The sequence below is a fragment of the Camelus ferus genome, chromosome 7 (assembly GCF_009834535.1).
Source record: "Camelus ferus isolate YT-003-E chromosome 7, BCGSAC_Cfer_1.0, whole genome shotgun sequence".
NCBI classification, from domain to species: domain Eukaryota; kingdom Metazoa; phylum Chordata; class Mammalia; order Artiodactyla; family Camelidae; genus Camelus; species Camelus ferus.
In genome coordinates this window covers 60,160,458-60,383,866 of record NC_045702.1, presented here as the reverse complement: position 1 = coordinate 60,383,866, position 223,409 = coordinate 60,160,458, and the positions used below count along the sequence as shown (strand labels likewise).

Here is a 223,409-nt window from a genome sequence, read left to right as displayed (position 1 = left end):
AGAAGGCAGGGCAAGGCAAATTCTCAGGGATCTGCCAGCATCTAAATACCCTTAAGTTTCCCATCTCTGGCTCTCTGTGTTCTTCTGAGTCTGGTAAACTTTATCTAATCTGTGTTGTAATGATTAGGGACAGAAAAAAAGACTCGTTTTTCAAAACTGACTGTATTTATGCTCTTAGTTATTTTTTTCTCTGTCCCACTAATGGATAGGCTTTTGAAATTTAAAATCTGAGAACTGACTATAACATTATGCTGAGTCATTCCTCCCCAAAGCAGTGAAAACTACAATCTTATTGTCTAAATCAGAAAAGGGTCAGATGGGCTAAATAGTAGAAACGTACCTGGCTACAAAACTTTTCAACAAAACTTACATCCAACTGAGCAAAATTCTTTAGGAAATAAAGAGGCCATGCCAACACCCCATCCCCAGAAAAGAGGAAAAAAAATCAACCAACCACTTCCCAGTAAAAGTCACAAAAAGGGAAGGGGGTCGGGGACTTGGGTATACTGTCTCGCTAATGATTTGCTAAAGGTTGACCTGGTTTTTGACCAAGATAGAGACACTTCTATTCATTCTTATCAAATTAATGTTGAGTTGGTCCTTAAGACAAGACTACAAGTCAGAACTGTGTTATTTGTTTCTGATTCTTTAGGGCCTATGGAATGTTGCTTAATAAGCATTTATTGAATTAATCAGGAGAGCAAGGTTAAAGCATCCAAAGATAATGACCCTGTCTTTGGGTTCAGAGCCAAGTTGATTACAAAATTTCAGATACAGATTTCACTACAAATAAAAACCTATCACAAAGGATCAGATCAGCCCTGTCCTGCCTTAAAGTAGCTGATGTGGTCTGTCTTTATCAGATTTTCCAGAATAGGATTTCCTGTGTTTTCTGCACTGGGAGAATGCACGTTTAAGGAGGGCTCTGGGCAGTCTCAGGATGCCAATTCTTGCTTTTATCCATGAGCTGGGCACTTGATTGTCAGTTTGTGCCTCATGTAACTGCAGGAAGAGAAGGGGAATTGTAAATATTTGAATGTTAGCTTTTCTCCTGGTCTGGACTGCAGAAGGCTCAGAACATCACATTTGTAGGAAGTTATTTACTAAGGAGCCCTAGGTGAGCTGGACACCTCAGTCATCACAGCTCACACATCTTATTGTAGCAAGAATACTAGGGGTCGTATATTAAAAGAACTGAGCGGTTTGGCTTCTTGTTGGACTGTCATTAACTTGACTTGCAATTAGTTAGACGTTATATAATCTCTCTGCTTCTTTATGTCTACCAATGAGAAAAGCCAGACACATTTTTGTCATTGTCATTTACTTACAGTTCCACTTATCATATAATTAGGGGTTTACTTTTACCAAATGTGTAGATTTTTCAAAATAATGGGTGTCTAGAGTACGCAGTACAGAGCTTTGTGAAATACGGTGCCTATGAGAAGTTTCCCTTGGTACACAGAAGCCACGGAGGAGCCCTGGAGCACAGAGCCATTGTTGGCATACTCCGTGCTTATCTCGGGCTTTTCAGACAAAATATTCCGGATGCGAAGTACCTGTCAAGAAAGGTTATTCATTAGTAGATTATGTGAGCAAACAGCCATCACAGACATTTTCCTTCCCAAGTACTCTAGGACTAATACATTTCTCAGAAGTCAATGAAGCTAAAATCTGTACATCTCCAATCATTTTTTTCTTCTTCTGATGAAAGTGTTAATGTCCTAATGATGCCTAGTCAGTCTAGTGGACTAGTGATCTGACATTAGACAAATTTCTCAACAGCTGGTTTACACAAGTGTGACAGGTGTCTCTGCAGAGAGAGGTAAGACCTGTGGATGCTGTTACCTACCTCTTGACGAAACACTGTTCCTCTCCCTGACCCTTTGACGAGGAGTACAGCGTGGGGAGGGAAACAGGGGACAAAATGATGAGGGTACACCCAGTTAGCCAGCCAACCCAACCCGTAACCAGTAGGACGGTAGCCGTCACAGCTGGAGCCCTCCTTCCCCTTCACATTAGAGAAGCGGCTAGGAAGCCTAAAGAATGCCTACTTTGGAATTCAGTCTGACACATCACTGCCTGGTACTGTTATTGATCCCAGGATTAACACACTTTAGTTTGCTAATCAGTAAACATATAAGCGTTCAGGTTTCCAAACAGCCTGGACAAAGTTCACTCAAACAGGACATGGTAGGAATGAAAGAAAACCAATTAGAAATCCATGAGTCATGAGGTTATACTGACATCTCTTACTAAAATGGAGTTTAGCTGAGTTTTGTTTTTTTTATCTTAAGGAAGATCCTACAACTTTATCTCAGGTTTGTTACATGAAAATACTCAAGCTTGGAACTCATGGAAAAAACATTCGCCTCCACCAACAGTAAAGGGTGTTGGTGATTGTGATGAAAGAAGTCTTATCTGAAATAAATGATTAAATTTGAAAATGGAGACATGAAAAAGAGCCTAAACAATTTTCAAATCATCCTATAGGTCATATGTTCATTCTCTTAAAGCAGATGATGTTATTGGGCATTTGTAGAAAAGTTGTATGTGTCATTTTTGGGGGCACATATCTGAGACAAGAGTACCTTGCTAGCTTAGGGTAACAATTCTTCAGGCTTTAGGCTTGGGTAGGACTTTTATTTCTGTTTATATCTTTTGATTTTTTTTTTTTAACTGAAGAACAGTAATCTTAGAAGCAGAATAACTATATGTTCTACTTTACCCACTGGGCCAATTACCAGGGTAGGATTTGAATCTCAATTTCCCAACTCCTCAAACCTACATTCAAACATTCCATCTTTATTCATACCTGACCTTCTCAATGAAATATCCTGATCTCTGGGTTTACCAAGACCTGCCATCTCCCTGTTCACAGCAATCCTGATCCCTTTTCACTGTTATGCTTTTACTTCCCATAGCACTTCCCACCTTCAAACTTACTTCATAATTTACTTATTTCTTATATGTAATGTTTATTGTCTGTCCCCTACCCTAAGAGCAGGGATCTTTGTATGTTTTGTTTTCTGATATATCCTAAGCATTAGAACAAAGTCTGGCACATTATAAGTGCTCAATAAATATTTGTAAATAAATCTCTCAGAGTATGTGTGCCAAGAATTTATATCTGTATTTAAATTCACTAGAGATTTTTTTATTCTTAAACTTGAAGTGCTGTAGAAATTGCAATGCTTTCCGTCTTTAATGCCATAGAAAACTCAACGGCATATGCTATTGTTTTTAGAAGAGATTTTAAATAACACAAATAACATCTTAAAAATGATACATCCTTCAACACTATCATATATATTAGAACCTGCTGGCAAAAACTAATTTTATTTCGAGATTTCAGTCTTTGAAACCCTTTCATTTGAGCTTCCTATTGGGCAGTGTGAAAGATGGTTAGGGCTCCCCCTTTGCCTAAGGGCCTGCTCAGAGCCTACATCCTTATTGGAAATATCATATGGTAATCTGGGTCAACAGGAATAATCAAGCTCATATTTTCCTATTATTCCCAATAACAAGTATAGCCTTTGCAAGGATGGGATGTGTTGTTTAGCACTGATGTTAAACTGGCACCTGGTGACTTGAAAGGGTCATGGGCTGTTTCTCCCCATCCTGCCCCAAATCTCTACTCTTTCCATTTGTAGAGTTGTTCAGTTCTGGAACATCATATATGACCTGCTAAATTCTCCCAAGTCACCTCAACAATGTTTGTTCTTGTAGCTTTTCCTGTGAGCTCAGAGAATTATAAGAACTTACTTCTGACCCTGGAGGATCCTCAGGGTTATAGCTCAGCAGCTTGTTGGCATTAGGATGGCATCCTGCCAAAATGTCTCCCGTGTCAGGATCAACAGTTAAGTTATCCACTAAGGTGCTCAACTGTATGACCTTCCAACAAAGAGGAAGTAATGAAGACATTGTTTTGACTTTTTTCCCTACCTCCTCCCTCCCACCACCTACTTCTGACTCCTGAAGGTATTTTTAAGGGGCTTTGCTACTGAATTTTAGAAGTGCAAACATAATCTCACCAACATTCTTTTAAAATGGTCATGTTTCCTTCGTTTAAGAAGCACATAGCCAGGCCAAGTTTAGGAGCTAAGATAATAGAACAGGTTGTGTGGGAAGCCAGGGTTCTTTTACCTTCAATTGAGTTAAATCCCAGTTGTCATGTTTTTCCATTACATGAATGTTCTTAGCCAATACATCAGCTACATAGATATACCTTTGAAGTAAATAACATTTACATTTAAGCAAGTAGTTATGAGAGATGACACAAACTTTCATTTTGGAGAAGAGGTATAAAAATTCACGGATAAGTCAAAGTGCCACTGAAATGTTTTTCTAAACCACAGTAAAGGAAGATAATGGAATGGTATTTTTAATACGCTTGAAGTGCTTTAAATAAGCTTTGACTATGAGATATCACCATAAAGTAATGGAATTGGTATTTCTAGATGACATATAAACTCAGTCTCATTACTTAGGAGTCACACTTTATTCTTTAAATTGAATGGAGGCCAGTGGGTAAGTGGACCTCTTATATGGCCAAAAGAGTCTATTCTTCCAAAAACTAGTATCAGATGACCATAAAGCTGAATCACAATCATTTTTAAAAAGAAGAACACTTAGAGTCATTTTCTACAGGAATCATCTCTGTTTATTATCTCCCATTTCCATGTCAATATTCATGGTACTTTTATTTTTAAAAAACCTTTCATTTTAAAACACTGTAAAGAATGTTTCTCATAAAATTTCATGCTGCATAAAATAGTGTTTTCTCATAGAACAGTCTGCTGTACTTACACAATCACAATGCCCAATCTAAGTTGGGTCTCCCCATCTAATGAGAACTTTTGAGTCATTGTATAAGTAAAGTAGTTAAAGACCTTCTAGCCTCATAAGGGGAGATGTACTGTGCATTTTTTCTCCTTTTTAGTCACATAAGGATTTGGAACAAGAACCTCATATCCTTGAGTCCAAATCCGTCATTTCACTGGGGCAGCCTGAAGCGCGAGAGGGCAATGGTTGGCTTAAGATCACATGTTTAGTGTGAACCCTGGCCACATGGGCTCCCTCCACACATCTGTTGATTATTTAAGCCTCAAGAAGTAACCAGTTCTTTAGGGAGTCCAGTAAAATGTCAAGGGAAAAGGGTTGAAAATTTATAAAATAGCTTACTTCTTGTCTGGTGAGACTGTGATCCCATTGGCAGAACTAAATCCTTTGGCCACCACTTTAACCTCTCTTGGACTGTAGAAAAGAACAGAAGTCCAGCAAAGGTCCAGGAACATCTCTAGCTGTGCCAAGAAGAAGTTGGTAAAATAGTGGTCTCTGGTAGCATAGAACTGCTCTGCTCCAAGAACCACAATGTCATTCACACTAAAATGAAAAAAGAGAGAGAGAGAGAAACTTCATAGACTATTAAAAAATCATTAAATCTCAAAGATCAATAAGTTCATCAGTTTGAAACAGTATACACAAATTAGTATGGATTAAAATTTCCGTAGAAAATACATGATTTTTCATTGTCCTGATGGATTTTCTTTTAGTCATTTATTTTCTCACTCCTCCCTTCCACAGAAGTCAGCGAAAATGAACAAATATACAAATAAGCCTCAAATCTAAGTCTGTTGGCTCATAAATGTTAATGATAGTTGTCATGTTGGCCATAGTGCAGCTCACCAACAGTTCTGCATCTCTTCCTTCTTGACTAGGCTTCTCTGTGCCCCTTGAGTTAGGTACAGCCATGTGACTTGCATTGGCCAAGGAAATGAAGTAATGTGTGTGGCTTCCCAGATGGGAGACTTTAAGAGCCAGTACAAGATCCACCATCCTTCCCTCAGCTTTCCACAGTAACCAGCAACTTTTCTGATAATAGATTGTCATCCTTTTAGAGCCCTACATGAGGACAACATAACATTGAGTGCCTGAATCACCTACACTGGATATGCAGCATGAGTGAGAAAATGAAACAAAACTTTGTGGTTTTGAGCCATTAACAATGTGAGGGTTTTTCTTTTCTGTTATTGTAGCATGACCCAGTTCAGCCTGACCTTTATGTTTTCTCTGTGTAGGTGGGACAATGAGTGTTATTCTTTCTTATTTACGTTCTTCAGTACCATTAGAATTTTTAAATGAAGCAAATCTTACTCTGACAACAATTAAAACAGTCATTTCCATTTTGGAAAAGAAAAAAATGGTGACTTGACAAAAAATATTTAAAAAGATTGAACTTTTAAAATTTAACTTAGGAAAGAAAAATTTGGATGAATTAGGAAATACTTTGAGGTTTTGATGTACAATGCCTTTTCCAAGGTCATTAGGCTACTTTTCTTTGCCTAAGGTTCAGCTTAGGCATTCCTCCTTCCAAAAATTATTGCCTGGCGGCATAGATTAAATTAAATTCCCTTATAATTTGTTCCATAGTACCTTGTTCTACCCTCTTGAAATGCCTGGTCAATGTGTATAATCAAGGTACCTCTCAGGGTCCTCTTTAGATCCTCAAAGCCACACCTGCCCTGTTCCAGTGTGCATGGGATCTGGCAGACTTTCCACAATGCAACCTTATAGCACATTAGCTCATGTCTGTTATGGGCCTGTTGCTCCCACTTCCAGGCTTCCATGTCGACATCATAGCACAGGATATCACCAGTTTACCTTGCATCACCAGTTTACTCTGCAGCCAGGTATGTGCAGGAGTTCACACACCTTGAGGCAAACCTTTGACTAATGGGAAATGGGGCTGAGAGATAAACTCTTCTCCCTTTCTTATCTGGGCCAGATTGTCCTGAAATGAGGTTTCTGTTTCTTGTTGGAGGACAATCCCATGATTTCAAGTAGTCAGTTGCACTTAACAATGGCTGGCTTCCTAATGCATTTGCTATAGACTCTCTCCCGTATGAGTTTCCAAGGGCTGCTGTAACAAGCACCACAAACTGGGTGGCTGAAGACAATAGAAATTTATTGTCTCATAGTCCTGGAGGCCAGAAGTCTGAAATCAAATTGTTGATAGAGCCATGCTCCCTCTAGAGGTTCTACGGGTGGATCTGTCCTTGCCTCTTCCAGCTTCTGGTAGCCCCAGGCGTTCTTGGTTTGTAGATGCATCACTCCAGTCTCACTCTCTGTCTTCACATGCGTTCTCTCTGTGTGTCTTCTTACAAGGACAACAGGCCCACCCTGCTCCAATATAACCCCATCTTAACTAATTATATCTGCAATGATCCTATTTCCAAAGAAGGGGTTAAAAGTTCAACTTATCTTTTTGAGGGGACACCATTTAACCCATAACACCCCCAATCCCTGCCTCAAGCTGGTCTCTGCCTTCTGCTTCCTGGGCTGGTGCTCCCTAAGAAGGTAGTTGTGTCTCACTTTTCCCTGGGGCTGTGCTTTCTGAGGAACTCTTCCCATGGGGTCGTGTTACTGCATTTGATCCTCACATCATCAGGCCAGTGAGAGAATCCCCATTTTGCTAAGGAACACTGAAGCACAGGTTAAGTGACTTGTCACCAGTTTCTCAGTCACCCCGTAGCAGTCCTGGTCCCCACTGTGCCTCAGAGCCCAGCACACTGCCTCATGTGGAAAGTCAACAACTTCCACTTCTCCAACTTCTACCTCTGCTTTTGTTGCCCCCAAATTCTGCAGGGAGAAATTCATACGGGTTGTTGAGAAAGACAGCAAAGGAGAGAAGATGGACTTCCTTTCTTTTCTTTCCCTGCTCTTCTCATGGAAAGGTTAACTTCCACTGTTTTAGAACCGGTCTTTCAGCATCAAGTCCATTTTATAAAAGATTCTTTATTGCTTATTATAGGCTTGAAATAGACAACCTAGCCAGTAAACTTAGTTTTCCTCAATACAGTAAGAATGATGTTCATCTCAGTGATTAAGAGCCCAGCTTTGAATTCAGAGGGATCTAGGTTTACACCTTGGTTCTGCCACTTACAAATTATGTAACTTGGCAAGTCACTTAACCCCAAACTGCTCTAAGTCTCTGTTTACTCCGGCCTATTACTACAGGCAGTTGTGAGAATGGAATGGAATTAGGTATTTTGGCACAGTGCCTAGCACATGGTCAGTGCTTAATAAATGTGAATTTTTATATGTGCCTACAGGCCTTTTTTTCAAATTCTACTTTAAAACTTTGATTGAACAAAGGAATGGCCTGCCTGGAGGATGGTTATAACAGCCAGTGGGTATGGCTTTCAGAACACGACCTACCAGGACAACTAAAGGGTGTAGGTGTTTAAAGAACCCAAGAGCAGGAACTGCATTGTTGTGGTAGAGAGGATGGAATTAGAGCTGGGAATCTAATTGAGCACCTTTATGGGATTAAAATGCTTTCAAAAAGTTGGAGACTATAAAGCTATTCAATACCAAATACAGCAATTTCTAGTGAGATGCTGGGCAGTGTCACAATGGGAACCTTTAGAAAGCCTTTGAAAAAAATGCTACAAAACAAAAGTTTAAGAAAGCCTGCTGAACTAAAGAAAACAAAGCTCACCACAGAGGCGTAAAATAAACAGAAGTGCAAAATATTTTAATTCCATACCTTTTCAAAAGTTTGTGTTTTATAGTTTTCAGGTGTACCAGAGAATGCTGCTGTTCCTCAAATTTAAATATCTCCACTGTGGAATCCATGTGGGGATGATTCACAACATAGAGATACACAGTTTGGTCTAAAGTGGAAAAAAGGCATAATTTCCAAGAAGTTTGCTTCTGTTGCAATTATTATTAGACTTAGTGTAGAACTTGGTCATGTCCAAGGATTTTCCTTATACATCTTGCATTTGATCCCCACAACCCATCTGATAAGTAAGTCAGACCAATGCCAGAATCCCCATTTTCTTGAAGAAACTGACACTCAGAAGGTTAATGACTTGTCAGCAATTTCATCACCACCCAGTGGCAGAGCCAAGCCCAGAGGTTTCTGCAATGCCCTCTTCAGTCTCACCTGCACACCCTCGCTAACAGGAAGAAACAGAGCTACAATGGTGCATAAACACGGATGTGGTTTCTCAGGGTGGCCCTTCAGCAAGAGAAGTAGGTACAAGCAAGCAAAGCTTTGCTGAGAATTCTTTTCTGTGGGAATTGCCTACATTGCAACACATGTTCAAGAGTCAGGCCTATGTAAATTCTTCAAAGAACATTTCCCAGCTAGAGTATGAACCCCTGATACAAGTCGACTACCTGAGGTTGCAGTAAAGATATTTAGTTTTTTGTGAACCCAACAGACATGGAATGTAAATATGAATGTAGGAGAAAATAGATTAGCTGATTCTAGGTTTGACCAACCTAAGGAATGCTCACCTCTCTGCTTTCATTCTGGAATGTGAACTGCTGTAAACAGGATTGGGGATAGTACTCTGGCATCTCAGAATACTGTTTCCTGACCTAGTAGGAGCGCTAGGTCAGATGAGCTCTGGAGTTTGAAAGACCCTGACCCCATGCTCCCACTGCAAGGCTTGATCTGCATTTGCCTCCCCGGATGCCCTTCTTGATTGGGTTTCCAGTCATACAATGGTGCAAGCTGGAGCTCTGAGATGTGGGACTCATACGTAGGGCCCCTGAAAACATGCAGGCACCTTTACCCAAACTAAGGAAAAGGACACCCTCACCAACGAATCTGTCTTTTGATCTGACCCAATTCTGTTCCAGGAACTGTCAACTCTTTTCCAGGGACCTGGCAAGCAGAACTGGAGTAGGATTTAGCTCCCAAATGGCCCTTCAACCAGACATTCATGCTGGACACAGCATGAAAAATATACATGCTGCCCTGGCTTTACGCTCTTCTTAAGACCTCTTTTCATGTAAGAGATGCTTGCGGAGAAGACTTGTTCTGTGCCTTCTCATTCATGCCAATTTATGTGTAATGTTTTGGCCTTATGAATTAAATATATAATTAATGGAGATCACTAACAATAAGATGTCAATCATAATATACTCAACTTCTGAAAGCCTGATTATATGCCTGAGGGTTAATTTGTAAACAGATCCCATCTCAAAACCAAAAACAAACAAACAAAAACCCCAAAACAATCCTCAACGCCTCTATCCCCTTCTCCCCAACAGACTCTACCTCTAACACCATCCCATGCAATAAAATAGCTCCAGGTTAATCTGATCACTCATTACACTCTCTCCAATAGAGCATGATAAGTCTAGTTGGATGTCAGGCAAAAAGGTGGTGACTAAAATTATTTAAACAGAGCCAGGAGCACAAATTTCACCTGAGTAAAGGACGTAGGATTAGAAGTAAGACAACTTGGGTTCTATTTCTAGTGCCATTTCCTAATGATAGAAATGAAGTCACATTGCACCACATTTCTCTGAACTCCATTTCACCATCTATAAAACTGAGTATTAATATCTGCCCTGCCTGTCTTGTAGCGTTCATTCATTCATTTATTTAACACATGTTCATAGAGCCCCTAATTTGCAGCAAATACTGTTCCAGACTCTTAGAATCCAACAATAAACAAGTCACATTGTTCTAGAGAATAAAACAGAGAGAAAATAATTAGTAAATAAGAGTAAATGGTAGTGGGGAGACATGCCTTCTTCATGGAGTTGCATGCACTTGAAAAGTGACAGTTAAGCTTGGATCTAGAGATGAGAAGGAGTTCTCTATAGGGCAACAGTGGGAGAGGGAAAGAAGGTTGTTATCTTTTGACATTAATAAAAAGCATTAATTACCATTTTGATGAGTGCTGAAAGAAAAGTATATTGGAAGAAATATAACAAGGTTCACATCCTGAAATGAGATGGTGGGAAGACTTCTCTGAGAGGTGACATTTAAGCTGAGGTCTGAATGATAAGGAAGAAGAAGCCAGAAGTTCCAGGCAGAGGGAACACAGATGCAAAGGCCCTGAGGCATGTAGCATTATATAAGGCCAAAGGAAATCCAGTGTGGCTGGTTCAGAGAGTCAGGCAGACAATGGTGTCCAGTGAGGCTGGTGAGAGTACCCAGATGCCAGAAGGTGTGGGGAGGGTAGCGCCTAGGAAGTCAGGCCACTCTGGAGATTTAGGGTTTATCTTCAGAGTAATAGGAACAATACGGATAATTTTTAGAAGGGAGTGACATGATCAGATTTACATAAAAAAATCAGGCTTGCTTATTAAAATGGATTGGTGGTGTAAGAGGGAAAGAGCACTGTAGAATCCAGGAAAGACACACTGGGGACTTGGAGTGGATGGTACAGTGAGGATGGAGCAAGATGATGAGCTTAGAGATATATTTGAGGGGTAAATTGGACAGAACATTGTAACTAGTTGACTGAATGGGGCGAGGAGAGAGGGAGAGTCAAGGCTGGGCCCAGGGTTTTATTCTGAGGAATAAATAAATTACATATGAAAATGCTTTGTAAATTGTAAAGCAATACAAAACTGTTAGGTACTATTATCTTTTAAAGAAGGGCTTGCTAAGCAAATAAACAGCATATATTAGATTCCAGGAGAATATTTAACCTACTTAGTAAAATAGTATTCAAGCATTTTGAAAAGTATCCACTTATTTAAAAGTAAAGAAGCCTGTGTTGGTGCAGACCAAAGGAATTAAACACAGATTGACTGGATAAGTAGATTGAAATAATTATTAATCATTCCTTTTTTCATTGAAATCACTCTGCAAATTTATACTCAACAATGCATGGTAACTTTGCTGTGTATTTGGAAGAATTAAAACACCATTTCTTTAAAAATTCTTTAAAAATTTCTTTAAAAATTTCTTTAACAATTCTAAATTGCAACACTTCCATTTGGCCTTCCCTTCATGGAGCTACTATTAGTGAGGTTTCACTGTTCTTATTTCTGCATGATCTATGGACCCACGAATATTTAAAAATTAAGTTTAGCCTGAAATGATAAACTATAAAGTAAAAAATAATATTGGAAAAAATGTAAAGCATATACAATGTATTAATAACTGTTTTTGTTTTTTATAACAGCTTTTTTGAGATATTTCACTTGCCATTAAACTCACACTTTAAAAATGTACAATTTAGGGGGTTTTAGTGTATTCACAGAGCTGTGCAACCATAACCACTATCTAGTTCCAGAACATTTCCACCACCCCGAAAAGAAACCCCATATCCATCAGCCACCACTCCCCATTCCCCACTCCCCAAGTCCCTGCCAACCACTAATCTACTTTTTGTCTCTATAAATTTGCCTAATCTAGACACTAAACAAAAATGTAATCATACAAAATGTGGCCATAGTGACTGAATTCTTTCACTTAGGATAATGTTTTCAAGGTTCACCCATGTTCATCCGTCTAGCACACATCAGTACTTCATTTCTTTTTATTGCTGAACAACGTTCCACTGTATAAACTTACCACCTTTTGTTTATGCGTTCATCATTTCATGGGAGTCTGGATTATTTTCACCTTTTGGTTATTAGGAGCGCTGCTATGAACACTGGTGTGTAAGTTTTTGCATGGACCTATAGTTTCAGTTCTCTTGGATACACACCAAGGAGTAGAATTTCTGCATCATACAGTAACTCTATATTTAACATTTGGAGGAACTACCATACTGCTTTCAAAAGTGTCTGCACCCAATCCTACCAGCAAAGTGTGAGAATGCCAATTTCTCTACATCTTTGCCAACATTTTTTATTGTCTGTTTTTTTTTTTATTACAGCTACCCTAGTGTGTGTGAAGTAGTAACTTGTGATGGTTTTTATTTGCATTTCCCTAATCAAACCAAAGATATTCAGTATCTTTTCATGTATTTATAGGCAATTTGCATATCTCTTTGGAAAGATGTCTACTAGGATCCTTTGTCCATTTTTTAATTGGGTTATTGGTATTTTTGTTGTTCAGCTGTAAGAATTATTTATATATTCTGGATACAAGCCTCTTATCAGATATCGGATTTGCAAATATTGTCTCTTATTGTTTGGGTTTTTTCACATTCTTGATGGTGTCTTTTGAAGTTTTTAATTTTGATGGATGTTTATCTATTGCTTTCTTTTATGTTGTTTTTTAATGTCACATGATTATTTTCAAAGAGCCTTTAGTTCATATGTTAGATTTCTGAGAACAATATTTAAACTGGTTTTGATGGTCAAATGAGAAGAAAGGTGGGTAGGAGAAAAAGGGTGTGACCACAGTCTAGTCTCCTTTCTTTAAATGTGATTTTAAAAAATGTTTTGATACACATTTATTATCTTACAAATATACATCCTTAGGGTAAAATAGCATCTTCCCTCATTTCACATACATGTTGAGTAGTTGAGGATGAGTCATTTGTATTTCTGTCATTTCCCCCTTATTCTTAAGCATTCAAGCTTTACCTTTGTCGATGAAAGTACTGATTCCATGTGGATTAAATGATGCTCTGTCAAACCCATCACTGATGTTTAGTGACTGGACCCTTGGGTTTTGCTCATTGAGATCCATCAAGAAGATTTGTCCTGGCTCATCTGGTGCAAAGTCTGGCATACCTGGATATTTTAATCCCTTTTAAAAATAGAGAATAAGGATGCACATATATAATATCAAAACAAAGTTTCATATGAAAGCTAAAATCTCAAGGCCTAACAGAAATGTTTAAAGCTCTAAATTTCTTTTGGATTTGGGGGATTTTTCACTCTATTGGGTTCTGTCAGGAGGGATTACCAATGCGATCTGAGCCATTGGAATGAGAATGGGAATACGGGATGATCCTATATTCAACTTTTAATATAGAGAGAAGGGGCTAAGCCAAAAAAAAGACTAAGCTGTGTGACTTTGTTGGCGTCCCTTGGCCTGCCTGTGCTTCCAGTTCCTCATTTATAAAATGAGGAAGTTAAAATATGTGATTGCTCAGATTCTTTCTAGTCCTGATATTCTATAAGTAACCTTCCTCAAAGCAGAGAGAGGGGTACATAGTTCCATTGCATTCTCCCACTCTTACATCCATTATATTATGTAGTGACAAAGAGCAGAATCAGCTAAGAATTAACATAGTGGAACCAGTTTCATAGAGTTGACTATTTCTGACCTATTTTGTTTCTATAGATATGTCTGAAGATTTGGATGTGAATCCTTTTCTCCAAATATTGCAAAAAGTTCATTCCAGTATAACTTGGAGAGTGGCTCTTTCTATTGCAAGGACCAAGTGTTTATCAACCAATAACAGGCATGCTGCACGTACTGGGTCTTGGCTGCATCCCAGGTCACTGTGTCAAAACTTGGGGTCGGTTTACTTTACACCAGTTACAAAACTCAGCCCACTTCCTCTCTGTATCCATTTCCCATCACTCAGTATCAACAACCTTGCGTCTTTTCTTATATCCCCATTTCCATTTATAATCAATTTAAATTCTCTCTTTATCTTCCTCCGTCTTCCTTCTTCCTACTCTACCTTCTCCCTGTCTCCCCCCTCCCCTTTCTTTCTTATAAACACACACATACACACTTATAATTATACTATCCTTGGCCCTTCCACTGCCTACCCCTGAGGGAGTCAATTTTCAGTTTCAAACAACCCCACCTATATCGGCAAGCTTTTCTTAGAACAGTTCTTCTATGCCTAAATCTTATGGGAAAACTCACTTTCCCATAGACAGCAGGGGCACCGATGAAACTCATCCAAGGAAGAGCTATTCCCTTTTCTTGAGCCACCACAGCTAGAGGAGAGACCCTCATGCCCTGAGACACAAACATCTGCCAGACCTTGAATCTGCCATCATAAGTCAAGAGCCCGTCTTCTAAGGACACTGAACTCTTCACTTACTGCTTCCTTATCAAATTCCCTGGAAAGTCCCTTAGGCCTGTTCTAGCTCTTATGTAGGGCTAGTCTAAAATCAGTTTGAAAAACACTGCAAAGTTATCCTCCCAACTTCAACAACTCAATACCATTTGTCAATATCTGTGTTCATTCTAACAGGTAATCTATTGCATATCTCCAAGTATCTATTCTAAATTTATTTCATTATCTGCCAGAGCCCACACCATCGTCCTCTATTCTCAATGGATAACTTCACCTCCTGTTTCTCTGGAGAAAAACCCCACACCATTCAACATGAATTTCCTCTTATTGATTCTTCAGTTTTATCAATGCTCTTCCTTTCTCCATCTTTTCTTAAGGGAAGGGTATCCTTCTTCTGTTCTTAAGTTGACTCCAACACTAGTTTATTTGGTTCCCTGTTCCCTAGGGCCTATCTTTAGAAATCATATCCTCTTTCACTTGCTTTACCACTCATTCTTCATAAATGCCCTCTTCTTTTGCCTGAAAAAGTGCTCATTTCTCCTTCCTTGCTACAAATCTTCTCCAACTTTACTACTTCTTCAACCAGGCATTTTTCTCACCTTCCCTTAACTGTCAAATTTCTTAGAAACATCACTTGACCCGTTGTCTGATTTGAATTGCTCCAACTCTTAATTCCCTGGAGCCAGTATTCTACCAGTTTATAGAAATGCCTCCATTAAAGGTCATATCATTGGCCTCCAAAATGTCTCACTTGATAACCCTTCTACATTTCCTTATTTGTATCTGTGTGGCATTTGACACTACGATAGAAGATTTTTTCTTGTCAAAAAGTTAGAAAGTAGGATTTCCAGAAAGAATTCCTGCTTCTCTTCATGAGTTTTCCTCCTTTTGTCCTCATCCATCCTTCTTTCCTTCTCATTCTATACTCTTTCCTTATACATCTTATTCATAAAGTTTCAGGTATTTCTTCAATACCAGTAATTTTCAAATCTGCACATTTTCCTGGAACCTCTCTCTGGAGCCCTAGCTTGCATCTCGGGTTCTTCCTAAGGGCAGCTCACAACCAAATGGTCAAAACTGAAATCAACATTCTCTCCTCAAATCTTTGCTTCTTCTCAGTTAAGGGAATCCTGCTCTCCATAATATCAGGCCATAAAATTCACTCTCCAAGTCTACCCTTTCCTCTACAGTCAATCTGTCATCAAGCCTTGTGGCACAGATAATGGCAGCACAGGTTAAAAAAAAAAGTCAGAGACATCTAATCCTTCTCTTTTTCATCTGAGGAAAATCTCCCCTTTTCACGTGAGGAAAATTAGGCTCAGAGAAGCGAATTGTCTAAATAACTCAGACCACTAATTGTACAGCCTCTTTCTGCCACACCATAAAGACAGACTTCACAGTAGAGAATATTGCTCAGGAAGGCAGCTCAAGGCAGGACCCCACAGCAAGTACCTCGGGGGCTTGGGGGAATGTGAGGGCAGGTGATGTAGAAATGGAAATGATTTGATAGGGAACTCAGGGTGGGGCATGGCAGACAAACCTGGCCTACATTATGTGTCATGATGAATGAAATTCTTCTAAGGAATGGCTTCATACTCACCTGGTTTTCTGTTTAAGGTAGTGAGTAAAAATCTGGGGCAAGTGATTGCAAGCAATTCTTTTGATACCATTCACCACTGAAAATCACCCAGAAGTGCAGGCATCTCATTTCCACCAATAGACTACAAGTATGTGTGGACAGGCTCTGAATTCCCCCCACTGCCCTCATTCACCAGTACATACACTCAGTAAATAGTCAAGCACCTGTGTATGTCAGGTAGTGTGTTAGGTGCTAAGTGTGGCAACAAACACGCCAAAGTCCTAGTCTCAAAAGGACTGAAATCCAGGGAGGCAGCAAGCGCATCAGACATAGTGTGGCATCTAAGAGCCTAAGCACAGGGAATGTAAGGGACCAGAGAAGAGCCACCTCGCCCAGAAAGAGAATGTTAGAGATTTTCCTGAGGAATTTGAGTGCCACCACAGCGAGCTCTCATAGAGAACTAGGAGTTACATGTGAAGAGTAATCTTGCAGCAAAGAGCATGCCAAGTTCCAAAGTAAGGACGCAAATAGCCTGCTTGCACCACTAAATAGACTAAAAATATCTCTTGCACAGAATTACTTTCTAAATCAGCAGCTTCCAAACATGTTCTAGGATGGCAAGAACCAAGAACAAGGACTTGAATTTATCACAGTACAGAAAGATTAAAAACAAGCAAAGAATATTATCCTTATTCTATAAGGATGAGTTGTTTATTATTTTACAAGAAGAGCTAACATTTCTCATGGAATTATTTGTGATAAAAATCTCTACTTTCTGTATAGCAAGACTTCAGAACATTTAGTTCTAGTGAAAATAGAAAAGAAACATATAGTAGGAACTACAAATATTATTTCCTAATGGCAAAGAAATCTCCTAGCTATAAGTAATTCTTTTTAAAGGTCTATTTGGCATAACATTGAAAATCTAAATTGACAATAGATAATTTAAGCCAATGAAGAAAAAGGTTTCTAGACAGCTTTGTTTTACTTTTGGTTTTGGAGGAAAACTAAAGAAATAAAATTCCTCCCACCCACCCCCACATATACCACCACCAGCAGCAATTTAAGATCCAAATGAGACCCTGATTATACTTAAGAATTTAGAAATGAGGGCTATTAAGGATTATTTTATGTGCCCCCTTTTTGGCCAAAAAGATACAGATTTTTGAAATTTATGTTATTTGGTAGTATTTTATTGGCCAAAATGGAATATTAAAATACTCAACTCCAGTGATCAGAATTCACATTGGAAATGCAGTCAATCTAGTTTTTTTCAAAATCCTAGGTTCCATTCCAAACTGCAGTTCATTTAATAAGTACACGATAATTTTCAACATCTTCACAACATATACATTTTAATTTATTGACATTCAGTCCTTGCCTAGCTTCCTGATCATCTCAAACCTGTGAAGGTGGTATTGGTAATAAAATGTCAGTTTCCCCCTACTTCTCTTTGAAAGAGCTTCTCTTTGAACAGCAAGGAACCCAAGATGGAAAATGCTCATGGTTCTGAATTGAGTACCATGGTTAACATTTCAATCCACAAACATTTACTGAGCCCCAAACACAGGCAGGCCTGAAGAGAGGAATGCTAGTTAGTGAGAAGATGAAGGCCCAGCCAGTAGGGCAGTGATGAGGGCAGCCAACAGCAGAGCAGATCTGGAGCCTAGTCTAGGAATCGAATGGAATTCAATATCCATTTATTGAGACCCTACTGGGCATGTAACTGCTGACAGGGAGCTAGCTGCCCACCATGGGGCAGGCAAGCCTGGGCATTCCTGTGGTGTCCTAATTAGCCCTCCGGAGTTCTTTTTGGCTTTTTCAGTTGACTGGTTTACCCATGGGTGGGATGAGTGTTTAGGGGTCCATCTGGCAGCTCTAGTTGGCAGCATTAATGTGCAGTCTATACAGCTATTGATGTGAGCATCTGAGGGGCATGGAAAATACTCACAGTGGAGATAAAAGCCAGCCCACTAGGAAGAATGTCAATATCTTCAGCACCATTTTCTGCAAAAGAAGTGAAGGATCAGAAAGATGCATGTATGAAGGCTTAAAAAAAGTAAATCTCACACACAGTCAAGATTTTGAACTTCTTTTGGAAACTACCTTAACTTTTTCAACTATTTACTTGGGAAACTATATTAACTGTCAGGAATCCCACAGGCATGCTACTCTACAGTAAAACCTGAGCCAGACACCTGAAATACTAAATTCTCTTTTTAGAAGTCCATTTTCAGGAGACAAAGGCAAATGACTATAAAATAACGTCATATACTAGATTTATTCTTTAAATAACAACCCCTAGGGCACGTCCTGAGGGATTCAGCCTTACTTCCCACAGAAGATTGATATACAGACCAAGTGATAACATTTGTAAAGTCATCATTGTGAAGGTCTCTTAAAGGCCTGTCTGCCAAGCATTTCTCTCCTCCAACTTGTTCAGGCCTACAAAAATCTATTATTCTTCAATCAAATTGGGAAATTACTAATTGTTCTCTGTTATAAAAGCAGTAGGTCTTAGGATGAACTATTGAATATAAATGAATTTGAAAGATTTTAGTCAGATCTCTTTCTCATTGAGGGCTGGCTGTGAGCATTTTTCTATGGAAAGAAGCATATCAGAAAGGACTGAGAACAGGATGAAACAGGGGATCGCATGGTTCCCAGTAGAGAGATAGACCCACATGTGGTGTGGTCCCAAGCAGGCAGCACTGAGGGTGAAGGCAACTGTGGCCAACTGTAATTTACAAATATGGTAGGAACATTATGGATCAAAGCCACATGCTTTTGTTAAAATGTGATGTTCATACTTTTCCATCAAGAGTTGAGGTCTGTATTCTCTCCTCCTGAACCTGGCTGGACATTTGTGACTGCGTTGACAAAGAGAATGAAGTGGAAGTGATAACACCTGACATACAAAGTAAAGTCATAACCAAATCTCCCATTGCTCTCTCCTCTCTCTCTCAAGACATGTACCTTGGGATCCCTGAACCTAAATGCAAGAAGTCTGGCTACTTTGAAGCTGCAGAGGAGAAACTATGGAGATACAAGGTAGAGAACGATCGTGGAAGAGTCTCAGACGACTTCAGTTCCCAGCCTTTTAAGTCACCTTAGTGGATGCAAATGGAACAGAGATGAGCTGCCTGTGTCCACAGAGTCCTGCCAGAACTGCAAACTCATTGGCAAAATAACTGTTGTCATTTTAAGTTACTAAGTTTTGAGGTGGCTTGTTGCAGAGCTACAGTAAATGGAACACATGGAAAATGGTTACCTGGGGTGATGGGTTACTAGTATGTCAAAGGCAATCAAGGGAGGATAGAGAAGAACAGGTGAAAGAACAGTAGAACAAAGCCAAAGAAAAGACAAATTTGAGTCAATGGAATAATAAGCAACAGGCACTGAAAACAGGACAGAGGACAGAGAAAGATTTAATCACATTCACTACACTGAAATTTGAAACGAATCCCTAACTAGTTACCTGAAAATTAAATTAATCAGAGCTTTCTATTTTCTAAGCATTCCAGCTAATCAAGATTTACCTATATATGGTATTTTGATGGCCTGAAAGATTTAGTGCTTTTTCTACCATAGACATTGGGAGAATCCAGCAAATTGAATAAAGCAATTTAAAAAATCATATTGAATATGGGTGGTTAAGTTTTTTGAAAAAATTTTTTCTCTCACTTTTTTCTCTGAACACCCTTTCTTGGTTTCCTTTTGCCCTAATCTCCTTCCCACCTCTATCCTGGATGTGGCTACTCCCCAGGCTCCACCTGACCTTGGCTGTTTCTCATGGCAAAGAACCCATTCTCCCTGCATAATCCACACTAGTGCCATGCCTTCAGCTTCCACCCACATGCCCTTGACTCTCCCATCTCTAAATCAAGCCCAAATTTTTCTCCCAATTTCTAGACCCCTGTATTCACCTGTATATGGGACACTTCTACCTGGCTTTTTCATTTCTCATGTTTGACATGTCTCAAACTGATCTGGAAATTTCTCTCTTAAATCTCCATTTTCTACATTTCTATTTCAATGGATGGCACTTCCATCCCCCAAGTACCCAAAGTAGGAACCTTGGAGTTATCTTTGATGCTTTTCTTTTCCTTACTCCTCAAATCCAATTGATCCTGAGTCTTTCAAACTCTAGAACTCTCTCCTGGATTTCTAGAATAGCTTCCTAATAGGTCAACTTTGTTCCACTACATTCTCTGCACTGCTGACAGTCATCTTTTTAAAATGGAAAGTTGACCTTATTATGCCCCTGCTTATCACCCTTGAAAGGTCCTCTAGGGCTGGCAGTATAAATCCCAAGCTCCTTGGCCTAGATCCCAAATTCTCCACATCTTGGCTCCAGCCTCAATTCAAGTCTTATGGCTCCCACTCTTCACTCTTCATTCCAGGTGTGCAGCAGTTCCTGAAATGTGCCAGACTTATTCACCTGCATGCCGGAGCACATGCTGTTACCCAGCTTCTTGGCAACCCACGACTTTCCCACACCACCCTCACCTCCGCTTGGCTGAGTATCATGGGCTCTTAGAGGTGACTTGGGTGCTACCCTCTCACTCTTCTCAATCTCTCTTGGTTCCAGTACCCATTTTATGTACTAATATGGTCACCTGTGACTCCCTCCACTGTGATGTTTTCCACACTTGGACTGCAACCTTCTGTTCATTTGTTCATTTCCTACTAGAAAGTAAAGTTCCTGGGAACAAGGATCAGGTTTTATTCAGTATAGTATCCTTGCACACAATATATTACCTGCCTTTTCACTGTAGAATCTTTCAATAAAAGCTGGTTGGCTGACTAAAAAAGATAAACTGCTTTAGTTTCTGGAAGTTTGTCTTGTCTTGAGGTTATAGTATTAACAAGTGACTGTTATCTTTTCTTTTCTTTCTTTCTTTCTCTCTCTCTATCTCTTTGGACTGAAGTATATAGTCAGTTATAACATGTCAATTTCTGGTGTACAGCATAAAGTCCCAGTCACGCATATCCATACACATATTCATTTTCCTATTCTTTTTCATTAAAGGTCATTACAAGATATTGAATATAGTTCCCTGTGCTATATAGAAGAAATATGTTTTTTAATCTATTTTTATATATGTGGTGCAAATCTCAAACTCCTAAATTTATCCCTTCCCACCTCCTTTCCCCTGGTAACTATAAGATTGTTTACTATGTCTGCGAGTCTGTTTCTATTTTGTAGATGAGTTCATTAGTGTCCTCTTTTTTTTCTTTTATTAGATTCTACCTATGACTGATATCATATGGTATTTTTCTTTCTCTTTCTGGCTTACGTCACTTAGAATGATGATCTCTAGGTCCATTCATATTGCTGCAAATGGCATTGTTTTATTCTTTGTTATGGCTGAGTAGTATTCCATTGTATAAATATACCACATCTTCTTTATCCAGTCATCTGTTGATGGGCATTTAGGTTGCTTCCATGTCTTGGGTATTATATACAGTGCTGCTATGAACATTGGGGTGCATGTATCTTTTCGAAATAGAGTTCCCTCTAGATATATGCCCAGGAGTGAGATTGAGTGTTAATTTCTGAGTAGAAGATATCCTGAGTTGTATGCTCTCTGGTTTGGTTCTCTTATCTTCCAAAAACCATCTCACATATCTCCTATGACAGCATTAACCTACTTCAGCAGTTCACCTGCAACAGGAATGGGCACTTTCCAGAGATGCTATGCTTGTCTTTATTAACTTGCTTCATCTAGAGCATAGGGAAGCTGGGGTTTTGCACTCAGATGTGGAAGAGAATTACCAGCTGATATACATTATTCCTGACCCTCCTTTCCCTCCCCTCCCCCACCTACACTGCATCTGCATGATAACCCAGTGCATCTCAGCAACAATGGCACTAGTGGGAATAAGAGTCCCCAGGACACTGTCCCCTGAGTCCTCTCACATACTCATTAACCTGTGCACAGCTAACAGTAAAACCCCACTGCTAAGTCTAAAATCAGTCTTACAAATAGGTAGCTACTGCCTTTTAGTCTCTCAACCCTATTACTTGTCATAACTTCATTTCTTTGGCCTCCGATCATTGTTTACAGACATCCTGAGAAAGGGTCACACCAAAACATTACTAACAATTAATATTATCTTCATTTCACATCTTGGAGAGTAGGTTCTGACAGCCAGCTAAAAGCCAAATGGAAACTACCATGGAACAGAAACATATCCTGGAGACACGGGAAGCTACTGGAGGGGAAAAGGGATGCATGGGAAAATAGGAAGAATCCCATACAATGGCTATCTGTATACTTGATAATCCTGCCAAGGGCAAGCTAACAAAGCTATTCATATTTCAAGTGCATCTTTGATTAGCCAAATACTTCCTGGTTAAGACAATCACTGACCCTCAATGCCTTGGAAAAAAGATAAACTTCACACAAAAAGGTCTTGGAAATACGATTTCTGAAGGTTAGAATTATTTCACTTTTCAACCTTTCTTCCCAGAAAGAATACTAGGGAAGGAAAACAACAAGAGGAAGAGTCTGTTTTGCCAACAAAATTAACCACAAAATTCTAGGTCTTGAAGGAAGCGCAAATCAGATTTTTTTCCCCAGCTCTATTACTGCCTACCATAGCCTGCCTACAATCCTTTAGTGTTGTCCATTCCTTCCTGAAGCTGTTCACTCTTGAATAGTTAAGTTTGGAGAGTATTATCACATTAGTGAGCTTTATTTAAATATCCAGCCTGCCTTATCTTGGTCAACCTTATTTATTAATATTTCATGTTTTTCGCATCTCAGATTTTCTGTTTTCTGCTGCCATCACACTTTCCTGAAGTTGTGTAATCAAAATGTGCTGTCAGTAGATAAACAAGGCCATGTTACGTAACACAGAGTACAAAGGCGTGGAAGAAAACCACCCTGACTCATAATCTAGGCACATCACCGTCTAGTTCTGGACCACTGGGCAGGTAACTTCACTCTTTTGAGTATCAGTTTCTTAATCTTCAACGACAGATGGCTGCACCCACCTTACAGGGCGGCTGTGTGGTTGACATAAATGTTTGCAGAGGACTCAGCAGAATGCTCATAGATGCTAGGCCCTTGATAAGGCAGTATTATTATTTTTAGATGTAAATCAATATTGTTTTATTGACAAATGAGCCATGATCATTCCATTTGTTTAGTTCTGTCTATATAAAATGTGCATATGCCAATAGACGTGGTGGTTTTTTTTTTCTGCTCTGGTTTTAACTTCTTGAGTCTAATTATCCATCTAAATTACTTGGCAGGCTCTTATCTTTTGAAAGAGGTAGGTGTGTTCAACATGAATATTACTCCACAAGAGGGTAAATAAATGAGTGAATGTCATACTTCCTTATTTTCTAAAACAAATTAAATCTGACCCTGAGTCTACATTCCACTAAACTAGAGGGAAATTCAATCTGAATCCTTATGGGGGTCTCTCTGTCAGGGTTCTGCAAAGATCATAGGTGGTGGATTTCAAAACTAAGCAGAATATTTGGGGAAGCCCATCTGGCCTTTATTCTGCACTAGTCACCACTGAACTACTCACTGCCAAGCCCACATGGTCCCTTAATTTAGAACATTCTGCCTCTTCCATGCCCTGCGTGCGTGCACATGACCTTTGCTCAGGCTGTGACACACACACACCAAGGATCCAGCCTCCCAAAAGATACCTTGTCGCACTCCTTTGTGGGTCTTGCTCCTCCCCCAGAATGGGGCAAGGGTCCCTGTTATTCAAAAAAATCCACATATTCTTCTCCCATCCCCATCAGAATCCCTTGAAGGAGCTCAGGTTTTTGAAACCCAGAGTCAGGAAGGAGTCTGTCCTCAGTTCCTTTTGCTTCCTAGCCCCCAGCATTGACCTTGTCTAAGACTGGGGAGCACAGGGCTGGGCTACTTCTCTTTCCTTTTTTTGAAACTGAGAGGGAAAAAAAGAAAAAAACTACAATCAAAAGGGCTCTTATTTTTTTCTGATATATATATATACATATATATGTGTAACAGAATATATACACATATATACGTATCACATATATATATACATTATCAGGAAAATACATATATTAGTAACATATCTTAGTTATATATTATATATCATTTATATCACAATGAACTATGCTGCCATCCTGTCACAAACTGAAATAAATCACAGTCTTTGACCCTAGGAGGTTTACAATCTGACTGTGAGAGAAAGTGAGAATATTGCATGTGGTAGGTGTCACAAGTGAATCAGAGTGTCACGCGAGTTCAGAGGTCGGAGAGGAATTTCCAGCTGATATCAGCAAGTAGAGATGAAGAAATCAGTGGAGGTGATTTCATGAGCAAAGGTGAGAAAATGAAAGAACAAGTTTCCAGAACAGTGAACAGAATCTAGCTAGAATCTTTTTTTCTAGTACTATCGTCAGGGAGAGTGGAAGGTTTGGTGCCAGAATAAGCAGTCTCGGAAGTAAGAGGTCAGACGGGATCAGCCCCATGTTGGGGGCCTGGGGAGGCCAACACGTCTCACCTGAAACAGTGAGGGACAAGGGGAAAGCAAATGGTTCCTACATTTTGAACTGAGTCTCTTTGAGAATGTGGGTACCATGCTTAGGAAAAGTCTAGAAGAAGAGCTGGTTATGGGTGGGGATCTAAGGGAAGTGTAAAGAAGATTTCAGACTGGAAAAGAAGGCCTGCAGTTTGAGAGATTAGAGATCCAGCTATGGATTTTCGATTAACTAAAAAAAATACATCCCAGGAGGTTGTGAGAGTCTTGAGAATAAGAGCCAAGTCATAGTCCTCTTAGTGTTTGCAGATCAATTTTGAAGGAAGTGACAGTTGTGTAAAGCTGATGAGGCTGAAGCCCCAGTCAGAGGGTATAAGGAGTAGAAATGAATTAAATTAGCTGTCAGCCCCAGTCAGGGGGATGCTGACCAAGAAACTGTACTGTCACATACATACCAAGTCCCTCAATAAGGTGGCAGTTCTGGGGTTCTACTGGCTCCACTTCTCGATATGCATTAATTCTTTGTCTGTAGAAGACAAAAACACTGGAGGTCAACACACAACATCCAAAACCAAAGTCTAAATGTGGTCTTTAATCACCTTCATATTCATTAATTCTGTTTCTCATCATTTATGGATGATATGATAAATAAGTAGGGATCCCATTTTACTTACATTTATTTATATAATGTGGACATTGTGGGCAATGTGCCTATTTTATTTATTTAATAATAAATATCATTAATTTAAATGCACAAAATAATATTATTTAATATGCTAAAGTATTGTCTATTATAAATCTGCACTTCCCCTTAACCCCCTATAGTCTTGCCTTTTGACCCCCGCCCACAACTGCTTTCCTCAAATTTAACAGGGTCTCCTATTAGGTAAATGCTGTAGCTTTTACTTTAACTTTATTATTTTAAAAAAATTGTACGCTAATTTACTTTGTAAGTATGTAAATTCATTAAACTGACCACAATTTAAACAATTTGCCAAATTATTTTTGAATATAGTGTTCTTGTTTCCACAGTGAAACATACTACTAAATACCAGGGGCAATTTTACATTTTTATTAAACTATATTCAGGAAGACTCTACACTTAGAGTTATCTTATTGTCACTTTAAAAAAAAATACTCCTTAGATCTGGTTTATAGTTATTATTGTTTTATGATTCTGTCATTTGGGTGCACTGGGAGAAAGTGTAGCAATAAACTTTGTCAAGCTGAACTAGAAAGTATTATCAAAAGGCACCAGGATCATGCGTAGATTCTAGACGTGAACTCGGGGGAGATCAGCTTCTGCTTAGAGAAATAAATAAAAACTCAGACAACTGAAGGGCAAGCAGGGACCAATAGATCCACTCAGAAATGCATACCATCACCTAACATGTCTTCTTACCAGCCCAGTATTGACTTTTCCCGAGATTATTTCTGGGATGGCTATTACCCCCAGATCTTCCACTTCAAAAGGTCAGGTCAGGTACCTACAAAATGCCAGCTACCCCCTGCAGGTTTCAGCTCCTTTCCCTGCTGTTCGGCTAACTCTTTTAATGTGCCGAGTTCCGTCCGTAACCCAGTACTCCTCAACGTTGAACTGACTGACCTTGGGCAGCCTCTGGGTCAGCAATAAACATCCAGCCCGGTAGCCTGGTCCCCTCCCCCAAGTCCAGGGCTTCCAACAGAGTTAGTTTGTTCAGGAGCAGAATGCTGAGGGCGACCTGGGGGAAGTGGGTGGGGGGCAAGACTTTCAGAAAATAAACCATTTCTGCCCCACCATCTTAGGCAAGGCAAGAAGTCAGCTCACCTTCCACATCCCTTTGCTTCTTTAAAGATAGTTTGCTAGGTGGAGCTGAGGAGAGGGGTCCCCAGACTGCTCGCTCCCACCGGGCTAGGAAGGCGGCGCGGGACAGCCCTTAACCCAACTTGGAAGAAGAGAGAAAGAGCCGAGGACGCTCCCCAAAAGATGCCAACTCACCTAAACGCCACTAACCTCTCCCCTATTAGTGCCAGGCCGGCGCCCAGCAGGGTCAGCACCACCAGCTTCCCCATGGTCTCCGGCCCTGTGGCGAAAGCGGGTGCGGAGCGCTGAGGCGGCGCGGCGGCCAGGCGGCCAGCCCCGCCCCTGACAGAGCTCGCCCCGCCCCCGCCTGCCCCGGGCCGAGCTGAGGTGGCGCTCGCGCCGTCCCGCGCCGTCCCGCCCCGCCCCGCCCCGCCGCCGCCCCCGGCTCGAAGCCACCTGGACGCGGAAGATTCAAGGTACCTATACGCGCGACGTTCAGGGAAACCACTACTTGCGGGGTTCCTTTTTATCTTCAAGGCTCAAAGTATAGAGGGAGGACTCGGAGGCGTCGGTTAACGTCTGGTGTTCTCTCGGTCGCTGTGGCAAGATTCCCACCCGTGGGTGGGACGTAGCAGGGAGTTTGCTGACGGAAGCTGCGGAATTCTACCTCAGCGCCTCAGGTGGAATGAAGGGGAAACTGGAGGGGCGGGGGAGCGCGGGGAGCCCGAGTGCAGAGCCCAGAACTTTGCGTTTGCGGAAGGGGAGGCGTCCTGTGAGGCGGAGAATTGATCCCTAGACACCGGGAGGTGTGAAGAGCATTAACTCACCCTCTCTCCAAGAATGCGAGCGCGGGACCTTATCTCCTGGCTTCCTGTCCTGCCTCTGGATGCCGGCTATGGTGGGTGCCCAGTTCGAATTGCTGACTGCGCGGATTTCTGAGTATCAGTCTCTGACCCCAAGGCTTGGGATAGAGAAAAATCGGGAGAAGTGAAGGAAAAGAAATATACAGAATAGGTAACAAGAAAATGAGCAGAATGAGGGGAAGGGAAAAATAGTTTCTTTGGAAGATTAGACTTTCAAAAGACTCCTTGATCCTTCTCTCTTCTGGGTCTTCAGATTCCGCCAGGCAAAGAATACACCTTCCCCTCCCCTGATGACAACCAGGTTGGAGGGAGGAAGGCTGAAAGTGGGGAAGAACTTGAGGAGCTTGGGCTGAGCAAGCACTGTATGGTTTTCTTTACCAACAGAAAGAAATAGTACTAGTTCTCTTGAGTTCAGCTGAGTAAATATGTGTTAAGAGAACACAGACCTGGAGAGATTCAGAAAAGAAACGGAGGTTCTTGACCTATGGGATACGTAATTACGGTATGAATAGCAAAACCTACCATTTATGCAGTGTCTACCATGTGCCTTGGGTTGTACTTAGAACTTTGCCTATGTTAACTCTTTTAATTCTCAGTAATTCTCTGAGGTGGGTAACATTATCCCAATTTTATAGGTGAGAAAACCAAGGCACAGAGTAGCTGTGTAAATTGCCCTAGGTCACACAGCCAGTGAGTGGCAGAGTGAAGTAGTCTGGCTCCAGAGCCTGTATTCTTCCTTAACTGTGCTGCCTCTGTTAAAGCTGTAGAAGAAGGGCTACTAACGAACATTGTTACATCTGTAGTTGTATTGATAAGATACTTATTTTTAAGATGATTAATTTTAAAAGAGTTCAAGTGGAGAAGGAATTGAATGCTGTTTTTATGAGTATGGAGGAAGAGAGACATGAAGAAGAGAAGGTGCTCCAAAGCTGAGGAGCCAAGAGGTGTGATGCAGACACGCATGCAGGGTTTGGGGCTCAAGCTGCCTGCTTTGGATCCAGCTTGGATAAGATGCTCCATTTTCCTACCCTGCAGGATTCCTCTCCTGTAAAAAAAAATCAGCCTCACAGGTGGCTTGAAGTCAAATGTTATTACGAGTGTAAAGTGCTCACCACTGTGCTTGGTACATTGTAAGAAGCCAATAAACATTAGCCATCATTTAAATCTTAACCTTCATGTGAGAATGTAGGCTAATTGTGGGGAGAGACTCCCACCCCACTGATCACTGGGTCTTCCAGTGCCAGCCACAGAACTTTGCACCTACTAGTTGCTCTCTAATAATTGATTAGATGGATGGATGCAAGAAGTGGACTTAGGAGAAGGAAAAATTGGAAGAATAAAAGAAATGGAGTGGATGATGAAATAGTAATAATTGTCCTGTGTGCTAACCATTTTGCATGCTTTATCATGTTACTTCTTATTAATCTCACTTTACAGATAAGGAAAGTGAGGCTTAGAGGAGTTAAGTAATAACTTGTGTAAAGCTACATAACTAAGAAGCATCAGAGATTCCATTTAAATTCAGGTTGTCACCCTGAAATAGGTGTTCCTATATTGCTGTTTGCTGCTTCCCAGCATAGCACGAAGAAGTGGGTAAGAAAAGAGGTGTATTCTTGGGTAATTGATCACAGATGCTGCATCATCTATAATTGGTTTTAAATTTCTTCATATTAGGCAGAGGAGTGTGTGTGTATGTACATTAACTTTAAGCCTTAGAGGTGGTTAGTTATCACTTGAATACCATAGACTAGTTTATTCAAATCCTCCCCTGGTTAGTCAGCATTAAAGAATTCCAGACTATGGAGACCACTGTATCAAGTGTCACCATCTAAATCTGCACCCGGAGAGTTCATTTATTAGCTCAAGAGATATTAGAGATAATTATTCATGGTAATGCCAGTTTTGTCCAAAGTATGTGGATTTAGAAGGACATATTGTATATGCAGCTCCAACTCTGTCTAGGGTATTAACTAGAACAAGGAAACCAGTATTCTCAAACCAGTGGAGTGAGTTCTTGGCTATCTTAGTTCATTCAGTCTGCTGTAACAAAAAAAAAAAAAAAAAAAACAAAACCATAAACAGAGTGGCTTATAAGCAACAAACACTTATTTCTCACGTTCTGGAGGCTAGGCAGTCCAAGATCAAGTCGCTAGCAGATTCGGTGTCAGGTGAGAACTGTTTCCTAGACTGCTGGGTTTCTGCCATGTCCTAATAGAGGGGAAGCGCCAAGGTAGTTCTGTAGGGTCTCTTCTAAGAGCACTAGTTCCACTCAAGAGGTCTCTACCCTCATAACCTAATCACCTCCCATAGACCTCACCTCCTCACACCACAGCCTTGGGGGCTTAGGATTTCAACATATGGATTTGGGGTGGAGGGGATGTTCGGACCGTAGCTCTGACTCTAGAACACTATCGTGTTCTGTGTCTACTCTACTGGCCAAGGAAGATTCTGCTCTCTGATCTGAAGTGAGCTGAATCTTCCCTTCAGAGCTTTGTCTCAGACTGAAACTTTTTGTCACATGCTTGTTGAAATACAGAGGACATAGCTGGGATTTCACTGAGTTTACAGAACAATGGATCACAGGATGATTTTCATGTCCCCCTTGGTAACAAACATCTGTGTGTAACAGATTTGGGTTTGAGCTTTGTGTTCATTGAAACATACCACCTGGCAGTGAGACTGTGGGGAAAGGGACTGATCACCCCTTGTCCACATCTAATCTTTGAAGGCTACTAGTGGTCACTCAGACCCTGTCAAGAGGCCAAAATGGCTTGGACAAGAGACCACTGAGTACTTCAGTGTCATAAAAAGGAATTATTGTCATTGAAAGAGCAGGACAAATGAATTCCAAAGTCCTGAGGTCAAGTTCCAGTTCTGTGTATAACCGACTCTTTAATCTTTAGAAATCACCTATTCCCTCTAGGCGTTTCTTTTCTCATATGTACAGTAGGATTTCTCGAAGAGTTAACAGGACCAAATGGAAGAGCATATGACTAAACAATAACTTCACTATATAGATCTAGTTAATCCAACACTTGGGGTAATCAATGCACCTTTCAGGGCGTTGCAGAATGTACGTATGTTATAATCCTATGGTAGAAAAAGTATGGCAATTAATATGTTTTGCATGTGTATGATACACATAGAAACAATCTAGACACAAACTGAGGAGTAGATACATGAGTGGGACATTGGGATCATGGAGACTGGGGAGGTCAGTGACTTTGGAAGGAGGCTTTGCTTTTATTGTGTGACCTTTTATGCTGTCTGAACATTTTAAACCATGTATCTTTGTTACATTTATGTCATAATTTTTAGTTTAAAAAGATCATTCATATCAGTGAATCTTGCCCAGGAGTGATACAGGGAGAGAGCACCAAATCAAAAAAGAATTTGTGATTATATCTCAATAAAGCTGTTTTTAAAGAAAAAAAATAGAGATTTTATTTATTATTTGTTGAAGCATAGTTGATTTACAGTGTTGTGTTAGTTTCTGGCATACAGCATATTGATTCAGTTATACATATATATCATTTTTCATATTCTTCATCATTATGGATTATTATAAGATATTGACTATAGTTCCCTGTGCTAAACAGTACAACTGTGTTGTTTGTCTATTTTATTTATAATAGTTAGTACCTGAAAATTCCAAACTCCTAATTTATCTCTCCCCTCCTTTCCCTCTGGTAACCATAAATTTGTTTTCTATGTCTGAGACTGTTTTTGTTTTGTAAATAGTTTCACTTGTGCCATTTTTTGATTCCAGCTAAAGTGACATCATATGATATTTGTCTTTCTCTATCTGACTTCACTTAGTATGAAAATCTCTAGGTCCATCCATGTTGCTACAAATGGAATGATTTCATTCTTTTTTATGGCTGAGTAGTTTTCCACTGTATAAATATACCACATCTTCTTTATCCATTCATTTGTTGATGGACATTTAGGTTGCTTCTATGTCTTGGCTATTGTAAATAGTGCTGCTCTGAACATTGAGGTGCATGTATCTTTTTGAATTAGAGTTTCCTCCAGATATATGCCCAGGAGTGGGATTTCTGGATCATGTGATAAGTCTATTTTTAGTTTTTAAATGAGTATCTATGCTGTTTTCCATAATGGCTACACCAAACTACATTTCCACTAACAGTTTAGGAGGGATTCCTATTCTCCGCACCCTCTCCAGCATTTATTGTTTGTTGACTTTTTAATGATGGCCAGTACTAACTGGTGTGAGATGATACCTCATTGTAGTTTTGATTTGCATTTCTCTGATGATTAGTAATATTGAGCATCTTTTCATGTGCCTCTTGGCTATCTATACATCTTCATTGGAGAAATGTCTGTTTAGGTCTTCTGTTCTTTTTTTGATTGGGTTGTTTGTTTTTTGGTTATTGAGTTATATGAGCTGTTTGTATATTCTGTAAATTAAGTCTTTGTCAGTTGCACCATTTGCAAATACTTCCCCCCATTCCATAGGTTGTTTTGTTTATCGTTTCCTTTGCTGTGCAAAAGCTTGTAAGTTTAATTAGGTCCCATTTGTTTCTTTTTGCTTTTATTTCTATTGCCTTGGTAGACTGGCCTAGGAGAACATTGCTATGATTTATGTCAGAAAATGTTTTGCCTATGTTCTCTTCTAGGAGATTTATGGTGTCCTGTCTTATGTTTAAGTCTTTAAGCCATTTTGAGTTTACTTTTGTGTATGGTGTGAGAGAGTGTTCTAACTTTTACATGTGGCTGTCCAGTTTTCCCAACACCACTTGCTAAAGAGACTGTCTTTTCTTCATTGTATGTTCTTGCCTCCTTTGTTGAAGATTAATTGACCTTAGATGTGTGGGTTTATTTCTGGGCCCTCTATTCTGTTCCATTGATCCATATATCTTTTTTTTTAATTGAAGTATAGTCAGTTACAATGTGTCAATTTCTGATGCACAGTGCAATGTCCCAGTCATGCAAATATATACATATATTTCTTTCCATATTTGTTTTCATTAAAGGTTATTGCAAGATATTGAATATAGTTCCCTGTGCTATACAGAAGAAATTTGTTTTTTATTTATTTTTATATATAGTGGTTAACTTTTGCAAATCTCATACTCCCAAATTTATCCCTTCCCAGTAACCATAAGATTGTTTACTATGTCTGTTTTTGTGCCAATACCATGTTGTTTTGATTACTGTCACTTTATAGTGTTGTCTGAAGTTAGGGAGGGTTATGCCTCCAGCTTCATTCCTTTTCTTCAGTGTTGCTTTGACAATTCTGGATCTTTTGAAATTTTATATAAATTTTAGGATGATTTGTTCTATTTCTGTGAAAAATGTCCTGGGTAATTTGATAGGGATTGCAAGAATATGGATTTTAGAATATTGGGACATACTAGTCAGCTATAAAAAAGAATTAGAAAAGTTCTCTTTGCAATGACAGGAAAACATGTCCAAAAATTTAATTGAAAAAATGGAATATGTAGAACGGTATATGGTCTGCTACCTCTTGCGGAGTAAAGAGGAAAAATAAGAGTATGTATTTATATCTGCTTGTATTTATATGAAAATATTGGAAGGATACACAAGAAACTAATACATTGGTTTCCTGTAAATGGGGCAGATGGGATGGGAAGGAGAGTTTTCAATATACCTTTTTATATCATTTTGATCTTTGAAAAGTGAAAAGAAATGCCTGGGAGAACAATGACCCGTATTTGAAAAGAACATGAGTAAATGCATGCCTGTATACACACACACACACACACACACACACACACACACACACACACACACTACCCACAAGGTGTGGATATTCTGCCAGTGCTATTGCTTCACATTTTTTTAACTCAGTCAACACTGTGCACATTTGTTTCAAAGAATAGCAGACCACACGATCTGGTGATGTGTGGTGATGATTTGCCAGCTATGTTCATGTCCATTGAAGTTAAATTGTTCTCTGGAGTGGTGTCTGGGTGAGGCTGTGGGAGCTTGAGAGGTGGGGAAGGGATATTCTGGTCATTCCCGTTTAACATTATTTGGTAAACACTTACAGCTACTTTCTCAGCACTGAAGACATGGTGCAAACAAGATTCCCTCACCTTCAAGGAGATTACATTCTGGAGGGGAAATATATTTCAAGGAAGGAAGGAAGAAAGGGAGTGAGGATATAAAAGAAGGAAAGAAGCAGGAGGGAAGGGGAAGCAAAAAAAAGAAAGATGAAGTAAAAAAAAAAGTTGTTTCATATTCTTTTATGAAATAATTGGTCATGTGTGGCCATAAGAGGAGAGAGGCTCAGGAAAAAACAGTTTATTATACTTACAAGTCCTAGAGATAGGAGGCGTGGAACGCCATGCAGGGCCACATGGGACAGACACCAGGGTGGGCAGGAGGCAGAAGACAGGAGGGAGAGTTTAGGCTGCTGCCTTTATTGGAGTTTCTGCAGTAAAGGCAATGTAGGCAGGCTGAACTGTTTAGAATAGGCTAATTGGAATAATTTTGGCAGGTTTTGGGCTCTCAGGGTGGTCACTAGTTGCCTGCCACCTGGCCCCAGGATGATTACAGCAGAGGAATACTGTCTCCTGCGCTGTATGGGCCAGAGAGTGTGGATGGCTCTGGACTGGTCTGTTTGTGAATCAAAGACCTGCTCCTGGTGGAACCCTTTGCTGTCTCTAAAAATTGGAAAGGCCTCTTTCAAGAGGTGACATTAAAGCTAAGACCTAAAGTAAAAGAAGAAACCAAGTTTGTAAAGAATGGGAGGAGGAGATTTCAGGTGCGGGAAAGAGCTTAGTGTTTGCTGGGACTGCAACATCAGGTGGCTCAAGACATTGCAGGGAGGAGAGTGGTGCCAGATGAAGCTGGAGAGGGAAGCCATGCCCACATGCCACAGCACCTTGCAGGCCCTGGCAAAGAGGCTGGTAACACAGAAAGGTTTTCGTGGGAGATGCTGTGATTTGAGTACCTTGCTGCTGAGTAGGAAATGGATCGGAAAGGAGAAATACTGACAGAGAGGAGCCCACTTGGAAAACTGTCTTGGGTAAGAGAGATTAGAGGCCTCAACCACAGAGATGGCAGTAGAGATAGGATGAGCACAGATCTGAGATAGCACTTGGAGACAGAAACAGGTAGAGTTTCTGATGGTTATCGACAAAGATGAAGTCCACGATGACTGCAAGGTTCAAGATGGTAGTGTTAAATTTTGGAGTAATCAGCATACAGGCAGTATGTAAACCCACTGGAATGAATAAGAGGGACAAACACCCAATTCTAGCCCTAAAAAACCATTACATTTCTATTTGGATGAGGGAACCAGCAAAGGAGACAAAAGGGATAATGAGTGAAGTAAGAGAATAGTGTTGTGAAAGCCAAGAAGAGTGTTTCAAGAAGGAAAAAAAAAAACTACAGAATGCCAAATGCTGCTGAGAAGTCAAGTGAAATGAGATCAGAGATAGAGGTCACTGGATTTGGCAACACAAAGATCTTTGATGCCCTTGGCAAGAATAGTCTGTGTGGTGAGAACAGAAGCCAGACTGTAGTTGGTTGAGAAGTGAATGGGAGTAAAGGGAGACAATATGTATCTCAGAGAATTTACTTATGATGGGTCTATTAGTTGTGTATCATGATGCACTAAATTATCCTCAAATGTAGTAGCTTAAAATGTATTATCTCAGCATTGTTGTAGGTCAGAAATTGGAAGCAGCTTAGTGAGGTGGTTCTGGCTCATGGTCATTCATGAGGCTCCAGTCATCTGAAGGCCTTTGCACTGTGATTCACTTGCATGGCTGTTGGCAGGAGGCCTCCGTTTGTGGCCATGTGGACCTCTCCATGGGGCTGTCTGAGAGATGTCCTCACGTTAAGGCAGCTGGCTTTTCTCCCCCAGAGTGAGAGATCTTAGTGAGGGAGTAAGGAGGAAGCCCTGATGCCCTTTATGAGTGAGTCTGAAAACTCACATGTCGTCACTCTGCCTTATTCTGTTGGTTAGACATCAGTCACTAAATCCAACCCACTCTTAAGGAGCGGTGCATTAGGCTCACTTTTGGGGAGGAATGTCAGATTCGTGGACGTATTTTAAGCTGACACATTCAGAGAAGTGATGTGGTGGTTAGAAATGTGGGGCCAAGGGAGTATTATTTCTAAAATAGGAGATGCAGTTAGTATGTCTTTCTACTGATGAAAATGAATGAGTGCAGGAAGAGTTTATGAAGCAGAAGAGAGAAGGGATCATAGAAAGTGAATCCTAAGGACCGTGGGAGGGGTTGGACTTTCATAGCAAAGACGCCTTCTCCACTTTAACAGCAGAGTCTCCACTTTAACTAGAGTGAGAGGTACAGATTTGAGGGGTGGGGGAGATGTGAGGGACCGTATGTCTGGCTGCTTTCCTTTTCTCAAAATGAGTTAATTATAAGGCAAGGCTTTCAGGCCAAAGTGTGAGTAGATGAGAGAGTGTGGACAGTTTGAGAGAAAGGAGGAGGTATAAAATTATTAACTCAAGGAGTAGAAAATCTAATCTGCTAAAGAAACTGAGGATTGCTCTGCATTTTGAGAACCAGATCTGAGCTTTCATGTTCATTTAAGAGAAACCATTCAGTTGTTTGGTGATATTTTCTCAAAAAACGGATAGCTGCTCAGGTGCACATGTGAAGTAAAGAAATGATTTGACTTTTGCCACAGAAGACAGTAGGAGAGAAGTACAGAGGGGCTGAGAGTGTATTCAAAGAAGTGATCAAAGGATGGAAGCTAGACTGGAGGAGGAGAGATGTTACGCAGAGATGGGGCTGTGGGAAGGGGAGAAATTTCTGGGGCAGAGGTTGGTAGTGGATTTGAGGCTGGAATAATTTCAAATATTTTAAAACAATAGCACTACCTGAGCAAGGGACTTGGAAATGCAGGATGTGGTTGCTGGAGAGTCTGAGACTTGAAATAAAGGTTTTAGGGATGAGAAAGTTTCTGATACAGAATATGGCTGTGGGAATGGATGGCTAAGGTAGGGAAAGAAAAGGGTATTGAAAATGAAGAATCTAGGCACACAGAAGCTATATGTTAGTGGATTTATCCATGAAGAGTTTTAAATCACTGGGAAAGAAAATGGGATAGAGATTTTCAATTTTATTAGATCATTTTTACTAATTTCCTACAAAATATCCTGATTTTGGAGGTAGAAATTAAGGTAGAAATCTGTTAAAAGGAGTAAGGAATATCTCTCAATGATCTGATAGAAAATAATTTCCAGGAAAAAAAAAAGAGAGAAAATGTAGAAGAGGGAGAAGGTGAGATAAAGAACAAATAATTTTTTAAAATATAGAACGCTGCCCACCAATATTATTACTAGAAATAATAGACGAAAAATCCACCACTTTGCAACTCCAATAATCATAATTTAGGCAAGAATCAATAATGGATCCTAAAACCAAATAAAGGAAAGGTTGTAGGGAACAGAATGTTCACTTAGATTTATAAATAGAAAGGAAAAGTTAACTTAACCCTGTTGATCTGGTGGTCATCGCCTTAATCAATTACTCAGCTTTACATCACAAATAGTGGAACAACCTGTCATTATATTCTGATGCAATGCAATGTGGAAGTACTTGTCATTTATTAGTATTCTTGTCAAAATTGTTTAACCTGAATCTAATCAAGCCTCAAGTAACTTCTAATTTAACAAGACATATAAGTGCTACTGAATTATGTTCTCCAGGAAGAAAATCAAATAAATTCAGAATGTAAGTCATTCCAGAAGGCATCTTGTTTGTATGAAAAAAAGTGCCATGAAAAACAGAAGATGATAGAGCTATTTGTTCAGATTTAAAACGATTGAAGAGACATAGGCAAATGTGAATTGTGATCCTTGACTAGATCCTGGATTGTAGGGTCATTGGGGGTAAACGATGAGGGAGTTAGCAGCTATTAAAGGCATTTGGAGACCACTGAGAAACTTTGAATTTGGATCAGGTATCAGATAGCACAATAGAAGCATTGCTAATACTCATAGGTTTAATAACATTGTGGTTATGTAGGAGAATGTCCTCATATATAGAAGATGCAAGCTGAAGTATGCAGAGGTGAAGTTTTATGATATCTCCAACTTGCTTTCAAATGGTTCAGAAAAAATAAAAACATCTATACTTGGAAAGGTAAAGCAAAAGTGGCAAAATGATCTTTGGGATTAGTGCATGTAGGTGAAGGGAATATGGGTAGTCACTGAACTACCCTTTCCATTTTTCTTTAGGTTTAAACATTTAAAAAGTTGTGGAGGTGGAGAAATAAGGTTTCTCCAAATTATTCTCTAATCACATTTCTTTGTGTAGTTCTTCTAATCACTCCATTTATCCATCTCGTGCACTCTCAGTAATTCAACCATCATCTATTTTGTCATTTGTTGAATCTTTTGCTAGAATATAGGCATTATATCTGGTTCACTATTGTAGCCTAATGCCTTACTCAGGCCTGATTACAGAAAAGCCATTCAATATATCAAAAAAAAAATTCAAAACTGAACTGAAAGTTATTCTCTTTGCAATTATAAAAATTAGACTAGGCTCTATTTTCTTCTCTGCCTTCTGCTTTATGGAATAAAAATCTTGAAAACTAGGAGGAGAAAGCTTTGAAAGAGCTACTGGGATTCCCCCAGTCCTCCTTCTCTCACACCCAGAAATCCTTTTGTGGAAAACTGAGTGAGTAATGAAAACTACAGGTAGCAAAACAAAAGTGGACCTGGGTGGTGTGACTGTGGGTGCTGTTAATTCTTACTTATTTTGCCGAGTGAACCTTCACCAGCCTAGGTGAGCTGTGTCTCCACGAGAGGATTCAAAGTGAGCAATCAGGTCTAGATAAGGATCAACCTTACATTAGTTGTCACTGATACTTATTCCATACACAAAATGAGAAAAAAAATACTATAGTATAGTTTATATTTAATTTTTCTTGCTCCCTGTATTAGGTATCCATGTTTATATTTAGCTGTTGTAAAAGGGTTGAGGTTTTGTTAAAAAAAAAAAAAGAAAAAGAAAAAAAGGATATTTATTGTCACTGGACAGGATCTCAGATGAAAAAGAATTAAAACATAACACACTGAGACACACACCCCTATGAGACCTAAACCCACCTAGTGGTGGCATATCCCAATTGCAGTTCTTTTGAATGACTTGACCTCTTAATAACCAAATTGTTAAACTCAATACATCATCCCAGTAAGATCACCATAAATAAATGCACAATATACTTATGAATTCCTCATGGCCCACAGAGGCCGAAAACCAGAATTTATTTTTAAAAATTCTTTTTTTATTCTAAGATAAATAATACATATGCTTATTAACTTGTATTCACTTTTGTCCAAATAAAATTTCTAATAAGTACAATAGAAAACAAATCTGTTTTATGACTACTGTATTCTGGTACTTTTTTTTTAAATGAATGTAGCTTTTTAGATAGTCATTGCTATAGTCTAAAATCTAAAACAGATGCTTCTTGGTTTTGGATCCCTAGTGAACAATATTTAATCTTGCTTTATTCATCTGTGACTTAATGCTTTTTCCCCACAGATAATGAAAACAGCAAAAAATAGTATTATTTTAGCATGAAATATATCCAGCATACATTAGTAACAGACTATTTTAAAATGTAAATAAAAACACAGGCCAAGATTAATCTTGGACAGTGGCCAAGATTAAGAATACTTCTTTACATTTAAAAGTCTTGAAATGATTCATCTCAAAGCAGAACTCAAACTGATACCTATAAACACAAAAAAAACTGTATATTAGGAAAAAGAGTAAATAATGACACCCTCATTAGTTCCACGGCAGAAGCTTCATCCAGTGGGTAATGGTAGAGCCTCTGACATCAGAAATAGATTGAGAGCCGCCCTTACTAGGTGTATGACCTTGAACATCTGTGAAATGTTAACAGTGACATAATATCAATACCTACTCCCTCAGGGCTGTAATTAGGATTAAATGAGATAGTGAATGTGCCATTTTTAGTACATTGTCTTTCACATTATAACTGACAAATATTCTGATGATAGTGAGGCCAAAGATGGGAAAAAGTATGAGAAGTGAAGTGTTTTGATAAGTTACAATGGAAAGAAACCCGTGACAGTCTCCCTCCAGGGCTTAAGGAGAATTTACAGGAGGAATAGCAAGTGGAAAGAGTGCTCCCCTATGAGGCAGACACCATTGGTACTGATCCTAGCATTGCTAGCTCTGATTAACCGTGTGGCCCTGCACAGCTGACTTCATCTCACTTGATGAATTCACAATTGTATTCAATGAGGAGGTGGCATGACTGACCTTCCAGCTCCAACCTGTTATCTCCTCTTTGTATGCAAGGTGGGCGCCCATAAAGGAAGAGAGTGGGTGGAATACTCCATATTAACTGAGAATTCCAGTTGCCATATTTAGTTGATTCTTTGTTTTATTTTATTCAAATAAAGAGCTTATTTTTTCCAGCTTTCAATGAGAAAAGTTAACACTGCCATGCCTGCCCATCCCAAGGAAACCCCACGAGGAAGTGGCCACTTTCCCATTCTCCCCCTGAGGCTATGCCTTGAGAATTAAACACAGACAAAGCTTGGATTTTAGTTAGTCTTTAATATAACTCCAACTCTTTAAAAGTAAACAAAGATGTAAATACAAAACATCAACACCTGTTATCTATCAGTAGTTCTGAGTCACAGTGGTCACACTGGTGGAGCTGAGGTCACTCACATTTTAAGGACATATAATCTACCCTGTTTCAGTGGAATTCATGCTCTGGCAATTGAAAGACAGACATGAGGCTTATTTTGTGTAAAGTATATTCACTTTATGGAAAGCAGCTTTCTTCTCTCTCCTTTACTTGGCATTAAAAAAAAAACTGTTCATTTTCCTTTTATGTTAAAAGCGCTATGTGAACTGAAGGGGGCCTTTCCTTACTGAAATAAAATTAACTATACATGTTATGCATGCTGCTGGTTAAATTCCCTCGGAATTAGCAATTCATAGAAAATTAATTGTTAAGAGAAGTCAGAGCACTTACAGACCAAAAGGACAATTTAGAGTTCACAATACAGGGCTCTGTGATATAAAGTGCCTATGAGCAGCTTCCTATCATACACTGAGGCCACAGAACTTCCTTGGAGCACAGATCCGTTGTTGGCATAAACTGTAGTCACTGTAGGCTTCTCAGATAGAATATTCTGGATGCGGAGAACCTATTCAGGAGATACAAAGGATTAATATAGAACCACCATCCACCCAAGACACTCAATCGCCAATAATCCCTGTCTTCCACAAAGACACAATGATTCAGAGGACATGCTGTTGAAAATAGCAGTTACCAATTTTTTTAATGTTTAAATTACTTTCTTAAGCCTTCAAAGAAAGTGCTTTCTTAAACCATGTAGTTATTGCATGCCAACACAGGATTGAGTGTTATTACAGTAATTGAGCATTAACAGTAATACTTCCACAGTAATGTGCCTACTTTCTCGCTACTTTTGCATGAGCAAAAGTCATGTGGTGAGCTGACAATAAGCCAGGTATTTAAAAAATTGCCACTATACCACACAGCACATATCTTTATAAAAAGGTCTTTTGACTAGTTTCCACCATAATTTAATACATCGAAAGATTACCTTTCTAAGAGTATTTGAACAAAGTAAAATTCTGCCAATTATTGGCTTAACACAATTACAAAACCAGCCACCACATAAGTATATTGTATTATTGGTTTAAAAGGACTAAACAAACCATCTCTGGGACAGTTTCCTGTATTATTAGTTCAAAAGGACTTGAATAAATAAGGTTGAAAAACTGAAAAATATAAAAACCTCTGATGAGGGAGGGTTGTTCGGGTCATAAACGAAGAGCTTCTGGCCATTAGGATGACAGCCTACCAAGATGTCCCCCGAGGAAGGATCAATAGATAAATTATCCACCAATGTATCCAACTTGAGTACCTTCCAAATGAAAAAATGTCAATATCTAAATGACATGAGAAACTTGATTAAATAATTTAGAGCTAACCTTTCCTGCCACTATGAATATGGGGAAATAATACCCATTTCCTGCTCCTACCCCATTAACACCAAAATTGCTTAAAATAAATTTAATACACTGGTAAAGAGTCACTTTTCATTTTTCCTGAAATTAAGAAAGTTAGGGTGATAATCAATCTCTCTGAAACATGAACTCCTTTTCCCTTAAAAGATGCACAAGGATCAGTTAGCTCAAGGAACTCATTCAAAGCAAAATAGGAAATTGTTAATCAATCTAAAATATGTGTTGTCAAGCAGGAAGAAAATAATAATGGTGTGGAACCCAATTTCTACCTTCATTTATTATTGAAAGAACTGACAACTTGCATAAATCTTCATTTCAGAATTCATCTATCAGTCTTTTCAATTGTGCAGATTCTTATTGGAATTCATAGGGTGCCATCGGTACTTCATGGAGTGGGCTGTAAGTCTGATGCAAATATCCCTTGCAACCCACTGCTGATTACAGAATCAGTCAGTCCTTGTGATTAATAGGAAACAGGAGGTATAGGGAAGTAACAGTGAAAACCCAGAACAGCAACACTGGCAACCATATTCTGTCCTAAGTGAGGTATGGTTATAATATAGTATAACTATGCAATTTCAAGATTAATGTCTACTTTATATATAGAAAAAAATATTTTACCTTCAACTGAGTTAAATTCATATTAGGGTGTTTTTCCAAAACATGAACTTCATGAGCCAGTATATCAGCTACATAAATGTACCTTTGCAGGAAGGACACACTGGTTAGAGCCCCAAGCCAATACAAAGCTTCATGAACAAAGTATGAAAAATAAGTCTTAATAACTTGCCAAGGAACTAATCAATGATGCACCCTAAAGGAATGCTTGATAAAGGTCAATTTTTATTTAAAAAGTAAATTTTCAAAATCAATTCAGTGTTGCTACAACAATCATAGAACTGTTAAATTATTTTTCAAGAAGTTTGTAAGGAAAAATAATATAGGACATCATTTAAAATATAGTCAGTGATCTCTGCCATGGAAAGGACACTGAAACAAATGTTTGCTTCAGAAAAAAAGCCTTTACATTTCACAATATAATTTGATATTTCAAGGGATCATTTACATGTAGAAATATGTGGTATAGAACAGAATGCATTTTATCAGAATTTTAATACTCATTAATATTTAATAAAATATTAACATATTGAGAAATTTAAGAGTTAGAGATAAATATCTATTCAGAACAATCTGTGTACATCTAAGGAGTGTGAATTAATGGACTACTCTACAGTCATTTTCCTCATTGAATTGACTGTTCCATGGCAACTATTCTATTAAGCAATTATAGTGTGTAAAGCCATGAACTCAGTATTGTGACAGATATAAACATGAAGAAGACACAGCCTTTTCTCCTGAAAAGTTTATAGTGTACTGCAGTGATCAGATGGTTTGTACACTTTAAACAAATAATACAGTATGATTGGTACCATGAGAAATATTTCAGGTCTAGAGACTGAAGAAATATCTAACTCCTGAGAAGACAGAAGGAAGGGGCATCTGCAGTGGACTTGGACGGAGAGACTGGATTTGAGGATAGGAGGACAAAGCACCTTCTAGGTAGAAAAGAAAAAAAAAAAAACTTGTAAGCAAAGGCACAGGGCAAGAATGAGAGAAACATGCTTGTAAAATAAGGAGTTTTTGTCTAAAGCATGGTAAGTATGGAAACAGTAGAAGAGGGAGGTTGGAACTAGCCTATTAGAGAAAGTCCAGCAGTTTAGCCTGCCTTGGTTTGATAAGCAATTGGGGTCCACTGAATTTTCAGAATAACAGAGTGGCATAATAACAAATGGTCGGCTCTGTTCAACAGTTACTGAGTCTGTGCCTTGTGCCTGGCCATGCTCAGTGTGAGGAGTCAAAGATGAAGCAGACAGAGGTCTCTCTTTAGGCCTTGAAAGGGCAGTGGAATTTAGAAAGACAAAATTAGCAATGGTGCAAAAAAATTGAAGTGGACTAAAAACAAGTGGGAAGAAAGGTGATACTCCAGCCAGAGACGGTGAGAACCCGGACCAGGCAGGTGTCAGTGGGAAGGAAGAGGGGGTGAGGGTTGGGGACGGAAGCATAGGCAGTACTAATGTGACTCGCTCAACAGCTGGATAGGAATGGTGAAAGAGAAGGAGGTAAAGCTGGATCTCTTATTGTTATTATTTTTAGCTTGGGTGACTGGAAAGTTTTCTCCCCAACTCTCATAATTGCAAGATGAGAGTCGGGGAGAAAAACAGATTTGGTGGGAGAGGTTGAACTGGGTCAGTTGTAGACAATTTAAAATTAAGTGATTCTACATTCATTTTCTGTGATCAACAAGAAAGAAGAAATTGTGTCATGCAAATAAAGACATTTAGTTGTCAAGGAGTGCCAGATTTATTTCATATTATTTTTGTAGTAGTTTAAATTGTTCAGTGTGCTAAGATAATAAAAGGCAACGTTAATAAAGAATTTAATATCCTTTCTATAGGCTATAGTTTGACATATTAAAAATACATAATTTTGGGGGGCAATTTGGCATTATCTATTTAAGTTAACATTTAAAAGGATCACTCTTTGAGTGAGTAGTACTGTTTTGAGGGGTTTGTCCTACAGAAACACTTGTACAAATGTGCAAAGAGGAGGGGCTTATAGCACCACATTTAGCCAGTGCCCAGTGGGCAATGGAACCCAGGTCTATATGACTCCAGAATCTGAAGATTTAACCATTATGCTGTAATCCTCCCTTAGGGGGTTTTTCCTTAAAAATATTTGGATAAGTTTCAATAGTAAATGAGAAATAAAAAATGATTTTTATACAGAAAAAAAAAACCCCTACATTTCCATCAACAGAGAATTGGTTAGTTTAAGATCATCCTTATAATAGAATAATATGCACCCAATAAAACAAAATATATTTAAAAGGGAAACACCTATCTGATACTTTAATATGTATATGTAAACATAAATCCATTGTATAAAAATTTACATTTATAAATTAAATTTTACAATGATATACATATCAAATTTAAATATTATATACAAATATATATTTATATATTATATGTAAATATATGGTACATATAATTTTATATTGTATATAAACATATATATTTTAAAATATATCACATATAACATGTATTATATACTATAGTATTATACTAATATCCATAAATATTATGTGTATTATATTGACTAGGCCAAAAATACCAAGTAAGCTATATCTACAGTGATTAAAAAAAAGCAAAGTGAAAAATCTGGGCCAGCACTATGAGAGAAATGAAGATACTTCTATAAGAGGTCATACTTTTTATCAGGTGAAATATTGATTCCATTTGCTGAATCAAATCCTTCTGCTACCACTTTAACTTCATTTGGACTGTAGTAAACAACATTTGTCCAGTGTAAGTTCAAGTATGTTTCCAAATACTTTAAGAAAGGATCAGAGAAATAGTGGTCATTGGTAGCATAGAAATGTGCTGGTCCAACAGCTACGATATCATTCACACTGAAAGAGAAAAATAACATGTGAGAGAAAATAAAAAGCCAGTTGGTCTCCACATTAAAGATGAAGGATCCAGGAGGTTTTACACAGTATGTGCTTTAAACTTTTCGTAAGAGGTTTCCCGGGAAAAGCTCAGCTAAAATCACATGGCTAGAGTCATATGTAATCTACTATAATATCATTTGCTGGAGAACAATTTTGTATGGTACCAGGTAATTTGAAGACAGGTCACTTAGTAATTATGGTGAGATTATTATAAAAGAAGAACAAACTTGGTGCCAACGGGATATGTTTTTGACAGCAAGAAATGTAGGGTTTAACCACAATATGAAAGGACACAGCTGTCCATACTGTGGAGCTCCGTGGAGCCTCATTGGCTGGTGAGCTAGTTGGGCTGTCAGTAACATTTACCTAGCTTCCACTTTCTCACTTGCTGGATTTTCCAGAGTTCCTTTGCTTAGTTATTAGTGAGACTAATGTTGACTGGTTTCTACCTGATTCACAAAGCCGACCTGCTGAGAATGAACAGGCACTTAATAAACACTTGTGGAGAGATGGATGATGAAATTGCCATAGTACAATGCTTCAGGTGAGAGATTTATATGCTAAAAACAATTACATTTTCAAAACCAGTTAGGCAAGGGTGTTATTAAATTTAAATTCCAGTTACCCTATGCAAAAACTTCTGAAAGAGCTACTTTCTCCTTTGTTAAATGAAAACCAGAGCTCCAGGGAAGGTGGACTCCCTCTTTCTGAAAGAGTTCCTGAATGCAGAGACTGCCTGGATGGTACTTAATGCTCCTACTTACTATGAAGTGAATTTTTGGAAGAATGATTGGAAGTTACATGCTTCCTAGATAGAGAAGTAGAAATTTAAAATATTCATCAAGTCCAAACATATAAGAAGCAGCTGAGCTGGGGAGGGGTGCATCATTCTCTTTTAGCCACATTATCAACCAGCTTTATGTTCTTGAAGTGTTAGTGACCCACTTCCAATTCTGTAGAGTCATTAGCCCATAGCTACCCTGTGAAAACACTTGGTGTTAGTCCCATACTAAGCATACAAACTCCATAAAAGGCAGGCTACTCTTCTTTGGCAGGACAGGTATTATTATTATTTGGATGATGGGTCATCTGAAATGGAAGGTGACAGAAGGAAAAATGGTGAGGTGTGTCTTCTACTCTCCAGATGGCCCTGAAGAGCAACTCCCCTGCACCCGGCATTTCAACATTTCTCAAGGGAACCCACAGAGAACACTGACTATTAAAATGAGTGACATTGACTTTCCCTGCTCTATAAGGACACTATACACATATAAGTACATGTACTTGTTTGTGTGTGTGTGTGTGTGTGTGTGTGTGTGTGTGTGTGTGTGTGTGTGTGTATGTATTTTAGCCCTCTTATAAAAGATGAGAGACCATCAGAGGGAATATTTGAAAATGCTAGAGATAAATTAGAGAATGAAAAAAGAACTTATTACCTTGGAAGGAGCTCATGTTTGATTGTTTTTAGATGCAAAAGAGAATTTTCTTCCTCTTCAAATTTAAAAATTTCCACTGTATTTTTGAATTCTGGGTGGTTTACAACAAAGAGATAAACTGTGTCATCTAAAGAATTGAAAGAACAGAGTTAATTTACAAGACATAACCATAGGACCTCTCTGGGCAGACAGTGACATTTAAATACCACGGGCAAGGAAAGGTTGAATGTTATAAGCTGTTAGAAGACCTAACAGATCATTCTTCTTCCCCGTCTTTCCCTTCGCTGTCTGGCTGGTGTTATTTCTGATCATTGGTCCCCTGACCTTTAAGAAAGAGTGTTTCCTACTCCATATACAGAATTCATGAATAATCTGTTTATAGTTTAATTCAGAAATATAGCTCTTTTTTCAATGCAATGATAATAGATATGTGAAAAGGTTATAAAAATCTAAACATTCTTTCAGGTGTTAACTGTTAGAAATTTCAAAATGTAATATAACTCACTGCCAGCTGAAGAGGCAAATGATCAACTTATTTGTATGAAGAATACAGAAATAATTAATGAGTTAATTGTTCTCTTACTACAGATATGACCCAAATCTATTTTCCACAGTTATTTGCAAGTCATTATAAGTTTTTTAACATTGGTACCTCATCGGTTCTTACCACTGTCTATGAAAGTGCTGATACCATGTGGATTAAACAAAGCCAAATTAAATCCACGGCTGATTCTTAATTCCAGTGCCCTTGGGTTTTCTTCTTTTAGATCCATCATTAGTATTCCTCCAGGCTTATCTGGTGCAAAACTGTGGAGTCCTGGATATTTTAGACCCTTTTTAAACAGAGGAAAAGTTAAATATGAAAGTTTAAGTATTTTTGTGGACTGAAGTGGCAACTATAAATAAATGATAGAGACTTTGGCTAATGGTGGTGGCATAAAGCTACAAACACAAAGCAGGGAGGAAATGATAGAAAAAATAATTGGGAGCTGGTAGGCTGAAAGAGGAACAATAACTGGTATTTTTTAGTTGAGGCAGAAAACTAGGGGTTTAGTCTCTTCAGAGGGTAACCAGAAGGTTGGTGAACTGGGAGAGGGCAGGCAGAGTCAAGAGTAGAGATAAGCCTCTATCTGACACACATTCATTCTCTCCCCATTGGGATGGGAGATGGACTTTGTCTCATCTGTTCACTGCTAGACCCCAGGACCTCGATCAGTGCTGGCATGTAGTCAGTCTGTCATTTTCCCACTGATCCCTCATGTCCCTTATATCGTGTACTAAATCCCTGTTTATATATTGGCCTGTTGGAGGACTCATGCCTATTCCTGTGTCAATTTGCTACTTTTTAATTACTATAGCTTTTTAAAAGATATGGTGTGTGTGTGTGTTGTGTATGACAGTTCCTCATATCCCACACCACATTGCTTTACCGTTTACAAATACATAGTTTTAAATATTTCTCCTCATTTATTTTTCTGTATAAATTTCAGAAACTAAGTTGCTGTTCTGAATGGAACCTTATTATTATTACTAGTAGTAGTAGTGTATTTTCGATTTGGTATTTCCTAGAACACAGTAAAGTGATTGAGTTTTATATGTTCGTTCATTTTGAGTCCAGCCATTTCACTGAACTCTCCTATTTGTCTAAGAGTCTGTTAGTTGAATCTCTTGGACTGTTTAAAAAGCAGGTAATTGCACTGTTGAAAATAATAGCATTTTTTTTCTACTTCATATTTCTTTTTCTTACTTTATTGGGTTATTAAGAACTCTAGTAGCTTGCTGATGGTTATAGTGTTTTGGGGCATTTTCTTCCTTTCCTGAACATTAATAGGAAGGCAGCTAATGTGTCACCACTAAGAATGATGTTGCTGTAGGTATCTGGAAGTTTTTTTCTATGTCTAGTTTTCTTGGAGCATTTAATCAGGAATGGCTGTTGAATTTTATTTAATGCTTTTTTTGGCACTCACTGAAATAACCAAGGCCTTTTCTCTCTTAAATCTTTTAAGTCATATTTTATGCAAACTTAAAAGAGTACCAAACAAAATAAAATCTCACTTTATGCACAAATCATACATAGTAGAAATTTTCTCCAATTAAAAAAAATCTATCAAAATTACATAATTTCAAGACCCAGCAAGCAGAATAAATTGGAATTATGCTATTGTTACATGGTAGTGCCAATTCAGTGGTTAATAATCTCTGTTCTTTATCAATATCCCATAAACAATTGGGCTTCAATGTTTCATTCAGGGATGGTAGTAACTCTTCACAGTTATTTCAATACTCCCTATCATTTAAATCTGTTTTTTTTCTTTTAAAAAACTTTATTTCCACTTGTAGTAAAATACACATAATGTAAAGCTTACCATTTTCACTATTTTAAAGTGTACAGTTCAGTAGTGTTAAGTATAATCACACTGTCGTTTAAATTTTTTCTATTCTATTCTATGTCATTCAGTTCCTCATTAAGTGTGACGTTAGTTTTGAGGTGACCCTCAAGTCTTTACTTATGGAGTAGGATAGGTTAATGGGCTAAAATGCGTGGAAAAAGATCAAACAACTGCCATGATGTAGGGGTTGTTCATTTAGAAAGGAGCTCATTCTGGCAGACATTAGAGTCAATGCTGAGTAAATTTAAAAACATCAGTAAAATAGAATTGTTTCTAAATTTGGAAAAAGATAAGAAAAGCCATGTAACCAAGGAAGGATAAGAGAAGAACAAGCAGAAGAAACTCTGTTGACATGGCTACAAGATCATTGAGACTGTGTTAAGTCCCTCAGCTAAAATGGCTATATATCTGTGTGCTTGGAGACCTCACCCCAGCTAATTGATTTATTTCTGGGGGTAAAATCTTGAAATAGGTGAGTTTTGGATTACACAAATCTCTGAGAATAGCTTCTTTGCAAAAAAAAAAAAAAATCAACTGCATTCTACTTTACTCTGGATTTTTGCATCCTTAGTTATGAATAATGTTGACTAGGAGTCCCAGTGTTTTTTCCTAAGACTATAAGACATATGAGCAAGCATGTGCTTCTGAACAAACACACAGTCCTACTAGAAATACTGTTTTACTCATGGTGTGTAGATAACTAAATAAAACTTTTCTTTTAAAACTTTAATATAAATGCTGGCGTTTCGGCCAAAGCCCACAGTATTTCTCTTCTCCCTCTGTGGTAGCAACCAGCTGCTCACAGTCTTTCGTATAAAAACCATCAGGAACCTGAAGAGTGTTCTAACCCTCATTCTCATCTAAGCTGAGTTCTCTCACCTTTCTCATAAGTCTGACAACTATTTTATTAGTGTTGCGACTCCCTTCTAAAGCATCTCCAAGTTTTTAACATCTTTCCTGAGTCTCCGAGCTTAAAAATAACAGCTGCTGAGAGGGAAAAGAATAATTACAGGCCACCTTCAATGTTGGATACTTCTTCCTCCAGGAAACCAGAACTGATGATGATGCCAAGGACCCTCACCTCGGCCCACACTTAGGGAAGAGGTGGCAGAAGCTGCTCATCAACTCACACATACAGTCTTCTAATTAGAATGCGTACTGGTGTAGGCTAGCATCACACAGGCCTATCAGTTGTAAAGTCTTTTCTACTGTTTGCTTAGAATGGTTATTGTTTTTCAGCTTATAAAAATAAGGCCAAAGTCATAAATAAATAATCTCAGTCAGTGACTTTCCACTTATGATAGGCTATTCAGGGATAAAAAGAAAGACATTTCTCTCATTAACAGAGGTAAAACACTCAGGATTATATATTCCCTCCTTAAAAAAACAATGCCTGCTTGTTCTCATAAGCAAAGAAAGCTTTCTGTTTAATCTTTAAATTTGGGCTTTAAATTATAGGGAGAAAAAAAAAACCTAGCGAAAGAAAATGAATGAAAAATACTGTGCCAGCCTTGATCTGGGAAAGTTGGTATATTGTTTCAAAATAAACAATAATGACAAGAACACTAGCTTCAAATTGAATATCTAATAGGAAGCAAGATAGATGTTGTATTTAAAACAGCATGATGTAGTATCAAATATCCACAATAATGCCCCAAATATCCTTTTTAATAATGAACTTTTAAAACATAGGTTGCATTGGAATATTTTAATGCAAGGCTTGAGGAAGATTTCCAAGATCCTGTTTGACCTGTCTTTTTTTTTTTTTTTCCCCAGAACATGTTTTTGAAAGTGAGGGACTTTAAAAACAAGTCACTACTCTGCAGGCCTCATCAAACTTCCTTGTACCTCCTCCACTGTGACTAGGGAAGGAAAATACTTACCACACTAAAGAAAGCCAGACCATTGGGAAGTATGTCAATATCTTCAGAGCCAGCTTCTGTTAAGTTCGAGAAATAGATAAATGTCATGTTCAAATTCTGTGATTTGCTGGGTAGAGCTTTGTTTACTTTATCAGTGTCTGTATCTTTTGGAATGCTTTGGATTTTTTTTTCAAGGAACCACTCTCTTTAATAAACGTCAGTCTAAATCCCTTCCTGCAGTGAACTTCTGACTTTAAATGTTAGATATTTTATGTTTACTCAAATCAAAGTCAAGTAATCACCACATTTCCAGCTGTAACACAGGAAAAGTTGACATCTGTACACTCTTATGATAAATATCCAGATGTCTGTACAAAAGTAATTGACATCAGGGGAATATTACTTTCAGAATGAAGGGCTTATAGTCACTTAACCATGCAAATATCTTTGTCCCTTTCTCAGCTCATTCAATTTGAAACAAACGCAGACATTTCTCTCATTAACAGAGGTAAAACACCTGGGATTATATATTTCCTCCTTAAAAAAATAATGCCTGTTTGTTCTCATAAGCAAAGAAAGTTTTCTGTTTAATCTTTAAATTTAGGCTTTAAATTACAGGGGAAAAAAACCTAGCAAAAGAAAATGAATGAAAAATACTGTGCACCTAAGCCAGCTGAAGCTTCAAACATGGTCTCTGAGACAGGCTACAATTACTATTGATTGTTTATTGATTGTCTGCAGTACACTCAACACAACACAGCAAATAATTAGACATAAGATCTTCCCAGTGGTCTCACTGTGTAAATTCCACAGACAGATAATAGACCCAACATAAGAAAAGAGGAATAAAAATGGCTTAGATTAAGCCAAATCATGACGCATTCTTTGAGTCCACAAAATCCAATCTTCCCCTTTAAGCCCTCTCCAAAGGATTTCTCCAAGATTATTTCTAGGTTGTCAAAAACAAATAGCACCTATCCAGCTATTTAGGTTTTGATTCACAAGTTTGTATTTGGCTGGTTGCCTCCAGTGTAACCAGCTCTGTCATAATGGAGAAAAGCAAAAGCAAAAAAAAGCCAAGAAGTTCACTTTGTAATGCCATCTGCCTGTTCCTCAACAAGAAGAGATACACAATCTTAAGCATAGTATGGTGGAGGAGCTCTTAACCTGGGGTCTGTGGATCCCCAAGGAGCCACAAGTGGGTTTCAAAGAGCCTATGAACCCTCTGAAATTCTATGCAATGCAAAATATATTCTCTATGTACAGATAAGAAATTTTCTGTGAGAAGGGTTTTTGGCTTTCAGCGGATTCAAAAATGGATCTGTGATACCCTAAAAGAGTTAAGAACCACTAGACTTTAGTCCCATGGTGGTTCTCAACTGGTAAAGAGCAAGGTCCAAGGAACCCTGTACCACATATATATATACACAAACACAACACACAAACACACATATACATGTGCACACAGAATTCTAGTCCAAGTTTTGCTTTCTGGATCCATTTAGTAGGAGCTCAATTAATTAAAATTTATTGTTTCTGAAAAATTATTTAAGACAATTTAATTTCATTGTGTACGTACTTACATAGAAAAAGAAAAAGATACATAGAATAAAACAGTTTCTTTGGGTGGTAGGATTATGACTGATTTTCATTTTCTTCTTAATACTTTACTTTGTTTTAAAATTTTCTACAAATAATGTTGTTTTAATAATCAAGAAAAGAATGATATTTTAAAAAGATATTTTCATTGCAATTACATTATAACTTCTTTCTGTTTAATCCCATTGCCTAATTCTAATGGAAAAAAAGTCATATCTATAGCTTTCTTTAGAATATTTTTCAGATCTACTCCCCCACCTTCATTTCTATAGCATTACTACAATAGGCTTTTATCATCTCATAAGACCTCTTTGGTGTGATTACTACAAGAGTAGTCAAAGCTGGAGAAATTTTTTTCTCCTCTAATTCAATAATAGAAATAGTAGTAGTATTAGTGATAACAATAATAGTTACTAGCATATATTAAGTGTTTACCAAGTACCAGGCTCCTTGTAAGTACTTTATATATGTTAATTCATATAATTTTCATAACCCTGAGAAGCAATATTATTATCTTTTATTTTAGAGTAGAGAATATGGAGCCTTTAAAAGATTAGGTAAATTGTTCAAGGTCACAGACTGGGAAGCTGGGACTTAAGTCTTTTGTTCTGACTTAAAAGCACACAGAAAAAATACAACCTAACATTTAATGAATTTTCTTTGTCAGAACTATCCCCTGGTTCCTCTCGGAAGACACTTTTCTTTGTAAATCCGTCTGTGGTCAATTCCGTATGTTGGTTTTCCCCCTAGAACTTTTGCTTCCATACCTCTCACCAAGATCTTTTCTTTAAAATCTCTTTCAAACTGTCTTTCTCGAGAAAGTCTTCTAGCTCAGCACAATTTGATTCTGATCTCTTCTTATTCCTTCAGCAATTATCTGTGTCAGAGATGGCCAACGGCTCTCCAGGATCCGGACGCCCCCTCCTTCCCTTTCAACTGCAGGTACGTGGCAGTATTTCCTACCCTTTCTTGCTGAGAGATGTGGCCATTTGTCTGAGTTCAGGTTAATGGGATGTGAGAGTACAAGATGGATGCAATCACTGAGTAAAATAAAGGGGAAATCATATCCATGTAGATTTTCTTTCTACCCCTTCCTGCTGGGAAATGGCAACAACTGGAGTTTTAGTCTTGGACCAAGATGGAAGCAGTATGTTGATGATAGCTGTGTTTCTTCATCAGCCTTTGCTCCAGAATGACCACATGAAGCACAGCCACCTAATCACCCTGGGCCATTTGCTTGTCTTTGGACTGTCACATAAAAGAAAATACTTTTCTCTCTCCTCTAAGTTCCTTACTGTGACTTTATGACAGAAGATCAGTCCTTGCCATACCCAACAGACTATCCAAAATGCACCTGTCATTCTCCACTTTTTTGGTTCTTTAATCAGGTATGTGTGTTAATCACTCTGGGAGAAGACACTATATTGAAATTTTTTTTCAAAAGTTATTTAACATTTCTGAGCCTTGGGTCGTTATCTGCTATTTAAAAAAAGAAAGAAAAAAATATGTCTGTATCTCACATAGTGGGTTTTCTGTTTTCCTTCTCATAGGTAGATTATAAAGGACTTGATGACAAGGGCTACAAACTGTAATGCTTTTTAAAAACTCTCTCAAGCAGCAGTTATTATAAATATCTTGATTGCCACAAATATAAAACCATATATTAACTAAAGAGAAAATAATCCATTCAAAATTTTGTTTTAGTCCAGGACTCTGAATACCAGCATTTTCAGACATTAAGCAAATGTTTTACACTTTTAAGCCTCAAGTAGAGTTAACAAGCTCTTTAGTTATCATTTTTATTATTGAGATGTTGATATTATAGCAAATCTTGGTTCCTGTCTGTAAGATACAGTGGGCAAGAGTACAAAAAATGGAATAAATAGAGCTTACTTTCTGACCCCCAGAAGGCACACATCCTGAATGATATATAGTAGATAATTATTTATTAAGACAGAAAGATATGAGATGATATATATAAAGCACCTAAGAAATGCATAGAGTTCATTTCCTGGTGAATGTAGCCTTGGGGGGTGTGTGTGTGTGTGTGTGTGTGTGTGTGTGTGTATGTGTATGTGTGTGTGTGTGCACATTGATGGGGATGGAGAGGAAAGGGGATGTAGTCTTACCTCTTGGAGGGATTAGTTGGCCTCAAGTGCATGGGTGTTACTGTTTCTAAAGTTGAAACTGAAAAACAGAACCCTCCTACTCTTGCTGCCTACCATGAGAAGTTGCTTTTGCCTATATGGGAAAAGCGTATGCCCCATACACTGATATTCCTTTGTAGTCAAAGACCACTGAATAAGCAACTGCTGTTAAAAACATAAAACCACAAGCTATTATTAGCCATTATGCATCACTGATATAGCATTCAACAAATGTTCATATAGTGTATGCTAACCACAGAGCAAAAGCAAAGAAGAAAGAAAAAAAAAAAGCACAATTCTAATTAGATCTAAAAATGTATCCCAAATGGGCTTCTAATCACTCATCGTCTTCGCTCTGTTGCCTTTTGAAGTGCCTCAGAGGCATTAAACACTTCACAAGAGAGGCCATAGGTGACATATTTCCTCATTCTTCCCAATTCTAGACAGCAGCTCACACACATCACAACATAAAGGTCACAAACACAGACAGATGCCTGTTCAGAATACAAAAGTTGTTGGACTTGTTTTTCTCCGAGGAGCCCTCTATCCCAGTGAGTTGTAACAGCAATACGGTTGGCAGTTTGTCCTGTAATGTGTCTGGCAGTGCCCTATTGTCTACTCTGAGATTTGAATTCACATAAGGTGGGCTTCACAGGACCAAGGACTGTTTAATAATTTCACAATTAACTCAGTAGCAAAAGTAGCCTTTGAGATCACCGACTCAGCCTCCCAATTTGTACCACGTCCCTCACAGATGCCATCTGGCTTGTGCTTGAGTGACTGGTTCCTAGGGGGCTCTTTGTGTTTGCAGCCAGAAGGCAGGAGGCAGTTGCTGAGTTCCTTGGAACTCCAGACAACCTGAACTCTAGAACTGTCTGCATTAGCTAGCATGGATAATCTGGTCAATCTGGACAGTTTGGTACTTGACACCGAGTTTGTATCTTCCTGCTAAGTGTCTGGGCAACTGAAACTAAGTGAGGACACCCCAGGAGAGAGAAGTCAGGGAGTCTGGTGAAGGGGGACAGGACTGGGAGAAAGCACAAAAGCAGCAATGGAAAGAGAAGACGAGAACACAGAGGAGACAGATGTATGGAGAGAGAGAGGTGAGTAACAGAACCAGAAAGACGCTCTGATGTAAAAAAGGCTGCTCTGAAAACTGATAGGTTCCAGGAAAATGAAGTCTTCTTGTGGGTGATCCAGAAAAGGCCCACTTTGTTTTTGCTAAAAGAGCACTGTGAACTGGAGTGAGTGTGGTTTTAAATATAAGCTGTTGAGTTTATTAGTGTTGACAACTAAAGGGCAACTTAGCAGTGACTATCAAAACTTTAAACATGTGTGCTAACTAAACAACAATCCCACTGTTAAAGATTTATCCTTCAGATAAATAAATGCAGAGCTCTATGTACGATGACGTTCACTGATTTGCTTGGAGTTGCAAAAACTGCAACCACTCAAATGTGCATTAAGAAGGAACTGGTTAAATAATCATGGTACGTGCGAATATTTAAAAGAATGAAGTAGATCTACATGTGCTGGTGTGGAAAGTGGTTTGCACTGCATTCAGAATAAAGCAGGTTGCAGAATATAATCTTATACTAAGATGCGATTTGTGAAAAATGTAGATAGAAATGTATGTGCATATATTTGTTTGCATTTGCACTGGAAATATCAGAAAGGATGAAAAAAAAGAAACTCTATCTCTAGAGTTATTTTTGTCGGGGGTGGAGATTTTGTTGGGAGATTTTAATTTTCCATTTTATAACTTCTCTTCCTTCTGACTTACCTTCACCAGCTGATTGCTGGGGTAATGGAACACAGAATTCACTGGCCACACATGACAAAGAATACAGACTTGACAAAAATAGTTCAGCAAAGTCACTAAACAAACAACAAATCTAACAATAAACATAGGATTGTACAAATAATTAATAAATCACAGTGAGAGTAAGAAAGAAGAAGAAATACAGGGTGCATGAAATCAAAAGAGACTGACTGAAAATGTTTTTTGCTGATCTAATGTGATTTTTTCCCTCCAATAAACTGTAATTGTGTGCCAAAGTAGCGTTAAGGGGTTTTTCAGCATTGGCCAAACAACCGAAGGTGTATAATGAGCATTTTCTCAGACTTACCAATTCCTTTAATCAGGTGGCAGTTTGGAAGATCTACGGATTCTACTTCTCTGGAGGCTTTAAGTCGATTCCTGTTTAAAAAAAAAAATCTATCTGTTTATGTATTCCCTGCTTTGTAGCAGAAAGGGTTTAAAGAGGCTTACAGCAATACATAAAACTACAGCATAAATCTAAAGCAGATAAAAGAGAGAAGATGGAAAAGCAAGGATAGGAACATAAAATAGCACCAGAAAGTTAAAATAAAAATGCATATCACAAAGTTTTATATGTGAACACGAGTCCTAACAGGAAGCCAATAACTCAGAAAATACAACGTGGAATGCAAGTTCCTAGGCAAATGTACACATGGCACCAGGTCCCATTTCACAGCTCTTGTGTTGTGGGAAGAGTTTCAGATGTAGAACCAGAAGCCCTGTCTTCTTTTTCAGGACCCAGAGGAGCTGAAAAATGCTCAGAGCTTCAGCAGAATGACATGGTGACTGAAAGGAGGCTAAGAGAAAATGGCAAAGTTCAGAACCCAGCTCACAGAAGACACCCCATAAAAAGTTATTAAGAAATCAGTGGAGAAGGTCCCATCCCCATCACTATTTATTGGGGTGAGAAGGCTGGAGAGCAACAACTACTCTAGCAAAACTACTTGCTGTTGCTGTCTCAAAAAAATGAAAGTGAAGAAATAATGAGAAAAATGCTGAACTCTAATAAATCATCTTCCCATCTCCTTCCCACCCTGGAGTAGAGGGCCACCAAGCAAGGTGGGCAAACACATCTGGGTTCTGTTGTTCTGAAGGCTTTCCCTCCTCTCATTGTCTCACCTTCTCTTTCTGTTCTCTACATCCATAAATTATGACAGTTGTGCTTGCGGGGTAGTTTACATTTTTTGAAGTGGTTCACACATACCACATATTTAAAAGACAAAATGACAATTTGCCACTTGGCCCTCTCCTATACATATCCTTGCCAGCTTCTGACTTCTAGATACTGAATATGGGGAGGGCTACTGGTTTCTCTGCAAAACGGAAGAAGCCTAGGCCTAGATTACCCAGAATTACCAACAGGTGGTGGCAACTATATATTTTGGCAATTCGTATGTATATATGAAAGTTTCTAATTAAAGTGTTAGTCATTATGTATTTGGAATCATATAAATCAAAGTGTTAAATTTCTTAAAACGATAAAGGAATAAAGCAATAAAACAAAAACAAATGAATAAATACATAGATATAAAATATCTATCTAGATATCTAGGTTAAAATATCTACATAAATATATAAACATAAATATATAAACTATATAGCTATAACAGAAAATTAAAAATTAAAATTAAAAACAAAACAATAAAAAATACAATAAATCTTACATCTATGAGCCCTCAGGGTGATTTAAAGGGAAAAACAAGTATAATTAGCCTAACATAAGTCGGATCAGTAATACTAGAGATGAGGATGCTGCTGCTGATACTCATGGGTGGTGAAAGGAAACCAGTAATAAGAAGAGCTAAAACTGTTGAGCCTGCACTGTACTATGTGATTTACCTGAATGAATTCATCTAATTATTAGAACAACTCTAAGAAGTGGGTATCGTTCTCCCTATTTGAGAGATGAGGAAAACGACTCTCCTGAAGTCCAGCACCCGGCTAGCAAGTCCCACTCTGGCATTTACTGACATTGTATGATTTTAGAAACAGATGTAAATTTAAGTCAGTAGGTCACAGCTACGTTTCATCAACTTTCTGTATCATGTGTTGGTTTGGGTGTCAGTTCTATTCAGCTTACTATGATGCCCATTTGGCAAAACAAAGTAGGCGTAATGAGGACTACCATCTATCTTTTTCAAAGGTAAACTGTATGGATGAAATAAAGTTCAGGTGTGTTTGAACACTTTGATATGGAGTGTTTTTCAGAGTCAACTTAGGTTTGCATCAATGACTGATGATTACACTTTGTTAATAGAGCAATCTTCATCAGCTAGTTTAGTTGCACAGTATCATCTCTAGATATGCAGACTGCCTACTATTAAAACTGAAGAGGAACACAAGGACTGTGCATAACTTTCAGTTAATCAAATCATTTTTTCTTGTCTTTCCTTTATGATAAAAGAAAGAGAGGATTTTGCTTCCGTCCTTTATGGCCCATCAAGACTTTCAGAGTCTTTTGTTAGAAAACTACTAGGCTTTTTGCCTGGCAGAGCTATCAGTTCTCCACTCATTAGCGGACTTCTGTGTTCCAGAGTGGCAGACCCTATTAGCTAACAAACCTCAAGCCATTCTCACCCCTTTCATTCTTACTCCTTTCCACTGCAGAGATGGGCAAGCCAAATATTTGCTTCCAGCCTCCTCTGTATTTAAGGGGTAATCATATGACCCAGCCTTTTGGGAAAGATAAATTTATTCCTGATAGAAAAGGCAGACACAAGAAGAGAGCTAACTGGCATCACTCCTCCCTTCTTCATGATTTTTTTAAATTGAAGTATAGCTGGTTTACAATGTTGTGTTAATTTCTGGTGAATAGCATATTGATTCAGTTATACAAATATATATTCTTCATCATTTTAGGTTATTACAAGATTGAATATAGTTCCCTGTGCTAAACAGTAGGACCTTGTTGTTCACCTATTTTATATATAGTAGTTAGTATCTGCAAATCCTAAACTCCTAATTTATCCCTTCCCACAACACGTTTCCCCTCTAGTAGCCATAAATTTTTCTGTCTGTGAGTCTGTCTCTGTTTTGTAAATAACTTCATTTCTGCCATTTTTTTAGATTCCACATATAAATGATATCATATGGTATGTCTTTCTCTGTCTGACTTCACTTAGTGTGATAATCTCTAGGTCCATCCATGTTGCTGCTAAGGGCATTATTTTACTCTTTTATATGGCTGAGTAATATTATATATGTATATAAAACATATATAATATATATATATATCTCACACCTTATTTATCCAATCCATCTGTTGATGGACATTTAGGTTGCTTTCATGTCTTGGCTATTATAAATAGTGCTGCTATGAACATTGGGGTGCACGTATCCTTTTCAGTTGGAGTTTTCCCCAGATACATGCCCAGAAATGGGCCTGCTGGATCAAATGGTAAGTCTATTTTTAGTTTTTAAAGGAATCTCCATACTGTTTTCCATAGTGGCTGCACCATATTACATTCCCACCAACAGTGTAGGAGGGTTCCCTTTTCTCCACACCCTCTCCAGCATTTATCATTTGGAGACTTTGTAATGATGGCTATTCTGACTGTATGAGATGACCCCTCATTGTACTTTTGATTTGTGTTTCTCTGATAATTAGGGATATTGAGTATCTTTTCATGTGCTTCTCAGCCATCTTTATGTCTTCATTGGAGAAACGCCTGTTTACATATCCTCATTTTTTGATTGGGTGTTTGTTTTCCCTTCTTTATGATTTGACCATACATGTACTTAGGACTACAGTAACCATTCAGCATCCTTAACGCAACAAGTATGAGGACATAAAGCCAAGACTGGAAGATAAGGAACAATATATCAGAACTTAGTTCCTTGATATGATCACTGACTCAATGGAAAAGCTCTAGAGCGACTCACCTGCAGATTGTGTATCACGTGAAAAAAGCAAGCTCCTATAAGTATAAGCTACCATTAACTTGATGTATGTTACTTGCAGCTGAAAGCACTCCTAATTGATAACAGATTTTTAGAAGTTTGGAGAATATACAAGAAAAAGTTATACAAACAAACTCTTTGTAGTAGCAGATCAATAAGCCTAAATACATTCATGCCAGAAACAGACAAATAAAGAAATGGTAAAAGCACAAATAAATGATATTTTTGCTGCAGCCTATTTGCTCCCTAAGACTAAGTCCACAGTATACTTATGAACATACTAGATCAGAGATGGCATGGCTGTTGCCACTCTGCTGTCACACAGACATTGCTAATCAATTACAGCACTCTCTTCCTTTAACCCAGGGCCAGCTCAGACACAATGTTCCAGGCCACCAATATCAGTCTATTAAAATGGACCCTCAGAACGAAAGCTATTTGCCTTCTCTGTTCTAGATTCCTTTTGCTTTTCTCACTTTCCTTTTCTTTTTCATTGGACTTTGGTTATTTTCCTTTTAGTTACAAGTATATCATATGATAGATATAATACAGGAAAAAATGTACACTGTCTTCCTTCAATTCAAAAAGCCAGAAATCATTCCTCCAATGACCCCCACCAGAAATATGTACATCAAGGCTCTTAGTCTGGGGTCCAGTAACCTTCATGGAATCCATGGGTAAAATTCAGGGATCTATGAACTCAGATGGGGAAATAAATACATCTTTACTTAAATGTCTAACTGAAACTGACTATTTCTTTTGATGATAAGTGTAGGCAACAAACCACAGAGCTTTCTACTGGCAGCACTTGTGACTGTCACTAACAGAAATCACAGATATCGTTTCACTACATTTTAGTTGTTGTAGATATCTCAAAATACCATTTATACTCATCCTTGCTTCACAGTTTCTACTGTGAGGTATTCAACTACTGCTAGATCTATTTAAGGCTTTAATAAAGAAGGTCGTGTTATTATATCCTATATTAGATTTTTTAAAATAGTTTGGCAAAAGAATTTAAGTATTAAAATTAGTATTAACTTGAATAGTATTTAAGTTTGGTTTGTAATCCTATTTATTTTATTTTATGCATTTAAAAACATGATGCTGAGGAGTCAAAGCTTCACCAGACTGCCAAAGGAATCTATAGCACAAAAGTCCAAGAACCTCTGCTCCAACATCATTGTCATCACAGGTAAGTTTTATTGAGCACACTGTTCTAGCACTTTACAGGAATGAATTCATTTAGTTTTTACAGCCCTGCTATGGAGCATATAGTATTATTATCCCCATTCTATAGATTAGGACGCTGTGGCACAAAAAGGTGAAATAAAAAGTCAAGGTCTCAGGTAAATAATGGAGCAATTCAGGCTATCTGGCCACAAAGCATGAACCCTTAACCAACACTCATTACCATGAAATGAGTAATTTCTATTACTTTCATTCTGGAAAAGGCATTACCCATCCAGAGCAGAATGAGACAGGGGTGGTTAGTTATTATTGCCTTACTGTGTGGTAACAGTAAGGACGCACCAGTTTGGAGTGCAAACATGCCTTGAGCAAACTGGGAACACAGTGTTACTGTCAGGTTTGTTCAATATCTCACTGCCTTTGAATTTACATACCACTGACTGGGCTTTATCTTTCCCATACAGACTTGTAAAACCCCTTGGAATTCACTCCTTGGGCCCCTGTAATGCTCTTAGTTAGCTAAGAATTTGTGCCTAGGCTTGTAAAGCTGAGGAAGATTTGCTCCAATGGCAGAGAAGCGAGGAGGCTGTGGGGAAGCTGGAGCAAACTGCATGGGGAGTCAGAAGAACAGGCTTAGAGGACAGGCTCAGTACTACCTATTGAACTAGTTAACCGCTCCAAGTCTCAGTTTACTATGTATAATATAGGCAGGAAGACATATATGAAGACTGAATGAAGGCAGAAACATAAAAGGGCTTTCATTCCAAATGTCAGCAAATGTACGTTTTAGTTTAATATAAAGATATATATATATAAATATATATATAAATATATGTAACACTTTGAACATGAAGACTAACACACAGTAGTCACACAATAAATGAGGAGGATGGTGGTTGAAAAAAGAGGCTGCCCCTTCAGAGATGCTCAAAAGCAGACTGTCTAGGTTCTTGATGGAGCAGTCATAAAAGGTGTTAGGCAATAAGCAGAAAGCTCAGAGGCTTGTTTTTGGGGTTCCTGCCCAGACACAGGTCTCTGAAGTACTTAAGCCTCATGATTCATTCAAGGGTGTGTGCTTTGTAACTGGGAGCACTGGCCTGGGGATATTTGTATATTTCTATTTTCCCCTTTATTGTTTAACTAGGGAGGAGTGGGAAAGCTGGATGTGATTCTCCTCCGGGAACCTTAGCCAGTTGCAGTTCAGAAGGAAAGAGACAACTTTGATTCCATTTATCCATCCAGGACGTGCTTATACTAAAAAATTATTCATCGTTCACCTGAAATCCAAGTTGCAGTTTAAGTGGGCACCCTGGGGGAGAGAAGTATCTTCAGTGCCAAAATGCCATCTCTAAAAATAGAATAATGAAATAGCAGGCACCAGATGAGAGCAAAAAACAAACTAAAAACCTGTTTTTGAAGAGCCTTTCCTTAAGTAGAGGTGAGAACATGCTGCTTTTCAAAATATTCTATGGGTCTGAAAGGAGAAATGCTATGCATTTGAGCACTCCACCAAACTCCGTAGACAGCAGGCACTTGATATTCTGCAATCATAGGGTTGCCAGATAAAATGCAAGACGCCCCATTAAATTTGAATTTCAGATAACTAATAAATGATATTTTAGTATAATTATGTCCCAAATATTGCACAGGATATGCTTATAATAAAAATGATTTGTTGTTTATATGAAATTCAAATTTAACTGGGTTATCCTACAATTTTTGTGCTAATCTACCCACCCATCATTCATTCCAACATTCTCACATTAGCCAATAAAGGATTTCAACTGCCCGATGAGGTTACCACCCTATGAAGTCACTGCTCAATAAAGCTTATTATAGTCAAGACATTATAAAGAAAAGATGCATTAAATTATAAGTTACCTATCAGATGCGTTCTGTGTAAATAAACTTTATTTACTTTTTCTTAGGTTTGCAACTACATTTATCATTTAAAGGGACTTAAATTTAAAACCTTAAGATTAGTAAGAAGAAAAAGTTGATGGTTAATAGAGAAAACTTCAACTTATGGAAACACTGTGGTCTGAACTTTAGGGACAACTTAATAAGCTTGAGAACTTCAGTGGTCTTACCTTTGAAACTGAGAGCTGGACAAATCATACAGTATCATCCAACTCAGGCATGTTCCACAGAGAAGGATGGAAAATATATACATGAAAATTAAGCTCAACATTACGTTTCTTACCGGTAAATGTTCCTCCTCCAACTCTAACCCTTCCTGCCACACAGACACTGTTCCTCCTCTTGGCATCCCTTTGTCAGCCGATGAAGCTACTGCTAAGACAACAGAGCTAGAAATGCTAGTGTCACTTTTGACTTACCCTCATCTCTAGGGATCCAGAGTTTGGGCCCCAGTTCATCTCTCCCAACCACTGCAATACTTTAGTTTCCCCAGGTCTGTTTGCTGTCTATCCTGGTACTTGTCAACTCTAACTGCATATTACAATTATCAGGAGAATTTTTAAAAATAAAAATTACTCATGCCTGGGCCCCACCCAGACCAACGGAATCAGAATTACTAGGGGGTACAGCCCAGACGGCAGCCCTCCAGGATACCTTAAGGTATAGCCAGGACTGAGAACCACTGCTCTACCCTAATCTAGCCTCCCAGGTCATCTCCACACAGCCCAACTGACTTAGATGGTTTCAACAGATTACTGTTTAAAAATTAAAACACACACGACAAACATCAGTGGTTCCCCTTTGCCTACCAAAGCAGGCCCCAATTTTTCAACTTAACCTTTAACCATCTCAAAACCTATCCTTCCCCCATCCCTACTGTTCTCATCCCCTAACTTTATGCTCCCCCGAATCCAACTATCGCTAGGAGCCAGACCTCCCCGTCCTCATTCTCTTTTTTCACCAATGCACTATCCATCTGGGATGGTCTCCTTCACCCCACACGTGTTTCACGCATCCTTCAAGGCCAATGTCAATGTCTCTTCCTCCTAAACTCCACCTTCCGTAGTTGTAATTTTTCCTCCTTAAGCCTACAGGGGTTCGTTTGTACCTCTCCTGATCATCCTGATTTGTTGGATTTCACTCCTTCCTTGCAATAGAGTAAACTTCTTAAGGGTTAGACTGGTGCCTTACTCTTATTACAGGAGGCTAAGAGAGCACATTTCTGGAATTCTTTTGCGTAAGGCTTACAAAATTTGAGTTGATATAGACTATGCCGTCTGCCTACCCGCGTTTTTTCATTATAACTAAAATGTGATATGGAGTAGGCTTGTCCTGTTTGGTATTCTGGCTTCAGGGTTCCCGGGCAGAGAGAGAAATAAAGAAGTGATGTAAAAACAGTAGCTGAACATCTCAAGTATCTTTGATCTACCGCGCCAAGATTGGGGAGCAGCGGAAGTTTCTCAAACTCTGCAGGGGGAGAGATGGAGAACAACTTTATTAAAGACAGAGGCAGGTTTGGGCAACAAAGAGCAGCAGCACTAATGACCTGAAATAAATCTTTATAATTAGTTTCAGTGCATGAGTAATAGTTTTGTTTTTAAGTTAAAGTACTAGGTTTGCCCTTGATTAAATTACCAAGCACTCTCGCCTGTCAAAATAGGTAGAAAAGAACTCTGAGCACTAAAGGTTTATAAACTTTCTAGTAAGTCTCGCGATTCAGTCCAAACTGTGCGGGGTTTGCTGGAAGCTGGGGGTGGGGGTGGAGGCGCTCCGTCGGCCGGGCAGAGCAATGCCGGATTCCTGCCCAGCTGCGGCCCGGGGCGCGAGAGTCCCCGCTGGGCCGGAGCCCTCGCCCGCAGCCCCGGCCGCCCGGATCCTGGGGACCCGAGAGGGCCCCCTACCTACCTGAGCGCCAGGAACCTCTCGCCCAGGAGCGCCACGGCTATCCCCAGCAAGCTCAGAGCCAGCAGTCGCCCCATCGCGCGGGATCCCCGCCGCCTCTCTCGGCCGGGCCGGGGAGCAGTGTAGGCGGCGCCCGCGGTCCCGCTCGGTCTCGCGGGCAGCGCTCCGCCCCGAGGCCGGCGAGCCGGGCTCCAGCTCCCGGCCGCGGCGGCTCCGCCCTCGGCCCGGGCCTTGGCCTTTGTCACCACAAACCTACCCCTTCTGACACCTTGCCTGGACGGGGAGCTGACCTCTCACGCCACATTACGCTCAGGGTGTGACACTTTGAATTCCTTCACTTCCTTTTGCAAGCAGACAACCCCACAGGCATCTCCAGCAGCCCGCATGCCTTTCTCAGTTCTCTAAACGTCAGAGACATTCCTTACGCCGCCGTAGTCTGGTATGAAATTTCGGGAGGACAGTTTTTAAGTGTTTTTTGTTTTTAAATTACAAGAAAAAATACTGGGTCATGTCTTGTACAAGTCATGTTGGAATCACTGCTTTTTATAACAGGATGTAGATAGGAGGAAGGAAACATCCTGTTTCTAAGTAATGCTTCATCTAGACTAGAGACCTAAAAGCCTGGACGCTGTTTTTAATTTAAATTCAGTTTATGGGGATAAGAGCAAAAAACAAACAACAAACAAACAAACAAATCTCTTTAAATTTAACAACCATGATATGAATAAAGAGAGAACTGTGAAAGAGAAACTTCCCCATTAAGATTGAGACAATTATAATAAATGAGTATGGCTGAAATAAGCTTCTGATAGTTGCCAGTACTTAATTGCCACTCTACAGTATGTAGGCAGAAATGGTCACAATTGCAGTTTTCAACAAACATCAGTTTATAAACAAACAGTAAATAAAAGTAGATACCAGTTTCTTACCTGCTCTGCACCCAGAAAAGGGGGAGAAAAAAAAAAAAAAAAAGACCACTCTGCTTCTTTATGTGTGTCTCTCTGATCTGGTCCTAAGGGATATTAGGTTATATTGCATGGTAGACAGAGAGCAAAATAGTTGTCCTTTGAAAGCCCAGGAGGCTTACCTTCTTCTGTGTCATGGACCCTCTGGCAGTAGTGAACCTACAGATACCGTCTCAGAATAGCATTTATAACTGCATAGAATAAAAGGCATAGGATTGCAAAGGAGACCAATTATATTCAAAATCAATCATCAAAATACTCTTTTAAAAGTTTGTAGTATAGTAATGTAGTAGTTTAATATATGCTACATTATTAACACATTAAATAACAATTTCTAGCACCATTCTTTCAAATAGTGATGATCCTAAATGTTATTTCAAGGAATCTGCAAGACTGTAATGAAATAATGAAAATAACTGTTATTTCCATTAGTAACAAAGTCACAAGTGTTGCTAATGCTTCTGAGGTTTGTTTTCTACTTTCATAATTGAAGGAAATGCTAAATTTCATTGGAAATCAAGTTTTTTTTTTCCTCGTTCAAGGTCATCAAGGTCATGAACCTTCTGGAGTTCTATCCATGGACCACTTCAGTTAAGAATTTCACCAGTTACCCTATGACTTGGTACATATGGATGAGATCTCTTCTCTAGGAATTTTTTTAATGTCAATCTTTGGGGAAAAGAAGAATCTCACATGTGAAACCAGAATTTATAATGAGCACCTAAAAGAAAGGTCTTGGGACTATCACCAGGGCTTCTGTCTTAGACCTGAGAGTCTTGTCCCAAGACTTCTGGATAGTGACCAGTACATAAAACTATGCCTTGTGGACTCTAGGTCAGAAACTAGGCTCCAATGTGTTCCACATGTGTCACAACATGAGGAAACCATAAATTGTAAATAAGATTACCTTATTGTGTCCTGTTTCCCTTTTGCTATTCCTAGACTTCTTAAAAAGTCATGTTCTTAAAAATTCAGCCTGGTTTCAGCTGAAATTAAAGGGTTAAAGGTCTGTTTCTTTCAGGATGTACTCAGGATAGCAAAACACAGCTCTTCTGCTGACTCTCCCTTCTTCCCTGGCCTGTGGCAGACGTCACTAATTGACTCTACCAATGTTTCTCACTAAACCTAGGCTTGTCCTCAAATCTTTTCAGAAAACAGCAGAAGAAAAATTAAAGTCCCTGAGGTAGCCATGACAGATCTCAATTGAGGATGAAGCCTACTCACCATCTTGGGCGCCAAGGAGACCAATACCTGGGGCTTGGGATGGAGGCATTTGTGGTAAAAAGCAGGCATTCAAGTCTGGTAAAACCTTCCAAATCTCAGTCTCAGAAAAAACACTTAGAGATGAATTAAACCTCAGTTTAATTTTATTAACTTGATCAGTGAGTTTATCAAACTTGATCTTCTAATTCCCCCATACTCTGTGAAGCGTACTATAGCTCCATTACTCGTTCTCTGAGTGTTGCCCTGGAAGCAACTTCTGCAAAGGTAGCCCCATTCTCATCCCCATCTCTACTGCCATGCCTGGGCTAGGAAGCACCTTTACTGACAGATAGGTGGGGAAGAGAGACATTTTCTGATTTGGAAATCAGAACCCTAATTTCTCCATTGTAGGAGGATGGAGAAGACTGGCCATGACATTTTATAGTATATATGGGTGATTGTATTTTATAGTACAGTTTAGCAATCTTTTGAGATAACTGGGATTTATAACCTACACCAAGAACCTAACCCCACACTTATGTTATTTCATGGGAGAAACAAATAGCCAAGTTACCCAATACAAACAGATTTGTTTTGGAACTTGTTTGTAGACTGGCAACTCCTTACACTTGGTATGAAACAATATTTCTCAAATAATAACATATAACTAGTTTATAATTAGAAATTAATGGTTGTTAAGCAAAATTTCAGAAATAATAATAGCTTTTATCCATGCTTCTCGAACTACATGTGAAGGACAGTTTTCTTTGCCTTTCTAAAGTACAATGAAAATGAATTACTAGAAAATGAAGTAAAAAATGAGACATGAAAAAAACAAGCCCGAATTTTTTATTATTTGATTCAACAGATATAAAATTATGTTGTCAAATTTCAATAACAGTTGCTAAATGCTTACTTTCAAATTTTCATAGTTATCTCACCATGGACCAGAGACAAAGCATTCACTGACCAAAAATGCTCTTTGGAGTACATAAGTGGACTGCCTTTCATAATTGTACATTTAACTCTTTAAACTTCTTTGCAGTATATTATGTGTTATATTCTCAGTAATTTGTGAAATAGGGTTTTCATGATTATTGTCATTTTATGTAATATATGCTGGGGAGTTGGTCCCTCCACATCCTTTTTATTTCCCTCCTCTCCTTACCTCTTTTTTTAAAAAAAGGAAGCAGATTCTTAGATCTTTTAACACAAAACTACATGGAGAGATGTTATAAAAGATGACTGTTATCAGTAAGCAAAAGAAAGATTTGCTTTGTAGATGGTTCACTCTAAGGGTTCTTGGAGGGTAAAGGAGACCTCCCCATAACCAAGCCACTTCCTGACAATTCCAATACGTAAAAAAGTGAAGAAATGCCATAAAATAACAGAAAAATGGTTGTATATATTTTAAATTATTTATAGTCAACAAATTAACATTCTTCAAGAAGTAGGTTAAACAACATGAACTTGCTGTTTGTAGAGGTCAAAAACAACAAATGTAAAATAGTGTTGTAATGTGTTAGTCACAAAATAATTACACATTTTGTAAAAAATATTTATTCCTGGTTTATTACAGGAGGAGTGGTCCAGTAATGGAATTCAAATTTAAAATGAATGAGTTTTTTAAATTCTAGGTAAGAACAAGAAAGAGGAAGAAGTGAAACCTGTGTTTGCATTCTAATGTTCTTGTCTGTGAAGAAAGCAGAGATATTGGATAACTTTAAATTTTCTTAAGGTAAGATGCTAAAAGAAAAACAACACTGGATAAGTTTAAAAAAAAAAACGAGTAAGTTTTTTCAGTTGTGTGGATGTATCTCTAGGACATTCGAAAAAGCAGTTTTGTTGGAGATAATGTTGGAAGTCAACCAGGTCGCCCACTAGACCCAAGCCTCTTTCTACAGAGAGTTGTAGCATTTACTACCTCTTTTCCAAGAGCAGTTGGTCCCTGGTTGGAGAGGACAGAGGGGTAGCAAATCCTGGGAGAGAGAAAAGCTGGGGAGACCAGCAACAAAACTCCCAATCTCCTTCAGAGGCTGTGTATGGTCTGGACTCTATGGAGGAAATAAAGATATGTTCTGCCCATTCTAGAAAATGCTCACATGTTTTCCATTGTCTAATAGCAATAATGTTTCTGGTTATCTATAAATAAATCATAGTGAAACCTCTTTCAGAGTAACTACCTCAGCTATTATTTATTGAACATTTCCTATTCCAACACACTTTTCATACACGACCTCATTGAATTTCCATAATAGGCATTTAAATTAGTTACTGGTATTATCTCCAATTTATAAGTGATGAAACTGAGGCCAGAAGTTAATAACTCATGCAGGGTTACATACCTGGAAAATGGTGAAACCAGGGTCCAAAATAAGAAAAATTCGTATTAAGACCCCATTGCCACCCCTGATATATCTTTTAATTGTCAAGTTAAAACTTTTTTTGTTCATTTGCTATTTATGGTAAGAGCAGAGATGAGTGAGATGTAGCAAGAGTTGTAGAAAATGATCTCATGTCAGCTTTCCTGAAAGAATGTCTTTAAAATTGGGTTACCTTTTATACTTTTCCTCTGCCTGCTAGCATTACTTCACTTCACATTTATTGAGTATGTTCTCCATCTCCAGGCAATTACTGGGAATTCAAAATAAAGGAGGCATACAGTCCTGCCTTGGTGGCAGTCATAGTCTAATGGGAGAAGGAGGCACCTGAACAAACGTGCGCAATGTTACGTTTCAAGGGCTAACACCTTAAAGCCTTTTAAGGAAGGGAGAAACAGTCATGTTTCACAAAGGTCACTGATGGCTGTGGGAGAGAGATTTGGGTGGAGCCTACTTCTCAAGTGTCCTTGAGAGAAGCTGTGAACAAGGCTGAGGCAGTGGGGAAGGAGGACAAGGAGCAGATTTAAGGAATTTCAGAGACTAAGCAGGTGGGATTGAGTGACTGATAAGATGTGGGGGGAAGGAGGAGTTGAGGATGACTTGGGTGAATGGAGATAAACTAACTGGAATGGGAGAGGCACAGATTAGGGTGGCATGGACAGGGGAAGATTGATGAGCACATCTGATGTGCTCCAATCTCAGAAGGCAATTGCAGACTAGTTTCTAGTGCTCGGGAGCGAGGTCTTATCTGGACACAGACTTGACGTTCACTAGCAGAAGAGCACAGCAGGCTGCCAAGAGGACCCTCCGGAAGATTTGAAGTTGCAGCCTGAAGTGCAGTGATGTATGTAAAAGTCCTAAGTGGCTAGGAAGCAGGTTGACAAGTGGGAAGTGGGATGGAGAGCCAGGAATTGAACTGAGCTTTGGGATCACGTTAAAATAGGGAAAGCAGGTACTGGCATAGAGGTGGCCATTTCCTTTTCTCCTGAATCTGAATGTGGCCTTGAAGTTCTGCATATCCTCTTGCTCCAGGCAGTCATTCCCTGACCAAAGAAAATGAAACCTGTTTGCTATCCCTTTATAGGGACTGGGAACAATGGATGGTGGAGGTGGTGGAGGATTAGAAAGAAATCTCCAGAGTTATCTGTGCTTGGCATAAGACAGCTTTCTCCTGGCCTCTGTACTTCCACTGGCAAGAGTGACAAGGGAGCCCTGGAGAAACCCACTGCCTCACCTCTAATATCTGTACAATCTCATTAGGCATTTGATCCCTATGTTATGTGGTCACTGTGAGAAGCCCAGGCTCCCTAGTCAACCTTCATCCTCCAGATTCTTCCCATAGGGCTGGGTCCCTTCTCCCATCTCCCTATCTTCCCCCACCCCCAAATAACAAAACACTTGTTTTGTCCTCTGAAACTCATAGTCAATCATTAACAAAACCCCCTATATTCTCAAATATCTTCTTTAAATATTCTCTTCAACTTCCTTTGTGATCTATAGTCCTCCAACTGCAGGACACTTCCCATCTGTAGCTTCTGGCTTCTAGCTCCTGGCTCACAATCATTCCCTTTTACGCTACACCGCCAAAATGCTTGGTGATTTTAACATCCTCGTGTGTAACCTTTCCAGACTCACCTTTTCAGCTTCTCCATCACCTTTCCTCCAGTGACCCTGTCTCCACCCTACTTTGCCGCCTACTCCTATGACTATACTTTGAGATTTTGCCATTACCAGTAATCACATCGACTTCTAAAATCTCAGTTTTAAGATTTTATTTTCCTGCCACCATCTCTGATCTTTTAGTTCATACCTTTTGGTGCTCCACTTTTTGACAATTCTTTGACCTGGTTTGAGGTCTGACACCTTTTTAAAACGGTTGCCTTTCACCCCACACTCTATTTAATTCCACTTTGCATAGTGCTGATTCTCAGTTTTACTGAAATTGCATATATATAAATCCAGCTTTAGTAGATATGTTTTTGCTAAGTTCTGAGGGCGACCATATACTCTTATCTAGTAAGAACTATTGAAAACAATTTTGGTAATTTCTTCAAATCGGTGAGTTTTCTGAAAAATGCATGATTTCTTCCTTTGAGTGCCCTTTCCTGCCATTTATTCTTTGTTCTGGTGAACAGCTTTGACTCATGCAGGCTGACAAAAAGGAGTGCAAGTGATAGAACTGGGCCTGCCACAGGAAACAAAGCAAGAGTCTCATGGTGGATTTCGGTTTCAGACGAGAGACTCAAAGCCCATTCAAAGAAACATCTGAGGAACAGAAGTAAAGATTAGCAGATAATCAGATTCTGAGGCTAGTCCTTGACATTGTTGGGGACATCATGAACCTGACTGCAGCATTTTAACAAGTGGAAGCTGAAAGCAACCGCTGCTAGGGTCAGAGACGGACAGTGATGGGCGGTGGGAGAGGTCAAGAAATTTCTTCACAGGGGTAACGTTATAAGGACCAGGAAACTTCTCACTCAGTTGATGCTTCTGTTTCCAGGGACTCCATCCCCTTTGCTAATGAACTATGTGTGTACAGCACAGACAAGCAGGAATAATTTAGGTTTTATTTGATATATTTTATTTTAGGAGAATAGACATGAGAGTCTTAAGGAATTGCTTTTGGAGACCTGTTTCATTTTCTGCCTTTAATTTATTTTTGCTGCAAGTGGTGTTTTATTATTATTATCATTATTTCTTTTTAAGCCTGTGCATTTTCTTTTCATTATTTTATATTTCACAGAAGCTCTGGAGCTTTAATTTACCTGGGTGCCTTAGGGGAAAGATGAGCTCACTTTTGGTGTGGGAGTTATGGGCAGGTCTATTGCTTATTTCACGTTCAGATAGTGCTTATCATCTATGTTTACTTAATATTTTATGACTTTAAAACATAATGACTGTTTACATGAAATATGATTAATTGCAGAGATGGAAAGGGGGATGCTAAATTAAGTCCTCAGTGTTCTTTGTAGCCTTATATTTAATTTCCAAATACCTCTTTTACATTCCAAAATTTAAAAATAAATCTTGTGACTCTTCTAAGTGAGAAGAAATTGAAGTTACTTGAGTATCTTAAAAGTATAAAATGAAGCCAATTCTTGCAACATGAGGCACTGCATAGAGGCCCGTAAGTCATGAGAAATCACAAGAGTTTGTCTGGCAGGCCACTGGAATAATCAAAAATTCCTGGTGGAGGAAATTAGAATTGACATTGAGGAGCACACAGGAGGAAGAGATGAATGGGGACACTGGGCTTGTGGGGCCAGAGCCTCTGTTCAGACTCCAGATTGGTTGATTGTCCATGAGTGCTGACAGCTGAACTCCTCCAAACCCAAGGGCAGCTCTGGAGCTGACCTGGGATGGCAGTTGTCCTCATCACCCCAAGGGTTACAGAAGAACTCACATAGGCTATCTCCTAAACCTTTGGTAAGCAATTTCTTTCTACCACCAAAGAGGGAAACAGCAGTTTCCCTGCTTACATGAAATTTGTGTGTTTTGTTGGTTTTAGGTTGGTGTGGCCACATACTGCGTTAGTGTTTGCTAATTCTACACCTGTTATTAACTAGAAAAGAAATCCTCTTCAACATTGAGGAAACCATTCAAAGTTTAAAGGAATTAGAGAGTGATACTGAGGAAAATTGGGAGTGAACAACTTAGATAAAATCAGTGGTAGATAGACGGATAGAGAGATGCATGTTTAAAGAGGTAGATAATGAATCTCAGAGTCCACTGGAAGACATAGAAACATCCTTAGAGGTCTTCATTTCTTCTTCATGCCTGGTGTCAATAGTGTGTAATGCACATGATGGCCTCCTGGGTGTCCCCAGACCTCCAAATTTTGGGGTTATCTTTCTCTTTAATATGTTTTTTAACTTCCTCAAACCCCGTCTCATATGATCTACTGCTCCAAATCTTTCCAAAGATTCCTTGGCATGAAGTTCAGGGGCTTGGATCAGCCTTCTTTCTTGCTTACTTGGAATTCTCCACCTCTGCTCTGTGTCTTATTTCCTGTGTCTCTTCCCTTCCCTCCACCCTATATTATGCAACTCTCTTCCCTTTCCTTTAATGATCTACAAAGAACCATTAAGGCAATTAACACACGTGCCACTGAAGATTCTGGTAGATGGGGGATGGAGGAGAGCCAATCACAGCACAGTCAAATAAACAGTATAAAAGGAAGTATTAAGTATCTTTGTTCTCCCTCTCCTTGTTCTAGCTCCCAGTCATCTTCATCACTGGATTTCTTTCTAGTCCTTCTTCCTCCTTGTGCGCAGTTGTCTCACCATTTTGCTGGGCCATCGATCCATTTCGCCAGCATCTCTTTCCCTCTGGGGTTTCCAAGGGCAAAACCAGAATTCTCCATGTTTTCTTATTGTTCCTGGAGATCATCAGAGGATGTTTCTCTGTAAATAATCCCAACTGGCCTTTCAATAATTAATTGTACCTAACATCCTAACTGTGTGGAAACAAGTGGTCTTTATTGCCACCATCCCTAGATACTGCCCTCTGGTGGTGTGGCAGGAGAGAGCCACTGCTCACCTGGGGAATCCTGCGTAGTTCAGTTATGCCCAGCCGTTGGGCATCTCACCTGAACAGCCTGAGACTCTCTTTCTTCTGAGGCTTAACATGTAGGAGCAAAGGAGAGTTGGATCATATCATTCAGCTCCTGGTTCTGGTTTCCAGGTCTCCTGGGCTTGGCATGAAGTTTTTACATGTCATTTTAGCAAGGAGTTTTGTAATTCTATCAGATATTACTAAAGCCTTCACTAGGGGAGACAATATACATTACTGACCTATTTCTTAAGAAAAATAGTAAGAAATAAAATTTAAAACCATGTAATTTTACAGGCTAATAAACTTTTCTAAGCATAAGTTTTTAATAGATAGCAATAGTTTAAATTAAATATCTCATCTTCCAAAAACCTTTGTATACAAGCTCCAGTGATGCCACTTTATTTTGCCTATTGTTCTTCAAGATAGGATGATAATTTTGAAAGGACTTTGATCCAAGGACACTCCACTTCAATATTAGAATCCTCCCAGTTTTGCTCTAGCATGAAATCTTTATGCTAAGGATTTTAGCTTTCTCTCTATTCTGCCTTCTCTTCCAGGCCATGACTCAATGTCTTGTCATTTCACACCCAACCTGGCTGCAGGTTCTTTTCTAGCAAACAAGAGTCTTAACTACTCAGGAGGAATTCTACCTTTTGCTCTTTGAAAATAGCAGGTTTTTTTCTCTAGGTTATACTTGGAAAATATGGCCTTGTATGTCAGTAACTCCCCACCCCAGAGCCCTTTTTTCAAGCATGCTTTCCTACTTTCATTGATATTCCCTAAACCATTATAGGATGTTTTACCCCTTGCCTTCGTAATATTGACAAATACAACAAAACTCTCAACATGAGTACCAAAATTATATTCTGAGTCTTGTTTGTATTTTTTTAGTTTTACCTTTTGTTTATATAAAGCCTCTCAAGTAAGAACGTGGTTGGAAACAGTAGTGCTAGGAAAATGACTCTGTGTTAGTATGAAAGGGACAAGATTAACTCCTTCTGACAGACTCCTTTTGAGACACAATATAGAGTCAAAAGTATGTCAACCCTTGATTATTGAACCCAAATGCGTACATATGACCTGACAAAGGATTTTCTTTAATTCATTTTTACTTATACAAGCGACACATGAATGCTCTCACACACAAAATATTTAACAGTTACTGATAAAATTTTCCTGCCCTTTTCCAAGGGAAAACACTTTTCTTAGTTTTGTATATATTCTTTTTGTTGTCTATTATTTCCTTATATGAGAACCTATAGAAAATTATGGGATTATTGTGTGAGTATGTGTTTACTAAACAATATTGTCAACTGGGTTTTTTCTTTTTTCACTTTAATTTTTTTTTTACTGAAGTATAGTCAATTTATAATGTGTCAGTTTCTGGTGTACACCATAATTTTGTCATATGTGAACATACATATATTGATTTTCATATTATTTTTCATTATAGTTTACTACAAGATATTGAATATATCCCCTGTGCTATACAGAAGAAACTTATTTATCTATTTTATATATAATAGTATCTTAAATCTCAAAATCCTAATTTATCCCTCCCCACTGCCTCTTCCCCCTGGTAACCATAAGTTTGTTTCTATGTCTAGGAGTCTGTTTTGTAAATAAGTTCACTTGTGCCTTTTTTTTTTTTTTTTTAAGATTCCACATATGATTGATATCATATGGTATTTGTCTTTCTCCTTCTGGCTTACTTCATTTAGAATGACAATTTCCAGGTCCATCTATGTTGCTGCAAATGGCATTATTTTATTCTTTTTATGGCTGAGTAGTATTCCATTGTATAAATATACCACAGCTTCTTTAGCCAGTCATCTGTTAATGGGCATTTAGGTTGCTTCTATGTCTTAACTATTGTAAATAGTGCTGCTATGAACATTGGGGTGCATGTGTCTTTTGTAATTGGAGTTTCCTCTGGATATATGCCCAAGAGTGAGATTGCTGGATCATATGGTAAGTCTATTTTTAGTCTTTTGAGGAATCTCCATACTGTTTTCCATAATGGCTGCACCAAACTGCATTCCCACCAACAGTGTAGGAGGGTTCCCTTTTCTCTACACCCTCTCCAGCATTTATTGTTTGTGGACTTTTTAATGATGGCCATTCTGACTGGTGTGAGGTGATAACTCATTGTAACTTTGATTTTCATTTCTCTGATCATTAGTGATATTGAGCATTTTTTCATGTGCCTATTGGCCATTTGTATGCCTTCATTGGAGAATTGCTTGTTTAGGTCTTCTGCCCATTTTTGTATTGCATTGTTTTGTTGTTGTTGTTGTTGTTGTTGTTAAGTTTCATGAATTGTTTATATATTCTGGAAACTAAGACCTTGACAGTCTCATCTTTTGCAAATATTTTCTCCCATTCTGTAGGTTTTCTTTTTATTTTGCTTATGATTTCTTTTATTTTGCAGAAGCATGTAAGTTAATTAGGTCCTATTTGTTTACTTTTGCTTTTATTTCTATTGCCTGGGTGGACAGCCCTAGGAGAACATTGCTAAGATGTATATCAGAAGGTGTTTTGTCTATGTTTTCTTCTAAAAGTTTTATAGTGTTTTGTCTTATGTTTAAGTCTTTAAGCCATTTTGAGTTTATTTTTGTGTGAGGGAGTGTTCTAACTTCACTGATTTATGTGTGGCTGTCCAGTTTTCCCAACACCACTTGCTGAAGAGACTCTTTTCTCCATTGTATATTCTTGCCTCCTTTTTTGAAGATTAATTGACCGTATGTATGTGGGTTTATTTCTGAGCTCTCTAGTCCATACCATTGATTCATATGTCTGTTTTTGTGCCAATACCATGCTGTTTTGAATACTGTAGCGCTGTAGTATTGTATGAAGTCTGAGAGGGTTATTCCTCCAACTTCATTCTTTTTCTTCAATATTGCTTTTACAATTCTAGGTCTTTTGTGATTCCATATAAATTTTAGGATTATTTGTCCTAGTTCTGTGAAAAATGTCTTGGGTAATTTCATAGGGATCACATTAAATCTATAGATTGCTTTGGATAGTATGGCCATTTTAGCAATATTAATTCTTCCAATCCAAGAGCGTGGGATATCTTTCCATTTCTTTAAGTCATCTTTAATTTCCTTAATCAATGTTTTGTAGTTTTCTGGGTATAAGTCTTTCACCTCCTTGGTTAGATTTATTCCTAAGTATTTTATTTTGGGGGGTGAGATTTTAAATGGAATTGTTTGTTTACTTTCCTTTTCAGAAATTTCATTGTTAGTGTAAAGAAATGTAACTGATTTCTGTATGTTAGTCTTGTATCCTACTACCTTGCCGAATTCTTTTATCAGCTCTAGTAGTTTTTGTGTGGAGCCTTTAGAGTTTTCTATGTACAGTACCATGTCATCTGCATATAGTTACAATTTTACCTCTTTTCTTCCAATTTGGATCCTTTTAATTTTTTTTTCTTGTCTGATTTCTGTGACTAGGACTTCCAACACTATGTTGAATAAAAGTGGTGAGAGTGGGTGTCTTGTGCTAGATTTTAGCAGGAAGGCTTTCAACTTTTCACTGTTGAGTATTATGTTGACTGTGGATTTGCCATAAATAGCTTTTATTATGTTAAAATACGTTCCCTCTATACCCACTTAAGTAAGATTTTTTATCATAAATCGGTGTTGAATTTTTTCAAATGCTTTTTCTGCATCTATTGAGATGATCATGTCATTTTTGTCCTTTCATTTTTTAATGTGGTATATCACATTGATTGATTTGCATGTCATCCTTGTTTCCCTGGGATGAATCCAACTTGATCATAGTGTATGATCTTTTTTATGTGTTGTTGGATCCTGTTTGCTAATATTTTGTTAAGGACTTTTCCATGAATGTTCATCAATGATACTGGCCTGTAATTTTCTTTTTTGGTAGTATCTTTGTCTGGTTTTGGTATCAGGATGATGGTGGCTTCATAGAAGGAGTTTGGGAATATTCCTTCCTCTTCAATCTTTTGGAAGAGTTTGATAAGGATTGGTGTGAGTTCTTTATATGTTTAGTAGAACTCCCCAGTGAAACCATGTGGTCCTGGACTTTTGTTTTTAGGGAGGTTATTTTTTTTTAATTGCTGATTCTATTTCACTTCTGAGTGAGCTATCTGTTTAAATTACTTATTTTTTCTTGATTCAGTTTTGGTGGACTGTATGTTTCTAGAAACTTGTTCATTTCTTCTAGGTTGTCCAGTTTGTTGCCATATAGTTGTTCATAGTATTCTCTTATTTTTTTTGTATTTCTGTGGTGTTGGTTATAATTTCTCCATTTCCTTTTTTATTTTATTTATTTGTGTCCTCTCCGTTTTCTTCTTGGTGAGCCTGGACAGAGCTTTGTCAATTTTGTTTACTCTTTCAAAAAACCAGCTCTTAGTTTGGTTGATTTTTTTCTATTGTTTTTAAATCTCTTTTTTATTTATTTCCTCTCTGATCTTTACGATTTCTTTCCTTCTGCTGACTTTAGGTTTTGTTTGTTCTTCTTTTTCTAATTCTTTTAGTTGGTAGATTAGGTTGTTTGAGATTGTTCTTGTTTTTTGAGGAAGGCCTGTATTGTTATGAACTTCCCTCTTAGGACTGCTTTTGCTGCATCCCATAGATTTTTGTGTGGTTGTATTTTCATTGTCATTTGTCTCAAGGTATTTTTAAAAATTTATTCTCTTATTTCATTGTTGACCCATTGCTTTTTTAGTAGCATGTTGTTTAGTCTCCATGCAGTTGTTTGTTTGTTTGTTTGTTTTTCCTGTGGTTGATTTCTGGTTTCATGCTATTGTGTTCAAAAAAGATGCCTGAAATAATTTCTATCCTCTTAAATGTGATAACTCATGAATTACAAATAAAGTAAACATGAAATTATAAAAGAAGACATACAAATCACTGAGAGTGGGAGAGGGAGGCAGGGAAATATAGAATATTTTTTTCTTTCTTTTTTAAATTTTTTTAACAGTAGGATGGGTTTGAGATCATGTTACTATCAGTTTAATAAAAACAGTTATAGTAATGGGTTGATAGATTTACAAAAAAGGGTAACCACAAGCCAAAAATTTACAAAGGAGTCACAAAAATTAAATAAAATCCATGATAATACAAAGGCAAAATTACCAAACCACAAAAGGAAGAAGAAAGGAACAAAGAGGATATACCAATTCAACTGCAAAGATAAGTTCAAAATAGCAATAAACACACATCTATCATTAATTACTGTAAATGTTAATGGACTAAATGGTCCAGTCAAAAGACACAGAGTGGCAGACTGGATAATAAAGCAAGAACCTTCAATATGCTGCATACAAGAGACCCACTTTAGGGAGAAGGACACATATAGATTGAGAGTGAAAGGATGGAAAAGGATATTCCATGCAAATGGAAAAGCCAAAAAAGCAGGTGTTGCAGTACTGATTTCAGACAAAATAGACTTTAAAACAAAGGCCATAAAGAAAGATAAAGAAGGACATTTTATAATGATTAAAGGAGTGATACAAGATGAGGATATTACATTCGTTAATATATATGCACCCAATATAGGAGCACCTAAGTACATACAAGAATTACTAACAGAGATAAAGGGGGATATTGATGGGAATACAATCATAGTTGGAGACTTTAACACTGCATTAACATCACTAGACAGATCTTCCAGACAGAAAATAAACAAGGCAACAGAGAAATTAAATACTACAATAGAAAAACTAGATTTGGTGGATATTTTCAGAGCATTACACCCCCCAAAATGGGATATACATTCTTTTCAAGTGCACATGGAACATTTTCCAGGATTGATCATGTACTTGGGCACAAAAGAAACCTCAATAATTTTAAGAAGATAGAAATTATCTCAAGCATCTTTACTGACCACAATGCCATGAAACTGGAAATCAACAACAGAGAAACAAAGGAGAAAAAAAGGAAAGCATGGAGATTAAACAATATGTTATTGAAAAAACAATGGATCAATGAGGAAATCAAAGCTGAAATTAAAAAATACCTTGAGACAAATGATAATGAAAGCACAACCACTCAAAACCTATGGGACACAGCAAAGGCAGTGCTAAGAGGGAAGTTTATAGCGATACAGGCCTTCCTCAAAAAAGAAGAACAATCTCAAATAAACAATTTAGCCCACCACCTGAATGAATTAGAAAAAGAAGAACAAAAAGCCCCAAAAAGCAGCAGAAGGAAGGAAATAATAAAGATCAGAGGGGAATTAAATACAATAGAGATTAACAAGACCATAGAAAAAAATCAACCAAACCAAAAGCTGGTTTTTTGAAAAAGTAAATAAAATCGACAAACCTCTGGCCAAACTCACAAAGAAGAAAAAAGAGAGAGAACAAATTAGCAAAATAAGAAAGGAAAATGGAGAAATTACAACAAACAAAATAGAAATACAGAATATCATACGAGAATATTATGAAAAACTATATGGAACCAAACTGGATAACCTAGAGGAGATGGACAAGTTTCTGGAAACATACTGTCCACCAAAACTGAATCAAGAAGAATCTGAACGCTTGAACAATCCGATCACTAGAAATGAAATAGAAATAGCAATTAAAAACCTCCCTACAAATAAAAGTCCAGGACCAGACGGCTTCACCGGGGAATTCTACCAAACATACAAAGAAGAACTCATACCAGTCCTTCTCAAACTCTCCCAGACGATTGAAAAGGAGGGAATACTCCCAAACTCATTCTATGAAGCCACCATCACCCTGATACCAAAACCAGGCAAAGACACTACAAAAAAAGAGAATTATAGGCCAATATCACTGATGAACATAGACACCTAAATCCTCACCAAAATTTTAGCAAATAGAATCCAACAACACATAAAAAAGATTATACATCATGACCAAGTGGGGTTCATCCCAGGGACACAAGGCTGGTTCAACATACGCAAATCAATCAGTGTAATACATCACATCAACAAGAGAAAGGACGAAAACCACATGATCATCTCAATCGATGCAGAAAAAGCATTTGATAAAATTCAACACCCATTTATGATAAAAACTCTCGCCAAAGTGGGTATAGAGGGCACATATCTCAACATAATAAAAGCTATATATGACAAACCTACAGCCAGCATAGTACTCAACGGTGAAAAACTCAAAAGCTTCCCACTAAAATCTGGGACAAGACAAGGATGCCCACTATCACCACTCCTATTCAACATAGTCCTGGAAGTCCTAGCCACAGCAGTCAGGCAAGAGAAAGAAATAAAAGGGATCCAAATTGGAAAAGAAGAGGTAAAAGTGTCATTATATGCTGATGACATGTTACTATATATAGAAAACCCTAAAAGGTCCACACAAAAGCTACTAGAGCTGATTGAAGAATTCAGCAAGGTAGCAGGTTACAAAATTAACGTTCAAAAATCAGTTGCATTTCTTTACACTAACGATAAATCAACAGAAGAAGAAAGTAAAGAAACAATCCCCTTTAAAATAGCACCCAAAGTAATAAAATATCTGGGAATAAATCTAACCAAGGAGGTGAAAGAATTATACACAGAAAACTATAAACCACTGATGAAGGAAATTAAAGAAGACTTTAAAAAATGGAAAGATATTCCATGCTCTTGGATTGGAAGAATCAATATTGTTAAAATGGTCACACTGCCCAAGGCAATCTACAGATTTAATGCAATCCCTATCCAATTACCCAGGACATATTTCACAGAACTAGAACAAATCATAATAAAATTCATATGGAACCATCAAAGACCTAGAATTGCCAAAGCATTACTGAAGAGAAAGAAAGAGGCTGGAGGAATAACTCTCCCAGACTTCAGACAATACTATAGAGCTACAGTCATCAAGACAGCATGGTATTGGTACCAAAACAGACATATAGACCAATGGAACAGAATAGAGAGCCCAGAAATGGACCCACAAACTTTTGGTCTACTCATCTTTGACAAAGGAGGCAAGAATATACATTGGAATAAAGACAGTCTCTTCAGCAAATGGTGTTGGGAAAACTGGACAGCAGCATGTAAAACAATGAAACTAGAACACTCCCTTACACCATATACAAAAATCAACTCAAAATGGATTAAAGACTTAAACATAAGACAAGATACAATAAACCTCCTAGAGGAAAACATAGGCAAAACATTATCTGACATACATCTAAAAAATTTTCTCCTAGAAGAAATAAAAGCAAGAATAAACAAATGGGACCTAATGAAACTTACAAGCTTCTGCACAGCAAAGGAAACCAGAAATAAAACAAGAAGAAAACCTACGGAATGGGAGAAAATTTTTGCAAGTGAAACCGACAAAGGCTTGATCTCCAGAATATATAAGCAGCTCATACGACTCAATAAGAAAAAAATAAACAACCCAATCCAAAAATGGGCAAAGACCTAAACAAGCAATTCTCCAAGGAAGACATGCAAATGATCAAAAAGCACATGAAAAAATGCTCAATATCACTAATTATCAGAGAAATGCAAATCAAAACTACAATGAGGTATCACCTCACACCAGTCAGAATGGCCGTCATTCAAAAATCCACAAATGACAAATGCTGGAGAGGCTGTGGAGAAAGGGGAACCCTCCTACACTGCTGGTGGGAATGCAGTTTGGTGCAGCCACTATGAAAAACAGTATGGAGATTCCTCAAAAGACTAGGAATAGACTTACCGTATGACCCAGGAATCCCACTCCTGGGCCTGTATCCAGAAGGAAATCTACTTCAGGATGACACCTGCACCCCAATGTTCATAGCAGCACTATTTACAATAGCTAAAATATGGAAACAGCCTAAATGTCCATCAACAGGTGACTGGATAAAGAAGAACTGGTATATTTATACAATGGAATACTACTCAGCCATAAAAACCGACAACATAATGCCATTTGCAGCAACATGGATGCTCCTGGAGAATGTCATTCTAAGTGAAGTAAGCCAGAAAGAGAAAGAAAAATACCATATGAGATCGCTCATATGTGTAATCTAAAAAACAAAAACAAAAACAAACAAACAAACAAACAAAAACAAAGCGTAAATAAAGGACAGAAATAGACTCACAGACAGAGAATACAGACTTGTGGTTACCAGGGGGGTGGAGGGTGGGAAGGGATAGACTGGGATTTCAAAATTGTAGAATAGACTACACTGTATAGCACAGGGAAATATACACAAAATGTTATGATAACTCGCAGAGAAAAAAATGTGACAATGAGTGTGTATATGTCCATGAATAACTGAAAAATTGTGCTGAACACTGGAATTTGACACAACATTGTAAAATGATTATAAATCAATAAAAAATGTTAAAAAAAAAAAAAAAAAAAAGAATGTCCTGGATGATCAGGCTTCTGTGAATTCTCTGAACTTTTACCCCCTGCCCAGTCTGCTCCAAACATTTTGGTTTTCCTGCTGTTGTCAATGTGTCAAACCCTCCAAACACAAACACCTGTTCCTCCCCTGCTTGCCCTATTTCCCACTGGATGTTATGACTTCCTCCCACTCATCATTTAGATCTCTGCTCAGAGGTTACTGCCTTATCAGAGAGATCATTCCTGACTACCTTGTCCATGGCAGCACTTAATGCCATCACACCACATTCTCTCTCTCCCTTACCTACTCTGCTTTATTTTTGTCCAAAACATATTTTGTTCTCTGATACTTTCTTTTGTTTATTGTTTCATTGTTTGTCTCCATCAGTAAAAATGGAATGTCCATCCTTGCCTGTTGTGTTTCCTGTAGTATCTCTAGAAGTTAAAAGAGTACCTGGTACATATCAGAGAAGCTCAAGAAATATGTGTAAAGTAATGATGGTGTCTAACATCCAGTGCTGCCTGCTCTATTAAGTATTTCTTTCATGCTTGGTGCCTCTCTGTCATGTTGCTGGCTTATCTCAACTGATCAGTGGTTGTGTGTAGATCTTTGTGCTTGTGATGCCCTGTTAGGCCATCCTGGGAAAGCTCCATCAATGTACTTCCACCTGCTTATGGGGGAGATTGATGAAGCGATGCTGTGAGTGGACTGGCAGACTGCCTCCCGTCCCTTAGAGGGAGAGGCAGAATAGAACTATTTATTGGGATGTACCTATAGCTGCAGGAGAGATAGGACACTCCTCATTCCTCCTGACTGTGACCATTATTCTAAAGCCCTAATCCTTCCTTTCCAATAGAGGCCTCTACACATGTTGTTGCTGCCTAAAGGCAGGCACCACTCTCGCTTGTTTCTTTACACAGGGAGAAGTGTAGACTAGTTGACCTACTTGGCTGTACCCACTGTAGTGTAACCCTATTATCTTTCTGTCAGTTGCCCCAGGATTCCCTCCTACTTCAAAAGTCTTTCAACCAAGTTCATGGAGCAGCATCCTTTTCTTAAAAATATCTTTTTTTTATTTTGAAATAATGTAAGACTCACAAGAAGTTGCCAGATAGTACAAAGAATGCCCATGTATCCTTCACTTAATACATTGCACATAATACATTGTCAAAGGCAGGAAGTTCATGTTGGTACAGTACTATTAATTCAGGTACTGACTTCATTCAAACTCCACTAGTTTTTACATGCACTTTTTTTGTTAACAGTTTTATGGGTATTATGATTCGTAAACCATATGCCAAACAATTCATATGCCACAAAATGTACCCATTTAAATTGTACAATTACTGATTTTTTTTGTAAATTCACAGAGTTGTGCAACCATCAACACAACCTAATTTTAGAATATTTTCATTACCTCTGAAGAGAAAAACCAATATGCATTAGCAGTCACTCTTTATTCTCCATCCTCCAGTGCTAGGCAATCACGAATTTTCCTTCTTTCTCTGTAGATGTGGCCAATGTTTTCATCCATTTTGTAGCACATGTCAGTACTTTATTCCTTTTTTACTGCCAAATAACATTTCATTGTATTGCTATACCACATTTTGTGTGTCCATTTATCAGTTGTTGGATATTTGGGTTGTTTCCACTTTTTGGCTATTATAAATGATGCTGCTATATACTGTTTTTTTGGGGGGGAGGTAGTTCCATAAAATTTTATCATATAAATTCAAATAGCTAAATAACTATCATCACAACCAGGATACAGAAATGTTCCTTCGTTGCACACAAAGTCCTTCATGTTACTCCTTAATAGTCACACACTTGCCCCAACCCTAACTCCTGGCTATCACCCATCTGTTCTCTATCACTATAGTTTGTCACTTTGAGAATGTTATGCAAATAGAATCATACCTATTCAACCCCTTGAGATTGACTTTTTTCCCCTCAAAACAATGCTCTTGAGATCCATCCAAGTTGTTGCATGTGTCAGTAGTTTGTTTCTATTTATTGCTGAAAATTATTTCATAGTATGGGTATACCACTGTTTCTTTATTCATCCACTGAAGGATATTTGGATTGTTTCCTGTTTTGAGCTATTGGAAATGACACATTGTTTTGCAGGTTTTTGTGTAAGTGTTAGTTTTCATTTCTCTGGGATAAATGCCCTGGAGTACAATTGTTGGCTCATGTGATAGTTGCATGTTTTGGTTTTTAGGAAACTTCCAAACTGCTTCCCAGAGTAGCTGTATCATTTTACATTCCCCCCAGCAATTTCTGAGAGATTGTTTCTCTGCATCCTCTCCAGTGTTTGCTACTGTCACTTATTTTTATTTTAGCTGTTTTAATGGGCCTGTAGTGGTATCTAATGGTTTTAATTTGCCATTTCTGTAATGACTGATTGTATTAGTTTTCCACTGCTGCTATAACAAACTACCACCACTTGAGCAGCTTAAAACAACCCGAGTTTATTGTTTTGTGGTTCTGTAGGTCAGAAGTCTGGCACAAGTCTCACAAGGCTAAAATCATGGTGTGGGCAGAGCTTCATTCTTTTTCTAGTTTCTAGAGGCCACCAGCTTTTTTTGGCTCCTGACAATTCTTCCATCTTCAAAGACTGCAACATCACATTTCTTTGTCCTTTCTTCTGTTGTTACATATCTCTGACTGTAGCCCAGAAAAGATTCTCACTTTTAAGGACTCATATGACAAGACTGAGCCCATTGGGATAACCCAGGATAATCTCCCTACATCAAAGTCCTTAACCTTAATCACATCTGTGAAGTCCCTTCTGCCAAGTGAGATCATATATTCACAGGTTCCAGGGGTTAGGAGGTGGATATCTTTTGGAGGTCATTATTCTGCCTACCATATTAATGGCATTAAACATTTTTAAATGAATACATTTTCCATTCATATACTTTCTTTGGTAAAGTGTCTGTTCGAATCTTTTACCCATTTATAAATGGGTTGTTTGTTTCACTGTAGAGTTTAGAATGTTCTTTCCGTATTCTGGATATGAATGTTTTATTAAATACATGGTTTGTAAATATTTTCTCCCAATCTTTGTCTTGTCTTTTCATCTGCTTAATGAGGTATTTTGCAGAGTAAGCATTAAAATTTTGATAAACTCCAATCCAGTGATTATTTTTTTTTTATGAATCACACTTTTGGAGTCACATCTAAGAATTCTTCATCTAACTCTAAGTCACAGAGATTTTCTTCTAAAAATTTTATAGTATTACATTTTACATTTAAATCTATGATGTATTTGTCCAAAAGCAACTAATATTTTTGTCTTTATGCACCATGAGGGCTTTCTGAGCAAAAATGACTGGTAACATGGGCTAAAGATTAAATATTTCATTCCCATAAATTTTCCTGTAGCACCACTTTAGCTACATACCACATATATTTTTAATTGAATTTTTTATTGAGATAATTGTAGATTCACATGCAGTGGTAAGAAATAATATAGAGAGATCCTTATATACTTTACCCAGTTTCCCTCAATGATAATATTTTGAAAAATTATAGTATAATATCACAACTAGGATGTTGATATTGATAAAATTCATTGATTTTATTCAGATTTCCCCAGTTTTACATGTACTCATTTGTATGTGTGTATATTAAGTAGTATACAATTTTATGACCTTTGTAGGTTCGTGTATCCTCTACCAAGTCAAGACCCTGAACAGTTCCAACACCACCTCCACAAGGGTCCCTTATGTTGCCCTTTTACATCCATACCTCCTTCCTTCTCATCCTTTCTTTTCCCAGCCCTTGGCAATCACTAGTCTCTCTTCTTTTTCTAAAACTGTCATTTTGAAAATGTCATATAAGTGGAGTCATGCAGTATGCATTTTGGGGAGGACTGGCTTTTTTTAGCATAATTCCCCAGAGATTCATCCAAGTTGTTTCATGTATCAATAGTTCATTTTTAAATGATTGCTGAGTAGTTTTGCATGGTTAGTATAACCATAACAGTGTAACAGTTTGTTAAACCATTTACCAACTGAAGGACATCTGGACTGATACCAGTTTTTGATCATAATGGAAAAGCTTCCATGAACACTCATCTATAGGTTTCTTTGTGAGCATAACTTTTCATTTCTTTAAGATAAATGCTCAGGAGTGCAATTGCTGGCTCATGTGATAGTTGTATGTTTAGTTTTTTAGGAAACTGCCAAACTGCTTTCCAGAGTAGCTATAGCATTTTACATTCCCACCAGAAACGTATGAAAAACCTAGTTTCTCCAAATTCTCAACAGAATTTTGTGTTGTCACTGTTTTGTTTTGTTTTGTTTTTTTAATTTAGACATTCTGTTGATATCTCACTGTGGTTTTCTACAGTTCTGTCGTATTTTCACTTTAATTCAGTTGATTTAAAAACTTTTTTCGAGACATCTTACTTGACACATGGACTATTTAGAAGCAGATTGTTTAATTTCTAAGTGGTGATTTTTTTCCTTTTATTTCTGTTATTGAATTCTAGTTTGATTCCATTTTGATCAAAAAACATACTTTATATGATTTCAATTCTTTTAAATTTGTTAAAGTTCATCCTATGATCTAAGAAATCATTTTTTGGTGAATATTCTCCAAGCACACTTAGAGAGAATGTGTATTCTACTGCTGTTGGATAGAATGTTCTTATAAATATCAATTGGATTTCCTTGGTTGATGGTATTGTTTAATTTTCTTAAATCCTTGCTGACTTTTTTTTTTTTTTTACTATTTCTACTAATTTCTAACAAAGGGGTGATGAGGTCCCCAACTATGATTGTATGATTGTGGTTTTCTCTATTTCTCTTTTCATTTCTGTAAGTTTTTGTCTCATGTATTTTGCAGCTCCCTTTTTGATATGTTTAGGCCATTTAAACTTAAGGTTATTATTGATATTTCAGAATTTATGCCTGCCATTTTATTAATTACTTCATTTATTCTATTTTTCAACTTCTCTTTCTCCTCTCCTGTCTTTCTCTGAGCTGCTTGAGCTTTTTTTTTTCTTTCTTTTTTTTTTTTTTTTTTGTATTCCATTTTGATTTAGCTATAGTGTTATCTCTTGAGTCTGTCTCTTCATTCAGTTATTTTTTAAGTGGTTGTTTTAGGGGTTACAATAAGTATATGTAGCATATTATAGTCTACCATTATCAATATTTTACCACTACTGCTTTTAAAAGTTCTTACCAATATTTTACCACTACTACTTTCAAAAGTTCTCTTGTCTTAAGTTTTCAGAATTTTGACTGTGATGTATTTAAGTATGGATTTCTTTGGGTTTACTCTGTTTGTGGTTTGCTCAGCTTCTTGACTCTGTAGATTTATATCTTTCATCAAATTTGGGCAATTTTTAGCCATTATTTCTTCAGAATTTTTTTCAGTCCTGCATTTTTTTTTCTTCCTGGGACTCTGATGACATGAATCTTAGATCTTTTGTTATTATCCTTTAGATCTCTAGGGCTCAATTTTTTCAGAAATTTTTTTTATGTATTTTTGATTAAATAATTTCTGTTAACCTACCTAAAGTTCACTGATTCTTATCTTGTCATTTCCATTCTGTTATTGAGTCTGTCAAGTGAGGTTTTTATTTAGGTTATTGTATTTTTCAGTTCTAGAATTTCTGTTTAACTCTTCTTTACATCTTCTATTTCTTTGCAATATTTTCTATTTTTAAAAAAATTTCAAAAGTGTTCACAGTTGCTTGCTAAAGCACTTTAGACAGCTTTCTGAAAATCCTGTTCAGACAATTCCAACATTTGTGTCATATAGATATTGTTACCTGTTGATTGTCTTTTCTTGTTTGAGCTTAGGCTTTCCTGGTTCTTGGTATGACAGTTTCATACTGTATCCTGGATATTTTGAGTATTGTGTTGCGAGACCTTGGTTTCTATTGTCTTCTTCTTTAGCAACCTATTTAAGTGCAGAACGCATATCATGTTACTCTTTTTGTATACTGTAGTTCAAATGTCAGTTTAGTTTATCAAACCTCTGCCATGTTACTCTGATCTGCTTGGCTTATGTGTTATCCAGATGACTGTACTGCATCCTATAGACTCTCAGCACTGTTTGGGTAGTTGGAGAGTTACCATCTCTTTATTGCATGGCAGAGTTTGGAAGATAAGGTCTCACCTTCAGACTCATGTGATGAGTGTTACCTCCTTGTTACTATAGTGGGAAGGGTGAAAAACAGAGCTCCACCTCCTTTGTCTGCCACTGCACTGCCCATTGTGGTAGGAGAGGGCAGTGGTGTTTTTAATTAATGTTCATTCCCAAGAACAGGCAGGTATGGTTAAGGAGTTTGTGTCCTGTTGGATCACCTTTTCCTGGTCCTTTGGCTAGAGAAAGCAGACTTTTCTTGGGGCTATTTGCTGTCTGTGACTGTTGATGTTTCTGGGTTCTCTAGCATTCAGGCTGAGGTGTTTATGAGGCAAGAAAAAACTCAGGAAACTTATTGCCAGGTTGTTCCTCAAGTTCCAAGGTCCGTAGCTATTTCACTTTATTTTCTCCTCCCTTCAGAGTCTTTATCCAAGATTTTTCTGTTGTGGTTAGTGGGAAGAATAGAATGGAATGTGTTTACTCCATTTTATCTGGAACCAGCAGTCCCCAGAGCAGCATCCTTTGTAGTACCTTGTTCTTATTTATGGTTTAGCAGTTTTTTTCCTCATATTTAATTTGATTAAAAAAAAATCTAGGATGCCTCCAAAATTACCCATACATGTTTTTTCCTGTGGTAATAGATTTTAAAATCACACATCTTTTCTGTTATTTCTAGTTAATCATTGTGAAAGGGAGAACTTCCACATGGGATCAGTCTGTCATCCAAAACCAGAGTATAAAGACTATTTATTTCTGTGAATTTATTTCATGTAAAGGGCTTACAAAATAAAAAATTTAAATCATTTGAAACTCACTTAACAAATCCTGCTTATTGAGAATAACAAAATTACATGCAAAGAAATACTAATTTTAGCAAAAATATATGCATTGATTAATAAAGCATTTGAATGTTTAAAACTGAGATTTATTCTGCTTTTAAATATATAAAGAAATATCACAGAGACAAACTGAGCTATTGGATTGAGCTGCTTTTGAGAAATCAGTCAGCTATTGATCGGGGGGAATCGTTGCTATGGTTGACTCCATGGCAACAGTTGAGATGAAAAGTGAATAAGAAGGGGGAAGAGAAAGGACTTAGGTGAGAATCCCAAGGGAAACCCAGAGAAAAGAGAAAGAAGAGCCTCATGGGGACTTCTAAAAAGATTTGTCAGAGGTTTAAAAGGAGACTGGAGGATCAGTGAGCTCTGTTTAGCTACTGAGATAGAAAAAAATTGTACCATTTTGTAAAACCGCCATGGATTGGTACTTGTCTTCAACTTAATCATCCATTATAATAATTATTATTACTTACCATTTACCAATGAAATTTACATGGACAGTTTGAGAAACAAAAGTAAATTATGACAGTTGTGGGCATGTGATGATTTTAATTAAAGAGGAAAAATATCCTATTGCATTAGAGAGCTTAAATTATTTTATCCTGATGAGTGTGAGTTTAAGACAGATGGATAAAATTTTTGTAGCTTAGTTTAAAAAAACACATTGACAGGTTTCAACATGCTTGTAAGAATGTTTTATTTATTTACTTCTTCATAGCAGTTTGATCCTTCTCAACTATACAGTTGAGAGTATGAATTTAGAGGTTGTCTGTTAAATCTTTTTTGAGTAAATTAAAAGCTAACACATAGCCTATACCAGAAAATGAAGTTTAATTACCTTAAAAATTCTGAATTATATTATTGGAACATGAACGCATTTATATAATTTTTAAGTAATTACAATAACATTAGTAAAAGATTACCAAAGATTCTGTTGGATCTAGATTAATAAATGAATTAAAATTATAATTAGCAGCTTGTGAGCAAATGGTGCTTGAAAACAGCAAATGCAAATAGTGCTTGAAAACAATGCCTTAAACATCTCCCATATTTTGTAATTATTAATTAGCAAACTACTCTTTTACAGATTGGATCAAGGAAAGCTTCAATGCAGCTAATGAAATTATCATAGATTTAAAATTAGTCTGGCCTGAATTATATTCTGTTCTAAAGCTAAAAGCTTGATTTACATTTTAAATTTTTAATGCTTTTCATTTTCTTTCTTTGGAACCTTTTCTCAAGTCTGACTATTTTGATAATAGTCAACCTTTCTCTCCATGAGACACATCAATAGTAAATTGAATGAAATCAGGATTCTTTTCAACTCTTTGAGAACTCATTTAAATGACTGTACAGGAGTTCTGTGCACCATCTTTGAAGACATTTTATGTAATCAATCTTGACTTAAAATGATCTTAATTTACACAAACTAGGGAAAGGTAAGAAGTTATATGTTTATTGTCAACGATAAGTTATTTTTCTCAATATTAAATTCTAACTTAAATCCTATAAAGGACATCCAACAAAATCTTTAGTTCCCTTGAAGCCTGGATGTGTGTAACCTTTAAAAATATTGCTATATTCTGTTTTTTGTTATAGTAAAAAAAATTATAAGACACCTGAAAAGAATCAGAAAAAAGAATAATATGTATATGTCAATTATATATCAGTAAAACGCGAAAATACTAAGTAGTAAAATACAATGTTGCATTCTTTTCTGTTCCATTTCAAATATTATTTCATGACTAGTAGTCCTGCACACAGAATCATTATTATTATAGACATATATTATTCTGGCCATACCCAGGTCACAGCAACTGACAACTGCGGTGGGGGAGAGGGGCATCATTTACAATGAATACAATATGAATAGAGTCCCCTGGAGCTCCTGGCCTAAGTGCTCGCTCCTGTGCTAGATACTGAGATGTCAAAGATCAGTATGATGCTGTCAGTTTAGTTATGGAAAACAGATATGTGAAAACATAATTTTTATGGAATCCAAAAAGTAACAATGAAACATGTTCAAAATACTATGGTAGTGCAAAGGAAGAATTTATAAGCCTAGAGAAGTCACAGAAGACCCCCAGACCTACGATGTTGTTCTTGTTTAAAGAAGTATCAACTGAGTTCAAGTCTTCACAATTAGAAGAGCACAGCTTAATTATAACAATCAGCTGCCATTTATTGAACTCTTATGTACAAGGTCCTATGCCAAGTAATTAATGTGCCCTGCTTTTGATATAATTTACACAACAATCTCATGTCATAGGTATTTTGATCATCCATATTTTATTGGTCAGAAATCTGAAGTTTGGAGATGTGAAATAACCAGTCAAGGCCACAGACTTCTTCTAAGAGGTGGGGATGGCATTGTAGGGACCTGGGTCTAACAGGTAATGGCACGCAGCAGGGGCCTCATTTAACATGTCAGCGTGTGAATGGTGACAGATCTCTGTATGGGGATTGGGTACATTATGACCAGATTCAGGGATGTGGATTACTAAAAGGTGGTTTTAGGAAACTAAGGAAGATAAAAGGAATAAAATTCAATCCTGAGGATAATGCAGTGGCTTTTGTGAAACAGTATAGCTTACTGCTACCCCATGTGTGTCTAGATTCAAATCCTGCCTCCATCAGTAAGGCTTGTGTGACCTTGAGAAAGTTATTTAATCTCTCAACCCTTACTCCTCTTCATAAAAAAATACATGAATTATTCTTTGTTAAACTCAGTAGTAACTGCTTTATGAAAGTTAAATTTCTTTTTATTGACCTCAGAGATTGGAGTAGTTTGAATTGGAGGATGAAGGTCACAAATCCTCGGAAATAAGATTTGTGTAAAATTGTGTATAGGTACATAGAATTATAAAGAGGATGGGAACTTATGTCTACATACAAGTGTACAAAAACATCACATTATACAATAAACACGAAATCAAGTTAAACTTGACCTCAGGCCCCATTCTGCCTTAGACGACAGGAAATCCAAGCTTGGTCATTACTGATATTCTCCCAGCCCCATCTTTGGGTAATACAAAGATTCCCGAACTTTCAGGGAGGCCTCCCATGAATGGATTGGCAGGTTGTGCTCTGCACAACCTCAGGGGCACAATTCACATCTCAAGAGGCTTGACCACATTCTTAGAACAGGAAGGAGGAAAAAATAGAGCATGAAACGACCTACCAATTAACATTTCAATAAATTATCCAGCCACATGCATTTTTTTTTTTTTTTTTTGAGGGAAGAAGAGAGTCCATACCTTTCATTAGATTCTCAAAGCAAAGAGGGAGGCTGATTTGATCCAGCAAAAGAGATGGGTGTCAAACCTCTGTGCTCCACAAAGCAGGAAAACATCACATTTGCATTGATTATAGACCCTTTTCATAGTGCTGACACATCTATGAGCTTTGAGTGGCCTCATTATTTTTTTATTAAATTGGGTCAGGGTGGGGGCCCCCCATTCAACCTGAATGCAGATGGGGTCATTGTGACTGAGCCGCAATATACACAATAGGTAATAAATTCTGGGAAATGAAATCTGTCATCAGACCACTCTTTCACACAACAAAAACGAGATGGGGTATAACATTGGGACTTGAGGCAAAAAAAAGTCTCCAAGATAAAGAGCCAGAATTGCATTCACTGCGTTATAAAGCATTGGGGGGGCCTCTTCTTTGGACGGAACAGGAAAGGACCAGTATTGATTCAGTAAAAGGTATGTAAAACTACTGAACAGAAGACCAAGTACATAATGGAGGGAGCTTGTGGAATACACAATGATTTTGCAAATAAATGTGGACACCTGAACGGCTGCTTCATTATCAGCCTCATCTTCAAATACAGGGAGAGAGAAAGTGCTTTCTGAAGAGCAGTGGAAAAAAACACTCAGGTTAATGAAGAAAGCCCGAACTATGTCTTATCTGTCATTTTAAGTGCTCATTACAATGATTATTTTTACTGGCATTTAACTTTTATAAAATTCAATTGATCAGACCTAGATCCATGATTAATCACTTGGGTATCATTAGTATGATTAGGACCACAAGCGGGTCCTAAGAAGCAGTAAGAACATAGTCTAAGTCCCATTTTTAGCATTATTCTTGCACTCAGTACTGTCCACTTTCTACATCCTATTGCTTTCAGAAGAATCTGGAAGTCTCTATTTCATGACAGTTTGATTTAGTCTTTTGTCACATTAATTTCAGAGTTCTTTATTAAAAAAAAACAAAACAGTGCTTTCAGATTTCCGACTTGTCATACAATCGTAACTTCCATTTTTTTATCATCACAAAAAAATCATCCATCCATCCAGAGGGCTGAAGATTCTTCTCTAGTGTGCATGGTGTAACACAAAGTACAAGAAATTTGAGTTAGGTGGATTCAAATTACACACCCTGTTTCTTCATTTGTTAAGTGGGAATGCAGGACCTACCTTACAGTGCCACAGGAAGTTTAAGCAAAATATCAAACACAGTGTCACATCCAGTGTCAGGAAAGGGTCAGTACTAGTAGTCTCCTTATTTCGAAGTAAAATTACTAAGCAACTCGTATACAGACTATTTTATCTTGTGAGTTCTGGAACTATGGAATCTTTGAGCTGGAAAGGCCCTCAGTACAAACTTTTATTTTACAGATGAGGAAACTTGAAGACCTGAGGAGATGAAAAGACGTGTTTAAGGTAAAATATCTAGTTTTCTCATTAAGTAACTGTTGAATGAAGGGATAACATTACATCATCACCAGATGTGTCAAGTAACGATCGATTGTCTAGAAGCAAGGCCTGTCACCATGTGTGACGATGTGAAATGTAAAATGTGAAAAACTATGTGAAGATTTGTATGTCTTCCTCTTTTTAAATATATTTTTCATTGAAATTATTGACACATGTATTAATTGCACTTCATATTTAACCAATTTAACTTGTTTTGTTTTAGGTTAAAATGGCATTGGTTTATTGTTCTAATCAGTTACTACTTATACCTTTTATAATTATTATATATTATATATTAAAGGAAAGGACTAAGTCACACATGACATTATGAGAAACAGTAAGTCATTTAATTGCTGGTTCCTTGTCTAGTCATAAAAATAGCGTTATTGGAAATAAATTCATTAGTATATAATACAGTTCACTTGGCATATTTCTGATGAATTTTATTAGTATTTATTAGAATTTAGTAAATTTTATTTTCTGCTCTATCAGCCTTACCAGATTTATATACAAAAAATACAAAGCGGTAGATTTCCATATAAAAGAAGAAGGCATTATGATGTATGAATTTTAAAATAGTGGTTTCCTAGAAATGGCTCTGTGGCAGTCCTGCCTTCCTGGGGTTGTTCGGCAGCATTTCAGCTTATGTCATTACCACACCAGCCTCCCTTACAGGGCCCACAAGGCACCCGGGTCTGTCACTATAGCAACAGATTCTGACTCAGATTAGCCCATCCTCATAGTGCACAGAGCCTCTTCTTGGAAGAAGTTTTGTGTGTGTGTGTGTGTGTGTTTAATTTTAAATACATTTTCTCAAATTATAGGTATACAGTTTCTGAATATTTTTTCTAATTTTCTTATAAGTGTAATCTGACCATTGAGCATCTGGGCACACATAATTTCTTGAATAGCGAAGGAAATATAATGTGAACATTTAAATGTAGATTGCTTTTTCATTCTGGGTACCATTTTGAAAAGAAGAAGAGGAAAATAACATTTCAGAATAAAAAACACCTGAAGAAATAGCTGAGGAAGGAAATCAACTCTCTTTGATCTTTATGCTGCAATAAAAGCTCTTTTATGCTGATTTTTAAGACGCAAAATGCATAGATCTGAACGAACAAGCAAATTTTTTCCATTAAAATTTAAAAAAATGAAAATGTTGCAAGGGCCACAGTTATAAACCTTGCACAATAAAATTATCTTTTTATCTATCAAGCAGAGAGTTCACAGGTTTGCTCAAGATGCCATGTCTATCCCTTCCCCTCCAGGAGGACAGTAAAGCCCTGTAGAGGCTGCAGTGGCAGCTGCTTTCTCATTTCCTTTTGGCTGTTTGGACAGACCTTGCAGCTGTGGTGACTGACTGTAAGAAGAAAGGCTGATAATTTTCACCTTACATGATAGGATTTCTCAAGTACTGCCCCATCCATTAACTCATTTGAAACTAAAGTACGGTTTTCTCCCCTCCACCTCCCAATTAGGAAAGATATTTATGTTTTATTTAAAATTCCTTTCTGATCTATTACCAAACAAGAAAAAGAAATTTACACAATAACTCACAGTACGGTACTCTGTTTACAAAGTAAGCTTGACTTTCTGTTTGTTTTCTTCTAGAGCCTTAAATTCAACTCCTATTTTATGCCGTATTTCCATATTCAGCCATACTTGATACCAGAGTGACTTGGTTCTTGATGACTTCTTTGAAACGTCTCCCTTTTTCCTTTCCCCTTTGGCTCTGTTCTTACTATGTTTTCTAAAATATCTATCCTGCCCGAATGCCAGCAGCCATGTGACTTAGGGAGAAGGTACATTCAATCCATTCTACGGAAAAACAGATGCTCCCTTCAGCGGATGTGGCTGGCGCCACAGAAGACAGGGCTGGAGTTTGAGTCAGTTTTGATCCCCAGAGCTCCTGCTCCAGGGCCCATGTTATTTTCTCACCTCTTTCCCCTGGGCTTCCTCATTTGCAAAACAATGTGGATTCCCGTTCCTGCCTTTCTAACTAATGGAAAGAGGAGGAAGTTCAGGAGCCACTGTGCTGAGGAGGACCTCCTCCATTTCTTCAGGCTCCCGTATTATACTTAACAATGAAAAAATGCCAAAGTAGGGTTGCACTAAACTTAAAATATTTACACTTAGCAATTACTTTTGTAAGAGGAACAGAGGCCCTCCAATGCTGTCAGTGTATCTCTGTGAATGTATGTATCTAGCTTCATTTGGAAATTTTTAGAAAAATATCTAAAATTTTGGCCCTTAATGACTTTGAAATCCTGGCCCAATGCCCTCTGTCTCAATAGAGGAATGCCCCAACATGAACTTGAGGGGTCCAGAGAACAGTGGTAGTAGCAACAGAAGAATTGATGCAATTCGGACAAAGGTGGCAGGTTAATAACAGCTAATACCTGTAAAGCATTTACTGTGTACCAGGGACAATTCTAAATATTTGTAATGTGCTTACATATTATGCTTTTTTTAGACAGAGAACTCTTGTTATCCACATATTTATACATGAAGAAACCAAAGCACACAACTATAAAATAACTTGCCCGAGGTTACACGACCAGGAGTGGTACTGAGTCTGTGCTTTTAAGCGCTGTGCCACTTGATCTGTTACTGAATGCAAAGCAAAACTACAAGGACCAGAAGGGGAGAGTGAGTGTCCTCAGACTCACAGCAAAGGATGGTGTATGGGGGTGTGGTGGTGGGAAGGGGTACTTACAATATCAGTAGTTGAACTATTCGGGGCTCGGCAGCATGTGCCATTTTGATTCTGTCTCCATCCTATGGGATAGTTGTTCCCAGGGCTGCAGGAGTTGGGAAAACAAGGCTTGATATCTGCAAGCATATTCTCTCCCCATAGGCCCGATGATGTATTCAAATCACAGTTTAAAGTGCCATTTTTCAGTGGCACCTGGAATCGGATCTAGCTTCATGGGCATGTGACTTAGGCAGGCAGTCAGAGCCCTGTGCTCTGAGAGATCCAGCACTTGGATTAATGCTCTGTTGTCACCATCTTGAAAGTGTTAATAATTTTTGAACAAGAGAGCCCACATTTTCATTTTACACTGGGCCTTGCAAATTATGTAGCCAGTCCTGTAAGGAATCCTGAGGAATATCTGGAGACGTTTGTAGCTCTGATCTACCAGGGGAGATAAGATTCTATTTCCATGTGATTCCGCTGGAACTGCAGTGCTATAAATCTGCAATTGCCTGTTAGTGGATTTGCATTTTACTGCAATGTAATACTTGTCCTCACAGGGGAAAGCAGTCAGCTCTCACTAATAGGGGCTTTAAGGATGTTCTGCCAAGTTCCACGTGCATAGCCTTGAGCAAAAAAGGCTCAAGACAGGCTCCAAATTCAACTACAGGGTTAACTACAAGGGAGCCTCTTTGCAGAATGATAAAACACAGTTAACCTCCACTAGATTTGCAGCCTCAAGGAGTGCTCCTGCAGAGTCACACAGGTCCAAGTATAAAATTCTAGCTTGGGTCCTCCTGGAAATTTCTATTTCCCATTTCACAGTGTTTGAAGAATTTAGGCATGCTATAGTTAAGTCAAGATTTGCCAGAACTTACAGAGAAGATCAAACTGCCTCAGTACAGGGAAGCCAATCTGCTAAGTCCTCCATTTCCTCTCTCAATCCTCTAGCAGTCTGGCACTAGAGTAAACGATTGCTCACCAGTGATGAGTTTCCATGGAGTCAGTTGCTCCTGAGGCCTTTTCTGAAGTGAAGGGTAGTGAGCTGATTCTCTCTACCAGAGCAGTAATGATAGCAGTGAGCAGAAACTATGAGGGGAAAAAAAGCTAACTTCTCAAAAAAGACAGAAAGGGAATTTCACGCCTGTATTGTTTAGAGGAGCCAGACCCCTCATATTCAAGGAGATCTGGGGGCTAGCCTGAATTAATAATGACGGCGAACATCTAGCATCTACTAATGTCCCAAACACCCTTGTAAGAGCTGTACACACATCAGCCTAGTTAATCCTCACAACAGGCCAATGAGGGAAGTATTAGGATGATCTCTGTTTTAAAGGTGGAGGACCCGAGGCACAGAGAGGGTAAGCAAGCGGTGAAGTCAGGAGAGCAGCTGCGCAGTAGGAGCTACAGGTTCATCCAGGACAATAAGAGGCAGTGAGGAGTCCCCGGTGGGGCTGGCTGTGTGTGCAGCTGCTCAGTCTGCGTCCTGTTTGTCCTCACAATAAACCCCCCATTAATGAGGGAAGCACGATTGGTCTCCATTGCTCCTGCAACCTGAAAGAGCCTATAGAATACAGATCCTATTGTGAATGCTTTTGTAATTTGGAGTTTCCTTTTTTTTTATAAACGGGAATAATCAGCCTCTTAATGTATCCATAGGGAATTCAGGAGAGGGATGAAGAAGCGGCTCCTGTTTTTGAGGCGTTTGCAATCATTGTTGGAAAGACAGAGCCAGCAGATGGGGAACAATAGTGAGGGACGCAAAGGCCGGTGTAAGCAAATGCCTCACTGTGGTCTTCTCCCGTGAATGGTGTGGGAAATCAGGGAAGGGAAGGGGTGCTTACTCTCTGGCTATCTAGTCAGGTGGCATGGGGGATGGAAAGAAGAAACTGGATGGCTTTGGGCACATTTCCTCTTTAGACTTCACCTCAGCAACTGTAAAATAAAGCCATACATTATCTCAAAGTCTTCTTACAGCTTTAACATTCAGTGAATCCTGACCTTGTCTGTGAAGCTGGGTTTTTTGTGTGTTACTTGCTAAAAGCCGAGGCACGCCCATAACTGATATGGCCCAGACTGGATATCATATGGTTAGGTTGATAGTTTCCGGCTCTCACGTTAGCTCCCAAGAGCATAAGCGTCCTGCACTGTAGTCCATTAGCTTTTCTTGTCTATTCAATTGAGTGATTACCCCAGCCATTTTCATATATATATATATATTTTTTTTTCTTGGCTATTTGTATTTTTCTCTATTTTTTGGCCAAAATATAAAAATAGGATATACATAGACTGTAGCACTTAATAATAACTTCTATGTTTTAATATTTTAAAGAAATAAAATTTATCAAATGGGATAATCAGTCATCTCACTCATGATTTAAATTTCTTTTCTTGGGTCTTCGTTTTTGTATATTTCTTTGGTCTTTGTTTTTATTTCTTTCCACATTCTAAGTTATTCTAGCCCCCAATAACTAGTTATGATTGTTTAACCTGCAATTTCAAATTGATAAGGTCTGTGATGGAGATTAAACACATCTTAAAAATTCATTTTTATATCATTATGCAAACCATGTTTTAAACAGCAAAATGGCTTTAAAAGAAAAATCCTCAACAGGCATGTGGTTAAGATAAAAAATTATCTTAGAGTCCTGATCATTGAAATATAGAAACAGTAATGAAGGAAGAAGGACTTAGGAAGCATTTTTGTGGTATGATCCTTGGGGTGAGGTGGCTTTCTCTAACCTGGCAAATATTCCGGAGTCCATTAATGAATTGTCCTTTAAGTGTGGTCCCCAGACCAGCAGCACTGGCATTGAACACATTCTCAGGATTCACCCAAACTTAATCAGAACTTTGAGAGGTGGGGCCCATCTGTCTGTGATGTAACAAGCCTCCCAGATGATTCTGAAGTATGCTGAAGTTTGAGAACCACAATGATCATTCAGGCTGCCAGTGGAATAGAGTAGGTCACCAATTGTGTTTAATGACTATCTTTTTTCACATAGTTCCTCCCCATGCCCAGCTAGATATAGAATTTATAAGTAAAATCACAGCCTGGAGTATTGGCCTTTTTCAGTGATTCCCATTACTGGTGGAGTTTAACATGAACTGTTCTGTTTGCATTCAAGGTCTCCTATAGTTATCAACCCAAATCAGATTTCCGATGTTAGCTTCTATTTCTGTTCATATTCTTTTTATATTAGTAAAATTGAATTACCATTCTCTTCCCGATGCCCTCCCTCCCTGCCATGAGGGACAGCTGACATAGGATAAGACTGGGAAGGGTCTTTGGTAAGTGGAGTTCAGGGGAGGGCATATTCCTAGAGGGTGCAGCAGTGTAACCAAACACATCATCACTCCATGTTTTTGGTTTCTGTCAAAATCGTATGTCAAATATCATTTCCTCTTTGAAATCTTTCTTGATCCTTCAGCCAGAAAGTGTGAGCTCCCCCTTCCATAATGTACAGGCCCTCACCTCCTGTGTTTTGTATTTCTCTCACAGGGTATTCTCTTCTGCTGTGTTGTGTAGTCAGTATTGTCTCATTTCTTTGATTAGACTGTAAGTTCTTGAGATTGGGGACTGCCTCCTACTCATCTTGCTGCCACGCCTACCAGAGTGCCAGACACATAAATCATAACTCTGCCGATCGCTGTTGAATTGTGATCTGCAGCGGCAGGGCTGCCAGGCAAGCCTTGGGAGTCATTGGTAGCTTTTGGCCAAAACTGTTAGCTGTATGAGTTAAGAGTACCCTGCGTGCCTGTCCCGAAATACTCCCCTGCAGGTGACTGACATTCATTCTTGTAAGATTTATAGAAAGTTCACAACCTGTGTTTAAAATACAAAATTCATCTAGGAGGGATCAGGAAAGAGAAGGAAGATCTAGAGGACAGGACTAGCTCCTTTACCCCCTGGCGCTATCAAGGGGGCAGCGTAAGAGACACTAGAAAGGACCAGGGCTGGGAAACGGGAACAAATCTTTGATTTCACAGTCTTGCCTGGGGCCTTGACTGACAGTAGCTGCTGCTTTAACCTCCATCTGTGGTTTCACGCCTTTTTAGAAGAGACTCAGGAAATCTCACTCTGGTCTTATAGGGAATATTTTCAGCCTAAGAGGAAAATTGTGAGCATGAGAAGCAAGCTTGCCTTGCTTTCCCACAGCCAAGGACAGAGACTCGTAAGACAATAATGGTCTGGAAAGAATCTAAAGACATGCAGTACAAAACATATTTAGTTTATTATTTTAAGTACTCTTCTTAATACCATTGGAGGGAAAACCAGCAGTAAACTGACAATTTCTCTCCCCCTCTAAACAACGTTTAATTTATATTTATGTCTTTGTTAGCCACTCACATCTTGAAATTAATTCTATAACATCACAGACTCATGGCAAATTCTGAACAAAGAAATTCATTGTAGGAAAATATCATAAAAGATATGGTTTAGGTGGATAAAGCCCCCAACATTTTAGCCCATATTTGTGATTTAATCTAGATCATGTTTTTATCTGCACTGGCTCAGATTTTTTCCCCCACAAGGGGCTACTGCAGCTGCTTTTTTCCAGGTTCATTTACCGAGGAACATTGCCATCATGTGGCCTGATGTGTTAATGACAGCTCATGAAAGACTACATGACTTTAATTTTGGTTCTCTCCCGAAAAAATGTTTGCAGCTTTTAAATACGCTTTACTGTTTGAAGCTGTATTTGTTGATTCCTTTCTAAAAGAGCATTCTTAAAATATTTGCCAAAGGGTGAACTCTGTGTCAGCTTTTGAATTTCCCGTGTGTCTAGTGACCACAATATATCACATGGATAAAATAATAATTGAACACTGTTTGTTTTACAAACTTGTTATGTTTTCATAACATTATCCACTTTAAAGAGAGTAGGACAACTTTCTCGTGAGCACTAAAGTGGCTGCCTATTTTTTCTCCACACCGACAAGTCCATTCAGGGAGAGGGGATGTAAAACGAGAACTGTGGAGAGGCAGAATTACATAGTCAAAAACCAAAGTATGAGGCTTGACACTGCGTTAGAGTCTCCACTTTGCCACTTGCCACTAATTAACTGTGTAATCTTGAGCAAGTCATCAAGCTATCTGGTCTCAGTATTTTTTTTTTTTCTTAAGTGAGTAAGTTTGATACACTGAAGTCAAAACCATTTTCCAGTTTAAAATTCTGTGATTCTACTTGCCAAGTAAACAAGTTTTTAAAAAAGCAAGAATGTTGTTTTACTTTAGGTAGATTGTTTTCCTACGGTTTTCCTGTAACTGAAGCTTTGTCTGCATGACTCATCATGCAAAATTTTCTCTGTAAAAACTCAGAGATTATGTGTTATGCTCAGCAGCACTCCGGCACAAACAGCTTTCATGCATTTTGTGGACATTCACAGCTTATTATCTCCACAAACATAAAATAAAGTTGAGGAATCTTTGCAGTTGGTAAACAGCTCACTGGCTTCAGAGAGCTGTAGGTCTTAAAGGACGTTTCAGAATGTTAGAAAAGACAATTCAGAACAGTCTGATGTCTTTAACATCTGAAAGGGAAGGGCAGCTTCCTTCCCTAACTACACCTCTTGCTTTATAAATTTGTCAAAAGTAAAAAGAGGATGCAAATGCTGCTTGGAGTACAATCGTGAGATTAATGTTCTGACGAGACAAAATTACGATGAATGATTTTCTCGAGTTGATTTTGTGAAGTGTGTAACAGGATGAGGGATGGAAATACAGCTGGTGTTGATGTTTGAACCATGCTGGAAGGGCATGTAAATGCAGGCCAGTTGCTAGGAGACCTGGAGCACAGAGCCAGTGCCCCTCTGTGTACTCAGGGGTGTTTTATCTCAAGAAACCTTGTCTTTCACAGTCAGCGATGGCATTAAATATATAGTCTGTCAAAATTCAGGTGGATAAGAGTTTGGTTATTGCTTGTGTCAATCCAGACACTCTGTCATCTCCCACCCATTAAGGGAACAAACAAAAAAGAACAATGTAACACGGTGCTAGCGACCAAGAAGCTCTGGAAAAGCTCAGAGTGATGCACTACAAATTCAGTCTAAATACTCTCACATGAAAGATAGCTGATTTGTTCGCTAATGTAAATTCCAAGTGTGCAATAGTAGCTAAACAATGACTTCAGCATTCCAAAGAGAAGGATGCCAGGCCACAAATAGAATTCCAAGAGAAGATGTGCTTGAGAAGGACTTGGGGCCCTATTGTTTACAAAGCAATCATTTCAGCCATTGGTGAGATTTTTTAAAAACAGATTTTATGCTAAACACAGACAGGAAAGTTTGTAATTACCACCAGAAGTATAGATGTGCAGAACTTTAGAACTAAAAAGGTTTTATGAGTTCTTCCAGCGCCCCCAACTGGTTAAAGACGGAACCTGAGCCTGTCTGGGCAAGGGCGGTGGGCAGCCCAATAAGAGAATGGTGGCAAGGATTTCTGTCCCTGTAAAATACTATCGAGCTTTGTCAGTATCCAGGAGACACTATATTCAATGAGAGAAAAAAGGAAAACCGAAGGCTGAGGAGTGGGTCTAGTAGGTCTCATTTTGATTTAGAGGAAACTGAGTCACTGAGAGGCATTTTGAATGACTCAAAACACACACAGCTAATTACCGTCAGAGCTGGGAGCATGACCCTGGTTTCCCAGTCCAGACTCTTTTACAGTCACACTAGGAGTTACTCAGGAGAGTTTTCTTTCTCAGGAGAGTTGTGATGTTCTGTTGGCTCTCACTGATAGGAATAGCAACAACAGTAATCCCGTAAGCTTCCCAATATACAAACCACGTTTGTATACGTTGTTTGTTCTTAGGAAATAGTACCCTTAGTACACAGACTTGATCTGTTGTTACAAAAGTAGAGCTGTACTTGTACTAGTTTGCTAGGTCTCTGTTCTAATCCAGCAGTCCTCAGGGGTGACATGGGGGCCTTGGAGAATAGAGAATTGAAACCCTAATATGATTTGAAAATTTTCTGTGCTTGCTCAACTAGAATATTGACTATCTACAGATAAAATGAAGTGTGTACTTTTCTGCTTATCTATGGGAAACCCAAAACTATCATTAATGATAAGCCATTTTTGAGAACCTGCTATGTATGTATCAGACCAGATACACCACAAATATGAAAATGCTGTTCTAGGCCTAACTTTGAGAGACTTGGACTTGGGTTCAAGAAGTAGAAGAAATGGAATAAATGGATATCCATCAGTTCCACTGTTAAGCTTTATTGAGCTTCAAACATATCTGAAAAGGGGTGGAGGCATCTGAATGAGGGTGGCCTTTTCGGGTGACCTCTTTTCCTTATCTCAGGGCCTTCACATCTCCTGCTCCTGTGGCTTAGAAAGCTCTCCCCCTCATGCCCAGCTCTCACACCTCCCTCAAGTTTTTGCTCAGGGAAAGTGAGGACTTCTCTGACTATATGTTTGAAATTTCAGTGCTTTCCAGGGCCATAACACCTCCCCAGGACCAGCCTGGAAGTGGAGGATGCTTTTTAAAAATTTATTAGCCTAGAGGAGCATACCTTTTTCTTTCTTTCTTTCTTTCTTTCTTTTTTTTAATTGAAGTATAGTTGATTTACAATGTTGTGTTAGTCTCTGGTGTACAGCAAAGTGATTCAGTTCTATACACACACACACACACATGTGTTCATTTTCATATTCTTCTCCACTATGGTTTATTACAGGATATTGAATATAGTTCCCTGTGCTATACAGTAGGGCCTTGTTGTTTATGTATTTTATATATAATAGTTTGTATCTGCTAATCCCGAAGTCATAATTTATCCCCCCCAACCCCCTTTCCCCTTTGGTAACCATAAGTTTGTTTTTTATATCTGTGATTCTGTTTCTGATTCGTAAGTAAGTTCCTTTGTATTATATTTGAGATTCCACATGTAAGTGATATCATATGGTATTTTTCTTTCTCTTTCTGATTTAATTCACTTAGTATGGTCCATCCATGTTGTTGCAAATGGCATTATTTCATCATTTTTTATGGCTAAGTAGTATTCCATCATGTATATATGCCACATCGTTTTTGTTTTTTTTTTTTCTCATTGAAGTATATTTGATTTACAATGTGTTAATTTCTGGCATATAGCATAGTGATTCAGTTATGCATACATACATATATATTCCTTTTCATATTCTTTTTCATTATTGGCTATTGCAAGGTTGAGTATAGTTCCCTGTGTAGATAGGTGTGTAGGACCTTGTTTATCTATTTTATATATAGTAGTTAGTATCTGAAAATCCCAAACTCCCTATTTATCCTCCCCATCCCCTTTCCTCCTAGTAACTATAAGTTTCTTTTCTTTGTCTATGAGTCTGTCTCTGTTTTGTAAATAAGTTCATTTGTGACCTTTTTTTTAGATTCCACGTATAAGTGATACCGTATATTTATCTTTCTTTGTCTGACTTACTTCACTTAATATGATAATCTCTAGGTCCATCCATGTTGCTTCAAATGGCGTTATTTATTTCTTTTTTATGGCTGAGTAGTAGTAGAAGATATATATATATAGTATACCTGTCAGTGGACATTAAGATTGCCTCCATGTCTTGGCTATTGTAAATAGTGCTGCTATGAACATTAGTGTGCATATATCTTTTCGAATTAGAGTTTTTTTCTGGATATATGCTCAGGAGTGGGATTGCTGGATCATATGGTAAGTTTATTTTTAGTTTTTTAAGGAATCTCTATACTGTTTTCCATAATGGCTGCACCATATTACATTCCCACCAACAGTTTAGGAGGGTTCTCTTTTCTCCACATCCTCTTCAGCATTTGTTATTTGTAGACTTTTTAATAATGGCCATTCTGACTGGTATGAGGTGATACTTCATTGTAGTTTTGATTTGCATGTCTCTGATAATTAGCGATGTTGAGCATCTTTTCATGTGCCTGTTGGCCATCTGGGAACATACCTTTTTCTGATCTGTAAAGGGTGACTTATGGGCTAGCTGGGACCCTGGACTTTCCCTAGTTTATTAATCTCTGTGGCATATATTACCATCTGACAAACTATGTGTTTTACTGTCCATTTTTAAAATTCTCTGATTCCTCCACTGTCCCTCCACTAGTATACAGGCTCCATAAAGGTACAGATTTTCTTCATGTATTTACAGTGCTTAGGAAGAGCACCAGTAGCTAAGATGGACTCCAATGATTCTCATTTCCTGGTACTCATGCCTTTCTTTTATCCTTATCTCACGTCAAATCAGGGCGGCTCAGTGTGACCAAGAGAATATGATGTATGACTTCCTATGTTAGGTAGTAAAAGGCATTGCAGCTTCCAACTTTCTCTCATGAATTTTTCATTCTGGGGGAATCCAGTTACTGTATCATGAGGACATTCAAGCAGCCCCACTGAGTACACGCACAGGAACCAAAGTGCCAGCACAAATTTGTTAGCCAGTGACCAAGTCCTTTTGAAAGAGGATCTTCTAATGCCTAGCCTTTGAGTCTTTCAACGAAGGCCTCAAATATCGTGTAGCAAAGGCAAGTCTTTCCCACTGTGTCCTGTCTAAATTCCTGACCCACAGAAACCATGAGAGAGAATAAGTGATTATTATTGCTTTCAGGTAATATATTTTGGGGTTATTTGTTCTGTAGCAAAAACCACTAATACAGTGCCTAGCCCATAAGTTCCCAATAAATATTTATTGAATGAAGGGATAAATACAAGTAGATTTTTTTCTAGGTTCCTCAATGATCACAATACAATGACTGTTAATAACCGAAATGAAACTGTACACAAAGCCTTTTGCTCCAACAGCAACATTGGTTTGGAGTCTCACGATGTAGGCTTGAATCTTGGATTTGTTCCTCTTTTGTCATTTGACCTTACATAATTCACTCATAGTATTTGGTCCTTAGGTTTTCCTAATCTGTAAACTAGAAATAATGACAGCAATTATACTACTAACCTGGAAGAGCTCTGTTGACTTTATAGACCCCTGGATCAGGGCTCTCCTGAAACCTTGGCTATAACTGGAATTGTCCATTCTATAAACCAATAAATTCTTTTTTATTGTTTAAGTCAGTTCCAGCTGTTGGTGTTACCTATAACCAAAAGCATCTTTATACAAGGCATTGACACTAACATATATGAAACAATAGCAAACAAAACAAGATAATGCATAATGAGTAAGATGCTACATAGTAGACTTAAGTATAACAGCTAAGAAGAAGGGGATGTCAGACCACATTATCAAAAATTTCTGTAAGCTAATAGCAAGAACATCCTAATTTATCTGCCTAGGAAAGCCAGGGAGGCACAAGGGGTTCTGTTTTCACAGAAATTTGGGTTTCTGTAGATATATTTTAGAAGCTTTAGCTTCTGATTTCTTCTCTATGGTTGCATTTGCTAGGTAGCTGCTGGCTTGGTAGCATCAAATTCATGTTTAAATGCCTCCAGGGACCAAGAGCTCTTTGTGTTTCAGAAAAGATACTCCAAGTGGCCAGATTATGCTGTATACAGACATCAAGAAAACAAGCAGCTGGGCTTCTGTGCTTTCTGCCTCCCCCATAGGTCCCCAGAGAGGGTCTTACAGGCCACTTGCCACAATACTCACCTTGTCAGAAGGTTCTTCATTTTGCTCCAAGAGCAGAGGACACTGTCCTAGGCATGTCATGAAACACTAATAAAAAAACTCTTCTTATGGGATGAAGAGTTTTTATTTTTAAGAGCAGAGGAGACAGGAATCTAACAGGCTGAATAGACAGCGTGAAATATAGTCACTGTGTAATTTGGCCTCCTGAGGACTAGAGAGATGGTAGCTTGAGGCAATGGTCTAGATAATATAGACAGGTCTCAAATCTGTTTTATTAGCATCGGTCGTATTACTTCCTATATCTTAGAATGACCTTGATGGACATTTTAATTAAGCTTCTATTTGTTTTTTAAGTACAGATAATAATCCCTTAGTTTTATCCTCTGCTGCTTAGATAAATTGGGCAATAATTGATCTTTTAACACTATAGTCTAGATGACTTTCTCAATTTTTTGCATTTCTTCATGGAAATTTGCTTTGTTTTCTCAAATTAATCTACAAAGTTTACATTTATTTATTCTGACAGCCATGAGATGGGACTGAAATCCAAAACTGGATCCTTCTAGCTAGGAGGATTGGAAGGATTATGAGAGGAAGTATAGGTTGCTTGAGGTGTTAGATGCCATGTTCTCATCCCTTCTTTCAGGGTTGAACTTTGGTGGAGCAGTGGAGAGGGGAGGGGACTTCGAAACAACCAGATATGCCGGAGGAAGTCTGAGAACACTGAGGCTAGTGGCCCAGCATCAGGGAGAATGTAAACCCCTTGGAGAACTCCAGCCGTCAGCTTAGGTCCATGTTCCTCTGGCCCTAAAGAGATGGCAAGAAAGTGGCTGTAGAAAGCTGCTGGTTCTTCATGGCCTCTGTGTGAAGTGTGAGAGACTGGAAGAGTGCCTGGAGAGAGGACACAGGGTTTCAGGTCATATATTGCACTGACATAGCTAAGAAGCTTCAGTGTTTGAGGACATCAGGATTGGAGGCAAATGACCAGGATCCCCTGCTCCAGTGGTAAGAGCCAGAAACCTGACTACAGCCAGACAGGACCAATTTCAAGGAGCCACTCTGCCATGGAGATCAGGGAGAGTCCAGAGGACAGTAAGTCAATCTGGGGATCCCCTCTCCCCTCCTGAGGTCATATAGACTGCATTCCTACCCCTGACTGATACTCACCTGCTATACACTGGTCTAACCATACTTGTGATTTATGGCCAATGTCTCTTCTAATTGATACTGGATATTAAATATTAGTATTTTGAATATTTCTTCTATACATATCCCATATTTCCAGAGGGAAATTCATGTTAGAAATATCCGAATTAGAGGGAAATTCAGAATTCTCAAAGATAGAGGATTTTATCCAAAGAGACTGGGAATTTACCTAAAGAGACTGCTAAATACTTGGATCAGCCTAAACATACCAGGTTGGACCAAAATTAAGTTTTCTTTCCCTTTACCACTATGTAAAATAAATAACCCATAAGCGGGACCAGATCAATTAACTGGATATAGACAAATTACATTATTTCTGTATGGAATTCAGTGAATTACAACTTTGTGACAGTTTCTAGAGTACAGGAGATTGGAAAGACCTGGGGACTTCCATTACTACTTATATCCATTAGCTTAATTCCACATGGACAGGGATTTTTGCCTGCTTTTGTTCACTGCAGTGTCTCCAATGCTCAGTATAAGTGTCTAGCAAATTGTGGGGGCTCAGTAGGCATTTTTGAAGGAATTACAACTATAACATGAGGCAGACTAGCAAAGTGCCCTCTAAGAATCCCAATACAGTTTCAAAAAATGCAGTGTCCCTGAAAACTAAGAATTCTTAGTTTTCAGCTCCCTCTAGGAATATTACGTTCCGTGTTAGGCACCAAAATTTAAGAGGGACATTCATCAGTTAACTAGAGAGGATCCAGAAGAGAACAGGCAGGACAAGAGAATTCTGAAAATCACCCCAAATAAGAACTTGAGGAAAAATAGATGATTAATGAAAGATAATGCTCTTTTCAAATGTTTAGAAAGAGTCTGGAATAACTGTATGACTACATGTTCATAATTAGACCTAATGGGAAGAAATTATGAATAGGTGAGTTTCAGTTCAACATAATAAAGAAACTTCTGACTCTAATTTTCCAATAATGGAATGACTTGCTTTGTGAACCGAGATGTGAGATTTAATTTGATATTATATTGTATTTTTTCCCAATATCCATTGGTATTTGCCTTCTTCCTTTCAACTTATTTGTATATTTTTGAAAGCAAAAAAATTAAAATTGGGAACAGTAATGAATTTTAGACTTTATTATCATTAAGAATTATTGAGTCTGTTAATTGATTATCCATTGTCTCAGTCCCTAAGGTCTCAAGATGGCAAACTCAAACACAAGAACATATTCTTGCCTTTTGAGTCTGTATCTCACTCTGATTATCCCATGCCCATCACAAAGTGAAACTGCAAATTTTGCAAATCAGCTAAGATTTCACGAAGTTGATAAAAATGTTGGAGACTGCCCAGATCACGCACAAAACCATTTACTAATGGTGATTTTCAGGGTTGTTTCTGTTAATAATTGAATTAGAAAAGTTTGAAAGCATGAGAGTTTCAGTAGGAACTCCAGCCATTGAGTTTGAGTGTCATTGGACTATCAAAGGATGAAGAGAGGCCCTTGGCAAAACTGCTGAAGTTCTTGAATAAGCTTGTAAATATGATTCTTTTTATATTAGTTTGACAACAGTCATTCAGAAGGTAAAATGTATTGTTTCATTTTATTATGAACTTGGGTCAGAAAAATTATCTTTCTTAGAAAATAGAAAACATTATATTTTATGATTCTATAAATTATATATAATTGCTGTCACCCTAAATGTTGTTGAATATTAGATTAAAATGTTCCCCATAATTTTTGCTCTTCTTTTTCTTTTTTTAATTTTTAAAAATTTTTTATTGAGTTATAGTCATTTTACAATGTTGTGTCAAATTCCAGTGTAGAGCTCAATTTTTCAGTTATACATGAACATACATACATTCATTGTCACATTCTCTTTCGCTGTGAGCCACCACAAGATCCTGTATATATTTCCCTGTGCTACACAGCACAATCTTATTTATCTATTCTACATTTTGAAATCTCAGTCTGTCCCTTCCCACCCTCTGACTCCCTGGCAACCACAAGTTTGTATTCTATGTCTATGAGTCTGTTTCTGTTTTGTATTTATGTTTTTTTTTTTTTATTAGATTCTGCATATGAGCGATCTCATATGGTATTTTTCTTTCTCTTTCTGGCTTACTTCACTTAGAATGACATTCTCCAGTAACATCCATGTTGCTGCAAATGGCATTATGTTGTCGGTTTTTATGGCTGAATAGTATTCTGTTGTATAAATATACCACATCTTCTTTATCCAGTCATCTGTTGATGGATATTTAGGCTATTTCCATGTCTTGGCTATTGTAAATAGTGCTGCTATGAACATTAGGGTGCAGGTGTCATTTTGAAGTAGGGTTCCTTCTGGATATATGCCCAGGAGCGGGATTCCTGGGTCATATGGTAAGTCTATTCCTAGTCTTTTGAGGAATATCCATACTGTTTTCCACAGTGGCTGCACCAAACTGCATTCCCATCAGCAATGTAGGAGGGTTCTCTTTTCTCCACAGCCTCTCCAGCATTTGTCATTTGTGGACTTTTGAATGATGACCAATCTGACTGGTGTGAGGTGATACCTCATCTTAGTTTTGATTTGCATTTCTCTGATAATTAGTGATATTGAGCATTTTTTCATGTACCTATTGATCATTTGTATTTCTTCCGTGGAGAATTGCTTGTTTAGATCTTCTGCCCATTTTTGGATTGGGTTGTTTGTTTTTTTTCTTATTAAGTCGTATGAGCTGCTTATATATTCTGGAGATCAAGCCTTTGTCGGTTTCATCTGCAAAAATTTTCTCCCATTCTGTAGGTTGTTGTTTTGTTTTACTTATGATTTCCTTTGCTGTGCAGAAGCTTGTAAGTTTCATTAGGTCCCATTTGTTTATTCTTGCTTTTATTTCTATTGCTTGGGTGGACTGCCCTAGGAGAATATTTTTGAGATGTATGTCAGATAATGTTTTGCCTATATTTTCTTCCAGGAGGTTTATTGTATCTTGTCTTATGTTTAAGTCTTTGATCCATTTTGAGTTTATTTCTGTGTATGGTGTAAGGGAGTGTATTTTTCAAGATGAATTAACACCCCCTCATTTTGTGAAATTCAGTCTTAATTTTAAGTAGAATCAATTTTGGTGACCTTTTCTAGCACTAATTATCCTCCAACGATGTAAAACTCCTGTACCTCTCTGTTTCCTCTACTGGATATGCTTTTTTCCCCTCAGTTTTGTCAAAAAGGGACAAAACACATCAGTAATTGCTATACTTCTACTTTTCTCACCCATGTGGGCATAAAAGAAAGTGCCATATTTGCCACCAAGCACCATGCTAAGGATATTGTAAATAATCAATGAATAATTCTTTATTCATTCATTATTCATTTATTCATTCATGCTGGGCACTGCGGGTATGAAAACGGTATAGTTCCTTACTTCATGGAATCTACAGTGCTGTAGTTATTCTGCATTACCAAGTTATCATTGTAACATGTTCGATAGAGAAACACATGTTTAGCACAAATGTCAGTTATGCTCATTGTGGATGAGTTCAGAAAATAGGAAAGAGATAAAGAAGAAATCAGATGTAATCTTAACACTAGGAGATAAAAGCTGATGATATTTGAGAATCGATGCTTGCTTGCACATTTTTCTTCCTATGTGTGCATACAATACGTATATTTATATGTTACATAAATATATCCAAATTATATAAGTATATACAAACATATTTGTATATTATATAAGTATAGATATTATAAAAATTTATTTACACTACACATACTATTTTATAAATTGCTTATCTCATCAATATTTTAAAATAAATATATATCTACCTAGTCATAATTACGGAGGGGTATTCCACTATATGGATATGCCATAATTTGTTATCAGATTTTCCACTGTTGGTCACTTAGATTGCTTCTGTATTTTTTACTATTATTAACAATATAATTAGCTATATATACATTTTTATTCATTTATCTATCCTTCTTTAGGACAAATATTTTATACTATGTTAAGCTTGAAATTTTATCTTCTTCAAGAATTAAAAATTAAGAATATTAAGAAAAATTTTAGACATTAAGAAACCCACAGCTACTCTACTGTATTAGAAGTCAAGATAATGGTTATCATTGGGGGTCTGGTGAGTGTTTGGATAGGAAGGTGATATAAAGGGGATTTCAGTTGTACCTGAACTATTCTGTGGTTCGACCTGGTGTTGGTTAGCTGAGCATGTTAACTTTGTAAAAATTCAACAGGCTGTATACTTATGATTTGTCACTTTCTGCTTTCTAGTGTTTATGTTATATATCAATGAAATAAGGTAAAAAATTATGTTATGCTTTGCATCCATGTTTACATCCTTAGGTAAATTCTAAGGATCAAATACTACTATTATTTGAAGTTTTTTAAAATTGACATTGCTAAGTATTCTGTGAAAGTTGGCACCAGTTTTGATTCGCACTAGCAATATATAAAATGTGATTTCTTTGCTTTCAAATTGACACTTACTACCATAATTTTTCTAATTTATAATGATTTATTTATAAGTTTAAATTTGAGTATTTTTCTAATTTTTCATTTGGAAAATTTTCAAACTTAAAGACAAGCTGAAAAAAACTAATATCGGACACCCATGAATCCCTTGTTATACTTTCTAGCCTTTACCTTTTTGCAACATTGGCTTTTTCTCTCTGTCTCTATTTACACGCACACTCACATATCTATACGTGTGTGTGTGTGTGTGTGTGTGTGTATTATACACATTTATTTTTATATTTCTGAGTTATTTGAAAAGAAGTTTTAATCATGACAGTTTATTCTCATAATCAAACTATTTCAACATTAAAAAAGAATATTCTCCTAGATAACTATAGTACATTTATCACACCTTAAAAAATTTACAGTAATTGTGTATTATCAAGTAATATGTAGTCCATATTTATATTTCCACAATTGCACCAATATAGTCTTTTCTAACAGATTTTTTTGGCAGGGGGTAGGCAATTAGATTTATTTAATTATGTTTTTAATAGAGGTACTGGGGATTGAACCTAAATGTGGTGCGTGCTAAGTTCTACTGCTTGATCTATAACCTCCCTACCGACTGATTTTTCAAAACGCAAGATTAAGTAAAGTTTCATTGCATTTAGCTGTTTTGTCTCTTTAGTCTCTTTTTACCCCAAATAGTCCCCTGCCACCATACCACACCCTGCTTTCTTTCATGACATTAAAATTTTTTAAGTCTAGGTCACTTGATAACCTGTTTGTTTTCAAGCGTGTACTACCATGCTTACTTTTGCAGGCTCCTATTACAAAATTATTACATGTTTTTAGAAGCACATGTATTAGCAACTGTAACAAATTATCATTTGTGGCTATTGGTTAATCAGTGCAAGACACTGGATTTCCAGTGGGGCACCAGATGTTTTTACCGAGGCAGTGGGGGAAGCATTAAGAGCTTTTAAATCTTACATTATTACTTTGATCATATAAAAAATAACAGTGACATTTCATTCTCTGAAATGTATTGCAAGGGTTTTCCTTCATATTGACACAATATTTTATTCAATGAATTAGTCAGTATAGAACCAGTTTAAAAGAAAGTGCAGTGACAGCCAAGAAGGATATTTTGAAGTTTGAAATGATCCCTATATAAATAGAACGGATCAGCATAACTTTGGGATAAAATTAGCTGACAGTTTGTGGGCTCTCCAGCATGTGCCTGTTTGCTTGGTGCTGCTCTTCTGATAAATCACAACAAAGCTTCCAGAGGGAGAGGAAGGATGGACAGCACGGCTGCCCCTGTCACTAAATCTGCAGCTGCCAAGTTAGTTAAGAGAAATTTCCTTGAGGCTCTAAAGTCAAATGACTTCGGAAAATTGAAGGCCATTTTAATCCAAAGGCAAATAGATGTGGACACAGTTTTTGAAGTTGAAGATGAGAATATGGTTTTGGCATCTTATAAACAAGGTAAAAATTGTAGGTGTAATTGTAAAATCGATAGAAAATGGATTTTTTGTTTAATGCACAGCATTAGTCACCCAATCTGAACTGGTAACTCTTATTATTTAAGTATGTATTTTAAAAATATTTCTAACTTAATCATTTTTTCTTTTTAAACTAGACTAAATCATGGACTGATATACATATATATAAATATATTCCTTTTCTTTTCTTTACTTTCAGTATCCCTGTGCCTGAAATTTGAAATCCTGGATAATTATATTTAGAAATTTAATTTTCTCCTATTTCTAACTTTTCTTCTGCCTGTAAGGACATAGAATAAGGGAAACATCCCTAGATTATGGCTAAATAGACTGCTGAGATCTAATCTAGACAGTATGACTGGCTTCGGAACAGGCTGCTCTGTGAACATGGCCACTTAAAGATATATCATCTCTGTGTCCATATGCATGAAAAAGAGGATTTTTGCTCCTATTTGGCAGTTAATAAATGGTAAGGCTGTACCTTGATGCACCTTGATGATCCTTGTCATTTTAATGAGTTTTCAGTTCAGGCAGAAAAGCTGAAACCAGAAACCTTTTTCCTTGACTACAATGTCAGATCAAAATTAACTTAACTCAGAGTATCTGCCTTATGAAGAATTAAGGATACCAAAAATTAGAACCAATTTTTTTTTTATCAAGGGATTTTCTGGAATCCATGCTTAATAAATCAGAAATAAATTAGAAGCGAGCAGATTCTGATTTCCCAAATCAGCTAGTTAATGGGGGAATTTGAGTAGCGAGGCCATCTGGTGAGCGGACTGCAAACAAACACCATGTTCAACATCACTTCTGTTTAAACAAAATAGATGATAAGGTCTTGTGTACAGCATTTAGAGAGAGATAGCGATTCTTCTGTCATGTTTAAAATACTTTCCATTTTAAATCATCAGTACCATTAGTTTTCAGAAATGAATGCTAATGATATATATTTCTACATTAATTTTATACTCTGTCAATTCTGAAGGAAGGATAGAATAGTTGAGGTCAGTTACTGTGTTTATGATTTTTACTTGAGTGTTTTATTACAGATTGGTGTTGCTTTTTTGACTGGAAGATAAAGAAGAGGTCTGTTTTTAAAAAGTAGTTGGTGGAGGCTCTGTTAAAAAGAAAGTGTGTATACCATATGATTAGATTACTTTCATCTTACAGGCTTGTTCAGTAAAAGACTGTCTGAATGCTAAATATATTTTTAAGGTATTTTTTTTAAACTTCTTTTAGTGCCCGGCATAAAATAACTTAGGTCCAAGTCAGCAGATAATTTATTTGACCCTGAAGTTGTGAAGACTGACTTTTGTCATCTCCTTAGCATGCCAAATTGTGTAGATCATGTGAAGTTTCTGAGGTTGTGAGAAAGGAAGTTTTAGGGGCAGTTTCCGGAAAAGAAGGGTACTGTTTCTCTTGCTTCTAATGGTGTCTTCATCCCTGAATGAGAAAAAAAAAATGCATTTTAAAATCTTTCTGTCAATATGAGCCCACTGCCTGTGGTCTTTTAGAGCTAAATTTTTATCCATACTAATGAGTGTTTTCATTGTGTTTGGTCTGTGGATTGTGGCTTTCAATTACGGAGACAACAAATTACACCCTCTGGGGGAAAAAAAGAACAGTTTCATTCTTATCCATGCCAGGTGGATGAATGCAAGAAATGATAGGATTTCTGGTCATATCTTCAGGTTTTATGCAGGAAATCTTGTGTATGTCCATGCACACATGTGCATATAGAAAGAAATTCACTTACAATCTGTTCGGTATGAATATGGGTATAAGAATCTGTCTCTTCAGACTTAATCCCAGGTTAAAGCCTCATCTTTCTTCAAAGTTTCTTCGGATATTTTCACATGTTTTCCAGCCTAACTATCAAACTTTTTATTTCAGATAGATATGGAAGTAATATATAGAATCCTACTTGCTAGCCAAGCAAAAGAGAAATAAGTGGTTTTTATCAATTTCTAAGTCACAGAGGAATTCCCAGGGAACAGTTTAGAGCTGAGCAGGCTACACTGGTTATTTAGTTAGTTAGTTAGTTAGTTAGTTAGTTAGGAATAGTTCCTTTCTGAATAATTCTAAGGAATGAGATTCCTTTCTGTGTGGCCTTGAAAGGTATGTGACTGGATTAAACTGTGTAGAATTTATTAATATCAACAGACTTCTTGGATGCTGAATGCTGTTGAATTGCTATGTGTTAGTTTTTGATTTGTTTTAAAGCGCTTTTGAAAAGCTCTACAACAGAAAAGTGCACAAATCGTAAGTGTGCAATTTGATTAATTTTTGCAAAATAAACAAACCTATGTAACCAATGTTCAGATGAAGAAGTAAAACATCACCTATTGACTTTTAAAGTGTGGAAATCTTCAGGTTTTAGTTTTTGGATTTAATAAGCAAGACAGTGTGTAAAATCTGTAACATGCTATGCTGTCTTTAAATTGCTTGTGTAATTAATAATATATTCTATATTCAACATTTGTTGGAAGATCAGCTGTGGTACAATTAATCCCAAATCATTTTTGTTTCTTTTAGGACATACCATAGCACTTTATATAGAAATTTTTAAAGTGACCACATTTTTTCCCTAATCATGGAATGTTTAAGTGAGCATGAAAGTTAGCTTATACTTTTTTTCTGTCAGTGAAGAAATCAATTTGGAATCTATGCATTGCAACCGCAGACCCACAATGTAAATGGTACACTAATAATCAAAAGTTGACCTGCTAAGCAAATATAAACTTGGATTTTGTGAGGAAGGTAGAACAAAGTGTCTGGAAATTCACTTCTACTCCCCTATCTCATTGAGTAGCTTCTCTCACCTGTGAGACAGAACAGATTTAGAAGCTGGATTCCAGGGCTCGGGTTCAGAGGGCAGGTCTTGCCCCCTCCCCAGCACCTAATAATGATTCTTAAAGTTAGAGAGATCTCATTCTATTTTTGCAGGTTGTTTTAAACTTCATAATCAGATCTTCAGATAAAATCATGTTTTATCAATTAAAAGCATTTCTCTCACATTCTGTCAAGCAAACATTAGAAACATTCTGGTTGGTATTTGCCGTTATCTCTTAGAGAATAGCAGAGATAATGGGTCTTAAAAGCAAAAACAGGCAAACATAATTATATCTACCAGCCAACCACTTTAAAATGGGAATGATATGACGAGAAGTTAAACATATGAACAAGTTTGTAACTGCCAAGTAGAGTAAGCAGTTGGATAGTAAGGGGATGTCAATGACAGGAAGTTCCCTGTGAGCCAAGCACACATTTACAGTGAAAGTGGGTCTCTGAGAAAACTCAGAGCTACTCATATTAGTTCTCACTATGCGATCTCCATACTGGAAACGTGACTATCCAAAGAACAGTTTCTAAAGGTTTTTCTATCCACACATTCTGATTCTCTTTCAGATATATGAACCTTGGCTCGTTAATGTTATGGGCAGAATATCACACTTATCTCTTTGGTAAGAAATTCCCTAGTCAGCAAGGTTAATCAGAGTCTTTTATTAATCAGTGTAATGCACATTAAGTACTTTGTTTATGGCCCACAGCCGCAGGTTCTTTGGTTGACAGTCATATTTTTAATTAAAATGAATGATTTCTCTGAAAAACTCTATCTACTTTACTAAGTAGCAACTGCTTTCCAAATATCTTGAAGCTCTTATTTTCACTCTTTTAATGAATAATCTTTTAATCACCTAATTCTCCTCTCTGCCAGAAATTCACTCTCCTGCTTCCCTATGGCCAGCCCGGGGTTCTTTTCCTTTCCTAGATGGTCAGACTTTTTTCTTTTAAATTTTACATTTCAAGCTTACTTTTTTCCCCCTCCTCTCCTGGGAGGACTCTGAGATTTATCCTGAAAATATTAGCTGTTAAAAAAATACGCAAGAATTGTGCTTCACTCTGTAATCCTTCAGGACTGTGTAAATACTGTGGACACAGCAGAGCAAATGTCTGCTAATCCAGCACGAGCAGCGTGTGTAACCTTTGGCTGTAATAACAGAGGCTTCTCGTGTGTGGGGTTCTTTGGACTCAGATAACATTATAGCTGATAACTGTGGCAGAGCCCAGGCTTAGCTGAAGGTTTACCAGTAATGTGTACATCCCCCCAAACACTGAATGGGAATCAACCCCCTCTTCCAAAATGTGGCCCAAACACTTTGCTTCTTACTGTATTTCCTGAGCCAGGGGGCTTTCTAGCCAGCTACTCAGACATGTCTCTGGTTTCAGATTTAAATTAAACACACACACAGACACACACACACTTAGGATTGGTCTGCGTATTTTTGTAGGGACATTACTTCTAAAATTCCTTGAGAACTTTTACCTACAAGAGATAATTGGCTTAGAGGTGGAGATCATGTAGCTTTCAGATCATTGATGGCTATTTAGAGATTTTGGGGGAGACTAGAGTTTGAGTTAACCTATATCAGTCCTAGTTATACAAACATGGGCACTTCCTGTACTTAATCTCTAAAAGATATTTATCCTCATTTGTAAGATGGAGGCTTTGTCAAGACCCTCTCTAAATCCCCTGCATTCTGATAACTATGATAACATGAAGGATAAATTATATAAACAGATTATATGTCATGGTCTGGGGAAGGTAGAAAGTAACTGTAGATGCTATAAATCCACGTGAGCATGGCCTGCATTTGAGAGTTCTCTGTGGGATTTTTGCCTAGGAGAAAGAGTCTGTATTTCCTCCTCTTTTCCTCTCAGTTAAGCTCATCGCTCAAGCAGAGCTCAAGCAGAAGCCATCACTGCACATAGACTGTAGACCTGGATGAGAGCCGAGGAGTTTACATTAGGGGAGCCAGTGCCTTCCTCACCTCTGGCCCCATCAACTGGCTTAGTTCCTGGGATTTACTTCCCCTATCCCGTCCTTTGTGCAATCTGAGCACAGTCAAAGGGCAAACTGGCCTCTGCAGAGGTGAGCAGAGGGTGCCCCTTTGAAAGACAAAGGCTAAGAATAAGTCACATTCTGAGTTTGGAAGCCCTGGCACAATTCTGCTGTGGAAATAAGCGAGAGTGTGAAAAATGAATCTGCCTGAATAGTTAACTGTATTTCTGTTATGCTGTGGCCATTGGTGGTTACCTTTTGGAGGACAGATTCTGATCTGCTGACAGACCAGCATTGACACAAGTGTGTTAATAGGCACCATATCACTGTGGGTTTTGATGGTGGCTTTACCTCCAGTTTGGTCCTCAGTGATGATAGGTGTGTTGGAAAGGACACTCCTGCTTGTTTCCACACTTGGTACACAGTGACCTGTGGCTGCAGCCTCATTTTAAGGGCTTGAATTATTCAGAAACAGCTTTCTGCAACCCCCTACCAAAGTTCTTCAGTGCAGCTTCAAAATAAACTGCAACAGACCCTGATCTGTATCCAACAATCTGCCCTATTCCTATCTCTCCACTCAGCTCACAAGGGGCACCAGCTAAGGGGTCTTGTTGCCACCCACTATACACGTTCTCTGAGAAGTATGCCATAGGCACAATTCCATTCAAGGGGGTCTGCTGAATTCCAGGACTTGGCTGTCTCTGAGCCCCCATTTACCAGTTAATGATTATAAGAGATGCAGATAAAACTGACTGAAAGGCCAAGGATGACTGATTCATGTAATAAACAGGCAAGATGGATTCTCTAGGTGCTACTGGGAATTTAGGAAGAAGAAAAAAAAAAAAAAACCCAAGCAAATGTATTTCCATATCAGAGATGTGACATACTATAGATGAATTCAGGGTCTTCTTTCCTTCCTCTTGATTTGTGAAGCAGGCTTGGCGCTAAACCTATTCTGCTTCCACAAAGACAAAGACAGATGGAAACCCGGCATTGCAGATATCCTGAGTCCATTAGCTTGGACTGAGGCAGAGGACTTCTGGCTCTAGCAGGCTGAACAAGTGGCAGTTTTCTCATCTGGAAAATGAAAGGCTTGCACTGGATAATCTTCCCTCCAGCACTAACATTCTGTGTTTCTTTGATTTTACATCAAAATGGTGTTTTCTTAATCAGTCCTCTGCTGCTTCCTTTCTGAGATCATTTTTCTTCCCACTGAAGAAGCAGACATGAGTTTCCAATCAGTTGCTGCATAGAGCTGCCTAATCTTTGCCGCTAATCAGCAGGCAAAACACACTCCGGTTTTTAGATCTGGAACCAGCTTCTTTGCAAGAGAGTAGAAGATGCTATCTATGCAAATAGCTTGTAGAGGAAATTTAAGTATTAAGATGACTAAGTGATTCATTCCTCATCAAAAGCAGGTTATATACCATATAGCTTAAACACTATGCTTAGCTAAATAGAAATGTATTTATGGACATATACACATATATTGTGTGTGCATATCTATTTATGCATACACACACAGAGGCACAGAGTTGATACTCCCCAGCCCAGACTGTGAAACTATTTTTGTCTTTCCGGGAAAACCCACATCACCAAATACCTTCCCTTTTTTGTGTCTAAAATCTGGAATTAGTATCTTAGAACTTAATTCTGTTATATTGATACAGATTTCTACATAAATTCAGATAATCCTAAGAGGGTCACACTTTAAACAATTCTCAGTCTATTGGACTTTAGTGTAAATTAACTTTGGATTTCTTTTTAAGGAGCAACTTTGGGTAAGGTGATAGTTGGGAGTAAGAGAAGGCAAAATGGCCCTAGAATTCTGAATGAGATGAAAAAGATTAAAATGTGTGTGTGTGTGTGTATGTGTGTGTGTGTCTGTCTGTCTAGGTTGGAGTTCGGGCTGCAAAAAACCAAACTTCAAGTTGGGAGCTTTCTTTTTCTCAAGATTAATCAATATTGTGCATGACTCTATAAATGGCTTCTTTAAACTAAATTGTTTCCCCCTCTGGGCAGGGGCATAACAGTTAATTTTAATTTTTATTTGTTTTTATAAATAGTAGTACATGCACAAGGTACTATAAAAGCTCAATGGGAACATTCAAGGACAAGTAAATTTATGTCCTTGTCCCCCAGCCTTCAGTTCTTAGAGGCAACCAGTGCAACCAGTTTCTTGTTTTAGATGTTTACAGATATTTTATCCTGTGCTAGCTAGTGTGCACACTCTTCATCTCCCTGCTTCTTTCACTCAATAATGTATCTTGAGATTTTTCCATGTTGCTATACACAGAATTGCCCCCTTCTTTATAGTGACTGTATTGTGCTTTGTTTAAACAGTCTCTACTGTTGAAAATTGAAGTTGTTTCCAGTCACTAGGCATTAAGAAGAATGCTGTAGTGCAGTGTATGCTGTTGTCCGTGGGCCAGGTTGCCAGGATTCATAACTCCCTGGAACTTCATACTCTTCACAAAGAGTTCAATGCAAGTGGCGTTCCTGGGAGTGGTGTATTACAGTGGCCCTTATATGACTCTTCACCCATGAGTGATTATACGTGTAGGAGGAACACCCAGAACTACATGGGTAGTGTTTTTCACTTAAACAAGAGAATTTTAATACCTGATCACCAGGCCCATCTTTAATGTGGCCATCATCTTCTGAGAGCCCTCCAGATGCTCGTTTTTGGTCCCCAGTAGTTGTCACAGTAGTTTAGACTTATTCTGACTTCATCTAATCAGTGAAGAACACAACTTGTACTTTCCTCTTGTTCTGAGCACTATACTTTTATTTATGTAGCTTAAAATTGTACCAGTTTTTGGGTAGCTTCATCCCACTGTTGGCTCATTTTGAGATTACTATCAACTCAAATCCCTAGGTTTTTTCCTCAAATAAATTACCATTTAACCATAATCTGCTTACCTACTTCTTGTACAGTGGAATTCTTACAACCTAAAAGCAAACTTCAGATTTATCTGTGTTTAAATTTATTTTGTTGTTTCAGTCCTAGAATCTCTTTTAAGCTGCTGAGCTATGTCTCCATCTTCATCTTGCCATTAAATATTTCATCTTTATGTACCTTTTTTCTAGTCCCCACTCTTAGTAGGCTTAATGCCTAGGCTCTGGATATTGACATTGAAAAAAAGTCTTATAAAGTTATTTTTTGTAGCTTGTCAAATGTAGAAATTGTTGAATACTTGGGAAAAAAGAGCTAGCTTAGTAGTTAGAAGTCAGAAATAAGAGGGGAAAAGAAAAGAGAGAGAGACAGACAGAGAATATTTCTATCAACAAATGGAAAAATGAATTTAAGATCTCAGTTCTAGGAACAACTATGTTCTCCTGACTAATTAATTTGTGTATAGCTTGTAGGCATAGTTAATTGTGCAACACATCACGTTTTCCTGTTTATTGGCTACTAGGACGTTCAAAGGCATATTTGCAATGTGTTTCTAGTGTACAGAACACGGTTTTATATTTTGGGTGTCTGTCTAACCCTAGACCTCTTTTTATTTTCCTACCTTATTTTTTCTTTGCCCTTATTTTCTAGATCATTTGAAAAATCTTGTGTAAAATTTGTGACTTGCTATAAATTCTTCTTTGATTCTTCTTCAGAAAGAGATATTGTATAAACTGATAGGCAAATAAAATTTTGGTGTGACAATTTTCCAAAGACATCAAATACATTCACACCTTAGCTTGACAACAGCAACAACTATAGGGAAAAAGAATGGTGATGGCATTAAAATTATTAGCTTGTAACAGCTTTGGAATCATTCAATACCAGGATTGGTAATTTAAAAAATTCTTTAATAAGAACTTCAAGAATTTAACTCACTGTGTAAAATAAAATACAATCACTTAAATGTCTCAAACTTAAGTGCCTTGGATAGCCAGGAAGGTAAAGTAAATGAAGGAACAATGCAAGAGGGAATAGTAGAGACAGTGAGAATCTAGAGCCTCAGTCCCATTTAAGTACATCCAGATACACCATTGAACTAAAATTTGTAGATCCATCAGCCACTAGTTTACAACTTCCGAATCATCTCCCAATTTTATAAATGTGACCAGAAGTAAAATACTTTGTAAAAATCCTCACTAAACAGGAAGAAATCCTAGGCCAAGGAGTTAAACTTTCTTTCCCTTTGTTTTTCAGGTTATTGGTTGCCTAGTTACAAATTAAAGTCTTCCTGGGCCACAGGCCTGCATCTTTCTGTCTTGTTTGGTCATGTGGAATGTCTTCTGGTGCTGCTGGACCATGATGCTACGATCAACTGTAGACCCAATGGGAAAACCCCTCTTCATGTGGCTTGTGAAATGGCCAACTTGGATTGTGTTAAGATCCTCTGTGACCGTGGAGCAAAGCTCAACTGCTACTCCTTAAGTGGACACACAGCTTTACACTTCTGTACAACTCCAAGTTCCATTCTCTGTGCCAAGCAACTGGTTTGGAGAGGTAAGCCTTTTCTGGATAGCTGACATTGGCATCTACTTGCACCATCATGGTTTTGAAAATTGGTGATCATTACTTACCTCAGGCAATGTAGTACATATCTCTATGCATTAAGCCTAATTCAGGGGACCCTAAAAATACATAGATAGATACATAGTTATATTGGTCCAGATCATTCAGTGATGATTACATTGGAATCATATTATTTTTTTAATTGTAGGAAACTCATTAATTTGCAATTATTGATTAGCTCCTATGATGTCAGGTAATGTGCTAAGTAAGTAAAAAAGAAAAGATAGCTTCTGTCCTCTAGGAGCTTATATTCTAGTAGGGGAGATGAATACTGACAAAATAAATTCGTAAATATATAATTGTAAATTGAGAAAGCAAAACAAGGCACTATGAAAGAGAATGTCGGGGGGAGGGTACAGCTCAGTGGTTTTTAGCAAGTGTGTGTTTTTAGCAAGAGTCCTGGGTTCAACCCCCAGTATCTCCAGTTAAATAAATAAATAAACCTAATTTCCACCCCCCCCCAAAAGAGACTGTCAGGAGTAAACTATTAAAAAATGTGTAAAGACTTCTCTAAAGATATGATATGTAAGCTGAAACTTTATGAGAAGGAGCTGGCCATTAAAAACAGGAGCCAAGAAGAAAAGTGTAAGTACAGGGAACAGCATATGCAGAGTTGCTAGGAGAGCAAAAAACCTTGCAATATTCAACAGCAGGAAGAGGCCAGTATAGCTAGAGTATCATGGGTGGGTGGTGGGGTGAGAGGGACAAGAGGGTGGAGGGGAGTCCACAGGGTGACATTGGATGTGTTAAATCATATGTGGCCTGCTGGGGGCTAGGGTATGAGGTTTAGAAATGGAGCTACTGAAAAGTTTTAAGCAAGGCAGTGACACACTTTAATTGTCACTTAAAATCATCAGTCTGGAGCTCTGCAGAAGTTGAGTTGGATGAGACCAAGAGTGGAAGCAGGGAGACCAGCAGGGAAGCTAGCAATGGTGTGTAGGTGAGTGGGGACGGTGATGGGCACTAAGGGGCAGGCTTGGGTAGGAAGATTAGAAAGTGGGTTTGCGATATGTTTTAGAAGCAGAATTGGTGGGATTTGGAGATGGGTTAGATATAGGTTGGAGGGGGATGTGACAGAAAATGAAGTTTCAAGAATCATTGCCAGGTTTCCTGCTTTAGAAAATGGGTGGTTGGTGATGCCATTGTTTACAACGGGGAAACCTGGGCAAGAAGCACGATCTGGGGAAGACCGTTACAACGTTTTTAAAATCCACGTTGACAGAGGTATTATTTACACACTGTAGATTCACTGATTTTGGAAAAACAGATAGTCGTGAAACCATTCACCACAATCATCTCAAAAAATTCCCTGATGCCCTTGGTAGTTACTTCTCTCACTTCACCCTCATCCCTGGCAACTGGTGGTTTGTTTTCTGTCCGTATAGTTTCATCTTTTTCAGAATGTCGTATAAATTAAACTATACAACTTATAACCTTTAAAAAAATTTTCATAGTTGAAGTATAGTTGATTTACAATGTTATGTTAGTTTCACTTATACAGCAAAGTGATTCAGTTATACATATATATACACACATATATAGATATTATTTTTCAGATTCTTTTCCATTATAGGTATTACAGGATATTGAATATAGTTCCCTGTGCTCTACAATAGGTCCTTGCTGTTTATCTATTTTATGTATAATAGTATGTATATGTTAATCTCAAACTCCTAATCTATCCCTCCCTCCCCCCTTTCCCCTTTGGTAGCCATAGTTTGTTTTCTATGTCTGTGAGTCTACTTCTGGTTTGTAAATAAGTTCATTTTACCATTTTTTTTTTTAGATTCTACAAATAAGTGATATCATATGGTATTTGTCTTTCTCTGTCTGACTTACTTCACTTAGTATGATAATCTCTAGGTCCATCCTTGTTGCTGCAAATGGCATTATTTCATTCTTATTTTATGGCTGAGTGATATTCATTATATATATATATATATACCATATCTTCTTTATCCAGTCATTGGTTTATGGACATTTAGGTTACAACCTGTAACCTTTTGAGTCTGGTTATCCAGCTTAGCATAATGAATTTGAGATTCATTAATGTGCTTGCACTCACTAGTAGACCTTTTCATTGCTGAATAGTGTTTCTTGTATAGATGTAACACAGTTTATTCACTCCCTAGTAGAGGGGCTTTTGGAAAGCTTCTGGTTTGGGGCAGTTTTGAAAAATAGCTGATATAAACATTTGCAAACAGGTTCTTTTGTAGACATGTTTCATTTCACTGGGATAAGCACCTAAGAGTGTGAAGATGAGTTGTATGGAAAGTTTATAAGAAACTGACAAACTGTTTTCCAAAGTGGTTGTTTTTGCATTCCCACCAGCAATATATACGAGATCCAGTTGCTCTCCATTCTTGTCAGAACTTTGTAATGTCAGATTTTAAAAATATTTTATCCATTCTAATAAGTATATAATAGCAACTCATTATGATTTTAATTTTAATTCCCCTTATGACGAAAGACATTGAGTATGTTTTCATGTATTTATCTTCCTGCTATGTATTCACTTTGGTGAAATATCTGTTCATATCTTTTTCTTCTTTTTTTAACAGGCTGTTTGTTTTCTTATTGATTTGTGGGAGTTCTTTATATATTTTGGATCCTAGCTCTCTATCAAATATATGTTTTAAAAATATTTTAATTCATTCTTTGGCTTTTCAATTTTCTAATGGTGCCTTTAAAAGAGCAGAAGTATTTAATATTGATGAATTCAGTTTGTCAATTTTTATGGTTTGTGCTTTTTGTATTCTAGCTAAGAAATGTTTGACTAACCCAAGTAACAAAGATCCCAAGTAACAAAGATCTTCTCCTATGTTTTATTTTAGAAGTTTTATTATTTCAGGCTTTACTTTTAGGTCTTTGATTCATTTTGAGGGTTTTGGGGTTTTTTTTTTTGCATATGGTGTGAGGTATGGGTTGAGGTTAATCTTTTTTTTATGTGTATAGATGGCCAATTGTTTCAACATCATTTGTTGAAAAGACTATTCTTTCACCATTCAATTATTTTGATATTTTTTGTCAAAAATCAATTGGCCAAGGGGGAGGGTATAGCTCAGTAGTAGAGAGCATGCTTAGCATACATGAGGTCCTGGATTCAATCCCCAGTACCTCCATTAAAAATAAATAAATAAAACTAATTACCTCCCCCACCCCCCAAAAATCAATTGGCCAAATATGTATGAATTCATTGATCTATATATCTATTATTGTGCTTATCCTCCACTGACCTGATTGCTGTAGCTTTATATCAAGTCTCAAAAGCACATAGAGCGAGTCCTTCTAGGTTAGTTTTAAACATGAGAGGTTTCAGACCTTTTTGAGACGTCCAAGTGAATATGTCAAGGATGAACTTGACATAAAAGTATAGATTTCAGAAAACATTTCTGGACTAAAGCAGTAAGATTAGGGATCTTTGACTTAGAGGTTGTATTTGAAGCCAAGGAAATCAATGAAAACACCTGGATAAACAGTGTGGAGAGAGAAAAGAGAACTTACAACTAAGATCTGACAAATTCTTACATTTAGATGTTGGCAGGATGGAGAGGAGCCAATAAAAAAGAGTGAAATGGATTGATAAATAAAGTGGGAGAAAACCCAAGAGCATTTTTGGCATCAGAGAAACTAAGAAAAAGACAGGTTCAAGAATTGGGGAGTGGTCAGCTGTATTGATAGCTACTGAGAGGTTTATTTAGATGTTCATTAGATTAAGTGACAGAGTTAACAATGACAAAAATAGTTTTAGTTAAATGGTGAGTGCAGAGCCAGGTTAGGTGTGAATGGGAAGTTAGAAACTCAAAATGCCCTATGCTGACAAAATCGTTAAAAGAAGTTTGGCTGTAAATATGAGCGTAAGAATGGTATGATTGCTGAAGTGGGTGGAGGAGTGTCATAGAGAGTATTATCGATAGCTGAAGATAAAAGGAAATATTTGTACGCTGAAAGAAATGATTTATAGAAAGCAAACAGCTGAAGACGCATGAGTTAGGATCATTGAAGATCCAAATCTTAGAGAACTTGAGATGGGATGAAATTCAGAGACCATGAAACACATCCTCATTTTAAATAACTGGGCCAAAGCAAAAGATGGCCTTAAGGCCAGAGCATTTGTAGATTTCGTTGTGGTAAGATGGGGGAGTCCGTATCTGATGATTTTCCCCCTTCAGTAACATGAGGCAAAGTCATCAGCCAAAACAAAAGTGGGAAGGGTAGAAATTGGTTGAGAGAGAGGGGAAGATATGGAAAGGTCCTGGGGAAAGAATGGGAGAATCTGCTTGAAAATGCCATAGCCTTTTCAACCTGTGAGAATGAAGGGGGAGGGAAAGATCAGCCTGGCTTATTCTCTTCACCTGCCCTGAGAGGAAGGGTCTGGTGCAGAGACACAGGAAGAAGGATGGGCATCTTCGCTTGTCCACCTACCTTTCCATGTGTGGCCACCACCGCCTTTCACACTTACTTATACATTTATTTTCAGATTTAATTTTTATTTGTATATATATTTTAATTAGGTAATTTAAACTTTTAATCTATTTTTAAAATTTTTAAAAATTTAAGAAATGATATATTTGTTTCATTATTGACTTTTTATATCACTGCCTTTCCATGTGACTTTGTCAACCACAGACAGACAGTGAGCTGCCAGCCCTGTCTCTCCTGAGAGGTGTTACCAAATGGCTTTCCCAGAGGACACGGTTATTCCCCAGGTCCTTTATTCCCATCAGAGGATGGAGGGAGATCTGTCTGGAGATGGAAGGAGTAATGAGGTAGGGGAGATGGAGCAAGGCTCCCTGTGGGCTGACACAAAGAACTAGACTGATAACAATCAAGAAAAAAGAGTGGAAGGATGTCCATTAAAGATAACTTCCTTTTCAGTACTATGGCATCAAAGGCTGAAGCCATAACAAGAAAGATAAATCAGGGAAAACAAAAATGTTCAACGTCTGTGTGGCAAACAGATCATAAAATTAAAAGGCACTCATAAAACTGGGAAAAATATTTGTGACTATATGACAGGGGGCTCATACCCTTAAATATAGACAGAAATTTTAAAAATTTAAGTTAGGGAAACTAAGAAAAAAAAAATGAAAGGACCAAGAACAGGAATAGGTAGTTCAGAAAAAAACAAGCATATCGATGACAAATAAAGGTAACATAATGGTCATCTGTATTGGTATCAGTAAAATGTCAATTAAAATAAGAATTAGATGCTTTTGTTGTATTTATTACTTTAACAAAGGTACAAAAGATGATAACACCTATGTTGACAAACACATGGGGCAGTGGTCTCACACACGCATTACAGACTGTAAATGGGTACAGTAAAGGGCAATATCAAAAGCTTAAAACCTATTTTTCTTTAATTTTATTTAACTTTTTTGGGGGAGGAGGTAATTGAGTTTATTTATTTTATTATTATTATTTTTTAACAGGAATTACTGGGGATTAAACCCAGGACCTTGTGCGTGCTAAGCATGCATTTTACCACTAAGCTATACCCTCCTCATAAAACCTTTTTAATTCAGAAATTCTGCATCTAGAATTAGGGACTAATTCAGCACCTTTTGGCTCAAGACTTTCATTAACGTAGGGTCTTAAATTCAGAGTTCGGTTATATCGCCAAACAAGGTTATACATTGAGTTGGAGATAACTGATGAGAAAAAAGGCATTTACCATGTAGCAGAATTGTGCTTGGTCACGTGATTTGCAGTTTACTAGAAAGTAAGAGACTTTCTCCTTATTCTATAAGAGTCTTCAAAATAGTGTAGTTATAATGTGTTTTATTTTATATTTTTGCAATAGATGTTTTGATTGGTTAAGGAATACATTTAAAGTAAACCATAATTTAAAAAATATATATTGGCATTTTTCATTTTTTAATGTGCTTAGAGTCTCAAAAAAAGTTCCCTGATTTCCTTCTGCCCTCAGAGAGTCATTTGTATTACTGAAAAAGTTAAAAATATTTTCATATATAATAGAAAAAATTTAAGCTGTGTTACCTCCATACCATACAGACATTAAAAATCATGTTGTAAAAGAATGTTATTGACATAGAAAGTTTTTTTTTAAACTAGTTTTTTTTTAAAAACTGTAGCTAAGCAACTTCAAAAAAGCAAACTTATTATTACAGATCCTTACTCCTAGAATGCTAAGTGCTTTTTTATAAGTGTCGTACCTGGAAGATACATCAAAACAAAATAAAACTGAGAATCAGATAACTGGGGAACATTTCACCCATTTTATGAATGAAGAAACAGAGAAGAGGAGAAAAGAAGTGTTTGAAGGGAAATCTTCTAGTCTGGAAATTGTAGAAGACTGCCAGCATTTTGCAGCCTTTTGGGGGGCATTTTTATGTCTATAGTCTCTTGGACAGAGCTTGGCACGTAGGATGTACTCAATAAATGGTCCCTGACTGATCTGGGAATGGCTCCAGGAGCCTGAGTGCTCGGAAGGGAACTACTGCCATCTAGTAAATGGAAACTGTTATGTTCATGGTTAATGAAATGCTGCTGTTGGTCAGTTTTAGCCTCTCAGTCTCTGGGGAGACAGCTGAGGGATGAATTTTCTCTCTCTCGGATTATGTGGTAGGCACTTTGAGAAGTTACATGCATCACTTTGTAGCTGGACAGAGGGAATTGAGACAGCACACAGACAAGGAAAATAAGTCAGGCTAACATTAAACTCGGGACCGGAGAAGTCCATTAGAGGAAAACCAATGCCATGGCAACTGAAGACCGATGTAATTTCATTTGCTATTTAATGGGCTCTTTGTGGAAAAGTGCTCTTTGTGGAAAAGGCTAATTGAGGCCAAAAAATTGCATGCAATTTTCTCTTAAAGGATTTTCCCCTATTTTTCCAATGTTGCAGAGCCTGCTTTGTCCCTAAGCTGGATTTTGTCTGCTATTTTTCTGTTTGCCTTTCTACTTAATGCCCCCCATCTTCTGGCCTTTGTTTCCTTTGGTATTAGTATAATAGTGTTCATCAGTTGAGAGGGCTTATTTACCTCAGTGAAAATGTCCTCTCCGTGAATCCTGCATTTCCCTACGAATAAAGAGAGTCGGGTCAGGTTTAGCTGGCTGAAAAGCAGCATATTATTTCTTCCTATTCCCTTTCGTAAGAAGAAAATAAAATCTTGTTTTACTCTGCATGAAGCAAATCCTGACAGTTGAAGGAAAATTTGTTACTGTAGGAAAGCCATACAAATTCAAATATTTCCTAGCAAAATGTAGCATGAGGGCAATGTAAAGGAAACCATGCCTTTTAAAAGACTGTCCCCTGCTACTTGGTATGACAGTGACACAAGATACCTGTGCGTTAGGAAATTCCCTATTCAATGATGCATACACAGTTAAGACAAGACGTCATTGGACTTCACTTTAGTTGAGAAATAGACAATGCCTGCTTGATAGACACCTCTCTCACGTCCATCATCTTCCGTCTTTCCATCTCTTATGTTATACTTAGTAATAGCACAAATCTAATCCTTCTAGTCACTTGCAAACAACCTTGGGGATTTTTGCCCCATCTGCTATGTGGTTAGGACCACCTGTACAACATGAATTTAATATTTTCTTCAAATTGACATTACTTACTAAATTTAATTTTGAAGGAAACTTTATATCACTATAAAAATTTGATTCATCACTATAAAAAATGTGGCAAAATCCCTTGCAAGACACAGAAGGTAATAGTAACAGTAAATAATGGGCAATCCAATTCTTGACCTCTGTCTATCCAAAGACCTTCTTCTCTCAGATAGCAGAGAATGACTTTTAAAAGCCTCATTTACTGGTTGCTGCTTTTTCTAGAAGCATTGTTTCCAATCCTTTGCTCTGAATAAGTGAACTTGAAATTTGTTTGCAGGCCATCTCTCACACCCAGTCAAGCCACGAGTACTCTGGCCCAGTGAAGAATGTTCCCTGTAAAATCATAGCACACTTAGGGAGGCACTGTCTTACGCAGGGCTTTATAAAGTTGACTGGTCTATTTAGTGGTGAATTTTAGAAGCATCCCTTTAGAATCGGGAGTGAAACAAGTTTGCTAGTCTCACGTCTCACACCTCCATCCTGGAGGTCCTAGACAACATAAAGAGAAAAAAAATAACAAATAAGATGTAAGAAGATTGGAAAGCAGAAAGCAAAACTGGCATTATTTCACACAATGTGTTTGTCTAGATTAAAAAGCCCAAGAGAATTTAAAGTTAAATGGTTAGAATTCTTAGTTGGGTTCAGCAGAGGGACTGCATTTTGAGATCAATATACAAAAATCAATTGTATTTCTATATACCAGAAACAAGTGGTGAGAAATTATAATTTTAAAAAGGATGTATTTATAAAATCACAAGAAATTTAAGGGACCTAGAAAATACAGTCAACAAAAGGGTGGAAGAAATATAAAAATTGATTAAAAGACATTAAGAAGATACCACCACATTCAAGGTTTATTATGAAAAATGTAGTTCTTGATTACTCCCTCGTCAGAGGCAACCACTTTCACTTCTTTAAGCTGATTAGTTTGATATTTATCTCCATATTGCTAGATAAATACCATTTATCTGTGCCTTAAATTGCAAAGAATAAGTCACAATATAGTTTTCTGAAAATCTATTGACTTAGCATAATGGAAGATGAAGAGCTGGGCTCCTTTTTCCTCCCTTCCCTCCCCATCCAGGTACCTTTCCCATCCCCCATCCTCACAATATAATTCATCATAACTATGAGGCTTGTAGTAAACTAGGATAACTTTCCCTTCTTTGTACAAGATTTTGTTTTCTCTGGAGTTACTGCCTTATTTTTTTCATTTGCTTGTTTGTTTGTTTTTTTTTCCCCAATGGATCATCATTAGTTTAACCACAAACCATTTGCCAGTCGTTTTAATCTTTTCTGAAAATCTTTCAATTCGACAGGTACTTTTTCAGTTTCATTTCTTGAAGAAAGTTCCTTCTGGAGACTTCAGACCTATTCCAACCACCATCGTCCTGGGATCTCCATTCCCCATCATCCTGGCGATTCCCTTTGCCTCTCCCTATGTTGTATTTCCTGTTTCCTGGATTCTTGCTTTGTTGCTTGTTTGAATTGAGTACCTCCTTTAGTAGATTGCTGAGAAAAGGTGCTGGAAACTATTCATGCATTTATTTCACCCTGACTTGACACATAATTCTAGACTGATAATCATTTTTCTTTAGATGGTGCAGGCATTCCTCCATTGCCCTCTAGTTTCCAGTACTACTGGTGGAAAGTCAGAAGCTGTTTTATTTCCTCATGGTTTATGTGTGACCTATTATCTTCTTCTCTGAGAGGCCTGGGATTTTCTTTCCGTTTTTGGTGCTCTGGGATTCCATGGTGATGTGCGTTGGGGGGTTGATTTTCACCCTCTGTACTGGGTTTTTTCAATCTCAAAATGTTCATGTCTATCAGTTCAGAGAAATGTTTCCTAATTATTTCCTGAATGAATTATTTTCTTCTGTTTCCTGTATGGTCTCTTCCTTGAATTGCTGTTATTTGAATATTGTACCTTCTTGACTGTCCTTTTAATTATCTCATATTGTCTCTCCTTTTTTTACATTTCTTCATCTTAATGCTCTGCTTTCTGGGAGATTTACATTGTTTTCCTCAGTTTCTTACTGTCTCTATCTTCCATATTAAAGGCTTTCCTTAGGTGTTTTATAATCCTTAGCTGTCTGCTGATATTTAAAATTGAGTGACTAAACACTGATACGGAGTCTGCGTCTATGAGTGGGTTTAGTTGACTGTCGGCTTCAATATAGGGGATCTAGACAGACCCTTAATTTGAGGAATTGCTGACATAATATCTCTAGAACTTTTTTCCTAGGCTGGTCAGATTCTCCAAAGAAATCTTTCTGACTTCTTCCTGGAGGGCTAAGTCCTGACTGCCAGTATTCTAGGTGCCCAGGTGGGGAAAAGGGCTTGGAATGCAAATGTAGTATACATGCCTTCTAGAATGCTCTGCCCTTTCCTCTTGACTGAGCTAACTTCTACTTCTACCTAATGTGTTAGTTCAGACATCAATTCCAAAGATCATTCCCGAAAACTAAGTTAGGTTCCTATGTAATTCTGTATTCCCATGGCACTTTTTAGTTTTCCTTCATGGTACCTATGTTTTATTTAATTCTTTGATTAGTGTTACACCCCTCACTAACCTCTAAAGTTTCATAAGAACAGAGTTTTGCTCAGCATAGACCATGCATAGTAAATATTGGTCGTTGATTGTTGCTTGAATTGGTTATTAATTGAGTATTCAAGAAAGAACAAGTATTAGAACTAGGGAGGGCAATGCGTTTGAATCAGAGTGACTCCATGACTATTACTGTCGGAATGACTCTGGGTTTGTGGTCTAATGCACTCATTACTTCTTTTCCTATGTGAAGAGAGAACGAGTCAGGATGGAGGGAGAAATCAGAAGTGTCAGATACCACTGAGAAATCTAGTAAATTGAGGGATTAAAAGTTTCCATTTGGAGATGAAAAGTTTCCATTGGATTCAGTGACATGGATGGACTTGGAGATTGTAGCAGTCAATTGAGTGATGGATGCAGAAATCAGAATGAAGGGGACTAATAATGAAAATAGGTAGTCTATGAGTGTGAACAAGACTTTTTAAGAGAGTTTGTGAAGAAGAAGCACGAAGGCAGATAAAGAAGAAAATGCCTTTGAGAAATTTTTCCTTCTAGATGACAGAAACCCAAGCATTTAAAAAACTGGTGACAAAATCCACTAGTGAGGCAGACATTGAAGAATACAGAGGTAAGAGGAGGGATCAATTATGGTGTGAGGATTCTGATGACTTTGGGGAACGAGATCTAGAACCAGGTGGAAGGATTGACTCTGGAGAGTAGAACACCTATTCTATTGTAACCGGAGGCAAAAAAAAAAAAAAAAAAAAAGAGAGAGAGAGAGAGAGAGAGGATGGGAGTTGACTTGTGGGTAGTCAGAGACTTTTCCCCTTGAAAGGTATTTTCTATGTAAAGTAAGAGGTAAGGAGATCTGGGAGTGAAAGAGAGGGGAAAGGGTTAATGGATTGAAGAAGCGAAAAATTTTGAAACAATTATTATGGAGAAAAGGGGAAGAAGTTGAGCAGAGAAGCATTGGCTTGCTGAGCAGTCTTACGGATGCAGTGGAGTTTTTATGTTTGACTTTATGGTGTTACCAGTCTTGTACAGGTGGCACTACATCTGTAGTGTGATTTTTGTCTCACAGCACACAGCTGCTTGGGTGCAGGTGCTGAGACAGTAGATAATTGGATTTGCTCAGGATTAGGTTCATTCATAGCACCAGGCAAGTGCTATGAAGAGTTGGAGGTAGTTTAACGTCTTGGTAAAAGAGTGATTGAAGTGATGACGTATGGAACTAAGCTGGACAGGGAGGGGAGGGGAGGGGAGGAAAGTAAGGAACATCTAATGGACAAAGAGAACACAGAGAGGGGTTCTAATGAAACCAAAATGCGAAGGTAGGCAGTTATGATGCAGAAATTTGTGATTTCTGGAGACTGATCAATTTCAGGTAATGACTCAGTCCGGGATGACTGAGTCACCAGATCAGAAAGGAGTGGGTGGGTGTCACCAGATCAGAAAGGAGGAGAAAGTCACAGGTAAGAATGAGTTCCAGAAACAGACAGAATATTAAGTGGTCATCTGAGTGATTGTTAAAGTCACCCAGAATTTTTACAAAGAGGGATAATGTGAGTCAGGTGCCAAAATCTTCAGAAACTGATGGGGAGATAAATATATTCAGGAAGGAAGGTAGGTGGTATAAAAAAGCAGAGCTCCAAAGAAGCAGTGATGTTCTTTTTATTTTTATTTTTAATTTTCAAGAGAATTAGGGAGTAATTGGAAGCAGGAATAGGGAGTCAAATATATTAAAACAAAAACAAAAACAAAAACAAAAACCACCCAGCTATATACTGCAGGCCAGAGTTAAGCATCCCACATACATTCTTTGAGCTTGGAGCAGGGCAAAGCTAGGTTGGTTGCCATGGTGACCAGCGCTGTGTCTCCGGGCTCATTAATCCTGTGTTCCAAACTAAGCACTTAGCGATAGCTTCTGAATAAATGCAACAAAGCTCTGCATACTGAAAAGGGCACATTCATGTTAAGCAGGGGAAAAGGTTTTCAATTTCATTCATTAAACTAGAGTAAATAATTTAATATCTTTGTGCGTCAGTCCTCCTAGCTAATGAATAAGGATAAATGCTTAATGGAAAATCTAGCCTAATAAAGTTAACAGCATTGGCTCTACATATAAAGGAAATTGATGTTGCCAGTATATATGCATATGAAGAGGAAAATGGAAAGGGAAAAAAACATACATTAAGCGTCTAAGATGTGGAATGTCAGGTACTTTAAAATAAAATGTCTCATTTAATCCTCACAACCACCATGTGAGATTGTTCTTATTATTCATATTACTCTCTTCATTTTATAGATGAGGAATCCAAAACTCAGAGAGGTTAAATAAGGCCCCAGCTCACACAATTGGTAAGATTTAACCAGGCTTAATTCTGTCTGCTTTGGGTCCATGATGGTCCTACGATGCTTTGCTGAAAATTGCAAACTGCTTATCCTTCTGGGACATTTGGCTAATTAAAAAATTAAGAGAGAAGTTTGTGCTAAGGTGACACTAAGTGCTATGAAGAGTTGGAGGTTATAAAAGAGAAGTTTAAATGCTGTATTAGAATTCCATTAGCTTAAAAAATTTTCAGTATCATAAGATGTTTTTAAAGGCTTTTCTTGAAAAAAAATGAGAAGATAGCTGGGTATATTTAACTGCATTTAATTAAAAGATGTGAAGAACTGTCCAGGCTTCTTCCAAAATGAGTCCTCCCAAAGCAATCATTTATTCCCCACTTCACCACTTGCTAGTAAATAGAATGTGCATATACATATATGTGTTTATATATATACTAAAAAACAAATTTAAAAAAAATAAGGTTTAGGGGGAACGTATACCTCAAGTGGTAAAGCACATGCTTAGCATACACAAGGTCCTGAGTTCAATTCCCAGTACTTCCACTAAAAGAAATGAATTAATAAACCTAATTACCACCCTCCCAAATCAAAAATTTAAAAAAAAAAAGATTTGGAGCTGCAAAGCAGATTCTCAATACAGAGGCTAATTTTTTTTCTAAGTATAATGCCTTTATTTGGGTTTTCTGGATTTGCTTCAACAAAGATAGAGATAAGTGATTTAAAAAGATATATTAAAAATCCATTAATTCATTTTCTTTAAATTAAATTCTTTAATTAAAAGTAACACTTTGATCAATGTCCAATTCCTGCCTCTAACAAGGTTAACATAGCAAGGTTTAAACTAATAGAAACAACTAGTGCAAGTTAAATATCCCTGTCACTAAATTTGGCTGTTAGCATTTTTTTTTAATTCAAATACTCATTGTCTTGGTCTCAGCTATATGACTGTCCCAGGTCTATTTTCTTAAATTTGGATTGCTTACTACGACCCCAGATCATTCCCAAGTGCTTCTTCAGAAGCAAAGTGTTAATTCCAGCGCTGTCTCTCCGTTAGTATTATAGTTTCCTTCTCCAGCTGGCTCTCGCTACTTTAAATTCTCCTATCAAAGGCCATATGTGACCTGTGTTGTAAGTTTTCAGCCTGGATGTTTTGTCTTTGTTTCATAACTAGATGCATTTGAAACCAGAAATTGAAGAATGAAATTTCCTTGGTCCTGCACTGCTTTATTTTTATTTATTTTTTCCTATCAGCACTTCTCTAATTTGTTTCTTACTTAGAGAAGGCTGGATTTTATTATCTTCTGAACATTTTAAACACCATTTAGCAAAAGATATCAGCTTTGTAAACAGAAATGCAAGTGTTTACTTTGTAATCTACATAAGCAATAATTTATGGAAGATAATCTAAACAATTTTAGAAGGAGAATCAAGGGGCCAGATTTGGAGGTAAAATGGTTAAGTGAGACAAGAGCCTGGCGCTCCCATCTCAGCTTTCCATTAAAGCCAACCAAGAAAACACCCAAAAAAGAGAAAGTAGCAAAAGCATTGGAATTAGAGCTAAGAATCAAGCATATGCCAGCTTCCTGAAGAAGTTCCTGCTAATTAGAAAGCTAATGGGAACAGAATAAGAGTGGACTCTCTCTTTTCTGAGATAAAACATCTCCCTGGCAGTTAGAAGAGGTATTAGCCAACTCCCACCGAGAGCCACCTGAGGGCTGAATACTTCCGGGGAGGCCTCTAGAGCATCCTTTGCCTTTGTTTCCTTGTGCCTTAGAAGTCCCGGCAGCCCTCAAACTCTTCAATTAAGAGAGCCAAGCAAAGAACCAAGTGGTAAAGGCAGGAAGTAAATCCACTTCTTGTAAGCAGAGTTGGATTAACTTGGGCTGTGGCAGGGGGAAAAGATTGAATAAGACCCCTGGTGAAAGGTCAGCTGGACTTAATAATAATAACAACTGGATATGGCATTTCTGTTGCATGCCTGGCACTTCATCCATATTCTCATTTAATCCTCACAACTATCCTATGAGAGTACTATTATTATCTCCATTTGCAGATTAAAATACTGAGCTTTAGAAGAGTTGCTTAGTACTAAGACTAATTCTTTAAATTAATTTATTTTTTATTGAAGTATAGTTGATTTACAGTGTTGTGTTAGTTTCTGGTGGTGATTCAGTCATATATGTATAATACATACACATACTATTTTTCATTATAAATGTTCATTTCAGCATTCAAGATGTTGAATATAGTTCCCTGTGATATACCATAGACCTTGTTTATTTACTTTATATATAGTAATTTGTGTCTGCTAATCCTGAACTCTTAATTTATCCCTCCCCTATTCCTTTCCCCTTTGGTAACCATAAATTTGTTTTCTATGTCTGTGAGTCTATTTCTGTTTTGTGAATAAGTTTATATGTCTCATTTTTTAGATTCCACATATAAGTAATATCATATGATACTTGTCTTTCTCTGTCTGGTTTACTTCACTTAGTATGATTATCTCCAAGTCCGTTTATGGCTGAGTGGTATATCTATATCTATATCTATATCTATATCTATATCTATATCTATATCTATATCTATATCTATATATCTACCTATCTCACAACTTCTTTATCCAGTCATCTGTTGATGGACATTTAGGGTGCTTCCATGTCTTGGCTATTGTAAATAGTGCTGCTGTGAACATTGAGTGCACGTATCTTTCTGAATTGGGATTTTCCCAGACATTCGCCCAGCAGTGAGATTGCTGGATCATATAGTAAGTCTGTTTTTAGTTTTTTAAGGAACCTCCATACTGTTCTCCATAGTGGTTGCACCAAACTATATTCCTATCAAAATTGTGGGAGGGTTCCCTTTTCTGCACACCCTCTCCAGCATTTATCCTTTGAATGCAGGTTGACCTCAATATGATTTTTCCACTAGGTGGCGCTGCCCCTCCTTTGCTGCTCAGAACCCTGACAATAATGTAGCTTAGTCTTGGGACTGCCCAGTTGCCCTGTTCTGTGAATCTCCAGTAAGCCTGCTGCTTCCTCGGCTCCTTCTAGAACTGCCTTGCTCACAATCTCTGGTGAAGGGAGAGCTTAGATTGTTACAGGATTTCGGTTCCACAATAGATTGATTACCAGATCTAAACTCAGCCTCAACTCTTAGACTCCCTCAACTATCTCTCCAGTTCAACCATCCACTCACATTATCGCATCCTGGCTCTTAATATTGCTCCATTATTTTCACTTCTTATTTTTCAACCATCATTCCCTCAGTTACACTTTACCAGTTCTTCAGTGACATAGTGACTTCAGTTCTTTGCACCTCTTTTAATCCAGGTCTCCCAACCCATACCAGCTTTATCTCTTCCCCTGCTTAGCCTGGGCTTCCTGGTTGATGACTTGAACTATTCTTTCACTAACATTATGACTTCTTTGCACGGCAGGGTTCTTCTGGGCTAACACAGACCTGGGTTAATACACTTAATCCCTGCTTGCTGTTAACTGTTTAAATGTATGTAAAAATACATTTAAAGTTAAAAAAAAATTAGTTATGTAAACTAAATACACCAGCAAACTATAAACCAAAGAAAGAATGAAATTTCTACTAATTACATCATCAAAAGGAATGGACTGGGGTGTACATAATAGATGAGATTCCATGTGCTGTATCCGCTTAGACAAAATAGGATAGGTGGCCCTCCTTGAGAGAAAGAGGTTGACTCCAGTCTTCAATATCTGGCTTCAGATTCCTCCTCCTCTTAACTTCATCAGTCTGTGTCCATTGAGAATACAACTCACAGCATGCAATATGTCAGGAATTAGAGAAGATCTTGTATTCTCAGATGATTAGTCACCACCTGTTTGACAGAGCTCTGAAGTGTGAAGATGGTAAAAAGAAGTCCAACTGGGAGTCTATGAAAATTACACTGGCCCACAGGGAAGGAACGTTACCCTGACAACTCAGGAGAAGATCATTCTGAAACTGCTCTCCTGCAAGAAACAGACAAAAATTTTGAAGCCCTCTGCTCTGTTCCATCCAAAGTTTGAAGGGGACATGGCTTATGAAACCTAAACAGGTAACGGTCTGAGATAAAGGCAGAGATGCAGAGGGAGACGGGGGTGATGAGGTCCCTCATTCATCAACCTCAGGGGCTGTCCCAAACCTTTATGTAGTCGTACTTCTAGTATCACGCATACGTACTCCGGGGTAAAACAACTCTAACCCTCTACAGACTGCATTAGCAGGACATCTTTCCCCCGACTCACCTCTCCTGGTATGAATTCCTAGCAGTGACTTACCTCTGTTCAAACAATTGTTCTTCTCATAAGCCACTGGATATAAAAAGGTGTTCCCAGCTGGACTAAAGGAATCCTCACTCTTGGTCCAGGGTGCTGGCTGGTCCAGAGAGGGCTTTGTCACCATTGCCTTGCTGCACTGCAGCCACTGAAAAGGGAAGCCCCATTGTTCCTGACTAATTCCTTCTCGTGCAGTTGGTTTCTGCCAGCTTAATACACCACTTGCTGCCTCCTCATTCTGCCCGGGCAGTGGGAGTGGGGTACCACTCCCACTGACATCTTACCATCTCCCTGTCTCATTTCAGTCCTGACTCTACGCAGCCAGGGCCATTCACCTCCACCCCTGAGGCTGATCTAAGCCTCCCCATGTTCTGAGTCCAGAACAAGCAGAGTTTTGTCCCTGGACAGAGGAAGAAGTCACTATTCACCTTCTCCAAATTCGTGGCCTTACAAAAAACACAAAAACCCCAGAAGTCTTCCCCAGGTTGAACCTCTTAGTTGAATGACAGTGGCATTTCCTTCAGTGAAAACATCATCGCAGGCACAAGACAGGGTCTGGTTTCATGAGCCCAGCAAGACTAGAGCACAGTAGTGTGATACCAGCACATTCACCCAAGTCTGAGTTACCCAATCTTATCTGTGGCGACTTTGCTATATTTTAATCGCTTTTTGTGGGATTAAAAAGGTGAAGAATTAAATAGAAGGTGAGTTCAGTGCTTGCATCTGGATCTTACACATCTAGAAAGGTATCTTTTCCTTAAGGCTGATTAAATTAAAAATAAACAGAAGAATAAATAAACATGGGCTCTATGAGAAGAAGTCTGCCTCCCAAGGGATGAGAAGCAGTAATCCAAGGGGCTGGTAGATAAGCTTTGATATGAAAAAGTTTCACTTCAGGAGACAGAGGGAAATAGTTTGTGATATTTGCTTCTTGTCTTCTGTATGTTTTTAAAATATACAGGTAGCTGTTAAAGAAGAAGAAACTTGTTATGAGAACAGATCATGTGATAAACGGTGTGGTTTAATACCATTTATAAAGTCAGGCTCGTTCTCTACTCCTTCACTGGTACTTTTTCAGCCTTGTTTCCTGGATTTGTTTCTCTTTTCCATGTTTAAACGTTGCGGGGAGGGGGGCTCAGGGCTCAGTCAGACACACTTTTCCCATCTAAAATCACTTCGGTGGTCTTATCTAGTCTCAGGACTTCAAATACCATTAAGTGGTGTTCACTTCCAAATTTGTATCTCCCAGCCTGACTCTGTCTCTGAACACCAGCTTATCTGTCCAACTACGCATAACCCATCTCCACAGGGTATTGAACAAGCATCTCGAGCTTACCGTGTCCAGACTGCAACTGTGTTTCTGGTTCCTGCTTCCATGTCTCCATCTTAATAAATGACAGTTCTGTTCTGTCCATTGTTTCCTCACTTTCCCTCACACTTCACACCCCACAAGACCTCTCTCCGGTCTGACCACTTCAAACCACGCATACTGGGACCACCTTAACCCAAGCCACGTTATTTCTTCTTGGACCTCAAGAGCAAACTCCCAATAATTTCCCTGCTTTTATGCTTTCCTTTCTTACAGTCTACCCTCCAGACAGTCGGCCTGATTAATCTTTACAAAAGGTAAATCAGACCCTTTCACTCCCCAGTGCTTCCTCCCGCATTTAGAATATAATTCAGTGTCTTTCCCGTGACCTTCTGTGCCTGACATCGTCTGATCCCTGCTAGCCTCGCCAATGCTCTTTCCCTTTGTTACTCACCTCTTTTGATACTTGTCTTCTTTGCATTTTCTGAGCACAACAAGTTTGTTCCTACCTACCTACTTCACAGCTTTTACCCTTGCTGTTTTTCCTTTGCCAGGAAAACCTTTCCTTGTGACCTACAGGGGGTTTATTTCCTTGCTGCAAAAAAGTCATGTCCTCCAAGAGCCTTTACGTGAAGAACTTCATCTTCATCATTCTCCATCACTTTACCCAGCTTTGTTTTTCTTTGTAACACATTACTATCTATATAGTTTTATCATATATATATTATATATACCCATATATATTAACTTTTTTGTCTATCTTCTTCACTAGCATAAAAATTCCATGAAGTTTGGGACTGTCTTATAGCTATGGTTTTCCCAGAGTCTAGAACAGTGACTGGTACATAGTAGGGTCTCAACAAATATTTATTGAGCAAATTAATGTACCAAGCACTAGAGACATAAAGACAAATGGAACTAGAATCTGCTCTCAAGGATCCTAAAGTGAGGAGCAGGACACCCAAACCTGTTACTCCTTAGAGTGAGAGAAAGTTTCTTACAGGAGGGGGACACGTATCACAGCCTGGGGGTAAGGAAAGGTTTTCTAGAAGACACGGCACTGGTTCTTGAAGGAGGAGTAAAGGTAATCAGTCCAAGAAGAAATTAAGGTCATTTCAGGTCAAGGAAACAGCATAAGCAAAGGTAGGTGTAGGTGTTTGCACAGAACTACAGGAGGCTCAGTAATGAAAACAAGGTGTGAGACAAGGGGTGGCAGAATAGAAGCCTGGAGAGGCAGGAGCTGGATTTTGGATGGCTTTGTCTCTTATGATTAAAAGCTTAGACCGTATCACATAAAAAGTGGGCTATTGCAGGATTTAAGAGAGAAAGTGATACGGTCATATACACATTTTAAATCCATTACTCTCAGAATTATGGAGGGTGTATCTGAGCACATGAGAGCCTGGAGAAAATGCAAATGTACAAACTAAGCGGTGGTGATAGGGTAGGAAGGAATAGTACCAATATTTGGTGATTGATGAGAAGGGGCAGGGGGATGAGAAGGAGGAATGGAGGGTGCATTTCTGACTTTCAGTTTGATTTGCTGAATCAGTTTGATTTGGCCTTAGCATTGTTATTTATTGAACTATAGCTTATATGAATGAGAGGATGGATTAAGAAGAAAAAGAGTTCAGTTTGGGATGTCTTACGTTTTAGTACTCGATGGACTTGTTCAGAATGCAGTTGTACATACAGGTCTGAAACTCAGGGGTCAGCTCAAGACTGGCCATATGTTCCTTAGCAGCTTTGTTGTGATATAATTCACTTACATACAATTCACCCATTTAAAAATGTGTGGTTCAATGGCTTTTAGTATTTTCACAGAATTATGCAAACACCACCACAATCAATTTTAGAACATTTTATCATCCCAACAAGAAAACTGAACCCTTAGCAGTCACCCTCGATTTTCCTTCAACCCCTACTCCCTATGACCTCAGTCCTAGGCAAACATTAATTTACTTTCTGTTTCTATGTACTTGCCTATTCTAGACTTTCATATAAGTGGAATCATACAATATGTGGTCTTCTGTATCTGGCTTCTAAATGAAACAATTGTTAGTACTTTGTTGCTTTTTATTGCTGAATGATATTACATTGTATTGATATGCCATGTTTTGTTTATCCATTATCAGTTGATGGATGTTTGGATTGTTTCCACGCTTTGGCTATTATGAATAATGCTTCTGTGAACATTTATGTGCAAATGTTTGGACATATGTTTTCATTTCCATTGGGTAAATACTTAGAAGTAGAATTGCTGGGTCATGTGGTACCTCTGTGTTTAACTTTTTGAGAAACTGCCATACTGTATGAACCTTAAACAGGGAACAGGGAAGGCACTGCAAGACGGACCACTAAGATATTTGGTAATGGTAGTACAATCTACCCCAGAAGATTTAGGAATTGTGAGTGCCAATGTGTTGGATGGGTCATCTGCAAAGATATTGCAGGATGCTGTCAGGACAGAGATAAAAGAAAGACTGAGCCAGATACTTACAGGTTCAGTGAAAATGAGAGAGTGACTGGGAGTTTGTGAGATGGTAGATAAGGATAAGGAGGGATAAAGAGTAACCTCAATGGGTGACCTAAACCTTAAGGCATGAGGGGTTGTACACAGGGTGAGACAGTAGTGGATCAGGAGTACCACTGTTGATCTAGAAGAAGGTAGCTCTCAACTCCAGGCCTTGGAGAATGTGATATACAGAAACGACGCCTTAGAAGAAATGGTGTTTCATTTAAGATTTCATTTAAGACAAGACTATGAGAGATACAGGAAAAAATATTTGCCATAGATTGTAAATTGAAAGGGCAAAATTGAAACTAGAACAAAGCAGGCTGCTGAAAATATGCTTTGGTGACAGTTAATAACAAACTTGACACTGCACAAAATTGCATCCTTGACAAAGAAGCAGACTTGAGAAACAATCACAGGATTCACAGAAAATGAAAAGCCCTGAATATGAAAAAAGAAGTCTCATCTTTGAATAATAGATGTTTCAAAGGAATGCTTACTGTTAATCATGGGCGAGACAATATATGTAAAACTCCTAGTGAGTGCTTGAAAAATAGCAGACATTATTAATATTTTCATGAAAGAACACTGAACAAATGTGCTGTCTTTTGCTGCACAAAAGCCTGTACAAAACCTAGTATGATTTTGAACTGAGGCAGGCAAAGTTCAAGCTGATGAGGATGAAAGCTTCTCAGACACAACAAGCAGCTGCAGAGGATTCTAAATTTCTACCTGAAATTAAGAAAGTGAAGCAAATTCCTTCTCAAATCCATACTATTATAACCCATGTTAATATTTTCTCCATGTTTTCTTCTGTTCTCACGCATATTACAGGCCACTGTCACCCATGAGACTAACTATTGTTCACCCTGTTTTAGCACTTTTTCTAAGAAAAATGTAATTTTTAATGGTGATGTTAGAAAGAAAGCCATGAGTAATTTACAATGATTTCACTCATGCTCTTGAGGACTGGGGTTTAAAAAATTGTGAGGGGGGCTTTCTTATCAATGTAACTTCATAGTTGGTAGGTGATGAACATTTTAAGCAAAAAAAGATTTTATAACTTTCAATACATAATGAAATGTCACCTTTTCAAATATGATCAATACTTAAAAACAGAGTAGAAGAAAAAAATTTTGTCTTAAAAAGAACACATTTATGTAGAGTTTAAGTGGGTAGGTTTGATTCCTGGTAAAATAAATGAAAAATAATCTGAACCTAGATATATCTTTAATACAATACCAATGTTGAACAATAAGAAATAGTAAAAGTATACTAACAAGGGAATAAATAAAGGGTAGATTGCTTATTTCACTTAGCATAATACCCTGCAGTTTCATCCACGTTATCACAAATGGCAAGATTTCATTCATTTTTGTGTCTGAGTAGTATTCCATTGTGTGTGTGATGCTTAGTGAAATAAGTCAGACAGACAGAAAGACAAATACTGTATGTTTTCACTTACATGTGGAATCTAAAAAACAAAAACAAGCAAACATAACAAAATAGAAACAGACTCACAGATACAGAGAACAAACTAGTGGTTACCACTGGGGAGAAGGGACAAAATAGGTGAAGGGGATTAAGAGGTACAAATGAACAGTTACAAAATAAATAAGTCACAGGTATGTAATGTATAGCAAAGGGAATATAGTTAGGATTTTATAATACCTTTGTATGGTGTATAATCTATGGAAATACTGAATCACTGTGTTGTACAACTGATACAAATATAATATTGTAAGTCAACTCTACCTCAATGAATAAATAAATGAAGGAAAGAAGCTTACATTATCACTAACAAAACAGACAAACAAAAAGTAGATTGCTCCTAAAGGAACAAAAAACCTGATGGGCTCTCATTTCTCCATGGTGTTTGGTATTAGAAAAAGAGTTAAACCAACTTACAAAATATTGTGGAGAAGATTAACCAAGAATTCTGCACTCTTTAAATATTATTTTTAATGTATGATGACAATTTTAAAATAGTATACAATATTTGAGTTCTTAGAAGAGATGCTGAAAGTTTCCCTCCCTGAAAAATTTACTAGACATACAACTGTTAACTGGATCATGCAAAATACATGGGATGCATTCATAAAACAATTTTATTTTTGTTTTCCAGTGTCTCTTTAAATTATTCAGAGGGTCTGTTTTCTCCCTTACTGTGGGAGGAAAACTCAGGTGGATCCATGTCTTCTCTGGTAACTCTTAGGTAAGAAAATATTACACAGTCACTTTAAATCTCACAAGTCAGTTTCAGTTCAAAAGCTGAACATTCAGGGCGAATAATTCAAACTTGATTTAAACTTGAGGAGCCTCATCTCTCCCTTTGCTCAAGTCTGCTGCAGACTGGAAGCACACAGCTGGGGAAGGGGGTGTACTCTTCCCTCACCTAGCACTTCCACTCCTTCTTATCCATCTTAGTAATGATGGTTTCCAAACCCCACGGAGCAGGTGCAAGGGAAAGGGAGGAGGGATAAGAAGATCAGAAAGAAAGAAGGTTTCTTCTAGGGATCTAGCTTGGCCACCTTCTGTATTCGGCAGATGTTTAAAACGCTGCAGTCTGATAAGTACATAGAAATAAATTTTAAAAACTATATGTTTAAAAAAACAGTATGGTACTGGCACAGAAATAGACACATAGATCCATGGAACAGGATAGAAAGCCCAGAAATAAACCCACACACTTATGGTCAATTAAAGGAGGTAAGAGTATACAGTGGAGAAAAACAGTCTCTTCAGGAAGTGGTGCTGGGAAAACTGGACAGCTACATGTGAAAGAATGAAATTAGAACATTCTCTAACACCATATACAAAAATAAGCTCGGAATGGATTAAAAACCTAAATGAAAGACCAAATACTCCAAAACTCCTGGAGGAAATCATAGGCAAAACACTCTTTAACATAAATCGCAGCAGCATTTTTTTTGATCCATTTCCTAGAGTAATGGAAACAAAAGCAAAAATAAGCAAATGGGACCTAATTAAACTTAAAAGCTTTTTCAGCAAAGGAAACCATAAACAAAACAAAAAGACAACCTACGGAATGGGAGAAAATATTTGCAAATGATGAGATTGATAAGGGATTAATTTCCGAAGTACACAAACAGCTCATACAGCTTAATATCAAAAAAACAAACAACCCAAGTAAAAAATGGGCAGAAGACCTAAATATACATTTCTGTAAAGAAGATATACAGATGGCCAACAGGCACATGAAAAGATGCTCAACATCACTAATTATTAGAGAAATGCAAATCAATACTACAATAAGACATCACCTCACACCAGTCAGAATGGCCATCATTAAAAAGTCTACAAGTAATAAATGCTGGAGAGGGTGTAGACAAAAAGGAAGCTTCCTTCACTGTTGGTCAGAATGTAAATTGGTGCAGCCACTATGGAGAACAATATGGAGATTCCTTTAAAAACTAAAAATAGACTTACCATATGAACCAGCATTCCTACTTCTGGGCATATATCTAGAGAAAACTCTGACTTGAAAAGTTACATGCACCCCAATATTCATAGCAGCACTATTTACAATAGCCAAAACATGGAAGCAACCTAAATGCCCATTGACAGATGATTGGATAAAGATGTGGTGTGTATTTTTATACACACACACACACACACACACACATACATATATATATAATGCAGTATTACTCAGCCATAAAAAAGAATGAATGCCATTTGCAGCAACCTTGACTAGATCTAGAGATTATCATGTTAAGTGAAATAAGTCAGACAGAGAAAGACATTGTATGATATCTCTTATATGTGTAATCTAAAAAGATGATACAAATGAACTTATTTACAAACAGGAAATAGATTTATGGACATAGAAAACAAACTATTGTTACCAAAGGGGAAGGGGAGAGGGATAAATTAGGAGTTTGGGCGTAGCAGATACAAATTACTGTATGTAAAATAGATAAATAAGGACCTATTGTAGAGCACAGGGAACTATATTTAATAACCTATAATGGAAAAGAATGTGAAAAAAATGTATGTGTATGTATAACTGAGTTACTTTGCTGTACACCCAAAACTAACACAACAATGTAAATCAACTGTACTTCAGTTTAAAAAAACATGGTTTAATGATTACAAAATCAAAACAATAGTCAAAATTGTTTTAGAAGGATCCGTTTTATTATTTTTGGAAATAAACACAAGATTAACCCCAGATTAAATTAATAAATTTGGAGAAGTAGGATAAACAGTGGGATGAGTTCCTTATTTTCATTAAGTGCTGCCCTCCAGGCACGTGCACTGACCCCCTGTTCAGCCATGCTGCCCACCTCGAGCATATGGGTCAGCTCACCACTGTAGGACCCCAGCATGCTCCAACTGAGAGAGAATCTTTCAGGCAGCATTTAAATTTTGAATTTTTAGCTACTAACCTGCCTTTTCTCCTTTTCTGGTAGATAGCAAATTAAAACTTTTCTCTTTGTGCAGGGGATTCAGGATATATCATGCACTGGCTGCTAGCACCCAGTTTAGCTTTTCCCATGTGGGTTAAGGGAAGGACAGGCTGCAAAATTTGCTGGATCCAGTGAAAAATGAAAATGTGGGATCTCTTATTAAAAAATATTATTAATAATTTCACGGTGGTGACAGCAAAGCAGTGAACCAAGTGTGAGGCCCTTCTAGACGAGGAGCCGTGTGTGAAGCCAGCCAACCCTGGTTGGAAATTACTGGCCACATTGTAGTCTGGATCGTATTTCTGCATTTCTAGTAAGAGACCAAAGAGAACCCAGCTTCCACATCATAATAATTTAAATGCTGTTTATTCAGAAAATTTTGTAATTAACCATGGACGAAACATGGAAGACTAGATTGAGGTTGTAGGACAAAATATTACAATCTTAACAACTTTGACAATGTAAATCATAGCTGTCCGAAATGAGGTGTGTAAGTACAGGAGGAAAATAGCTTGGGGATATTCTCATTTCATAAGAGATAATGTAATAAATACATGGGTAGAGACTTAAGTGTAATAAAGTTTTAATATTTCAGCAGGAGAATTAAAACATGGTGAAAATATCAAATATTGAAAGGAGATTTAGTATAAATAAACAATAACTTAGCTTTTATATCAGAAAGTAAAAAATACTATCTAAATTTGGTAATAAATAGATAAATAAATACATTAGCTGGAGTTAGAGAGATAACTGCCAAAAGGTCTAAAAACAGACATAGTTAAAAGAGGGGGCTTTGTAAATTCATCCATTCTAGGAAATTGTCAACCAAGTTCTTCTATTCCTTTGATTTTTTTTTAAAACATGTGCCTTATTATTTAATAAAAGCAGCTTTGAAGAACTAAGATAAGTTAATCCAAGAGGAAGATATGGCATAAATGTGGTTTTTGATAAGCAGATGTGTCTATGAAAATAGAGAATGCATATTCCTGTATACTGGTTCCCAGTGCCTGGCACTCATGTGGACAGTGCTACTTAAAGATGTATAGCTGCTCGATGACAAAAGTTTATTTAAATTACTTATTAAAAGTCATCCTCTATTACTGGGTAAAAAGATAAAAACAAAAAAATTAGAAACAAATGTAGAAGTAAAAGATAGATCAGGATATGTAAGTGCAAAAGAAAATTAGGCAAATCTTCAAGGAAAGATGGTGGCAAAAGCCTCCCACCCCCCCCCAAAAAGACATAAGATTAAAACAGTAAAAAGAGTATTTTCTTTTTTGTTTATGTGTGGGAGTTTTTTTCTATTACAATTATACCGGATTAAAATGTTTTAAAAGAGTATCAAACAGGCTGTCAGTACTAAAATCAAGGTAATATTTTAACTGCTTACCACAAACTTTAAAAAGTATCAATATTAAAATGGAATGGTTCAGGGGAAGGAACAAAACGCCGACTTCTTAGATGACTGAAAAAGTCCAACATTATGCTTGCGGTTTCAACTTGAGATGTTGATTCATCTTGAGATCAATACTTGATCCCTATTATCAAAGAAAGCATTACAGAGAGTGGATGAAATGTTCAGTGTTAGGCTAGTTGGGACCAAAGGTGTAGGTGGCTTAAAGGAAAGTCAGAACCCCTAGAGAACCCAGAAAACAAGGTAAGATTCCTCATTTTGCTCTTCCAATGTAGAGTTTCGTGAAAGGGGCTGGACTGAAGATGAGGAAAAGAGACCACTTAAATGTAGGAATGAGACAAACCACTTCCCAGAGACATTTATGCTGGAGCATCATATCAAATCATAAGGCCCCAAGTCAAGGAATAATTCAAATGTTGAGAGTGTTCCCCTGACACAGGTGGTGGGCTCTGTAATGCAGAATGTTTAAGGAAGTTAGGCACAAAGAAAGCAGAAACAAAACACAACATCAGCCGTTGTTCAGCTGGTCCCTACCTCTCTTCTCGCCTGCTGAAAGACTGAACAGAGAAGTGAAAACAATCAACACTGCAAACTCAGGTTTACCGGAGGTAATACACACAAGGTAAATTGGTGGAGGGAAAGTCAGAAAGTGTAGGATTCAAGAAGATAGCACCCTACTGTTTCAGATCTAATAGGAGGCTTGGATCTAACAGACCTAATAGAAGTCTTAGATAAAACTGTCTCCATCGAAGTTAATAAGCTGAGAGGGTATTCTGTAAACATAGTGACTGAGTATGGAGAGCTGCTTATTCCCCTCTAATCTCAACTGCTACAATTTTATTTTAGAATTTTATTGTTGAGCTTTTCATTTGCCTTTATTTACCTGAAATTTAACACACACACGCAAGATCTAGTTTGTGCTTTTAAAACATTGTTAGTATTTGGTCCCATTGCTATTATTAAATAGTCCATTTATTTATTTCTCCACTGATTGGTACTGCCCCATCTGTCATTCCAGATGCTTTCTGTAAGTAGATTTGTTTCTAGGCTGTGCATTATATTTCATTCTCCATGCATCAATACCGCATTTTAAAAAATGTAAGTATAGTTGATTTACAATATTATGTAAGTTTACAATGTTATATAAGGTGCACAACATAGTGATTCTCAATTTTTAAAAGTGATACTCCATTTATAGCTATTAAAATAGCTATATTTTATATAGCTATATTAGGTATAGCACATATTCCCTGTGTTGTGCAATATTTCCTCGTAGCTTAATTTTTTTGTACATGTTAGTTTGTACTTCTTAATCCCCTACCCCTATTTTGCCCATCTCCTGTTCCCTCTCCACTGGTAGCCACCAGTTTTTTTCTCTATATTTGTAAGTCTGTTTCTGTTTTGTTATATTCACTACTTTCTTGTATTTTTTTGATTCCACATATAAATGATAATATAAAGTATTTGTCTTTCTCTGTCTGACTTATTTTACTAAGCATAATACCCTCCAGGTCCATCCATGTTGTTGCAATTGACAAAATTTCATTCTTTTTTATGGCCAAGTAATATTCCATATACATATATTATATATGTATACATGTATAATATATATACCACATCTTTTTATCTACTCATTTGGTGGTGTACCCTTGGGTTGTTTCCATATCTTGGCTATTGTATATAGTACTGCTCTGAAAATTGGGATTCATGTATCTTTTTGAATTAGTGTTTTCATTTTTCTTCTGATAAATACCCAGGAGTGGAATTACTGGATCATACGGTAGCTCTATTTTTAGTTTATTGAGGAACCTCCATAGTTTTCCATAGTAGCTGCATCAATTTACATTCCCACCAATGGTGTTAATTATAGTTTGCTTGGCTATCTGGAAGGGTAAATACCCCTTCTTCATCGTCTCTTCTTTCTTTCTCATTCTTATACTCCTTTTTCCCAAAATTGATTTGTTCTTACTCTATGAAAATTTTGTAAAAAATATGTGAATTGCATTGAATTGATAAGTTCAGGAAGAATTGCCATCCATACAATATTGAATCTTTCTATCGATGAACATAACAGAACTTTCCATTTAAGTCCTTTGCCTTCAATAAAGTTTTTTCATTTTCTCCATAATGATCTTATTTATAGCCTGAAAAATAAATAAGTAAAGCACAAACAACCCAATGGAAAATAGGCAGAGGCTATTAGACAATTCACGTAGGTGGAAATCTTGTTGCCTGTAAACATATGAGAAAACACTCTACTGGTAACCAGGTGAATGCAGATTAAATCGAAATACCATTTTATACCATCTAATTGGCAAACATTAAACAGTGTGACAGTAACAAGTGTTGGAAAAGACTTTGAACCTTTAAACTCTACTGATTGACATATAAACTGAGATAACCACTGATAGGTATAATTTAATATAGTTGAAAATGTTCATATACTACTACCCAGTAATTCAATTTCTCTCGCTAAAGAAGCTCCTGTACAATTTGAAAGGTGTTTGTTATTATGAAAAAGCTTAAAAACTTAACTGTATTTAGTAGAGGAATTGCTAAACTGTAGTTTAAGTATGCACTGTAATTCTATTCAGCAGTTGAAATGAAAAAATCAGCTCTCTGCTCAAAGACATAATGTGACTGATAAAAACAGGTTGTAAAAATCAGTACCACTTACATAGTTTTTAAGAACATAAAATGATAGTATATATGTTGTTTATGGATACATATATGAGTGATAAAAGAATGAAAATTTACAAGGGAATGACAAAAATCAACCTTAGAATCATTATCTCTGAAAAGAAAGAAAGGGAGGGAAGAAAGGAGAAATGAGCTGAGTTTTTTCTATAAAATTTTATCTTGGAAAAAAGAAAACCAAAGTGAATATGGCAAAGGTTAATATTTGTCAAATATGGTAAGTGGTATATAGATGTCTGTTATATTTTCTGTATTTTTGAATTCTTTCATAATTTGTAAAAAAAAAAATCTTAGATTAGTGCTGATGTAATAATAGATATTTAGATGTAGTAACATAGTAGATTTCTAACTTAATTCCATTTTATATATAAACTCAAAATACTTTTGAACTGTAAATAAATATGGACATTTTCAGGAATGCAGCTATGCTAAGGCAAGACTGGACCAAGATCTTTTTCCTCATTTTGAAATACCATTCATTATGGCAATGACATTTGTGGTGTCAGAATACAAGATAACCTGTCAGTTCCACAGTGTGGCTGCTAGGGTTCTATATATGGGTTTAAGCAAATCAGCGTTTCATCATGTCATCTAGGATAGTTACTAACATACTGAATTTCATACTACATCATTGCAATTTATTTATATCATTTGTAACAATAAAAACTATGTAGTTATATAATTCTTGCATTTTTTGCCTTTACATGTTAACTAGGCAGTAAATATAATAATATACTTATTATATTTAAATTTTTATATTATATAAAATAAATATTTTTTAAAAGATTATGTATGAAGGGAGATGATAGCATCTGTGGATTTCACTGCAGAATAGGAAAGGCACATCTGAAAAGGCTGAAAAGCCCTGCTCTGGCCTGGCCCTCCATCTCACCGGTGACCTCCCAACTTACACACAGGCTGTGCAAGAAATCAAGCCCATTATAGGGAGGGAGGCTGGGGCGGGGGGTTGGGATGAAGTGGAGGTGTGGGTTCCATGACTCTGGGAAGAGGGAGAGGTGACAGTTTCTGCAGTGACAGCAACCTGCCCCCACTCTCAAGTAGCTTTTGAGATGATAGAACTTGGGGGAATGTGAATGCCTTGGAGGAGATTTCTGAGGGCCAACTTGTAGCCTGTAGGGAGTTGCAAAGCCCAGCAGAGGGAGCCACATGATGACTGATCACGAAAGATCAGCTAAGCCAGTAAATGGGCACTTGGCGGCAGGTTAATTTTATTTGGGGAGGGGGAGGGATAAGGCATTGTGAGGTGTCATAACTAGGATTCATTAAATTGATTCTACCTGTTAGGAGGTAATGAAATGAGACTATCATTATGGGAGTGTGGGAGAACAGAAAATATTTAATACCGATGGGCACTGAGTCCCTTGTAAACCTGGTTTCAGGAATATCCCTTCCCTTGGCCCATTTCTGTGGCCAGCTCCCACTCTTTTTGTGCAATTCTTATCCTGTGTCCTCCCTTCATCCTATTCTCAGTGCACACAAGTCTCTGTCTCTTTTGCCCACAGATGAAATCTGAAAAGTCCTTGTTCTTTATCCAGCAATGAAGATTAAAATTTTTCTTTGTCTCATTTGCTACCATTTCAGACTACTTCTGGAGTACATCTTGTATACATTAGAAGGTTCATGAAGAGCCTTTCTCATTAAAAGTTACTTTACACCAGAAATAATTTACCCTTCTCCCCTAGAATGAAAATTGCTGCAAATTTTGTGGAAGTATAGTTTACAGAAATGTAAAGAAAACCATTTAGAGAAACAGGCCATGTTTCTACATGGAAAGCCTCTATACTGTAAGAATATCAATTCTTCCTAAGTTGATGAGTACACCACAGTAAGTACCACATGAATTAAATGTTAAACATTTTAAAAAATTTTTGAATGTTAAATTACAGTTAATCTGGATAGTTATGCAAACTGAGGGGAGTGGAACATTCCAATACCAAAAAAACAAAATGAAAAAAAACAACAACAAAAGAACAAAGGAAGAATTAGACCATATATAGTCAAAATTATTGTATTAAAGAAAAATAAAAATAAACTGGTTAAAAATATATAGCAATTATGAGAGCATAGGCTTAAATATTAATTTAATGAAGGGCTCATATAAATGTAAACACTGAAAGGCTTCAAAGTATAAAAGGACAAAAATTTGGACAATTAACTGAAGAAGCTATACCACTAGTTAATAATTACAAAGTACTCAATCTCTAATAATCAAATACATTTATATTTAAAAGGACAGATTATTTTTTACTTCCAAAATAGCAAGACAAATTTAAAAAATGTATAACTACATACTGGTGAGTGCTATTTCAGTCAGATCTAATATGGAGTTAGATTTGTTCTTTTCTATCACACAAGGATTGCTGACAATCAGCAGAAGCTAGGAAGGAGGCATGAAATAGATTCTCCCTTAAAACTCTGAGAAGGAGCCACCCTTAATTTCAGACTTCCAGTCTCCAGAACCATGAATAAATTTCTGTTGTTTTAAGCCACCTAGTTGGTGGTACTTTTGTTACTGCAGTCCTAGGAAACTGAAACATATTTTCACATTAAAAAGTACTTTTCTAAGTTCCCAAGAATTTCTATGTATGATCTCTAATTTCTTGAATAAATCACAAAATCTAAAATAAAAAAGTAGTCACATCGTCCTACTTTATGTAGTCCCTGGGAAAGTTACACTCAAAGACACAATTCAAATATAAGAATAAATATCTCCTATTCAGGAAAGGAAACTATGCAGCATTTCTAGTTGTACATAGCAAGAGGTCAAGGATCAGTTGTAAATCTCAAAGTACATTAAAAAATAAAGGATGTGGTTTGTTCCAAGTTGGCCTGTAAAATTTTCATCCTGACCCTTTGATTCCCTTCCTTGCTGGAAATTCTCCAGCGTCTGAAGCGACCCTGCATTTGGCTTCTGGGAAGACATTCTTCATTCTGTTTCACTCCAGAGCAAAGAAGGGCTGACCTGAAAGGAGCTCTGACCCAGAACCTCTCTGTGGCGGAATACTGATGAACACAGATGACAGGTTGTTGTGAGGGATGATCTTTGGTTATAATTCTGCTTCCTGCAAGTTAGGGGGAGAGACAGCCTCAGAGTTTACAGAGCAATGTGCTCTCAAAAGCCTCACTGGTGGGTTGATTTTGTAGAGGACACTGGGCTTGCTTGTAGCAGTCTCGCCTTTCTCAAATATGTTCCATATGATCGGAGGATGTCATAAAAAAGGGTATAAAGGAGTAATACATAGAGAACAGATTTTTAAATTAACAAAATGCACCTTGGTTTCTCTACTACTTTCAATGTTTTCAAATACCCAAAGAGAGCAAAGTATAAAATTTTTTTTTACAAAAATAATGTGGTAGAATAGCACCATGGTAAGAGATTTTGAAGCCAGGCTCTCTGCTTTCAACCCTGTTCTATTGCTTCTTAGCTTGGTGTAGTTAATTTGCCTCTCTAAGTGCAAATTTCTTCATCTGCAAAATTAGGATAAAAATTGCACCTACTGCAAAGGGTTGTTGGGCAGATTCCATGAGGCAATATATGAAAGGCATTTAGCTCAGAATGTTATGCATGGTAAGTGCTTAATAAGTGTTAGTTGCTGGCATAATAACAATAATAATAATAATGTCTTTCCAGATTTCTACTTGAAGTAGCTATAAATTTTCCAGTAGAACTGATTATAGAGTAGGCCTCCTGAGGTCATTTGATTCATCCCAATTAAATTAGGCTGAAAAGGAAAATTTCAGCTTCTCAAGTTGACCGTTCTAATACTTAACTTCCTTATCAGAAAAATAAAATTTATTTCAGGTCCCTAGTCTGTTGGATAAGTGGGTTGGATTAAATAATTTCTAAGGAGATTTCCAAGCACTAAAAAATTATATTTTGAAATAGGTATTGTCAATCATAAATCAAACATGTTACAGTCTCTAATCATTGTCTTTCTTTCGGTGAATGAGTATTTCTGTTTTACCAGCTTCTTACCTCTTTTGTTTCAAAATATAAACTTTAGTTTGATGGTTAGAGTGTTTGTGGTTTTTGTTTTTGCCCCAGTTGTGTGCCAAGGGAGCTTCATAGACTTAAGGTGGCTTAGCACTGTCAGTTTTCAGTTAGAGGGCTGAACAGTTTCTATACCACTAAAGTTCCTTTGGATCAAACTTTTAGGTTTAGCTACTTTGAAAGAGAGAAAACCCCGCCATTTTGAAGACAATCTCAAGAAATTGATGACTTTTAGCAGTCATCGTGTATGAGCTTCAAAGATTGTAATATAACCTTTATTTTTAATGAATTTTTTATTCTATTGATAAAAGTATTTGGTTATTGGAATCCATTTGTATTTGCAAATCCACCTGAGGGTAAGAACTCTTAACTCAACCCTCAGTGCTTCTGCCTTCCAGCTGAAGTCCTTTGTTCTCTGTCCTCTGCCCCTGAACATTTTCTGATTGTCCAGGAGTTGGCATTGTTGTTTCAAAGGAGTGGCTTCCCTGGGGACCAGAAATGGAATTTAGGAAAAATGGATGGTGTACAGCGGGCGAGGCTGCAAGAGAAGCAGTGAGAAAAGGCCCGTTTAAGGAATGAAACATGGGAATAATGGCAAAATCTGTTTAAGTAATTGCCTTTCTCCATCTCCCTTTCCAGGGGCAAACGTGAACATGAAGACCAACAACCAGGATGAGGAGACACCCTTGCACACGGCTGCTCACTTCGGCCTCCCGGAGCTGGTGGCCTTCTACGTGGAGCACGGGGCCGTAGTGGACAGTGTGAACGCCCACATGGAGACTCCACTAGCCATCGCTACCTACTGGGCCCTCCGCTTTAAAGAGCAGGAGTACAGCAGGGACCACCACCTCATCTGCCGCATGCTGCTGGACTACAAGGCCGAGGTCAACGCCAGGGACGACGACTTTAAATCTCCACTGCACAAGGCGGCTTGGAACTGCGACCACGTGCTCATGCACATGATGCTGGAGGCTGGCGCCGAAGCCAACCTCATGGATATCAATGGCTGTGCTGCCATCCAGTATGTGCTGAAGGTCACCTCCGTGCGACCTGCCGCCCAGCCCGAGATCTGCTACCAGCTGCTGTTGAACCATGGGGCTGCTCGAATATACCCTCCACAATTCCATAAGGTGAGCCTGTGTCCTAGGGCGTCATGTGGAGAACCGGGTAGTCAGCAGGATAATGGGGACTCAAAGAGCAGCTGGGTCTGAAATCTCCAAGTAACTCAAGCTCGTTTGAGGCTTCAGGCTTTAGGCTAATGGCCTCTGATCCTCAATCTGAGCTTCCTTCTACAGCCCTAGCTATCTCATCCTAGTCCAAGTTTGTTTGAGATCTTGGAGTGACAGCAAAGAAAGCAAGCAAGAGGGGTGGATAATTTTCCATGCCTGGTGTGAACATCAGTGCACTGGGAGTGGCTTCCTGGGAGACTGAGTGAAAAAGATCAGAAGTCTGATCTTTAAGCCTGCAGGAGAGGTGAATGGTGTCACACAGACACAGTCTTGCCATCCCTTCAGCAGAATGTCTACTCTAGAGATGACTGAGCCTGCTTTGGAATTAGTTTGTAGACATGAAAGGGACTCTCAATTTTATAGTTTAATGAAAGCTAACATTTATTAAGAACTAATAATTATATTTATTATGCATAATGAATTATGTTTATTAAGCACACTGGTATCAGCATTTCACTCTTCTGAATTTAATTTACTTAATTCTACAACAATCCTATATGGTAATTAATATTATTATCCCTAATCTATAGAGGAGGGCTTGCCTGATCCCACACAGTGTTAGTGGCAGTATTCAATCTTAGATCGTCGTTTGATGCTAGTGTTTATTCTATAAAATTCTAACAATTTTTATTGGTAATTTCTAATGGGCTAGCAGGCACAAGATATTAACAATACTGATACGGCAGAGGAGAGGTGAGTAGATAGATGCAAAGACGGAGCGGGAGGGCTGCGGGTGAAGGTTCCGCCCGCACTCCCTGGGCTGCGCTGTCCGGGGGTGCGGGAGCCGCAGGGAGGGAACTTAGCCGGACCGGCCTTGCCCGAGCTCCCGAGCTGGGCGCGGGCGCCTTCGCGCTGCGCACTTACTGCTCACGGTCTGTCTGTATGTTGGCTAGCTGCGGCTCTGTCCATGGAGCAAAAGTGGAGAATCCAGGGAAAGTTTCTGGTGCTTTGCCTTGCAGTGTCCTCCTAGTCTTCCTTTCTCTTTACTCCTTTCCCTTTCATCTTCCCCAGGTCCTAACGTTTAAGGTCCTGGGTCAGGGTGTCTTCTTACTGCGGAGATGGTTGTTATGATGGTGGGATGGGGACGAGGGTAGAGGAAGGAGGAGGAGGGGAAAAGGAGGGCCCCTCCAAAGCGGCACCCGAGTGAGTGGGGTAAGAGGCGGCGTAAGAGGGGGGATAAAAGAGAAAAAAAATTACTGGTATGACTAAGACATGGTAACTACCCTCAAGTAGCTTAGAATCTCGTGGGAGAGACAAACACATAAAAAGGTCACTTTAATATGCCGTGGTGAATGGCAAGGTAGAGGAGTAAGGGCTCTGTAGGTGCATGGAAGAGAGAGAGCTTTGTACTTGGTTGATAACATAATTTGGAAATCAAAATGCCCTTCACCTTATATAAAAACTGCCTTCTTTTTAAGGGGGGAGGTAATTAGGCTTATTTATTTATTCTTAGAGGAAGTACTGGGGGTTGAACCCAGGACTTTATGCATGCCAGGGTTGTGCTCTACCACTTGAACTGTATCTTCCCCTCACCTTAAGTAAAGAAATCAAATGATACTGTGCCTAGGATCTCACTCACTCTAAACAACACGCAGCAGAGGAGTTTTAGGTGTAAACCAGCTAACTAACGTATGGCCACAGAAAGCTAGTTGACAGAAGTTTTTCTAAATTCACAGCCAAGTTCTACCTCCTACCTTGGTAAAATGTCAGGGACTTGTCTGAAGTCCTGCAGTGTGAGGGTTAGTTGGAAGAGAAGTTCCACTGAAGAATTTCAGGGGAGTACACTCAGCAAATTCCAGACGGACAACCCGAAGTATGTTCCAGTGTAGCTATGATGAGCTCAGTGATTTTGTTGAATATTTTTTCCCTTGAAATTGTTTGTAATACTCATAATGTCCTGGAGCATTATAAACATTTTATAGAGAATTCCAAAAGATTATATTGGTTAGGAACAGGATAATAAATAGTAATGTTACAATAGTGCTCTTTGTTGAGCTCTAAGTAGGCTTTGTATGGATTATTTCATTTTATTTTTTATAATAACCTCTGAGGTAGTTACTGGCATTATCCTCATTTAAAAAGTAATAGCATTAAGATATTTTCCTAAAGTCACACAGAGTAAGTGGTCAAATTCATTTATTCATTTATATAACAAATATTTACTGAGCACCAACTAAGAGTCAGGAACTGTTTTAGGAATGGGAGATAGAATAATAAATCAAACCAAAGGCCTTGATGGGAAGTACTTTCTAATGGGAGGTAGGGAAAAAAACAAAACAACAAACAAATAAATATACTCTGATATGTTAGGTGCCATGGACACAAGTAAAACAAGGTAAAGAAAATAAGAAAATGTGGGCGTTTTTTGTTATTTATGTGTGTGCTGCTTTTTACAAAGGTTGATTAGAGAAAATGAGGATGTGAAGGAGAAAGTCATGTGAATACCCGGGATGGTAGCAGGGACTGGGGCAGGGGGAGAGCATTCTAGGCATAAGGGAAAGCAGGTGCAAAGATCCTGGGGTAGGGGAGGACTAAGCATGTTTGAGGAAGCCAGAGTGCCTGAAGTGGGGTGAGTAAGGAGGAGGAGAAGTCAGAGAGGCATATATGAGACTGGTTTGCAGACCATATATATGGCCTTATAGGCTGTGTTGATAGCCTTGGTTTTTTATTCTGAATGAGAGAGTATGTCACTAAAGGATTTTGAATGGGAAAAAAAGTCTGATTTATATTCCAAAAGGATCCTTTTGATGCCTTTTGGAGAATAATAACTCTAGGAGAGCAAAGGTATTCAAATGATCTGGATAAGAGATGGGGGTGGCTTAGACCCACAGTGGAAACTGAGAAAGTAGTGAGATGTGGTGAGATTAAGGGCATGTTCTGAAAAAGGAGTCCATGAGTTTCCTAATGGATTACTTGTGGCCTGTGAGAAAAAAAGAGGAATCAAGAATAATTTCAAGGATTTCTGCTCAAGAAATGGAATCAAGGGACCATTTCTTGAGATAATAACATGCAGGTGAAACTGATTTTGAAGAGATCAGGAGTTCTGCTCTGCTTTAGATGGATGCCTGCTAGTCATCCAGGTAGAGAAGTCAAGTAGACAGTTTGATATATAACCCTGGTGTTCAGGGAGAGGTCTTGGCCAGAGATACAAATTTGGGAGACTTCACCATGAGCATGCTATATAAAGCCATGAGGACAGATGAGATCAACCAGAATATGAGGGCAGAGAGAGAGGAGAAGTGGCCAGAAGACTAAGCCATGGCACCCTCCAACTGGAATTTGGGAATATGGAAAGGAATCAGTGAAGGAAACTGTAGGAAGACCTTGAACTAGGAGGAGAATCAAAATAGAGCATTTTCCTGGAATCCAAGAGAGAACACGAGAAAGGAAGATGTGGAATCAACTGGGTTGAATATAAGTGGCATTTCAATTAAGACGAGGGTTAAGAAGGTGCCACTGGACATGGATTTTATTGGGGATCTCAACATGAGTTATTTTGGTGGAATGTTGGTGAGAAAAGAATGATTATAGTATTGATTATAGTGGGCTCAAAGGAAAAAGGGATAAGAGGAAGTGAAAACAATGAAAGGTTTTGAGGCATTTTCTTGTAATGGAAGAGTAGCTGGAAGAGAATGGCTGATGTGTTTGCTGGCTGATAGGAGTTTCCAGGAAAGGGAGACAATGTGATGCAGGGATTACTGGAGCGCCATCTTGATTTGGAGACAGAGGATGGGATCTCGTATACGAATGGAGGTGTTGGTCATAGTAACAAAGACAGTTCATCCATCATAACAGGAGGGAAGGTACTGCCTGTGTGCCCAGATGCAGGGATGTTGGTAGATATGTTAATAAGAGTTTATAGAAGTTCTCTTATGATTCCTTCTATTTTCTCAGTGAAGAATGAGAAGTGGATAGAGAGGAGGTTTGAAGGTTTAAGGGCAAAGGTGAAGGTGTGAGATGTTGACCTTGGAAAGCGAATGGACTTGGGAAATGTAATAGGATTGCTGGGTGGCTCAAGCCTATTAAAAGTCAATGGTCATGTGCTTGGTTCAGAATGAGGTCTGTCTGACTCCTGAGCCTAGGCCCTTAGATTTAGTAGTTTCGTCTGTGTTTTATATTACCCAAGAAATGTAATTAAACCTAAAGGATCACAACACAAGAAAAGACCTAAAGAGGTCATTTTATTGAATTCTCAAGAGTCTAGGCAGAAATATTGCTCTTGTTCCATTTGCAAATCTCCATGAAGGCACATCCTACAGCATCTCCTTCCTTGGGTATCCATTTGATTTTGGAACAACCCCTCCCATGCCTTCCACTTTTTTTTTTTTTCTTTTTGGTAAATTATCTAAACTAATCCTTTCCTTCTTAATCCTGACCTAGAATAACTCATATGCATCCTAGTAAATCTTTATATCTTAGTATCTGTTTGTACCTAGGGCATTTTCCCCAAACCAAATTTTATATTTCTTCCAAGTTTTTAGTTATTAATTGTTTTTGCCTCTAGAACTTGGTCACAGTATGTCTGAAAAGGTCAAGAATTATGACAATTTTTAACCCTATATTTTCTCTATCGATTTTGAGGAAAGACTGCTACCTAAATGACTCAAAAAAATATGTGAACTCTGTTGCTGAAGGTACATGTTTGACCTCAGTTGTTAATTCTTGCCTTCTTGCAATTTCCCCATTGATCAATAGGCTTTGAAATTTTTAAATACTTTTTCATGCTAAGGTTGGATCCAAGGAATATTTTCATTCTTGAAATGTTGTACACACTGCAGCCTTAGAAATAAAGTCAAATGATTACATTCTATGAAAAATTCAGCAACTTTTGTTTAAAGTACAGTGATCCATGGCTTTTAGCTGTGAATATCTACTGCTTAGTTTGCATCCGTTTTCTGGATGATACACTGGTATCTGGGTTTGGCAAAAACAATAAATGTTAACGATTTCTAGAGTGAGCATACAACCCAGTATTTTAAATTACATATGAATTTGTTCCTATTTAAAATTTTAACCTCTGCTTTGCACTTGTAACTCATTCATACTAGACTTAGCCATGCTATGCATATCAGGAATAACAAAGCATGGAATTTAGGGGTCAAATAAATTTGGGTCCTGCCACTCACCTAAGATTGTGATTTTGAATAAATTACTTACTTCTTGGGCCTCAATTTCCTCCCCTATGAAGTGAATATAACCTTAAGCCTTGTCAATATGCAGACTGAGTGCTTCATTAGAAAGAAATTAATCTTACTTATAGCACATCAGAAATATATTCAGAGCCCAAAGGATGGCTCCAAACATTTCCTTATTCTTCCTGGAGTCACTTTCAGTCCTTGCAAAATCTCTCCCCCAATCGCCACCCCAGCCTTCATCCTGCATCTATAAATATCTTTCCCTTGGACTCCCTCCATCTTTCTTCTCCATCCATCTCACTAGAGTGGCCATTCTTCATAGTGAGACTTCTGAAAGACAATCTCTTTCTAATACAGCTCACTCCACAAAACATAATTTGCTTATAGTTACGCTCTGAGGCCACCTTCCTTCCAGGCAAGAAGACAGAGAGGGACAAATAGCATGGAGGTGCCAGCATAACATACCTTGCCATTTTATCCATGAATAATAACATCCTTCTCCTAAGGTTGTTTTGAGACTGAAACAAGCTAAGATTTAAGAAGTGTTTAGTATTGTTTCTGGTCATGGCAACCATTAAACAAATGATAACTAACTTTTGTTATTACTACATATCTGTTGAGCAGTAGAATCAGTGCTCTTGGGCCTGGTTTACCCACAGGGGCCTTTCCAAACAGGAGAGACAATGTGTGAGACTGCCCAGAGACTGAATGTTGAGTTTTATTCTGAAACCTACTGCTGATTGACTGTGGGTGAAATGGGTCTCTGTGAAAGGAAGTAAAAGACCCTCTCCCCGTTCCCCTGTAAGAGTCAGATTAGGGGTTGGGCTGCCACTCTCCTCCCCAGGAGTGTGGTGCTTGTGGGGTGGAGCCATGGGTAACTCCAGACCACAGAGGATGAGTGAATGTGGTCCCAGAGGATTGCTTCCTCCTGGCTGGCAGGTGGAGGGAAGTGGCTCCTACAGGGCTCCTCATGGGGCTGCTGATTTAGAGAGCCAGCACTGGTCAAGCTAGGAGCAGTCTGCCTCCCCTTCCAAAGATGTTCCCAAGGGTGTACAGGGGGTCATCTTTTCTTCCTCACAGACTTTAGAATCAAAGTGGTCTTCTCCAAGTTGGAGAGAGATTTAAAATTCTCAATCTCAAACAATTGGCGTCTTCAAAGGAATGCTCTCTGTCTGATTCCTAAAGGTTTCTTTCAGTTACTGCCAAACTTACTTGGCTAGACTTCCTTCTGGGACTGGAGATCACAAGCTTTTGAAAACTTTACTTTTGGAAAGAAATCCTATCAAAATGTTGCCTGTGGAGCTAAGGAATGTAACTACACTAAAAGCACTGAATTTGAGGCATTGCCTTCTGGAATCCCCCCCTCAGCTTATTGTGCAGAAAGGATTGGTAGCTATCCTGGCTTCCCTGTGGGTCTGGGCAGTAGAGCGTCCCTTCCCCTGGGGTGTAACTTCTCAAGGTTTGTGGGACAATTGTGATGGCAAACTGCCCTGAAACTGAAGTTAGTGCTTTACAAAAGTGCCAAATCAGGGGGGATGGGCCTTTAAACGGAGTTTCTGTTCTCCTGCAAGAAGTCTTGCAAACATGAGGAAGGTCCCAGGTCCTTTTCACAAAGGGATTTCTTTGAGAGATAACAGCAAGGAGGGTCAGGAGCAGGGACTTAGTAACCGTGGGTATGAGTTCTGGCTTGGCTGTTTACTTGCTGTGTGGTTTTTGAATAAGTCCCTTCATCTCTCAGATCTCTTTTCCTCGTCTGAAAAATGAAGGCAAAAATATCAACTTTTCAGGATTGTCTGAGGACTGAGTGAGAAAGGCATGTAAATCATGGAGCCCAGTAGGTGCCCGACAAAAATGTTCCCTTCCCTCCTCCTCCCCGGATGTGTTCTTAGTCCACTGTAGGAGTCCATCCTATCAGCCTCACGTTGGTGGCTCCACTCGCCCCTAGAATAGTATACAATTATGTACTCCAAGGAACACTCTTTCCACAGTTACCATCTTCTTATTCAGTTGTGTTTTGCTCCTCTGAGTTCCTCTAGTTTGGCCCAATGCTATAGAGATTTAGGATAGAGTTGGCTATTGGTAGATGGCTGGCATTCTAAATATTTTTGTTCCTACCCAATATACTGTGCAAGAAAACTGGCCCCCTTCCAAAGGCAAACTAAAGAAAAACTATTCAATTTACTATGCAGATGCTTCAAAGTGATTTAGAACAACTACTCCACAGCCCAACTTTCCAAAGAGAAAGTCATCTTTACGAAAAGCAAATGACTGACTCATTTATCCAGAAGATAAAGTGGTTTGTTCTCTTGTGGGTGGGGAATTCAGTTTCCTTATTTACAAGGAACAAGGTCAGAGCAGAAAATGCTGTCTTCCAAATACAAAGCAAATTTGTAGAGGCTGTATTTCACTGAAAGCCAATGTATAAATTATATAAGGGTAGAAAAAAGAATTATAGGGGCTGCAATTGCTTTCCAGGGTACAAAAGGACATTTGATTTTTTTTTCTCTCGGCATAATTCAGAAGGAAGTGACACCCCAGGGAGCCAAGATTGGGTTTTCTTGTAGGACAAGAAAGGCATTTTTCTAGGGGAGGGAAAGGTATGTGAGAGTCTGGGGGAGGTAAAGATGATTTCTCCTGTTGAACAGTTCTGTATACGATGCCTGGGGTATAAGCAGTCTCTTTGATCATTAAGTACCTTTCTGCACACAAATATATCAGTATCAAAGGGCAGGCGTAGCTTAAGAATTCCTCTGCTGAAGCGACTTACAGGTGGCACCTGTATTGGAAGGGCAGCAGGGAGATTTATCTTAAATCTGCTTTCTAACCTGTGCTTTTAAGGGTCAGATGATGAAGGGAAGGGGTCTTTAGGTCTCTCCAGTTGCCACCTTTTGTTCAATTGTTCTTCCATGAAAGGAGAAATAGAGACAGCCCCACCCCAGAGGCTCACAGAAAGTGAAGGTCACTGGACATTTTCTGTTTCTCAGGTTGGCAGAGGAAGCAGAAACTTCTGCCTTCTGAGTCCACACTGGCCCTTCCTCATGTGATGGTCAAGATTCCTGGTTGTCAGTGTGGAGTGATGATTTAGAGTTTTCTATGTCGTAAGAATCTCTTTTCATTGTTGCCTCGTGAAATAATTACTGAGGCCTGAAGAAAGCTGGTCCGGTTGTCTTAGTTTTGGAAGAAGCTAGATTTGCCAGTTAAGGGGGCTCGGAGGCTGTCAGGCTAAAAGGAGCCTCTCCTGCTGTGAGAACCATCTTCTGTCAGCAGAAAATTTATTAGTCAATGTCAGCAAAACCTAATGTGGCTTTGGACCGAGGAGCTTTGGACTCTGTGCAACTAAAGACTGCAAGTTAAGGACTATTTGATTTTTTAAAATCCTAATGAAAGGTAAGACATTATCTCCCTGTGATATATGGGAGTATGCCAGGTGCAAACTGAAGCACCAAATGTGTGAAGTTTGGCTCCTAAACTATGAATGAATTATATTCCTGTATACATAATGTGGTTTGAACTGTTTCTGAATAGGAGCAGGAAATAGGGTTGCCAAACAAAATATACAATGATCAATTAAATTTGAATTCCACCAGTGATAAGTAATTTTTAATATAAATATGTCCCAAGCAACATTTGGGACATACTTTATACTAAAAATTATTTGTTGTCTGTCTGAAATTCAGATTTATCCAGCAAGCCTACATTATTATTATTTGCTAAATGTGGGAACCCCCTTTGGGAAGTAAGTAATATGTTGCAAGAGGAGGGCAACTTTTAGCCACGTCTCCTCTGTGTTCAAGGTGCTGGCAGGAAAGGGGAGGTAAGGAATACCAGGGGACAAATATTGGGTATGTGGGCTTTGAGTCTTTAAATAGAACCAGTGTGGTTTCTATGAGGAGTGAATGTTGCCTGGAAATTAGTGCAGATCAGAGGTCAGTTTTCTGAATGGATACCTAAACCATGTGCAGAGCCTCATTACAAGCTTTCTGACTTCTCCATGCTCTTTGTTTTCATGATTCCAGTACAAGTATATTCTTGATTCAGGCCTTGGATTAATTTTAGCTGTCGTCTCTGTCCTGGTAAAATTAAGTCTTAAATTTAAGTCTTTATTTTGGATTACTCATCTGATTACCAACATACTTTTCATCATGGCTCATCCTTGCAGAAAGGATGTACCTGGAGGTCTTTAGAGAAAAATGTAATAGATGTCTGGATGGAGACTATTTTCGCATTATTAGCAACATCTTTGTGTTAGAAAGGGAATTATTTTGACATTTCAACAAAATCCAGCCTAAAATAATATACTAAAGAGTGTTTCTTGTTCTAAAGATATGGGAAATAGAATTTGTGTCCTTAAACCATTCATTTCACTGGTCATTACTTACAGATTAAAATAAGATCATCAGATTATATTTGAAAGAGTACTAAACTACAGTGAAGAATACCTAAGACCATTCTTTCTCTTACTGTGTGCCTCTCTGGGTTTCAGTTTCCTTATCTCCAAATTAGGGGGATTCTATAATCCCTAGGGTCCCTTGCAACCCTAACATTCTATGGTACTGTGATGGTAGTTTGTAACTAGTGTTCAAAGCAATTAGTCAGCCTCAGGTTTTGTCTGTCTCTTTTGCACAGAGCTACATATATGCCACCCTCTTCCCAGCTACAGAGAAAAGAGCAGCCCCATTGCCTCAATTTCCCAAGACCAAGGTCCTAGAAAAATTACCTTCCACCTTGACAGCCATGTACCCAGATAGAAATCCTTCTAGTTACACTTTCCATAGACTCAGAAATGCTGACTTTTCAAAGGTCCTGTAGCCTTGGATGTCTGACTTATCCCTTTAGAGTTGATAATATAGGATTAATTTTTGCTTATTTAGACCTGGCTGAAAAAGCCATGGTCCACAGCTCAATTTTGTGTGCCATGCCCAGAATATGTTTGTGAATGGATCCTCTTATTAAACAAGTATTTCTGTTGGGCCAGTTTGGACCCAGCCAGCGGGCAGGATGATTCTGGTGCCTTCACTGGTTTGGAGCTTCAGTATATATATTAATTCTGCAGTGGCTTATGACCGCACTTCTTAAATATGGGAACAACTGAAAACAGCTGTGTGCTAGAATTGGCTCACAGTAGCTTGGGAGAGCTGAGTATTAAATTATCAGGAATTTTATGAACTGATTGTTAAATGCAACCATTATTAAAAGATGTCATATAAACCTACAACAAATAAAATATACTGAAAACAAAGATAATAAATATTTAAAACTCATTACCTCCTAATTATTTTACTCTGCTTATCTATGTTCTTGATGTTATTTGCATTTATTGGATCTATATGGTGGAAACACTATATAGTGATGTTACCATACATTCCCTACCCTACATTCAGGGACCTCGTCTTGGTCGCTTCAGATAGGCCATGATGGGAGTATTTACACCCAGAAATCAGCAAATGCTACTAGTCAGGCCTTGACATATTGCTTTGCTGATGTCTAGACTTAAGAAGAGAATGTTACTAATGCAGATCAAACTTCAGAGTTTGTAGTGTGTGGTGTCTGTAGCTCTCACATTGTGAATAGCACAAAAAAACTGAGAAACCGTGCTTCCAATATTCGAAAACTATTAAATGTTTCCACATAAATATCACTCATGTCACTGATAAATGAGTGAATTTCCAATCTGCATCTTCATTGTTTCACATTTGTGAAACAATTACTCCTAATGTAATAAAAATATCATCATCATTCACAGGAACTACGTGCACTCTTCAATCGCAGACACAGGTTGGCAATGAATACAACCCACATCTATACAAAACTGATATACAAATCAATGAAAACATTCTGAGTGGACCAATTGGCTATATGGAATAGGAAATAAGAGGTACTGGATATTTTATTATTTGTAAATTATAGGCTTCACATTCTTTATATTAGCAAAACTTACAGTAAACTTACATATAAATATATGTACATTTTATTTCCAGAATGCCTGTTATTGAACATTTTCTAGCACTTTATTAACTCAAACCTCTATTCACTACAACCCTCTCTGGTTAGCCTATTTGCTGGGGCTGACACAGTCCTTAACTAAGGCCACACCCTCTGATCTGAAACTATGCTCCAGAAAATTCTTATAAACCTTTTATTTCTGCGGTCCCCACTACGATAATTCTGATTAATTTCACCACCTTTTGTTGTTCCTGATGCCCACTGGGCGTAGGCCGTTGGACCTGAATTTTACGTCTTAGAGGAGAATTGCCATTTCATTTGCCTCATGTTTTTGTAAAGAAAATTCTGCTAAAATCAACCCCCCAAACCTTTTCTTACTCCACTTAACAGATTGATGAGTTGGGAGGAAAAACTGAGTTTGTTTACTTAACTTTGGACCTAGAGGATACCTGAATTCTCGGTTCCTCTGTGTGGTAAGCTTCTAGAAAAAAAGTTCTGTCTGCCAGAGAGAGGCCTGCAGTTTCAGGGTGTAAATTTAATTTGGGAGTAGGGTGCTAGGAAACTTTATGTGGCCCCGTAACTAAACGTATAAGTGGTAGTTAGTTTCGTTAGTAATAAAAAAGATACTCTGATCTCTGATTTTTTGTCATCTTCATTTCATTTGTTGATGGCTTGGTTCTAAACTCAGGAAGGAAAATCACGTATTGAGCCCATAAAACTCTGTATGCCATGACTCCGTGGGTCTTAGCGATGAGGATGGGTCAGCCCTGATTGCGGCTGTGCGTCCATTCTCCATCTGTGTCCCACTACCTGGTCCTCATGTGTGTTAGCCCACTCGACTCCTGGCACTTGGCCGCTACTCAGCTCTGGCGGTATTTCACCTGTCTTCATAGCTTTGCCACTCGTGGCCCTGCTGAGAATCCAGCCTTGAATGCTTTCCTCGTTTGGTGTCTTTCACTCTGATCCATCTGGTTTCCTCCAAAAAAATTCACACAGGCCTGAGTGTGAATGCTAACTCTGTCATTTACAAGCTAAATACCTTTAGTTTAAATTCTGTCAGACTTTGATTTTACATCTGTAAAGTGGGGATAGTTATAGGCCTAATTTCATAGGGTTGTCTGAAGACTGAGCAAGCTAAACACGCAAAGATTTAACATAGGCCCCTACACGTGATAAGTCCTCAAAAAATGGTAGCTGTAACTTTCTTTTCTTCTTCTTTTCTCCTGCCGACTAGGATTCCTCAAGCTTCAGACCATGGTCCTCTATCTTTTCCATTTATATCCACTTAGAGTGTGATTGAACCTAACCAGCACATTCGTTGATGGTGCACAAATCTCCCTCGCCATCTTGACCTCCTCATTTATCATGTACATTTTTGACGGACGTTAGGAAACATCCTCCTGTTCCTTACCTGACCATCCCCAAATTAGCATGCCCTTGTAATTTCCTCATTTCCATCAGTGGCACCCTTATTTGTACTTGATCTCAGGATTCAAAGTTGCATTCTTTACTCCCTGTATCTGATTAGTCATTAAACTCGACTTGTTCTTTCTTGCAGCTTCAGTTGCCCTTCCTTCTCATGACTCACAGCAAAGCTACCTGAGAAACCACTTGGGACACTCACGTTCAGCCTCCTCACGGCTCTCTGCCCTTCATATCCTTGCTTTCCTCCTTGTGCTTTTGCTCATGGTGCTCAAGGGACACTGATGATCTTTAAGTTAGTCTCTTATTATTTACTGACTTACATTGCTCTTGAACTCTTCGAAATATCTATGTCTTTTCTCTTCAACTAGGTTGTAAACTTTCTTGAAGACAAAAAACAGGTCATAAACTCAGAATTACTGTCATAGTGCTAAATGCAATGCTCAGTAAAGGCTTCCTAATGGAATGAATTGGTTGAATATTACCCTTTCTTGTTAAGAATACATAATAGCTTCCTGTTGCCTGTTAAGCCAATCCCAAGCTCTTCAGACTGGCCTCACAGGTGTACAGTCATGTGGCTCCGTCTTACCCGCTCTTAACTTTAGCTCTTTCCTCATATAGGCTCTTCATTCAGATGACCTCAGTACACACGCACACGCACACACACACACGCATGCACATCTAGATATTAAAATGATTACCTTTCTGTCTTAGTTTTGCCCGAAGTCCCAAGACATCAGGTACTTACTACCTCACATTGAAACCTGCAGTGCTAGACCAGCTATGAAGGACTTGTAAAGGATGTGGAGAAAACCAGTTTTGTGACCTTTTGCCCAACAATAATAGGTTGAGGTTGTGAAGGACCAGGAAATTAGGAAGAAAACTTCTGTGGAAAAAGTTGTTTAATTATAGAGGCGTGCCTTCTTTCTATTGGTAGGCATGGGGAGCTTCCTCCTCATTCCACATCTAATGAGAGGGGCTTTGAGAGGACTCTGCAGAGAGCTTGATATATGTTCTCTGAAGTTTCAAGGAAAAAGTGGAACTGACATGTAACTCATGTTGAGAAAATTTAAAGGAGCACATCTAAGGCTGGAGCTGCTTGTCTGGTGGCAAAGGACAGAACAGTGACTAAAGTGGGAGTTGAGAGTACTTTCGCTGACAACAGGATACAGTACAGGTTCCCCTGGACCAGTTGTGGGTCACATTGGAGAGTCAGTGAGGTCACTTTGAAATGAAAATGGGCCACACCAAAAGGACTTCCAGAGTTAGGGCCATCATGGCAGAAAGAAGCTAGAGATGTTCTGGTGGACAGAGGCTGTTAGAGAGGCGCGAGGATTCTAAGGGACCCATCTGAGGAGAGGCGTTGCCCTTGTCTAGAAAGTTGGTTCTTCCAAATTGGGGAAAGGGGGGCACATAATTTCCCCAAGAGAGGAAGAGACCAGCCCAGAAGCCATCAATGCTAGGTCATGTTGGTACCAGTCGGTTAAGACCATTTCTCCCCCTTTCCTCTCTCTTTCCTTTGTCCAAATGCAGAGCAGTCCAGGAACATGTCGGGCAGAGGGGAGGAAAAGACAACAGCTGGGAAAACTTCAATGCTTTTTCTTACACTAACCAGTTCTTCACTCTCTGACACCAACTGGGTGGCCAAAAATTCATTTAAATTCTGACACTAATTAGCTGGAATTACTGTCAAACTTCATAGGTTAAGAATTAAGTCCTACAAGCCCCACCCCCTTCAGATGCCAGCCACAAATCGGGTACCCACGCTACTCACATTCCTACTCAGCTGAGTACGTATTCATGGGTTCCCACGATTCCTTCCTTGGGATTTGTAACTTGCTAAACAACTCACAGAACTCAAGAAAGCACTTTACTTACTAGAACCAGTTTATTACAAAGGATAAAACTCAGGAGTAGACAATTAGAAGACACGCATAGGACAAGGTATGAAAGGGTGTGCAGAGCTTCCGTGCCCTCCGGAGCTTGTCACCCTCCCAGGACTCTGATGTGCTCACTCACCTAGAAGCTCCCCAACCCCATCTTTTAGGGAGTTTCATTACATAGGCATGACTATGAACTCATTGGTGATTGAACTCAATCTCCAGCCCCTCTCTCTTTCCCAGGAGGTGGGAGGCAAGGTGTGTACAAGTTCTAATCTAATCAAGGATTGGTCTTTCCAGCAAGCAGCCCACATCTTGAAGCTCTCGAGGAGTCCCATTGAGAGTCACTTCATTAGCATCACTGAAGTGGTAGAAAGGAGTTCAGTTTAAGGATCTCTGTGCCAGGAACCAGAGGCAAAGACCAAATGTGTATTTCCTATTATACCACACCCACATTAGCTCCTTTCCCACCGCAGCTGGAAGCAGGCCTGGGCTGTGGGAGAGGAGAAACTTTAATTTGAATAAAATTTGAAATTTCAATGATTCAATTAAAATGGACATTTTTATTTCTGAAATGACATTATTCTTATGTCTAGAATGGCTGGAGTACTTTTTATTATTAAAAATTAAGTAGAAATAGGTGTGAGTCCTGCCTGAGGTGTCATGCCAGGAGTGGAGAAGGGTTCCAGGGAGGGGGTTTGTATAAGCAGGAGAAAGGGAAGTACTGAAGCTGGGTTTGTTGTTGTTGTTGTACCCCTTGGAGTACCAGTCTTTCAACATGACTGTTATATTTGCTGATACTGCACATGAAGCTAGGCATTTAAGTGGATGCACGCAGGCACACAGCACATACATACACCTTTCTACCATCTAGAATCTAAAGTTGAACTCATCTCCTCTAAGAGAACATCCCTAGTTAGCCCAACTCACACAGGTCTCCCTCTTGGAATTTCTATAATCCTCTTTTCAAGCCGTGTAATCTAACACTTATGTGGTCCAACCATGTATCTCCATTGATTTTCACTTGTTTTCTTTATGTATTTTTTGCTTCTCATTCTTATAGTAAGTCTCTCACCAGAATCTGGTGTGTTTTACTTTTAGGGTATGTCTCATATATATCTCCATTGTCACTTAATAAAGCCTGCACGATTGACTGGTCAGACAGGTCCAGATTTTATGGGGACATCGAAGGTTGGTTAACTATCCAGTCTGGTCTAAAATCTAAAGCTAAGTGTTTCTGCCTCACGATGGAAATGCTGGCCACCTTGACTCAGCTTTCCAGTTTTTTTGGTTGGTCAGTGAAGTGTTGAACAGAGTGTACTAACAAAATAACTAGGCTTCATACTGCTTTCACTGCTCACGAAAGCTAAAATACCAATGAATGTGACTTGTGAATGTGAGTATGTAACGTCACTCTTCTTCAGGCATTATTCTGGGAAGACATCTTTGGTCAACTTTCACATTACTCTGTGGTTGGCTTTACCTCTTAGTCACCAGTTGGTCTCGGTTCTTAGATTACTAACATTCAGCTTTTTTGCTAATAAAATTTTCTGTAGAACTGGAAGAGTTTCTAGGCAGCTGAAAGTGTGTTCTGAGACCAGACCAGCGTCTCTCAAAATTACTTCAGTTATGGGCAGGGCATGAATTTCATCAGGCTCCCACCTTCTTTGTTAGCACCTCTTTTTCACTTGCTCCTGGATGATGGAGGAAATTAGTTTGATGTTATTATTCCTCCCATCTACCAGGGGGGACTGGCAGTGTGTTTGAATACTCAAAGGCCTGAGACTTCTTAAAAGCATTTCAGGGCTCCAAGGAGCCTTATGGGTCCATGAATTCTTGATGTCTCTGGGAGTTGAATGAATAAATCATGTATGTGCATTGAACAAATGAAACTCTGTGGTGTCTTTGCAGGTGATACAGGCTTGCCATTCTTATCCCAAAGCAATTGAAGTTGTCGTCAATGCCTATGAACACATCAGGTGGAACGTAAAGTGGAAAAGAGCTATCCCTGACGATGACTTGGAGGTAAAGCATCAATTCACTGCCAACGGTTCTCACGCTAAAACGCTTCCAGGCTGCAGTGGAGGTGCAGGAAATTCTAATTCAGAAAATGAGTTGTGAGAGTGCTTTTAGGAATTTGAGAATGCTGCTCAAATGCATGAGACAAAGGGTTATGAAATGCAGGTGTGAGAGCAAACAGATGCATCAGGTAGGTAGTGCTTGGGAGCGCCTTGGGGATTTCACCATCGATGGGCAAGTTGAACAATTATAGGAAGCTGACAGTTTTACTTTTTTTCCCATCAATTTAGAATTAAATAATAATAATAACAACAATAGCAATAACAACAACATTTGGGATTGCTCCTACAGCACTTTTACCAGAAGAGTATATTCTTTTGTGTAGATTATTTCACTCACTTGTAAGTATCTTGAATTCTTTAGTAGACAGATAACAGAGTGTTAAAAACAGCTTGTGATGAGTCATGTAGAAAGCCATTGGCAAAGCTGAGTCCTCGTGTTCCGTATGGACTTTGCTGCCTTTGTGAGCCAGCCCTTCCACTTAGCCTCCTGTTCTTGGTTCTAGCTGTCACAGGCTGTCTGCAGCGCGGGAGGGGTGTCGGGCACAGAGTGCAAAGCTCACTGGGCTTAGAGGCCAATGGCTTAGGTGCAATCTTATCCTGCTACTTATTAGCTGTCTTACTTTCTAAAAGTCACTTAGCCTGCCTTAGCTTCATTATTTGTGTTTAATTTTGCCTCACCATCAGAGACCCCTAGAAACCTACCATTATGTATAAAGTAGGAACTAAATATATCACTGTTGATTTCTGTTGATGTAAACTTTGAGGCTTTTCTGACTTTAACGCATCTTGCCTTCCTTTTCAGAGATACTGGGATTTTTACCACTCTCTCTTCACTGTATGCAGTAACTCTCCAAGGAGTCTCATGCATTTATCGAGATGTGCCATTCGAAGAACGTTGCACAGCAGATGTCACAGAGTAATTCCTTTGCTTTCCCTCCCATTGTCATTGAAAAAGTACTTGCTTTTAGAGCCAGAGGGAATCATTTATTAAGCCTTATGAGACAGAGGTTCCCAATCCTAGACATTTAAGTGGACTCGCTGGGTAGACACAGTTCGCATAAATAAAATGGTACTTGGGTTGATTATAACACTTCAGGGATTTCAACACACTTTACAAACACTATGTCATTAATGCTAGGGTATCACAATGAGGGAAAATGAACAAGAGGTAAAATTCTCAAAGACAAGAGCATATCCAAAAGGTACTGACATAACAATAATAATTAATATGTATAGTGCTTTTACAAGGTGCCTGATACAGTTTTGTAAAAATTTTCATGTTATCCCATTTAAAAGGGGACCCAGGTTTTCTTACAACCAATTTCATTCTCTTCTTTATCAGTAATAAGTTTACATTACCATTCAGTTGGCAAAGTGCTAGGCTTTGTGGCGGGCCTCAATCTTGGGGTTCTCCCCCCATTCCCACTTAGCAGAAATTACTATTGCTAGTTTTGCAAACTACTATCCCCACACCAAGTTCCTCAACTTACTTTTAGTGGAGGAAGCACATGAGCATTTGAGTCAAATTAGAAATGAAAAACCAAGACCAGTCCACATAAAAGTCAAAATGGACATTTTTAACATACTCTCATTGAGCCAGAGACTGGAGATGCAAAGATGAGCCCGAAGTTAGGACTCCTGCCCTCCAGGATCTCACCATTTAGCAGAGGATCCGGACATACAAGCAGGGAAGTGCAGTGTCAAATGTCAGGGGCAAAAGTACAGGTGCAGATTCATTCTCAGTGCTTGCCTTTCAAAGTCCTGTTTCTAACATGAAGTGTGGTTTTCTTTGAAGCCTGACCATAAAGAGTGAAGGGATTGTGTGAAGTAGAGGGATCCCCGGCTGCTGTGACTGTAAACATACTCACTTTACATTTCTCCGCACATCTGGATATTTTTATTTTAGTATGATTTCCCGTGTAGCACTTTCCCAGACTCCTTGAGGAAAATATTGCACAGTGAATGGCTCCCACGGATGTGGCAAGGAATTTTAGGAAAATGTGTGCAAGAAAGTGTGTGAAGGGAAAGACTTAGGTTGATTACTTTGGTCTTTTAATGTAACAGACTGACATTTTAGAGCATCTTAGCTAGAAGATAAGGAGTACTTTGCTAGTGATGGACCAGCTGCAGAAAGCACAGAGGAAGACTTTTTGGAAATGGAAAAAGCTTGAGAAACTTGGAAAGAGAAGTGTGTTAATCAGGTTTGTTAGTGGTTTGCAGGAAGAGAAATGTAGCTGATTAACCTCCATACCTCATGGTTTATGAGGCCAACTTCGCTTCACTTTTTTGTCCTTGCTAATCACTTTCAGATAAGCTCATTGACTCAGCATTGCCTTTTAGAGGTTAGAGCAGTAGTCATTAAGCACAAACAAATCTATTTGTCAGTTGTGAGCAGGCTTTTTCTTATTCCTGTAGTTCTCCATCTTGTTTAACTTTAGATGCTTGAGTTTTGAGTAGGGATGATGTCAAATACTCCACTAGCCTGTCACCTAGACTGTGCTTCACACGCTGGGATTTGCGTACTCCTGGTGCCGTGTATGAAAAATCAGAAGTGGATACAATAATCTTCCTGAGGTATCAGTTTTACTCAAATATATTAGGAGAAATATTTTGTACTAAAACAAGTTCTGTATTTTGGAATAGAATACTGTATTTGTGTGAACTATTCGTGTAAAACAGGATCCTTCAAAACATTGTTTGTTGCACGTCGTGTTAGAACACATTCTGGAATGCTAGGTGGAGGTGTTGCCCTCCCTCCAGCTCCAGGAATATTCTGGCAGAAAGATTTGTGATGCACTGACTGAGGCAATAAAACAGATGCTCAGGACGAAGGGAGAGGATGCTCCTTGCGTGGGGAAATAACGTTTCTCAGTCTGCCTACTTGTGCTTAAACATTTTGGGTTAATCTAGCATATGATACGTGACTGCTTCTTTTGAATTGTTTATTTGTGGATTAGAAGTTATTTCTCCTCATCTTTGAACTTTCATTTAGAGGACTTAAATAAAGCTCTTCTGTTTCCTTTCATCTTTGTGAGTTGTTTATTTGCCGATAAGACTTTTTTCTAACTGACTTTTCAGCAGTTTGGCTGAAGAACTCTACATGATTCATTGCTTTCTTCAACACTGGGAAGGAAAAGGGAATGAGGAAATGTGTCTGTAAATAAATAACGTTTTCAAAAGAAAGTAAAGGCTATTGCTATAGGAACAAGAGTGTTTTAATAATAATAGAGAAATTGTACTGAATCATACCCTTCTATCTATCACCATCTCTGTCCTGGGTTTTTAAATTTTAAAAAATTTTTATTTTATATATTGAAGTATAGTTGATTTACAGTGTTGTGTTAGTTTCTGGTTGCAGCAAAGCGATTCAGTTATACATATATACATATTCGTTTTCATTATAGATTATTACAAGTTATTGAATATAGTTTCCTGTGCTGCACAGTAAGACCTTGTTGGTTATCTATCCTGTATATTGTAGTGTGTCTGCTAATCCCAATCTCCCAATTTACCCCCCTCCCCTTTCTTCTTTAGTAACCATAAGTTTGTTTTCTATGACTGTGAGTCTGTTTCTGTTTTGTAAATAAATTCATTTGTGTCATTTTTAGATTCCACATATAAGTGATATATGATATTCATCTTTCTCTGTCTGACTTGGTGTGATAATCTCTAGGTCCATCCATGTTGCTTCAAGTGGCATTATTTCATTATTTTTTATGGCTGAGTAGTATTCCGATACATATCACATCTTCTTTATCCAGTTATCTGTTGATGGACATTTAGGTTGCTTCAGTGTCTTGGCTGTTGTAAATAATGCTGCTATGAATATTGGAGTGTGTGTATTTTTTCGAATTGCAGTTTTCTCCTGATATATGCCCAGGATTCAGACTGCTGGATCATATTGTAAGTCTATTTTTAATCTTTTAAGGAATCTCTGTATTGTTTCCATATTGGCTGTACCAAATTACATTCCCCCAACAGTGTAGGAGGGTTTCCTTTTCTCCACACCCTCTCCAGCATTTATCATTTGTGGACTTTTTAGTGACGGCCATTTTGACTGATGTGTAGTTTTTATTTGCTTTTCTCTAATAATTAGTGATGTTGAGTGTCTTTTCTTGTGCCTCTTGGCCATCTTCATGTCTTCACTGGAGAAATGTCTGTTTAGGTCTTCCACCCATTTTTTGATTGGATTGTTTGTTTCTCTGTCCTGGATTTTTAATTTCTCTTCATTCTCACCATTCAAGCGACCATAGGCAATAGCAATAGAGGAAATTTTATCCTCGTGATAACTTTGTTACTTAATGACTGTAGGTTACATGTGAGGAAGAATCTTGGTATGAGGGAAGGTCCATCCGTCCAGTTTTCTCCCTTCTCAAGAGTAAGACACACTTGATTTCTGTTTTTTAATCATCTAGTGTTACATTGTCACTTTGTACTTCCATTCTGAACTTCCAATAAAAAATACAACAGCCTAAAGCTGATTGTAAGGTTGAGAAAAGTAACAAAATATTTGCAGTAGGTTATCAATTTTGGAAAAAAAAAAAAAAAGCTGAGCCTTATATTATGGTTACTCATCTGACTGTGAAGAACTCTTGAAGTTTTAAACTGCACACTTTCAAAAGTTTTTTTTTTTAATTCAGTTATTCACTTATTTTCTTTGAAATACAGACACTATAGCTAATATTTGGAAGGACTTCATTGTCATTTCCTTTGGAGTAAAAACAGATGCATTACAGTTAGATGTTAGGAGTTTTGGCTCTGGTATCTATCTGGCTTTGTGACCTGATTCCCAACCTTATTAGACCCATTATCTAGGGAAAATGACATGCTTGCTCCAGCCTCAGTTTCCTCATTTGTAAAATGGGAATAATAATGCTACCCACCTTATATAACTTTTATATTACTGTTTTGAGGTGCAGGAGAGGAAAAAGTTTTCCTCATCCCTCTTAGGGTCCCTGGCTGGGTCTGAGCATTAAACTGACAAACAGATCAACAGGAGAAAAGCATACAAATTTATTTGAAATGAGTTTTACATGACATGGGAGCCTTCAGGGAAGACCCTGAAGAGACAGACTTGAGTATTTTTATGCTAGGTTGGGTGAGGAGTGGGCAGTAGGGTAGAAATATGATAGGTTAAGGAGTATGAGGTCAGTGTAGTAAACTAGGGGGAAGTGGGGCCTAATGTTAGGATTCTTCTTGGTGTCCTTTTGTCTTAGGAGATAAGGATGCTCCTTTCCTCCAGGTATAGGGAGGGTACCTCCCACAGGAGGGTTTTATGACCTGTTTCAGGGGAGAAGGGGTCAGGATGGTCAGAGTGACCTTCCTGCTTCTGCTGTTTTCTCCAACCTCCTCAGCTTAAAACAGTCACTATGCCAAGGTGCCATAGATGGACAGAGTGTGTCTGGAATGCCATCAGAGGGTCAAATTGTTAATACAGTAAAGCACATAGAGCAGAGCATGACATTTAGTCAGCATTTTATTGTTATGATTGTCCTTGTTACGGTCATAATCATTATTATTTAGTGAGAGCTTCCTACTAGTGGGTAATATCTTCTTAGAGTGAAGCTGCAGCTGAAGGTGATACGTGGTAGATTTCTATTCACTTTGGGAAGTACTTGTTGAGCTCCCAGTATGTGCCATGCACTTTGTTGGCAACTGGGAATCAATGCGGGAACAAGACAAACCAGGTCCCTGACTTTCTTGGGCTTTTTTGAGGTGAGGGACAGGGATGGAAACAACATTGATGTGGAGGATTAGCAAACAGATAAACTGATGAATTTGTGAAACTTTGCCCTTTTTTAAGCAGGTTTGTCAAGGATGAAATGACTCCTTTTACTATTTCATGAAAACTGTGGAGTCACTTGAAAATGTATCAAGAGGATAGAGAGGGTTGATCAGCTGTTTCCACCTTCACTGAGGGAAGAGGAAGCAGAGGTTAACTGTATCAGGAGGAGTGTAGATTGGCAGTGAGATTCCTAGCGACGAGGGTTACTGCACACCAGAATGAATGAGCACAGAGGGCTGGAGGGTTTAATTTAATTATTCTTTCACTTTTAAGAATTTATTCAGCACTAATACATGTGTGGTTCTGTGCAAAATGTGGAAGGAACAAGGGGAGTGTTGGTACCAAGTCACTGCAAGACTCACTTTTTAGTAGCTCAAAGTTTTGGGTGGTTTGTTTTTACTAAGAAGTAAGAATAAAAAGTATACAGTGCATTTTTAAAATTAGATGCTATCTGACACAGCTGTTTTTCTGTCAGTCTGCCATAAAATGGTTGATTAGAAATGATTTTCAAAACCTGTATTTCAGTGATAAATTGCCTTCTTCCTGTGTTTGGTCACACTTGTCACCAGTGAGAAGCAATGTGTGAAATATTCAAAAACATCCTCCGAGAAGCAGTTGATTATTTTCTTTCATTTCTTATTTTTTCCTTTTTCTTTTTCTTTTTTTTTTTTTAACTTTAGCAACACTTAGTGGATTAAGTGTGCTGAAAATTTCTTCTTTAGTAATTGGTTTTCTCAGGTAGATGTATGCCTCAATGATATTGGATAACAACTATGCAAATATATGCTAATCAAGCCAAGGAAATAAAATAATAATACTACCTTGTACTTTCTAAATTAAAGATACTGGTGGATTCATTCTTAGTGTTCAATCAAGCACAGAAGAATTGATGAAACACAACTATCATCATGGAGCCCTTAAGGCAATCTTAAAGAAGAAGTTAGTTACCAGGGGTCTTCTCAAGGTCCAGAAGCCCAAACAATGCCCGGAGTTACAAGGAAAGACACTTACTCCCTGCCCCTTATCAGATTTCAGGGAACCTGAAAGTGTTTGATTGAGAAGAGGTGAGAACTAATGGAGATTATGAGCAGTTTAATTCAGGAAGCAAGACAAATTTAGCTGCCTTTCAAAACACAGGGTCCTGGCAAGATGACTTCCCTGGGCTACATCAGCTGAACTGCTTTCCCCTGGCTTCTTAGTGGGTTCAGTCAAGGGGAAAACCAGCAGGAGCCCGAAGAGAGGGAGCAGCCAGAGACTAGGACACTTCCTGGCTCCCTCCCTGCTGGGCCTCCTCTTGATTGTGGCTGAATTCCTCCCTCCTTCCTTAGCCCTTCTCCTAAGCTACTGGTCTCCCTGGGTTATAGTAACTGCTTCTTCCACTTGTTCCTTTAGACCTAGGACCTTCCTCCTGTGGCCTTTGTCTCAGGTACTTCATCCTTCCTTGCTCCCTACATTTCTATAAATAGTCCTTGATGAAATTCTCTTTAATCACACCTGTTGAGTGTGCAGTTCCTTTCCTCTAGGGATCTTGACAAATGCACAAACACATGTAAGATTGTGACACGTCAGTGAGAGCCCAGGTGCTGGTCCAGATGGTAAATCCTATCAGCATTAAGGGAGGATAGAAATCACCTGGACTGGTGGTCAGGCAGGTGGACTTGAGCTGTGATTTGAAGAAGGGTGAGGTTGGGTAATAATTTAAGAGTAAGGCAGTGGATGGGGTGGGGTTTAAGGTGAGTAGCCTCAGTGAAGGCTCAGAGCTGTAACATACAATGACTATTCACCGTCACCAATCAGACAGGCTTGATGCAAGTAGAAGATGAACATTTGCTGTAGAGAGTAGAGGATGGGGTTGGCAGGGCTGGGTGGGGTTGAATGATGAAATGTCTTGAACCATGGGAAGCATGATGGGAAGCCAATGGAATATTATTATTATTATAATTACTCTTTTCCAATCTTATAGCTTTTATAGTCGTAATAATTATGATACAAGTATATAACATTTATATGGTATTTTTTTTAATTTTCAGAGCATCTTCATGATGCTTAATACAGATAGTTGCCTTTACCTTTACCCTCAACTCTTCTTCCATGCCAAATAAACAAAAACAAAAGCAAAACCAATTCTGAAGATTTAGCTGAGGAAAAAAGAGATCTAAATGTGAGATTAGTTAACCTTTTTTCTTCTCATGTAAAATACTGCAATCAATTGGAATAATTTACTTGAGCAAAAAGGAATGATAGCCTTGCAGTTTTTTTAAACATCAAAAGCTAAAGAAATTTTTTTAATTGCATGAGGAAAAAAAAAAAAGAAACATTTCTTTCAGGGCATAAGAGGATGAAGGAACAGAAGCAATAATTGTAGTTTGAAAACTGCTTATAATTCTTGCTGCAGCAGTGTTCAAGTGATAAATTGTTTACAGAAACAGAGACATAATTACAGTCCTTCAGGGGTCCCAGAACTCCCAATGCTGCTGAAGTCAGAGGGACAATGAAAGGCCTCTTCTTAGGATGATCCATCAGGAATAGCTTAGGCAGCAGTGAATTGCTTCTAAGTAACCTTTGTCTGGTTCTAAGATAAAGATACAAAGAAACTGCAAAGCCTTTGCTCCCACATATTAGCAATACAGTGTGGCATGGAGGTTGGGGGGGCGGGATTTGGGGGGAGTGGAGATATGAATTTTGTAATTCAGTAGTTTGGATTTTAATCTTGATTGTGCCACTTAATATGTGTGTGAACTTAGGTCACTTTCTTAACCCGAGTGTCAATTTATTTATTTGGGTAGTAGTGATTAACTACCTGATTTGGAAACTAAATGAAACAGCTTGATTGCATCTAACGTGTCTTGTGTAACGTGTCTTGTGTGAAGTTGAACCCAATTAATGCTCAGTTGGTATATGTGTTGGCTATGTGTGTGTGTGTTGAGAGTGGGGAGGGATTATGTAGACTATACCGAAAAGGTCATACAGAGTTTCTAAGACATGCATGGCATGGACCATGGGGTTTTTTTTTATTGCTTTTAACTACCACGATTTTTCACGTGGTATAAACTCTCTGAAGCCATCTGTTTTAAGCCAGGTTTGTTGGTGGTTCTCTGCTCTTGGCCGTTTGGCCTGAAGAGGGCAGTGTAGGACAGTTTCCCTCCTGCTGTGAGTCAGCGCTGTGGAACTAAAATGGAGCCCTGAAGAAAACTAAACCAGAAAGCTCAAGTTTAACCAGAAAGACAAAAAGGTATTCTGTTGCAATTTTCATTAATCTCCTGATTACAATTTCAAACAAACCTGCTCTGTCCTTCATTGGAGAGAGATTTGGGAATCAGGAAGAGGTCTTCAAACCACAGTTTTCTATCCTGTGTTTAAATAATCTGGAAGAAAAATAAAATTGCAGTTAGTTTCTCTCTGGATAGCACTGAAATCTACAGTTGCATTAGTGATTCCGTTCATCTGATTTCGCTTCTCTGTCCTACTCCTCTTTCTCGCTTCCTCCCTCTCTCCCTTCCTCTCTTCTCCTCCCTTCCTGTCTTGTCTCTTGTCCTCATTCTTGAGTGTATTTTTTTGCCTCTTCTTGGCCAGGCTGTCGGAGTGAGCCCTGCAGAGGCCATGCTGGTATATTCCTGGGGAGTCAACTGCTGACGGGACCATTGCCTTCTGCAACTTTGCTTTGGATGCATGAAGGTGACATGTTTATTCTAGAAACTGGGAAATTTTGTGCTGCTTTCTCCTCTCTCTTTGATTCTTTGTTCCCAGTCAGAAAGCCACAATTATGGAAGAAGTTGTTTTCTTTTTGGCAACAAATTGCAGGTGAGAGATCAGGGTCAAGCTAGAAGCCAAACTGACCAAAGAAGTAATGAGAACAACATCCAGAACAAGGCCTGCATGATTCAGGTCCATCCACCTGGCAATGCTAGGAAAGGGACCTGGTCACCCAGCCAGGGTACCTAGTATCCTACCTCTTGTAACAGAGCAGGACCCTGTGGGGCCATCCACGGTCAGACCCCTCACTTATATCCTCTGGACCCCTTCCTTATATCTTCTACTGTAGCTCCTCTCTGAAGTACCCGGATAAGAGTATCTCCTATGTATTTCCTGAGTTTTCCAGATGATTAAAAACTACCACCGAAGGGAAGAAATTAACTACTTGATGGTGGTGAGCACCTGGCCCCCAGACCTCTGGCACCCAGGGGTTGATAGAGTTGACCACCCTATTATCTCACCATCAGCCAATCAGAGAATTGTGCATGAGCTGATCACGTACCCTGTGACCCCCTCCCTTACCTGGCCTTAAATATGCTTTGCTGAAACCCTCCAGGGAGTTCAAGGTTTCCTTGGGTGTGAGCCACCCTGTCCTCCTTTCTCGGCTCTGCAATAAACCTTTATCTGCTGCCAACTCTGACATTTCAGTTTGTTTGGCTTCATGGTGCATTGGGCACACTAACTTGCCTTCGGTAACTATATTGCTGCAGTCTGACACCTCTACCAGTTAGGTCTTGAGGTGCTCCCTTTTAGAAAACCATAAAAGAATTGCTTCCCGAGACAGTCTAGTGGAATAGCTGGCCACCCAAGACTAACAGACAGAATCAGCCACCCCAGATGAGAATTCCCCTCTTCCAGTTACTCCCTCTGAGACATTTTTCCCCTTTGCAACTAAGGGTAGTAATTGCTTCATTGTAGAGTTGATGGGAAAGTAAATAAAATCTCTTGAACATCTCTGGTAACGCCAGGCACATGGTTAACTTTTAAGAAATGGTGACTATTATTATAGCCCTACCCTACTTGTGTTTTACAGCTGAATTCTAGATTTCTATAAGTGACTTATAGACCCTACACATTCCAGAAAACTTAGGCACACACACACACACACTCACACACACACACACATTTAGCAAACAGAGGTGAGTAGAATGTAGAGATACATCTATTCAAAGACATGCCACCAGTATGTGTTGCAACCCACAGGAGGAAATACACTGGACACATCTAAATAAATAAAGATAGGCCCTCTTACAATGTGTTGATATTTGAGTTGGTTTTCCATTGTCTTTACATATTTTTTTCTGACAGACTAATTTGACATGTGCTCCCTCTATATGTATAGTTTGCCTTTCTTATTCAGATATGACATGTGCTTAAATTTCAGCTCTCTTGATTCAGCAAAAGTGTGGCATGTCACTTTTCCCACCTGTGGCAGGCAGTTCTAACCAATCAAGATACTCTCTCCTGCTGAACCCAGTCTCAGCCTCAGAATCCTCCTCAACATGGTGTCTAGACTGTCACTGCCAAGTGGTTGGAGTTGATAAGGCAAGGTGAAATTTTTTTGTCCTCTCTGGGTTCTATTCTCAAGGCTCTCACAGACTCATGGTCAAATTATGTAAATAAAAAGCTGAAAGAATTAGAAAGCAGGTGATAATTACTGGGACAAATTTTTGTTGTCGTTGTTTGTTATGTGTTTGTTTTTGTTTTGGTGGGAGGAAGCATAGAATTTATTCAGCAAATATTTGCTAAGCTGGAACCCGTACCATGTCCTGGGGATTCAATGGTGAATAATAGTAATCAAAGTCCCAGACCTCATGAGGCACTTTAAGAAATACCAGTGCCCACATCTTTTAAAAGCCTTAATAAACTAATTAGGTTAAGTGCCTCACTCATCACATCATGTTGTAAATGTCTGTCTGCCTATCTGTCTCCCCAGCTGGGCTGTAGCATTTGTAAAGGAAGGAACTGTAATCCCTTCAGTTTTTCAAAACATTAAGGTAAAAATTACATACATCAAAATGCTAAACCTTTAAATATGTAATTGGATGAATTTTTATAAAGTATATATCTCTGTAATCAACACTCTAATCAAGATAAAGAACACATTTAGTACCCTAGAATGCTCCTTTCTGTCTCTTGCCAGTATATCCTCACCTCCCAAAGGCCACATTGTGCTATTTCTATTACCAGAGGTTAAAAGTGATTAACATTTAAATCAATCAACTTTGAGTTTTACTCAAACTCGTAATAGTCCATGTTGTGGAGGCTGATTATCCTCCATTGTATGGGTGGGCCTTGTCCAAACAGTTGAAGGCCTTATGAGAAAAAACTGAGATCCCCAGAGGAAGAAGGAATTCTGCCCCCAGACTGCCTTCAGACTTGGGACTGAAACACTAACCCTTCTCTGGGTCTCCAGCCTGCCAGCTTGCCCTGTCCCTGGAATCACAAGAGCCAATTCCTTAAAATAAACCTTTCTTTCTCTGTATATATACACACATAACCTAGTGGTTCTGTGTCTCTGGAGAACCTTGACTAACACAATAGGCAAACTTGCTGTAAGCATTCTTGCTTAAGTCTTTTTATGGAGGTTTCCATTTTTCTGGGGTAAATATCTAGGCATGGAAATGAAAGCTCAGTCTGTGGGCATATATTTAACTTTTTAAGAAGGTACCAAACAGTTTTCCAAAGTAATGGACATTTTTTCACTCCTATCAGCAATATATGAGAGTTCTGGTTGATGCACATTCTTGTCAACACTTGGTGATGTCAGCCTTTTAAATTTTAGCTGATTTTGATGGGTGTGCAGTGATATGTCTTTTTAGTTTTAATTCACATTTCTGAGAGCTAATCATGTTAAACAGCTTTTTTGTGTGCTTATTGGCTATTTGTTTCTCTTCTTTGGTGGGCTGGCTGTTTAATATTTTGCAATTTGTTCCCTTTGAATCTCAACTCTTAGAATTTAGGAGGAGTTACATGACTATTGAATGAGTGAATAGGAGAATGTTACATCATCTATCATCGGTGATTATTCTGAAATGATTATTAAATCTTTGTCTAGTTACTTACAATGCTTCTAAAGTGCTACAATAATCCCTAACACATAGCAGTCAACATTTGTTAGCTATTAACAGCACCCCTATTTTATACGAGAGAAAATGAGGATCAGAAAATTTATGTGACTTGACCAAGGTCACCTAATTACTATCAAAATCTCTGCTCAACTCTGGGCTTCACAAATTCTGTATTTCATATATTGTATTACTTGATTTATTCTTTTAACTATTATTTATGACAAGTCTAATATGGCAAATATGATGGAACTAATCATTTTACATGTTTTAACTCATTTAATTCTCACTACAACCCTGTGAGGAAAGCACTGCTATGTTTATTTTACAGACAATTAAACTGCAGTACAGAGAGGTTATGCAGTTTCCCAAGATCACACAGCTAATTAAGAGGTAAAGGCAGGATTCAAGCTCAATCAGTTCCATCCAGGTGTCTATGTGTTTTATTTTGTTTGCCTTTTAAACCACTATGCTATACTGTTTCTTAGGACAAGAATACTTTTGAACATGTTTAATTTGAAGGGCTAATAAAAGAGCAGGATGGAGAAGTCCAGCAGAGCTATGACACTTAGGAAAGAGTTACTGGGGGCGGAGGGGGAAAGGAGTGTGTAGTAAGACTGTGCATTCACTGGACTACAATGCAAGGCCCTACTAGGAAAGGTGTGTTAGGAGTGGTTAGAGAAAGTAATAGACATATTCCAAGATGAATAAATTGCAACAGTTCCATTTCAGAAAGTTCTATGGTAGCCCCCATTTTTTATGGACCTATCTTGTCTATAAGAATAGATCTGTATTGATGAAATTTCATTATCTGCAATAGTTTGTCCCTAAGTTACTCCACAATATTTGGCTGCAGTTTGCTATTAAGAGTCCAAGACAAGTGAACCTAGATTGCCTGCCCATGGGCCCGAGGAGCTGAAGGTCATTCTGATAACCCCTTTTCTGTTTGCTGGAACCTCCAGAAACTCCCTTAGGTCAGGCTGACTAATCCCTCCTCTGCTCAGATTTCACTCTTCTGAAAAGGCCGTGTGAGGAGCAGGGAGTGAGTCAGTCCCTTCAGACTGGCAGTACCAGGTCTGGAGCTGATCTGTGTTATCTTAGCTCCCACAGGATGAGTAATCATGCCGAGCCAGAAGCTCCAACCCTGGAAAACAGGTGCAAGCATCCAAAGGAGGACTTTGTGCCCATAATAGGAGGTGAGCTGAAACTCAGTCTATATTTACTCCTTTCAACAGAATGTTTTTTGGACCATGGTCTGCAGGAACAGTTCAGGTTCCCAAAAAATTGATCTCTGCACCTATCATATGGGCATCCCAGAAACACCAGCTACGGTGCCCAGCCTGGAGCCAGGGGCCAGCCTGTCTCGTGAGGACGCTCACAGCGGGTCCAGAGACATCCTCTTGACACTCCAGAGAGGCAGTAGTTGACAAGGAGTGACTAAGCCAGACCCTGCCTACTGGGCTGCACACACAAACATGTCTTTGAAGCCCTGTATACACTCAGCAGGGAATACACTGTTCTGTCTGGGAGGTTGCCAGAAACTTATGAGAGAGTCAGATCAATGCCAAGAATAGACACCAAGGCCTCACTGCCCCCTCAGAAGGGGACATTGTGTGGTGCTGGGTTGCCACCATCCCTCCTTGCTCCTAGCCTTCCAAACCATGCCTATAAACTGTTTCCCTGCACCTCTCAACCCCTTGGTTAGTCTTTAAATGATTACTAGGGACCATTGTTTATCTTTGGACAACTATAATCACACTATCCAAAGCCAAATGTAAATATGTTCCTTCTACTTTCATCTGTTTTGCATCTCAGAGCCTTAGGCCACGAACCCTGGAGGCAACACCCAAGGAGAATAACTGCCAGCCTTGCCTGTTTCATGCAGGTATAGGCAAAGCGTGGGCTGCTGCCCTCCCAAGTTAGCCCTCTGTTGTAGCTTAGGTAAGGAACACAGAGATTACTTGAAATTCAACCAGTGCAGGCAAAGTGGTGAGAAAATGTTTACCCCCTCTCAGAAGTACTCTTCCCCGGAGTGTTCCTAAATCCTGTGTCTCCATGCTCAGCTCTATAAACAAATATTTAAAAATATTTCGTTCTCTATAATAATACCTGTAAGAGTCAAATATCAAAATTTAAATAAATTTTAAGTGAGTTTTTCATATGTTCCCTATATTTGTATAGGATATAGCTTCTCATTTGAAAACTGCATAGTTCTCTAAGTTTCTAAGGTTCAACTGCTTTTTTTGGTTTATAGAATTAAGGTTAACCAAGCATGTTTATATGATGTCAACTACCTGAAATATAGGCATGCACCCAATTCATCCATCTATCTATCCATCTAACCATTCACTTATCCACCCATCCAATACTTTTTGAGTTTAAAGTCCCTGTAAGTAACTCACCAGCTTCTATAGCACTGAAGTTGAGAACCAACAGTAATTAAGAAATGATAAACATCACACAGATCCTTACTGGTTATTAAGCAACTGAAAATAGAAATGCTCAGGGGAGAGAGATCTGTGTGAAAGTTAAAGATTCTGCCATGGAGTGATTTCACCAACCATATGCAACTGCAAAATATAGAAAGCCAAGCCCAGGCAGGACAGGCTCATTCTGTGCTAGGACCTGCTAATTGGTTTCACATATATGTGGATGGAACCCTCATGGGGTTAGATTCCAATATGGGGAGAGAGATGAGATAATTCACTGAGATATGTCTGAGTCAGACTGAAGGAGCTGTCGTGACAGTGGGCTGTGGCTGTAATCAGTGTTGGTGTGAGGATGACTCTTTATTTAGGGAGATATTGATGGTCAAAAAGAACTGGGTTTGCATAACATTTCTCCACTTCCTAAGCATGACCTTGGGTTATTCGTTCACATTATTTATTTATTCAGTAAGTGTTTATTGAGTCCTGTTATGTGCCAAGTATGGTGTGGGGTGATGGAAATTCTCTTGCCCTCACAGCATAACGTTGATTATTTTTTTGAGCTTCACTTTCCTAAGGCATAACAATACCTGCCATTCAGAATTGTGTGGTATTTATACACATTGTATGAGTGATAACATACTGAGTGGGACTTTTCTTATTGTCTCAGAACTGGCAACTTGTCTCCAAAGTTGAGGACAAACAGATGATAATTAGAGGACAAATAGATGATTGAGATTTTTTAAAAAATTTATTTATTTATTTTAATTGAAGTATAGTCAGTTTATGATGTATCAGTTTCTGGTGTACAGCATAATGTTTCAGTCATATATATACATATGTATATTCATTTTCATTATGGGTTACTGTAAGATATTGAATATAGTTCCTTGTGCTATACAGAAGAAACTAGTTGTTTATCTATTTTGTATATAGTAGTTAATATCTGGAAATCTCAAATTCCCAATTTATCCCCTCCCACCCCCTTTCCCCAGTAAGATTGTTTACTATGTCTGCAAATCTGTTTCTGTTTTGTAGGTGAGTTCATAGTGACCTTTTTTTTTAGATTCCACATATTAGTAGTACCATATGGTATTTTTCTTTCTCTTTCTTACTTACCTTAGAATGACGATCTCTAGTTCCATCCATGTTGCTGCAAATGGTGTTATTTTATTATGTTTTTATGGCTGAGTATTATTCCATTCTAATAAATATACCACAACTTCTTTATCTAGTCATCTGTTGATGGACATACTTAGGTTGCCTCCATGTCTTGGCTATTGTAAATAGTGCTGCTATTAACATTGGGGTGCATGTTATCTTTTCGAATTAGAGTTTCCCTCTGGATATATGCCCAGGAGTGGGATTGCTGGATCATAAGGTAAGTCTATTTTTAGTTTTTTTAAGGAATCTCCATACTGTTTTCCATAATGGCTGCACCATAACTGGGATTTATTAAGAGGCAAATTCATTCTGCTGCCCCATTTATCACTCAGAAGATGTGGGAGGTTGGAGAAGGGGGTGAAGCATCAAGGGACGCCTCCTCTCCTTGCACACATCCATGCCTCAGGGCTGTCCCCATGTCTTGGGAAGGAGATGGACATTTAAACTGGATGAAGAATGGAAGTGGAAGGTACTGGAGTGTATCTTTACAACCTGAAAAGGTCAGAAAACTGGCATCTGCTGGTGATGCCATAAAGTCATGGGAAGGGGAGATTCGATCAAGCATGTTTTAAAGCAGTGATTGAAGAAAAATAAAACTCTATGGAGTGAACCCTGCTGAGTTCACAGTGTTCAGTAAACTGCTGACAAATGTGAAGTGCTTAGCAAACAGTCAGTGCTTCACAAATGGAAGAAATCATTACTCCCAGTCACTGAAAGAGAATAAATATTCAGAAAATGTCTGCATGTTTCAATACCAAAGAGCAAATAAGATGCTTAGTTTGTATTTTTGGTTTAGGAGAAAGCTTCCTGTGTTCATTATGTCTTCAAGTTTCTGTTTTCCTCGTGAAGGGCTTCCCAGAATATTTTCAGGGCTGTTTTACCACATTCCTTTAGCTGTTTTAAGCATTTGCCCTCTTTGTTATTCTGTAGACCCCCTTGGGGAATTAGAAGATTATAAAGGTCATCTATTCTTACCTCTAATTTAGTTGAAGATAAAATACTACTTAATTATCGGAAAAATACTTCAAGATCTTAAAAAAAAGTACCTTGTGTAAGTGTGCAAACAAAGCAGTTTCTGCAGACTTGCTGCACAAAGAGAAGACAGAGCCCGAACGTAGTGAAGCAGAAGAGGACCCTGGGCTTGGCACAGAGGAGCCAGACAACTCCCAGCAATATGGTAGCTCATGTGCTCTTCAGCCTCTCCTCTTACCATCCACTTCCTCGACTGTAACATGGGGGTTTTGACAAGGACCACACTAGTAATTGTGACAACTAAGATGAGACGATTATGTGAAGTATTGTAACACAGTGATAGGTACACAGATGATGCTCAAGAAATAGTTTTTTTCCCATTTCCCAGGTTGCAGGGAAGAAGAAAAATTCAGTTGATCAGAGAAGAGAAAGGCACTGAGGAGGGAAGTATAAGAAAAAATACACTGAACATTCATTTGCATTTTCAGCCAACTAAAGCTTCTGGTCATTTATATTGCATTATTAATAAGAGCTCCAGAAAGTCATGATGACACTATTGGAGCTGAATGACATATTGGTATTTTTGTATTTATTTAATAGTGTATTGATATCCTGGTATTAGTACCTGTCGTTTATTTTAAAAAAGTGTTCATAATTCAGAAAAATTTGAAACATCATTGAAACTCACTATTTGGTACATTTCACCTATGAAATGTATAAAACATATTCTATGACATTTAATGAAGGTTAAATTTCAAAAATATCAATGTTAAACACATTATCATTCTAATTTGAATTAATAGCGAGAGAAAGGCAATAAAAATAGTTATATAAAATAAGCACAACATAAAGTGAAGAAAATAAATCCTGAAATTTGAAAATGAATGAAATTCTTTGATTTTTTTGGAGGTCTGATCTTAAGAACCATATGTTATCAATGGTGTCATCTTTGATAGTGAACCTAGTTTGGGGGCAAATTTTTCCAGCTGTTAGAAAAGCATTTTCATATTTTATACTAGTTGTAAGGAATAGTGAAGAGATAAATATAAACTAAATTCAAATATTTTCTCTGTATCTTTTGTCTACAAATAACCTTATCTCTGTGATAACATAATCTTTGAGAAATTTTTATTTTTATTAAAGATTTTAATATTTTTACGGACAGTGCGCGGTAGTTTTTGTTACTAAGGCCCAGCAGTCAGTTTGGAAGATGCCTGGTTCTTAGTTTATGCTATGAAACAGCCTTTGTTCAAACAAACAAAACAAATCAATCAGACAGATAAGGAGTTTCCACCACTGAACACTGATTGTTTTTGCTATCAACCTGACAGCATTCGAAGTGCAGATATCTTGAGGATAAGACTTAATCTTTGTTCTTTATAATTCTCTTTTAGGGAAGCTCCCCTCCTTTATATATTCAGGTTAATGCTAAAAAGAAAAAAAAAATACTTCTTTCAAGAAGTAGAGCTAGAGAGAATTTGATCTGGGAAAATCTGTGTTAAGAGTTCCAGTCTTTTTCACTCACTAGCCTTGAGAAATCATAAAGTCTTCCTTTCAATGCTGGGTTTAACTCTCTGGTTATTTCCCAGGACATTAATAATTTAGATTTCAGGCTTTTAAAATACTGAAATAATAGTATCACACCAACAAAAAGATTGGTTCTTTGGTGCTTAACAATCAGTAGCATGATATACTGGAGTTCTAGAATGCTGCAATTCAACACTGCAATCACTAATTTAAACCATCTTTCTCAGAACATTTTCCTCCATTAAGCTACTGTAGGGTCTAAATTCCATTTGTAGAGTAAAGTCCACATTGACTTAAGAAGCTGTTTACAGGATATCCTTAACTATATGAATACACCCAAGGTGTCCTCTCTTTAGTCATTAATCACTTGCTGTAAATTGTTTAACAGCCAAGTAGTCAAGAAAGGGACCTGGACCAGGTTGTTTTTCTGAGGCTGAGCAGTGGACAGAGAACTGCATGCAAGGAGGAAGATAATTAGGATTGTAGTGTAGGACCCAGAGAGGGAGGTGCAGCAGATTGGCCCTGGAAAGCCTGGGGCTGCCTCAGGAAGACAAAATGGGCTTGGAAGAAATGCTGATGGAGAAAGGAAAAGGCCAGAAAGTGGACAGACACCTCCTCTCCACCACCATGTTTACATGGGACACACTCAGTTGTTGCAGAATCCTTGCATTGAGTGTGACTAAGAAAAAATGTTCTCTTAAAAAAGCAATAGTCCATACTCTTAACAGCTTAATAGAGGGAGAAAATTATACCTAATATTCTTATTGACCCTCTGGAGTTGGTCTTCAACAGGTGCCCTCCTGCCTGGTGTCATTCAAGCCAACAGAACAAGACCCAGTTTGGCTCAGGAGCAAAGGAAAGCTTCACTCTTTGATCAAGGAGTGCAAACGTGTGCTGTAGAGTCCCCTGCTCTTGCAGCAGGCCGTGGGCGGGCCTGCCCTGCGTGGATCTCACCAACCGGGAGGGGGCCGAGTTCCCGCAGGCAGTGTCAGGAGCAGCAGTCCCTGAACATGGCCCGCTGCTGCCGTCTTGAATTACCTGTGTGAGTGGCGCTTTTTCACATGGCCTGGAGCTGAGGTGTCGGCATTCCTCACGAGGAAATTTGATCTGAAGCACCAGGTGAGGGGCCTTTGCAGCAGCCCACTATGAGCAAGTTAAACTAGACGGAGCACAAAAGAGGAAGTTAGATCTTATCACCTAAATTCCATCTTATTATTATTTTCTGGGGATCCCAGTGAGTTTTGCTGGTGACAGTATACACAAAAGAAATAAAGAAAAGCACAAATTAATATAATTATAGAAAACGGGAAAAAATCAAGATTAAATGAAGTTGAATAACAAGTAATAAACTGATTAGTGAAGTATGGGTTTCTCTGGAGGGGATATTTTGAGCCAGATTTTGAGAAGTTGGATCTGATTGGTAAAAAGAAAATGTCTTTCTATATGAAGGGAATGCTGTATGCAAAGGTGTTATCTTAGCCTGGGTTCCTGAGAAAAGAGTCTGAGGTTAATCTTATGAGCACACGTTTTCTTGTGGAGTACATTCCTGGAGAAGCAACAGTAAGGAAAAAAGGAAGGAAGGCTAGAAACAAATAAAAAATCATGTTATGGAGATTCGGCTATAGGAAATTCAAATGGTTGCAGAACATCTCCAGAGAGACCTCCTGAATTCACAGCATCTCAGAACAGTCCTCTGGTGGAAAGAATGGTGAACAGTCTGTCTCCTGACTTCTTTCTGTCTCCTATTTCTCATCTCTGGTTTGCCTGAGCGTTAACTTTCCCATCTTTCCTCCAGGCAACTGGTGAGATCGGACTTCGTCACTGGAGCTGCTGCGGTTCCTGCCGTGGTGGAAGTGATGGAAGCCATGTCAAAGCCTAGCCTTTTCTGCCCAGGATTTCCAGTGGAAGCTGAGATAACCAGTGTCAAATGATGAGTCCTCAAGGTTTTATAATCGTTGGAACAGCATGAGCCAGTCAACCCCTGCTGGCCTGCTCTTAGTCAGGAATCAGGGCAAGCAGTGCTTGGGTCGGGACAGGTGAGGCCATGTGGGTCTGAGGAGGCTTGTGAGACAGGTGTGTTACATAGATGAAAACGGATGGTGAAAAACTAAGCCTGTCCAGAAGGAATAGGACCCAGACAAATGTGTGAATTAGTGTGTCATTTGGGTGACATTCCATGAAGGACCATAAGGTGATTTGAGCAAGTTTGAAACTTTTTCCTATTCTGTTGTCCTTATTGTGGCTGATACTATGGTTTTACTATTCAATCATCTTTCCAAACTCTTTCCTAAATTGTAGAGGCTGGAGAGCTAAAAGTAAGACTTTTCAGACTCCAATGCATCTAGAGTTCTAGATGTGTTTCAGGTTGTGCCAAAGAGATGTACTCGTGACGAACTTAAATCCAGAACAGAGGGAAGTGGGGAGAGAGGCACAAGATGAAACTGTAGCCCTGTCTGGGTGCGTAGTCAGCAGCCATGATAAGACTTCGTAAGGCTTCCAGGCAAGCCCAGTTGCCTGGTGTGGTTTTGGAAGTTTCTCCTGGATGCTCAACCTAAAGACTGTTTATTTCTTAATTAATTTGTAAGCCTTTTAATGCGCCATTAAAAAAAAAAAAACCCTTTTGCTTAAACCAGCTAGAGGGGAATCTAGTGTGAAGAAATGACCATTGATATACTTACAATATTTCTTAAAGGTTTTCCAGAGAAATCTTAAGGGAGAAAGAGAGAAAAGATAGATATAGAGAGAGGCAGAGAGAGAGAGACATTAGGGCCAGGGTGGGTAGAGGGGAGATCTTCCTCTTCTTACAGAGCCATTAGTTCCCGTCATGAAGGCCCCACCCTCATGACCTAATCTAACCCTAATTTCCTCCCAAAAGTCCCATCTCCAAACATCATCACATTGGTGGTTAGAACATCACCATATGTATTTGGGGGGGACACAAATATTCAGTCATAGCACAGACAGAAAACCAGGGAGATTAATTAATTCTAGCTTTTAGATGTTATGCATTTCAGGGTCCATAGTTGTTAAATGTGATTATTGCTTTCAGCACATATTAATGTAGATACTACCCATGAAAAAACACAGAACCTAGAATGTACCTAAACACATGTGACTTCTCAGTCATCATCAAACATTAAGAGAACCTTAACAAAATGTGTGCCATGTTAGGGAATTTTGTTGCTCAAAGATAAGGAAAGATGCAGTGTTTGTACCATTGTTATGAAAGGAAGGCTTCCTGTCTCCCCTTCACACTCTTGGAGGGTAAATGTTAGGTCACTGCCTCAGCCTGCATGCTCTGCATGACCTTTGATGCCTTTCTAATAGACCTTGATCCATTTTTGTGTCTTACTGTGATCTCCTCTCCCCAACCTTGGTCCTGCCTAGCAGGTGACTATAAGGTCATTTTCAAGCAGCTGCACACAATTGACTTGTCCCTAATTTCATACTTTATCTGGAAGGTGTGCTAAAGGTAGTAGACCCAGAAGCATTAAGTAATTGGTTTACTTCTAGAGGGCTTCTGGCTAAAATCTTAAAGCCAGACCTATCAAAGTGCTCACAGAACAAAGGGGCTTTCTAAGTCCATTAGAAGGATTCTCTATTCTCAGAAGGCATTTGGGGTTATAATAAAAATGTCTTTTTCCCAATAATATTAAGAGGAAAAATCACTTGTGACTAGTACTTGATTGAGACTGAAGTATGTGAAAGAAGCAAATGTGATGTTTGTAATAATTAATGGTTCAAAATGGACTTTATTAACATTCTGGGGAATGTTTTCCTCACAAAAGCATTCTCACCAAAAGCAAGAATGATTATTTGCAAAAATCTCAACCAAAAGTAAACTTCATATTAATCATGCTGAAATAATTTAAAAGATACAAATTGTTTTCTAGATCCTTGCTATTCAAAATATGGCCCCTGGACCAGGAGCATTAGCATCATCTGGGAAATTGTCGTAAATCTGGTCTCAGGCCCTACCCAGACCTACTGAATTAGGCTCTACATTTTAACAATATTTCCATGTGGTTTGTAAGCACATTAGAATTTTCAAAGCCCCATTCTTGATATTGTAATATTGTTCATAAGCCCACTTGTTGAAATGAATCCATTCAGCATTTAAATATGTTATGGCAAATGTCTATTAAGGATCAGCAAATAATTATTTGTGTCCCTATCAATGCTATTGTTATGTGGATTATTAATTTAGTTGATTTTTGTTGTTATAAGGAATTTTGCTTTTATCCAATGGGATTTCTTGAGCTTCTGAAAGTGAGAAATAGTCCCTTTTTTTTTCTTATCTGTTCATGTAGCTAATTGTAATCATCATTTTTTTTTGTTGTTGTTGTTCCTTCAACCTCCAACGATGTGTTATCATTTAAGGATTCTCAAAAGTCTTCTGACATACCCTTCAGGTTGTTTTGGCCAATCCAATGGCATTTTCTCCATTCTCCCTTGCTTACAGAACTATAGTTTAGTTCAGTGTCATGATGTTTTTAGCCCAAGTCTAAGCAAATCATGATGATCTTATGTCCCTTTATCACATACTGAATTTCCCATCCTCGTTTGTAACTAAGGGTGACTGAGATCTGACCAACAAGGGATAAGCTGGAGGCTTATGAGAAAGTCTTTATTCCCTAATAAAAACAACAGAGATGAAAAGGTAGCTTACCAGTCCCTGTGATTCCTTCTTTTAATCTAACAGACAGGATGTCTGGTGCTGTGAGAGTCATCTTAAACCATGGAGTGAGGAAAATAAGAACAGAAAGTCAACTTGCCGGGAATGGTAGAGAGAGTAGAACAATGACAAGATTGGATCAACACTCACGTCCTGGACTCTATTTCTAGGGTGTGGGTTATGGAAAAGCAAAACAAAGCAAAAACCACCTCTGCCTCCAAACCCTATCTATTTAAGATTTTGTTAGTCGGCTTTGTTATTTGCCATTGAAAGGATACCTAACTGGTACAAATAAGGACTTACTATTGTCAGGGAATTACTCTGGAAGTGCAAACGATTTTGGAATATATGGCTTGTGGCACTATGTAGTCAGGCAGCACAGAGGATTAGAAGACCTGGATTCTGTATTGGCCTCTACACCTCTTAGCTGTGAGAAATTGCAGCCTTGCTTTACAGAAACTTTGGCTCCTTTATTTATAAGGGAAATGTCAACTCCCAGTGCTTTCTTTTCTGGCAAAGAAGACAAAAAAAACCCCCACAAAAAACAAAAAACAAAAAAATGAAAAAGGGAAAATGGATTAAGTTCTGGAGATTTTTCTTTAAGTATATAAGGTTTTATAAAACTTTCCAGAGAGTCAGATGTTTTCCTTGTTATGGGTTGTTTCTGATAAATTAGGTTTAATTACAGCATCTTCCCAGTAGCATATTTGGAATGAATATAGTGATTTTCTTTCTCTTTGGGGGATGAAAGAGAAAACGAAAGCTTTGAAAAGATTTTCTTTTAAAGCAGCAGTCTTCTTTTCCAAGGTAAACAAAATCTTACGGTGAATCAAGACCAATTTCCTCACATCATATTTTAACTAAAGGATAAAAAAAAAATCACATCTAGGTCTGTGAGGAAAATAGGAACATTATAAGAGAAGTATCAAATAGGCATTCCAAGTATTTTATGTTTGCTAGATTTTAGGTAAAATTTGCTGCCAACTTTTCAAACTGTATATATATTCACATATATATGAGTATTTCCATATGTATCCATCTGTACCTGTGGTACACTAATTATAAGTTTGTATTTATGTCTCTAACTCTAATCCTAATTTTCTTCCCTTGCTTATCTGTATCTCCTCCCTCCAGCAGTGAGAAATCTGGCTCCCACTGTCTGTCATCCATTTACTCAGTTGCTTAATTCCATAATATGTGTATAGTGGTTTCAGAGTGGAAACCTTTATCAACTAGAGTGTAGTTCTTACGTACCGTTTCTTTCGCCATTAGTCTTACAGACGCTCTTTATTTCCAAAGTCACTTAGGTCAGGCCTTTTCCCCGACCCTCTTCAGTGAGATGGTTTCAATACATTAGTAATACAATTAATTCCGCTGTCATACTCTGCATTCCATCCTGGGATTCCCCTGACCTTCTAAATTTTTAAAATTTGCATACTTGAGATTCACACTTTGTGCTGTAAAGTTCTGTGGTCTTTGAGAAATGCATCGTGTCACAGGTCTGCCATTACAGTACCATACAAAGTAGTTTCACTGCCCTAAAATATCCTGTGCCTCACTTACTCATCTCTCCCTGCCCTCAACCCCCAAAATCTCTGGCCATCACTGATCTGTTTAATGTTTCTAAAGTTTCACCTTTTCCAGATGTCATATAAATAGAATAAAATAGTATGCTGACTTTACAAACTGACGTATTTCTCTTAGTGATACGCATTTGAGTCATCCATGTCTTTTCATTCATGTCTTAAGAGCTCATTTCTTTTTATTGCTGAGTAGTATTTCATCTTATGAATGCATCGCAGTTTGTTTATCTGTTCATCTACTGAAGAACATTTTGGCTGCTTCCAGTTTTTGGCAACCATCAGTAAAGCTGCTGTAAACATTCACAAGCAGGTTTGTGTGTAAACATAGATTCTAAATCAATTGATTTAATACCTAGAAGCATGATTGCTGCACCAGCTGGACCATATGGAAAGATTAAGTTTATCTTTGTAAGAAATTGCCATCTGTCTTCCCAAGTGGCTGTACCATGAGAGTTCCTGTTGCTCCACATCGTGGCCAGCATGTAGTATTGTCAGTGTTCTGGATTTTAGCCATTCAAATGGGTATATAGTGGTATCTTGTTGTTTTAAACTACATTTCCCTAATGACAAATCATGTCAAGCACTTTTTCATACACTTGTTTATCATTTGTGTATCTTCTTTGGTGAAGTGTCTCTTCAGATCTTTTGCCCATTTTGAATGTGTTTTTTTTTTTTCTAATTTTTGAGTTTTAAGGGTATTTTGAATACAAGTCCTTTAACAAATGTGTGTTTGGCAAACATATTCGCCCAGTCTGTGACTTGTCTTTTCATTCTTTTATCAATGTCTTGCATAGAGCTGAAGTTTTAATTCTAACAAAGTCCCACTTTTCAATTTTTTTCCGTCATGGATTATACTTTTGGTATATTTAAAAACTCATCATCAAACTGAGGCCACATAGATTTTCTTCTGTTTTCCTTTAGATGGTTTATAGTTTTGTGTTTTACATTTAGTTCTATGATCTACTTTGAATTAATTTTTGTGTAAGATGTAAAATCTGTCTTAGTTATTTTTTTCTTTTTTTGCATATCAATGTCTAATTATTCCAGCATGACTTGTTGAAAGAACTATTCTTTCTCCATGAAATTGCTTTCGCACATTTGTCAAAAATCAGTTAACTGTATTTGTTTGGTACTGTTTTGGGGGGCTCTCTCTTCTGATCCTTTGATACATTTGCTTTTACCAATACTACACTATCTTATTTACTGTAGATTTAGAGTCTTTAGAGTTTTTAAATCAAGTAGTATAAGTCCCTCAACTTTGTTCTCTTTTAATCAATTAATATGATAGCACAATCTTTCTTTAGCTTATTGGTACGGGGGACTACATCGATTGATTTTCAATTGTTACATCAACTTCACATAGCTGGAGTGTATCTCACTTGGCTATGATATATAGTTCTTTTTATACAGGAATCCAATTTGGTAATATTTTATTGGTGATCTTTGCATTTATGTTCATGAGAGTTATTAACCTGTTTTCTTTTTTCAAATGACTTGATCTGGTTTTGGTTTTTGGGAAATGAATTAGAAAATATTCCCTTCTATCTGCTGGAAGAGGTTTTTTAACAACAGATATTATTTCCTCCTTAAACGTTTGGTGAAATGCACTAGTAAAGTCATCTACACTTGGTGCCTTCTTTTTTGGAAGGTTATTAATTAGCAATTCAATTTCTTTAATGGATATAGGGATGGTTATCTAGTCCTCCTTGTCTGAGTTTGGTAATTTGTGTCTTTCAAGGAATTACTCAATTTCATCTAAGTTAATCAAATTTGAGGGCATATGTTGACCCCTTCTTGTTTTTTATTTAAGAAACATTTGGACTTATGTGACACTATACCAGAGTAGGGGAAGATGGAAAAACTGAAGTTTTTGAGGTAGAAATAGCCAAATCCTTGACCAGATACAATAGAGGTGTCAATTCCTTGAGTGACCCAGGTGTTGGTACACAGGAAATTGACATGAGATCACTAGCAAATATCTCCGGTTCAAGTTTTGCACAGCAGGCACAGATCTCTTCTGTCCCCTCTCTCTCCTTTACAGTCATCAGTCAGGTGTGGGAAGGAGATAAAATAGCTATTATCTGTGTAATCTAAAGGCCGAAGGGCTGTAGTTGACTGTTTTGGACTGTGAAAGACTCCTAAATCATTGTGCAACCCTGAAGGGAGAGGAACTCATAATGTTTTGGGTTAGGGGTTTGACATGGTATAGAGACTCAGAGAAAGTTAAATTTGACCTGGAAAAATAGAAGAATGTTATATTTCTTGAATTCTTTATGCTGTTAAGTTTGTATATACTATACATTGATCAAGGTATAATTCTATTTTTATTTGTGTTATTTTAAACTTAATCTGTCTTCACCCAATAGACTCTAAGACCTATAGACACCACGCCTGTTTTGATACTATTCTACCCCTAGAACTTAGTTTTGTGTCTGGCACAAGACAGACATTTAACAAATGTTAATTAAATTTATTTGTAAATAATGAGTGGTGACTTCAATGTCCAGTGGACTTTGTTTCAATGGCTTGTTCACAAAGACTCCAAACTTTATTGTCTCTTTTTGTTTTCATCTTACCTACTGGACCAATCCACAGCCATAATGTAACCCTCCATGGTTTCTCTGCCTGCATGTAGACGGGGATCAGAAAACTGCAGACCGATCAGAAAGAAAGGTTTTTACATTTCTAAAGAGTTGTTAAAAAGCCAAGAAAAATATCTGAAAGAGACCATATGTGGTTCACAACGCCTAAAATGTTTGCTATCTGGACCTTGAAAGGGGAAAAAAAAGTTTGCTGACTCCTCATCCAGATACTGAGTACATTATGGGAAAAACCAAACAACTGAGCAGGTTAGACTCTCCCCACTGAACCTACGATACGTTCTTTTACAGCTTATCCTCCTACTCTCTGCCATTATTTCAAAGCTGTTTTTTGTCCTCTAACCTCTGATTACTTCACCTTTCCCCTTCTCTACAACCAAAACCATGATCTATCTACAACTCACATGGTTTCCTCTTGTAATAGAGGACGTGTTTCTCTCCCTGGCCAGTAAAAATCTGACTCATCCTTTCCTGCCACAGTGGACATATGCTTTTGGTTTGCTACAGTCCTCTCCTTCAGGGAAACATCACTACCCATTTCAGTTATCCTTCTCAGAGTATGTAGTTCAACTTGGTCCAGTTATCACCACAGCCCACACGTGGGGAGGCACGTGACGCAGCCTTGGATGTTACAGTATTTCACCCCCATGTTTACATTCGTTGATTCCAAAAAAAGGCAAAGCTGGGCCTGGAGACATTCCAAGAGTTGGCTTGGAATAAGACCCTTACGTGGAGTTCGTTTCAGAAAAACTGTTACCTACCTCCCACATCAGTCCTTAGGAAAAGTCCTCCCACCCAGTGTCATTTGAGCCAATAGACGGAGACCAAGTTCAGTTCAGAAACAAAATAAGCTTTATTCTTCGATGAAAGAATGGAGAGGTGCGAGCTGGACCGCTGGAGCACAGGCTTCACCCCTGAGCGCGCAGGCGGTCGGTGGGCTGCTTTGTAGGGAAATCCCACCAGTGGGGGCGGGGCAGGCCTGGCGGGGCGGGCGCAGCCCAGCTGCTCCGGCGCCCAGTGGCCGCACGAGCCCAGCGTCTCTGCACACGGTCCGCCGCCATCTTGACTGCAGCGTCGGACACCGCTTCTGCTCCGGACCTGCTGAGCTGAGGTGAAAAGTGTAGCCATTTCGCACTAGGAACTCTGGTCTGAAGTGACCAGTGTGAGGCCTCTGTACCCGGCACCCTATGAGCAAGGAAGACTGGACTAAGCGCAAAGGGAAAAAAAAGGTCAGACTTCATTTTATTACGCAGGTTCTGTTTTTATTTGCCGCTGACAAAACTTGACTCTTATCTCCCCGAGAAACACTTATTTACCTTCCTAAGGATAAGAACCAAGGATGCTTCCTTATCTTTCCCAAAGGAGAGTTTGTGCACATTAGGGAGCAAAGTTTTTTCCCCGCTATCTCACAAAGGGAGGCGGGGGGTGGGGGTGGGGTCGGGGGAGTGGTGGGGGGAGCTGGGGAGGCGGCTGTCCATCTTCTGTATAAACTCTCAGATTCTTTGGGGGTTCATCACCTATAATACAGATCCCAGTAAGTATCAGGTGACATCTGGCTCTCAGTGAATCACCTTAGAAGGGGGAAAGATTGGGGCCCGGGTTGCTGATACGGTTTTTATTATAAGTAAGTATAAATGGTTTGTTCCTGCCCCAGAAATCTTGTATCTAACTCTCAGGATAATATGAATAATTTTAGATATTAATACATATCAATATTTACAAACCTAACTTCTATGTTCACATAGTGTCCTTGGGCATAGGAACAGTTGTGATTCATTATGGTATTCCTTGTGTGTGGCAGCTTGTGGTGCTTAAGAAATCTCTGTTGATTGCTTGTTGAATAAGTATGTGAATTGCTTCAATGCCTGAAGAATGGCTAAGTGTCATTCAGTAGAAAGTGCGAACTGGTCTAAGTCAAAGCTTCTGATGGCTCTGCAAGTAGGTGGGGACTTCTGTAGAAGTGCAGGGGCATGCAGCTGGTAGGTTAGGCTCCGCGGATGAGGTCAGTGGCAGTGTCCCTCTGCCTTGTTGATTAGTTGTGGGTTACACATTTGCATGACCCTCAGTCATTACTCTGACTTGTTGCTGTCTTCGGTGAATTCTCTAAAGAAGGTCTGTTTGTTCAGAGCAAGGTGTCTGAAGTGTACAGTGCCTTGAATCGAATCCCAGCTCTATCCCTTGATAGGGACAACTTAACTGCACTGCCTTGTGGCTCAGTTTCCTATCTGTAAAATGGGTAGGTTAATAACATCGCAGATGTTGTGAGAATAAAAAGAATCCATTTATGCAAAGGAGCTAGTAATACAGTGGGTTGTTGTGAGGGGAAAAAAATGAATGAATTAATGTAAAACCCTTAGAAAAATACCTGCTGCATAATAAGTTCTATAGAATTTTCTTTTTTGCCTACTTAATGTTCAATTTTAAAAGGGCCAGAGAGAGAAGAAAGAAGTATAGTGAAAGCAATTTGTATTCTAACGCATGAAATAAGTATTTTTGGCCAATGGAAATAATGGTTAAAAAGTCAATATTATAACCCATTGATTATCTTTGGTTAAGAAATCATTTCTTCAAGTTCAGTGGCAAGTTTTATCCTTAAAATAATTTCCCCCAAATTAGTGCATGGTAAGTAAAATCCTGCCTGGAACTATCTGGATTAGGTAAAAGTAAGAGTCACGTCTGACTCTGTGCAGAATGCAGGATATATTTTCAGATACAAAGAACTATCGTCAGACATTCTAAAAAAAAAAAAAAAAGTAAGAAACATTTTCTGCTTTCCGACAAGCCAGGGAGCTGTTTTCAAAGGCCTTTTAAAACTGTGCTAGTTTTTTGTGCTAGTTTTTGTTAAAATTTGAAGTTCTGCTTTCACAGGATGAAATATGATACTTAGAAGGGGAAAGAGGCTGCCTAGGGAACAACTGAAGCCTAATTGTTATTTTTATGGTTTAAGTCTATTTCATCCATTCAACAAACAGTTATTGAGAGTGTGCTTTGGGCAAAGTGCTGTGTGTTTACTTACAATGTGTAGTGAGCCAGCTTCTCCTCAGTATTCAGGGAAGTGTAGCCCTGTGCTCTCAAAGGGACCTAAAAGAGTTAATAGGTCTCATTAGCTAATGCATGGCACCACCATCCACCCAGTTTTTGGTTGGCCAACATTACCAAAGAGGTCAAAGTCTGAGTTTGATCCCTGCCTGAAAAGATTTCAGCTTTACTCAGCAATTTCAGGTCAACAGAAGTCTAATGCCAGGGTCATAATCGGACAATAGAGTATATTGGAGCAAAGTTGTTCTTCTATCACTGATATTGCTTGCACACACTGTATGACTTCATATCTGAAGAACAGTCTTTTATTTCTATTGCTATCAACTCATTTGTATAGAAACTTAATATAAGGATCCAGTATCTAATACTTAAATAACATTATTGATAAAACAGCTGTTATCTGTATAAATTTTATTATGTGCCAAGGATCATTATAAATGCTCTACATTTTACTTTAAGAGTTCTTTTTTTCTCTTCCAGTTTTATTGAGATGTAATTGACATGTAGCACTGTGTAAGTTTAAGGTGTGTAACACAATGATTTGACTTACACACATTATGGAAAAAGTACCACAAAAAGTTTAGTGAACATCCATCATCTCATACAGATACAGAATTAAAGAAATAGAAAAAAATGCTTTTGCTTGTTATGAGAATAGATTCAAAGACTTTAGAATTAGAAGTGTCTTCCTTAAATAATTAGAATTCATTTAGTTATTTCATATAGAAGAGAAAATTGGGACTCATATCAAATAGGTGAAGTGGATTGCTTAAGAATATGGTTTAAGGTTTTCATTTTTGTTTTCAAATTTTTATTTTGTTTTCAGGTTACAAATTTATAATTGCAAACATATTTTATTTTTCTTAAAATTTAAAAGAAAAAGAGTGAGTTAAGGTCAGTTTTACCAAATATCAAACTATATTTTGGGGGTAATAAACTCATTAAAGGGGATAGTTTTAATGGAATTGATTAAAAAAACTCAAGACTTTGCCATCCGATAGGCTATTTGTCTTATACATTAAAGCATCTTTTTACATTTATGGAAATAGTATGCTTATAAATAATTCCTGGCTATATTGCATTATTTGACAACCAATCCTGTGTTATTTTCATTACATTGGATGGTAGCAGTAAACGTGAAAATGATGTCTCGTAATTTGTTTATAAACTTTATTATTTTGTTGCTGGATTTATCACTAAGACAGCTCACATCATTTTCACATCATTTAATAGATTCAACATGTTTTCAAGGCTACTGACATTTCTGCTGGTTTTGAGTGGCTTTTAATGTTTATTTGCCCTTCGGTAGGAACTGAAAAATCTCATTAAAAGATAGTTACTCATTTCCATTAAAGAGCCATAAAATATGGGTGGTGATATATTTTCATCTGAGTCTAAGGTGAACAAGAAGGAAGAATACTAATAAAGTCTGAAACACTGACCCATATGCTTAAGAAATTTCCTTAGTAGTAAGAACTTTTAACCACTATTTACTTTCTTTTGAAATATGTGATCATTTTTAATGGCCAGAGGCCACCAAGGGAGAGTGACATTAAACAAGATCAGTTGCAATTTATCTCACTTGGAAAGGTATTCCAGAGTTTCTGCAATGTTGTAGAACTTTTTGAATACTATTTAAAGCATAAAATCTTATAAAATTTGATGTACACCTATTTAACACAGTTCAAATCTGCCGTTAAATGCAGGGATGCTGTTCTAAAGGCAGAGGTTTATTTATGTGTTTATTCATATGTATAAATATGTCCAGGAAGTGTTTATTGAGTGCCTAAGTAACTGTGAAGTAAGGTAAAAAATCAAAAATCCCCCCAAAAGATGTATGAATAGAATGCTAATGGAGATAGAAACCTACTGCTCTTAAGTGTTCATGGCCAGGGGCTTAGGGACTTCTTACATAAACTCCTGTGAAATTATGAAAGTTCCTCTATATTTTCACTAAGACAGACCACAGTGACCTGGAGACCCCATACACATTTGCAGTGTTGGTACACATGTAAGTGTAAGTGGGGTACCTGAAAGTTTAGTAGGAGAATGAAGAAATTATAAGGTCAACATTCAGCCTACTAGCTCACAATGATTTCTCTTTGCATAGCATGTTGTTGTTAACAGCAAATGCTCTTACCATTTCCAGCCAAATTTGAAATTTGGGAGAAATGCTGTAGTTTTGATGAAAATTTAGCCCACTTTGTTGAACTTGAAAATTGTGTTCCTTTTGGGGTACACACATTGATTTGAATCAGAAAGATGTATGTGTGCATACATGGAGAATTGTGGGACTTGCAGTCTTGCAGTTTTTATGGAGATGTGAATGAACTTTCTGACCCGGGGGGCGCATACGCTAACTCCATACTTCCGAAGCAGCTTAATCCAAGGAAACTGTATGGATAAAGCCCATGTGTGTACATATTTGCATTTGTGTGTGTGCAGTTGCTCACGCGCTTCCTTTAGACACTGTGCAGTGCTTCGTTGACAGAAGAAATGAAGGCAGTCAGGTGAAGGAGAGCATCATTGATAAAGGGCTTTAGTGTAGGTTCTTAAGGGTCTAATGCCTTAGGTTGATGGCATTTTTTTTTATTAAATATGATTATTCTGACAAGCCTTTAAAATTTAGTTATAATAAACTCATTCTACTAATTTTGTTTTGGTCTAATTGCTTCTTTATTTTTTTTTTCCTTCCCTTCCTCCCTTTCTTTCTCTCCTCCCTCTTGCTCTTAGTTTGTTTTATTTGCACAGCTTTGCCATAAGGGCATTATGGAGATGGTCAGAGAATGTTGTCTAAAGATAAAGTAGGGTCACATTTGTAAAGAAAGGTAGTGGGAAGATAGCAAAGATAAAACATGTCACCACTTAATTTAGTACTTTCTATACTATTTCTACCTTATTATTATTTAGATATTTAATCCAGAAATTGTTTGGGAATCTATATTATCTAGGTAATTATCTTGGTACTCCACTGTATTTGTTATGTAAGTACAGTCACTAAGTGAAACTTTAAAGTAAATTTACCAAAAAAAAAAAAAAAAGTAGAGAATACATGCATTGCAAAAATGATTATCCAGTATATTCATGTAGATAAACACACTTTGTACTATGTATCATTGGGGTATAACTAAGAAAGCAAAGGGCATTCAGAAGTTTGTGGAATGCTATAAACTATCTTTAGTTTAAAAATTAAGATTTTAAGTTTTAAAAGACCATACCCAATATGTAGATAAATTAGACTTGAATGTAAAGTGAGGAAAAGTTTACCTCAAATTCTTCTTTGTACTTTCCATTAATTTGAGAAAAGAACTTTAATACTACGTCTACAATAATAATAAAAATATTTATTGTAAAAATTATCACATTTCTCTATACATAGCCTAGAGACAAAAACACAGTTTATACATTAATAATTTATGTGGGCCTGAACATTCAGTTTCCATCCACTAGAATCCTAAAGCAGTTCCATAAATTTCACAAATACCATCGTGGGCTGTCTATTTTATAGAACTCCATTTACACAGCAGACGTTCATGAGTTACCAATATTTCTTTTTCTCTAGTGATTTAAAGATAGTTCACAGTGTTTGGGTTAATTATTAATAATATTTTTGGTAAATGTAAGTATTTACATGCTAATATGTTTAAATTTCAGTAAAAACTGAAAAGTCAAATAACACATTGCAAATAGTTTTGAGTAATCAGTAAGGGCACAAGCCAGAGTCCAAAGATCAAGAAACGTCACTACTGGGACATCTGATGACAAAATCTAAAATCCACAACAAATAGTTTGAGGCTTCTGTGGCCACTACCAGAAGCCCCACAACAATAGGCCATGAGAAAATTAAACACAAATGTTAAATTCAACATATAGACAGTACTGATTATTTTACAAAGTGGAAAATGCTAGTTTTTTTCTATAACCCTGCTTAAAACATCAACTTGACACAGAAGAGTTTATTATCTCATCAAAGCTCATTATCTTGCAAGAGTGAGAGAACCATTTAAAGAAGCATACTGTTTTGAAAGACACCAATTCATCCTCTTGCCAATAATTTATCCATGAAAATATGGATCATTTCTTGAAATAATTGAGGAATATAGCAAGATGCTTGCCTTCTGCTTCCCTCCCTCCTTCCTTCACTTCCTTTCCTTCCTTCCTTCTGTCCCTTTTTCATTCCTTCTCTAAGAGGAATGTGCTGGACTGCCCATCAACCTGCATATTATACCTGAACTCCCAGAAGTTCCATGTGCATTACAGCTTTCATGCATTAGCTCTCAATCTCAATGATTCACAAATGAACGCATTGGTGGCATGAAAACCTCTTACTCCCAGGCTATTTTATTAAAAATACTCCAAGAAGTGTTTAAATTCTGATGTTCTTGAGCCATTTGTTAATTATGAATTTTTAACAGATATATTAATGGTGGAGTGTAGAGAACATAATTAAATACATCAAAAATACATCTCTTTAAGCCTAGAAAATAGATGCCTTTCTTTGGATTACCACCACTGCAAAGTAGAGAACAGCCTGTTCTACGGAGTTAGGTTCTGAATGCATGATTTCTTTCCCTAACACTGGTTTTCCCAATCTACTTCTGTTTCATTTATAGTCAAAGCAAGGTGAGCGATTTGCTATTACTTTGGCAATTCTTCTCTTCCTCCAACAACCAACATCCTGAATTCAGTGCATATTTAAAAATTCAACCAAGACTAGGCACCTGGCAATAAGTGTTCACTGATAATGCGAGGTATGAGCACGAAAAGCAGCATAATAAAGGCACTGTATCTATCAGAAGGGGCTTTCTTCTGAGTTTTTACATATGCCCAATGCCTTGGCTGTCACTTTGAGTAAAATGTGTTGACTCATTCCTTCTCATTCAAAGTGAATGTTATTTCAGTCACCAGCTTTTCATCTCTAGAGTGCATAGGTATATATGAAATATGTGTTTATTACATTTCTAGTCATATAGTATAAACTAAGCCCTAATCCTTCGCGTGGCAGGAAACTACTGGCATACTGACACTTGATAATCCATAAATACCAAAATCTTACGACATCACCAGAGGCCTAAAATGTCAGTCTGTTGAAACTTCTAGCCAACGTCTTCGCTTCTCACTCTTTCCCATCCTTGTTGATGAAGAGTTGGAGAACTGAGGCTTGTTTGTTTCTTCTTCAGGATTTGATATAAACTCATGTGTTATTCTAAGTTAACAGAATAAATGGCTGGCCAGCCACTAACTCCTGTAGTCCTGCACTACGCTTGCCTGGGTCACAGAAACGAGCTGTGTGCCTCTTTGCACCAGTGTTCTGATCAAGGAGTTTTCGTTGCTGTTTGTTTTTGAGGAAACAAGAGTTCACATGCAAACATTCAGGAAACAGAACTGGCACAGACCCACTTTGATCCCTTAGAGTCCTGAGGGTCCCTCTTCACACAGCCACTTTTTCCTTCGCCAGGTTCTTTGGTTCCTTGCTTGGGATACACCAGTCGTCAGCCTCACTGCTTGTCTGATAATGTTTGAAGGCTGATTTGTTAAAGACTGGGAGTTTTTCAACAGATTCAGAAGATAAAGCCTGAAAGAAGAGGGGAGAAATATCAAACCAAAGAAATTATTCATGGTATAACTTGTACTTGAAGTGATTATTCAAAATAAATTCAGAGATAAGTATTCAAACACTCAGTCTTTTAGTTGACTTAGTAGTAAAAGCACCCCAGAACCCACAGTATACTAAGCATCATAAAAGGAAGCTGAAAAATAAATATTATCTGCACCTCATAGGGGCTGAAGTAGTGTATATACATATAAAATTACAAATCTATTTGTATTCAATATTCACACTCTTCCCTTTTTGGACATTGCTGATGTCATGGAATTGAATAGCAACAGGCAAGTAGGTTTTCCAGGAAAACCTTTGTGTGTGTGTGAGTCCTAACCTGATACTATTGATCTGTCAAAGTCTGATATTATAAATCTGTAATATGTTAGTATTTTTCAATACTTTGAAGACATTTTTGCTTATTTAACAAAATGAATACATTTACTATTTCAGGTGTTCTAAGTTCAGGTGGCAAATAATTCCCTTGCACAAAATGGGAGCCTGGAAGCTTAATGTTTTAGTTGCTAATAACTGTGAATATATTTTCAGTTGAAATACTTGGCAAATGATTAACAGAATCAGGACAGTTACCTTAGCAAATAAATTGAGGTTTTATCAGAAATGGAAAAAACGTGTACCAAGTTTTAAAGTTTAAACAGGAAATGCCAGGCATCCCACTGACAGCGTCTGAGCAGTCAGCTTTCCTCCCCCTGGATTTTTAATAAGGTCAGCTTAAGGTCCTGAGTATCTTGATTTAAGTTGTTTTCTAGGCTGAAATATTATTAGCATATATGTATTTCTCACAAGTCTAAGTAAAACAGAAGTACAGCTATTCTCACAGACGCCTATAGGAGTTGCCTTAAAAAATTCACATGAGCACCTCTTCACTCAGAAACTAATGTGTTTATGGGAAACAGTTTTGCTTCATTGAGACAGGTAGCCTGGCCCCACTTCCTTTTTGATACATTACCATATTAAGTATTAAATAGTATACCTACACCTGCCAAACAGAAAAAAGAATGACTTGTGGTTATTATTTGCGTTAACTCAGTTTGGGGTATTCACTGTGGACCATAGAACTCAGGGCTGTAAAAGAAGCAATCTTTTAAAAAATGTGATTTTTTTTTTTTCTATTGGATTTAAAGGATACCTTTAAGTAGATGATAGCATCCGTTCCATATCCTGGCAAAGAGTAGAGATTTAGATCTCCTTGGAAATACTTGGCATAGAGACGAGAAATCGGCAAGCCGTAACCGAAACCAGCCTAGAAGGGGAATATCAGTTATTGACAAAGAGGTGGACGTGATCGCTGGAATACAAAATGTGGGGAGGAGCTGTTATCCTCCCGGATACGGATGTCCTGGAATTTGGGCAAATGTCTTCTGCTTCCAATCAGAGAACCCTTGTAGAACTGTTTCACTGTTTTTAGCTTGCTTTATCATTCTCATATCCCCCATGCCCTATTTAACTAAATTGATTAACTTGCCTAAACACTTCCTTGCAGTCCTTGCCCTACATTTATAACTAGGTGGTCTGGGATGAGCTTGGCCATATATAACTGGTCTTACCAAAGGGGCGTTCCGGGAATTATCCACCACAGGCGTTGGTGCAGTGGAGTACGTATAACTAAAGAGACGGTCAATAATCCTCAGGGGAACACCACCTCCTCTGTCTGAAATCTTAAACAAACAAACAAGTCATCAGAGCTACACATTAAAAACAGTGTGCATTTGTCTATGTAAAAATGTCTTTCCTTCATTTAAAAGTCACCTGGCGTACATGACTTTGATCTATTGCTCAAAGCAGCTGGCTTTATTATTACTGACTCCTTTTTAATTCTTTCAAAAAAGACTCAAGAAAAACAGAGAATAGTTACCTTAATTGTAAGATCTTCTTTTCCCAAGACAACAATCACCTCCACTGGTGTCAGGGAAGGCCAGTTTTCCTGGTGTTCAACTGTGGCCCTCATTGCATTCTATGGAAAACAAAACCATAAGGAATTCAATGGCAGAAGGATGAGGGACAATAAATAACTGTTCTTTTATATTTAAAATAAAGGCAGCACAGAAGGTAACTCAAAGTTCTTATTTTTTTAAGTTAGTGGTAAAATAGCTCTGTAAATAGCCATTTATGAATGTGTCATGCAGGATGTATAATGAAAAATATTCATTTACCATGTAACATAGCTCCTGGGAGTAATGTCTAATGGAAAAACAATTCTGCTAGCTGTCAAGTCCTTATTTGTAAGCTTAATTTAAATGTAGAAATTGGTTTTTATAGTCCATTTCCTGGCTCTCTCTTTTCTGTCTTTCCATTACATTTTACATCCAAGCACCAAAGAGTATTACATAACAACTAAACAGTGAATCATTGAACCAATTTATTGGCTTTTATAAAATTTGCTGGGAAAAGGCTGTTACTATTAAAAGGATAGTAAATAATTCTAAATTAAATTTCAATTTGCATTTGATTATCATCTTAACTTTTACCAATGACGGTAAAATAACTGTATGAGTTGGACCATTCAATTTAAAAGTAAATCAAATCAACAGAAAAGTATCTTTTGTCCTTTAACAGAGAAGAAACTCAAGTTTTCAAACTAGCTGAACCTCATAGAGATAAAGATTTGGTTTATTTTACCCATTTTCCTCTCTACCCTTCTGGTAGGTTATCTGCTTTCTGGTTTCTATATAATAACAAGTTCTAATCATTAGCTAAAATGAAATAAATTAGGTCAAATATTTGTAGTACAATCAATGCCTCATCGCACTAATATTAGAATAAGTTAGGAAACATTAAGTTCTGAGAAGCGTTAGAATTAGAGGCAGATTTCACTTCTTTTTTTTAAGCTTCCTCTTTGCCAGTCCTAGGGACTCTTAGGAAGCATCGCAAAGCTTTGAGTGTTTTTCTGTCTTTTGGTGTAAGTATACAGTTTTAGTTTGGGCTTAGAAGCTGGGATAGGATTTGATTCTTAGTCCCTGGCTATCCCAGACCAATAACATCCATATCGGCTAAAAGCTTGTTCGAAATGCAAAATCTCAGATCAAGAGTATCAGAATCTCTGGGATAGGCTTTAAAATCTGTATTTTAACAAGCCTTCCAGGTGATTCTAAAGCACCCTAAAGTTTGAGACTCACTTCTAAAACAGTCTTGCTATGGAAAATGGACCATAGACCAGAAGCATCACCTGTTAGCTTATTAGCAATTCAGAATCTCAGGCCCCATGCCAGACGCAGTGACTCAGAATTTGAATTTCAACAAAACCTCCAGGTGGTTCATAGGCACATTAAAATAGCTCACTGAAGGAACTGATTGACCTCTGAGTATATTCTAGACATAGGTCGGGGCCCTACCACCTACGGTAATTCTAGAGCTGAACTTCTGGATTTGGAGTTAGACCAGCCTGTGGGGGTGGAGGTAACAAGGCCTCAGTCACTGAAGCATTCATCCCGTGACCTTCCTTAATGAATGCCTGAATGACTACGGCTTTGTTGGACACCTGAAGAAATAGGGGGAATAGGGGGCACTGAGACATAGTGAGTCATATTGTGCATTCTCAAATAATGTGTTGATGCTACAGGGAACTGCATGTACCCTTTTCAAACATTAACTGGAGCTTCCTTCTGTTAGGAGCACAGAAACATGCTTGGGAGAAGATAGTGAGTCTCTTGTTGAGTGGGAATGATAAAGGAAATAAAAATGTAAACAGTGAACTTTAAAAATAAAACAAAATTGCAATTACTGTGAAGTGTGTTACCTTGAATAGTTCAAAGAGCATATGATGAAGGTGAGAAGGAACGTATACAATATGAATTGGTTGGCCTGGAAATTTTCCTAGAAAAAAATTAAGCTCATTTAGAATTGGTTAACAGATATTTCATGAAACAAACTTTCATATCTATTTGATTAATATTTTAGATTTAAACAGGATTGGAATACTCCTCATCCTCCTAACTCCAAAATCCTACCCTAGAGCCTTCCCTCTTAAAACCGTAAATACAACTGACTTACTTTCAAAATGCTTTTATAGTTGCTACCCAGTGCTCTGTGATTAATTTTTGCATTTCTTTACAAATGTATAAAGTCAGATAAGTGTAAAACAGGAGTGCTGTAAACTAGATTACATGGATTATTTATTTATATGTTCAAAACTTTTGTACCGGACAATTTCAGAGTTAAAATTATATGCACTTTAAGAAAGAAGAAAAAATAAATGTAAGTCTAAAGTATAACATTGAAATTGATGCGATCTAGCTATAGTTTTCATAGTTTTAGTGCATGAGAGTATGACACATCTGATTATTCTTGATTTTTATCAACTAAACATTAAATCCATTAGGCTGTATATGCTTACATTTCACCAAGAGGCTAACAAAAACCAGAGAAACAAAACCTCGTAATACTCTTTGAAAAGAAAAATAAAAGGATTCTTTGGTGTTCCAGGCCTTGGCAAAGTTTGAATCAGAAAACACAAGGTCTGGCATAATTCCCTCTTTATTTTATCAAACAGCTCAAGCAGTTTATCTACAAGTGTTATGCAACAATGCTGTTAATGCTTAGAAATATTTTTCAATCTTTAGTGTACTCCTATTTTTATTTTAGCAGTCAATTACATTTTCCTATCCCCAATCCATCAATTAAGCTACTCTTAATTTGAACAACTTTATTTTAATTCTCATCACCAACATATATTGTTCCTGTATAACTATTACTTGAAGAAGATGTTTACTATGAGTTGAAAGGAGAAAGTTATTCCAATTTGAGTATACTGTCTTTCTTTGAGAATGGGATAAGATAAAAATAGTGCCATGCATTTATCATATAATTACTTCAGTCTATGTGGGGAGACCTTATCTTTTTAGGTACCCTAGAGTTAAAGCTATTGAAGAATGCTCTGCATTCAAAACAGTGGTATATATTCATAGTGGAATTTTTAAAAATTTTGGTGAGAACATTTAACATGAGATCTACCTTCTTACATATTTAACTGTACTATATATTATTGTTAACTGCAGGAACGGTGTTGTATAGCAGATCTCTAGAACTTACTCATCTTGCTTAATTGAAATTTGATACCCACTGAATATCACCTCCCCATTTCTCCCTTCCTTCACCTCTAGCAACTATCATTCTACTCTCTGCTTCTATGAGCTTGATTATTTTTGATACCTTATATAATTGCAATCATACAGTATTTCTCCTTCTATGACTGGCTTTCTTCTTATAGTGCAATTTAAAGTATTTTTGTTTTCAGGTCTTATAAGTGACCTCTTTAGGAACATATGTCCACTACTAAGTGGTTCCTCCTATTCTGCCCTCTTATCCCATATAGAAAGTGAGCAATCTTTCTTTGATCTGAGATACTGGAACTTAGCTGCTACTCTAAATTTCAAATTATTTGTTCAAACCATTCTTCTTTATGAATTGTCATTAGCAACTGAATATACTCAAATTGGAACATTCCAATTGAGATAAAGTGAACCTTGGCTTCAAAAAAAATGTGTACAAATTCTATGCAAGTTCAGAAGGGAAAAAAGGAGCACAGGATTTACTTTTTACAAGAAGTAATCATCTTGGAAGAACAGTGAATTTACCATAGACTAAGATACATTTAGTTTATAGCTTACCATTCACTTGTGTGAGCTTTAATTCTGGAGATGTCAAGTAATACTGATCACAAAGCATCTTTGAACAATCAAAGGCATCTAGAATAGAAGGGTTTTTTAATAAGGATTAAATGAACTTATATCAAGTAAAGTTTTCAAGTGATCTTCAGTGTGTGCATTACCCTCAATCTAAAATATTCTTTAGAGTACAGGTTTATATACCTTTTTGATATTTTATTGAAGAAAAAAATAAAGACAGTGTTTAAGTTACAGCTGTAGTTATAGGAATATGTGCACTTCAGAGATCAAATACAATATATGAAAATATGGCAAGTAAGCCATTGATGTTTGGATTTTTTTAGTAATATTATAAATGAATATTTAAACAGCTGACTCTTAAAAGCAAAGGACCTTCATGACAGTAAGTATAAAAACATAAATGGAACACTCCGAATATAAATTCATTCACAGAACCACCTCAACTGTAGATGTGTCCATCAGATAATATACATTTTCAATAAGGGAAATGCACAAATCTAGAAATTACCTTGGACCACTGCTGCCACATCACAGTTTGGATCGATGCTTCCAATGTGGGTTGGGTTTCCTGTCTGTAAGTCACTGAATATAAGGACTGTTGAAGAATAAAAACAAATAATAGTGTTATAGAAATTAGTATAATAATGATTAGAACTACCACTGAGAAAGAACGTGACCCACCGAGTAGTTGAAATATCTAGGTAGACTATGGCTTATATTCTACACCCATCTATCATGACCATGATGAACTAACTTACTGTGCTGGTTCATCAGCATCCGGATAGAAATACGGTTCATGTAAAATCGATCCAGAAAATACTGAAGATTTTGATTGGTGACTGGGTCAACTGTACAGGCATCTTTGTACTCTAGGATTCCTTGTGCCATTGTAGGAACTACATTATGGTGTCTATTTCGAACTTTGATGAGAGTATCTACAAAACTAAGCCAAACACATATTTATGGTTAGTAGAAGTTCAAATAAGTTGCATTCATTTATATTTCCTAGATTACTTCAAAGAAGGCTAAAGCTTTTCTTAAGTACCCATCTCAACAAGTCAAATGATAAAATACTTGAACGATAAAATAAATTTGAATGATAAAATATTAAGGCTCTCACTACAGATTCTTTGACTAAATGTTACAGAGATAGCTTCATAAACAGATTTATTTTGCTTTCAGCTTACATGTAAAAATACCAGCTCTGTGAGTAGTGTGATCATTCTAGTTGTTCATTAAGCCTTCTCTTTAAAAAATAACAATTAAAAGAGTAAGTAATATTTAAGATGGCTCTAGGATGCCATTGTGAAAAAAACTTCGAAATTTCTTGTCAGAATTAGAAAAGGTTCTTATTTCTTATTCTTAGAGCTAGAAACTGTCTGTTACTCTGAATGAAATTATTTACTCTCCAGTAATAAAGTGACATGTATTACTACCATGTAACAGTAAATCCTTCTGCAAATCTAACATTAGAATAAATTTATAATAAAAATAGATTTCCTTAAAAAAAATTCCTCTTACACTATTCATCCTCAGCATTATTTTCAATGTTATATCACTTTAAAAAGAGCAAAAGCCAAAACTTGTCATTTGAAAGGAGTAAGTAAAAGTATTTATCATTTAGGATAATGCTATAAATTATCCTTCAAGTTAGGTCTAAAAAAATCAGATGTCTAGAAATAGTCAAAGTTTTAGATTATTTTTCTAATGCAAAAAACTTACTCTGACAATGCTTTCTGGTCCTCTGGGCTTTTCTCATGGAATTCCACCAACTCCATCAGGCTCTGGATATACCTGTAGAATGGCAGGTGTGCTTTAAGTTTTAAAATTGAATAGTCAATTACAAGTGGCTAAAAATAGAATGCTTTTTTCAAATGGTATGCAGAGAGAAAATATTATGTTTAAAATTAAAACTTTCCTCCGAGACATCTGGAAAACAGTGTATCTTAGAAAAAAGAAAGCTACAATTTTAACTCTCAACTTTCTAACTTAAAATTTATGTTACTTTAACTATCCCATATCAGTATTCAGTTTTCTGTTTTGTTTGGCAAATGTCTTTATTTTTTTTAATAGCAGAAGCATTTAGAAACAACTTTTACAGAAAGGCTTCATTTTTTTTTCCTATAATCATTCATAGATGAGTAGAAGTCTTAGAAGCAGCAGCAAATACTATGCATTAAATATATGGTTCAAATTGCAGTTGTTTAATGAGTGTATAATACATGTATTTCTCAAGTCAGTGAACAAAAAGCTGTATAGTCAGTAGGTTAGGGTGAAGCTCTCTGGTGCTTATGTGCCTCAGTGCATAACCTGGCTCTGTTCTCTGAAAATCTGCCCCTTTGGGCTATCTCCCCTCTCTAGATCAGTATCCTTATTTTCAAAATAAGATAATAACTGATACTGAGTTCTGGCTATGTTCCAGGTACTGTTCTAAGTGATTTTAAAATGGATTACCTCATTTAATTACACTCAAATATCCCTTTGAGGCATATACTTTATTCTCTTCATAATAGATGGGGGAATTGATGCATAGAGATAGGACACTTGCCAAGGATTCCACAACTAGCAACAGGCAGAGGCAGGATTTGAACCCAGAGCCTGCTTTGTTATTTGGTTTGTAAGTGAGAAAGATTACGCCTTCCCAAAATAGTCATCATTCGTACCTATTTCTAGGATAGGATTCCTTTTGCGGTATCAAACTCTCTTGTATTGTTTAAAATACAAACTAAAATTATATCTGTGAATTATTTTCTATATTTTCTTCTAGAAATAAAAATTATATTGTGAAAGTATCTACTTCGTCTGGGTAAAAATGTCTATTTATAGCTTTATAACTGCGTTTATGATAAATTACCCTAAATGATGGAAAAAAATCTTTACATCTTTCAAAAGTATTTAATGTTCAGACCACCCATTTTTGAATTGTGATGTCAACATATTGTAAGAATTCAAACTCAGGTAACTGTCTTAAAAATAGAGACTGTTTCAGAATGGTTCACCACTTACCAGCTTTTAACTAATTGTACTGAAGAGGTGTTTACTAATCGATCAGGGAGGATATAAATTTCCTTCAGTATATTGGCTAGCCTCACAGGCAGCTCTTGTCGCAAAAAAGCAAAAGAGGTTCTTTCACATGCATTATCTGAACCTGTAATAAACAACATTTATTTAGTTTTTGGAAAAAAAAGTATGTCTAAATTATATATTTGAAGAGCATTAACAATCCAATATTGAACAGACATATGTTATAAAATTATATTTCATCCTCAGTTGGGTTACTACTTGTAGCTAATTCAGGAGTAAGCATCTTCTGCATTGTCTTCTGTCTTCTCTCTTTTTTAAAAAAGTGACCAAATGTGAGAATTACTGTTTTCTCTTTTTGATGAGGATTCACTTCCCAGAAGTCGTAATATCCCACAGCTCTTAGTATTCATAAAAGAGTGCAGGATTCAGTGAAACCATAAGGTTAAAAAGACATCATTCACAGGGTTCTAGATATGAAATTGGAGTGCGGTAAGGAGTGGGGTGGGAGTCATGATGCTTCTAGTGATAGGTAACATCACATTTAAATCCTTGAAATTTTCTTAATAAGATTTCTGTAGATAGTTTGTAATATTTTCAGCAGTAATTCAAATATATAGAGAACAATATGGTAAAGAGACAAGCAAATTTGTTAGGAACCCAGAGAGGTGAACCTTGTGGAGTGGTGGAGGGTGGCTAGAGGATAAAACAGCAATTAATTCGAGCCTGCTTTATAATATTAGGAATCTTCTCCAAGAAGTACTATGCTGTGAAGGATAGAGTAAAGTTTCTAGTCCATTGTTAAAGGGTAACTGAAAGCAAAAAGTATTTTGACTGGAAGCAATGGGCAGAAAGAAGAGGAAGGATGAGCTCAAACCATCCAGCATCAGCAGGGCTGCAAATGGCCTTGCTGGTGAGCATAAACATTCAGAAAGAAGGCAGATCTAAGAAAAGGCGTCGAGGTTCCAGGGTTCAGCAGGAAAGCGGACCCCAGTTGCTTTAAGTAATGAGCCCAGCCTTTCCTACATCGAGTCTGAAAGTTAAGGCATCTCCCCAGTCTCTGCGCCCCCGCCCGGGCCCTAGGGCCCTACGTCCTGGCTCACCGAAATCCAGCAGCTGCTTCATGGACAGTGGGGACGGGCTGTAACGCGAGAAATGCTCAACCTCTCGAGGGACCAGGGACCCCGCGCTGCGCATCACGAAGCGTGCCGCCTTCATCTTGATGCCCACCCTTCCTGGCACAAGCTAGGGCTGGCTTGAGGAGTGAAGGCTGCAGGGAGCGGGACCTGGAAACGTAGAGGGGGCTGGGCGCGTCCTGGCGGGGAGGGCAGGTGTGCTAGCGGGCTCTTGCTCCCAGGCGTGAGCTGAGGTTCCGGAGAGCTTCGCAGTGGAGGAGTCGGGCAGAGAGCAGGAGGAGCAGTAGGTGGCTTGAGACTGAAGTTCGCGTCTTGTTACCAGCGGCAGCCTCCCAAGTTTTTATTTGTTTCTGCGCCGCCCCCCTGGCCCCCCGCCCCCCCCCCCGCCACCCCGCCAGTTCCAAAGGGGAGGAGTCACTGGGACTTGGAGAAGCTTCCTGAACTTGGGGCCGAGCCATTCAGTTCAGATAAAGAACTCTGGGCCCCGCCTCCGACGCGGAGACCTGACACCAGTGCTCACGGCTGTGCGGGGTAAGGGGATAGGAGGAAGCCGAAGCGGACATCAGTAGATAAGTGGGCTCAAGACGAGTCACTTGGGGACAGGACGGATAGCGTGGGCTGGGGGCCCGCCCAGACTCGTCCTTGTTTACAAATGAGAGGCTGTCTCAATGTCACGCATTCCGGGCCAGAAACTGTTTCCAAGAATCTAGGCTCCGGGATGTCATTGGACCTCGCTCAGAGCGGGGCGTTTACAGTAGCCAGTCACCTGCGTCGAAAAGTATTGGCTTCTTTGTCATTGGGCTGCAAAAAGAATAAACAGTCTCAAGAGTGTTTTCTCCGTGAGTGAATAGCACACGTCGGGAACTGGAAGTTCCTTTTGCTGAGACTTGAGCTGCGCAAAATGCGTTTATTTTTTCTTGTGCCAATAAGAAGCCATCAGTTTATTTCCTTCCAGTAATAACATTCTCTCCATTAGGTTTAACTCTTTTCATTAAAAGCAGAATAAAAAAGGGATTAATTTGTCGGTTTGACTCACTTGCTTTTTCATCCATCAGAGAATTTGGTCACTCTGTCCTCCTGTGTGACATGTACTTAATCCAAATCTTTGCCTAAGACATTCTGTTCTACCCGTAAAGTTCAGCACAAACTGTGCTGCATGTATCTTTCCTGATTGCGTCTCCCTGCTCCTTCTTGCAGACATGGCTTTTGTCACGTATGACACTATATTGTAGCTATTTGTATTCTTATTTTGTTCCTCTCTGAAACCTCTCCCCTGAAAGAGATCAGGTTTGGGACCATGTCTAATGCACCTTTTTGATTGCTACTCTGCTTTGTTGCTCTCAAGATTAAACAGTTGTGGAAACATGGGGAAAGTTCCAAACTGCATTTCCACTTGGAGATAGGTTTTAGTAACAGTCTGTTTTATATCTTTGTATTCTGAATCCTTTATTATATATTTGTATCGTTCACTGAAACAAAAACAACAGTAAAAATGTGTTCAAGAAGCAAGAAGACTAAATAAACCACTACCTGATGAAGCAAGTAAATTTACGGTAAAAATCCCTTCTTTTCCCTTTATTACATCCTAAGGACAGCAGCAAAAGAAAAGCAAGCATTTGCTTTTCTTATCCTGTGTGTGGGATCTGGACTAGGCAAAAATGTA

At 38.1% G+C, this 223,409-nt stretch overlaps 4 protein-coding genes and 1 long non-coding RNA gene across 8 annotated transcripts; 2 read left to right on the top strand and 3 right to left on the bottom strand.

Moving 5' to 3' along the window:
* Nucleotides 1-1,302: 1,302 nt before the first annotated feature.
* On the bottom strand, nt 1,303-26,882 carry PON3 (paraoxonase 3). Of its 2 annotated transcripts, XM_006178527.2 has the most exons (9): nt 26,735-26,882; nt 25,212-25,282; nt 18,227-18,282; nt 13,297-13,462; nt 8,549-8,675; nt 5,182-5,382; nt 4,144-4,225; nt 3,763-3,891; nt 1,303-1,556 (listed from the first exon to the last, which is right to left on the bottom strand). In XM_006178527.2, exons 1-9 carry the CDS (start codon nt 26,806-26,808, stop codon nt 1,398-1,400), a joined length of 1,065 nt encoding a protein of 354 aa, XP_006178589.2. In that variant the 5' UTR covers nt 26,809-26,882; the 3' UTR covers nt 1,303-1,397. The 2 variants fall into 2 exon arrangements, with proteins under 2 accessions (XP_006178589.2, XP_032339871.1); XM_032483980.1 differs by lacking the exon at nt 3,763-3,891.
* Nucleotides 26,883-27,009: 127 nt separating this feature from the next.
* Nucleotides 27,010-59,323, top strand: LOC116664971. Its single transcript, XR_004321537.1, has 3 exons — nt 27,010-27,437; nt 53,098-53,169; nt 56,932-59,323. It is a non-coding gene; the product is annotated as an uncharacterized LOC116664971 (long non-coding RNA).
* Nucleotides 39,955-65,325, bottom strand: PON2 (paraoxonase 2). Its single transcript, XM_032483981.1, has 9 exons — nt 65,113-65,325; nt 56,504-56,574; nt 50,650-50,705; nt 47,044-47,209; nt 46,377-46,503; nt 44,698-44,898; nt 42,048-42,129; nt 41,195-41,323; nt 39,955-40,576 (listed from the first exon to the last, which is right to left on the bottom strand). The coding sequence occupies exons 1-9, from the start codon at nt 65,184-65,186 to the stop codon at nt 40,418-40,420; spliced, it is 1,065 nt and encodes a 354-aa protein (XP_032339872.1). The 5' UTR covers nt 65,187-65,325; the 3' UTR covers nt 39,955-40,417.
* On the top strand, nt 59,799-199,111 carry ASB4 (ankyrin repeat and SOCS box containing 4). 3 transcript variants are annotated; one of them, XM_032483977.1, is made up of 13 exons: nt 115,308-115,525; nt 124,539-124,838; nt 158,703-159,193; nt 175,584-175,697; nt 176,556-176,669; nt 185,112-185,213; nt 186,676-186,841; nt 187,228-187,288; nt 188,691-188,752; nt 189,461-189,555; nt 192,119-192,166; nt 195,241-195,567; nt 196,244-199,111. In XM_032483977.1, exons 1-6 carry the CDS (start codon nt 115,339-115,341, stop codon nt 185,169-185,171), a joined length of 1,266 nt encoding a protein of 421 aa, XP_032339868.1. In that variant the 5' UTR covers nt 115,308-115,338; the 3' UTR covers nt 185,172-185,213; nt 186,676-186,841; nt 187,228-187,288; nt 188,691-188,752; nt 189,461-189,555; nt 192,119-192,166; nt 195,241-195,567; nt 196,244-199,111. The 3 variants fall into 3 exon arrangements, with proteins under 3 accessions (XP_032339869.1, XP_032339868.1, XP_006178588.1); XM_032483978.1 differs by lacking the exons at nt 115,308-115,525; nt 185,112-185,213; nt 186,676-186,841; ... (4 more) ...; nt 195,241-195,567; nt 196,244-199,111 and adding an exon at nt 59,799-61,291 and having other exon boundaries at nt 176,556-178,778; XM_006178526.3 differs by lacking the exons at nt 185,112-185,213; nt 186,676-186,841; nt 187,228-187,288; ... (3 more) ...; nt 195,241-195,567; nt 196,244-199,111 and having other exon boundaries at nt 176,556-178,778.
* Nucleotides 199,112-211,451: 12,340 nt separating this feature from the next.
* PDK4 (pyruvate dehydrogenase kinase 4) lies at nt 211,452-222,087 on the bottom strand. Its single transcript, XM_006178525.3, has 11 exons — nt 221,714-222,087; nt 220,596-220,737; nt 219,312-219,383; nt 218,348-218,532; nt 218,098-218,184; nt 217,572-217,649; nt 215,702-215,778; nt 213,821-213,919; nt 213,513-213,623; nt 213,095-213,208; nt 211,452-211,920 (listed from the first exon to the last, which is right to left on the bottom strand). The coding sequence occupies exons 1-11, from the start codon at nt 221,826-221,828 to the stop codon at nt 211,777-211,779; spliced, it is 1,224 nt and encodes a 407-aa protein (XP_006178587.1). The 5' UTR covers nt 221,829-222,087; the 3' UTR covers nt 211,452-211,776.
* Nucleotides 222,088-223,409: the final 1,322 nt, after the last annotated feature.

What these genes read in the sequence shown, in the direction of transcription:
- PON3 (XM_006178527.2), bottom strand. Translation starts at nt 26,808, where the DNA reads ATGGGGAAGCTGGTGGTGCTGACCCTGCTGGGCGCCGGCCTGGCACTA. An exon ending in CCACCTTATTGAGGGACTTG is followed by an intron (nt 18,283 to 25,211) that starts GTATGTATGTGA and finishes CTTCTTTTGCAG; the next exon opens with AAAATGGTGCTGAAGATATT. An exon ending in AAACACAAACTTTTGAAAAG is followed by an intron (nt 5,383 to 8,548) that starts GTATGGAATTAA and finishes TTTTCATTTTAG; the next exon opens with TGTGAATGACATTGTGGTTC.
- PON2 (XM_032483981.1), bottom strand. Translation starts at nt 65,186, where the DNA reads ATGGGGCGACTGCTGGCTCTGAGCTTGCTGGGGATAGCCGTGGCGCTC. An exon ending in GTCTGGCTTTCTTTAGTGTG is followed by an intron (nt 47,210 to 50,649) that starts GTAAGTATTTTC and finishes CTGTTTAAAAAG; the next exon opens with GGTCTAAAATATCCAGGACT. An exon ending in AATATTTCACCTGATAAAAA is followed by an intron (nt 42,130 to 44,697) that starts GTATGACCTCTT and finishes CTTCCTGCAAAG; the next exon opens with GTACATTTATGTAGCTGATA.
- ASB4 (XM_006178526.3), top strand. Translation starts at nt 115,339, where the DNA reads ATGGACAGCACGGCTGCCCCTGTCACTAAATCTGCAGCTGCCAAGTTA. An exon ending in ACCCTCCACAATTCCATAAG is followed by an intron (nt 159,194 to 175,583) that starts GTGAGCCTGTGT and finishes GTGTCTTTGCAG; the next exon opens with GTGATACAGGCTTGCCATTC. An exon ending in TCCCTGACGATGACTTGGAG is followed by an intron (nt 175,698 to 176,555) that starts GTAAAGCATCAA and finishes CTTCCTTTTCAG; the next exon opens with AGATACTGGGATTTTTACCA.
- PDK4 (XM_006178525.3), bottom strand. Translation starts at nt 221,828, where the DNA reads ATGAAGGCGGCACGCTTCGTGATGCGCAGCGCGGGGTCCCTGGTCCCT. An exon ending in AAAGCTCACACAAGTGAATG is followed by an intron (nt 215,779 to 217,571) that starts GTAAGCTATAAA and finishes ATTTTTTTCTAG; the next exon opens with GAAAATTTCCAGGCCAACCA. An exon ending in ATTCCCGGAACGCCCCTTTG is followed by an intron (nt 213,209 to 213,512) that starts GTAAGACCAGTT and finishes TTCCCCTTCTAG; the next exon opens with GCTGGTTTCGGTTACGGCTT.